This window comes from Athene noctua, chromosome 6, assembly GCF_965140245.1.
Source record: "Athene noctua chromosome 6, bAthNoc1.hap1.1, whole genome shotgun sequence".
In the NCBI taxonomy this organism is placed as follows: Eukaryota; Metazoa; Chordata; class Aves; order Strigiformes; family Strigidae; genus Athene; species Athene noctua.
The window spans coordinates 24857481-25145838 of record NC_134042.1 but is presented as its reverse complement, the minus strand read 5'-3'; the positions used below and the strand labels follow the sequence as shown (position 1 = coordinate 25145838).

The following is a 288358-nucleotide window of genomic DNA, read 5'->3' as shown; positions in this document are numbered from 1 at the left end:
TCAAAAATAGAAGGAAAACAAATATGTTAAATAACTTGTATTGAATTCTGTAGCAAATTCAAATTTGGTTTGGCATGATAGATGTTTGAAGTGCTAGTTTGAATTTTCTTTTTTATACCATTAAACTTTATGCAGCTGGAGCCAATACTGGTCCAGTGTTTGAGGGCATTTTGGTATGGTGTTTCAAGTGACTTTCATCTTTCACATGAGCACTTTAAGTGATCAGTCTTATTTATTCCTTATCATTATTGCAAACAAACAAGAAAAAAGACCAAATGAAAACAGAAATTCTAAATAAAAATGGGCAGATGGTACTTCAGGCCTGGTGTTTGGCATGTGCTATTTTTAGCCAAAAGGAGAATACATGATAGTTTGCTATTAGATAAAAATGTTTTTAGCTCCTAGACAAAAAGGACTCACCCTTTATAGAAAGACAGGTAATCCCCTGAAAGTTAGCATATTCCAGCAGTTTTGTTTTTTTTTTCCTGTACATACTTCACATCTCAAATCTCCTGTGCTTAAATGAAAGCGGGACAAGTCCTGCACTAGAAGCAGCAGCTTTAACAGTCAGTGTCCACATCATTGTTCAAAACTGACCTTTTAAAGAGCAACATCATTTCATAAAATAGTGTCCAAGGAGCAGGGTCTCAAAACTTCATTTTCCACAGGGTGGCTTTTAAACCTTCCCAAACGCCACTTCGGTAATGCCATTTCTCTGAACACAAACAAATGTATGTTTTTATTTATTTTTCAGATATTTAAAGCTCCTCACAACTCTGAAAAATCTCTCTTCTCATTAAGACTCACTTGTGCAGATCAGCCTTGGCCCCAGAAAGGAACAAAATCCCAGGCAAATGCTTGAGCCTCTCCACACCAGGGACATTGCAGAAAGGTGAGCAACGAGTTTTGTTCTCTGCTGTTCTGCAGACATAAATCTTTTCTCCTGTGATAAAATTCTGCTGATAGATGTCAAGGTCCATCATCTAACACAATAAAACATAAATATTTTCCTGACAGCAGAAGGTAAAAAGTGGCCTTTCAGTAACAGCTTACAGTAATATTCCTGTTTTGCACAGCATAACTATTTTGTGGGGCATTCAGGGCATAGTTGTTTGTGGTAGTGTTAGCCTGTTTTAATAAAAATACACCTCTCAGTTGCTAGTTAGTGTGCAAGATCTTAGCTGGGATGCTCTGAAAGATCTATGCATCAGTCCTTGCAAAGGCAAAGGAAAAAGATGGGCTTAAACCCTTGCTGAAGGTGGTTTAAGCTGATCCATTTTACTGTGCATCACAACACCTATATATTCAGTTACCATTCCCCAACAAATGAGGCAATAACCAGCAACATAATTGAACATGCTAACATAATTGTCTGAATATGTCCTGCGAATGCCAATGTACTGGTTCAATCAGCTGATGGCAGCATCCTGATAAGAATTAAATTTATTCATTCATTATATCTTGAGCTGCAAGTAAAGCAATTAAAATTCCATTACAGAGTCCACAGAACAAGTATATTTAAAAAAATCTTCATTGTGATGATTAGAAATTTAACAGAGAATAAGTATTGTTGATTCCAGAAGTCTTTTTTTACCCTCAGAGAACAAGCTTTAAGGTATTGGAGGTCACATTTTAGATCTAAAATATGGAGATAATGAGACTCGTCTCTTTTGTACAGCGCTTTAAAATCTCCTGATGAAAAGTGCTATATAAGACCTCGATATTATTATGATTAATGCTCATAATCACCATCTCGTCAGTACTTTTTCCCCTTCTGACCTTGTAGTTTCCATGTAGTAAAAGGCACTTACCTCACTGCTTGATCAAGCTCTTAAGACAGCTCAGGCAGCAGGTTTATGACTCCTTTCCAGGAGGTGGATTCAAGAATCTACCTAGGTGGTTTGATAAAAGGAATGGGATGCTCTGAGGAAAAAAAAATAAAAAAATCATTGATTCTTATTTATCCCAGAAAGTTTTTCATTTCCCCAACTCTCGGGCTTTTTTCCTCCTTGGGTCACTATCCCTTTAGGTAGGACATCCATGGAAATCATCCGGAGTGATTTACTTGAGAGGGGATGCATTAGAGGTAGTGTTTTAACAATGGAGAGACCTCTCATTCAGCAGCACTCATTCCACTGCAGCAGTTTCAGGATTGTGGGCAAAAGATGTGGATACCTCTCAGTCGGATTTTGGCTGGTTGGCACAACCAGGTGAGATGCAGCCCCATCAGATACAGGATTTGGAAAGCACTGTAGAAGAGAAGTCAGAATTTAAGGAATTGTATAAATTACACTTTGATGCTTTGCTGTTCATATCGGCAGTGTCGTTTCTCACAGCCTGCAAAATGGCAGCCTGGAAGGCAGCAAGTTTTAGAGTTTTAGAGGAGCTGCATCCTTGTATGAGGCTTCAACTCTACTCCCCCAGCCTAAAGCAAAGTGCAAACTCATTGAATAAAAGTCTAGTCTCGGTGAAGTTAATGAGAAAACTTCCTCTAGCAGTAGATAGATGTCATCTATCCTCTAGCTATGCAAACAAGTATTCTGGAAAGCTTAATTAACAGAGCATTGTCCAGATTTTTAAAAAATGCATACATTTCAAAAGATGCACTGAAAAAATTAAGATTCCAAAGCAATGTAGGTGATTTTAATAGATGTATTTGAAAGCTTAACCACTGCACACACTTTCCCCAAGAGACAAAGTTGCTTTTACCAGTTTAGGGCTCGTGAGCTTCACCCATACACTCTTCTGTAAAACTGAAAATGGTTTGGTTTTTTTTTAAACTGAAGATGTTTCAATGTGATATGAATGTGTTTGAATGTGGATATAAAGCTTCTCCTTATTTACTCACATACCTATAATTGAGCTGTTTCTAAATGACAACATTAAAATATTCGAGTGAAGTGTGACAAATTTCCTTCCTACTCAATACTATTTCAGAGCAGATACTATTGTAGAATATTAAACTCACTGATTTTTAACAACTTTTAAAGACTTTGTTTTACATTAAACTTCACCAAATATGGTGATGATGGACAAGCTGTTTCAATTTACAGCTTATATAAATAGATATGCCTTTATATCATATTCTACTGACATGTAAGAATATTAACGTAACACTACACCAGCGTAGGATCCAGTCTTACAGGTAAAAAGAAAAGAAATGGATGTCCTGAAACAAAGAGACAAAGTAGGGATTGCTCTATAATTGCAGTTTAATCAAATATGATTTTATAAACTTGCCTTGCTTCTGTTGCAATGTTTGTTTCTGTTTCTAGGTACTGTTTCTCCTTACAAAACAGAACAGACCAGAATTTATTAAGAAAACACTTAACGACATTGTAAATAAGGTAGTTGAGCAAGGCCAATTTGATAACAACAAGTAAGGCTAATTTATTTTAACTTTCTGTTCATACCGTCCTACTACAAGTAACATGTATTTGCATTCTAGGTAACGTGACTGACTCGTGAATGCCAGTTCCCTGATTTCAGTCAGGAAGAAATTTATTACATATTTAAAGTGAGCAGAGGCCAGTATTTCCAGGCTAGAATGTGTCACTGTTCTAGCAAGCTCCCCACCCATAGTACCGATGCACAGATTGTGATGTTGTATCCAAAACTTCAAGGCAAAACAGTAATAATAAACATTAAGAAACATGGAAGTAAAGAAAGGAAAACCAGCTAACTGGCAGAGAATTAAAAATATTTTATTTGTGTTGTAGTCAAAATTTCCTTCTGAAAACCTAAAATTGATTTTCTAAATTAATGAAAATACATGGTGGTTTTGGCATTACAAACACATGACCTACATTTTTCACAAAACTAGCCAACTACAAGGATTTAAAATAAATACAAATACCTCTGGAAAAACTTGCTGAAATAAAATAGATCTAACTGTATTTTAAAGAGGAAAACCCCCTAGATATAACCAAGACCTAAATCAGGACAAATATTGTTGGAGTATCTGTATAAGTATTTATGTTTCTTGTCACTAAAATTCAAGAGAAATTGCCAAAGTACATACATTAGAATCTTTCATGAAGTCTAAAATAATTCTGGTTACTTATAGCTGTTACTTTATGACTGTTTTTACCAACAGGTAATATCATTAAAAGTATCTAACACAGTACCCAAGGAATAGGTTATTTGTGCCTCAAAGTTTCTCTTTCCATGACAATTTTCCAAAGTCAAGGTTCCTACAATAACCAGAAACTCTAAATATTATGAAGGATTAGCAGAAAATCCACTCTTCTTTTTCCTCTAAAATTGCCTGCATACAAGCTAGATTCAAATAGGTTATATACTAAACTGCAGAAGAAATCCTGTTGGTTTTGTCTTCCTTTCCAGATAAGGGAAGCTCATGGTTAGGGTCTCAGTGGGGATGGTGCTACCTAATATCTGTGCAGCCATTCTTAATGCTGTTAGCAGTTTAAGCAGGGTTAACATGGCTATTGCTGGAAGAGAGGTGGGGAAACAGAAGAAATTATTTTGGTGGTACAAGTTTGTTTTTTTTCTGAAAGAGAAATATCCAAACTAAAAGAGGAATAAAAAGCCCTGTAACTGGCAGTAATTATTTAACTATTGCTCATGAAAGAGGAAAGGAATTTATGGAAAAAGATAAATGAATAAATGTATTCTCATTCTTCAAAACACCTCCCTCAGTAAATATTTAAACATACATATAAGACATTGTAGACTAACTGCCAGTAGTGCTATCAGAGCTTGGTCTTTGGAAAATTTCAGTATCAAACACATTTCATAAGCCCAAAATTCACATTAAAATATTTCCCTTTTCTTGGCAGTCACAGGCAGGTGATCAACCCTTTTCCATGAGATCAGCCTTTCTCCACACAAAGTCAGATGTCTCTCCCAAATAACCTTGGCTTATATTATTTTTACATTTCTTTGTACATTTTTCTCATTGCTTTGCTGAATTAGTTGTGTTTATTTTTACCTCGCTCTGCCAGCTGCACAGATACCACTAACTGTGAGACAAAAACCTTCACAGCTGGAAACAACCTAAAATAGGCACTGGGATGATGCCACAGATAACACAGCATCAATTAGCAGCGGGAGCAGCTGTTGCAGCAAGCAAAAACCTTCCTGTGTTTGGTTTGCTCCCTTGTCATTTTAGCATCAGATGACACCACTCCTCATCAGGAGGCAGTCATTCCACGCATGCTCCATGACAGTCATTCCAGCACAGAGGGTCAGAATAAGTCTTTGGAGCCACTTACATGCTGCATAAGCTCTATTTTGAGGCTGGTAAGTAGTGCACAGGGACTTTTTGCTGGCCCTAATGCACGTAAGCATCTTCCCTTATGGGGAGCAAAGCACAGAGAGAGCTTAGTCACGAATTAGCTGCCCTATTTTTAGGTGGCCCAGATTTATGGGAGTTCTCTGTCATCTCAGTGACAGCGTCCCAAGGACAATGCATGACACAGAGGCCTCCAAATCCACCAGTGATGCTACACAGCTCTAAGGGAGTGTTAGCTGCACATGCTCATCTTTCAAACTGTAGCAGTAATGGTAGCTCAGGCTTCTGGTACTTGTCCATGCTTTCAGGGGGAGACAGAGAGGGCAGGGGTGAGGGAATGAGAAAGAGAGAGAAAGAGGGAGAAAGAGAACATGAGGGAGCAAGGTAGAGGGAGAGAAAGGAGAGAGAGAAAAGAGAAATAAAAGAGAAGAGGACTCATTAAACTCAGGTTATAAATTATAGGCCAGATAATAAGCCTGTTTTAATAAATTAGTGTTGTTAAACCAAATACAATTAGCCTCCCAGTACTGTGTGCATATGCAGGTTCATATCCTAAGGATGTTGTTCTATCAGGAATCCAAGATACCGTCACGCATCAATCTATAATAATCCTGCTGCGGATCATGAACAAAATTACTTGAAATATCTTAACTTCCCCCGCAGGTCTTTCTAAATGAGAAAACGTATAGCACTATTGTGTACAAGGCATTTTGAGGGAACCATGAAATGAAATGCAATGAAATAATCTCGTCTAAGACAAGCTGCAACTTGGAAACAGAGATTTCAGTGCCATCTAGGAAGACAGCTTTATAGGTGGGATTCTGGTGGACAGGTGAATGAGGCACATCACATTAAAACTGTCAAACTCTTCTGTTTCCCATTTCTCAATGTATGCAAAATTAAGCATAAAAATTAATACAAGATGCCAATAGGTCCTTAAGAAGTACAAATAGAGCATAGAAAAAATAAAGAAATATTCATCCATATTTTTGTGTATACTTTGAAATATCATCGTCAGAAATTACGACACTGTTGTGAGATTAGTTCACCTTTGAATTCTTGCATTTAATTTTAAACACAGAATTGTTTCATTTAATTCTAACCACAGTCACTTCTGCTGAATTCAGCCTCAAATTAATTGAGGTTTAATAGTTTTAAATGATTCTTTAAGGGAAATTAGCAATGAAGACAAAAGTCTCTTAGAGTAATTCACTAGGGAAATACAAAGCGAAGCATTTAATCTCAGATCACTATGAGACAGTTCCCCAAGAGAACCAGTCATATTGATATTACTCTCTCCAATAACAAGATTTTTTTCTGTATTATTTTTTTTCTTCCTTAGAAAGTATTCCTGCAAGCTCCAGTAAATGCCAGTGCCAGACTGGGAGAAGTGCATTTTCCATTCCTCAGTGTTTTGTTACTCCTGTGGTTTAAAGCCCCAGTCAAAACATTAATTACCTCACCATACCTGTTTCACAGACCATAATTTGGGTAATTTCAAAAATGCTCAGAGAAGACAGAACAAAACCTAAAATGGCAGAATTTATCTTCTTAACTTCCTAAGAGCAGTCCATAATCTGCTTAATATTCTCAGTGCTTAAACCTTCAAGATATCTGTAAAAAAGTGCCCTAGATACTCAGAGCTGTGCTACTTCTTATACCTAAAGGTACCATGTCTTTGCTGAACCACCTTTGTACTGATTTTCCTGCCTAAGACTGCCTGAGGTGCTTGAACCACTTTGCCTGCAGAGCCCAGGGTGTTGGGTTTGCTTGGTCCCCCACTGCCTTGCTCACCGATGGTGGTGGCAATGCCTTTACTCCATTCCTGGACATTGCTGTCGGTGCTGGGCTGCTCAATGAACAGCAGACATCCTCCTCTCATTTTAGAGGAAAAGAGTGATATGACCTCCGTCAGATCAGCATGGGGCTTCAGTGGGCCAGCCTGTCCAGCTAATGCAAGGGGGTATGTATGTCAAATGCAAAGCTTCGGTCCAACTACTCATGACAGGGCTCCTTGTCTCTAGCATCTTTTCTGGCTTGAGTTATAGTCCTTGAATACACCATATGCAGCTTTGGAGTTGCATACTAGTTTTAATAAATTCTAATACAAATTTACCTCTACACTCTGTGTTAGGACTAATGTTGATCACGCCTACAGAAGCATTTCTGTTTTCATTTTAGTATGTAAGGACATCTTGTCCACTGTTTTAATTGTCACATTTCAACAGAGCTAAAGAGCTGGATTATTAAATGAAAGATGTTTCACTCACTGCAAATCATTGGTACAAATCCAAGCTGGTTTCAGTACTACAATGAAAAAAAAAATCTACCCAGTAAAAGCTATTGTATACCTTGAAGAGGAAGGTAATGTGCACAAAACCTCTCCATGGCTGGAATCAGACTGCAGCCTTGTGACAGGCTCAGTTCAAAATCAAATGACTGAAGAACATCAGAGACCAAATCAATCTTTTATCCACACAGGTGATCATGGTTGGGCTGTGAAGAACACATGTGAGTACTGCAGGGCAGGAGCACCGGTACCACCCCTGTCTGCACTGCACATGGTTTGTGAATGAACTTAGGGCCTCTGTTCCCTGGGCTGTCGGTGCAGGACCTTTCACAAACGCTAAATTCACATTAAAGAGCTGTAAAGTTTTATTAGGGAAAAACCACCCTTTAAACTGTTGGCTCAGTTCTCCACTGAAGGGAACCTTTCTGCATGAACAGTCAAAAGTACTCAGGCCAAGCCAAAAGTACGTTGGGAGAGTTTAACAGAAACTGGCACCAAGTTAAACAGTAATTTCCACATACCAAGTATCACTAGCTTCTCGTTTTGATTATAAATCAGGTGTGCCCATGTATTTTCAAAACTAAACCCAACAGTCACTGAGTTATGCCTGAGTTCATGCTTCACTCACACACAGTCCAAACTAAGCCAAGACATTATATAGCAGCATATATTAAGTGAAACTTGTGAAACTACTCTCAGGAGCTTAGCAAATTAAACTAAACCATGTTACATTGCTCCAAATGTTCTTAGCATGGTTCTTTTTTTTTTTTTTCTTCCAGAGAAATAACATGGGATTTTAACTATTGTAGCTGGAGACAAAATGAAAAAGCCAAAAAAGCCAGCACTTACTGTTTTATTTTCCACATCTTCTATTACCACAGAACAGATAATGCAGCAGTAAAATGCCATAAAAAACATTTCCAAAGACACGTAGGTGCCTTTGGAGCCTTGGCTCATCAGGCTTTTATGGCTAATTTCACAAATATATTCAATGTCTAAACATATACTAAGGCAGATGGATAGATGATAGATAGATAGATAGATAGATAGATAGATAGATAGATAGATAGATAGACAGATAGATAGAGGTATTGAAAAGCCTGAGTCTAATTCTAACTTACTTCTACTGGAAGTCTCTGTGTCCCAGACAAATAGTACCAAAATAAAGTGAATTATCCATGCATCTTTGACAAATGAAAATGAAACACTTATGTGTACTTCCATGCGCTATGTATCTTTAAAAATTTGCCTCCATGAATTAGATTCAAGAGGAGAATGAAGGCATTTTAATACCACTTTAGGCACCCAAATAAAAAATTCAGATCTTCAAAACTTCCTCAAGTTGCCATGAGAGAAATCTCCTAGGAGACTAAGTTTCTGCATGAGGAATGAGCAGAAGTGCTTGAACCCTGAAAGCACTTGGCAGTTTGGTGTCTGTCCCAAACCTAAACCCACTGACATTCCCAGACAAGGCTTTCTACCACCCGCCTTATCTTTAAGATAAGATTTCCTGAAGATATCTTTCAAGAGCTGATGTGTCAGATGTACACTGAGGATGTCTAACCTCAGACAAATCACATCCAGGAGAAGAAGCCATCCGGTCCCTCATTCCAGCCCTTCTCATCCCAGTCATTAGTAGTATTAGCAGTGTTTTCTTGGGACACAGGATCAAATCCCCTTTGAACTTCTGTTCTCCATGTGAGCATCTTAACCATCAAACTGCATTAAGCTGTCCTGTTCTGTAGAAACACATCAGAGGCACAATTCACCCTTCATAGGAAATTATGGATTTACAGGGCTACAGAGAACATGCTTATGCTCCTTCTATCCAAGCTGACTTTGGAGAGGTGAAAGAGAGGCAATTTAGTAAGTGGCAAGCCATGATACTCACCTGACAGTATGAGATATGTAGTCATCTCCCTAATACTCCTTGGTATTTCTTCCCATGGGCAATTTGGTTAGCTCTCCACTGTGCTCCCTACTTTCTCTGTCCACTTAGAGAAAATGGGATTGGAGATGTGAATTCACTGTGTGGCAAGACACCTGGAAGTTGGATGCTGCCTTGCAAAGCCTCATTTGTTAACTTAAGCCTAACTAACACTAGTTTTTGAGCACCTATTAGCCATTTATTTAATTTTCAGATAAGTCAATCTGGTTTATCACTTTCAATAAATAGGACTCACATGTCCACAGGTCTTTAGAAACTGAGACCTTGGGTGATTTTGAAGCTGTGGTTTAGGGTCCTCTATCATTAAGAAACTTTAGGAAATTTTATCAAATATGACATTCCAATATTTGCAAAACACTAAAGTAGCTAGAGATAAAAAAACTAGTCCTTGTTAAAATACTGTAAGATCTCACTCTGCTCCTACAGCAAACACTGTAAAATAGATTATGTAATGTAAGAACAAACTATAATTGGATGAAGTGAGACTAAAAAATTGCAGGTTTATGTTCCCCCTAATATTAATTCTCTGCCAAAGCACTTCATTAAATCTCAGTTACAGGTCAGAGTTGCACCATGAAATAGTAGGATATGTTAAACAATTATGTACTAAGTGTGGGTCTATATTGCCTCACTTCACTTTGTGAAAAAGGCAAATGTCATTTTGTGAGGCAAAAATTCCATATCCACCAGACATTTATAGATCAGGAGAAGGAAATACATTTGGTTGCAGGATCCCCCGGTGTTCTTCCTCCATAAAGTATTTTCTCAGGTTACCTATGAAACCAGTGAAGCAATGGCACAGCTGTTACTAAAACATGCAGCTAAAAATTTTAAAATGAAGAAAACATACGCCTTGTTTCTTCACAGCCTAGACGAAAAAACCTTTGGTAATTCTTTTAAGTTTTCAGTAAATTGACTGGGAAAAGTTCAGCTGAGCAGTGTAAGATAATAAGGAAGCAGGGAATATCTGAGTCTGTAAGGCCAAGTGAGATCCTTAATTCTTCTTCCCTAATACATGGGAAGAGTTAGGACCAAGAAAGGAAAGTCATACTATGCAATAGACTCCTTCAGTTTGTACGTCTAAGATATTGGGCCTGAATCTGTGCTCTTGATAATACAAAACATCCCAGATCAGTGGCATTTTTGGTTTTCCCTGTGGCCAGTTTGAGTTGGCTTTGAGTTCCTCCTGCTTTTGCTAAGACAGGGCATGTTCTTTCACAGCAGCTAGAGCAAGAATTGATTTTTTTTAAGTGAAAGGTGTTTTTTTCATTAAACAGTTTTAAAGTTTGAACTACACTATCATCTAGAATTTATAAAAATGTTTTCCCTGATTCAATTTAATAAAATAAAACTGGTTGCATTATTTAAAGATGGTTTTATTCAGCCTTTCTGCTATTGAACATTCAGAATGGATAATTGGCTACCTTATACATGCATAGTCGTAAATGAAGCTTAAAACGTGGTTCTTTACACCAAGCATAATTTGGAGGAAAAAGCATCCTAGACAGATGTCTACTCCACGGTTTATAAGAGTATGTGATACCATCCGCACTTTTCACAGCTAAACCCTTGAAAACTGGGAGATTGACAAAGGGACCTAAACGTGAAGAGCATTCATTAAAAGATGTAAATAGCCGAGATCCATGCTGTTTTGTTTCAATCTTCTTTATCCTGTTGAAAACAGGAAAGCCTCCTGTCATGCAGGCTCAGGGATTTTCAGGACCCAATAAAGGTTAGTGACATTTTCAATTCATGTTTGTTTTCATTCTTCTAATCATGAACCCTGTGTCAGCCTGAGAAACCAGCTGAGCTTAATCCATAACCTTTTACAAGTGAAACATTAACTCACAGCATGTTCTGTTGTCTTTTTAAAGCAATACAAAAGCAAAGGGAGAAAAAAAAAGAGCCACAATATACATGATAAAACATAGCAGCAGCCAAATGTGAAGGTTACTTGAAAGCAGTTACAGTTATGGACAACAGCATATTTTTTAGGTCATTAAATTCATCGTGTTCAGATGTCATATATGCTGTTTATTTCACAAGAGTATTCAGGATAGAAGGCTAAAGGCAAAAATGTAGAAAGAGCCAAGTAAAGGTTATCTAGAATTTTATCCTACATTTTCATAAATATTCTGACACATTTCCATACCATAATTTTTGATTGGTAATAACCATGGAGAAAATATCCAACCAGTTTCTCCTCTTTCCTTCTACAGATTAACTAGTCCCACTGGCTTTCCTCTGCAAGTTGCATGCAGTTATGTGGACAATGCTTTAGGTTTTTATGGCAATACAGTGCAACAGGCTGGATTTTATACCAGGCAGACTACTAGCCACATACGGCAACCATCCTGCCCCACTGAGCAAACCTGGAGGGGAAGAACAGCTCTGACTACAAAGCATGCAGAGCCGAGGAAGGATAATTATTTCTCCAACCTGTAAAAACCATTATGGAGAAATCCTGACCTCCCATCTCTCTGTTGGATAACAAATACAATCACATGTGCATTAAGGAGGTTCTCAAGTTACAAACTTTTATTACCCAGAACAAGAAACCATGTTAATTCTTAGAGAAAAATAAAAAAACAGCAATCAGAAGCTCTCTGAAAGCAAAACAGTAAGACATAACTTAAAGGGTATCTGATTTCATAAAACTAAACGTAAAGATGGCAAGGGAGCCCTCAAAAAAGGTGAATATGAAGTTTGAGTTAATGTATGTACCACAGATAGTTCCTGTGGTTAAGAAAATTTGTTGGAAGTGAAATCTAAACACTGGCTTTGTGAAGTATTGTTGATATATCTAAGATTATAAAGAAATGTAAAAGAAGTGGAGAGGAAAGCAGTTGTTAAGCACACAGTCAAACTAAACTAATGAAGCTGATGGATTTTTGTCATGGCTGACTGCTCTTTTGATTGAGTTAACATTAACATACAGCGTGAGCTTACTCAGCATTAGAGAAGGCACATGTACAATCCCTTACCGGTGGCCCAGCTATGGGAAACGCTTCAACCGAAAGCTTTCCTTGATTAGATACCAGACAACCCATAGGAAAGTAAAACTTTACCGAGTAGTGGATTCTCTCATGTCTAATAGAGGCTGGGCAAAGGCTGCAGTATTTTCCTCAGAGATGGCATTAACAGGATTTCTTTTCCTTACCAGACCACCTGTGTCCCTAACATCTTTGTGTTCTCTATTCCTGTGTGATTGGATCTGGAAAATAGGCTGAAAAATTACAGAGGAAGGAGAAGAAGAGAAAGAGATAAAGGAAGTAACTAAAAGGTAGACACACATGGAGTAAAATCCCAGAAGGATCATTTCCTTAGCAAAGCAATCTAAAATATCCAGACTTTAGAGGAAGTGGACAAGGAGAGCCAAAAAGTCAAAGGGTCAACTGTCTTAGTTGTTACTCCACTGATGAGGCACCAGGATGTGATGCTGTTTCCCTACCCAGGCTGCCTGACTGTGACATTTTGACAGTACATGTGTGTCCGCTGGCCAGCACAGCACTGACACCTCCTTGTCTAGCTTAAGGCTATGAAAAATTAAAACACTGAATCCGAGACTAGCAGAAACAGCAAAGTATTACATTACCTACTGTGCGTTGATCTCCTGTGCAGCAAAAGGTCTGGCATGGAGAGCAGGACCCATCACCTGCACACAGATCAGCAGGGGAAGAACTCACTGTAGCTGCAAAACACTTTTCCCTCTGGTTTGCCAGCCAGAGTTACTGGTTAGGCTGGAAGTTGCACTGCCACAACCCAGCCCTGTCTTCAGAGCAGGGAGAGACCAGAGCTCCAAGTCCTTCTTAATTCTTTGGCCTGCTCCTGAAGCAATGTAGCTACTTACCCAGGGTACAGCGTAGCATTACAATCAAGCCCAGAATGAATAAAAAGGGGCTTGGGAGGATTAAAAAGGCTTTTATGGCTAGGGAAGTAAATACGAAAGGAAAGAAAGTCCATTAACAGATGAGGAGGATGAAATTAATGGCAACTCAAAAATGGATTAGATAAAAGTCTTGCTAAATGAAAAGTAGAAGGAACAATGAGGAACTGGAAGGTCCACTAAAAATAATGATTGGTAGTCACATGTAAGACTCTACATTAAATATTTCATTTATACTTATGTATTATGAAGAGATTTAGCTAACAAATGTATTTACTCACTATTATAACATCAGTAAGTACATCTGCATATTCATGCATGATCTGTGATGATGTCATAGCAGAGTTTCTGGGTGCTTCTCTAGTCAGACTGGTATCTTTATGGCCTCACCAGCCCATCCATCATCTATCTGATCTTCATGTTGACTAATCTTCCCTAGGTTATTCCACCCTTAGTGCTTCTGTAATTGCTTTCCTGATTTTTTCTTCCATCCATATAAAATTTAAGGAAGATTGTCAGCTAGTTTTTGTCAGAGTCTCTTTTTCTCTAACCCTATTTCTACCACTAGAAAGCATTTTCTCTTTATGGTGTCAATGTACGTGCTTGTTCTTTTCAACATATTCAGGATAGTTCATTTTCCTGGTCAGTAGCCTGTTCTCACCTCCAGAATTGACTGTATTGCATCGGTCACTGTGGTACAGGGCATCATGCTGTTAGTGTATCAGAGATCAGCTAGGACAGTCCCACCAACAGAAACTTCTGTTCCTTCCATGTGTCAAAATCCTTTCACAGCAGTTTCAAAATAAATTCAATATTCCTGTTGAAATGGCATTTTTAAAATGCTCAGCCCAATGGAAACCATTCATTCTCACCTGTTGTTCTTCACACCGTGATTTGATACTGACAGTAGAGGTCTGTGGTGAGTTCAGTGATATACTATTGAACCTTGACATCTGTCAGCATACCTCCTAAGCCTTTGAGGTATAAGGGAATCAAATGCTTTCTAAATAATAAATAAAATATGCAGTTAGTGGTTGATCATGTTTTTTCAGTGGTGTGGTTTCAGCAATGTGAGTGGAATAGGTGCCTCACCCTTCTCTGACACAATCTTGGAGATAGTCAGAGCACGGTGATGTTTCCAGCATTTGATTCCTGTGGTTCTGTAATACAAGGAGATGAATATTACTCGAAAGGATATCAGTCAGATGGTTCAACTATAACATTCTTATGTCCACTTTTTTTTTATATGGATAGAAAAATTCCCTTCATCCAGTTGTATGGCCAATCTTTAAACATTCATACACAGCTGAAGATTTTCGACGAGATCAATATGACAGTCAACAGTCAGAATCTGCAGTTTTGCTGGGGCATTCTCTTTCTATAGTGCTTTCTCAAGATGCACTTCCCAATTAGCATGAATCACATCCCTGGTGGAACTGATAACCTGTGTAGCCCTGACTTTTTTCTGTGTTTCTGCCACCCTAGACTGTGAGTATATAGGGAGGAATTTGGGTTGAATATTCCATCAGTGTCAGCTATCACCTTTTGTTATATTCAAACAGAAATAGACTGTGGTAAATATGGCCACACAGAACTTTTTATTATTATTTCTTTGCTTAGCAAGTTTAATGTATTTTTGTCTCTCTTATTTTGCCAGCCTTTGAGTTTATTAGCCCGCTTGCTTCTATGGTCCCTGTCCTATATCTGCTCTCTATGCGTGAGTTTTTTTTTACCATATCTCACCAGCTCAAATACTTGCATGACATCATGGTCTGAGAGCCTTACAGCTTTACAGATAATTTTTCACTGCATCACAAACTTTATTTGGGTTTTTCACCATCTAACACATCACAGTACTCACACTCAGTCTAGACATCAGGATGTTTCACATGTTTCTGAGAAAGTCCAGAAGCTTCTTCTCTGCTTAACAATTCGAAACTAATTTTATGCGAGTCAAAAAGTTATAATCTTAAACTCCAAAATGTCACTGTCCATTGAACATTCAATTTCTGACCTTGATTGTTTTTTATTTTATCAGGTTATGTTTCTAGAGTGTTAACTGAGGAGGGATTTGCAGTGATCAGGTGATTAGGACTTAAAACCAATTAAATTCTTTTTTGCTTCATTTCATAAACCCAGATCAATGTTCTCTATCCCTTTTCAGAATTCCTGTTGTTAATAATCCCATTAAAGGAGTGACCTGATAGGTTTACTTGGTCTTGATGGACATCGCTTTGTCATAGCAATCACAGAATTAGAAAGACTGACAGTGAGGAGATGAAACAGAGCAATACACAGAGCAAGCAGAAATTTCAGAGCCTAGAACCTCAGAAGTGGGTGAAATTAGGCCTCTAGATCCATTTGAACTCTTAAATACCAATGCTGAAAGACTGGTGATCCCAATGCTTCCCTCAGCCTCAGTGGAAGCTGCTGTATGCTCAGCATCTCGGAAAACCTGACCCTCAACATTCGGTCCCCCTGTGGGTTAAGGGTGTGGGACCTGTTTGTGAACAGCTTTGGAACAGCTTTGGAAGCCTTTCCCAACAGCAACTGGAAGGAAAGGGACTAAGCAAGGAGACATAAAACAATGTTGAGGACCATGAGATCATTACTGATCATGCAGTACAGATGTTCAGCTGTAGCAGTTCCTAAAGGAAAAAACAAAAGCCTCAATACCTGGTGTGCCCAAGCTATCATTTCTCACCCATCACATCTCCTGGTTTCACCAACAGCTGTGCCAAAGCTAGCCATAGTCTTTCTCTAACGGCATGTCTGTACTATTTGTTGCTCACTGCCGCACCCTCCCAGAGGCCTTCCCCTGTTTGCCAAATGTAAATTACAAGAATTTAAAAAAAGCCCTCTGTACCTGGGCCCTGAGTGCTGAACCACATGTTTCAGGCTGTGTTAGGCAGAACTTGGAGCAAACTGAGCCCAAAGTCATGAGGCTCTCTCACTAGTTAGCAGGAGGTGGGGGTCGAAGCCGATGGGTATCCTTGATCTTTAGCATACCATTTATTTCATTACATCTAATTTGGTTGATATCATCAACATTATTACACTGATAGTTGTTTCAACTCAGACTAATTTAATTGATAGAATTCTGTGTCCTTGCTATTATATGAGACAATTAGCTCTCATTAGTTCACATTTCACTCATTTTCCACTGACTGATTGCACTACATACTGATACTTGCTAATATCAATATGTAATGCAATCAGTCAGAGGAAATGTTGGTACAGTATCTCTGAAAACTATCACACTTATCATTCTGATTGTCTTCAAAGTACCAATATTTTCCTATCATTTAATGGTTTCATAATGTAATGTTTTGTATTAATAACAATCTTTTTAAGGTCACACAGTTAATCACATACGGATTAAACAGCAGTTAACTAATGAGGATGGCAACTTATTAATGAATTGCAGATGATACATTTCCGTTATTCAGTGTAACCTTTAAAGAGCAGAGCTAAGACTGAGGGTTGACTTAAAGACTTTTTGCCTCCCTTTTCCTATTTCTTCCTGAGTTTTTTTCCTGAATTCTAAGCTTTTTTTGTATGCTATTTTCACAGTCCTGCTGTAACCATATGGAGAGCTTTAGCAAAGCAAGAACATGCAGCTGATGCTTTGATAGAAAAGGTGAAGAGGTTACTCGAATTGTGCTACTGTTAATTTGTCCTTTAAGCACCTACAGCAGGGAGTCTATAATGGTAAGGACTGAAGCTCGGAGATTTGTCTATCAGATTATTACGTCAGAAATGCTAAAGATTCAAAGGAAAGAAAAGGGCAAAAGGCTTTTTGTAACCAATTTAATATAATCCACTGAGCTTTCACTGAGGCCCATCTGTAAATGCACTAGCAGTTTACTCAGAAAATTGCATACCTAAATTTCTCTTCTTAAATGTTTGTATATCGCTACTCACTGGTGTGAAATTATAGCTGTGTTTATAAACAATAAACTTGCAGTCCTTACATTTTTATGAAGTATGAAATCCCTCAACATGCCAATATAGTACAGATCATTCTGTGAAAAATAATAGTCCAACACTCTCCAATATACCATTCATTAAATCTTAGCTATTCAAATAGCAAACACATTTAATAACCTCCACAGTTAGTCTGAAACAGGCTCATAATCCTTAAAAGAAAACAACTGATGTGGGAAATATAAAAAAGCATAAAATAAATGGTTTGCAGTTTGGGACTTTAAAAATTCCCAACAATCATATTTTAAAGAGTAAATCCAAATTAGTCTTGCTATGCTAAATTTGATGCTGAATAATGACAGAGGACATTTAAATACCATAGTTACTATAATAATCCCTGTTTGAATCATGGCTTCCATGAACTGGGCTAAGCCTTTAGACAGAAACTAATTGCTACAAACACTAATTTTCAAGTCCCTTTTGTTTCCTATTGCAGGCACCTCTGGATGCAGAAGGTACCCAATTAGCAGAATTCATGTTTCTGATTGTGCATTGTGGGGCTAGTATAAACACTGCTGATTACTATTCCACTGTAATGGTTGATTTTTATTTATTTTTTTTTCTGATTGCTTAATAAGGCCATCTATTCTGCATCAGTCACTGGCAAGGCTGCTGGTGAAATCAGTTAGGTCACTTTTTCTGGTCATAGTAGCAGGAGGAGCCTTGTGATGGTAACAGATGACTAAAGGCATAATTATAGGCTATTTAACCACATCTGTTTCCCCACTTAACATTGTTTGCTCAAGTTAGATGTAGTTAAATAAATCAAAAGGAAAATAATGGTGAAGACACTAAAAAATTACTATTACATGGGTAAAACTCTAGGGTTTGTTATAATTACAGAAAACAGAGTTTACAGTGATTTTTAAAAGGCACTAATTTATATTAGAGAGTTTCTATACACATACACTCTGGCTGGTTGCTGCATCTTTTATAGCCTATGTTATTCAAATACCTATTTGTACAGAAGAATTAGTTGAAACTAGAAAAAAAATATTATTGTTATTTGTTGAATTTAGCTGTGTGTTCTTATCCAGTATAATAATTATTTGACAAAACTAGTAACTCTTTTTACGGTTTTATGGTTAAGAACAAATCCCCAGAATACCACCACCTCCTGTCAATGACAATGGGGAGAGCAGAGAGCTCCGAGTATCTCTGTATGTTTCTCCAGTCATCCAGGGATACTGTTTTTATCCTTTAATTTATACAGGTAAATCCCTTGTTGTCATTTCTTAATATACTACTGTTTCATGATAAAACACATAAATACATAATACATGTTCAAAAAGTTCCCTATGCTATTTTTTTTTAATGTAGGAAAAACGATATAATGTAGTCAAAATATGCACTAAAACCATGACAGATCAAGGGAGATACCACTTTTTTAGTTGGTTGGTTTTAAACTAAGGAATTGAAGAACCGGAGCAAATATTGAACTTTTCACCAGCTGCTACCAACAGGCAGATTTTTAGAGCTACCACAAGTGCAAAACCACCTGTAAACAGTGAAGTTTTTCTAATTAAGGCAGGTGTCCTTACATGCTCAGTCTGTGAGTCCTAGCAAAAGATCATCATAATATGCTTGTCTTAAGGCAGTAGAATTACACAGTATTATGTCAGATAGGTCTATAACCCTATTTCTTTTATTTGACATTTGTCTGTTTGGGTTTTTTAGACAGACCATTGGAAATAGCTTGGGGTATGGTAGAGAAAGCAGTTTGGTTTTTCAGGTTTCCAAATGCTCGGCTGCATTGGGAACTAGTTTTGCTGGATACAGCGGAGCGTAGGGATGGAGCTCTGCATCTTTGGTTAGATACTAACACCACACTTGTAACCATTAGCCAAAAAGATTTAGGAAAAAAAATATTCTGAAAAATGGACTTGTAGGAAAGATGGAGTATTTAAGTGGTACAATGCTAATTTCTCAAGTGTGGCAGTAAACAGTTTCCTTTCAAAACTGAACATTCCAGGGTTAAATAGAAAAGAGGGTGTGAGAAGCAGTGACACTGGGGTGCTCTGCTGGCAGGGGCTGTCACCATGCCTCAGGGGCAGTACTGGCAGAACCTGCTGACTCAGTTAAATTCGTAGGAGCTACTGTTGACACAGGAAATTCCTATCGTGTGAAATGATAGCGTGACAATTTTTGCTTGGTAACAAGTAGTTATGACAGTGCACATCCCTACTGTGCATGCACATTTGTACACATTCGCTGGCCTATGCATATGCATCACTTAAGGTCAGAAGTATGATGATGCTGGATTGAGAGATTCACCATTCTGCACACTGTAAGAGCATCTGTACTTCAATTACACTGCCTGTTCCTGGGATTAGACTCCTCATTTTCATCAGATTCTCACTCAAGGCAATACATTCAATACTGACCTTATTTATACTTCATCTATTTCCACACTCTGTGTAAAGAAAACTAGACCACTGTTCCTGTTATCATTACAGTCCCACTTTCATGATTTTGTTTTTCTCTTAATACAGCAATTTCCCTTCTAGCATGTCTTACTCTCAGCTCTCCCCTCTATATGCTGCCCACCTGCAAGCCGCTAAGACAACATTCCTCCTGTGATGTTCACTCCCTCCTCCTGATCCTTCATTAAAATCCAAACTCATGCTCTTGACTTGAAGGCCATGTAACAGCTCATCTCCAACTTCTGTGCTGGTCAATCACGTCTTATAATACAGCTCTTGCAAAAGAGCTGATTTATTCTTTGACCATTTCTAGTGAGCTGTAACTAAACAGATTTCCACAGCACCATTTACCCCCAATAACTATGAACATTGAAGTTAAGTTTCCAGTGTCACAACTTATTTTCTGAATCAGAAAAAGCATTTAGAGAAAAAGATATGAATATTATACAAATAACTATAAGCCACTTACACTGTCAACTGAATTTCTTAACAACTTTCAGGATAGTCTTTGAAGCGCCTTGTGTGGTGCCTTGTGTGGACACCCAATGCTCAAACCCTCCCCAACATATATCAGTACTATTACAAGATGGTCAGTCCATTTGCTCTGGTTCCTGTGTTTCAGGTAGCTATCATTATCATTCACCTGAGACCTTCTCTGGTGAAAAAGCAGATCCTTGCTATCCTTCATCTCATTAGTCAGTTCTGGGGACAGCACAGCTTCTCCATCTGGAGTACAACAACTCAACAACATCCTCCTAGGTACAGGCACCACAGAGACATGCAGCATTACACTCACATGAGGATGGTGGCTCAAGGAGCGAGCATGCATTTACTGGGAACAGGGAAAAGAGGGTTACAGCCATAAACATGAGTTCATACAATGTATATATGCTCAAATTTGGTGGCAAAGTCACCATCAAATGGTTCTGCAACTCATGTCTCCCATTACCACCAGGTTCAGGATGAATCCACTGCTGATGTAGTGGTAACGTGCTGTAATTTAATCAGACATAAACACAGTGGGCAATCTGTGCCTGTCACTATTTTAAATAAAATTCTGTACAAAATTTTCACTGGGTAGCTCAGCTGAGAACGGTCAGGAGCTGAGACCGCACAGCTCTGCCAACCGCTTGACTTCCTGCACAGAACAGTGTGACTTGCTGGCAGGCAATAGACTTATAGATGACAAGGGACAATAGATTTGAGGGACCTAATCATTTCCCTAGCTGGAGTATTTTCTAATAAAGCTATTTCAGGAAAACAGATCTAGTACATATCTTTTTTCAAACTTATGAAAGCAAATGTATAATTACTTTGCTCCAGATTCCAATTTCTGTTGCAATGATCAGGAACTCTTCCGTGAGTTGACCTGTGTTTTTGGCAGACACAACAGCTCAACAGATTTGCATATGTTAATGTTCATTTGTCCATATAAAATATTCTAAACCCATTCTCACAGACTTGCTAATCCTTCACAGTCAGTCACACAACTTTTATTTAACTTATTTTTTAAATTATTGTTACATATTATCATCTTAATGATTTTCAATAAATGCTCACCTATTTGCTAAAGTGGTAGAGAGGCCAGGAAAATGTGACATCAGCTATTTTGCACTAATAAACATGAAGATAATATCCTGCAAAATGCATTCAGAAGATTTCTGGCTAACACCTGGTGAGTTTTATCTGAGAAAAGACAGTGTCAGTTGGTTGGGTTTTGGGGAGGGAGAAAAGGCGTTCTCAGTTTTTTTAACTACACTGATAAGCACTGAATTTATCTGTCGCTTTACTGCCTTCAGATTTTACAAAGCTCACTCAGCTTTCAAATAATGTGTTTATAGCTGTGTCAAAAATCTCTTCATTCTTTGGAGGTATGCTTGTAGTAACAACTACTAGGTTTTGGAAGTGGATTTATCACTTTAAGGATTGGAGCATTTGATTTTGAATCACGTGTTTGATGCTGAGACACAAAAATGGCTGAATCTCATTCACAAGGTCTTTCTTTAGTATATGCATCTCTAATATAAACTAAAACAATATATTCTAGTTTAATCTCTACTCAGCAACATCCAAGAATACTGCAATTACCAGTTTCATCTCCCATTAAAAAGATAAGATTTTTTTTCTGTACTACAACCAGCCCCACAGCATCTGTCTGTTGTAGCTGTTGACATTTATCTCTCTGACCCTGGACTATTTTTCCTTTGCAGTGCCCTCTGGTTTATGGCACCCTGTAACTGCAAGCAATGGATACAGAGTGGCCCAAAGGTTATCCGCATGTTTTCTTGGACTCCGGATTAATTTCAACTTGGTGCATGTCCAGTAAGGAGGCCTTCACGATATATTCAGAGTTTCCTCATACCAGAGTACCACACTATCTTTCAACTCAGTGAGTCCCTGTTTCTAGATCCAGACTCAACCCTCAGACCTGAGTACACCAAACACAAACCAAAAGTGTTGATCTAAAATATAACAGAGACCCTGGCTTTCATTCAAAAGGAGGACTTTCCAAGGCAAAGAAGGATCACGTGTGTATAATCACAAATTTACTATAAACATATGTGCAACCTCCAGTAGGAAGTTACTGATCACACAGTGGAGGTGTTGGAGAGCACGGGATGTGTTTGTGTGTCAGCCACAGCAGATGGGATTTGGATCATGGTTGTCCTCAGCTGCATGGTTGGGAAGCTCTGACAAAGCAGAAGGACAGACAACATGACAAACTAGTGCCAGAGTCATTTGTTACAAAGGAAATTCTTTTTACTTGCATAATGAATGAGAACGTGCCCATCAGCCCAATGCCAGTGTTTATGTGCAGAGCTGGACTTTGGCAAGACACTGTTAACGAAACATGCTGGCAATATCACATGGCCAGTTAAGCAGTCTTTTTCAATTTACATAATTGTTCCATTCTTTTTCACTGGCTTTTTCCCATTAATTTTTGCTAGTAAAACTATCAGGTAGTTTTACTTTGTGGAAGTGCTCAGTGTTTTTCTGGGTGTAATGTGCCCAGAAGATGTTTCTGTCCCTTAAGTATTTACATCTTGGCAATTTTACATTAATTGTTGGGAGGACAGTCACAATACCTAATCATTTCTGAATATGATTTGGGCTTGTGTTTAATTGTTTGTTATACAAAGTCATTTGGTTAAAATCATAAATTCTTTCAAGTTCTGATACTTATCTGATCATTTCAGGCTGAAAATTTTACCTGGCATTGTAAATATAATTTACATTTCTCCTGGTGATATTTTATCAGTCCATTGCACAACTGCAATTGGGTTGGTTTTGACTGCCTTTCTTCCAAAGAGCTGATGACATCATTGTAGCCTTAAATGTTTATAGATACAGGGCTTATCTGTGGGCCTTCATTTTCCTGTTCTGAGCTGCACAGTGCAGTTAGTTTTGAAGCCTTACATAGTACTAATACATGCAAAATTGTTTATCTACTATATACTCAATATAGTGGGTTTTGTCACCCCTTGCCTTTTGACAAAGATTTAAGTCTTCATAAAAGTACAATCTTTTTTTTTAATCATATCCAAAAACATCTTCCTTTTTGGGTGGTGGAGGCAGAGAGGGTCCTCCAAAGCTATTGCATCTTTTTCCATCCATCAGTAAGTTTCCCTTGTACTAATGGTGATTTGTTTTCTGTTTCTATGCTATGGTTGTACTAACAAGGCACATATCTACAATACTGAGTAGAGGTTTTTTTGATCTTGGGGCCTTCCCATTAGGTTTTTACATCTTTCTTGCTCATTACAAAAGTACAATGAATTGGTCCACCCTTTAAAATGTGCTAGTCATAAATCAACCCTTTGTGCAAACTGACAATATACCCATCTATTTTTTCTCTAGATTCTTGATTACACATAAATCCTGTCACTAAATCCAACATCCTGCTGGTATAGCAGATGTTATCTGCTGTGATACAGCCTTAACTCTTAAAATGGTAGTTTTTACAGAAAAACACTAAAATGGCCAAAGTATCAGTCCAAAGGTTTATCTAATGCAGCATTCTGTGGCCAAAAGCAGAACCCCATGAGAGAACACAAGAACAGGGGAAGAATAGAATAGAATAGAATAGAATAGAATAGAATAGAATAGAATAGAATAGAATAGAATAGAATAGAATAGAAAGAATATTTCAGTTGGAAGGCATCTGCAATGATCATCTAGTCCAAGCGATACCTTTTTTTAATACTTTCCTAGGCTTACAGTCTTCTTTCTTCCAGTCCTGTTGGAAGTTTGCCATTTTCCTATGAAGATTTAAGGATTTTACAGCTGTTAAACAAAGTCTCTTTCACACTCGTGATGAGGAGCGGGAATATAGGATACTACTTTTGCTGCTGTTTAACATTGTTTTGTTTTATTTGTTTCATGCTGAGTTCACTTTTTTAGGATGTGACTCACTTTTGCCATCATATTCAGTCATCAGGCTGAAGTTCTAGGTAGGCTGGTCTCCCTCATAAGCATTTTCTGAAAGTATTACTACTATAAATACAGAATAATATAGCACCTTTACTTGGAGATGCTCAAACACCAAATAACTAGGACTCAACCATAATGTACAAGTGTTAAAGATGATTATATGGAATTAATAAAGGCACAGAAATATCTCCTGTGCTTCCCACTGATCCTTATTTTATTAAGCATTTTAGGTCTGCATACTCAGAAACTGTTCACAAGATATATAAACACAAAATATTTTAAAATAGGTAAATTATTTGGCTTCATACATTGGCTACGTAAATTTTAGGAAACAGATACGTAAAAAGATATTAGACAGCAGACAAAGAGTGAATATTATTTTAAAACCAAAGGATGCAGTATTATTAATCTAGGTCACAATTTCAAACTTTAGAATCTAAGATAGAAGAGTCTGGATGCTGTATTTTGTGTAATAAGTTATTTAAATCTATTGAAATAGATACCTCACTATGCCAAATAGTGTTACCAAGCAATCAAAAGCTGGAAGCATACAAGTGTCATTGAGGACAAAACATATAGATCACGTATTCCAAAAAGTGTGTTACCCTTTTGTGTCTAAAATACTATCCAGCAACTTTGTTCCAACTGGATGTCTACCAAAAAACCAAGACAAGTTGAAAATCAGTGGAGTTAAACCCCTTGGAGGGATGTAAAACTGTGAGTATAATTGAAATGTTAATAATTACGCTCATGCTGATAATTACCAAGAATAGTTTGGTATAGTAGATATAGAGCTCACCTTTCACCTCTGGGTCTTGGATTTGATTTCTACCTGGGACTGTATGAAAAGAGTTCAATTATCTCCATCTCCCTTTTAGTGGATGAATTTTCCACCCCATTCACACTTCAGAAATAAACAAGAATAAAAATAGAGAGGGACAGAAAGAACATTTTATGGCCTCTAATTAGCTAATTAGTGTGAAGTTGTTTGGGGTTTTTTTTATTAAATTTGACAGAAAATGTAATGCAGTTTAGTCCATTTGGAAAAGACATAAAATGGCTGAAAAAATGCGAGCTGAGAACAAAGCTCTACCGTAGACCTTCTGCTGCAGTTTATTTTCATATTTTTTGTATAACGTACAAAAATTACAGTTGTCTCATAATGTAAAGATAATACACTTTGTTGCTGTGCAACAGCCTCATAGCTATGTATCCAACCTTATCTACATGACACAAACACTTTAGCACAACACTTCTATTCAATCTAATGCGTAATGAGAAAAGGAAATAAATTACAGTTTATGCACAATATTAACAACAGAAGTTCAAATAAATACATTAAACCTACTCAATGTTTCGATGCTGGGTTTTATCTAACCCAGTTGCATCCATCTACATATAGCAGGACAAAAGTAACAATTGCTAGAATATGTATTTATTGAAACACATGGGTCTCTAACTTGAAGGTTTCAAAGGTTTTATGAAGTTCCACTCACTTTGCAGTACCTCTCTTGTACACCATGATAATGAGTTGGGCAATAAGTGAAGCTCTAATGCAGAGCTATGAGGCAGTATGCAGTCAGGAATTTAGGAAGCAGTGAAACTTGTCTTATCATAAAAAGTGAAATCTTAGAGTTCTACAGTGCTACACAAAAATTAAGCAATAAAGATGAACATTTAACAACAATTGTTGTTTATAAGACACTGCAATTAGTCTCCTTCAATTAATTACCATTTACTATGGTAAATGCTGGTTTAATCTGTGAATTGTGCAAGTCTGAAAAAAAAACCCCAAACACCAAAACCCACCATGTTTCCATCATAGACACAAACTGCGTTCCTTAACTGTATTAAGAAGATTGATCCAAATGGGATTTTACTACATCCCTATCTGGAAGCAATACCACCATTATATGTACTCTTCTTTCTTAAGTGTTCTAGATACCTAGATAAAATAGGAAATGAAATAAGATCTAGGAATTATGAATAAGATAATATTTTAGAAAATTTATACTCCAGTACTTAAACACCACAACACAGAAAATAAATACAGTCAACACCTGGAAATGAACAAGAACTTTCACATGGATTTCAGCAGCATTCAAGAGGAGTTTGAAATGAAGGAGGGTAGCAGCAAGAATTGTAAGGATTCAGTTTAGCTTAGAATTAAAATATGCAGAAAGTGCTCCAGCTACTGATGGTAACACCACCCATTGCTCCATTCCTCACCTCCTTCTCCTGGTCTTTAGTTGCAAGTGCTTTGATTTTAAGTCAAATGGTAAGCAGTGTGTCTATATATGTTTTGTCCCTTTTCTTTCAGCAGGGTAGGGAGGTATAAGGGAAACAGGTGTAGCAGTTCAAGCACAAGGACAAATATTTGTGAAATCAAGCTTCACTATCTCTGTTATTAATGTCAAAGGGGAGGCAGATAGATGGGGACAAAACCCTTGCCTGCTGTTGTATATGTCCATGTAGTTCCTGGGGTTTTTATTCTTTGCCTAGGTTATGCATAGTTTTATTTTTCTCATAGCTCCCCTGGTACAAATCAAATATATATCTTACAGTTACAATGACATCTGCTTCATTTCATTCAAGCACCTTATATGCTTGATTCCATACATGGCAGAGCCAATTTAAATTTACTTTCTCTAATAAAGTGTTTTGTGATTCCTTATTTCTCTCTATGCTGAGACAACATCACCCTAAAATGGCAAATTAACCACAAGAGGATATTTAGAATGATTTATGTTGGAAAAAACCCTTAAGATCATTGAGCCCAACTGTAAACTCAACACTGCCAAGTCCACCACTAAACAATGTCCCTAAGTGCCACATCTACACATCTTATAAATACCTCCAGGGATGGTGACTCAACCAGTTTGCTGGGCAGTCTGTTCCAATGCTTGACAACCCCTTCAGTGAAGAAATTTTTCCTAACATCCAATCTAAACCTCTCTTGGCACAACTTGAGCCTGTTTCGTCTCATCCTACCTCTTGTTACACCTCACTACAACCTCCTTTCAGGTAGTTGTAGAGAGCAATAAGGTCTCCCCAGGCCTCCTTTTCTCCAGCCAAAACAAACCCAGTTCCTTCAGCTGCTCCTCATAAGACTGTTCTCTAGACCCTTTACCAGCTTCGCTGTTCTTCTTTGGATGTGCTCAGGCACCTCAACGTCTTTCTTGTAGCGAGAGGCCCAAAACTGAACAAAGTATTTGAGGTGTGCCCTCACCAGCGCCGAGTACAGGGGGTAATAACTTCTCTGGTCCTGCTGGCTATTTCTGATAAAAGCCAGGATGATACTGGCCTTCTTGGCCACCTGGGCCCACTGCCAGCTCATATTCAGGCAGCTGTCACCCAACATCTCTAGGTACTTTTCTGCCAGGCAGCTTTCCAGCCACTCTTCCCCAAGCCTGTAGTGTTGCATGGGACTGTTGTGACCCCAAGTCCAGGACCTGATACTTGGCCTTGTTGAATCTCATACAGTTGGCCTTGGCCCATCAATCCAGCCTGTCAGATCCCTCTGAAGAGCCTTTCTGCTCCCAAGCAGGTCAACTCTCCCACCGAACTTGGTTTCATCTGCAAACTTATTGAGGGTGCACTCGAACCCCTTGTCCAGACATTAAACATAAATAATAGTATATAACATAACATATTAAATAGAACTGGTCCCAATACCAAGCCATGAGGAACACCACCTGTGACTGGCTGCCAACTGGATCTAACTATATTCATCACAACTCTTTGGGCCCAGCCATCCAGCCAGTTTTTCACCCAGCAAAGAGTGTGTTTGTCCAAGTCAAGAGCAGCCAGTTTCTCTAGGAGAATGCTCTGGGAAACAGTGTCAAAGGCTTTACTAAAGTCCAGATAAACAACATCCACAGCCTTTTGCTCATCCACTAAGCAGGTCATCTTGTCATAGAACATTAATTTATTATGCAGAGAACAGTCGTTTATTAAGCAACACTAAAGTTTGCTTTCACACTGTTAGCAGGATGTCTTATGGATGAGCCATGCTTCCATTTGGTAAATATATGAATTGCTTGTCATTTGCCATGTCTACAGCTTTAAATGCCACAATTACAACACATGAAAACACCAAGTGCTTCACTGAAGGTGGGAAATGTTGAATTATCCTAGATTTCCTTTGTAAAGCAGCAGGATTGTTCATTCATCTAGTGATGCATGAAGGGCTTTCCTAAGGAGAAAGCTGTCAAATGAGACTTGTGTTTCCTGATGTGAAGTAAACACAGTAGCCCCTGCATATAAAATACAATAATATTGGCAGTAAAAGTGTTGATCACATGGACATAATAATGTGTCTGGTAGTAAAAGTATCTAATAAAAAGAAGAAGGAAAAGATAATGTTGTGGCCGTGGGGGCTGCAAGATGGGAGGAATGAAGGGATCTGAGAGGAATCCTGCATCATCTCACCAAAAAAGGACCAGAGTCAGAGGAGAGTGTTTGAAAGGCCTTGTTGTGCATGTTCCCATTATCAGTGAGAGGTATCATACCCACCGGTGCAGCGCTGCAGCATCACGCAGTGCGTGACAATTTGCCCATGCCCTGGTTAATTCTCTGGCTGCATATCACCTGTGGTGTTGCCAGTCACATTAAAAAAACCCAACAAACCTGCATCAACCAGAGTCTTACAGACTTTAAAGTTACCTAGCAATTAAAATCTATTTTCAAATTCTCAATGTGGTAAAATGGATAAATCTCCAGAGAATGTGGGAGACACTGGAAGCTATAGGGCAAGGAAGAACCCCCTTAGCTAAACATAATCAAAGGCTTTGATATTAAATGGACAGGTGCTATATTGCACCCGCAGAGTTCCAAAACAGTGAATATAAGGTTTTGCCTCCCTGGGTTTTAAAACAGGAAAAATACTAAACTGCAAGCGAAGCCGTGAAAATAGAGAATCCATTAAAGATATTCTCACAGTAGGGCACAATAGACCTTCTATTTAGCAGCTCACAGCTAAGGTGTTTACAAACTGTATAGTTATCAAGTAAATGATAGATGAAGGAACTTAAAATAGTAATTTCAAATCTGTATTTCTTTGGCCTTGCTCTATTTTATTTCACAAAAGAAGTTTACCTACAAAATGTCTGGATACCAAAGGATCCTGGCCTTGAAACTCCTCTTACACATGCCTCACACTGGTGTCTCTTATATCCATGATTTCTATCGAAATATAAATACTTCCACTTCTTCAGGTATAGCTTGACTTATTTGTGTCCTCAAATCCTCCGATTTCTAAAGAAGAGAGATATAGTACTATTGGTCATTCCACATGTACTCTGTATTATGTTTTCGCCTGTATTAAATGTCCTTCTTTTTGTCTTCATAAGCATTTCAGCACATGTGAGGACATAAGGAAACACAGTATTTCAAGTGCAGATGCATTAACTCCGTGTGCCTAGCAAACACTGTTGCTTTTCGTTGGTGTACTGACTCACAATACATTCCACCAAAACCAGCCCACGCTTCCATCTGCAACTTCACATTTATTTTTGTTATCATTAAAATTCCACCCATTCTTAAACTTGCTGACTTCTAAAAAGCTAACCCCCAATTTGTATCCACCCTATTGATTTGTTTTCTTGTGCCATATATATAACCTTACACTTGCTGATATTTAATATTATGTCAGATGCAATTTTTCAGTCGTACACCTTCTAAGCTTTCATTTTTTTGCTGGTTTTGTACAGTAATTGTGTTAATCTCTTGCTCATACTTCCACAGTGGAGCACAGCCAGCTCCCCTGTGAAATCTGTTGCATGGTACACAGGCCTGCCAAAGGTCTCAGACTGGCCACTTGCTGTGGGACCTGGCATTACAGGAGATAGGGGCTTGGGTCATAGCTATCCTCAGCTCCTTTCTTCCCACTTTGCCCAGTCTATTTTGACCATTTCCAGGCTCTGCCAGATGATTTTCCAATTGGAAAATGTTAAACATTGTGAAGAGGCAGTGGGTGGGCAAATACTTTGATGGAAGAAAAGCATCTCTTTAGTCCTTCATATATGGCTATCCTTTGGGATATCACAGAGCACAGGTCTTGCACACATGCATACATGCTATCAGTATGCAAGTTACTTCTCTGCCTTCTCCCTCCTTTCCCCTTTAAACCGCAAATTTTACACAGTATTTTCTGTAGGCATGATCCAGCAATTAAATACCAAGACAGTGCTTCTTGTTGCTGCAGCTGTCAGTGCTCCCCTCTGCCAGCATCCTGGCACCACAGCCCAGGAGGCCTCTCGGCCAGGACAGGGATGGCCTGGAGGATGCCCACCTCTGGAATGCAGATCCCCAGCACTGCACAGCTCTTGCTTGGGTACAGCACTGACCCACTTCAGCTTAAACCAGGAGGATTCCACTTAGGACCAAACTAATTACATAAGAGACTAGTAAATCGGCTGTGACAGTCTTATCTGAAGTAGAAATACCCTTCATTTTTATATTTTCTTTTTCCTTCTTCTTAACACTGTTGTTTTTTATGCTGACTGTGAAGTGATGCGAACTTCTCAGAAATTTCTTCTTTAAATAAATGCAAATTTCTTCCCCACTAATCAGCATTTTCCTTGTGTATAGACTACGGTTCACGTCAAAATTAAATCAAAATACCTTACAACATTCAAAGCACTGGATGGCAAAAAGAAAATAAATTTACCTTAACTTATCCTTCATCACTCTTGGCAGACTCTGCGCCAGTTCATCTGACATTTTTGATTCTCTGACTGATTTCTTTTCGAAAATCACTGATCGTGATTTTTAGACATCTTTTTTTTTCTCACTGTTTCTTTGTAAATAAGTAAGCCTGCTCTACACTAAAACATGTTAGCTTGGTTAAAGAGCTTTTCCTCCGTTTTTCCACAAATACCGTTCTGTCGAAAATGGAGTCCTAGGGCACCGGTTCTCTGCGTGCCTTTGTAAATTGACTCTGCTTTTTGTTGTTGATGTTGTGTGCTTTCCCTCTTCCCTCTGTCTTCTTCATATTTCTATGGCTAGAAGACAAAACTGAGCTGGTTATTGAGACAGTATCATTTATTTGTGTTCTTTAAGCAGGCTGCAGCAGAGCCAGAAGATAATGGGCACCTCATTTATTCAGGCTTTGAATGATCATATTTAATTCCCAGTGACAGCTGTCTTCACCACATTAGCATTGCAAATCAACTCTGTTTTGTAATGGCCTTCTATTGAACATGATTCAATTATGTGTGGTCCGTAGCGAGGCAGGATACGGTCTTAGTATCTATAGCAATATTTCTGCAAGCTGCTGCTCTTTACACTGCTCACATTTAAGCTGTCTGTTTACCACAATGCTTTCCTTGAACTACACCGAACTCTCTTCATTTTGCAGCTAAATAAAGAAGAATGAATATAATTTGTAAAAGCAGTTATCTGGTCAGACATATTACATACCCCATCTTCTTTACACATGCCTGGAATCAGGAAACACTTGTTAAAATAATTGTTATTATACTTAAAACATTTATATTACAAAAGTCATTAAAGTGGATTTAAATGATTATACAGTGTTAAATGGTACTAAGTACTAAAGCTCAAAGCTGGCTTGAAGAAAAATTGTAATAACATACCAAAGAAGTAGATTTTCTTTCAGTGTCATAGTTTTCCAGGAAAAGGGCAGCAAAGCTTAACATTTATAAAGCAAGCTAATAATCACAGAATTTCAAAAATACAGTTTCAAAAGGTTTCAGAAGTCCTATTTAATTTACTGTGAAACAGCTAAATCCTGTGAACCATATATTCTACTCTTTCTGTATCCTGGGCTGGCATGTGTAGGTGACATTTCAGACCAAGCTGCTGAAGGCCTGGATTACAACACCGTAGCTTAATAGGTTGGTGTGTTTGTTATAATACAAAAACCTTTCTAAACTCTGATTCCACATGTAAGGCAAGTTCTTCTATTGTGTCAGGCAGCCTCAGAAAGAAAAGCTTCCTCTGCACAGATCCAGCAAATACATGCTTCAGTCTATGCAAGGCAAAGCACAAACCTTACTCTTTTCTTCAAGATTCCACCCTTGTGATCTCTACAACATTTAGCTCTTGCAGAAATCTCATTACACACAGTACAACTGTCCCCAGTCTCAGGGGTCTCTTCTTCTTGGTGGTCTCTCTCTCTCTCTCTTCATCTTGGTGATGAAGTGCACACATTGCAGAAATACGTTATTTATTCCACAAACTAGAGTGCTGGGCCATCATTCTAAAGTATTTGAATAACGAGAAAATTTTTTTAGTCATACACTAACCTTGAATTGTTTAAAGATGCTCTCTAGATAACGATGACAGAGGAGTTGTCCAGGAGTAAGGATGACAGTGTTGCTTCTGTGGGATCCCCACTTTGAGGTTGGTCCTGGTCTGAAGCCAAAGACCACTGCTAGCTGCCCCACGTGGGCTGGAAGGTCACAGACACCTGTGCTAACCACATCATTCCCTCCAATACTGCTGCACTGGATACTTCTGTGCATTTATCATATTCATCCTTTTTTTTTTAAGGATTACTTTACCTTTTCTTCTTTTTCTTAAGCCTTCATTCACACCTTTCCTCCCCACTGTACCTTCTGACAGATTGTCATCATTCTTCAAAGATTTGAGACATACCTATTTCTTGATTATGTTCTTCACTTAGTTTATGAGGTTTTACTACATTTTTGAAACCATAGAGCTGATGTGAAAGTAATGACTATTTCATCACTCAAGTAGGTGATTCATTGCATTTTTTAAGGTAAGATCCATTTGTTGTTAATGGCCAAGTTTTTTACCTGTCGATTTGTACATTCGCCTACCTGGGAGACAAATTGTGGTTTATACAACCAGTTTGATTTCTTCTTATCATGCCTACTGCATGAAAAATATACATACATTCAAGCAAATACCGGTGCATACCATTTTTTGTGCATGGCCCTTCATGAAGCTGCTCCATGGAACTGGATGTCAACATGACAGTCTACCAAGGGTTACTTTAGCAGTGTCTCAGGCTGCAGTCCTCAGAGGTGTTTAGGGATCTAGTGCTCATCAGTTCAAGTGCTAAATGAAAAATCCAGCTACGCATTTTAAAGAAAAACTGTTCCAATATTTTAAAAGTTAGTGTATAAATTGAATCCAAAGTCAAAGTCTGCTCTGCTCAGAAATCCTGAAAAGGAAGATGTCTCCATTTTTACTAAGCTACATGAACCTTTCTACTGCTTAAAAACAGTCTACAAAGCAAATGGAATAGTATGGATAATGGACTAAACTTGTCTCTAGAATATATTATTAGAGTCACATTCTCTAAACCCTTCACAGACAATCAGAGATTTTTTAAAAATTTATTAAAAAGGAGCTGTTGGGTACTTTTTCTTTTTTTTTTTTTTCTTTTTTTTTTGCAATAATACCTTGAAAGATATAAACTAAAATTATTTTCTTAACAGAAGCCAACATCAGGGATAAAATTTAAGGATGAATAACAGAACAAGCCAAAGAGCAAAAGGAAAGCATGCACCACATACACCACAAGCTCTACAGGGAAGAACAAAGTGAAAGGCTTTAGTAAAAAAAGTGAAGGAGAAACAAGATCTTATCTGTGCCTTTCAGCTTCTTTCTTGCATTGAAAAAACTGAAGAAAAAAATATTTTTTATAAAATATGAATTTCCAGTGTGCTTAGTAAACAATTCAACTGGGCAGGCATTAAGAAGACTTGTACGTATCAGAGTACGTCCCTTTTCATCACAGTCTTTCACCTCAGAAACTTTGCACTGTGACTAAAAAGGAAAAGCAAGCATCTGTCTACACTGTGGCAGGGGCTGGTGGGGCTCCCAGTGGAGCATAATGTCATGCTACAGCAGTCTGTCACATGGGTTTTACTGTCTGACCCTGCTTAGATCACTTTCAGGTTCACATTTTCAGATGCTGATGTTCATACAAAATATTTTTTCCTGTTTCTTTGCCTAGGGAAACAAGGTTTATGTCACCACAGTATCTCTCTCTCATCTAATTTTCCATGCACACAATCATTATTAACCCAAATTTGAAAGGTACTGGAAGTCCTATAGACAATTGCACTCCTACAGGTTTTCTGAAGACTGGCAGTTAGCAATAGAGCAGGAAAGACAGGAATTTCTGCCTGCCCCAGGGGAGTTTAGACAGCATCTGCAGCTGCCCACACAGCTGACACAAACTTGCTGGCAGGCACCCGCATTACTGCTTGCTTTGACCAGTCAAGGATGCTACAGGAGACATGGAGGGAGGTGGAACTGGTGCGGCAATGGTGGGCACAGGGGACTTTAATCCACAGGAATCCAGGCTTCATTGATTTTATCACTCAGGAACAACCTTTTTATTCTGAAATAAGTAAGCTTTCTTTCACAATGAAAATGGCACAAACAAAACCAACATCACCTCCTGAGTATGCATTGCTGTTATGTAAGACTGGTCATGTTTACAGTCAATTACCACAGAAAACCAGGGAATTTCTTTCTGTATTGCTGTATGTAATGGATACTAATGACAATTTCCTCCACCTATCATGTAATTTGGTGTAATTAATGTAATTTGTTCTAGTAATTGTAAGAAGGTCAGGACCAGAGTTCATGAAATATGAATCACTTCCACATCCCATTTCAATATTTATCATCCCATGCTATTCACAGATATACATTATATACAAATATTAATATACAAATAACTTAATTGAAAAACAATAAAGGTTTCCCTAAAATAAATAAAATAAATCTTTCACAAAAATAAGGAAGTGGAAAGTAAATCCCATAACACCTTCTCATTCTTCAAGCAGAGGCACATGTTCTGTAGCATTCACACATCATAGGCCATCACTTCAAAGTCTCCTAGAGGTGCCAGACATTCAAAATCATTACTTATCAGCTGTATTGCTGTAGCACTTTAAGGTTGTTTATGCTACTTGTCTCTGCCCCAGATGACTGTTGCAAGTATAGAGGAAATTAATGCAGACAGATCAATAGGAGTTATAAATCACCCAGAACTGCTCAGATCAATCTCAGGAGCCTACGCCCATGCTCTCATGTATTAGTCATAGTTAAGATGAATATGAAGCAGGGATTTGGAGGATGATGAAATAGTTTGGGACTGTTTATAGGGACATTCCCCTTTCCCAGACTAGGGGGAGGTATAGGAATACTACAGGGAAAAAGCCAAATGTGCCTGCCTGGAACTTCAACATGTAGATGGAGAAGGCTGGGCTTGCAGACTAATTGGAGGTTGGTGTTCACACTCAGTCTTGAAGATAAGTTGGTAAGTACAGTGCAAGAAGTTGTGAAAGGACTTGAGAATGAATCAACAGCTTAGGTTTAGGAAGGCAAGTGGAGTGGACTTTGCAAAGCAAGGGAATTAAAACTAAGAGAAACAGGAAGGAAGATCTTTGCAGCAATATGAAGAATTGTCAGAGGAATAAAATTACAGCAAAAGACAAAAAGTACGTCATAGTAACTGAGTCATAAAATAATACCAACTTCTGCTACCTGGAAAGAAAGACAGGAAAGATTTTAAATATTGCAGTGAATATCATCCAGTCAGCCTATATGGGAGAAATAACCTACAGAGCAAACGCATGCTACATCCCTCACTGGCAAGCCTAGCAGTGTTCATACTCAGAAAAATTAAATTGTAGTCTGGATTTAGAGTCAAAGTTTAGTAGCTAACACGGAACTTAACTTCAGTTTTTGAGGACATACAAGAAAGTTGGTCTAAAATTTTAATTTGGGCAAAATAACCCAAGGCTGGAGTAGAGAAAGAGGTTTGTGAAGCAATAGCCTAGTAAAGGGTGTCAAATTCATGTTTTCACAGGCAGATACGCAGATATACAGTCAAGGACAACAGACACGGTCCATTCAGAACCACTAAAAAAATTGTAAGAAAGGTGAATCAGACAATGTCTCCAAGGGAATCCTTCCCAGAGTAGTCAGAAGTAGGTCAGAAGAGGACAGAATCTGAGCAAAAGAGTCTGGGAGGTAATAACCATGTCAGAGTCACACTTGGCCAGCACGTCCAAGGGATAAGAATGGAATGTTTGTTCCCTAAATTTAGCTAAAAAGGAGCTGTAATGACAGAAAGAAATATCAGTGAAATGTAGATCTTAAAAACAGATGAAGGGGATCGAATGTAGAACTGGAAGACAGAAATGGAAGTACAGTTTGATAACAAAGCATCTATGACAGGGAACTATGAGATTAAAAGCAGAGAAAAAGTAGGTGGGGGAAAAGGTCTCATCATTTTAGAACAGGAATCTGAAAGATGCTCTATTGTGAGGAAATAGTGTGAAGTTATAGACAATTTTGGGGGAGAGTACAAATGTGGTCACCAGGTAGAACACGAAGTAGGATGGAAGACTCACTATTCTAGGAGAACAGTGGGAGAGGAGGAGGAAGAAAGTCACATCACATTTTGTCAGCTTTTTGCAGCAAGAAATAAGTGAAGTCCTGTGGGAAATGAATGTGGAAACCAAATGTGGAAAGAATTGGGGGTGAGTCCACTGGGCTGACATAACTAGAGTTGTCAGTGTGGAATTCAGGCAGCAGTCAAGGTGGGGACTGCAGAGCTGCATGGCCACAGCTGTACTGCATGCTGAGGCAATATATGTCCTCAGCTCCTACTGGTATACATCAGGGACTTGCTTTGTCTTGCACACTTATTTTCCTTTAATGTGAGTATGACCTCGTATGTTCTTCTATTCTTATGTTCTCTATGCTGAAAGTTTTAAAAGGATATTATCTAGTAATTATCTTGCTGAGAATATTGCCTACATTGCAGAGACCCCCTGAAGTGAGTTGCTGCTTAGTTCTCATGAACAGTTTGGATTTTTCAGAGCCACTTTTGAAAGGCGGAAAGGTTATGGGCACTAAGATGCTTACCTGAAAAGCCTCTGATTTCATAGGGATGCTTTGTAATTGGTTTAGTCTTAATAATACCAGTCTCCAGAAAAGGTTGAGTAAAGTCAGCACAGAATAAAGTCAAATCTGAGAATAACTTGGGAAAGCACAACGTATCCATTTGAAAAGATTCTGCAGTTACTCTGTTTACAATCCTTTGTGCAAGTCAATTCCTCCATCAACTATTGTCCCCAAATGAGCTGATGTCTACATCACTGATTCTGAAGCTTTTGGGAAATCCAAAAGCAATCACTTTCTCAGCATTTGGTTAATATGCTCTAATAGAGGATATTGCAATGAAGCATCAGCATTTCAAAAGGCATAATTTATCAACGCTAGTTACTGAGAGCAATGGAGTTAATATGGGTAAGCTGGAAATAAATGGCTACTTTTTTAATGGAAAAAGTGTGTTTGATTTCTTAGATATACGACACATAGAAGTTTTCTTTGCCAAGAGATACCACCGTTAAGTCCTAAACCATAAAAAATATTTTATAAAATGAGTTTCTAATAGCAGAATGCCAGTAAACAGTAACAGCCCATGTGTGTTAGAAAAACAAGCAGTAAGTTCACAGTTGCTGATGTAAGAACAGGCGAGCTGAATGTTTATCGTTTACCGAGTTCCCCTCTTGTTAAATAATTTAAATACTAACATGGGGAAGTGGTGGCCAGTAAGCCTGAAGCAGTAATCCATAAATAAACATGTTATATTAAATTGTAACAGGTATTAATAAGCCCTCTAAAATAGATATATCCTGTAAATAAATATATATTTAGTTTGAATTTAATTGCTCTTCATCCAAACTTTAAATATTCATTCCCCAGAGAGAAATCAGGAGCAAAGCTATGTAAAAGATTCTAAAATTCTGTCTTAGAAGATGAAAAGGAAACCAGTTTTTCCTGGTTTCCCATTCTGTTCTATAGTACAATTTTTCTGGTATGCAGTTTTATTTTGTCTTAAATTCCTTTCTGCCATATAGGATCTCTGTACTTGATATATGGTAATTCATAATCATCATTTTTAAAAGGCCTTTAAGAGTACTATAGATAGAACAAAGAGAAGTTATTCTGAGAGCCAAATCCCCAACTTCCCTGTGGATAGAGAAGTCAGACTAGCAAACTGTCATTACAAAAGAAGCTCTCCAGCGTTTTCTCAGTTTGGTTCAAATTAACAGTTGCTAACTAAAGTAAGAAGTTTGAGGATGAGAAGTTAAATGAGAAAAAACATGTTAGATTGCTCATGAAAAGCAAAAGCCAATCAAATAACCAGTTTATCAAATTTCAATACAGTTAAATAAACAAAGTACAGTATTGTTAATGTACTGAAACAGTTCTCTCACTTTCTAAGACTTTCTGGTTGTCAGTCTCATGAACACCATGGCCACTTGGGGCTTAGTAGCAACGCTGCAGATAAAACTCGGAGGTGAGTGCTCTGAAAGCAAAGCCTGTAGCTCCACAGCTGAGGAAAACTATTAACTCACAACCCAACAGAACATATGACACAAATAGGGTCAATTATTTTATGCATGCAAAGATTTACAGAGAGAACCTGTTTTGATTTTAAAATGCCAAGCAATATAGATTCCACCACCTAACCTTTGCTGTTAGAAATGGTCACTTCAAAGTCGCTGGCATTGATTCAATGGCTTTTTCTACAAGCACTCTTCTACCTATATCTCTTTCTATCACTCTCTCCTATCAGATACCCAACTCCAAGTGAACACTCTGGAACAATGTTTCTTAATCTGATCTCAAAAACTGGCAACAGACAACCTCATCTGCAATTGACAACTGCAGGCACAATTGTGCACACTTATACATGCAAACAAGAAAACCCCCTAAATGATTAGACTTCATTCTAATATTTTTCTTAATAAGAACTATTTTGATAATGCCATACACTAAACCACTCTGGAATAAATAAATTCTCTTCGGGTTTTTAAAGACTGAAAAACAGCAGGATGGATTGCAACTAAGTCATTTTAAATTTAATGACAGTCTATAGGTGTCCAGCTTGGTGCATTTCTGCATGTCCTAACACGGTGCACTACCACGTGAAACCAACAGTTGATTGAGGAATGTTCCTGACATTATCTTCAGGGAAAATTCCTCCTTATACAACAGTGCCTTAATACTGGGGATGGATGGAGAGGGTTGCTAAATATGCAAGACATATTGGCATTGTGGTATCCAGGATATTCATACCTTTAATACATTGTGACATACAATATTCAATTTATAAACATATACTTCATCTGTGTTCAACCAATGTGTCGTGGTACTTTAGAATTCCTAAAGTCATATATATACATCCTCAAAATCTCTATCTATATACCTATCCTTTTGCTTCTCTTCATTAGGAACAAACCAGTGTTATCCTGAACTTAATGAGTTAAAAATCAGTGATGTCTTCATCATGAATATTTGTCCTTATCAGAATGGAGACTCCTGGAACAATTACTGTGTATCTAGGCAGCAGCACTACAAGTGAATGTGAATTAGCATGACTACAGATTATTCCAATAGTTCCTATTCATCACAAACAACAGCAGCTTCAGGAAAACATAACACTACCACATGTGACCAGACAGGGGATATATCAGAAAGCACGTTTTCAAACCAAGAAACATCTCTGAAGACTATAAAAAATGCTAATGCAGAAGGAAAGCCACAAGACCTGTGTTCAAATTTAGAATATTTAATTGAACTATTTAATAATTTCTGAGGACGGCATCAGAAAATCTCTTATTTGTACAACACAAAAGGTTATAAGCAGACAATCCATTCAGACAGTGACCTTGCCTGGCAGCCAGTACTGGGAGATATAAAAAAAGCACCATTCCCTGTCACATTCTCCAACACCCTTATTGCTCTACCTCCCCATAGAAATCTCATGCAATTAAAGAGGATAGTCCATGTTAAAATGTGGTCTGTACATGAAAAAGTTTGGGAAAACATAATTTGGATTAACATGAAGAAATTTTACACCTTATCTCCACCATTTTAATTCTAGCAAAGGAAAGAAAATATGCCTGCTCTCATCCTCCCTCCAGTTAATAGTTATCACCAGTATAACTGCATGCAAGCAATACAACAGACCAGATCCTGTATTTATACTAAATTCCTGAACTAAGTTTTACAACTAAACACAAGGACAAAAATATGTTGTTTAAAGCATTAATTTTGGATGGATACTTTCAAAGAAAAGTATCAACTCTGCTTATTTGTCAATCTTAATTCTGACAACAGAAACTTTATTGCTAAAAGAAATTGAGCAAATATTTTCAGGGATTACAATCTGCATATTGTTGAAAGAATTGACAACGATTTTATCAGTATTATGTATCTCATGAGGAGAGGAACCATTATTCATATCTTACTTATATCAGACTCATATCAGTGGGCCAGCATTTGTGTGACTGTATAACCCAAACACCAGCTTCATTTCTGGAGTACAAAGCAAACTTGTGGAGATAATGGTCACCAAGATGATAGGGATTTTTTATAAAATTCTCACATTTTTGAGGAAACTTTTTCTCTGCAATGTCATACTCATTCATTTTCCCTGTTAAAATAATTTCCAAAATGTATTATCAAATTTAAATACAAAATAATATATAAATATGGCCAAGGTTTTCCACCTGGCTTTTAACAGCATGAAGAAACAAAGCCTGTGGGTCTCAGAAGTCTTATTCAAAACTGCAGAATAACAGCAGGAACTGAATTCTGCCATTTATACCCAACTAGCCCATAGAAATCAAACCTATGCTGATATTGGGTCATCCAGACCACACACTAGGAATTTTCCACTGAGTATTCCTACTTCAACATAAATGCAGATCCCACTTCTATTCTGGTTTCATTGAACTATCATTCCAGGAGTTCAAGAAGTGAGTTCAGAACATTTCTGCAATTAACTAATTGGTTCCACCAGCTGCAAACATACATCAAATTTAGTCAGAAAGCAATTTGGCAGTGACCACAATGCATCAAGCATGCCAGAATGGATGAGAACATCAATGCGAAAGTTCAAGAAAGTGGTTTGGAAATTTACTCCTCACTGATACCTGCATTCAATTTGCATCTCAATTTCTCACACAAATTCTTCAAAGCACCTAAATGTGGACACTGAAGCACATGCAACAACACCTGAGCCCTCCTCAGGGTGAAAGAAAAAGGGTCCTTAAAGTCTATCCAAGTCCCAAAGGTTGGGATTTCGATAGGATGCTCAAAACAGTGTTTCCCTTACACCACAGGCTTGCAACCCAACAGGACCATTCAGCCCATTGCCATTGTGCAATATATCCAACACTGGATATATATATCCACCTTCATGCAGCATTTCCAGCCAGCCCAACTTGACACACCAGACATGCTACCCTTACAGCAGGAGCCTGCCTGGACACCTCACAGAGCCAAGCACAGCATATGAATCACCATATGAAGCAAGTGCCGAGTTTAGCTAACCACCAGACCTCTTGTGCTGGGAACAAATGGCAGCACAAGTCCTAGCTCTACTAGGAAGCCACCTGAGTAGCGGGGTGCCTGTTCAAACAGGTTCTTTCATTCTTCAGCTTTCAGAAGTGAATATTCCAGATAATACAAAGGCACCTGTCTATAAATTTTAAATAAATAGAACACTTGAATCTTGACAGTTCATCTCAACATTTCAGTTGCTGATGGCAACATTAACAGCCAGCCTTTCCATTTTCTGTCATTACTCCCATCTCACAAGCTCTAAGGGTTTGATTCTGCCTCAAATATTTAGGGGTTTTTTTGCTCAATACTCTCAACTAGAAGAGCAAATTTAAACTATAACCTCTTCAGCTTTGCAGTCAGGAGAATCTAATTTTATCTCCTCAGAAAAGGGGGGAGGAAAACCCCGCTGACATTTTGCAGACCTTCCATGCACCAGCCCCAGAGCTGCAGTTTTGTTCATGTTGGGCCTTGACAGAAAAAGGATCATGGTCACATCATCTGTGCAGATCCATGAGACACCCTCGTTCTCCAACCAGGCTGTTTTCTGTACCCACAGAAACCACATATTTAGTGGGGGCAGCCCTTGAAATGAATGGAAGTCTCCGCATTCATACAGTAATAAAGGACAACAAGCACCTGGATTACTGTTCTTCTGGTACTATTTTATAAACACAAAGATATTGAAAATACTAAACCATTCCTTCCTTCCCTATTTTTCCCTCACTAAAGCAAGACTGTAGAGAAGCTGAATTCACATCCCTTGCTAGATTGTGTCTCATTTGTCCTTAACCCACATTATACTTATTGTTTTGAGTCTCAAGCTGTATGTTCTACTTTATCCCTTGTTAGCAACATTGAAAATATTTGTATATTATTAGATATATAATAAATGTCTAAAAAGATTCATTTGATTGAAGGTTTTGATTGATTATTGAAAGATTAGCCATTATGAAGTGCTCAGTTATATGACATTTAATCATGCAACCTCAATGAAACCGGGTTAGCTTTTATACTGAGAATAGGACAGGAGAAAGGATAGCAGAATCAGAGCTTACATATTTTGTATTGAATAAACCATATTTTCTGTGCTGTTTTCCATAAAAACAGACATACTAGATCAAACTAAAAGATTTTTCTCAGCCAGCGGCAGCAACTGATGCTTAGAAAAAAGAACATATGAAAGAGGGAAAATAGAATGGTAGTTGCCAACTACTCCTGTTTAAAATCATCCATCTCATGTTTGACAGCTCTTCATGGTCTTTCCTTTATAAAATTGTTTAATCACTTTTTGAACTTTGTTGTAATTTTGGCATCTCTTGAAAATGAATCTCAAAATGTAATATTGTTATGCAGGAAAGGGCTTTCTTTTGTTTGTTTTAAACCTGCTGCTTAATAGTTTCCTTGGGTACCCTGCAGTGAGTAATCATTCCCTATTCAGTTCTTCATGTCATTCATAATTTCTTATTCCTCTATCACACCTGCCTTTTGTTGTCTCTTTGCCAAGCTGAAGAGTACTGGTACAGTTTTATCTCTCACACAGCAGCTCTCCCATATCACTAACCTTCCCCTCTTCTTGTCTCTCTGCCCTTTCTATGTCTATAAACTTCCACGAACCATTCACTATGTTCCCATCTCATCAATATAGGCATAATCAAGCCTTCTGTTTCTCTTTTTTATATTTTTCCCAATACTTCCCAACATACTGTTTTTCTTTTGATAGCTGCTGAGAATTGGGCTGATGTCTTTAAGGAATTAATCACAAGAGCTTCAAGATCTTCTTTGCTAATTTAGAGTCCACCACTGTCAGCTGCATGATTAAAACTGTTTTTTCCTCAGGAGGATTACTTTACATTAATTTGGTCTTTTCTCACCCAATCACTCAACACAGTAAAATCCTTCCACAACTCTTTACAGTAAGTTTGTCTATCATGAGTAATTTCATATCAGCCAGTCTCTTTATTCACTTCCTTTTCTAGAGCAGTTAAGAATATATTGAATAGCCGAGAGCTCCATTCATTCCCCTACTGAATCTTTTGGAAAAAGGTTATCTATCCTATTATTTTTATTCCCCCCCCCCCCTTTTTTTTTAACCAGTTGCTATTTCAGGAAGAAAATTATTCCATATCCCATATCAGTTAGTTTTGTTAGCCTTTGGTGAGATTAAATATCCAAGTTGAGCCTATTCTCCATTACAACACATTAAAACACTGTGGCACACTAATTTTGGTCTTTATTACAATTTCAGCCAGTCTGCTCACTATGGAGTCCAGACACACCAATGAACTCCAGTCTCATGCCCCACAGGTTCCTTAAAACCTTGGCTTCATGACTATCACTTTCCACTCCTCAGTATCAGGGCTGATGTAAGTCATAGTTATCCATCACATGGAGTAGTTCAGCACTTAAGTTTTGATTTCTGACAAACTTCTTAGATGAACATAATTTATTTCTGTTGGTTTGTTACTATACATATATCAATTCATTCTAAACCTTTTTCATCACAGCTAAGTCAAAGGCCCTTATTTTGTTCTCCACACAGAAGGGCTCCAGTACCGAAAAAAAAAAAAAAAAAAAAGTTTTTGCTCTTTCTTAATAAACAATAGAAATAATTCATTTAGGGTTCTTTTTGCTGAAATCTTATCTTTCTTGAAAACAGAGTCAGGCTTTCTACTTTTTCATTTTAAATGCTGTTATTATGTGTGCTAATGCTTTTAGCAAGTCAAGGCTCAACAATATTTTTGTCCTGTTTCATAACAGTTTTACGTTATCTTGCTAGGGTTTTCTATTTTCTCATTTGGATAGAAGTTCCACAATGGAAGATGGCTCTGGTAGCTGTAAACAGTCTCCTGCAAGGATTTTACCCTTTTGGCTGCCTCTCTGAATTTGTTTTGAGAAAAGTTCTTCATTTGTATGTGCTTTCTTACTGTAAATTATATTATGGTGGGTAGATGGGCAAGAAGTCATGTGTTCTGCCTTTAGAGATATTGAATTTGAGAAGGCTATGGCCAGTATTGCAGCGCAGATCATTGTTATGATTTTAGAAAAGAATTGCAAGGATAAAGTGAATTTTATTTTCATTATAAATTTCTAATAATCTGTTGCTGGATTAAAATAACAGCCTTAAGAATTGTAACCACTGATGGAAACGTGCACTGTATGGCACACAATTAACATTAAAATCTAATTTAAATCACTGCCATTAAATAAGAAAGTAGAATAAAACATATACTGCCTTGGATTATTTGTGAAATATTACATTATGATTATCTTAATATATTATGCTGGGCTTTTTGTTGCTGTTGTTTTAAAAAATTATTTAGTTTGTGAATATGATTAAGCCTGCCTTTTTCATGAAAATGCAGAACCTTTCACCTGGGCTAAAGATTAGACATTGCATTTTACCAGTCACCATAAATATACAAAATCTTGCAAGGACAAGAGATCCTTGTTATCATTTCAGCAATCTCTGTTTTTCAGATTACTGAAATGAAAAAAAGAGCAAACCATTAATTGTTATGTGCACCATTAAAGGTGAAAAAACAAAAAAAAGATAATTGCCGTTTTCTAATTAAGAACTTAAATTCTTACTAAAACAACAAAAAATTCTGCATGTTGCTATAGATGTGAGCAACCTCACAGGAATTATTTCAATCTGTCAGCAATTTGTTCTTATTTTTTGCATTTAGTGTGAAAATTCAGTACCTTTTGGTCAGCAATACCTTTTTATTCTCATATCAAAAGGCAAAACAACCAAAAATTAATTACTGAACTAATGTTTCTTCTGTGTGATACTAATTGCCACATTGTATTGGCCATAATGACATTCAATGAAAATGTATTTTCAGTGATCATACCAAATTTTTATTTATATAAAGTGCTAAACAATATCAATCTTCTCTGTCCATGTATTTCAATGACTGTGGCAACCTGAAGTTATCTGAAAATGGTCTCCCATGCATGAACACAATAAAAGTCACTTTTGGTGGATTTAGAGCAAAACAAAGGCTACAGACAAAAACTAATTCAAAATCGGTGAAACACGGTGTGTTTCAATTCAGGCTTTTTTTAAAAAAAAAAAATAAAACAACAGTGGAACAGGTCAAAAGTTTAAAAATCTCAATTTTATATAAATATTGACTTGCAATTTTTACATTTTAAATTACTGAGAGTTGCTGCAACAAGAGTCAATGTCAGCAGATGATTTGGCTCAGCATAAACAATCTTCTGATCACCCAGATCACAACTAAATTGGTTCAGGGTGTGCATTATTGGTTCATGTAGTGCTTTAGAATTTTGTCTCTATGTCTTTCGTTATCCACAACCTTTTTTCTCCCTAGCTGAGTAAGCTCCTCCAAAATAAGAGCAGAATGAAGACAAGCCTCGTTCATTTTACCCAGAGACAAATTCACTAAGGCCACCCCGGCACAGTGAGGAATAGTGGGTGGGAAAAGAGGTTCATATAAGCAAATGTGTATTGAGTGGTCTAAAAAAAACTGTGCTGTGAAGCAAATTTTGAACAGAATTCAAGGATGAATAAAGGTGACTAAAGACTATGTTCAGGGCTCTTACTTTTTAAAGTGAGTATGAAACTAGCAACAATTTCCAGGACCACCTGAAATTTAAATGATAGGAACTGAAGAATAGCAGCACAACTGCCAAGAGGAATTTTCCATCCTGTAATTACATGGACTGCAACCAAAGCCCCCTTCTATACACTTCACACTGGAAAAGCAATATTTTTCTTTCAAATACACTTAAAATATAATAAAATATTGCACATAACCACCTCATGCAAGAACTCTAGAGAAATCAAATTTAGACAGTCTAGGGTATAGGCAAGCATCTACAAATCTATGCACAGATAATCTTGAAAATAATTTCAGCTATATGTAAATATATTTTTGCAACAAACTTTTAATACAAGAAAACACAAATATTCTTTTTTCCTCTACCCTTTTTCAAACTTAATACATTTTTCTCCATCCCTCTGCACATTGCCCTGTTGATCTTTTTCCTGCCATTTTAAGATTATTTTTCCTCTTCCTCCATTTCCTTGTGTATTATTTTATTCATCTACCTGACCCCTCCTCTTTCCATCCCCTCTTGATTTATTTCTTTGCATTCAAATAGCGGTGCTGCCTGGGACATAGCATCTGTCCAACCTCAGCTAGCTTATTCCCATTGCTTTCATAAGAGGATACTCAGGGCATAAATGCATTTTTTCCCTGGTAGCCCAGTGTCCATTATATCCAAGCAGAGTCTTGTTATGGCATGGTCTAAAACTAATAAAAATAGAAAAGTCACTGGCTTAGGGATCTTTATGCGTGTTTGCAGTTCAGAGAAAACAGTAGATATCTGACTATGCCAGCTTTTTTCTTCTCTGGTTTTGCATTTGTTTCATTCAGTAAGATGTTATTACAAAATTAAATAAAACTGGGTGTCCTTTTCTCCACGTCATGCTTATCTCCTCCTCCCATCTCTGCCATGTTGGACCACTCATCCATACCAGAAGTATTGTCATGCACAGCAACAAGGGAAATGTGAGGCCATAAAGGAAGAGTGGAAACCCTATCTATCTTGCAAACCCTATTTTACAGTTTAACCACTGAACTTCGTTCATGGTTTCATGAAATTCATGGAGAGTTTTATAAAAACACGTACTCTGATAAATATTAAACCATGTTAAGGTCAGTGAAATGCTTGAAAACACATTCCTGACTACTTGGTACAAATACAGACCGAGGTTCCAGTTGAGACAGAAGCCAGATAAGTTCTCCATGTATCAGACAATTGCCTGCACATCTTTTCTTGCCAACATCATGAGGTTTTTCAAGGAAAGCACTCTGCCCTAGTACTCTTTCATGTAATTAACTCACAGTGTAATCAACAGGATGTGTAGCTGAGGAGGTCTGAAGAGATTTTGTCTGGCTGTAAAACAGAATGAAAATTTTTGTTGCTGAATGTACATCTATTCACAGAAGTTAACAGGTGTTTTCTGCATTTTCTGTAGTTTAAATATGTTTAATCTTCAATTGTATTAAAAACTATTGATGAGGAGAGGAGGTTCTTTTAACAGAGTGTTAACAAGGCATTCATAAAGCCTTCTCAATCATACTCTGCCAATTTTACCGAAAGCCTCTTGCAAAAAAATCTGCCTTAGCTTGTGACGAATGCTGCATCCCAGAAGTACATGAACTTGAGAAACTCTGGACTTGCCTACATTTAAGCAAAAATTTTTCCCTTAGCCAAAAAGGATAAAAAAATCCCTGGATCAAGAAACACATTAAAATGTACTCTTTTTTGGCTGAAATTGATAGAATAGTACAGATGCCAGTTTACATAATTTTTAATAAATTTTTTAAAAAAGAATGAATGACATTTCTGAAAGTGAAAGATTGAATTAAATTCTTGTAATCAAGAGATTACAGGAATCTTCTTCAGAAATGTTTTAATGAATAATAAATATAACAATGAATTCTGCTGGGAATCACGTTGTCATTTACTATTGTATTAAGCCATCCAATGCACCCATAAAAATAGAATAATTGGCCCATTAATTTGTTAATAGAATTTTAACCTTCATAAACATAACTGAATCTTAAAAAGCAAATGTCATAACAAGATTGGTTGTTATACACTCGGGGGATAAGTGTGGGTATCATCCATGAACAGATTTCTTCCTTTTTTATGCCTATTTCTTGGTTAAAGTGTTAGATTGGCACTGATTCCATTTTCAATAGCTTTTTGTGGCCAGGCAGGTTCTCTCTTCATTCTCTGCACATTTAATCAGCCTGTTTAGACAGTAATCTCCTGGCCGTTAGAACTTAAAGCAACTTTACACACTGCACGGACTTTATTACCTATTAATTATAGAACAATAAATAAAGTGCTTATTGATTAAATAATAACAATGTTTCTTTTTAGAACTCTTGTTATGTTGTTAAAACAGTTTAATTTTTCTGTATGTTGATATAATGCTTTTGTGCAGTTACTTTGGAATGCTTTTGGTAAAGAACTGTCCTGACACAGCAGAAAACAACCCCACCACATTTACTTTTGCAATATGCATCCATACATATTCACTACATTTCATGTCTTATCGTTCCACCTAGCCTTGATGTCAAATGTGGTCCACTTGCAAATCTGAGTTGCAGTATTTTTGGCTACTCTGCTACTTGCTATGGCATGTTTTCTGTGTAGGGACTCTTCAAGTGGAGCATGTGCCATACAAAGAAGCAGTAAACATCCTCTGTTCACAGAATCATCTCGGTTGGAAAAGACCTTGAAGATCATCCAATCCAACCATGAGCCTCACACTGACAGCTCCCAGCTCCACCAGATCCCTCAGGGCTATGTCAACCTGACTCTTAAACACCTCCAGGGACGGGGACTCCACTACCTCCCTGGGCAGCCCATTCCAACGCCTAACAACCCGTTCTTCCTAATATCCAGTCTAAACATTCCCTGGCACAACTTGAGGCCATTACCTCTTGTCCTGTCACTGTTCCTTTGTTCAAGAGACCCATCCCCAGCTCTCTGCAACCTAAGGTAGCTGTAGAGGGCTATGAGGTCTCCCCTCAGCCTCCTCTTCTCCAGACTAAACACCCCCAGTTCCCTCAGCCGTTCCTCGTACGACCTGTGCTCCAGACCCTGCACCAGCTCCGTTGCCCTTCTCTGGACACGCTCGAGTCATTCAATGTCCTTTTTGTAGTGAGGGGCCCAAAACTGAACACAGGAATCGAGGGGCGGCCTCACCAGTGCCGAGTACAGGGGTAAGATCCCTTCCCTGTCCCTGCTGGCCACGCTATTGCTGACACAAGCCAGGATGCCATTGGCCTTCTTGGCCACCTGGGCACACTGCTGACTCCTGTCCAGCGGCTGTCAATCAACACCCCCAGGCCCCTCTCTGACTGGCAGCTCTCCAGCCACTTCTCCCCAAGCCTGTAGCGCTGCTGGGGGTTGTTGTGGCCCAAGGGCAGCCCCCGGCATTTGGCCTTATTGAAACTCCTCCAGTTGGCCTCAGCCCATGGCTCCAGCCTGTCCAGGTCTCTCTGCAGAGCCTCCCTACCCTCAAGAGATCAACACTCCCACGCAAGGACTGTTGATCAACCCACCCATGCTGCACAAAAATAAAAAAAAAAAAAAAAAAGAAAGCAGCACATCATGCTTCCTACAGAGACTTTAATTCTGGATTTATTTTGTGTTTCATGTTTAAAAGAAAATTATTAGGCCTTGAAAGCAGAAGTTACCCATGGAATGTGACAACACAATTTTCAATACACTAATGTTTATGAAAAAATCTTTGATTTCTTTAGAGTATTATTACCTGTATGCAAGCAGATTTAGATGGCTATGTGCTTATTGTATCCAACCAAACAAGAAAGTGATGGTGTCCCTAGAAGTCCAGCTGGAGGTAGGAAGAAAGTTGCTCTGGTCATGAGTGCCAGGGCACACACAGCCCTGCTACCCAGGGGAGGATGCAGCTGCTCCACACTCTGTGTGAAGAGGAGGCTTAGAACTAAATGAGTGAGCATGAGGAATAAGACAAAGGTAAACCATATAGCATCCTGTAAAGGCCTTCCACAGCAGGCTACTAAAAAGCAGCAGAGGGATCCACAAGCTAAGAAGCACTATTGGAACATACAAAACTAGCTCACTCAGTAGCAATGAGGAATGGATTGATGAATGTTAACAATTTTTCCCACAGAGGGTTTCAAATGCAATTCGTGCAGCAATTGCTAATATCAGAAAGGATCAGTGGAGAACTGCCTCAATACTTACAGGTGATTTGTTTTGTCTTTTCCTAGTGTTCAGGTACACAGACGTGGGATGAGAGCAGAGACCTTGTATTGATAAACAGGCCACTAAAAAAGGAGACAGCAAGTGAAAAAGATATAACTCTTCTATAACAAGTCAATAAAAACAGACATGGGCAACTTCAGTTGCAGTTATCATAGAACAACAGAAGATCAACACAAAAACATTTTCATTACCGATCTCATCTACCTGGACTTCTGCAAAGCATTTGATACTGTCCCACGTGACATCCCTGTCTCTGAATTGGAGAGACATGGGTTTGATGGATGGACTGTTCCCTGGATAAGGAATTGGCTGGAGGTCAACATCTCAATGTCCAAGTGGAGACCAGTGACGAATGGTGCTCCTCAGGGGTCAGTGTTGAAACCAGTGCTGTTTAACACCTTTGTTGGAGACACAGACAGTGGGACTGAGTGCACTCTGAGCAAGTTTGCCAACGACACCAAGCTTGTGGTGCGGTCGACATGCTGGAGGGAAGGGACCTGGACAGGCTGGAGACGGGCTGGAGAGGTGGGCCCATGTGAACCTCATAAAGTTCAACAGGCCAAGTGCAAGATCCTGCACATGGGTCGGGGCAATCCCAAGCACAAATACAGGCTGGGTGATGAGTCAATTGAGAACAGCCCAGCAGAGAAGGACGTGGGGACATTAGTGGATGTAAAACTGACTATGAGCCAGCAATGTGCACTCGCAGCCCAGAAAGCTGTGTCCTGGGCTGCATCAAGAGAAGTGTGGCCAGCAGGTCGAGGGAGATGATGCTCCCCCCTTTACTTTGCTCTGTGAGACCCCACCTGGAGTACTGTGTCCAGCTCTGGGGCCCCAATATAAGAAGGACAGGGACCTGCTCAACCGGGTCCAGAGGAGGCCACAAAGACAATCAGAGGACTGGAGCACCTCTCCTACAAGGACAAGCTAAGAGAGTTGGGGTTGTTCAGCCTGGAGAAAAGAAGGCTCTGGGGAAACCTTATAGCAGCCTTCCAGTACTTAAAGGGGGCCTACAGGAAAGATGGGGAGGGACTCTTTATCAGGGAGTATAGTGATAGGATGAGGGATAACGGTTTTAAATGAAAGAGGGTAGATTTAGATTAGATCTAAGAAATAAATTCTTTATGGTGAGGGTGGTGAGACACAGGCACAGGTTGCCCAGAGAAGCTGTGGCTGCCCCCTCCCTGGCAGAGTTCAAGGCCAGGTTGGACGGGGCTGTGAGCAACCTGGTCTAGTGGAAGGTGTCCCTGCCCATGGCAGGGGGGTTGGAACTAGATGATCTTTAAGGTCACTTCCAACCAAAACTGTTCTATGATGATTCCTGGAGAAAAAACAAATTAAGATATTATTTTTAATGTGCATTAAACAGACATCTGCCTTAAAAAAAACCACAACTAAATCTTGACAGTATAGTCAAAACTGGTGAATTTTGACAGTTATAGTAAGGAAGTGTCTTTGAGGGGAACTTAAAGTTCTTGTCCAAAAACCAAAGAGCTCTAAAATGGCACAGTGGGATTAAATAATTAAAAATTTGCTCAAAGTAGCAAAGAGAATGTGAAATGGTTGCTCTTTGTCTGAGCATGCCCATCGCCTGAAGGATGGGAAAAAGGAATCATTATAAAATTGCATTATGAAGGGTATTAAAATACCCTTAACAACTGGCATGGGATCATGCTGGTATTTGTAGCTGTGGTAGTGTACAATTTTGCTGATCAGAATAAGCAATGGTATTTTTTAAAACAATCTTTTAGTTAACAAGACTGTAGCCAGGAAAAGGTCTTGTAGTCCTCCCTGGATTTAATCTCAATTCAAATGCAGTAACAAATAACATGCAGTTTTAAAAAGAACCTTTCAAACCATACTGTTGTTCTGCCTTACAGTTAATTCATTGACAGTTCCATGAAAAATACTAAGGGTCAGAACGTGGAGTAGAGCACAGAGGAAAATGAGTTTGAGCTTTACTTTCATTATAATCTCTATGCAGCTAAAGGGAAATACAAATTTGTTGAGGCTGAGAATTTTTCCTCTTCTGAAGGGCAATTTCCATCTCAATTTTTTTTAAAAAAATCAAGTATAGACCAGAAAATAGGTGGTGTTTTTCCAACATTGTATTTTCATTATGTTAATTCAGATAGCAAGCATCCACTGTTTTTTCAGGTCAGATAGATATTTAAGATGATTATTTCTTTTCACATTTTAAGAAATTGCATGCTGTTGGCTTCTGCTATTGATTTCTACTCCCCTTCTCTAAGCTGTTAAATGCAAAAAGTGTATATCTGCTTGGTGACATTCCCAATATATAAATACATACTTTCAGCAAAGGCATGCCCTTTCCCAACATTTTGGTTTTTTGGTTTGCATTTAACAAAATAACTGCAAATGTCAGGTATTAGAAGGGTTGAAACAACCTTTTCTATTTTCTTGTCTTTAGAACCCCATCTTTTATTCATGACTTCTCTCTTGGTGCTGGAAGGGAGGCTGTGTTGCTATAGCAATGCCCTGCATATCCTTGTGGATAGCTTACAGTTTCACTTTTTTAAAACAACAAAGAGCCATTGATACTACATGTTGCCAAAGGTTACAAAAGTTGAATTCTAAAATGGAAATATTTCTTCTATAAGACTGCATAGGATATATGCCATGCAAATTCAAAGCTTCAAGTAAACATACAGCCCTTTTGTGAATACAGATGAACCTAGTATAATACTGTTTGGCTTCAATATATTATTCAGAAGAAAAGTATTTAAAATATACTTGTTATCTACTGTTTTCAAGATACAAATGTTCAAATATGTACAACCTATTCTTATACCTTTCTGACCTGTTGCAGAAATAAAACCTTTCTACATTTTAACAGTTCTGGATAATAAAATGCAATTTCATATTCCAATTATGATTTAATGGTAAATACGCTCCCAATGTCAGGGAACAGTCACCTTATAGAAGCTTCTCTGCTCACAATGGATATTAAATATAGTTGAGTGTCCTTCAAGACTTCTCAAGTATGGTTTTTGTTCCTAGCCTAATTGATTTCTCTTCCATCAGATTTGAGTCCCACAGATAGATGTTTACATAGTACAAATTCAATAATGGTTCAACAAGCTAAATCAAATAAAGAGTTAGATGGAAAATTTAGGGTTATAGTCATAAAAAAGAGATTTATACTGCTGATTCAACAGGCAGCACTAAACGACTGATCAAAGAGGGTAACATAGGCAAAACATCTCCCATCATTACCACGGAGCAGTAAATCAGAGAGGAAATCCAGACGTTTCCACCCTCAAAGTGCAATGTAGGTGAAACAAATACCTCCCATGCTGGGTTTACAGCAGATATTCACTGCCTTGCTCCCACTATGCTGACAGGAGGACCAAAGCCATTTCAGGAGGTGTTTCAATGGACTGATTTAGTTTCCTGTGTAATCCTTCTGGCACCGCTGCATGGCAGCCACAAGGGCCATGTTCAATCCCTAAGGCACTTCAAACAGCCTCACTATTCTTTCCGCAGAAACCTGGCACACAAAGGCCACTGCTTGACAGATAGCAGCGGTGCAACATGGAGCCCCTTCCTGCACCTTGCAGGCTCACTCCAGCCTGCTCTTCCCTCGTGGTTGCACTGATGCAAGTCTGCTGGGGCCAGGCAGGAGGAGACCTCAAGAAAATAGCTGTCCTTCCACTCAAAAGCTCTTCTTTAGTTTCCAGCTCTCATTAGATTTACAAACCCACAAACAGTTGTTAAAATGACTACAGGGGCAGAGTGCAGCTGAGGAAACAAGGGAATATTCATCAACTGTCATCCTGACCTGGACCATTTGGTTTCTGGACAATCCATCTCCACAGTCAAGCAGAGTGTGGGACACGTGGGCTTACATAGACTTTGTTCAACTGGAAAAGAAGGAAAAGAAAAACCATATACTGACTATTCACAGTAGGCAACACCACCATCCCAGCAGAGTACCTAGCAACTGTCCTGACTTTGTCTTCCTTCAGGTACTCCTAATCCCACGCTCCTCCTGAGGACCTGGTCTACTGGACCTGGTCCTCCTGCTGAGGGTCTGGGTCTGCTGGTGCTGGTGCTACTCTGCCACTCCACCTTTCATGGCTGTCCTGCGCAGCACAGCAAGGCAGTGACATGCCAAATCCACCCAGGGACTTTGTCCCAAAGGAGCTTTAGCACCTCACTTTTTTTTTCCTCCCCAAACCCTGAACTGCAGAATTTGATTATAGTGGCTCCCTCATCCCAGGAATCAGCTAAGCTGCTTGAACTTTTCTCAACATAATTATAACAGTTCTGTTCTCCCTGGTTTTACAGCTTTATTTTGCATCTTGGCAACGCCCCTTGGAAACTTAAGAAACTGCCAAGAGGGACAGGTTGTATTGCCCTAGCCTACCAGCCCATTTCAGCCATCATTTTCCAAAAGAGGCTCTCAGAAGGATAGGAGAGCTCTGCACTTGTGGTTCCCAGAGAAGCACTAATCTTTGTCCTTCTTTACACCTACAGTCAGGCATATGAGGAAATATTACCACAAACAACAGATCAGAGTGAGATGAAGCATGTCACAACATCAACTCACATTCTCTAAACTACCACAGAGTGTTTTGTGAAAAAATACCTTAAATTTCTTTTCTTACCTGACACTGCCACAGAGCTTGCTAGAAATTCCACGTTCAAGGGTGCTGTGTGTGAGCCTGTTCCCCCACCAGAAATGGTCTGTAGAAAGAGTCTTTAGGCTGTGACTTCATTACCTATAAGAAACCAGGAGAGGCAGGAGGGCAAATGCTTTTGCTCTCCCCCAGCCAGCTCCATGCTGTTGCCTTCACACCCTTGCAGCACCAGTGAGTGCTGCAGGGACTGCCAGTATGGGCATGGCAGAAGCCAGAAGCCAAGCTGTCTGTAAATCCCATCCACCTTTATAGCATTTGATATTATGGCCTGTTTCTGAAGGATTTTGTCTTGCTGCAAGGGGAAATGACGTGTGCTGCTGGGCGAGGACTGCTGTACTCAGCCATGCTGCACATAGGTGTGCTGTTGAGTTAGGACCAAGGACACCCAAAGTGAAATTCTCCTTAAGCCTCCTCTTGGAAGTTCATCTCAAGTCCATGATGGAGCCCAGATTTTGGTTGTATGTTGGTTGTGACTGGTAATTTTGAATTCAGGCACGGCCTTACATCTGACACAAAGACACTCTTACCTCTCCACTGAAACATGAAGGACCAGTTCCTTCTAGACTCCACTAATTGGTTTAGCACACCTTTCCCAGAGCTCAAAGCTCTGGGCACTCCAGTCTTAGATTTTGCTGATGGTTTCCTCTATCGGATGATCCTTGCAGGAGTCCTGTCAGGTATCAGGGCCTTCAGCAAGATCAGTTGCTTTGGCTTCTCAGCAGATGTGTCAGCAAGGCAGGGAAGGCAACCAACCCTTGCTTAAAATAAAGCTCTCCATCTGATACAAGGCATGCAATACTAAATATGACTAATAGACTGTACATAGATAGCTACCCCAAACTATCCTATGCAGCTTTTAACAACTTGCACCTCCCAAACCTGGGCAAAGGTGTGACTGTGAGCCAGATCCAAGCCGGATTCCAAACTAGTCAGCTAAGACTCAGGTTGGAAAAACCTTGCAACTGCCACACTTGCGTGTCTGAATATTTTATGCTCTTTTTCTGGGGCTCTTCCTACTGGCAGGCTGTTTATTAAAACCAGGATTTGTGGGTTACACAAACAGCAGTTTGAGGTGATCATGTAATTTTGTTTTGTTGGTTTGCTTTGCAAAAATAATTGCCTTTAACAGCTGCTTAGCATTCAGAAGGATTTTTGTTTCCTGTATAGTTGTATTTAATGTTTGAAAAGCTGCTAATTCAGTAACAAATTAATTTGTTACCATCCTCCTTTAACCAAAATTGCTACTTTTGCTTTACCCTACTGTCCTGATTCAGCTAGGATGGGGCTAAGCTTCCCCAGCAGTGGGGAGGGAGCTCCAGCCAGACCATGCTGAGGTCAGGTCTGGGTGCCCAAGTGTGGGAACAGTTCTCTGGGATTGCTTTTGTCCATGACAGTACCCTCGACGGGACTGCTGTATCCTTGTGGTATATCTCTGTACATCTCTTGTCCTCTTCATTGTTATTACTGCTTATCATTATTGCTATCGCTATTGTTGTATTAAATTTGTCCTTATCTCAACCCTGGGGTTTGTATCTCACTCCCTGCCCCGACTGGCCCAAGGGTGGGGGAGGGACAACGGCAGCGTGGTCTCAGGTCCCGACAGGGCCTAAACCACCACACCTACTTGCTCTGATTTCCACTGAGATTGAACCTGGCATCATAAACTTTTTCCCAGGAGAGATACCTTCCTAGCCCCCACAAATTATCTGCAGTACTGATTGCCACCTCTCACTCCCAGGTTTTCAGCTGCCTGTCCCTCTTCCTAAACCCTTTCTAGACTTATTTTCATGTTTCCCTTACACTGCTAGTCTAGCTTTTCACACCTTATACATCCTTCTTCTCTGACATGTTCTACAAACATTTTCTTTACTGTATGTCTGGTCTTGCAATGCTAAGTTCCCTCTCAACATGCTCTTAAAGACGAAGTCTTGGTTTATAACCATAGACCATATGTATAGAAATTACTCCTGGATAAAAAAAGTTCTATACTCAAGATTGGTTCTGAGCAGCAAAGAGATGTCATCATCTACATTTGTAAAAAACCTTATTTCTGTCATTGTTACATTGAAACATGGGATTTCATGTTGCAGATTCTAAGTAAATTTACATGCATTGGACCTCCCTCTGAAACAGAGATCAGTGCTCATTGTCAGACAAAAACTACAGGAAGTTGGAGCTGAAGTTAAGATGCCTGCAGCGATGAGTTGGGGTAAAACCATTACAGAGCTGAATTGTAACCATTCTAAAAATCAGGCTTTATAAACCCTTAAAAAATCAGGGTAAGTCACACTTGAAATAAATTCAAATATGTGAAGACATCTAGGGTATCGTTACATGGTTGTTTGGGGTTTTTTTCTTATTTCATATTCAACGGCCTTACATACTGCCCTAGAATAAAACGAGCTATTAATCATGAGATTCTGATTAGGCAAATATAGTTGTCAAGGCCAAGTTAAGAGACCTGCAGCTGTTCCATGAAGCTATACTGAAGCTTATGGTTTTAACACAGCCTTTAGAGAATTTGTTCTTAAAAGTATAATAAAAATAGATTTTATAGCAGATCATGAGAAACTGAAAATTGCCACAACTGAAAAAGGGCTTTTAGATGATGGGGGATTTTAGCTCTTGCACTCCCAGATAAAATCCACTTTTAAAAGCAGACTTCATTGGTATTGGGCAATTTCCAGCATCCAAGCAATAAATCTTGGAAAGAATTTTACAACTGATATGAAAGACGGCTTAGAAGAATTTATTTTGCCCATTTATTATGGGCTAGAGAGACCCAATGATGTGTCCAGAAAGTCAGAGTGGAGGATGTTGCAGATGTTTAAAGACAAATATTTCTCTATTGAAAATAACAGATTTGAAGATTAAATATGGGGATTTGGGCACTCCTGAGACATGCAGACCTGACTAGCAGAAGGGCTAAGTATTATGCAGAAGCTATCTTAGCTAGTGACACTATTAGTCTCTCTGTCTTAACTTAGTTAACATGATGTATTGTCTGTTTTCCCAGATTATGCATTGTAAATTAATTCCTTTAAGGTTTTCTGAGTTTGCAGATGGACGTGAAAATTAAAGCCTTACTGAATCATGTCACACTGTTCACCTAAATTAGATTCTGTTATCTTGACCTCCAAAGGTTTAATAAAACGTTATATTAAGAATTATTGTTTTCCATTTGTTTACAATGACAGTGTCTTACATCTCTCATCTTTCTCACTTTCTGACATCAGCAATTAATAAGCTGTGTGCCCTTCACAAACTTACAAAAGCAATCAAGGCTTTCCAACATCCCAAGAAAGTTCACAGCATCCCTCTGGGTCTAGAAATGACAAGCAAAGTTTCAGCATTTTCTCTTCCATTTTCTTTGGATTTTTTTTTAACATAGTTTAGACCACATCACAGTTACTAGCAAGACTAAGCAAACAGTCCAGTCAGTATTCGTTTGAAAAATTGAGCCTCTATTTTTATACCTATCACTTGGTACTCACACACATTTTTAAATTTGTATGCATGCTTTGGATTAAAGACATTTCAGGATGTTCCAGAAACCTGAAAACAAGAGCGTGGTAGTGCTCCAGCACTGATGAGGACAGTCACACTCAGGATTCACCCTCTCTCTATGCAATTCAGAGCACAACTTTAGATTTACCTGTTTCACAAAAACAGTCCCTTAAAGAAGTTCTCAGAGAACCTATCTGATGCTTTGGTCATTCCAGCTAGAGACACCTTGCTTCATATTAAAAAATAAAAAATTAAAATTCAATATCCAAGAACAAGGACTGAAACACAAGTCTCCCAGAACTGTGACTGAACTGCTAATATCTCTCTTCCATGCCCAATAGGTATTGAAAATAACTTTGTAACACACACGAAAAATCAAGATAAATCAGGGCACAGATTTCCACTCTAAAACACACATTTTTGGCCTGCTTGTTAAAGTATTCTACTGGGACATAGGAGACCTGGGTTGCAACCTCTTTTCTGAATCAAACAACAAGAAGATTTGGATGTAGGTTTATACATTCTTGGTGGGAGTCTTGGTTACCAATTACAAATAGATTCAGGAGTTTTCTCCTTGCTCTTCCTGTGAATGCTCCCTAACACCTTAAAATCTGTATCCAACCAAAACCAATTTATCAAGTTCTACTGGAATTTGCAAAGTTTTTCCTTTCTGTTGAAACTTTCTCCTGAAAAAACTATCATTTTGGTCATATGAATTATCAGATTAAACAGGGCACTCGTGTTCATTTTCAGCCTTGAGAACCACAATTAGAAGAACTGAAGAAACATCTGCTAGCTACAAAGAGAATGTCATTTATTACTTTATAGCATTATGTTTTGCTGTAGAACACATTGAAGGATGAAGGAAAATTATCTTCTTTACTCTCCTGTCATTTTCAATTATAGCATATATGTTTGAAGGCAGTTAATACCAAACAAACAAAAAAAATTAATTAAATTAGACCCTGGATTCTTCCTTATTTATTGCATAGTTTTAGATTACTAATAACTTCATAGGAACAAATATATGCTGGGAATCCCATAGACCCATTTGATTCTAACTAGGTTTATGGAGTGTCAAGCAGATAAACTGCCCCTCTGGGATTCCAGTAATGTGTGCACAAGAGATCCCAAAATGCCCAGTACAGAAACCACTTGGCAAGAAGCAAAAAAGAGCATCCTTTCTAGAGGACTGCTTTTCCACATGTCAGGACCTTTTACAGTGTTGAAAATAATCTAGCAGAAAGTGAAGGAAAAATGACCGGAACCATTTTTTATCAATGTAATTTTATCAAATTTTATACCAGAGGGCAACCGCAGGAAACAAGAGCGTAAAAGAAGAATTAAACTGGTATCGCTGAGCACGCATAAAACTGGTAGCGTTTGCAAAGTCACAAGATCTTAAGTAACACAGTCCTATAATCAGTGTATAAAAATAAGTGCAAGGTAGTTATTGTAGGAAGTCTGGTGAAATCAAACCCAAGTTTTCTGAAGACTTAGCAGTAGAAGCAATTATTCTTCTAAAGTGATGTGTGAAGTGGCACAGGAGGTGGTAGTGTGCTGCCCCCCAGAGACCGCACTGATTGCTTCTCTTAACACTCAATACTAGCAGCAAAATCTTGTGTCCTTGCTTTGCCCTAGGCCTAAATAGCGCTGATCTAGTTAGTTCTGAGCTGTCTTAGGCTTCAGTTACCATGTGATGGAAAAAAAAAGAAAATCTTTACTGCTGCAGCTGAAATCTGATTGTAAAGGCAATGAGTAGGTGCAGTGTCTTATACTCTTTGGTATTGCGCATCTGAAATTTCCAATTTGTCTGCAGTCATAAAAATAAATTTGAGTATTTACTGGTTGCTCATACAGAATAGCATGTCCCCACATACTGCCGTTTTGTGCTTGTGTTTTAAGAAAGTAACATGAGAGATTTGACTGCATTCTATTGGCTTAGTGGCCAAGGTGAGGAAGGCTTCCCACCTGTTCTTCCAAAGCCTCTTTAGCTGCCTGTGTTCTTATTTGGTCTTGAAAAAGCAGTAAAATATCACAACTGAAATGGCAAGAAAAGGTATACAAAGTCATGGATGATTGTGTAATGTAGGAAATAGTTTTATCATTAAAAAACAGGCCTAGGAAGTAAGACCTCTGGGCTCAAACACTCACAGCTGACTCACTGACTCAGTCATGCCTACCACTCTACATATAACTGGGTTTTCACTAGATCTCTCTAATCTTCTCTGAGCAAAATCAGTCTCATGTATGTCCTTCCTGGTCCTCTGTTTTACCTGACTCCCTCTCTTTCTTTATTTTGGTCCCATTTTTCTCTCATCTTTTTAACAAACCTGAGCATTCCCAAAGGAGTTCTTTCTGCTTCATGTCTTTTCTTGTAGAATTCTCTACCCATGTTGTCTATTTCAACGATATGTTTCACAGTCCTATACAAAATTAATAAAGTGTGAAATTGAGATGCCCACTGTATTTTTCAACTAGTTATTGCTTCTTTAGTTATTACTTCTTTAGCACCCTCTCGCCACCTCTACATCCACGTACATCCTGTTTTCTCTCTGAGGCTAGGTCCACCCTGTCTTAATCTTGGTAAAAATGCAAAACTAAACAAAAACCTTGAAAGATAATATTTGCTGTAAGGTATTATAATGTCAAGGAAAGAAAACTATTCATTTCTCTTCTGTCTTTTGTCCTCAATTAAAATGGAAATTTGTTATCTACAAGAGGCTGAGAGCTTGTCATATTGTCTTCTGCAGAAAACTCACATTCATCTTGAAGACAGAAGAGGTGATATAGAAAAAGCAAGGTTAGATCTGTGGGAGATTGATTACAAAGTAAGTACACATCTTCTGGGTACAAGATAGCTCAGTCCCAAGGTTTTTTTCTGAAGCAAGTGGGGAATGAGGTGAAGGAAATATTAAGTCACACATACATGGTTTCCCCTAGCTGTGGGGACATTTATCACCCATACAAATTTTTCAGGGATATTTTCACAAGGTTGGAAGCAAAGATCCACACAGGTAGATAGCAGAGGTGTATTCCCATCAATTAATCACATGAGCAAATTTGACAACTGAGCTCACAACACCTACTTGGAGTTCAGGATGTTTCTCACAGCTCTTCTGTTAATCTTCATAGGAAACCATAATCTCTTGTCCAAAGGACGTCAGGGTGAGCACATAAAGATGCAAGGACAGGGCAAATATCCCTATTCCAAGCCAACCAGTAACTTTCAAGACATCTATCCAAATCAAACCATCTTAGCTGTAGCCTAGTAAAGAGCTCAGAGCCAACAACTCCTCCTGGCCTTTATTCCTTAACTGTGAGAAGAAAAGCTCTCACTACCTGGTGTCTGACCAACTTAATGGAGTAGTGTTAGTGACTGCAAACAGCAGCTGTTAGTTCCAGCAGGAATAAGTTAGAAGCAAAACAAAAGAATTGAAACAAATATTTTGCAATCACTGGCAAAACGCAATGAAAATACCCTTTCAACAAAAGCAGATTTTAATATTGAACCTATTTGCTATTTAGGCACCTGCCACTTTCCATCTTGAATTCATCAGTCTTTGGTCAATGAAACAGATTGTTACCTTTATCAAAACAATAGGCACAAATAGTCAGATGAGAGAAGTTTAGTTCTGCACTTCATTCACTTAGTTGCTGCTGACATTTCATGTACATACAAATGTGTATGCACTACTATAGGTGAACAATATACAAGAGGGTTATATGCATATTTATAAGCAATCTGCAGCAATAATTATGATGATTGCAAGCTTAAAGAGAATGCAGATCCCACCATGAGTAGAGCAAGAGTCCTCAGAGCTGCAGTGCTCTGGATGCCCAGGTGATGGGTGCAGGGCGCAGCACTGCCCTTGTGGCCGGCATCCCCTGCTCAGTGGAGTGATCAACCAGGTTTGATTGGTCACTGTCTGCCTTTGTCCGGCTCTGACCTACACGTTGCACAGAGGGACATCTTTGTCTCACTTTTCTTTGGTCACCGAGTTCATGGAGCTCAATGGGCCGCGGCTGGCAGTCCATTAACGGGGCTTCTCAGCTCAGCCCCGGGCCACCCAGGAGCCCTGCTGCATGTTCTCACTGAATGGCTTCACTGGTGGCCCATTCAAATGCACTAATGTCAGAAAAAAGAGTTGAATGGAGGAGCCAATGTACACCATAGCTCAGGCGAAGTGACTGCAGCCTCCAACAAAGCCCCCCCTGTGGCGATGTTAAGCAGAGTTATCAATAGTGCTAAGGCAGAGCAAGAACTAATGCTCCAATCATGTCATCAACAGGTGGCACAGATGCAGCCACTTCAATACAGAAATCACAGGGCAACATTTCCTGGTAATTCTATCCTCTTTCCAGTGCTAACGTACAGAAAAATGTGCAGATGTCATGTGGCTCTCTTGTAGTATGTCAGACCCCCTTGAACTGAGCTCCAAAGGACTTTTTTGTTTCCCGTTTCTTTTACTATTCACACCAACTGTAGGCAATGTTAAAGTCTCATTCTGCATGAAGCAGAAAACTTAGTTTTTAAGGTACACATAAATAATTTCCTTTACTTTTTCTGGGCTGCATGAATGGACCTTGCAAGCAAGAAAAGAAACTGTTTCAGTATTCACAACAGTACAGGATACGTCATTATACCATTTCATTAATTCTTAGAGGGCACATTAAGTTATTTTGATTTATCTCAAAAAATGAAATGAAATCAAAATATGGTTGAACTCACAATCACTATGAACATGAATGTCTTTTCTTCTCACTTGAATACAATATTCACCTCAACTGTTTTAGAGAAAAAACAGGGCACAATAAAAACAGGGGTCCTAACAATTCTGAATGCAACATCTATACAAAGTGAATTTGCAAAGCACATCCAAGGCAAAGAACTGCCACAGTTTCTGCTCTAATTAGCAACTAATAACTTTGGCAATGGATTTCCATCGCTGTGCTCATAGTAGGTGGTAAATGCATGGCAGAAGGGAAGTAACCATCTCCACAAAACACCTTACTTCTGAACAAGACAGACACCTTCCTCTGTTAGGCCTGAAGACTTGCGTTCATTTTCAAATCATTCATATGAGACAGAAGGGGAGAAAACAAAAAACACTACAGAAAACTTCCCTGCCGGGGGAAATTCCAGCACTTAAGAAGGCTGAGATAGGACTCCTCCCAGAAGTGATTCCCACAATTACAGACAATCACTCAGGACAGGCCACAGGTCATGGACGGAGAACACTCACCAGAAAGCTGTCCTCAACTCTGTATCTAACCTGAAACCAAATTCCAAGACACACGAAGAAACAGAAGAAATCACACCAATGTTCTAGGTCTTTATGTTACAGGGAATTGGTTAAAAATGATTCCCAGATGACTAGGAAGACAATTGAGCACCATGCTACAAAAGCAAGAGGAAAAATTCCCTAGCAGCCCAACGTGGTGGAAAAAAGCCCTCTTATTTGGACCTCGGCTCTTGTTTGAATCCCTTGCTTCCCAGCAGGGAACACCTTCCACTTTATATAGACAGAAGAGAAATTACAGGGCAGAAACATGAACTAGGCAATAGTCAGTCCTGCACAAGCAATGGATTTAACATTCCTCCACTTCAATGCAAAGAAAATCCACTATAATGACTGAATTGATAGAGAGCTAAGATTAATGAGATACAGGTGGGTTTTTCACCATTGGCATCGTGTGTACTGACACACAGATTTACTGTCAGAAGGTGGGCTTTTTTCCAAGCTGCTCTAACTTTTAAAAAAATCCATTACTGTGAATACAGACTTCATGATGTCTATACAAACACTGAACTAATATTTTAGTCTGCTTGTTTGTTTAATGGCCTGGATATGATTTCCATTATTTATGGATGGGTTCTTCACTCATGCATAATTAACCTATTCCAAATTCAGACTGATAACATAAAGAATTGTGATAGAGTGATATGTTTTCAAATAAACATTTTATCAACCTAGCTGTGAGATATATGATTACTTATTAAAAACAATAGAACAGTTCCACTGAAAAAAACAGGCTTTGATTTAAATTCTATAAAAATATAGAGAAATTACCATAAGACACAAATGAGCCCATTAAGGCATCTATCCATTTACATCAGGTTTTCCATTACTCTTTCCATGAAACTTTATGCATGTTTGCTTTCTTGCTCTGAGCTTTTGAAGAAAGAAAAAACAAAGGATATACTGATAAAATAAATGTTTTCCCTACTACTTAATTGTTTACTAATTGTTACTACTTGTCTAACCTGCAGACTTTAGGAACCCTTCAAGCTGTGTTCATCTTCATTACACGTTTTGTAATCATTTTTGTTACAGTTGGAACTTGTCAGAGATTTGTTGTTCAGAAAAACCAATATAACTCTTTTTTCATGTTTTCACCTTAAATGCTGCTATACAACTTCAAAAGGATAGCCTAAAAGATTCTACTAGAATATCAGGAGAAACTTTTTCAAACTAATTTGCCCCAAGGAAAACTGCTTTTAGTTAGTGCAGAATCAGCTGCTTTTCATTATTTCCTCCTCCTTTTACCCTGTATGCCTATGACCGCAAAGGCTCAGCAGATCTCTGTGGAACTTTAAATTGTGAAGCGGGAAAGAAACTCCTGCTGCTTTGTATGACTTACTCTTCAATGCCTTTATAAGTGTGCACAAAACCACAGACTGTAGTAATTTCACAGCTGGCCTTCTCCTTCCACGTTTCCTATTCTCCACTTCTAGAAGTTGCTCCTTTGCGTTGCTGCCCCATACGGCCAGCAGACGGAGGAACCTGCTGCCTCTCCCAGAGGAAGAACCAGGAGACTTCAGTACACCTCTGGCACAATGGTTCTTTTTACACAACTTTTGGTCATAAAGTACATGCCAAAGTGTTTTATAGGGTAACATGTATATTCAGATTTTTTTTTTTTTAATCCTTCTAAAAATCACATCTAATAGCTCTTACTTGCTTTTCAAAATGTTAGTATTTACAATGCCGATTACTTCTGTTTCACTGAGGTCTTTTCACTATGTTGTCTGGTAACAGAACATATAGTGAGGACTGGAAGATCGTACATGTAATCCTCACCCCTACAAATGTGCTTAACATACCTGCCTGTTTAAACTCAGAAGAAAAATTAATTTAATTAAAACAGGCTTTGGCTAAAAGAATTTTTTCTTACACTTTTTAACATATTTTTAATATATCCAAATATAGAACAGGACCATTTTCTGAGATATCAGTTGGCACTGTGAAGACATGGGAAAAAAGATCAAGATCTATTTCTCTCTATTCTAATAAAAAGCAAAGAATATCTGTGTTTCAAATATTACATCTGGCTTAAAAAATGGCTCTGTTTCAAATGGGAGTAGCAGCTTCAGTCCTCCATAGTGTGATATTTATCACTGTGTAATAAAAAGTTCTGTGCCTTACAAATTCTACAATAGGTAGGTCAACCACTTAATATCATGTCATTCCTATAATCATACACAACACTTGAGCTTTACATAGATCTCAGAAGTTGTCACTTCAAAGGAGATCAGAACAAAAGCAGTAAGAGAAAAGGTTCTCTTTCTGTAATGCAAATGGGCTTCTTTTTAAAAAGGTGTTTTTAAAAGCCTTCATATCACATTAAGAAAGTTGCATTACAGCTACCTGAATTAAACATCTTTACAATTGTCCAATAATTTAAATACTCAAAGAGATTGCTCATATGTTGAAAATGACAACTACTATCCCCATTAAAACAGCCTACATTTGCAGTGACAGAGACCATTTCCATTTGGCTGTCTTTGCAGGCAGTTGGCATGCCGTAAGGATTCACAGTTAGCCCACCTATTATGGGTGCTGAATGCGACAATAACCCCTGTCCCAGCATTAGACAATGCAATAATCCTGTTCTACTATTTCTTCATTCAATGGGGAAAAAAACCACCACCACCAACAAAAACCCCAAGTGTAAAACAATTGTCACCAGTTTTACAGTGTCTGAAGCACAGAGGCTTTTAGTATTGCAGAATACGGTCATGCTACAGACTGGGAGGGAGATCCAGTCCTCCCAGCAGCACAGACCAGGGTGGCTTTCCAGTTGAATCAGGGCTGAGGACGTTTCTGAACATTCTGTAATGCAAAGACATCAACAACAACAACAAAAATACTGTTGCAAAAGAATGCCTACAGATAACTTGTAGAGAAAATGCATCTGGATTTTTATCATTCACAAAAAATACTTAAGAAAATGCACACAATTTTAAAAGGTCACAAAACTCCATGGGAAAGATGTGACAACCAGAAGTGTTTTCCATGTATTTAGGGAACTTAGAACTGTTAATATTTTCAGGATATAGTTCCAGTGCAAACTGTTACAGACAAAACTATTTGACTCCAGCTACTCTGTCCTGCAGGAATTAAATCTGGGAATGACTCTCAGTTCTTCCACCATACTAGAAGAAAGCAAGCACTGCCAGTTTGCCTTAGCTTGGTAAACCATTGGCCCAGTTCCCAGCCAGACAAGGGGCAAGCCTTTCACTGCTGCTGTAATCCACCAACTGTTCACATAAAACCAGAGAATGGGAGAACCCCACAGGCATCAAAATTCAGACTATCATGTAGTAGCAGAGGTACTTGACTAAAGCTGTAGAGAAGGCCTCCCCATCTAATTTTTCCCACTCCCATGCAAAAGTATCCTTTATCAGGCAGGCAGAGAGACAACCAGTAAGGGGCAAGAAACACTGTGGCCATGGCATGCTCTTTGCAGTATGATGCTCTTTTTATTCCCCTTCATCTTAAGGCATTCTGCAATGTCTATGCTATATTCCCCTCCAGAATGTAAGATTTTCTCCATCTTTCCTCCTGTAGTGCTCAGGAGGGGAGGGCAGGGGTGGGGGAGGTGGTTGTGTTCAAAAAATCTTTTACCAAACAAAATACTTTGAATTTAACAAGGCCTAAGTATTAAAGTGTACAGAGAATATGTCCTAACTTTGAGAATAGATACGACCTGGCAGAATCACTCAAACAAGACAGAGAAGAAAGAACAGCTTGGCTGGACAACAGAGTTGGGAAACACCCAAGGAGAAGAAATTGTCCTCAAAAAACTTGTGACCGTAAAAAGGAAAAAGGAGTAGGGGGGTAACTCTCCAGATGATCACCAACTACGACCTGAGACCCCTATGTATGTGTAATGTAGTTTTGCAATGCCAGCATTATACAGATATAGTAGATAGGTGGAAAAGCATAAACTTCTTGGAAATTGTATAAATAGTCATGTCTTTAAGGTATATAAGGATGAACTTCTGTTTTAGTGCATGCACATTAGGTGGAGTGATCCCCTGTGCATCCGGTGCTGCAATAAAGAATGCTTGCCTCCTAAAACTTCAAACTAAGTCTTAGAGGATTCTTCTGAGACCAGATTTACAGTAACAGTTGGGTGTGCTGGTGTTACCTTTTTCCCCTCGCTCAGCGAGGATCTCCTTTTCTGCCACCTCACTCTCCATCTGCACTGGATGAGAAAACACAGAGGTGCTCCCATCTTCTTTCTTGCGGAGTACAGCAGTAGCGTCTGCTTTTAAGAACAAGGAACTTGAATCAAATGGTTTTTTTGCCCTAGCCACTTAACAATGTAGGGCAGAAAAAGGAGAGAGAACAGGAATTAGAGTACTAGCCAAAATACTGAGATATTATCATGAAATCATTAAAATGCTGGGTTGAAATAGATCAAGAGATCATCTAACTCAGCAGGGTGCATTAAGGAAGAAATGTCTCTGCTGACAATACTAATGGTAGGCTGTTAATACTACTATTCCAGCTCTGCAACTTCTCATTACAGTATTTGGCTGTCATACACCGTTTTTTTTTTCTCCCCTTTAGATCACACATGGTTCGTGTCTGTCACTCAGCAAAGAATCAGACTAACTCACACCTTGGGACATGGCGCTGGCTTCAGATACACTTTCCCCCTGATAATGTGTTCTGATGGATTTTGGAGACACCATTGCTCAAGGAATTTCTTCTTTCCATGAGTCCCTTGCAGAAGAGAAAGGTTAAGTTAAAGAGCAGTCATTATTGTTAAGCCCATTGAAATTGCATTTGTAACATCCAAATGGATTTTTTTCAAGCAGTGCACTGGATTGACGGGAAAGCAGCTGCTCTGCAGCAAATGAGAGTGAAAATTAATAGGACACCAAGGCAAAAGAAAGACTGTTGGTTTTGCTCATGCCCATCAAATTGTTGGGATTTAGAAGAGCACCCTTTGATGTCTCCCAGACTAATTACATGCTCTGGGTTTGACTGTTTAGTACATTAGTTGCCCTTCGTAGAAAAATGCAACTATTGTAATACAAATCTGTAGTGAAAATGTAAATGAAAATACAGCATCCAATAAACAAAACATAGCAAAAGTCATCTGGCAGAATATCTGTGTTACACAACTTTTTCGAGTGTTTTGTAGCTGACCAACAGCACATGCACTGGCTGTTAAAATGAAACAGGTATAAAAAGGAAAAGCATGTATCTAAGAGGAAGAGATATCAATACATACCGAGCTCTACGATGCATATATTTCTTCAAAATATTACCAGAGTTCTAGAATTAGTTGATTTAAGTATGCTTCTTATATCTTACCATATTATAGTAAGCACAATATATTGCAAGAGCTCTATCATAAAAGAATGGTACTGGGTTTAATTTCCTAAGTTCGTAGCAGCTTGCAATGAGACACATGTTAACTATAAACAAGTATATCAGTTCATGTAACAATCAAAGATGATTTTTCTGTAAGTAAATAATTCTTCAGAGCATACAGCTATAATTACCCAATGAGGTATCTTTCTGTAAAGAGAAAGCAAATAGAAAACTTTCCCATTACCCCAATGGCAGAAAAAAATAACGAAGAAGTAACATTCCCAGCCCTGGCAGCTTTTACAGTTTCCTGTGTTGGCTGCAAGAGGCATCTGGGCATTTGGGCTCCACATCATCCTGCTCCTCAGCATTCAGTCCCTGGGCAAGGACGAAGTCCAGAGTTAATTTCTTGCCTGATGAAAATAAGCAGACTTTCCAGACACTGTCACCTTCAGGGATCACCTTCCTGAAAAGACACCACGTCTTCAAAATCTGATGTTAAAAAGGAGGATCAGACAGACATGACATTTTATTGCTCAGTCTAACAGTCCAAGTTAACTTTTAAAAAAAAAGATATACATAGGCGTATTTACAACATTTTACTCCTTTTTTTCAGTAAGAATAATTCTTATCTAACGAAAAGGAAACACAGCTGCTACTCAGTAGCTCATTAAATTTATCATAATTCCATCTGTTTACAGATGTTATTTGGAGAAAGAATGCTCTTTTCTAAACATACGTTTGTTAATATACTAAGAAGTATCTGTTAATATTATCACAGTGCTTAAAAGCTAATTTTTTTTAAAAAAAAAAAAAAACAACATGTGTTGCATCTATTATAGCATGAGTGACATGGTATTTTCTTTCTTCATATTCTCCAATACAAAATTGCCACAGACTGCAGTTCTAAGCTATAAATTAACATGGATTTGTGATATGATACATTGGTCTACTGCACCCAGGAGTGGGATATGCAATTCGTAGAACACAAGGCCTTTGCTGCAAACAGATGATAAGCAAACTCAGATATGGCTAGATATAGGGTATATATTGAGCATGCATAGATAAGGCAAAGGAGGGAGTATGGTCTGTGTTAAAACTGCCTTAATGTAAGAAAGGAAAAAAAAAGTGAGATCGACACGACATACCTTAACATCCCTCACCACGCTGTATTGCAACATATTGTTTAGCACATGTTGGAAAAAGCCCTTCTCCTAGTCTGAGCCTTTGCCTGCAAGTCTAGAGCCTGGCAAGGACTGTTATGACTGTGTCGGGCTCAGGGTTACCTCCTTCACCCAAATCTGCGATTTGAGCAGTATGTTCACTGTGTCACAAGTAGCCTGGTACAATGATGGCACATGTAGCTGGGATTCAGCTGAGAGTGGCATGCCACCAGCAGGCTCCTGTACTGCTGCCACAGGCATTAGCCAAGGCTGAGCTCTGCTGCCCCACTGGAGCTGGGCACCATGCCATTCCACATCTGTCATGGCATCCACTAGCTCATCTGTGCCAAATTCAGTCAGCAGCGTTCCCATAGCCTGTATTTTAAGGCAGGGTCATGTCTCAGAGCAAAGGCCCGTCTGACTGACCAGGAGACACCACACACATGAGATGGTGATGCATCAGGGAACAAAAATACCTGATGCACGATGACACATGCTCAGGATACAGGCAGATACATGTCCATGGCACCAAGCAGCCAAACCAACATGAGATACCTGTGGGAAGACATCTCAGCTTTTGCTATGGGGTCACCAAGAAGCATCTGAACTTGTGTTCCTACAGACAAACACATTCTGCACCAAGTAGGTTAGATAATAATGTAGTAAACCACCATGGAGTCACAGACAAAATACTTCATTTATTGAAATAAGATTATTTCTGAGCTGTGACAAGCAGTTTAGGGGATCAGTTATGTGCATTGGGTGTAGCACAGTAGGTTTGCAGTCTCCCTTTAGAGAGGCTGCTGTATATTTGTATATAACATGTATGTTTACATGTCTGTATAAATACACATATGTGTGTGCATGTTGTAATCCTAGTGTCAGTTATTCTGCAATGTTCAACTTGTGCTTCCATCATACAGTTTTGTCATAATATTATTTTTGGCCTCTCTTCTGCAAGATGTGAACTTGAGTTTATAAAGTATTTTGAAGCAGAAAATGCCTACTTGGCTAACAACACTTAAGGCTTTTATTTTTGTAGCAGTTGGATATGGCAGATTATACACATTCTACATTAGGCCCACAGTTTTCTTAATTAATATAAAGTGTTCCCTCTGTCATGTAAAGAGCAATACTGCAAGATTTTTTATTTTTATCAGCACAGAGCAAAACTCAAATTTTCCACACTGCAGCTAGGGGAGAGAAAAAAAGAAAAAAAAAAAAAGGAATCTCTGGAAAAAGAAAATATATTTTCATTTAATGACTGAAACTGTTTCCCATAAGACTGCCTGAATAACCATATAAAATATTTTAATATACTTTTCTGTGGTATACAATCAGTTACACAGACTAGAAAATTTTGGTTAATCCTTATGCTTTTGCTTTTTAATCTTTATTATATCAATGAGACTTGTTTTATATTTAAAATCTAATCAGAAGGAAGCCACTCATAAATAACAGTGCAGGATATAAATCAGAACGGGATATCGAGAATGCTCAATATTTGTGCATCTTTTTTTCTATAATGCTTCTTCATCCCTTTCTTCTCAGAATAATAAAATCCTTGGATTTAATAGTTAACTTACATAATTGGCATATATTCATTTTCTGTGCAAATTTTATGAGAAAACTAGAGGCAAACCCAACCCTGAAAACACAGAAATATGTTTGGTAAGGATGTCTTACTAAGGGACTTACGCAAGAGAAGATTTTTCATCTTATTTTACCTTTTACAGCTTTCCATTAATTCCAGTATTTTAAAGACTTAAAAACCAATCAACCAACCAATGAAAAAACACTTTCTAGCCAGATACTTTGCTCCATTCTCTGAAGAGACAGACAGAAAGAAAAGGAGAAACTGCTGTAGGGTGAAGTTTTAGGTCTTTCAGGAAACGTCACAAAGTTGAACACAACTTGTAATACTGCATATTTATCCTCTGAAGAGTTGGTTTTGAGAAGAATTTAAACTGATATAACATCACAAGCCCGTCACATGACTGTTAAAGGCACAAATAAAAAGATCACTGGTTGAGATAGTTTCAACTAGACTGCAGTTTTAGTTCAAAAGAGTTGGAACAGATAATTTAGGATAAGTAGTCACCGTTTCAAGTATTATCTACAGATATTCTGACACACAGGACCATGAATGATTGTTTCTCCAGATTTAACATACATAATGTTTGGTTTTCTGAACAGCAGAAGCATAACTGAAAAGACAATAATGCCTTTGTGTGTGTGTGCACAAGCATCTGTGTTTTCTCTATATTAATATTTCATTTTTAGAACTTTAAACAATTGCTTTTAAAGTTAATTATTACCAAGCTACATGTGAATACCTTCTTTTTTCATCACTGTGTACTTTTTATTAATAATTTAAAAGTCTGAACCAGTTGACTGAGAGAAAAGTAAAGGAGAGATCAACAATAGCATAATGTAAATTGGCATATGACTACAAACATCTTTCGTTCTCTAACAGCTTGGTTCCCATGAATATCCTGTGATTTCAGGGCAGAAAATTATCAATATTACCTCAGGGCCTAGAACTCATTTTTCCAAACCTAAGACACTTAAGGCTAAAACTTAAGAAAAACCTGCTTATTGAAATTTCATCTAAAGCAAGGTGCCAGGGTCTCATGCAATGAGAACCCAAGTGGAAAACAAAAAAAAACCAAACAAAACAAACCAACAAACAAAACCAAACTCACATGGAGAAAAGAAAGTGCCACTTAAACTGCCATTAACTGGCAACATCAACATCTCATGTTTGGACATACATAATTCAAGGAAGAGGAGGCAAAGAATGCTACAATTATTTATTTCTCTGCTTTATCTTCATGCACTGCATTGATACACACATCCTTTAATTGTACTTGAGGTGACACCTACAGCCACGCTGGGTATCAGATCCCAGGTAGCCAGGCTGAAATTGGCAATTGGCAACTGTGGAGAGCCAAGACCAAAAGATGAAAAAGCCTGAATGCCATTCCAAAAAGGTGTTGGGTTTTTTGTTTAATTTAGTACTCAGAAGTGTTTGTTGAGAATAGACAAGTATACTTCTCTGATGTTAGGAAAAGAAAAGCCTGCTATAACATATACCAATTTGCATAGACAAGAATCATTACATGTCAAAAGTCGTCTCTTCAACTCGTACTAAAACCCAAAGGTAACTTCACTTTGGTGGGTTTCTTCAGCTTTGGTTCTTGAAATATATTGTGCTTTTGATACCTGAGACAAAAATAGAGAGGATTAATTCACAGTTTGTTTTTATAAAAATCCAGGAAAACCTGATGACACTGTAGTGGAGCAAATCTTACACAATGATGCCTTTATTAGCATTCCCTGCCGTTCACAGCGTACTACACTTCAAGCTGCCTTTAAAACAAGACTGTTACACTGTGCTAAGCATCTGAGAATTTATTAACAAATGCTAGTAAACATTTATCACTTATGTATAGCAAAGTGATTGCACACACTTTCTCTGGTCAAGTATTTTTTGGTATGGCCTGTAGCTGCAAGGATATTGCACTATGAGAGTATGAGATTTTCTTACATTAACCAAATAACAAAGTATCCATTTACGCTCAAAATACCAGAAGACCACATGCACGTTTCTTCCAAACATCACAAAATTCGTGTTTCTGGATTACAGGACATGAATGTTAATAAATGAATGGCAGATAAAGGCTGATAAAAGTGAGTGTTCACTGCACACAAATTAAGATTGAAAAATAAATCAATTTAAAAGGAAAATGCACAAATGCTAATGTATCAATTGCATTCGTAATTTCACTTTTAATTCAATAATTTTGTTTATTCAAAAGAAGCTGCTGTGAAACTTCCATCATTCTACAAAATCAAGAACCTTGCAGAGGAATTCAACCCAACTTACTGTGCAGCTCTTAAAAGCACACACTCAAGGCTTCCTCCAAAATCCTTAGCCAAGGCCCACAAAGCTTGGATGACTCAGGCTATCCTTTGAGGCACATTTAAGCAGGCACTAAGCACTAAAGAGTTCCCTTACCATTTCTCTCACTGTACCAATCCCAGCATTCACAAGACCCAGTGGCAAACTGTGAAGATGATTTCATTTAACAAAGTAATAAATCAGAGAAGGAAATGCGGTCCTTCAGCCACCGTGCTGCCGGAATGACTCTGCGCTCCTATAGGTGGTAATACCCAACCCTGAATTCACAGAGAAGTTAACCTTACACACACTTTACAACTAGTCACATCACTCCACATTTTCTGTTTATATGTGGAAAACTGGTAAACTGCAGACCACTAAGAAGAAAATTCCCATAGCTTTCTTAAACAGATCTTATACCAAACTTTAAAAGACAAATGATATATTATGCAAAGTCAACAGCAATTTCAATTGATGCTATAGCTCACACCTATACCTACCAGCGTGGAGGGAATATTATCAATAACACAGAGTTAAAGTAGCTCAATCACTACTGGAGTACAGAAGTTGTAATTACAAGATTGGACAGATGGCAGGTAATTTTCCTTCTTCTCTGAACACCAAAACCCAGATTCTCCAGCATTTGCACACCCACACAAGCAGATTTTATACCTCTGCAGCACTACTTCCATGTCAGTAAGACCTTCCAGGAATGCAAAAGTTCATCTACAGGTTTCCCAGGTACAGGACCAGGCCTCCTATTCTGAGCATACCTGATGTGTACAGAGCTAAAGCAACATCAATAAGCTTATCTATGGCATAAAAAATAGAAGCTAAACATCTGGAATTTAATAGCAGGCATTCAGAGCAACACGAGTAGCACTCCTGTTTTCTCTGTACATTCACCTTCTGCAAGTCAGACCAGTATCATTTGGTTTTACATTTCTCCGTGAAAATTAGCATGCCATTGCTCTGCACCAAGAGGTCCCAGTTTGTTATGATCCCAACAAGAAAGGCACTCAGACTCTGAAATATCACTTAAAATGTCATTTAGTGGAGCTAACACTATAAAAAAGCAGAGGATAGTATATGTGATTTTATATCTCTTCAGACGCTAGGAATCCTGAGCTGTATGTCATCATATGGGTCTCAAATCAGTGCAGAGCATGCTCTGTGGATCCCTACCCTATTTGGGGATTTCAAGATTTCATGGCATTTTCTTAAGACAATTCCGTTCATTTCTGCTGAAAAACAAAGCAGACTTTCACAGGAAGACTTGTTACCACATTTTCAGATAAAGACACGTGGGTGGTGTAATCACTGGTACTGAACAGGAGCTGCCTGCAGGCTTCAGCATTACAGTTCATTGGCAACATTTATCCTGTGGCCAAGGCATACGCGCAGCTCAGCACAGGCCTGAAAGCAAAGCTATAAATTCAATATATAAGTTGCTAAATAAGTGCAGCACAGGCCTGCAGCTTCTCAGGTTAACTGTGACGTGGCTCTCCAATTCCTCGGAGCACAGCTGTCTGCTGGCTGGGATCATCAGAGCCACAGAGCATGCCTGATAGCGTTCCCAATATCCCTTGGCCAAGCTGCAAATCCCTAAATCTTGTTTATTTTTCTGCTTTACTGAAGAATTCCTCACGGCACTGAGAAAAACTCCCAAAGAAACTCAGTATCTATTATACATATTTAAACATATTGCACCAACCATAAAAATTGAATTCCTAGACATGCTGACATCCATAGAAAACTCTAGAATATGTCCTCAATACTCTTTATGTGATTATATTAGATTACTTCCTATCAGTTTAGAAAAGAAATTACATATTCTGTGGTAATTTTCAGGCCACAGGATACCAAGGAAACAAATATGGACAGGAGGCAGCAGTATAAGTATTTGGGATTAAGTTTACAATTCACACATAAAGCATTTTAAAAATTATAAACAAAGATGCAAAAGAAAAAAAAAAAATCCTATCCCTGGCTTTGGTTTGCTTGCTCACTCCTTTTGATATTAAATACCCTTACCTAGCCTAGTTTTCTAAGGAAATGAGACTTACTCAACTTTACCACCTGTTTGTCCATCAGTCCTTTCACCCCAACTACTTCTGAACTTCATCAGCTTTAATTACATCTGACAAGGCAGTGAGAGGTTTCAGAGAAAGCATCTTGCTACACTTGTGGGTGGGACAGAGCAGCTTACATTGCTGTTCCCTATGGAGGGAGACAGAGGAGACCTGAAGGCTGAGGTTTAAGGTCATTCTTTCTCCTCTTCCACCAGCTACAATATCTTCTGCCTCTTATATTTAAAACATCAGGAGTGCTTCTGCTGTCCAGTTTTGACCGGGGGGTTGTAACCTGAGGGCCAGGAAAGTGGCTGCCTACTCATGCTGGAATTGCTTCTCCCAAGGGGGAGATGCTAAATCCCAAAAGCTGGTGATGCTGAAAATTTTTCCAAATTATCATCACCAAATGTGATTGCTAACAACAGTTTGGTTAGGTATGTTCCCAAATTTAAAACTGGAGATAATGAGATTAGCTGTATATGGGGTATCAGGAGAAAACCCTTGCTTCCTTCATAAAATAAAATACAAGTGGGATATTGTTAGTCTTCTGTAACAAAAATCTTTCTTTTATTATAAAGTACAATAATAAAGCAACCCACATCCTGAATCCTACATGGCCAGGAAAATATTTTTATTCTATATTATTGCAAACAATACTGGGCTATTTTTACCCCTGGAAGGGAAAAAACCAACAACAAAACAAACAAACAAAAACCCACAGAGAAAAAGCATTATTTAAAATGAGAAACAGCTTTCTCTGAGTTGCACGTGAATTTTTTATGATAGAGCCCAATTCAGATGAAGCCTGATTAAAAATGGTTCATTTGTAGGCAAGTTGGAATTGGCTGACTACTGCCTAATCATTAGGAATATTTATATGCATCTCAAACTATTTAAAAGGGAAACACTGGAAAAAAAGATTTTAAAAAAATAAAATAACAAAAATACATTTCAGCCCAAAAAGCTTTACTTTGCTTTCTATTTAGAGATTTAATGAATACTCCAGTCATACAAGCAGCAAGACCACACAATCAGAGAATGAAAGAACCTGGACAAATACAAGAATTTCATAACCGTGTTTTGCAACTAGTAGCACATTTTATCACAGCATCTCACAACTTTTTCCACAGGTGCCCAGCTTTAGGCTGTTCAGCACAAGTGAGTTCTTGAAACAGAAATGATACACTCACAAAATTGATTTGTGATTTGGTTCCTGACATTAATGTTAAGAAATCTTAGTTGTTTAGCTTAAATAAGTAAGTTTTAAATAGAATTAATTGCTTAGACTTGAAAGGGTGTGTGATTTAGTATGCCGTTCACTTACTTAGCATGAGAAGCTAGATTTGCTGAAGCCTTAGGCTGCAAGCTGTAAACTTTCACAGATTTACTGAACTTGTACTGAACCTGTATCTATTCAATCAAGATAAGACCTTCAGAGCCGGTGCAAACCAGAAGATAAGGGGAGTACAACCATCAACACCAGCTGCAACCTGACAAGGTAACGGCTTGCCCAGAGGCAGCAAAGGAATCCAATAAGGAGTTAGAAGCTGTTGGAAGCTCTCAAACCAGAATCACCACTGGATGAAAGGGCACATGAAAGGGGCATGGAGATCCCATGAAGGGGGGATGCATAGTCTATAAGGGTATAATTGTCCAGGAATATCTTTGCCCAGGGTCCCTCTCCAAAAGAACCCAGCTCTAGCTGATCCTGCTGCTGTACCACTCTATTAAATTATTTATAAGATTCGACGCCTGAGACTCTGCTTTGGGAAACCTAGGGTTCAAACTGCAGAGCAATGAACACCAGACTCCCAGAATGGACCGCACTTCTTTAACAGTTAAAATGGTAAAAAAATTTAAATGGTCAGCTATCGATTACATACCATGCACAGACTTTGCCTCACTCAAGCTACTCATGTACTTCAGTCCAATAATCATTCCAACAAACCAGTCCCTATACGATAAAAAACTGGCTCCTACTTCATAGTCTTAAATGCAAAATAACTTGTTTATTGTGCTGTGCTCAAAATACATTCTGTGTAATATAACTGGCTATTTTTGTTAGTTCTAGGCTTCCCACAACCACATCATCTAACAAACCAGTGTCAAACATTAAAACCTCATGGCTTCCCACCACTATTCTACAAGTGGGGACAGACACATGCAGAGATCAAGAGCCAAACTCACAGTGGTATTTAGGAGCCTTACAGAATTTTGAGGTGACAGACAGCACATAGATGGAGTCATTGTCTGCAGGTGGCTACATCTCTGATCCAGACATAAATCCATGACTGGACACGTACTGAACAGGTGAAGCTGTATATCCCAGACCAAATCTTAGGGACTGGCACTTTCACATCTTGTTGAAGTTGCTGCACATGTTATCATTAAAGTTTATTGGACACACATACATATGCAGTTGCCACTACCATGTAGGCTTTTTGCATACCAAACAATGGCTTTTGCCATTAGTCTCCTTATGCTTTCTGAGGGCTGAGTACAGCTTCCGGAAAGGCTGGCAACAGAGGTAAGAAACAAGCAGTGTGGGGTTAGGGAGAAAACAAACCAACCCAAACAAACCCCACACACTTTCAGGGGTGAGGTTTGCATTAAATTTCTCATTCTAGGACCATCAGTGTTCAGGCAACTTAGCAAGACAGTGAGTGCCTGAGAAAAGATTCAGCTGTGTAACTGCTGCTCTGGATCCTGCCCATGAGACCTGAAATAACCTGTGACAGCACAGGACCTTCAGCTCTGCCCCCCCAAGGTTTTGGGCATGTGTCCCAAGCACTTTGATATCTCTCACATCTAGACACAATTTCACTTTAATACTTAGCACCATATTTCCTGGGACAAACCCCTCCTTGCCTCATGATGAAGTCAGCGTGAGCATCACAGCTTATTTCAGTTAAAGAAATGCTGTAACATCCTATGGTCTTCATTGAGAAGAATACATATAAGTCCTATATATCTCCTTTTAAAATATTAAACTTTCATACTCTCTGACACATCTTTTACTCTTTCAATTAAATCTGAAAACATATACCTTTCCAGAATGACTCTTTTTGAAGATTGCCCTTTATTTTTTTTCCAAATAGTGGTTATGACAAGATTTTCTTCTTTTGAATGTATTTGAAGGTTGTGTACTGAGCATTTAGGATTAAAATATTTATCAGCCATTTGATCCTGTCTTGAGGCTCAATAAGACTAGAAATAAAGGCATATTGACACTTCATCTTAATATTTACTCTAACAAAGCTTGGGAAAACAAACACAAATCAAAATTATGGCTACCTGCCATGCTTTCACCTCACAGCAAGATAGGTTAAAACAATAAAGCACAAACGGTTTACTGTAACATTATTTCTCATTGTCAAGAATCTGATAAAAGAGGAATGGTTCTGTTGACACATCTCTCATTTGAACAATCTGTATTTTAACAGTGACAATTAAGGTTCAGTTATTTTGGAGACAGCCCACCAGATAATTCTTCCACACTAGAAGGAAACCCACAATTCTTTATCAGCAAGAGGTAAACTATTCTTATCTTTTGTGTGTTTAATATTTTCTCCATGATACATTCATCTTTGTCACAAAGATGCTACGATTTGCATTTCTGCTATATGGGAGTTGCAAAGGCTGAAAACACCAGCCCTGAAGATTGCCTTAATTTATTTGCTAATTACATCACACCCAAGGCATCCCCGAAGTTGACATAGATCCCTCCAAACCCAACATTCTTCTTATTATGGCACACCTCCCTTGTCTACAACACACACACACACACAACACAGATCAAACAGTGGAAGAGGAGACATTCTACAGCAGCTGCCCAGCAGTACTGCTGCTCAGGATGGAGCAAGACTAGGTGGAGAACACAGTTGGCTCCTCAGTTGACATAGCTACACCCCACAGCCTTTCCCAGTTTCTTTTTTCTCCTCTCAGCCACCATGGCACAGCTCTCCTGGTCATCACAGTTTTGTGCCTGTCATAGGAGCTATACCAACTGCTTTAGAGTGACACATTGGCCACCAAATAAATACCCTGACTGCAATACTTTAGTTGTGACCTTGCACCAAAAAAGTCAAGAGCTTAGTTGCAAACTGAAAGAGAAGAATTTTTTACAAGCATTTTACCAAGATAAGAAAGGTTGAACATGATTTGGTTGGTTAAAAGAAAGTCAAGGATCAAGACAACAGTGAATTGTCTCAGCCTTTAAGAAGTCATAGGTGTTTTAAAGGTTGAGTAATCTGTAATAACATTAGTAAGTATAAGAACAATGTGGCAGTGCTAGCCATAAAAAATTAGGAATTTGGTATTTTACAGATCCTGAACACACACCATTGGAACACAGTATAGTAGCATGTTGTTAATCATTTAAAAGGAGAAGTAAATTGTAACAATTTTGCGTTATTGTGAGATAACACAAAATTTCTAGTGATAACACTTCAATACACTGCTTGTGGTGAAGTATTTCTCCTTGCCTGTGAGCAGAGTGTTGTATTAGCCCAGGGTGCTATAGTCTTACAGCGAAGAGAGGAAGCAGTGGTCACCGGACTATACATTGTAGGCATTTGAAGTAACTCAGATGGAAGAGATGGGATTCTGAAAGCAAGAATCAAGGAATTTGCAGCAATGTCTTATGAAGCCTTAGGACAAGTATGCCAAAGCAGCCAAACAAGAAGGCAGGACAAGCAATCCCTTACTAGAGAGTCCACAGCAAATCCAAGGATTCAGACACCCAGTAAGATCTCTTTCCTGAGTGTTTTAATGAGCTTTATAACTCTAGTTGTCTTCTGTCTCTGTTCTCACTGGACCTAATATCTTTAGCTGGAGTATATTCCCCACAATGCTGTCATCTTGCCTCTTGATGGATGACAAGGATCCCTTAACATACATGCACCATCGGAGATGCAACATTCTCAGCTCAATCTAAGTGAAGACTTCATGGTACCTTAGTGACAGTCTCATTTTAGTATCCTTTGTCACAGGGAAATGTCACCACCTCTCTTAGAAGACAAGTATGGACATCACATAAAAGAGGCAAGTTGAAAATCCCATTTAGGTTCAGGAAAAAAAAAGTTTTAAATGTTTTATTAGACATAGAGGTAAATTTTATAGACAATATTAATGAAACATATATTTTCACTTCAGAGTCTTCAAGTGCCTATAAAGAAGCTTCCATAATATTGCAAAACAGAAGCTTGTTTCTTAATAATTTACCAAAGTTTTTACAAAACCACATGTAAAGTATACATGTCCAAGTGGTTTTCTGGGTCATCTCCACCCCATTTTGGGGTGTATCTCCCCTCACTTTTAAACATTTTTGCAGAATTCATGGGGTTTTGTTACATTTTAGATTGCAGTGATATTTTTTCCAGTTCAGTGAAATTTTGGGTCTTGATTGTAAATGTACGTTTATTTAATGTATTCATTATTATCCTAAAAAAAATCTCCGAAAACATTAAAAAAAAAAAAAAACACCACAAAAAAAACCACCACGGTTTAGCAGGTACAGTAGGCTTGTAGCTATGAAAAACTCCAGGCAACTTTGCCTGATGAAAAAAAAAAGCAAAATTTTGCTTTCAGAAGTCTTAGCAGTGGCAGGTATCCTAAAATATGGGGGTCTTTAATGTATTTAAACCTCTCCACCTCCTCCCTCCCCCAAAAAAGGGGAAAATCAATACACTTCTCTAGCTTTTTTGTGTGTGCTTAACACCACCTATACTGATAGCGTTCGTACCTGAATTAATGCTTAAGATGCTTTAGAAATCAGTGTAAATATAGACAAACACAAAAGGACACACACATCTGAAGATGAAGCAATTGGTTGCTGGAGGAATAAAAGGCAAGCAGGCAGATCTGAAATTAATTCCTACCCCAGAAAATTCCAAGATGTCAGTATTTTTCTCCCTACTTTTTTCCTCTATTTCCCTTTTTGTCTTGAGTGAGCAGATATACTGAACTCACTTCGCAGCAGAGGTGGCTCTCTGTGTCCCCTTTCAACGTTTCCTACTGTTTGTTTCCATCCAGAGGTGCAAAGCCCTGGGAACAGGTGTGCTAAACCAAGGCAGGCAATGAGCTCATCGGGACTGTAAGAAAGGATAAAGCAGATTCACTCCACATAGAAGCCTGGCAAGGAAGTTCAGATGTACCACATAAAGTACTTCCAAGGTACTTTGCATAGGCTAGATCGATACTTTAGTCATGTTTTGTCATAATCACCTGACCTTGAAATCATACACTGGAACTGAGATTTCTTTTCATCTTCCTTCCTTTCCTCCCCTCTGATCAATAAAGATAAGAATCACATACCATAATTCTCTCTCTCTATATATATATATACTTTTTTTTTTTTTTTCGGGTGGGGGTGTAAAATACAAAGCCACCCAATTTCCATCCACCTCCCATGGCCACACATCGAGACATGCGCTAAATAAGAGATCTTTCCATGGAAACGCACCTCCTCAATTCACAAATAGCAGAATGCAGTCACCTTCAGAGTTAAGCTAACAAAGAGCAGTAACAATCACAGCTACATTTCTGAACTTTAAACAGCAAAAGTTTATCATACAAGAAAAAAGGAAATTCTGAGAACTCGAGTTAAACTTTTAAAAGTAAATAGCATTTCATGAGAAACCTCAGTGCCCTCTTCTGGCAGGTGACACTAAGTGCCAGCTCATTTGAAATGCATCCTAAAGCCGCAGCACTTCCTCCCCGATTAAAGGAAAGTTCTTCTGACACTGTTTTTTTGTTACGAATTTGTCTTTATTAGCTACAGAGCAAGGGTATGAAACTGTTAATATACTCTGATAGAACAAGAAACATTGAAGTGATCTGTTAAAACTTATTTTAAAGCAAGTGTAATTAAACAGTTCATACTCATGTTTTTTCAAAAAAAAAAAAGCATGTACTTAAGATTTGTGTTCATTACGTCGGATTATTAGTATCACGTAATATTAATGTGATTAATTTGCAACAGTATTGATGCAAATTCTCACTGCATTACTTATTGCTTATTATTACTGAAGTTTCTTTTTATAGATTAACCATAGGAAACAAAACATTTTTGGTTTCAGTTAACCAAGCACAAAAAACGCAGTAGGTGAAAACTGCATTAGAAAAATAAACCTGAACCCTCTGTTTATTTCTCATTTTGGAGTTGCAATATAAAGCACTCATTCATTGTCCAACCTTTCCTAAGTACGTTCATCAGTGTAAGAGTTCTAATATATTTCATTTTGCTTAATTACATATTTTGTTTCTATAGCAACTAGAAAGCATCTAATCCATTTCTATTTCTTCCTAAGCCTTTACATAGCAATTTTCTTTTACGATACAGTAGCAAAAGATAATCCTTCTTTAGAACTCCGGGTACTATCTGTTCTTTCCAAATATCCCTTAATTAGTATGCATTAGGATTAAAACCAGTTGTAGCATTGCTACAACTAAAAGAAACCGAGTAAAAAAGCCTAACACGATCTAGACAGAGAATTCTGTTAACTACTGTTAAGTAACTTTAGCATAAATTTACTGCCACCTGCAGGCTTTCAGCAACATGGGTCTCCAGAACACAGGAGAAAGGGTACCCCCACCACACACCACATGTTTATGGAGAGAAGGCTTATTTTATATTCCCATTCATGCCAACCGATTCAGATTTATTTTGCTTATAGGAAAAGAAGGATCCACTAATGTTGCCCTGTTCAAAGAAATAATGCAGCTTATTTTCATTTGTGTTGCCCTATTCCAGCTTGCTTCTGTTCATGGAGACAGCAGTGATGTCTGAAGATTTTCCTATTAAACTGACATGCTAAAAAAGGAAACCAAAAAAAGCCAAAAAACCCCAAGGTCCACTGCTGCTAACCACCTCTTAAACACTGCATGCTTTCTGTATCTTCTCACAATTCAAATAAATCATTTAAAAATATAACCCAGATCTTTAAAAAAATCTAGCAAGTCAGCTCTTGCAATAAGTCATGTCTGCAGTGAAAACATCTGAAAGCACTGGTTTAGAAGAATTTGGAGATTACTGTCTTACTAAGTCACCTGAGTCCTATAGATTTATATCCTTTCATACACACAACCATACTGAAAGAGTAATACTGACACTTTTAAAGCTTGGAAATGTCAAATACAAAGTTTGCCTACAAAGCCTTTTTTTAACCCCTTGACATGTAAAACAATCCTTGCAAAATTATGCAGTGTTTTTTCCTATCAGAAGTTGCCTCTGTCAATGCCCAGGGTTAACTAGAGCTAAGTTGCTCTTTTTTTTTTTTTTTTTTTTTAAATGCTGGTGTTTGACATACACTTCATCACTTCATTTATTCCACTTACCCCTCCAATCTTTATTCTGAAGCTGGAATTTCTTCAACATTGCATTCAGCACTGCACCTAACTTTGGGTCCTCTGTCCACTAGCAAATCTCTCAGCTCAGTTTCAGCATTCAAACTCCCCACACAACGTCTAGGAAAGTTCTGTTTCTAGACACATCTACAGGAGCCAGCACAGTGAAACAGGAGTCAGTTCAGCACATCACTTTTGGGCTTTCTAGTCTGGCAGTTCCAGAAAAAACAGAAGTGAGGCTTAAATGTCAGAAGTCACATCTGTTCCATCAAGACCAGATTTTCCATACAGAGAAATAAAAGCACACACAATGCCATGCAAGTACAGTTAGGCTGGCATTTCCAGGAAATATTAGGCTTACTGAATACATGCTGTGCTTTTGATTAAATCATAGACTGCAAATCCCATGCCGATTTACTGCAGATGTACTGTGCAGCTGACCTACACATATGCTGCAGAAACACTAAAGTATTTCCAGACACCAGGCATTTACTGTGCTACCTGGAAGTACACATCACCCAGAGCATCCTGCCTGTCAGATCTCTGAGGTATCTTAGGTACCCGAGATAAAACAGTGGCTACTTGCTTTGAATTCAAATGGTAACCATGCCCCTGAGAAAGTCCTTGTAAAAAACTTCCTTAGGAACAATGAAGTGCCCTTCAAACAGGGCTGACTTGCCCACTTGTAAAAGGGTGTTTGGACAGGGCTTTCATACACAGAAACAGAAGAAAGCATGTCCCATTTAGCTACCATGAAGAACACTGAAAGGCTCCAACAAACCTCATGGATAAAAGCACAGAAGACTTCAGCTATTTAAATTCAAGGTCTATTGAACATGTTTTCTCCCTACCTCTTCCCACTGTCATCAAAAAAAGACAAAAAAGAGCAGCTCTTCCCACAGTTATTACTGCGTGTAATGGGAGAAATTGACAAATTTGTCCAGGAGACTGGGAGGAATATTAGCACATCTCTCTTTTGGCAAACTCCAAAACCTACTTTTTTTCTTTAAAATTCAAAGAAAAACCAAAAACATGCAAAATCCCCACCCAGAACAAATGGAATCTGTCGGTGAAAGCCAGTGTAGGTTTTTGAAATGAGTGAAGATTTTAGTACTTAATCTTCACTTGCCACTTGATGGGAGTGGTGAGCTAGTTACACAGGCCTTGGCTTGTAAATATAAAACAAGATGTTTCAGGGACTATAAATAGCCAATTTTTATAGTTTTAAAACAAACACAGCATGACAAAGTGCCAAAATCCAAGTGTATTTGGAACATTTAAGAGCTGCTTGTTACCAGATACCCAAGCTACATTCCACATGAGACGGATGTATTATGTGTTGTTAGGTTAAATCAACTGCATTTCAACTAAATATAGGAGATACCTCATTATGGGGAAGATGAGCAGATCAGCTTGCTCTGTGTGATTGGCATAAACCAAACTGCATCTGTAACTATTCACACAGAAGTCTTTTCTATGCACATACAGAAAGTTATTTTTGTCACTCAATGTCTGCTACTCTTTACTTTTCACATATTGCATCTCAAGGAATAAGTGGTATGCCCAACATCTTTTTCCTTTCAGCACTTTACAGATCTTAATCCTATTTGTAGGTTAAAACAATGCTACCAAGGTTTGAAAAGCTTTACTGTATCTGTGTAAAAGATAAAACAGATGGACAACAGGCTAACATCTGTACTTCAAAGGACTAAAATCTGTTTAAGACACCTCTTACATTTTATGATGGAGCAAGCAAACCATTAACTGTTCAAATATTAAAAATATATATAGCATGTACCAAACATGACTGTCTAGACATGAAACAATTAACCAATTATTAAAAAGACGTCATACCTTTCCAATCACATACACAGAAGTGATTACATGTAAAAAGGAAAGCCATAGCTCAGTTTCTTGGACTTCTAGTAATGGAACAGGTAGATCCCAGTTCTTTACTCACTAACCCATACTGCTAGGCTTATTACCTGTCATGTTGGTATGAATGATGTTTATTCTGAATGAAGAAGCCACACTCACCAAGTGACAGTCCAAACTGCAGGGCTGTACAAAGTAAAGTTCTGCACCCAAGAAGATCAGATTAGAAACAGCTTTAGAAATCAAAAGGTACAGAATACAGAGAAAGAGTAAAGGTGTGAACCATGGAAGCAGTTGGAGGTGCCCAGCACGCCCTAAATACAAATGATTTCAAGCACATCAATAGCCGAGAGGTTCTTAACAGTGCTTACATTTGATTTCCAAAACAGTGCTTCCTTAAAATATTGAAGAAAAAAATGGTAAAACCAAACAAAATCTATACATACAAACTCTCCAAATTCAAAAGAAAGTGAAAGTCAAAGGTCTTTAAAAAGATTTAGGCCTTTTGAAAATGTAAACAGATTTCCCTTCAACATTTGGTATAACAGCAATTCCAGCAAGACAAGAAAACCAAAGAGCAAAACATAAAAGATGTCCACTACCACAGATCATTTATTTATACCCTGTTAAAAAATACGAATATTTTATTACAAAAAGTTTATCAAACAACTGTATACATACAGTTCATATTGTTAAAAGCCAACATGTCAATTGATACTTTATGTACATTTGATTAATAATGTCATACAATTGTAGAAAATCATCACTCAGCAGAAACTGACTTGGCATTTGGAAAGTAGTTACCACTCTGCACTAGAAGAGACAATTAATAAAGGAATAAAACATTTATATGTTACAATAAAAATACTTATTTGCTGTGATCATTTAAAGCAAATGGATGCTTTCTTTCTCCAAGAAGAATCATAAGTGGAGATTAAAGTGCACATAACCAACGCATTGATAATTCTTCAGCAATCCCATCTATCATTCTAGATGCTCCAAGAACATCACAGTAACATCAAGGAATTAGGACTTTTCTCCGTGGCTTAAACAGTAAGACTTAAGAGAAATTCAGCTTTCTAAGCTGCATGGAATAAATCTGGTTTACAATAAGATGAAGAACATCATCTGTACAGAAATCTGGAAAATAGTGTTTGGTGAAAAAGTCAGTGTAAATTTTCCCAGATATATGATTTTTTTTTTCAAAAGGAAAATATTTCCCCAGAAAAGATGCGTGTTATTTCATACAATTGTGGACCAAACAAGCAGAGCATGCAACAGTATTTACATAACCATCCTTGCAGTCATTCTTTGTGGGCTACATGTAACACAGGTTGGAGCAACACTGTCTACTTTATGCATAAATTTTGCTGGCAACCAGGGGAAGGAAAAAAAAATAAAATCACCAACAATTTGTTTACTATAGAATAGGGTCCTAAACTAGAAAAGTGCTCCTCAAAAAATGTAGCTCAAAATACTGGTTTTATCTCATTACAAGCAATATAGTAAACCTTACAAAATATAACACAGTCAGTAATAGCAGAGTTGTCAAGGACAATAATTTTAATAAAACGGTCCACTTTGAACAAAATAATACTTATGCATGTTACAATCTATTCAAAAGCAACAGCTGAACAGGCTAAATTTACATCCACAAGAGAAGCATGACATGTTCACTGAAAATGAAGTGAGTTGCTGGTAATTATGGTTATCATTTTTATCATACCAACTGGTCACCAATGGAATTTTTTTTCCCTCATATTTACAAATATGAGAATTTCTGAGCAATTATTCTTGAAGACCATACTTCATATCTTAGGCACTGAACCCAATTTAGATGTAAAATGTTTGTCAAAATGATTCTGAATCCTCAGGTTTCTGAAGGTGATCCATATGAAGTTTACATACAGCACTACAAATACACATCAGATACTGCTGTAAATTTATAAGGAATACAAAACACTATTAAATACAACTTTCACCCCATGGCACGTCAAGCATGGCAATACCACTTGTTTCATATCTGGCTAGCTGCAGTCAGTTGTGGTTATGCTTTATTGAATATTTTCCTTTCTGTAGCTGAGAAATATATAGCTTGGACTTGCTTCCATCTGGTCTTTTAAACCAAACTTCATCGTGGTTAATTGTCGTAATTATGGCACTACAGGAAATGAGGGAAGAAGGGTCAGGGGAAGAAAAACAAGAAGAATTTAGAAACCTTATGAGCTAATAAATAACCTCAAAACATTTCCATACAGTAAATGAAAATATACATTCGTTGTAAACGCTTTCCCCAAAATATACTGGCTTCACTGTATAGTTTTAACAGAATTCTTTGGTACCTGCATTTGTCTTTAGTGAAGGGGGTTAATTTTTCAGCCATCTATTTTCTTCTCCTATGAGAAAACCCTCAACATGTACAAATATTTTGATTGCTTTATAGAACAATAGTCACCCATAGGAAACAACAACAACAATAGACTACCCATGGTAAAACACAGATCTGTTGGAATACAGACCCAGAAAGTACTTTGTATACGAAGTATTTCGAAAAAAGTTAAACTGATCGAAGCCCAAGATTTAAAGCAGAAAAAATATTAATCTGTTAGTCATTATACCAAGACCATAAGAAATAAAGTCAAAGTCTGATTTACTGACTCATTCTTACATGAACCCTGCTTTTATGCTCCTTGTTCACTATTTGTACTAAGGTTTACCACACAATCCCCTCCACATAACCCCTAGGAAAAAAAACTTTTTTTTTTTTTTCAAGTAGAATTGATGACAGAAATAAGCTCAAAACCACAGAATAAAACAGTTAATGGAAGAAAGATCTATCACATAACTGAGTGTGACAAAATTCCCTCCAGGAAACTCTTCAGCCTTAAAAGTTGCTGAAATCTTGAAAGGCTGGGAAAGTTCCACTGTATGCTTACCCTGTTAAGCATCATCTTTTGGCTTTTTTGTCAGACACTGGATATTAAGATTTTTTTTTTTTTTTTGCCCAGTGTAACTTCTATGTTCTGCTGAACTAAGTCAGACTTTTTAAAATTTATGAAAGAATATATAGTTTACTAAAATACCTTCCTGTTTTAGCCCTGAACAAACACTAAAATCACCAAAATCTGTTCCCCTTGACCACACACAGGGAAGAAAAGAAACAGCCAGTTTTACAGTAAACTGCTGCTATATGAAGTTAAAGTTAATTTTCCTGAGTAGGCATGCGTATTTAATGAACAGTGCATGTAGACTGATTTGCCCTATTCAGTAAAAGATATACATTTAAATGAAATCTTGTTTTAAATATACCCACCTTTTAGAATTTACAAATATTAATTACATACATAGAAAATACATTTAGATATTTTAAACATTCAGCTGAATTTGCACTCTAATGTTCACACTGTTCCCAGGTAGTACCTTTGTTAAGAGAAGGAAATACCGTAAAAAAAGTTCCACCTCTTTCAGAGCATTAATCAACTGAAAACAAAGCTTATCTTTAATGGTATATTCTTCCATAATTAAGTATTTTTGGGTGGGCCAACAGATCATATTCTCAAAGCAAAAAAACCCCCAAGATACTCAAAAAAGCTTACTCAAAAGGCTGTTCAAAAACTAGTAAGAGCTTAAATGGTTAGTGAGATCCTGACGTGACAAACATCTCATTACCTTCAGTGAAGTCCTGCCTTTACTGGCCTCTCTCAGAAGTCCAGTGCTCAATCTTCTTTGATAATACCTATCTTCCAAGGTGAACTAATAAATGTTACTGAGGTGGCAAGTATTTTGAAACAAGCCTTATTCTTCAATGCCATCTTATCTATTCCTTAACAAGAATGTACAGAGCTGAGTACACATTACCTTGTAGGACATTCATCCTTCTTATCAATGCATATCGTCTGTCCACGTCCATACCACTCTCCATCATAATAGAGTCTTCCTTCTTCAGATCTAGCACTATGTAGATGCTTTTCTAATTTGACAGGTGCTAAAATGATCAATAAAAGGCATTTAATACTGACTTGGCAGAAGTCAGATGTTTAAATACCCTTTCATCAAGTTATTTACGTAGAATACACATTTTCTCCATTATCAAAAGTAGTTTCTTTCTTAATAATTGCAAGAATGCAAGAAAATTGTAATTAAGATACCTTTTTATATCCAGTCAGAAAAATTAAAAGTTATGTTTCCGTTTTCAGACAGAAGCTATCTTCCCCATCACCTTTCACAAATCAAGTAATGCAATATAGGGAAGACTTCAAATGGAAGAACCTGAAACCTCTTCATCAGCACATTACCACAACATGCAAGTCATAACACATCAATAAAGAAATACACCACCTGCTTGCCTCCCCTCCCTTTTCCTCCTTACTCACCACTTCCAAGTATTTGATTTTACCTAGCATTAATGTGCTTCTTACCTCAGTGCCAAGTATCAGTTACCACTCCTTTCCCATAGACTACTTTTTTAGTGCTGTAGCTTGCAGTGAATGTGAGCATCCTTTAGAATGCACTCCTGAGGCCCAGATGCTCTCAGTTTCCTGCCTCATCTTGTATCAACACTGGCATAGCTTGCAAATATTGTCTAACCCATAGAAGTCTAAATTTTTATTGATAATTTTCTAGAATTCAGGTGTCAACACAATCATCAGCAATCGAGCTACAAGTATCAGCACCTGAGAAAGGGGAAAGACAAAAGCCACATCTTCCAGCTATCCCATCCCATCCTCCATCACTATACCAGGGCTAAAATAAATATGATCTGCCTAGATGCGTTTGCATTGTTGCACACAGCAAGTTCTGTCTTGTGAAACCAGACAATGTTTACTTACGTTCCGGCTTTACTCTGTGTGGCCCCAATGTAGCCATTGCCTTGAAACACAAAAGAAAATTAAGTTAGTCAGCAAGCCTGGTCCTTTTTTTCTTCACTGCCAGCTTTAATTGTGAAGTTATGTGCGGTGTAGCTCAGGATACTTGCTTTTACATACAAAAACCACAATCAGAACAAATCTAAAATAAAAGTGTGTTCAGTGGTGACTCAGCAACTAAATAAAACAGCATGTTGAGGGTGAAAAAAAATCACCTTCTTTACTAAGTTTTGATTTCAAATAACTCAAGAGATTTTTCTAAATTAAATCCTAAAAATTGCTGTTATGTAACTCTGTGAAGAAAATGCAAAATTACATTAAGTCATTCTGAAAAACAAAATGCTATATGAAACACCTACTCTTTTGATTTATACTTCATAATCATAAATACATAAATTTTCTCTCATGTGAACTCTAGATCGCATGTAGTATAAAAGCAGGTTTTAAAAAAACCTCTAAGAGTTTTTTGGGGTTGGTTGGTTGGTTCTTTGGTCTTTTTTAGAAGTTATTTCCAGAAAAGGCAAAATCCCCAGTAGATTCTGGGTTTGTTGCTACTGTTTAAAATCATGTCACACTACAGGAAGGAAACTGAAGGAAAGCTCTTTTGTGCCTATTCCTCTGATACTGTAGGAAAAGTCAGAGAAGTTTTCACACAGGCATCACATTTTACTTCTTGTTTAGAAAAGTATAAACAAGAATATATTACAAGTATAAAGCAGGATGGAAACTAACTCAAAGCCATTTCCCATCAAGTTTTTGAATTCACATAAGTAGTTTCCTATATAAGCTGGGAAGCACTAGGGTATTAGGGGAAATTTTCTGAGTGCAGATGCAAGGCAAGGATAGCAGTTCATTACAGCAAGTTAACAATATGACAAAGATCTGAAAAAAAGCAGTCTGGGCTTAAAAGCTGGATTTATTTTTTCAAATACATCAATTTGTCAAACTAATTTATCTTCCTGTAAACACTGATACTCTTATAATCTGGGAAAAACATAGCGTTTCACTTTATATTAAAAAAAAAGCTATAAGGAAAGGTCGAAGCATAGAAATCATCACAAAATAAACTATTTACCATGTGAAAACATACTGATTATACATATTTGTAAAATCTTAATTTAAAACAAAATCCTATTGAACTATCCTAGTTTCTACCCAATTATGCTAGACTATGAGAAAGTAGATCCTCCTGACACAGGCTTTAGGCTCACTTTATAATGGAAAATTACAGACTACCCATTTTAGAGATAACCTCTTCCACCACTTCATTGGATTCCTCTGCATAATTTGGGTAGAATCAGAAAAAGTAGCAATAACACAGCTTGAACTAGAATGATTAGCTGACTACTGAAGAAATAAAATTTTATTTAGAGTTTTGATCATGTAAGAAACACATTTACATATTTTTAAGAGGCAAAAGGACTAGACAAGAATCCAAAGAAAGCCCACAGCCACTAGCATTCATCCTTTCATCTTACCTTCCTTATTGTTGTCCAGTCTTCAAGTATATCAAGGTCTTGTAACATATAAACTATATAGGGACGTGGAAAAGTTAGGGAAAACTCAAACTCTTTTAAAATGCAATAATAAAAATATTCTAATGTAGAAATTCAGACTACTGGAGTTCAACATGATGACAAGATAAACAATTGTGAAATAGTCATTCCATCCCTAACAGTTCCAAAAATCGTTCTATTTGCAATACAACAAATTACAGTTAAAAGTCACTGCAAATTCAATATATCACTGCAAATCAGCATGTATACTAGTATCTGCTTTAATAAAATCATTATTTTCACAGTATTATGCATCATATTTCTTTGAGAGAAAAGTGTAGACAGTACATCTCTGAATATCAAATATCCAGAAAACATCAAGGAGAAAGGCAAAGCCCCTTCCTGGAACTATCAACTGTAAAGTAAAAATACTGTATTAGGACAATACGTGAACTTCAAAACAAAACTCCATATAGCGCTACTATTCCAACAGTCTTGAGTTTTTAGTTTGTTTCCCCCCATTTTGTCTCTGAAAAACAAGGTTAGAAAAAGGTGCTATGAACACTTAAAAGTTAAATCTCCTAAAATGGGATATGAGAGCCTTAACTTACATTCCATTTGAAATTTTAAGAATCTTTAGCCATTTTCAAATTTGTTTTCCTCTACATAGCAAAGAATTACAAATCAAAAGCCGTGTAAAATTTCTAGGTATTTGCTTTATACAGATCTGTACAAACTGACAAGCTCACAACTATTTTAAAACCATAAGCAAAAGGAGCAAATTAATTTACTTCACAGCTGAAAGGATTTTCAGCCTCATGAATTACCTGAAATTGCTGGGGTTTTAGACCTAATACTCTATTAGTATGTTCTACTTGGAATGTATTCTAAAATGGCAAGGTAGCTCCTAACTGATAGAAGCTGATGCTACTTATAGGCACATCCTGAAGAAAAAATATGACCGAAACAACCTAGCACTGACATTGCTAGAAGGAGGTAAGAAACTAATGAAGCCACTTGTACCTGCATTGATTAATACCACTTGGCTTTTAAGTACTAGTTAAAAAACCACCTCTACTAAACTGAATTTATCACACATCCTAATGGAAGGACAGTCATTATTAGGACAAATCATCCATCTGGGACATGTTCCAGTAAATCAATCATCCTGAAGAAAGGTGTCTCAGTGATGACAGTTTTTTCAGAAACTTCTTCATTCCCACCTTCTCCTAATGTTACAAAACCTTGTGAAAGTAGCAGGATTTTCTGCAGCAGCTTAGCAATAAAAAATGGCCTTTATACTAAATAATGTCAACACTTGGAATTTGGTCTCTTTTAGGTAGTCTCCATGATTCTGGCAATTTCTAAGCCATCATATCTCTGCCTGATGAAAACATTAGGCTGGGGGTAGGAACAGAGAGAATGCTCAGTTTGCAAAGGCATGTCCTTTCTCTGGAGAAAGAAGATACCATCTCTTAGCTGTTACACTTTAAAAGTTTCAGCTGCACTGCATGCTTGTCAACAGCTATGAAGAAGTAATCAATACAAAATTCTTAAATACTATACTCACCTTACAGGAACTCCAAACTTACAAATGCCCCCCCCCCCCCATCTCAATTCTTGGAATTCTAAACTTTTAATCAGAAAGGGTTCTAAAGTCTATGGAATTGTTAAGAAGTAATAAATTGAGGTAAGGATGTCGCAGTATGAGAAGCAAAACTATGCAGGAGAAGTTACAGAACTCAAGTTATACTTGCAAACATAATGCCTAACTTTTTTCTGCTTTGGCTTGTAGCTCAATTTTTTGAACAGTTAGGAAAATCAACTTTTAGAAATAGTCTCTCTATGAAACTAGTAGTTAAATATGAGAATCTTAATTTCAATTTTCATAATGGAATGTGTCAACATGGTTTCTCTAATCTGAATTAGAGTAATATCTGCCATGCAAAAATCAATTTTGAGAATGCATTATCACTTCAACTTGCTATTAATGACATAGGTAATAAGACTAGCTATAAAACACTAATAGAAAGAACAATGATTTCAGTACAAGGATATCTGATACAACAACAGGTTTCTTCTTATCTGGACTAAATGGGTCCTTCCTTTTCTTCCTGGACTGTAGCTCATCATTCCATAATTCTGAAAATATGCAATAAGAACGTGCTATGAATCAGCAATATTTACATGTTTAGCCCTTTTTCAGCAGAAAACATTGTCCAAAAATTAAAAATTTTTTGGTGAGATGCTCTTTCTGAACAGAATGAAGGTGTTACATGATTATATAGATATAGATTAATACTCTCAAAATACACAAGCGATGCTAACATTACTAGACCAAAGTTTACTTTAAGCTTAAACTCAACCCCCCACCCAAAGTTTACAACCGAATAGCATTCTACTAGATAACCTGAAACTCACCAGACATATTATTTGTGCAGTCAACTAATCAGTAGGTACCAGAAGATTTAAAAAAACAAAACAAAGCAACACCAAACAGAAAACCCCAACAACTTTGAATTTCCATCCACCTGAGGTGATGTCAATGCTGTGGCGGTCTTCTTCAAGTCTTCTAATCTTCTCTTCTAGTTCACTTTGTACAGTATCATATAACAGAAGCTTTTCACTCTGAAAACGCATGGAATTACACATTTTTATATGACTAAGTTCTACCATCTAAATATATATATAACAACGATTTAAAGCCTCAGTGGAATGAAGGTAAGAGTAGCGTTAAGTGAAAATGCTTCAGAAGCCATAAAGCATGTGACATTTCCCTCTATCCACTTTCTTAGCATGAGATCCTGACTCCTTAAAGACAGCATGCTCACTTGGCATAAGTGTAAATATAGTTATCAAATATCAGCGCCAAGAATAACAAGTATATAAAAGCATACAGCTAGATCTCTAGCATAACTGTTTGTATTTTGACGTAAATACAGTATTTTCCTTTTTGATCGCAAAGACAGAAAAACACTGAACTCTCTAAACCAGTAACATGGAATTGAACTGAGATCCAAGCCTCAAGGAAATAAATTTACTGTTCTTTCATAAGCTTGCACGCTTCCTAAAACACAAGTAGAAAATACAACTGATTGCTATATTTCGAAGTTCATTTTCACTGAGCAACATCTTTAACTCTGGAAATCAAAGAGCTTGGACTTACTGAAAAAACAGCTCAAGCAGAACAAGTCACTGCATCTAGCTATGTGCTGCCATGTCTCTGCCAGAAGTTGCAGCCGTAGAGCCAAGTCAGCAGATGTCTGTACCTCAACTGCTCCTGCCCATAGCACAGCATACTCTACCAGAAACTTACCTTCACCAATGTTCAAGCTAGTATGCTGGAGTGAAGCAAAACAGTTGAGGAATAGATGAAAACAAAGAACCCTGTTCTACTAAATGGCAGTCATGTTCACCATTTCCTTCAAGTTACAAAGTGCTTAAATTCCAAAGACTTCCTTTCATATATTTTTCAACCCCCAATTATAAATAAAAAAATCCTAGTGGAATTGAAAAGGCAGAAGTCTCTTACATATACCTGAAACACCAAATGAGTGTTATCTGTTCTGAGACCATTTTAAAATTCCATTTAAAAATAAAACAGGCTTTGTGTTTAGACAACTGTTTTGCTTTAAGCACTTGGTGACAAATAAGATGTGAAAAGCTGTTACAGGCATCAGAGGCATTCTTGCTGAACTCTTATATTCCAGTGGAACAGTGACTCTACAAGCAGCACTGCTGACTTTAAAGAGCTTTTACCCCCAGAGACCCTTATTCAATGGTGGATATTTGAATTCTGAAGATTTCACAATAGAAACGTAATAGCAAAACAAGGGACAAGGACCACCTTATATAGGAGTAATATGTAGTCAAAGCAAATCATTCAATCACAGACGAGAAACCCTGTAAGTCTTAGAAGATTCTGTCCAATCTTAGTATTCACAGCAGCAAAGACAGTCAGTAATGAGTAGTCCCTTCATTACACCTTGTTCTTCCCCAAGGCACCAAGAAAATAGAATTTTTTTTAAAAAGTACACATGCACATTCTTGCTTGATTGGTATAGGAGGAGCCACAGGCTTCAGGAGTATGGTGAACCACTCAGAAGAAAACACCTTTTAAGCAACAGGGGGCTAAAGAGTACTATGATGCAAACCTCAGGATCTAAGCAGCTATGTTACAGCTTTGGACATGTAATTGAGTACTTATACTACAGTATCCAGTATTTAGATGCTTAAACAGGAATGTTCATGTTCAAGGAAATATATTTTTCCTGTAACTGCTTTTGAAATGACAACTCTATCACTAGCTGTCCAAGGCATCTTAAAAGACATTATTATTATTATTGTTGTTGTTAAAAGGTAAGGTGCTTTTTGCTGAAATTATGTCAGATATTTTAGTTACTGCTCTTGGTAATCTTTTTATAACAAAGGTAAAAAAAATCATGTGGGAATCTATTATAAGAACCTGTTAATGAAAAATAAGAAACCTTAGCTATACTTATAGGCAAAGCCAAACTAATATAAAGCTCATTTTTATATGCTTTGAATAACCTCTTATGTGGGCTTAAATATCACAAAGCAATTGCCTTCAGATAGGAAATAACAGCAGTGATAAAAACATGCACTGAACTTGGAAAGCATTACACACACAAAAAAGTTAGAATGAGATAAAGTTAGATGAGATTAGCTATCAATTTAAAATAGCTGGCACAACCTCACAGTGCTGTCGAGAGGCTTGAATTTCACATTCATACTTGTTCTTCACAGATTCCAGACAAAGCTCTCTATAGATACCTGTAATCAGACATATTACAGCAATATTACTTTTTTTAGCTTATATTTTATTTCAGAATTCTCTTTTAAGCCTGCATGTTCCAAAACATGTACATACGGAAAAATACATATATATTATGTATCAGGTACTTAAAGTGGCTGGCTGCTTTACCAAGTAAGAATAAGAAAAAGTAACCCCTTAATTTAAAAGACCTGAGTAAAACACAAATGCTATTTTAACATTTTGTCTTCCGCAAATTACACCAGCAGTCATGCTAACTTTACAAAATATGTCTATTTCATGTTTCTGATCAAATTATACTAGATATCCTCAGTTTTCAAGTCCATGAAGTACTAAATGGCCTCTTCTATTTTCTAATTAGAGTTTTAAATAACGTTTTGGGGTTTTTAAATAGTTAGAAAACTGAAAGAACAAGCTTTTACAAATTAATATTTGGAATAAGGCTTACTTTATAATGCATGACCTTAATAAATCACATCAACTAACAAGGCTCTGTTCCATTCTTAGAAATAGCCACCTTACAATACAAAGGATACTGCTTCTGAGAATTAGAAGCATTTCTTACACATTCCTGAAAAATGTGTATACTAAACACACAGCTGAAAAAAATCTGAAAGGTATCTGAAATGTAGTATCTGGCAAGTATAGATAGACCCTGATTTAATATATTCAATACATTCAACAAAAAATACTTAAAATGTTCCAGATTACCATCTTGAGGAGCTAAATTTGCACACATGCTCGTGCTGTCTAGCAACTTAAGAACTCCCCAAAACAACTTCCCTTCGAATTCAGTTGACTATAATACAGTAGAAGAGAAACAATGCTGTTACCTGCAACTTCTCTGAAAAACAAACCACAAAGTATTATGCCAATCATCCTTCCACTGTGAAGTCACTTTTGATCTAGAGTTCCAAATGTTTTATTCTTACATCAGTATGTTATGCTGACTTTTTTTTTTTTTAATATTCATGGCTGACTGACATATCTAGGTCTACCAATTTATAATCACTGCTTATCTGCCTGAAACTGAGCAGTATGGGTATGAATATTTCTAGAAGAAACACTCATAATCCTGACTTGCTGAAGTAGTCAATATCCACATTTTGTGTGAACAGAGCTCAGTGCATTAGAGAGCAGAGGAACACAAGTTTATTTTTTAATCACAGATGCAATTATATCTGTAGTTTAGCTAAACATAGTTTAGCTTTTTTTTTACCCTTTTCTCCCCTCTCTCAGGTAGAAGTAGGTCCTTAGGGATTACCTGATGGAGTTCAAGTCCTGCTGCTACCCACTTCTGTCAGGGCTCTCAAACAGTAAGAGCAAATAAACCTGTTCTGCAGTTTTTTGCTTGCTCTGGAATAATTTTATCATTCAGTTGAAGACAAAAGGAAAAAAAAAATAATCCTGATTTCTAGTCTTGACTTCAAGGAAACTTTGCAGCTTTTGCCCCGGGCTCTTTTTACTTTGGAACACAGATCTTCAGTGCTGCTCAAGACAAATCAGAAGAATCTGTAATATTCTGCCAATCCATACCCACCTAGATGAAAGCACCGACAGACAGCCACATTAAAACTGAAAATCAAAAGCCTAAATTAAGGCTTCTTTTATATTAGAATTCTGCAAGTTCACCTGAGAATCTTCTGTGAGGCCCAAGTGGGCTACTTAAGACTAGTCAAGTCAATTTGGGTGAAGATCTTAAAACCCAGAAATTCTGTGTCACCACCTGAGGAAAAGCATTATGGAAAAGACCAGGAGGGATAGAAATACAAAAGCATTGACGAAAAGTTTTCATATTCTCTTCATAGCCTGCAGTTAAAAGTATCAATGAAGGCATACTGAGTAGCACTGAAGTAGCATTACTATAATGAGAAGTGGGCTTTCCATTTTCCAGTTTGCCTGCACCATGCTTCTGATGAATTTCTTAGGAAAGACACTGGCATAGCATCTCTGGCTAGAGAGTTCACAACTGTCTGGTTTTTGGCTCTCTGACAGCCTGTGTTAGGTGACACTTAAAACAGCTGAATTATTCCTAAGGGAGTTGAGCTATAACATGAAAAGAATTTACAGTAGAGAAATACAGAACTTCGTCCTCCTGTAATACCACTGTTCCATATGACTATATAGTTGTATCCTGGAAGAAGATGAGTTCTTTCCTGCTTCTTCTATGAGCATAAAAGCCTATCTAAATATTAGTTAATAAAAATGCAGCTTAGATAAAAGCTACTAAGGACAAGAATTTTCCTCCTTCTCGAGATGGAGCAGAAGTATGGGAGCAGAAGAAACACAGACTAGAAGAGCAGGAAAAACATGATCATCTAAAATGATCTGGGCAAGCACTTCATGAGATAGCATCTACATATCTCATCATTTCAAAAGTGACCAGGGTGCACTTGATCCCAAACCTTCTGACTAATAAAAATTAGCGTTTTTAATTCAGTAATTTTGTGCTTACTACACAAAGACAGACAGCCATTAAATGAAACATAAAAAAAGCTGTAATTTTAGTGTGATGTTATCAGGCAACTTGTGCAAAGATGTAAGCAACCTATTCATTTTGACTTGAAAACCATTCTACATTTAAAACTATGCCACAGTATTTCTAACTTTAAAACACACTCCTTTAACAGTTCTAAAGGAAAAAGATTGACCTTAAAATGCCTAGCAAGTTTATACTGTTGAAACAACAATACTCATTTTAAATGCCTACCTGCCACCTTGGTTCGGATTTGCATATTTTCTTGTAAAGCTGCCAACGGTTCTAAATATTCAGGTGCTTTTCCGGCTATGACTTCTTGTAGTTTTGCATCCACCTGGCTTAATCTTTCTTTGTAAAGTCTTAGAATAATAGAAATTTAAAAATATGTATTTTATTTAAAAACAAACACAACTCAGAAGAAATATTTTAAAAAGAACTATTCTGCATCTCTTTGTTAATGTTATGGAACATCTACTGAAGCAAAGTTAAGATTTGTTACCATCTGAATTTTCCAATATACATTTTCTTTTTGAACAATATTCCTCAAGTCTATTAAGCCTTTCAGGAAAACACATGCAGACAATCAGAAGTATAAAAAGTGAAGATAAAATGAAATGTATCTCTATCTCTAAGGAAAAAGAAAAAAAAACTGCACAGCTGTTAATGGGATTAAAATGGAGTAAGAGGTGAATCAACATGGAAAAGGGCAGGAAAGGGTGCTACAATACATAAGAACAATATGACTTATATCATGGGAGAGAAAGACAGACATTTTGTGGATAGAAACTCCCATTCTCTTTCACATATCTGCTCCCACCCTACCATAAACCAAAGAAAAAGAGAGGCGGGCTCTTACTGAAGCAACCCTCATTTCATCTCCTGTGGAAATCCACATATTGCATACTATCACAAATATCACAGGATAATTTGTAACTGACATCTTCCATTCCTGCCAAAACGAAGTGTATTTAAAATATTTTTACTTTAACTAAAATTCATTCCTTCTATAAAAGCTGATATTTACTGTCAGATAATGAACAAGTCTGTTTGCATTTTGAATGTATTTTGCATTTTCATTTGTACCAACTATAAAAACTGCTGTGATACCCTGAAAAAAAACCCTAATTATTTACTTAGCAAATACAGTGCTTGGGTCTGTCCCACATATATATAAAAGGATGAGAAAGATCTTGAGTAAATAAATAAATAAAATGACGAGTTTCCCTAAAATCACAATTCTTTGGTTCTGCTAAGGATTTTGATATAATAGACCACACCAGCCCTTCACAGAAATAACACTTCAAAACCATCCTTATAGCAAAACAGAAAATAAATACATAAAAGTATTTTGGAGCAACTACCTGCAAATAATTTCAGAACTCCCAAACCTTATTCTTCTCCAAAAGTAGCATACACATATATGAATGACAAGAAACACCAGCCCCACACAATGTTCTCATGGAATGGATCCTTAAATGAGGCACTTAAAATATTAAAATACTTACTGATCTTTAAGGTCTGTAAATTGTTTTTCAAGATTGGACATTTCATCTAAACACTCCATTCTTCTTCTTTCACAGTCCTCATCATCCATTTCTAAAAATAAAAAAGGTAATTTATTTTGAACAATGTAATGTATAACAAAATAAAATGGATATTTTGTTTCTAGTGAATCTGAAGCAACCCTGAATTTTAGCCATGAATAGATTATCCATTATATTATTATTATTATCTTATAGCAGAATATGAGAAATCACTTGCTATATAAACTACAAAGTAAGAAACTTTGATTGAACTCCAGAAGAAACCCCATAAACAGCAATTTCTCTTCTTCAAAACAGGAAACATCACATTCAAGAGGTTAAACTCCATGACTGATAATACAAAGTGTACCTAAGAATGTATGAAACAAAAAAACTGAACATTGTATATCACATCAGATGAAAGGCACCCCTAAGCATGAAGGGTTATTAGCCACCACTGAAAATTCAAGTGTATCCTGAGTTAGTATGAGCAAAAGCAACACCTGGAAAGCAAGCATAATTCAATATTACATTTGTCCTATAAAATTCAAGGTTCTGTTTTATTAATATCAAATTTTCTTAAAACGTAACAGAGTTTTGAAAACAGGTTTCATCCTGTTCAATTGGGAGAGATCTTTGAAGTTGAAATATTAATGTAAAAATATCTGTAGTTCATCTTAATGATCACTTAAAATTATTTCATTTCTAATGAAACACTTCCTAACCTGCAAAGTCTAGAATTCTACAGAAACTTGATTTTATATGCTTTTATGCAGTAAGAGTAATTAACATTAAACTCTTTCCACAGTTTTTGGTTTAATTTATATTCCTGATTTTTTTCTTTATTTACCTAGTGAACTTAACTGTAAAGTATAATAAATACCCACTTTTTGGCCAAAAAAATTGCCACTTGCCATAGAGACATCTGATGTTACTAATTCAGTTGTTAACCTCCACTGCCTTTTCTTAGATTAGGAAACAGAGATACTAAGCTACAAAATTCTTGACTCTTTCCCATCTTTACCAGAAGAAAAAAAAAAGGGTTTGTTAAGTAATATTCCAAAGTTAGAGATGCCCTGAAACTGCTTTATAGCAGCAGTATCTCCAGGAATTTGCTCTTTACAGTTATGGTACAACTGACCAATTTATCAAGCAGTAGAAGACATGCAGCTGGGATGGCCATGCAGTCAAGGAACTTGGTCTGAACTCCTGCAAACAGGACAGGTCTATGAGAGAAGGGGCTTGTTCTGTGGAGGCCACATCCATCTAAGCAGTTACTCTGACAAAAATCCTAACTCCTGACAGAAAGGCAAAGCACGATCCTGAACCAAGCAGACACAGCCAAGACTCCTTCTTCCAGACTATAAACAACTCTGAGCCTTTTGCTTCTTCCTCACATTTTTCCAACAGACAGGTTTAAGTCCTTTATGGTGTCTCCTATACCAACTACAGAAAGCATCATGCAAGTGTTCATCCTTACTGTTTTGTAAAAGACTATGGCAATTTGCAAAGCCGATGAGGTGAAAGGAGCAGTTTCAGCGCCAGCATAGCTACTTCGGAGGATCTGATTAACTCAGATCTTCCACTCAGACCTTTCAGTGTATGAAATTTTCTGCACATACTTCCTTCCTGAAATCATCACAAGCTTTTAAGACTAAAAACTACACTAGCTCTCTCTGCCTTTATATGAAAACTAGCAGGTAGGTGAAGCAATATTAATCTGTATTATAACAGTACCTGCAAGTCCAAATCAAAGACTTATTGCAGTTTATCACATTACAATTAGTACAAGCAAAAAAGACAGCATGTAAAAAGTTTTAAAACATGATATAACCTGAAGTATTTGAAAGCAGAGCAAAAAAATTTAAAGAGAGAACTTAAAAAAAATACATTGAATGCTTAGCACACAGCGGGGGGGAGAGTATCAGGCTCTTAAGAGCCACTATTTTATTTTAAAAGTGTTCTCAAAAGTAAGGCAGATCTTGAATCCCCAAATAAGGCTGAAAATCAGCTTAAAGAGCAAAGTTTTATTTGGCTGTCCAATTTAATACTCAAGCCAAAATTGACTGGGCAGCTTTCAACTTGGCCAGATTTAAGGAACGGGGCAATCATACTACTTGAAAAGTTGTCTAAAGTATTTATGTACTATAAAAATAAAGCTTATGTTAAATTAGAAGGCAACTCCCCATGAAGCCAGACAGGAACAAGCACTAGGATACTGACAGTTCTCTCACTTTATTCTCACACTCAAATACATATTTCAGATGTGTTCAGCTATGCTTTTGGTAAGTATGTTTTAGTAATGAATTCACTCAGTAGCTTTTCACAGAATTACAGAATCATCAAGGTTGGAAAAGACCTTGAAGATCATCTAGTCCAACCATTAACCTAACACTGACAGTTCTCTAAATTCTTTAAGAGATTCTCTAAATTCTTTAAATTAACATGGATTTTATTGTTTATGTATGTTTAGGGACTACAAATCAAAGAAAACAGAAGATCAGAACTGTAACCCTGGCTGGGGATCAGTGCAATACCCACTGTTGGAGGGCAAGGGGACTGCATCTTACATTTAAACTTGTGTTGCAAGGAAATTATAATGCATTAGTATCTGAGGGTACAGCTGACTCTCCTAGATATTGAAATACACAGCACTCTCCAATCTCCCCTCAGCTATGTATATACTGAAAAGTCTTTGACTTTCTGCCCAGAAGTCTACATTCTACCTATCATTCATACTGAATAGCAATTCACATGCTAAGTCACTCTTCAATTGTTTCACCTTTATTCTGCCTCCAGTAAGATTCATAAAGTGAAGATTTTCAGAGTCCTGAAATATCTTTAATTCCTCAGTTATGGAACTTCTTCCCCATGGCCTTAAACAACATATGGATGGGGGAATATGCAGTACTGAAAAAGAGGTTTTAGGATCTATTCTCATGGATTTCCAGTTGAAAATTTACATCACTGGAGGCAGAAGATTCTTCATTTCATATTAAAACACTTGGTAATAGGCCCATCCTGCCACAACACTTCAGATTTCCCATAAAGTTTCATACCGCACAAAGTATTTACTATATTTTTAAACACTTTCAAAATCACAGTCATTCTTTTCCTACTACATTCAAGCAGTCCAACTCAGTAACTAGGGCAGCCCGGTTTAAAGACAAAAAACCCATAATACTTAAAATGTAATACGCCTAAAATAGCTTTTTTTAATAAGCTGTGGCCTATATAAAGTGCTCTACAAAATGGCCAAATTATCTTCTGGGATGATGAGCATAACTTGTGGGGTTTTTATTCATCCTTAATATGCTGTTCTACATCCTGGTCAATAAAATACCCTATACTAAATACATAGTATCAAAAGGAATGGGATAGAAACAGCATCAGCTCTCAAGGGCAAGTTATACTTCTTCTAACCACACCTTCTGTATTCTCAGGCATCTACTGGGAAAAAAAAAAAAAAAAAAGGCTCGATGCAAGTAAAGCAAATGACAAACTTAAGAAAAAAAATCCTTTCCTTCAAAATATTTTTTTCTTATTATTACTAATTTTAATTAAGACATTTCTTGCAGTGCTAATCATCTCATGTCTGTAGGAGCAATATGCTTCCACAGAGAACGTTCCTATTTGTCAAGACACTGAGACAAGCATGTAATTTCCTGTAATCATCGCTTTTTAAGTGCTCCCTTAAAAGCATTTCTCTGTGGAATGCAACAGAAATTATCCAGAGAGCTTCTTGTATTGTTTTAAAGAAACATTCACACACTACAGTCACTTAAAAGACAATTCCTCCTTCCTGCCCCCTAATCCCAGAAGAAACAAAACCAACAGAATTTTTTTACTTCAGTAAAAATCAACCAAAGTGTCTTTGAGGACATGTAAACTTCAAAGTTTTCTTTAAAACTATCGATTAGCACAACTACAAATGGGAGCAAAGACAAGTTTTGAAAAAGAGCAAGCTTCAAAGCTGAATACTAATAGGGACAATTCTTTCTTCACCAAAGCCAGAGAGTTGAAGGAGAGAAAGAGTTAAATTTACATCCATTATACCAAGCTCCCTTTCTCACACAGAAAATGACATTTTTTCAGACAGATTAACTAGAATAGGAGATGAAGAAAGGTCATTCCCCCACAGCATCTAGCTACAATACAAACTGGAAGGATATGATGGGCTAAGTAAGTAGTAATTATTGTTGCTCCAGGACCGCATCAAGGAGTCTTCACTGTTTCACCCACCAGCTGCCCAGTAAGATTGTATATTCCTCCTTTACACTCTCTCTGTTTCCCCTGAAAGATGTAGCAAACTTCATGCATCAGAACTTCTTGAAAAACCTTCTCCATTAATTTCTTATTCAAAATACAGTGTTCCCTTTTTAGCCCATGTAGAATTCTGATGCTAAAAGAATTGAAGCATGCTTTGGTAAGTCACATCTGAAAGGAACAGAGCAGGCTGCTGTGCAAATAAGGACATCATCAGATACACTTTTTCAGTTTAAAGCATGATTACCTTCAGCTGTTTACCCTAGTACCCCCACTCAAGTTCACCTTTTTTCCAGCACAACCACCAGCACACACGGATGCTGCCTAATTTAGGTTTCATCAAATCAACCCAAGACAGTTTAGGCACATTCTTCTGGCCTTGTTTTTCAGCGTAATCACTTTGAGAGAACAGGAGTAAGGAAAGACTAATCAGCCTTCCTTAGTAGCAGATCTGTAATTCTATCAATAAACCCTCCACCTACAACAGCTCAGCTGTTTATAAAAGCGGTGCACACCTTCAAGTTTCAGTACAGCACAGCTTTGAAGCCAGTCCTATGCCTGGTCCAGCTTATTGGGTGCTGGGTCACTTTGCAGCAGTTTTGGCAAACACAAACTAAGTTATTTCCCTGTCAAGTTAAACCCAGAGTTTCATTCCAGGTACTTGTAAAATGTGTTCCAATATCTACAGAGAACACAAGAGTTAGAAACAATGGCTTGTCCTTCAGGCAGCTTCCAACCAAACATACTCAGTTCAAGCTACAGACTCTGAAATAAACCCTAACTACTTTGAAGATGTACGGGCCTCAGCACTATCTACTCAGACTATTTATTCTCTATTCCTATTTTACCAAATCAGTTGCTAATACAGACACAACTAAAATTACTATGCTTATAATAATTTTACTGACTCTTTCAAGCCCATACCTGGATGTAGACCACAGCTCACTGATTGATCTCATGCATAGCACTGCATTAGACAAGAGAAGCAAGATCTTCCCTCAGATGAAGGAACAGCCCAGAACTAAAGAACTCCCTGCTCCAGGAGACCTCTTGTCTAAACCCATGCAAATCATTAGTCCCAAATTCACAAAAACGTGTAGGTATCCAGTTAACTGATTTAAACTGGAGGTGTTCGTATATTCTCACAAAATTGCAGTTTATGACTTCTGCTGCTATTAAGCTGCAGTCTATCTAACCACTGGTTTACATAGACCCCAGTGTCTCTCATTTACATATCAGACTCTTCACTGAGATGTTTTCACTAGCTACATTTTTAATGGGTTCTTTTTCTGACACCTTAGCATACAAAGACCCAGCAAGCATTGAAGGCAGTGCAAGAAAGGGGACAGGAGAGCACAGCATACCAGGAAGGGTGGGTAAGGATAAGACAGGACAGTGGCAGCCAGCAATTCGATCCAGGTGGACAGCCATGGACCAGCAGCCTAACTTGTAAAATGGGGTTCAATCAGCAATACTTGCCAGCTCAAATGCATGGGTGTATAGGGGAGAAAAAGGGGAAAAAGGAAAAAAAACCCAAACCACAAGATAGGAAACTCTATATAAACCATGGACAGATTACCTAGATTTGTGGATTAACCAAGGCCTTTACTGCGGGATCAACTCTGGTGCAGCATGAGTATTAACCGAGATCAAGGTTTAAGGGACTGACTATACTTTCTCCCACTATGGCAGTCACACTTTCCCGGCACTAGTAGAGTCTTCACTCTACTTCTGCAGAATCAGCTTGGCTGTCTCTGTACCACAACTGTGGGGCTCCACCACCTTGCTAGCCCATGCACAGACCAGACAAGGGCATGATCCACCAGTCTACATGGAACCACCACAGCAGGACTTTCCCCCAACTGCATCAATCAGTGGGAAGACAAAAGCCATAGGATTTAACATTCAAGATCTCCCAGATCTTTTAACAACAAAAATGAATACTTAACTGTACATTGGGGACTTTAACACACCGAGATAAATCTATCACAAGCCGACATATGTAAAAATATAATTTCACAGCTTCCTAATTTGTCTAGCTCATTTGTCTAGTCCCATTCCTACTGTGCCAAGCCTGGCACACATGATACAAGCCAATGTGCTACTGCAGACATGGGACAGGATCCCAACAGACCACTATAAATTTTAAACTGCCAGAAAGATATCAGAACCACAGCTAGCACTGAACACGGCCAGTGTTTTTCACTTAGCTCTTCTAGTTCAAAGATCCTGCTTATGGAGTTACTTATGGAGCCCCCGTGACTCCAGAGCAGCAGTGTATGCATCTGATGATCAGTATGTTACCCAGTAAGCAACCATTTTATAATTTACCCCTTGTAATTACAAGGGAAGGTCGAACAGATAATAATCTCCTTCTAACACAGGAAATTAAGCACAAAAAAGGTAATCCTTTTAAAGATGGATTTTTACCTGCTAAATCTACAGTCCAGAGGAAGCTATGGAAAATGGAAGGGACCTTCAACAGAGCACAGGTTGAAACGCTCTGCAAAAGGCCAGAGGTACCGACAGGGCTTCCAATGCCCCCTCAAACACAGGCCTCAAAACATTTAACTGAAACTCACGATATTGCATTCAAGAAAATACACACATATATACACACACGTATGCCTGTATTTTGTGTCCCTGTACGCACACGTACATACATACGTACGCATGTATGCCAAGCCTGTAAGTGCAGATCTTCGCGAGCACCCCCCCGCCCCGGGCCATGCCCTCAAGCGCAGCAGGGCACAACCCACAGCACCTACACGGAGCGGCCCGGCCCGCCAAGCCCGGGTGCCAGCCGGCTCCGGAGCCGGCGGCTCGGGGCGAAACAGGGCTTCCGTGCTCAGGCGCCCCGCCACGTCCCTCCCTCGCGGCCGGCGGCCCGAAGAGGAGCCAGAGCACGGGCTGGGCGGGGTCACGGCGGGGGTGGGCACCAGCAGCCACCAGAGCCGGGGATGGGCGGGATCGGTCTCTTCCCCCGGGGCAGCGCGCCGGGCGTTGAGGGAACCGCCGCGGCGCCCCCCTCAGAGGCGCAGCCGGGCGGGCGGCCGCGGTACCTGAGCTGTCCCCCTCCTCGGACACGGACGAGCTCTCGGTCTCCTCCTCCTCCGAGCTGCTGCCCTCGTTCTCCCCGTAGTCCACCTCCATCTCATCGTGGTTGTTCTCCTTCTTCTCCCGGGAATGGACCGGCATCCTCCCCGCCGCCGCCGAGCGCGGGGACAGCCCTTCCCGCCGCCGCTCCGCCGCTGCCGCCGCCGGCCCCGCCGCTCCGCTCCGCTCCGCCCCGCCCCTCCCCGCCTGCGCAGCCTGACCCGCCCGGCGCGCCCTCCCATTGGCCGAGCCCCGCCGCACGCCACGTTCGCCCGCGCGCGGGGCATTCTGGGAATTGTCGTCCGCCGGGAGCGGCGCGGAGTGGAGGGAGGCGGCGCTCCGCGGCCGTGAGGGGCCGGGCGGGGACCGGGGATTCCCCGCCCCGGGGCGCTCGGGGGACTGCTCGCCGCTGAGAGGCTCCATCGCGGTGAGGCAGAGTTAGGAGCGCTTCGCATCTGTCCTCCTCCCGCGGGTGGCCCGGGCGGGGGAACGGGCCTGTGAGGCCCGGGGTTCGGCCGTTGCCGTTCCCAGCCGGTGCAGGACACGGGACCTGATGTCTGCCCGCGCCGCCCGCCTGGCAACGCCGCGCCTGCAGTGCTGCCCAGGCGCTTTGCATCGTGGCATGGCGTCTCTTGCAGCTCGCCGCCTCCCTCTCACCTTCCCTCTTGGGCTCCGGAGGACAGAGGCCCCAGTGAATAGCCACCTCCCCGCCAGAACCCGTTTCTTCCCCAGTGTCTCATTCTGTGATATGCTTTAAATTCAGTCAGACCTTAACTTGGTCCCCAAAAGCTGACAGCAACCACTGAGAGCGGACATGAGAAGGGACTGAACAGATATGCTGGGATTTGTGCAGGGCTGGGATAGGTTTTTCGGCTTCAAGTATCAGTACTTTTCTGTTCGTTTGCCAACTGCTATCAGTTGTGCTGTGTAAGAGGTACTGCATAGAAATGACGCTTGCTGGAGCGAGCTGTCTCAACTGCCCCCTTGCTATGCAGAACTGATTAGCTTCACTCCATACAGATGCACAGGAAAGGCTGGCGGTGATCCCCGGGAGCCAGGACATACACAGTTGGTTGTGTCCCACAGGTAAGCGTGGGCAGTGTCTTCGGGGTGAAGGTGAGCTCACTTGTACAGCACAGGCTCACTTCAGAAGTCTGGGCCAGGTGAAGGAGCTGTAGAGACATGCCATGTGCCACTCCAAGTGAAGGTAAGTTGTATTTGCCTGGCAGTAGCAGTTCTTCCTATGGAGACATCCAGATTTTGTTACTTCACAGTCTGGAAGGATGTTATGAAGATTATATTGTGAGGCAGTTAGTAACGTCTGAGCTTCCCCATGGACTTCTACCTCCATGGCAATAGCTGCCCATCTCGCCCACAATAACCACTGCTGTACGTCAGTCACTTCTTTTCTCCCACATCTCTGTCTATCCAAAGCAACTGATTTCCCTGTATCTCCAACAAGGGGAGCATATGTAGGTGTGCCACCTCTTCTCCAAGAACAGAGAAATATTAGACAAAATTAACCACCTCCCATGCTCCAGTATCCAAACTCCATCCCTTCTGTTTCTGTTGTCTATGGCTTTGCTGCCAACTGGGGACCCAGCAGAACCTGGCATGCTTTCCCCACACCCATCACAATTTTTATAATTTTAAACACAGGACAGGAACCGCCTATGATTTCTAAAAGAACGGCAGCGCACAGAGGCGTGTCTTTTTCCAGACCCGCGGTGGTAGGCAGCTGCCCCGCCGCAGACGTTTCCTTCTCCCGCCTCCGCTTCCCCCAGGCGCTGTGCCGGGCCTCCCCTCGGGGCCTGGCCGCCCCGCGGGGTCCCGCTTGCCGCCCCCCGCACCTCAGGGCAACCCCGGGGACCGGGGAAGGTGGGCCGCGCATGCTCCGCGCCCGGCGCATGCTCCGCGCGGACGGGTAGGCGCCGCCGCCGCCAGGGGGCAGCGGCCACCCGGCGACGGGAGCTGCGGGGACCCCCCCGCCCGAGGGCTCTGGGCTGCGTTTTTTTTAACGTTTCTGGTTATTTAATAGAGCAGCAGCAACTGAGTTTACTCTCAGGTTTTTCCCTGTTTAGAAAAAACTTGTGGGACCCCAGAATTTGGCTGAGTGCTGGTTCTTACGGTTTAGAAGCTTAGAGAAGCATTTACCAAGGAACTGCTTTTTAAGCTGGTTTTCCTTTGAGCTAACGTGCCAAAAGTTAGTGGTGATGTCTGACACTCAAAGGGCTGAAAGGAGTTAGGAGAAGGACTGAAACAAAAGCTGGAGACATCCCCAAAGAAAAACAGTCCGTTTCACAAACTGGATCTGAAATGTCTCTTAAGAGATCTGTAGGGATTTGACAAAAAGAAAACAGAAATGAAAAATGTCTAACAATCCTGAATTCAAGTGTTGCATTTTGGACTAACAAGATAAAAAGACTAGACATCAAATGGTCTGGACTAGAAATAACTACTGAAAACAGTTGCAAGGAAAGCAATGGCAGGAAACACAAAAACCTTTGGCCTGATTGTAATTTCCTATCCAAACAGTTGGAACTAGGTCTAAGGGAGCTAAAAATAAGCCCCAGAAGGAAAACAAGTTCCCGTGCCATGGTGGAAATCAGCAACCGGGATCGGGAATAGAGCCAGAAATTTTTTTAGTAATACACAATTTTACGTGCTGCTTTTATTCTGTTTGCAGCCAGGAGAGGACTACCCTGCTAAAGCAATACAAACATATACTGTCTTGAGGAGAAAAAAAAAAAAATTAACCTGACTGTCCAAATGGAGTGCTAGAAAAGCTAAGAGAAAAGGGTATTTCCAGGAGTTATATATGGTAGCACAGTACTAGCGGCAGTAGTGGCAACACATATCTTAATCAGCTATCTAGGGCCAGATGTGTGCTAGAACGGGAGAGGAAAGAAGAAATTCTGGCTGGTTTACTAGAGGACTTGCAAAATTTTGTGTCTTACCGTGTGTACACACCAGCTAGTAATCCAGTCACCTACCAGAGGACCAGTCTGTAGGTTGACCAATTTATCAAGATATGTAAAAGTAAGCATTAGGTGCCTACAAAGCTTTTTTTTTTTTTCTTTTTTTTTTTTTCTGGATAATGACTTATACGCTTCATCAGAGTAAAACAGGCATTAAAAAGGTGATTGTCATCATCCTCATCAGCTCAGCTCTGCATTTAATGGAGAAATGGGGATTAACAGCTGGTATGTGGTATTTTTGAACAATTAGAAAGCACATAGTCCATTAACAGGGACAGTTGGCAACAATGTAAATTCAAAGCTGGCAATTCTGTTGAAAGCTGATACTGAAAAAAATTTGGACACGTTAACAGTCATTATAAATAAAATGCTGGCCAGCACAGACCTTGACAGATGGTGAAATCTCCTTTCCCGCTTTGGGAGAGGGATAATTGAAGATTGGAACTCACACACATGAAGAGGAAAACCTTGGAAAAGCAGGCATCAGCTTCCTAGGACTTGATCTGGGCACTTAAACCAATAATCTGAATCTGGCTATTGAATCACATCTGTGACACACACCAAAAAGTAGCCCAGGCATGGTGGCTATTAGACCAGACATCTTCAGAAAAACCTAGGAAGCAGAGATGTAATTTTACACCTAATTTGTGAATGGAAACAGTGAGTGGAAACATGTATCACTCAGAATCTGAAAAGCAGTCACTAGCTTTCTGATTATCAACCCGATTGCCAGCTTTTCTTGTAGTGAGTAACTGCATAGCAACTGAATATTTCTGACAAGAAGACTGAAAGAGAGAAACCAAAGATATAAAATATGAGTCAGTAGGATACAGGTATAGATGAAAACTTTGAGGAGAAGCAGAGACAAAAGAGCTTTTACTATATTTGATCCAAAATGGTGCACTACCTCTTAATGAGTTTGAATATCTTCTCTTTAGGAGTTTCTCCCAGTTCAAAGATGTAGTTTGTCTTGGAATGGTCATAACAAGTTTGATTGTGAGGGGTGAGGCCCTCCGAAGGGGACAGGACATCAACATATTGGCCAGGTCTATCAGTATTCTTAGTACTATCAGTGTTATTAATGATGGAAGAAGACTCATGAGAGAAATTTATCTGGAAGAGACAGGAGAGGTTTTAGTTCTTGGGTCTCACATGTAGAATGGGTTAAGAAAGAAGTGGTAGTACTGTGGTAGCACTGAAGTGTTTGTGAACTGGCAAACCAAATTATGTCACTTGAAATAATTTTTATCTAGTATTGCAAAGAAATTATATAGTGGATTCTCTATCAAATTAAATCAAATCGAATTTTTAAAGTGCAATATTAGGAGGTGGGTCACAAGAACACTGAAAAACTATTTTCCCTGCAGGACAAGGTCAGCAGCAAGTTAAAGTGTCAGTCGTGGTGTGCAAGCTACTAGCTATGTTTGAAGACTATTGGATCATGTTCCTCCCTCAGCTTGTATATTATCTAGGTAAGATATTCTGGTATATGATATAAATGGTGTAAAGTAAACTTAAAACTACTAATGCAAATAAACTCAAAGAGATATGACATTTCTAAAGGGCTCTGCTTACTCTTACAGGTGAGATAAGGGGAGAGAGATTGGGGGCAAAATTGTCTCTCCTCTAGAAGCTGACAGACATGCAGAGTTTCTGCAGGGTTTTTCTATTCTGGAAGTTCTTTTGTGGGTTTTTCAATATTGCAAAACTATTTCATAAGTTGGGGAAGTAAAAGAAAACATATCAGTGGTTGAGAGAATGTTTGAGCACTTTCAGTTAAAAAAAGTTGTAACTGCCACTGTATCAGTGCATTCACATTTCAAAACCTCTTTCATATCAGGTATGAGTGCTAGTGATTACATTCGAACTCAAACATTGTGAGCTGGAGGTGACTTTGCACAGTAAAAGTCTAAATTGTCTTGGGACAGAAATTACTAATGGTTACATCAGTTGAAAATAACTTTCACATGTATGGAAGCTTGTTGATGTGGTAGGCCATATATCCCTCCTGTTCTTTGAGCATGGCTGACATAGTCCTAGTGTGTTAAGAAAACAAATCTTAGGTAATGATTGTTGGGTTGGATTGGTTTTTTTCTCACTTGCACTCTCCCTGCTACTTTTGAAGCCATTGTCTAATGCAGATCTAATTTTACATGAGAGCACAAGTGTTAAAGATACCAAATTTCAGTGTGTTTTGTGAAACAGTATCTGAAACAAAAAAACCCTCTTAATGTCCCACAGAGGGAAATATGTGACTTAGCTTTTACCTTTCCAAGGGACAGCAGTCAGCTCGCCAACCTGTATACATGTAGTTAAGACTAACTGCAATCGGGCCTCTTGCCCATCTCAAATAGGTAGGGAAGGACTAAGCACAGGAAGGTTTATGGTTGTAGAAGGAGATGACTCATGGCATTCAGTGGCTAGAGTACAAATTCAGACGAAATCTGGCTTCATTAATTCTGTAGCTCATGGAAAAATTTATTCAATCTTGGGATCTTTGGTGCTTGGAAAGACTGCAGTGTTCTGACTTTGTATTAATGCCGATACACTGCTTAACAAAAAAAAATCAATAAAGCTTTGGTTGCTCAGGAGAGAATTGCTTGCTCATGAAGAGTTCTCCCTTAATTACAGAAGTGTACAGATTCCAGATTTCGTCTGTAAGATACAGGGTTGTGCAAATTAAATTCTTTACAACTTTACAGAATGGGTTGTTAGGTGTTGGAATGGGCTGCCCAGGGACATGATGGAGTCCCCTGGAGATGTTTAAGAGTCGGGTTGACATAGCGCTTAAGGATATGGTGTAGTTGAAAACTGTCAATGGTTAATGGTTTGACTAGGTGATCTTCAAGGTCTTTTCCAACCTAGATGATTCTGTGATTCTGCGAAATGGGAATTTGTGCTTTCTTGCACAAGAACAGGATTTTGTTGAATGAACAGCTAGCTGTTCTGTCATTCTTGTACTAGAAATTTGACTGTTTAGGTCAAAGTGGCCAACATTTCCAGTATCAATGTGTTACACTAGAGTACTAAACTGTACAGAACCCTGCTTTTGACTATTCAAACCTTAAATATCTAGGTTTGGGGGTGTCTTTTCTCAAATAGCTGCCAATTAAGTGAACTAAAAAATTGTTACTCAGGATGGTTCACAAACTGGAATACTGTGGAACAGGGAGGATTACAACCCACCATGTTAATTCCCAGGGTGCAATTTAAAGAGGCTTTTTTCTCAAAAGCAAGACAAACCCCATAGGAAGGGAACTGTGGAGGCTAGTATAGAAAAGTAGAAATAGGAGTACTTAGAGGAAAGCCTCAAATGGATCAGCTGTTGAGCTACATACGAAGAGGTGAGAAGCAGTGGAACACTTTTTAAAAAAAAATCTTTAGAATTTGTTTTCTCTGAAGGACTATGCAGGCAAATAGCTCTTCAGTGGAATACAAGCATGCACCTCTGAGGGATAAGGTTTAAGACTCATGCTAACTACCTGAAAGAAGGGAAATAGTGAAATTCTGAGTAATTTTAATTCCCTTTTAATCATGTACCTTAATTTGGTATAAATATTAGTAAAGCAGGAGTTCCAGAAACCTGAGTTTCTGAGGATGGATGAAAGAATCTAAAACAACATAATCTATCCCTTTGAAATTTGAACTGTTGAACCAGGCTAGAATTGAAGGGCTTGTGCTCTCTTTGATATATCAAAAAAATACTCGTTATGTTTTTGAAGCACTTGGCAACAGCTGAATTCTTTGGAAATCATAAATCCTAGATGAATTGTGAGAAGTTAATTGATGGTATGAATGTGACCCAGTTGCCCCCAGTACTTTGAGTGCCCTATGGGGCCCTGTAGAGAGAATTAAGGGGAAAAAAAGTTCTGCAGCACTTAATTGTCTACACTACTCCTTTAAAAGTTCAGTTAAATTTACTTATGGGGGTCCCCTCACAGTTGGATAAAAATATTTTTTAAATTCTTTCTTTAAAGTAGAAAGGCAATGAATTGGCTACAGTAATAGCTGCCTGGAATGCAGCAGAACCTAACCCCTCCCTAACTAATCCTGCTATTTTCTAACCTTGTATGCCATGCATAATCAAAGGCATCGAAGTCACATGCTTCAAAGTCAAGCCTTTGCAAGATCAGAGTGTTTGCTGTGCACAGAACATACCCTTCCTGACTGGTGTGCTCTGCATTAGGAGGTTCTCCGTAGCAGCCATTATTACCTTGCTTAACACCACTTCCTCCCGTCATTTAATATTTTGGTGATGTCTTATTCTGTTTATTATTTTTAAGCTCTGTCCTGAGTTAAAGACCTAAAAATTCTCAGAAAAGCAAGCAAGTTCTCCAAATAAAAAGTATTTTTAAAAGATTATCAAAACACAAAAATGTGCTTAGAATTAATGAAATTTAGAAAACAAAGCTCATCTATCAATGTATCATTGTCAGATCTTAGACAACTAAAATGTACTGCATTATGGTAAAATAGATTACCGTAATATTAGCTATTACCTAACATTGCTAATCTCCAGATCTCATTTGCAGAGATGATAGAATATGAGATGTTTTGGGGCAGACCACATAGGTAAGCAGGTGACACTGACTCCCTCACTCATGCCCTGCTGACTAAATCCACTGCCCTTCTGCTTGAAACATTGTTATTGGTCATGCATTTAAGTTCTCAGGTTATGTTACCGATGTAACAGGTATGTCAATGTTGACAGCTCTTCCAATTCTATAACAAATCTCAAATAGTTAAATATTACCAATATTAAAAACTCCAGTTGTTGTAATCAGACTCTTAGCTTAGGGAACTGGATTTTGTCAGTGTAAAACCAAGCACCAGGGACTACTTAAAAATGTCCAAGCAAAGTGACACTTCGATCATCAGGAGTCTTAAATGATACCACGGCAGATGCCTGGCTGTTGTTGCCAGCCTCACTGGTGAGGTTGTGTATGGGACTGGAACAAATGCGGTCTCTTGAGCCCAATTCTGGCTTTGCTGTGGGAGCAGCGTGGGCATGAGAGTCCTAGGGAGTGCAGAAGAAATCAGAACACCCCGGACCGTCGCGCTGGGCCCCACTGCGCCTCATAGGTCAGTCTTGATGCCAACGCTGCAGCCTGAGGTGAAGGCCATGAAACCGGGAAGGAGCAACTCACGGCAGGAGCTCAGGGTGAGGAGTTGCAGCACCCTGAGGACCAGTGTGGAAAGAGGAACTACGAGACACAGCGTTGCCGGTTGCACAACCAAGGCTTGAGTAAAGGTTTGGAGTCACTCACTGCCTCGGTGAATCCCGCCTGGATTTTATTGCCTTATTTCCCACGGGACTCCCCCCCTTACCTCACTACACCCCAGTGTCCCTATAGCCAGAAGTAGCTGTATGGTGGGATAACTTTGTATTTGACTTATGAACAGCAGAAGTACAGTTGCCTGCACCGGTTGCTGCTGCCGAGTGGCGCAGCGGGATCCTGCAGCGAGCCCCTCGTTGTCCTGCTCCGGCGCCCGCTCTCCATCTCTGGCAAGGAGGCCCGTGACAGCCGGGGGCAGCGGCAGCACCCAGCTCCCCGCCGCCGCGCCGCCCCTCCCGCGCTTCAGGACGGGCGGCTGCGGGGCGGGAGGGAGCGGCCCCGCCCGCCGCGCCTCGGAGGTGCGCCGGCCGTGACGTCACGCCGCGGTTGCCATAGGGACGCCTGGGGTCGCACCTGACGGCTGTCGTGAAGCAGCGGGAGGAGAACGAGGGCAGAAGGAAGGGGGAGGGTAGGCCCGGCCCGGCCCCCCGCCCCGGGCCCGCGGGGAGTTGGTTCCGCGCTGCGCCCCTCCGTCCCCGCCGCATCAGAGTCGGAGGCAGGAGGAGGAGGAGGTGGAGGCGCCGGCGGTGGTGCCGCTGGCTATGTAGGGGCCCCGGAGCGGGCGGATCCGGAGGCCGCTGCCCGCCTCTGGAGCGCGGCGCCGGGGCCGGGCCCGGGCCCGGGCCCGGCGGGATGTTCTCCAAGAAGCCGCACGGGGACGTGCGGAAATCCACGCAGAAGGTGCTGGACACCCGCAAGGACCCGCTCACCCGCCTGAAGCACCTGCGCGTCCTCATCGGTGAGGCGGCCGGGAGGGAGGGGGTCAGCGGCGGGCCGCGGGGCCGCCGGCCCCGTGTCCCGGCATAGGAAGGACCGGGAACTTGGAGGGACCGGCGAGGCGGGAGACGGGCTCGGGGCTCTGCTCCGGCGAGAGACCCGGCTCAGCCTCGTCTCGCCTCGGCACGGCACGGCGGCTGGAGGGAGGGCCTCGCGGGGTCGTCGTCGTCGGGTCTTCAGCTGGGGGCCGGGGGCCGCTGGACCCGGCGGGCGCAGCGCGGGAGGCTTCGCTCCCTGCTGCTGTACTGAGACACATACGCTTCCACCGCGTTTGAAGGTGGAGTTCTTTTGGCAACTGTGGATGGAGACGAAAAGGTGGTGTGCCTCCCCCGTGGATTATTTTCTAGAGCTACATAAATGCTGTTAAATCGGTACGCTTGAATAGAAGTGGCTGGTGAGCGCTAATGATGCCTGTGGCTCCCTAATCCATTTCCCCCTAAATGCTTACAGTAACGACTTATGTTTGTGTATATTTTCAAGGTAAGAGCTACCTACAACAGTTAAGTGCTCACTAGAGTAGATGTAGAGGAGCATTCATACAGCTAGTCTGAAAACACTTTTGGTTTGCCAGTTGGTCGAGGAGGGAACATAGTATCCACTTAAGCAGTACTGCTGCGGTTCCATGTGAACCAGTCGTATACCTTGCCCAGTGAATTAGAAATTGTGATCATATGGAATAACTGCCTAATGAAAAAACAATGGAAAAAACCTTGAGTTAACCGTTCCAAAATACCTGTTAGTTGCATGTGTTTGTAAAAATCGAAGTCATTGTCATCAAGTTGTTCCTGAAAAAAGAATTTTGTTCTGGAGCATTGTTCGGGCATGTAAATTCTGTAAATACATGTGTTGCTTCTGACAGTTTATCAACACATGAGCTGGGCTGGATCAAGGGCACCTGCATTCCGTATTTAGCACAGAGTACTTGAATGGATTCTTTCGGGTTCTGCCCACAGTCGGGGGGTGTTAATGTACCTTGGCCTGCAAAGCTGGATTCTTTCCTTTCAAAGGAAAATGGATATTGGTATTTGAAGGATCAGATGTTCCCATATGGTAGTGTCTGCTGCTGCATGACTTCTTTTCTGCAACATAATAATTATTCAACATTTTGAAATGAAGAATAGTTGGGTTGCTATCTATCCAAGACACTTCAGTGGTCAGATGTATCCTGTTGCCTCACTGAGAATGTTACCACTCTTCTTAACTAGCTGTACTGAGCCAGTTGTGGCTTGCTGTGTGTTGATTAATATTTATTTTTAGCTACTTCATCAGTTGAGATTTAAGAGGAAAGAGCATTATAAAGAAATTAAGTACTTCTCTGAATGTAGGTTTCCTGGCTAAAGTATGTTGAATATTTCTAGTTTTGCTTTAGTCTGCAAAATGGTCTGTGAGATATTTTTTTTTTTTTTTTTGTATCTGATCTGTTCTGGATTTGAGATTTCTGTTGCTTGTCTTCTATTTACAAGATTTTCCTTCAGCTTTGTTAATACTTGGATGCATTCTGTAAGATGCAAGCCATGAGCTGTGTGTCAAGCAGATGTTCTTATCTGAGGTTTCTGCTTACTAGCTGTAGGACAGACTAAATCTGCTGGAGCATGTTTTCATATGATGGCCATTCCCCTTTTCCACTTTTCTCCCTGCACATGCATATATCTCAGCACAGCTTCTACATACCCTTTCTCCAAGTTGGGGAGAATACAGTGTGTGGCAGGGTAAGTAGGGAAAGGTGTAACAGTACTGTTCAGCTTGTCTGTCTTTGATGCATATACAAAATTCTGTCATGATGCAGATAATCTTAGATGCATGAGGTACAAAACCAAAGTTCTCTTTTGGGGCAGGGAGAGTAGGATATTCCTCTAAGTATTCCTACTGTAGTGCAATAGAACTACTATATAGCAGATTACTTGAAACCTGTCTTCTGCTATCATCACCAGCTTGCCTTACTCCTTAAACTTATCTGCTCCCTAAACTGATTTTCAGAGCTTAAGCTATATGCCCTTTCTTCTTCAGTTGTTTGACTAGTCCGCAGGACCAGGTTAAAAAAATAAGGTGCCCGCATAAGATAGACTGTGGTGCCTACGCATGCAAACCTCATCCTGCAGCTTGAGCAGCATAGTGCTGCATTTTCCTGTTTATGTTTTTTTTCTTCAGTGACAGCTCCCCTAGTATAACAATGGGCATGTTTCCACGTGCTCAGGGGAGCCAAGCTAGCTATTGCCAACAGACTAAGGGGAGAAGGGAGGAAATCTCAGTTCAGCTCTGTTCAGCATCTTTATGAATGAAAAATTGTCTGGTTTATTGCTCTTAGTCCCTGCATGTTGAAGACTGGAGGACTCTCCAGAAGCGAGTTTTCTGCTGTTTCACATGCAGGAGAAGGAGAGAATTTTCTTTTGTTGTTAAACTTAAAATCTTTTCAGTAGGTCTGCAAGGTGTATTGGACCAGAGTTAATTTTTTTGCTGTACATTTTAGTCTTTGGTTCAGCAACAATGAACTGAAACATGGCCCTGGATTCATGGTTAAGACTTGAGGGGACAAAGGGGAGTACTAGTTTGTTTTCCGGCTATTTTATCAAGCCATCCAAAGCAGCAGTTCTCCAGTAGACTAAAATAATAGAGTAGTCATGAAAAGAGGTAGAGTGCTTGTGAATTACAGGCCTCTGGTTGTATCTTAACCAAAGAAGAGAACTCTAAAAAATCTTATTATGGTAAAAGATTGACAATTGGATCATGCAAGGCCATAGTGCAAGTCGGACATTTAAAAATATTTAAGGTAGTATAACATGGTTGTTAGTAAAGACCAGAAGAGACTGAACAATTTCAAAGAACCTAATATGAAGCTAAGTGAGTAGATAGCTCAAAGGCTATGTATTTTAAACAAATTAAAAGTAGTATACTTTAGATGGAATAATTTAAATGCCTTTTACAAGATAACTTAGAATGCAGTAAGTTGTATCATTTCAGGAAAAAGTATCTTGTCATTGGTGACAACTCAGTTTAAATTTAGTAAAAAATGCAAATTAGTCTGACTGAATAAGGAATATAGAAAATTTTGTGTCTTCGTAAAACAGTGTTGTAACATTACACCAAATATCATTGCAGCTTTAGTAGTCTGATTGCTATAGACAGTGTATAGAAGATAGAGAGATGGGCATGAGTCAGATGAGAGTAAGATTTCAATGTGAAAAGACATTGAAAGCTTTGGAATCCCTTTCTGTAGGGACAGATAGGGAAGAATACATAAACATATATGAAAAAGATGAGGAAATAAAATCTATTAAGACCTACCAAATTTGAAGTTACAGTAAAAGATTTTTGGCTTGGGAAGCTCCTGAGTGTTAGACTAAATATCAGGTATAAGCATACCAGGGAAATGCATTTGTTTGTGTGTGTGTTTTTATCTGCTGAAGCACTTTTGTAGATAACTGCTCTTTGCCACTTCACTCCAATGTCCTGTCCCTGGCTGGTTCTCTGCTCTGTTTCAGTATGTCTCTATTCAGGCTTTTTTGTAATTCAGGAACCAAGCAAAATTCAGTGAAACTCAGGTGACTAATTCAGAATTGGTTAAATTATTTGCTAAAGTAAATATAATATGTGACCAGTTTATGCTTATCACGGGCAACGGGTTTTTTTTAATAGAGGTTAAAACCTTTAGTAGACTGCCAAGTAGTAACAAATATTATTGGTAAAAAATGCTAAGAAAAATTGGAAAGAGATTGAGGCCTCATATTGTGGGACATAGCAGTCTGTGAATGAAGGTAATTTTAATTGTTTTACTGCTGCAGAATTTTTCTTGAAACAGCTGGAACTATCTGCTTTAAGAGATTTGATACTTTTGAGGTGTATTCATTTCTTTCTATAGGGAATTGTTCACACCCCCCTCCCCCCCTTTTATTTTCTTCTTCTTAGTTCTTGGAAGTATCTTTAAGTTCATACAGTTTCCTAATGCTGTCTTGATCGCTATGTGACTTTTTATCAAACTATTCTTATGTCTAGTTTCTAGAAGCTGGAAAGGCTATTAACAGTTCTCTTTACTGTGATCTACTTGTGGTCTGTATGGCAGTGGCTCAGTCTTGTCAGAAGCGAGGACCTGCTGTAAGGAAGGCTGCCAGCTGCAGTTAGTGCAGGTGTGATCACTAAGACTTTTCTAGCAGATGAAAGTGGAGGCACATAGTGAATCTTACGGAATTAGGTATTGCCTGCAGAACGAAGCCTGTGATTTTCCAGAAAAAATACATAATTTTATCAGTCCCCAGTGAATTAGCAGCTAATTACAATTTTTAGGGTCATTAAGAGGAAATAATGTGGAAATAAAATTGTGGTGTTCTTATAATCAGTGTTGCACTCTTTAATCAGATTTCAACATTAAACTAAAATTCTGTGGGTTTAAAGTGGTAGTTCATAAGAGTTTATTCAAATAATCCTTCAAGCATCAAATCATGCTTGTTGCTGCTACCTGTTGAATTTGTAGATTCAGTCAGAATTTGTAAATATATGTATTTTTTAAAAAAGCTAAAACCCCTAAGTATTTAATGATTTCTGTGTAATCTTACTATGTGTGGGCAAGTCAATTAAATATACTTGGTTTAAGATTTACTTTTAGGGATGAATTCTTAAAGATAATTTTTTTCTCTTTTTTTATCTTCTTGATTTTCTTGTAGAGTAGGAGTTACAGGCCTGTAATCTGTTAATCCAGAGGAAAGAAAAAATAAGTATTTCTCATTAATGATTTTATTTGTGTCTGATATCTTAAAAATACACTGCTTTTATTTCTGGAACCATGGGGAGAATGCTTATAAAAATGTAATGCTAAGAGAATATAGCATTTGAAGTGTGGTGTGGGTTTTTTATTATTTTGGTTTGCTGTTTGTGGTGGTCGGTTAGTGCTCAACATCTCATGTAAGTGGTCTCTGAAAGGGCAAAGTCAAGCTATACTGGACAGCAAAATAAGGTTCATTGGACATCCATTCTCATATATTGTTTAATATTAAACAATATACTTAAATGGCGATTGCGTTTGTCTAAAGGGATTTTAATTTAAGAAATCTATTTGACTGGCAGTCAGCCCTAATGCTTCAGTTGGATGGCATTTATTGGTGTTGCACATCATCAACATCGCTCATTATAATATCACTTACATACTATAATGAAAAATGTTTTATGGTCCTTAAAGTGAGAGGCGAATGAGAAGCTACAGCAAAACCAGCTGCCTGGAATTTTCTTTGGAGCTAACTGTTCCAGAAGTTTCTGTGGATGTGCAAAGCAGTATTATTTTTGGCAAGAGTTGTAGATTTTTTTTTCTTTAATTTTTTTTTTTCTTTCCTGGTAATTCTAACTGCAGAGGACATGTCACTGTTGTAATTCATGGATTTGGCTGTACGTTGAGTGCAGTTTAAGAAATTACACTTGATGTTCTGTCAGTCTGGACTTAACCTTGAACCCATTCTGTTCTGTTTTGGCCACGAGAAAAGAGGGAAGAGTTGCTTTGTTTTCGGATTTTGGCTCGTGTTACACTCGATTTGCCGAGAGCAGCAGTGGCCGATGCTGCTGGCTTGCAAGGGTGAGGGCTGGAGACTGATCAAAGCCCCAGGCCAGACAAAGGGACAGCTCAGAGCGCTTGGATGCGAAGGAAAGGTCTCTGTGGGTTTAGCTTGTGGCAGTTCGGAATGAAAATAAGTACATTACTACGGAAGAGTTTGAAGTTGTTTAAATAAAAGCTTAAGTTGTGGAACATGCGTGAGTTGTTATGGAAATATTTCTTAAAAGTTTACTAGCGTAACTCTTCCGGAGTCTGCAGGCAACTTGAAAGATTTAGCTTGGAGAGCTGTCAAGCTGCCTCTGCTCATTCCTATAGAACACTGGTGTTGACATTTGTAACAGTTTATGTGTAAATTATGTTCATCGGTGCTGTTAACCTGCTTATTCATTCATAATTTTTTCTTCTTGTATGTTTGTATCTAAAAGATGATGGTGATGTCATCAGACTGGTCTGATGCAAAATAGAAGTCCGTTAAAAGATTTATTGAAGTGTGTTCCTTTTTCAGTACCAGAAACATCAAGAATATTTTCAAAAGAAATTGTTTTTGTTAAGTAGCTGTTAGTGATGTGAAACAGTAAGGACTAATGTGAAGCCCTTGTTCAGTAGCTTTGCATTTGTGGCTCACTATTTGAAACGTGGTTTGTTATCAGGTCTCTTTCACTTTGACAGTCTGATAACTATACCAGAGCCACCAGATAGTTCTGGAGGTTTTCCACTTCGCCTTTCTAGACGTCATGCTCTTCTGTTCGAGAGGCTGTCTGTATGTAACAGAATCTCTGTACTGTTTTGCGGTAAAGCAGCTGTTAAATTTTTCAGCTTGGAGAATTAAGAAAGAGTAAGTTCTGTTGGCCATTTTGATTGTATGTTAACTGAAATTGAGGATGCTTAGAAACATCTTGCTTTCTAATGGCACCAGTTTGTTACGAGAATTGATACTGAACACTTCAGGCTATAGCAGGCCTTCGCTTCACAGAAATAGAACTAGAAGTCTGGCTGTCTTCCAGGTCATTGTTTGCTGCAGTTGTCACTGGTATTTTATGTTTGGATAAGGATGAGGGAAAGTGACTTAAAAAAAGCCAGTAAGTCTCAGAATGAGACAGGATAGTGCTTTCATTATACTGTGTGCTGTAACAATGTTATGCATAAACATACTATTAAATTCAGAATTGCTTAAAATCAAATGTAAAATTAACCACAGATTGATCTGTAATGATGTAGACTATTCTGATGAATGCATGGTAAATTTCTGTGATGCTTTTTGTGGACTGGTGAATGTTCTCTTCAGGAATGTTAATATGTATCTAAGATCTGGGGTGGTGGGGGTGTTGTTTTAGTTTTAAGTATTTTGATCGTTTACATTGAAAGTTCTGCCTTGTGCAGAAAGTACAAGTTTATCTGTTTTATAATATTTTGATTTCACACAACAGGCAGTCATCTAAATAATATAGATACATTTCCCTTGCTAACTCAACTCCATTTAAAAATATGTAATGGATGTTGTGGATTAATTTAGAATAATTTCTAGGGTAATATGTAGAAAACAAACTAAACAGGGAAGGTTAATTGTGTATAGGTTAAAGACCCCTGAGGTCCTCTTCCTACTGAGGACTAGGTGATTGTATGTATAAACATGTAAGCTTTGCAGAATCTGGCTCAGGTGATCCCCTACAAGTTGAAATATACACTAAAAATCTGTGTTACTTTTCCTGGTTGATGTTTTACTTCTGACAGTCATTTTATTTAAGTCCAGATCTGGAGTGCCACTCTGTGTTGTAATTCTAAATATGATATGCTATTCAAATAATATCATTCTTCTAATTTGTAATATTAAAGGGTTACATTTTTATTGAAATACTTTTGTGGATGTAAATTATTCGCGATTAAAAAAGGATGTGCTTATAATTGAACCATAACAAACGCATTGGAGCAAATGGATTTACTCTCAGGCAGAGTTCTGTGGCAGAACAAATTTTCTGCAAGAAAATCTTAACCTGGAATATTCCCTTCCTAAAATGATCACTGTAGACACTTAAGTTTTGGGTATCTTACTGAGATACTTGAAAAGAATGTAACCTTTCAGAAAGTTCTGAACAATTAACCTTCAAAAGAGTTGGCTATTTGAAAATAAGTTCCTAAGAAAAGAGTTGGTCACTTGATAATACAGAAGAGTTAATTCTTAAAAGTACAGTCACATGTAAGCACAGAAGTTGGTAGGAGAGATGGAGAGTTTTTGGTTTGCTTGTTTGTTGTTTTTTTTTTTTCTTTAGTCATTCTTTGCTACAGCTCCAGTATATAAGGTGGGGAATAGTAGAACTTCCAAATTTCAGTGGGTTTAGTGGAACTATGAATTCCAGTTGATCTGGTACGTAAATGCTGTTGTAATGAGGGTTATATAAATAGCTTAGATAACTAGTCTTCCATTTTTAGTTCGGTTCTCTGTTTCATGCATCAAAATAGAATAGAAATCCACAGGCTGAAGACAACTTCTGAAACTTAAACCAAAAAAGGTAACTTACCTTCTTAAGTTACCTAGAAAAACCTAAGTTCTTAAGAACCTAGAAAACTAAAGCTAATTCTAGAAGTTTTATGGGAGGAAGAACAGGACAGCAAAGCTGTATGATGTGTCTGTGCTTTAATGTAACTTTTGCCTTAAAAAAAACCCAAAAAAACCCAACAATAAACCCCTCCTCCCAAACAAACAAAAATACCTGGAGAGCACCACTGAACACAGAGTTAATACAGAGATCAGATTTGTACCAATTTTTAAGTTACAAGAAAATTAAGGAAAAATCAGCAACCAAAGATACATGTTTCTTGAGGCATGAGGAGAACTCCCTTTTTCTTGACAAACAGATTTCATAAATGTTGCTGGAAATCTGAGTTTTAGTATACTGGAACTATGCTTTGTACAATAGAAGCCTTAGTTTTTAAAATGTTGGGATAATGTCCCATTTTTACCTCTCCCATTCTGAGAAACTTCTCTAACTATTTTATATGGTGCCAGATCTATTTCTGAGTCCTTCCCTCCTCCCAATCTGGGCATAGGTACCAAGAACACAAGGAATACATTAGTTGTGTTAGTTACATGAATCTCTGTTAGGAAAATACTAAGTTCTTTTGTTTAAAAATAAATAAATGCACTATAAGTTAGGGAGCAAAGCCTGTTTCTGTATAAAAACTAGGCTATGTCTCTTAAGAAAGCAAAAAAGATTAAGTAGCCAAAGCAGGCAGGCAACTTCCAGCAAATTCCCAGTTCAAGGCTGTGTGAGAAGGACATGCATATGCTCCTTGTAGAGGAAGTGATTTTTACCTCTATATGTAGCATTCGTGATACTTGGGGAGAACACAGAGGAGAGACAATGACCTGATGTTGGAGAAGATGGTTCAGGAGGAGAGATCTGAAGAGCTGTATCTTCAGTTGATCATAAGATAAAGGTGAACTGAATGTTTTAGACAAATCTTCATTAAGGAAAAAAATACCAGATATTTAATTAATGAAGAAAGCTTTCAGTGAATAGCTGAAAGTTTTAATGTTAAAGTAATTAAGGAGAGCAGTAGTTTCTCCATGCAGGTATTAGTGATATGAATTATGTTGAATATAGAGGTAGCTGTGAAATGGAATGTAGACAGGTGGACAGACTAGATAATTTCCAAATCAAACTCTTCTAGATCTACATTATTATCTCTGTGCTGTATTTGCTTTTTTCCCCCCTCCTCCTTCTTGACATAATTCTTGGTCAGGGTATGCACGATGAGTTCCAAACTTCTTGGACCAGTGCAAGGTTTCAAATTTCTGGATGAGCAGCTTCCTGAATCACTATACCTATCGTTCAGTGATGCTCTCTTTTGCCCTAGCTGGCAAACCTATCAGATGCGCAAGTGTCTTTTCCCTCCCTTAGAAGGAAAGCCGTTTTTCAGCATTAAGAGAAATAGCTTGTTGGGTTTTAAGAGTATTATTTTCAGGTAATGCCAGGACAAAATTCCCATTAAATAAAATGTTATATTTTTATTTTCTTCCATCTGAAGTGATAAAATTTATTGTGAGAATTCAGTTGTTAACTATTTGGTTCAAATTCTAAAAACTTGCTTTTGATTATGCTACCAAGCGTGACCTTAGGAAGAAGTGAGGGTGGAATGCATTTGCCTAGAGAAGTGGCAGACTCAAGGCGTTTTTTACCTTCCTCCTACTTTTTGAAGCTATAGCTTTATTATGAAGGTGTGCTTTTAGTGTTAATTGTGTGTAAATGGTAATAATAGAGGTCTACCAGAGCTCTTCTGAGTATTTTCTGAGGTGATTGACACCACATAGTTCTTAAATACAAAAAAAAACCCCAAACACCCCCCACCCCAAAAAAAATCACTGTCCTCTGAAATTGTATTGGAGGCCTCAGAGCTGGATGCCGTACTCCAGGTGGGGTCTCATGACAGAGTTTCAGCTGGTTAAGTAGGCAAGACTTTATTTTGTTGCCTGAAAAATCTAGGATTAGCGTCTCCAAAATTACAAACTGTTGTATTGAGTCTTTAAAGAATACATTTGGTTTGGTTTTTTAATTTGCCTGCTTCAGAGTTGACCCATGTCTGGGGAAAGAATGAGGGCCTATTTCAGGAAACAACATCTAATGTGCCTGCAAAAATGCAGCATTCCTGTGTGTTGTTTGGCAGAGAACCTGTTTAACTGCTTCCAATCCCTTTAGTATTTGGAACTAGTATTTTCTGCTCATTCACGTGCAAGTGAACCATTCCACTGTTTTCCATCTGCAATTCCCATACAGCAGTTACACATGCAGACTAAAAGATTATCTTCTGCCACCCTTCTTTCTCCTGAAATTCTCAATCACTGCTTTCTTTTACACTTTCATCCTCCTATCTCAAACCCTTTTGATTTTCTTCCTGCTCTACTTTCTTGTCTGTAGCCTAGACCTTACTTTACATAGGGTTCTGCCCCCTGAGTGGAAGTGGTTCTAACAGTTGTTCCTGTGCTCTAGCCGTATCTCCATTTCTTGTGTACTTGCCTTGACTGCCTGAAAATCATGGTCTAGTTTGTTTAAAGTGGAATTGGGTTTTGGAGTCCTTACTTTAATATTTCAGACTCAGATCAACAGCTGAGCTGCTAGAGTTTAAAGGTGTAGCAGTTTCTGCAAAACTGGAGTTTTGGTAATCCTGTAGGTAGTCAGGCACATGCTTGCCAGTCTGGACCACTAAGTTTATTGCTAGCTAAGCTGCCTTGCTTTAAGAGTTGATTTTAGCTGTCAATATAGCACTGTCTTCTCCAAGAGCACTCTGGCTCCACTACACTGATTATGCAAGATGTTGGCAGAACGCTGCGATACTGGAAAAACTGAACATGTATTGGAAACTTTTATAGCAAGACTTGTGATAAAATTGAATTATTGGTCCTCCAGAGCTACATAATAAAATAGAATTGTACCATGCTTGTGGCTGCAATCCCAGGGCTGACAGGCTGATGTTGACTTGCCTCTTTCCCATATCCATCCTTTCAAATGATTGATTGGGTGTTAATGGTAATAATAGTCTTTATAGCTTTACCAGATGTAGATCCAGTCATGTGAGATGATAGAGATTGATGTAATTCTAAAAAAGATTAAAAAGCTATGATCCAACAAAGAATTAGAAGGGGACTTATAGAAGAGATATCCACAGTGAAAGATGGTGCCTCAGTGTATAGAGCTGCTGAAGGGTATAAAGGTTTTATTTGCCTTGCCTTTCTTCATATTTTATTTTTTTTAATTTATTTCTATTTTTTTAAATTTATTTATTTATTTATTTCACATCAGTGTTCTGAAAGGGGAGAGTTTTGCCTTTTAAAATACTGAGTCCCTGTTCTTCTGTGCTTCCATGCTATTGTTCTGCCTACCTAGTGTCTCTAGTCTTATGCAGTTAAAAAACAGGACAGGGAGTATCTTTTGGTTCAGCTTGTACTAAGTCTTGAATGAACTGATTGTTTAAAATGATCAATCTAAAATTAATCTAGATAAATCATCATGCATTTCTTTAACTGAGGATTTGCACAAAGCCATGTAGGGGGTTGTGGGAAGAGAGTCTGGAAACCTTCCTGGGGTACACAGGAGAGCACATCCCTCTAATCTCATAGTGATGTTTCCACCTCAGGGTATCCCTGAGGTCCCAGCTTCTGATTTCCTGAGACCACGCAATCAAAGGCCTAAGGGGGACTAGGCCAGACTGGAAAGGGAAGTTCACGTTGGAGCTTGGAGGAAGTAAGGAGGCAGCAGTGGGAATCCATTGCTGCTGTTTGCTTCCTCCCAACCTGTTTGCAGAGCAGAGGTAGTCTTCACCATCCTTCTCCCACTTTCTTTAGTAGGCATAGCTATGGCTAAGGGACACTGGGAACAGCGATGGTCTTACTGTGGTAGAGTTTGGGTAGCATCATTAGCTTTATTTCTGTTAAATTAACAATTAAAACAACATTCATCTGTACAGTGCTGGTCTTGATGGAATTCTGGTTCATGATGGGTTTGCAGGCGTTACCGTCGTGCAAACAATGAGCATGCAAGAAGACACTGCTGTTTGTTTTAAAATTCACTAGGCTCTTACAGCATGCCATATTGAATTTCTTTAGCTTCAGTTTAAAAGAATGAAAATTTCAAAATAACTTCTTTACCAATAATTATTTCTCTTTTAAATATCCTCAGTTCTGACTACCTGATAATGGTATGCAGTGGTTGACTTTGAATATTTGAAAGAAGTAAAAACAATGCTCTGTTCTGTTTTTCAGAGAATGCGGAATCGATTGATCTCAAACAGTTTTTCGACCTACATTTCTCACATATATATTATGTGTTCTTTGAAAACTTTGTGACTATTGAAGTAGGTCTTAAACAAAAAGGTAAGTATTTCAAAAGGAACACTTTTTGTCTTGGTGCTTGTGTTTTTGTTATAAAATAAAGCAGGGTGTAATAAATTAAAGCCATCTGTCTGTGGTCACAAATGGCAACATTAACTGCTCAGAGATACCTGTTAGGCTAACTTTGCAAATAGAGGCAGAGCAATTAGAGGTGCATGCAGTGGAGGTGAGCAAGGAGCATTTATTCTGATGACTGTTTTTGCCCTTTTGCAAAGCAAGGATTCTTAAGGTGTTAAACTTTTTGTGTCTGCAGAACTAGCTTTTTAACAAGATATTGGTAACAATCTGTACCAGCTGTTGATGCCACAATAGAAACTTATACAAACTAACCATGTAAAACTGTAAACCATAACTATGAAATATACTTTTTTACTTGCAGAAGGAATGAAGATTATGGTTGTAAATGAATGGTATTTTGTTTTACACATCTAAGGATCTTTCTCAGTCATCTTTACATTTTGTTTTCATAATGAAAGTGTATCTTCTATTTATTTTTAATTGCATCTAGGTCACAAGTCTCAGAGAGAAGAATTAGATTCTATTCTTTTTATTTTTGAGGTAAGGTAACTTGAATATTCCTGTATGAGTTTTTTTGCTTTGAATTAAGTCCTGTTAAATAATAACAGTACAGCTATTCTGTAACTGCTTGGAAATACGCCTTACATTTAACTGCATTCCTTTTTCCTTTTGCTTAGAGTGGAATATATGTGCTTTGTGTGAGAAGAAAAAGAATGTGACTTGCAGGTTTGCAGAAAGATGTCTTAACTGGAAAAAGATGTTTTCTGTGTCTGCAGATAGTTCATTACATTTTGGTTGTGGTGTTTCCCCCCCACCTTCAAACGTATTGTACACTTTGAAATTCTTATAAAGGTGATCTCTGATTAGTCATGATCTTTTTGACTTTTTGATTGTTATCTCTGATTTTTTCTTATAATAGATCACTACTGCAGAATTAGTTTTTATAGATCCCTTTTATTTTCAGAAAGATTTATCATTTGAAAATAGCATAATACCCTTACCAAAGCATATCTCGACTCAATTAAGATGAATTAGAAACTAATTTAATGAATTTGGAAGATTTCTGAGCAGAGACTATAGTTTAGAAATAGCTTAGAATGTCAAGTTTTTGTCTTTCCTTTTTGATGGAGGCTTCCATCAAAACAAGAACAAGGATTGTGGGTTTTTTTAAATATGTAAAATTGTTAGCTGATGAATGCTTATCACATGGTTGAATACAAATACAAGAATTTTTTAAATTTTTTTTTAGTAAGGTTTGGTGCTTAAAACTGTGGGATTAGCTGTTACAAGGAGAGTGAACCTGAAGAGAGCTAATTCATTTGTTCACTAATTCCTGTATAAAGGGACATAAGGGTGACTTGTGCTTTGGAGGCAGTTGCACAGCCTGCTAGAGGGCCAGGGCCAGGAATTAATTTGGGAAATCAGGTTATTTACAAGTTGTTAATGCCTCTAGCATGAACGCTGAAGTACTACATAATAGATTTTTAACTGCCTCTGTCACTAACTGTGCTCTGTTTCTTACCATTTGAAGATGATCATTCTCCAATACAGCTGGAGAAGTGTTAGACCATTATTGCCCTAGGTCTTTTCTTCACTGTTTTGCTGTAGCTCATTATCCATCTGAGAACACTGAAGCAAATGTTTGCTTGTGCCACAGAGGCAAGCTGACAGCTGAGCATCCTAGTTTACGCCACTGTAAAGGTGGAATAACCCAGTACAACCTGTTGTGAACCAGAGCAGCTGGAACATACTCATCCCATTCCAATGCTGTAAGCAGCAATATCCAGCAGAGAGGCAGTGGAGCCAAATAAACTGCAGTGAAGTCTCCAATGCAGGATTTGCCAGACAGTCTTTGGGCTTCTTAGCTTTAGGAATGGGATTATCTTGAAAGGACAGTAATACTTCCAAGGAAAGCAGTGTGGAAATTTTCTAAGTTAATCCTTCAGCTTCTGATCTGTGGCTTTTGTCAAAGCGCTCTTTGGTCTTCTGAGAGCAATATCTGCAACATAGATCCTTGGGTTCTGTTTTTCTGTAGAAAATTTTGCAACTCCTTCCAGAAAGGATTCATCAGAGATGGCAATTCCATAGTATTGGTAAGTTGATTGTCCGTCTGTCCGTCTGTCATTTCCTTACTCTTTAAGTGATGCAACAGGGATTATGGTCTTGAAACCCTGGCAAGCTAGGGGAAGAAAAAAACCAAAAAACCTCACCAGTGTAGTGAATGCTCTTCTAGATAGAATTAAATCTGGGAATCTGGAAATAGAACAGTGGCTGAGAAGAATAAGGGCAGGGAGAAAGTTGCTTTGTAATTATTTTTTTCCTAATTTTCTATCTTAATAAAATTCAAAATTGGGGTGAGGTCTGTATTTGTAAATGGGGAATGCACACTAGTGACTTGCAGATCTTTTACATTTAATGTACACATCCCAGAAAGTCCTTGGGGAAGGATGTTATGGGTTATGAGGAAGCAATGAAAGGTGATCTTTTTTTCTCTTCTGGCATTGAGAGAGTTGCCTGAGGATATCAAGTTCACCAAGATTAAATTGGAGATTGCCAAGGACTTGTTTAAAAGTTACTATCAAGTCTGACCGAGAACTCTGACACCTTACTTAAATATTGTTTGTTTGTTCTCTATTATTTTCCCTTTCTTCTTTTTAGGGTTGATTTTAAAGAAGCTTCTTCACACTGGAAATTCATTAAAGGTATTGGAAAAAGTTGCATACTACTTTTGTCTAAAATACTTAACTACAAATAAGAACATAAGGGTGAATTTTTATGGTAAAAGCACAAGAATGAGAACTATATCATGACTTGTGTGTCATGAAAGAATGACTTCAAATCATCAGCTTTACTTCAGTAGGACTGCTCACGGTAGTTATGTGTTCATATAGAGTAGGCAAGTTAAGAATGTGTTCAGATTACTTGAAGGATTTTGCTTTGAAGCAGAAATAAGCCTTAACCATTCATTGTTAAGGTCAAGGAAACAGCTTTAGGGGCTCAGGCTATAGTTTTGTGGCTCAAACTGTCTTGGAAGATTATCTATGCCAGAGACCCGTTGGTGGGTAGTGTAATAATGGTTGACCATGGGACAAAAGCCACCCAAATGTAACATGTAGTTTTGGTACTGCAGCAACCAACCATGCCCACATCTCTGTAAATCACCTGCAGGCTTTGGCTGGTGCTGAAATTCTCCACTGTGAGAGCCAGCAGGGACTGCTCTAGGATTCCATTCCATTGCCTTTCTTGAAGGAGGCATGGAAGAGGGTAGAATAGGGCTTTCTGCTGCAAAAAGCTCACTCTGTTGTCATAAATCATGAACACATTTAGAAATTTTATGACTGTATCTTCTGAAAAATGGACATGGTGCATTGCTGTGCTTGCAGTGCTGTAGTCAAGCAAGTGACTAGACATGTGTTGGTTTTCTTCCTCTTCTTTCAGATAAAATCCTGTGAAAGAGATTCTGTGAGGCAAACAGCAGTGAAGGTGTCAGAGTTGTTCTTACATTTCAGCAGAGGCAGCAGATGCACTAGCTTGGCTCTGCTGATTGCTGGTGGTCATGCTGTCTGTCTGTTCTCATCTTTTCTGCACCTCCCCTTCTCCCTCCAGGACAAATGGAAATGCTTTTGTGTGTTTTGGGACAAGTTAACTTGTTCAGGTTTTTTTCCTTTAAGATACGTCGAGAGGGTGTGCGCCTCTTTCTTTTGTGGCTGCAAGCACTTCAAAATAACTGTAGTAGAGAACAATTATGGATGTTTTCTTGCTTGATTCCTGGATTTTCATCACCACAGTCAGAATATGGCCCCCGAACACTAGATAATCTCATTAACCCTCCACTTAATGTTCAAGAAAGTAAGTAATTACTCAGTTCTCTGCATGATTCAATTCTCAGCACAGAAAAGGCAAGTTAAAGTACAGAAGAACTAGCATATATATGTACGCAGGGAGATTATGGAGCTGTTAATGAGTTTTTTGGTAGTTTATCTTCTTCCAATAGTAACTTTGTCTTGTGGTTGTTGTTTTTTAGGGTGGGTTGTTTTAGTTTTGTGTTTTGGGTTTTGTTTGTTTGTTTTTTAAAGTATGCCTATTGTAGCTTAACAGATAGTGGTGAAAATAAACTCACCGGTTTTATGTAATTCTTCTTAAGAATTACAAGCAGATGCTGCATCAACTGCCAACTTGCACAGGCAGATTCTGCTTGTGTTGAGTATTTGTACTGGCTTTGGCCATACCCTAGGGAGCAAGTTACACAAAACAGTTTCTGGTATGGCCTTCAAGAGATTGTTTGTTAGGGGAATGCATAAAGCCAAATGGTTGATCTTCCTGCTGTGTATGTGTATGACTAGGCAATTAAAGCTGTGGTATTCTTGTGGCTCGGAATCTTCCAAAAGAATTGGAGCTTGTAAATTGCAAAACCTGAGGTCAAAGTTCTGCATCATTGGAAAGGATTGAGCATTCTGAGATAAGCTTTTTATACTTTCTGAATTATTTTTTTTTTTTAAACATGAAGATCATTATTTTGATTCTAATCAACAGAGTGAGGATTTTTCTCTTAAGGTGATAGTTATGACAGTTTTTCCTCTGACTGTTCACTCTAGCGCTAAGTATCAGTTACCGGTTACTTTGGGGAGCCACTTGCCTCCTAAATCAATTTATTCCTGCTAGTAGTATTTTAAGTTCATTTATTAACAAATTGCAATTGAATTGGGTCATAAGTGCAAACTGTGCATTCATGTAAATGTGAATCAGAAGCTAAATCACTTTTTCCTCCAAGCATTAAGTGCTGTTGCCTTTTTTCCACCTCCACCCAAAGTTTTAGAGCTGATGCAAGCATTGCTTGTAGAAGCAAGCAGTGTCTCCTTGACTGGTAATTAACTTTACTGAAATTTAGCAGACAAGTTTAGTGGCAGGATAGATCTGCAGGTAAAAGTTTGTTATATAATTTAAGCCCTGTTTTGGAGTTATCTTGTGTTATATTTCTATAGTGGGAAAGAAGAAGCCAACCTAGAGGAGATGTAGGCAGCATAGAAATGCAGAGCACGGAGTAAAATGCAAACACCAAACTACAGGAACAAGAGAAGAATAAACTCTGAAGTCGCTTCATTGTAGAGGCAAAGGAAGAATAGAGCTAGTAAAACAACACAAATGTAACTGAACTGCTAAATCAAGAAAATCCTGAGAAGTAAATAAAGATTTGGCATTTGTGCAACACAAATGTTACACTATTGTTGGCATAAATTCTAAAAGAAATGTATTAATGATATTTGGAAAAATTTGGTCTTGGCAGGTAGATTCCCGAGATGAACAGGGAGAAATTAGTTATTATCCGATGTATTTTTATATATGTAAGAAACTATTTCTGTGGTGGTTTATTAGCTAAAAATTCCTAATTTTCATTAATCTATGGGTGAAATGTTTTGCCTGTAATTGTCTTTGCTTACCCCAGTACATTTCTACTTTCATAACTTGGTAGATATTTATGCATGAGAAGAAATGGTCTCAATGTTAGATGTCCTTTTTTCTTTTTTTAAAAATAGCTCAAGTGACTATAGAGGAAATCACTCCACTTGTTCCTCCACAATCAGGAGATAAAGGACAAGAAGATTTAACAAGCTATTTCTTGGAAGCACTTTTGAAATACATAGTAATTCAGGTATGCTCTCTAGTTTTAAAGTAAACAAATATGGAACCACTAACACCTGTTTGTCCATTGCATAAAGACATTTACTAGCAGTACTGTAAATGTATACAAAAATGTTTTAAACATTCCTCACCCCTCCCTGAAGTGTCATTTGAAAAAAGCAAATTCCTGTAAAAAATCTTCATTTGTCCTCTGTGTGAAGATTCATAGGTCCATTACTGCAGGGTCTTGTATCAGATTGCAGCATGGAGAAAAAACAGGACTTGTCAGTTATTTCCAGCAATGGTGATTCTAGCTCCCTTTTTCATTTCATCCCCCCATCCCCGCCCTGTTGCCTTCAGCCAGTGGAACAATCAGCTGGGCTTACTTTTATTATGTGGGGTCGATGGTGGTCAGGGACTGGTTTTCAAACTAAGGGGAAACTTCTAACTGAATGAGTTGGATTTTTGTGATACAGGCTTGTAATGAGTCCCAAACTTTTGCTGGCCTTTTTCTAGGTTTATGTTCAGGCTAGCTGACAAAACCAAACAGAAATAGGATGTCATACTCAATGGTTGTAAGTCTGGGACTGCTAGTGTCTGTGCTTAGGATCATATTTTTCCTCCAGCTATCTTTCTGGAATGTAAGTAGATAACATACAGATTACAGTAGATAACCATACAGCCTCTCCATTCTTTAATGGAAACACTGAGCTACTGGAAAGCCCTGGTTAGTAGAAATGCACCAACATGTTTAAATAGTTACACAGATGTTATGGTTTTCTAGCAAGAGCTTGGGGGGGGGGGTGTGGGGGTAGTGTTTTTTTCTGATCAAGATATTTACTATCCAGATCTTGCAAGGATGGCGCCTTGACTCCTGTTGGTATCTTAATTGTGCTTCTGGGACTTTAGTTTTAGGAGATTGTAAGATCAGGCGTAATACAGTACACTAAATAGAAGAAATTTGGGATTACTGCTACAGCTGGACAAGTGAACCTCTTCAAAAGAGAAGCAATGGGAAACAGTACATATTTGGAATACTTCAGGTCTGACAAAATTTATGCGTTAAGTTCAGCTTTAAAAAAGCTGCGCTGCTGAGATTACACTCGCTTAGTGTCATTGCTGTGTGAACACCAGGTAATAAGATCTTGCAGATCTCGAGCTACCTAAAGGGCAGATTATGGAGCCGAACTGTGCACAGAAAACTAAGACTTGAATGAGTATTTAGTCCACGGTGCACAACTCAGGAGTACAGTATGTCCTTCCCTTCATACTTTGACACTTTCATGATCTCAGCCAGGACTTGAAATGCCTAGGATAGGGCGTGGCAAAAGCTTGTGTCTAAAAGTGTGGCCTAGCTGTTGTATTTTATGTAATTGATTTGCTGGCCACTTAGCCCATACTTCTTCTAAACCTGCTCTGCTGTCATATGCCCAGCAAACTGCTTGACTGCATGACATTCTGTAGGTGTTCTGGGATACTACCTTCTGGGTCAGACTTATCCATCAGAATCCACTTAGGTATCTATCTGTAAGTTTTTCTTCACACTTTTGCAAGTTGTGGTAGAGAAGATGGACAGTGCACAAATTTGGCCTATGTTAAACTGAAACATTTCATGGCTTCCCTTTATCTGTCTCACTCTGTGAGCTTGCAGTGCTGGAATAATTTGGAACCTCATTTTGTTGCTTCCAGCATCTGCCAGTTTGAATAGAGTTCATACTTGTGACTTGTAGGGTGAGTGTAATGATGACTGTTCACTTTGAATAAACATACCCTTAACATTTTTTAACAACTGCCTTCTCTGTAATAAATTGGTAGTAGTTTATTTAAATTTAGATAAGTCATTGAGAAGAACTTATTCACTATACGAATGCTAGAATCTTTTGCTGAAGTCTCTTTAGACCTATTTCAAGCTGAATGGTTACTTCTTAGATACTAAGTTCTGCTAAAGAACTTAGTGTCATTAATTTCTACATATTAGTCACCCATTCTAATGAATTACATTGGGGAGGTATATATATGTATGTATATTGCATTCTAAAGGCCTACTGAACTGAAATTAGATCATAGTAGAACTGTGGACTTTGAGTAAGGAATAGAGGAGGGGAGAAAAAAGAGGAAAAAGAAGAGGGGGGCTGGGTTTTTATTTTATTTGTGGTAGACTTTGGCAGATTACCCAGTTCTGCAGGCAGATGGATTCTTGAGGACAAAGATGGAAACTGCAAGCCGGGTTTATTATTAAGGAAAACTTACGCTTTTCAGTAGGAAGACATTTCATAATAGGAAAGGCTTAGCACTCATGATCTGTGAAAGCAGATTTGTGTAATTCAACTTTAAAGTTGTATCTTCTGCTGCTTGTGGTTGACTGATTTGTTTCATATTGCCAACTGCACAAATGAATCCAAGTACCTATTATAATGAATATATGGACACTTTTTAGTTTAAATGTGTTAAAAGAAATTGTCAAACAAATGTTCATAGTAGCACGAGTAATTGTCCTTTCCTTATAAAACATTTTGAAATATAAAAGCAGTTTTATTAAAAACAATCAACTTGGCTTTACTCCCTGACTTGCCAAGATGACCATAAAAGCAGATGTATTTCTATTGGTTTCAGTATTTGATGTGCTCACGTTCACTGAAGCAATGTTCTGGAAGAGAACAGTTTTTGTTTCATTATTTCCTAGCTAGTTTCTGTTCCATCTTTGTAAAAGTGTTTATCAAAATACATATGATTTTGTTTCAGAGAAATAACTTAGGAAGAAGACATTTTATCAGCCATCTTTCTTGTCTAGATGTTTACTTTATTCAACTTCTTTTTTTTTTTTTTTAAGGTTAAAAGTTTAGAGTGGAAGAACAAGGAAAACCAGGAAAAGGGATTTTCATTTTTATTCGCAAATTTTAAGAAATACTACTTACCTTCCATTTTCCCAAACATCTGTAAGGAGACCAGCTTGTATAACCCTATACTTGGTAAGTGTTAACACAGGTGATAAAATCATTACATTTTCCCTAATAGAGAGTACAGCAAAGCAGTTTTTTGCTTGAGTCGTGTTGTCCATAAAGAACATTCTCCAAAAGTATTTTGAAAGGACTTGTTATGGTTCCTGTTCATCGTTTTCAATTCTCTGTTTGTGGAGGCACCTTTCATTATAGTCAATCTTGCTATATTAACCTGATTCTTGTTCTTCAATGGAAGAAATGTTCTTGTAAAACAGTTCTTCAATGTCATCTCTGTTGATTTAAGTTGTGCTCTGAAAAGAAACTACTGCTGCTGGCATAAAAGGTGTTAGTGTGCTGTTCTCTGGGAGACGTTGATTTTATCTGTACAGAATCATAGTGTTTGGATCTTATGATGCTTGCTCGTAGTTCAGAGAGGTTATGTTTTTCTGTCAACTATTTTTTCAAGAGCTTGCAGTAGGAAGAGGAAGCTGGGGTTTAACAGTCATTGAAGCTGATGGTGCTAGAGTGTATCTTTCCATACAGAGAGCAGAATTTCAGTTGTTTGCTAAGCACACCTAACTAGAGTTTTGCTCAGAGGTTTTTTAGCCTATTCTAAACTAGAATGTTGTTTGCAAATCTTGATTTTGCTAGCTGAGGTTTGCGTGCACCCATGCATAGGTTGGTTGTAAGCCAACAGAGTTCAAGACTCTTGTTTGCAAAGCAGTACTACACAAGTTTTAAGTAATTAAATGGCAGCTTGAATAATAAGGACATGTCACTGCTCCTCTTACCTGCTGATGCAGCTTCTCACAAGGCTTATCAGTGATCTCCAGACACAATTTCATATTCTAAGAACCAAGCTGTCAGCGAAGTTTGTTGAAAAGGTCTTAGTTTCTGCTAGTCCATGTACATGTATTTTGATTGTGGCTTTCTTCAGAGATGGATGTTTCAAAACCATATTCTCCTGGGAAAGAAACAGTGGGCTGTTTCATCTAGGGGAGAAGAAATGTATAAATCCAGCCATAAGCAACAGTACAACAGGAGTTGTCTGAAGATATTGAAGAGGCTCAGTGATAAAATAGCTACAAGAGGGATGGTAAGCAGTGCTGAGAAAGCAAACCTGCTGCTTGACATCCCTGAACAAGAAATGTGGAAACTACATTTTCTATGAAGATCTTGATTGAGTCTTCTATAGAAGTGTTACTTTAGTCCTCTCCTTTTCTGTGAACCCTAAACAAGAAGCTTCCAAGACCTTAGTAAAGAAGAGGACAGTGGGGAACAAGAAGAAATAATGGGCACAGGTCTCCGCAACAATGACAGAGATTTTGGGAAGAATACAGTAATGAAAGCAACAGAAACATTGGTAAGTAGAATAGTCTTTTCTCCTCTGAGAAGTTCTTCTCTGGCATGCATCTTCCCACCCTATTTGTAAACAATCCTGTGCCTGTTCTGAATAAAATTGGCAGCATTTAGGCAGAAAACAAGGCAAGTATGGGCACTGAGCCTGCTACTAAAAACAGTTCTTATGCTACTGGTGTAATGCTTAATTTAGGAGAGGTCATGAAGTAAGCAAGTATTGATACAGGGATTTACTGGAGATACTATATTGGATTAAGATGTTTTTTCTTTTTTCTTTCTTTCTATTAAGGCTGATTTTCAGATAAGTATATTAAATACAGTAACAAGCACTGAGCGTTCCAATTACAAGAAGCTAGTATTATGCCTCCTTCAGATTCTGGCTTAAGTATTACAGGTTTAGAAGAGCAATACAGGCTTAGAAGAGCCCATGAGATTATTGGGTTTTCTTTGTTTTGTTTTGAATGTCTTTTAACATCTGAAACTATGAGAAAGAAACTACTAGAAAGAACTATGGGTATGGCAGTAGGAATCCAGGGGCATTGTTTCTTTCATCATAGTAATGTGCTTTTCTGTGCTGTTTCCAAGCCATATAGCTGGGCTCCTTCATTTACAGAGAAACAAAGTGAGTGTCTTACAGCGCTCTGCAGCTCTTCATTATTTCTGAACCCTTTATTGCCTTAAAAAGTTAAGCTACAAGTGTCCACCATTACGACTGTGGCTTTGCTAGCCTTTTCATTTTCTACCCTGTTCATGTCTTCCACCACCTACAGCTTCCTGCCCTTTTTGGCACCAGCTCACATCAAGTTCCCAGGGGGGGAAGGACAGGGGGTGGGGAAAGCCCAAAACAAAACAGAAGGGAAAAATGGGAAGTTGTGGGAATGAAATATTTCCTATTGTGCTGTTTGAGTCAATCTAAGCTTCTGTTTTGCTTTGGTTTCACATCAGTGTCCTCATCTGGAGCCTTGACAACCTACTTCCAAGATGGACAGAAATGTGAAAGAAGAAATGACTGGAGGACACATTTGAGAAGCAGCTGCAGCATCTAATACAGTTGAGAGTGAATAGCAAGGATGTTCTGAGGGGATATCATTAAACTGAAGAAGGAGACAGTGTGCTGCAAAGACATGTTTAATGCATGTCTACTGGGTGTCTTGTCCTTTTGAAAATACTGCTAGTATTGTAGCCTTCACGCCCTGCTGAATGCTAATAGATACCAGAGAGAACTGATTTTTTTTCATCTTTAAATACTCTGCCTACCAGGCATTGGTTTCCTTTTTTTTCACTTATTGTGCTGTTAAACATGCTTCTGTTTAAGATATATTAATTTTTAATATCTTTTTTTACTAACCTGCTGCTTTCCACAGAATGAAAACAATGTACTGGTTTTTTATTTGTAGTAAATAAAATATTTTTAAGCTTTTTAATAAGCATTCTGTGCATTTGTTATTTAGGTGGATTGTATGCAAGAGTCATGTATTTTTTTTCCTCTAAAAATAATGCTTCCATTAAAAATAGTGGATATAACTTCAAAGTCTGTTCTGGAAACATTCCTCAGCTTAGCAGCATCATGATAAGTTTATCACTACTTTTGTATGTGGTAGTTGAAATGACACTGAAATATACCAGCTTGGATATCCTTAGTGCTGGTGCCGGATGTTGTGTTGTGTATTTGTAACATAAACAAGGAAACATTTACAACAATCTGACAGGTAGGCTGTATTCACTTCAAGTGTCTGAAAGTATATATGACGTAGAGAGTAGCTGATTATTTTTTTGCTGCTATCAGGATGTGTTCCTCCTGGATTATGATATAACCTGGCAGAAGTTATGGTGTATCCCTTGAAACAGCTCTTGACTTTGCATTAGGAAGATATAGTCAGGGAACAACTTCATATTCTTCAACACGATTACTCTGTGTCTTCTTTGACTCTCACCATTAGTATCTTTGAACTGCCTTCTGGCCTGTAAAACCATGGAACGTATCACTTGCTCATGTACCTCAAGCTATAGAGGAGGTGAAGCAGTGCTGAAATACCATCTCTGTCCAATCTATCACTCTCGATATCTGGATAGAACCATCATTTTCTGTGCCTCCTCCTCTTTTTTTTTTTTTTTGTTGTTGTTGTTGTTTCTTTGTGTGCTCTCACCAGCTGAAAACCATGATACTGAAACACCAGCAGCAGGCTGTGTTCTGACAGCACATTTCATAATCAGTCCTCAAATTTTCATCTGCTTTTTGTATTGGAGCAGATCTTATACTTGCCCTTCTAGAACTATGAATAGAGTTAACACAGCACTCCCAGAGAAATGTCATTTGCACCTGCAAGATTTGTAGCTGCTTCAGATTGGTGGTTGATATCTGCACCCTGTTCTAGGTTATGAAACCCAGAAATGACATTTGGCATTGTTGAGTTGGCTGACACATGGCTGGAGTTGAACTGGGCTGTTGATATTTGTCCCTACAGAAATATATATTACGCACAACTGAACAAACTGTCTGTGTGTTCCTGCACACCTCAGCCCCCCAATCTTTGTAATGTCTTTACTGCACATATCAATTTCATCCCCGTGGAGTTATTAAGGACTGTCACTTTTTTTCTGAAGCAGGTTCAGGAATACCGATGACACTGTCAGCATCTTTGTCACTAGCATGGTAGCAAACCAGAAGAGCTAAACAGTTCTAAACCATGATTTAGAACATGGGCTGGAGAAAATGGAATTGTAGGTTATAGACCGCAAATAACCCCAGTTCCTGCCAGTTGGTGTGCCTCTGGACATCATTCATTACATTCCCTGCAAGCTAGTACAGAAACCATTGCTACAGAATGATCTTTCAGTTAACTCATAGGAGGGTGTATGTTCCCTCACTCTGGCAGTAAAGTCCAGCAAAATTAGCTACTGCAGGTGTGGCATTAGATGAAGCTGCAAAACTGATGTGGCTTTGGAACAGGACTTCTCTCTGTTCTATTCATCTCTCTCATTGCAGGGCCAGAAGAGGCTGTGTTTATTGCAGCTACTGTTAGAATACAGTTTGGAACTCAAGCTCTCCCATTGTAGCCATGATTAGATGTTGGGATCTGTAACAGTAAAGAACTGATAACCCTTATCACTAATTATATTGCTTTATTGTGGATTGCAGACCAACATAGAGATCTTTCTAGGCATGCATTAGGAAGTGTGATGATCCCCTGCATCTGAACTGCATCTGCTTTTCCCAGTGGGTTTGGTAGTATGAGATAAGTGACATACAGGACACTTAAAAGGCTGTAAAAGTGGTATGAATTACATAAATTGTTGCTTAGTAACTTAACTGTATAGTTCTAAACAATTCTTTAGTATTAAGAAATTTGACAATATCTTAATTCTGTATGAAAATAGTTTTCTTGTATAGACCATATTCTAGTTAACAGTTTCTTCACTACTTCAACTCCTTTGTAGTTTTCAACAAAAATGTGTAGTAGTTTATTGAAGTTTAAATATTGAGTATAGCATGTAGCTTAAAAAAAGCTGAAAGCCATGAAAAGAAATGTGTTTACTTGTTCAGAAAAAAATGAAAGCAAGGATGTAAGGTTATATTAATCACTTTCAGATAAGAAAGGTTTTGCATAGCAGAAACAAGTTGCTGTCTGGACCAACAATATTGTCTTGATCCAGAAGAAAATTACAGCCTTTTGATGTCTTGTAGTGTGGTCTTGAAATTTTCTCTGTTGCACCCATTTAGGCACATCTTGGGATGAGTTGTGCGATAGCAAATATAAAAATGCAATACCAATGTATATTGGTTACGGTTTTAGGATTTCTTTCTTATATAGAGCTTTCTCTCTTCACGTATTTTTAAGGTGTTGTGTTTCCATACAGATATACCACAAATGAGACCAAAGCCACACTATGTAATGGTTAAGAAAGATGCTGAAACCAATGAGGCAATATATTGCACAAAGGAACCTTTTATTAAGGCTCGTGTTATTGTCATTCGATGGTTGGTGTCTTTCTGGCTTGAGCCAAAACCACATACAGGACCTCATATTCCTGGGATGGAAGGTGAAAATGTGCCAAAGAATATTCAGGTAAAACCAAATGTACAAAAAAGTATTTGTTTTCATATTTTTGTCTTAACTGTTATGTCAGCAGTGTGCACTCCTTCCATAATTATAACTAATGAAGAATTAAAGGAATTTCTAAACAAATTTTCTGCTTATGAATTCACTTTAGAATGACCTGCTATGCTTTTTTTTCAAATTCTGCTGTTTTGTTTTTAATCAAACATAAGAAGCCTTGAAATCCCGTGAAACCTATCCTTGATTTTTTTTTTTTTCCTGAATTCTTTGTACTGTTTTAAATTATACTGTTGTATAACTTAAATTGTACTATTCAGTTGTATTAAAAGTGAGCTATGGAATATTCTTGACTTTTCATTTCAGAGAGCAGCTGCTAGCATGGCTTCAAGGGAGGACAGCAAAAATGACAGTACTGATAAACAGGATAGAAATGCAGAGCCAGAACAATCTCATTCTAATACAAGTACTCTAACAGAGAGAGAACCAAGTTCCTCAAGCCTCTGCAGTATTGATGAAGAGCATTTAACTGATATTGAAATTGTCCGGAAAGTCTTTTCTTCTAAAAGAAGCAATGTTAATTTTCTAACTGAGATTTTTCGACAGGTAAAGAACCCTCTTTACAATGCAAGAATCTTGAGTATTTTATTGTAAATGATCCTTATGTCATGTTTTTCTTTCAAGAGTGCTTGCTAAGCAGAAAATTATATAAATGTGATTCTTTTCAGTCATCTTGCCTTTAAAGTTTAAGAATTGAAAAGTTAGAATCCTGTAATATTTTCTGTGTAGAGTATCCCTGGTTTCTGATTTTTCTAATTTTATTTCTTTAATAATAGGTACAACAACATTTAACTTGGATTTTACAGTTCCCCATAGACAGGAACGTTTGATCTTTTTGTACATCAACCCCATATCTATTAGAGCTCACACCCAAGTATATTAAAATAAGCCTTCTGTGGGAGTGTACAGCTGTTAAAGACCTGTTTTAGGCGCTATTGAGTGTCCTTACCTTAATGTTTATCAGAGGATTGGGACTGATGTCTATAGAAAGTAACAGCTTCTGCTTCTGACTTTACTGCAACCAGAAATGTTAGCTGAGGATACTCAAAATAGTGTTTCTCAACTGGAAACAATTAAATTTAAACTGAGAACATATGCCAGAATATGGAGTCTTTATTTATAATGTGAAAATACATAACTGAGTTCAATGTGGGAGAATAAAACAAGATAGACTTTCTTTATACCCTGTGCTATATAGATCAAAAGATGAAGAGATTTTTCTGAATAATTGTAAAGAAAAATATACTGTTTCAATTGAAATGCATTGCAATAATTGCTTTAAACAGCAGAAAACAAAACATTTTAAAACTCTGGTATACCTGGATGAAATGGATATTTTTGAGTGAGTCGAATGTCAGAAGCTTATCTACATCCAACGTGTTGAAGAGCTTGGACACATTACTGAAGGAGATAATGGAATTACCTGAATCCAGCTGTCACTCAAGGGTTTAGAGTCCAAGACATTGAATGTAGAGTCTAAATTATTGATGGTCTGTTTAGAAACCTCCCCCTCCAGTGAAAGGGACAGCAAAAGCAGTTTTCTTTGTTCTTTTCACAAGGCATTCTGTGAGTGATGTAGATTGTTTGGATTTCATATGTAGTTACGAGATCTCATTTAAGTCATTGTTTAGCCAGACATTTTCAGTGTAAGTTCATTTCTAATATGCCAGATGTTTGTAATGTTTCTAAAACAGTGGGGCTAAGTTATTCCAGCCAGGAGGAGTTTCAGTTGTACTGTATTGTGGAAAGATTGTCTGTAGAAAAAAAGCTCTATGCATTTTAGGCTCCAGGGTACAAAACGTGTATATCAGCTTGCAGAAGACTGTTAGACTTAATGAGTGATAGTTTGTCACTGTTGAACTTCTCAGTTGAATTCTGACATACACAGCAAAATTCTTTTTAGTGTGATACTGGTATGAAATGTTTATTTCCAGAGAGGACATACCACTTGTGTCAAGTGGGTAGTCCTTAAAAACATGGGCAATGACTTTTCAACACTCACACCATGGACTCCATAAAACTATGTGTTAGTGTAGTTTATCTGGGTTTTTTAAAAAATACAATTAGGGCATTATGGTCTTTGGTAAATGTATTTATAGTTAGTTAAAACCTGACTAAAGTTAAACGTTTCTGATCTATGACTAGTTGTTACCAGCACACAGATACAGAAAACCTCCTGAAGAGGGCACTGATCAGCCATCACGCTGGCTCAAATGCACGTTTTTTTTAAACGGTAATTCTGAAGTCTTTGTTTTAAGAATACTGTTCTGTAAAATCTTACTTAGCTAAAAATAAAATACATGGCTACTAGTAATGTGTGTTACTTGAATTTTTCTTGGTCATTTAGAACTGGTTTAACTCCACTTTTCCAAATCCTCTGAATGGAAGATGTTTTAATAGAAACTTATGTTTGCTTGTTTTGCATACTGTTGATGAGCGTTTGGGTCTTAATTTCAGCAGGCTAGGTGTTGAGCACATATGCCTGTACGGATTCCTTGGCAATGAAATTTTCAAAGTACTTTCTTGACAGGTTTTCTTCTTAGAACATTTTTTTCATGTTTTCAGTTTACAGTTGAAGAAAGTGAGCAAACATTTCAGTTTAGGAATAATTTAATTGTTAAGATCCTACAGTGGTTGTGGTTTTTTCGCCCGTTATCTCTTAGAACCTGTACAATATAGAGCCCAGTTTGATTTCAAGTACTCTAACTGGTTTTTTGTTCGTTTCTTTTTCTATTCACAGGCATTTCTGTTGCCGATATGTGAAGCAGCTGCCATGAGGAAAGTGGTAAAGGTGTATCAGGAATGGATTCAGCAAGAAGACAAGCCATTATTTATGAAAGAACCTGAGGAAATAATGCAGTGCACAACTGTAGACTGTGATGAAAATGTTGTTGACCACAATTCATCAGAGAAAGCAAAAGAAAGAGAAGAGGTAAAATATCATTGGTTAATATTTCCACATTGTTTTGACATGCTAGTAGGCAGAGAAGTGGCCTCCTCAACATATTATATGTGATTTAATTTGATGTCAGAGCATCTGTTGGGGAAAATCGGTGGTAATTAAACAGTGCATGAATGGTTTACCAATTTGATCCATTAGCTGTAGGTTTTTAATGTGGTTAGTTCCATCTAAAAATTCATATATTTTTATGAACTATTCTCAAGATGTGGATTGTACAGTATGCCAACTGTCAGTTATGTAAAAATTATACAGAAATAAAAGGATGAGGAAAATGGTAGTTGTTTCATCCAGATACTTTAAAATAATTGGTACAAACATCTTAAAATATAGTTATGTCTTTAAGATGCATCTTAAACATCTGTTTATCTTTGTTTCTTATTTAATATCTATTAAATCCTTTTTCCTTTAATATAAAACCAAAATACCTGTCTACAATTCTATGGGATTTTAAGAAAAAGTATTTTTCAGGAAAAAGGGATGAACTCTAGTCATGTTAGAAATTCAAACTGGGCAAGAAATGGCTGTTTTGAAGAGACTTTGCATAAAATGTCCGAAATTGATACTGAAGAGCAAAATGTACGAGCTGGAGTGCAGTCAGTATTGCAGGTATGAAATAAATTTGATATCTAATTCTCATCCTAGTAATAAAGCTCTTGTTATCAGTACATAAAGAATGGTATATAATGCAAATCTCCTGCAAGGGAATCTCATACTCCTTCAAAGCATATCTGAATTCTAAAAGTTATTTTAGATCTAAAAAGTATGATGATAAATAGAAAAATGACAGTGGTTCACTATATCTTTATTGACTTTAAGTAGGACAATGTATACACAAGTGTTGGATGACACAGTAAAAAAATCTTTTAATTTTGCATTTGGACATGCCTTCTGTTCTACACTGTATCACAAAAAAAAAAAAAATCTCATTTGAGTGCCACATCTTCAAATTATTCTTATTAAGTGTTTAATGAGACTACTTAGAAGCTTTTTTCTTTTAAATTGTTAGTCACCACACACAAAATGTCTGAATCGGCAGTTTTGCTAATCTGAATAATAAGGTGTACAGGGATATTTTCTCATCTTTATCTGAATTACAGATTGGATAAGTATGTGAAAAATTTGATCAGACACCACAACTCTCTACTTCAGTGATGTCCTTAAGGAATGGGAATGTTGCAGAAGTTCCCTAACAGAAGATTTCTAACTGCTGCTAGGAAATTTGACAGGGTAGAAATTGTGTTAATTTCAAATGTTCATCAAAATGTTTCACTGAAGTTGAGGATATAGAAAATCAAACACATAACTTGAGGGTCCTTAAAATGCTCTTAAGGTCATATAAAATGTGTACATTTTCTGTATAATATTTGTGTGCACATACAGACTTATTGGTGTGTGTATATGACTCTAGCCTCCATAATATTCTTTTATCCAGAAGAAAATTGATTCTGAAGAAAATAAAATAGACATGCATTTGCCACTCTACAGTGTGCACCTTTACCATGAGTGACCATGCTAATTAGAACTCCTTATTTTTACCACAGCTTGAATAATTTCCTGAATAGGGTTATCAGTTGTTCTGTACACTGTTATATATAGAAATAGACTTTTTAGCTGAGATCACTTTTAAGTTCAAATATGTTAAAATAATTTAAGCTTCATAATCTTTTCATACAATGACTATTTTGAATATGAAGTGTTTCTGAGAGAAGAAAACAGTGAAGTATCTTTATCTGTTTATGATGTATTACCAAGGTTTACACATCTGAGAAGATATGGGAGATTCTTCATACTGAAGTTTTTTAGACAAAGGTTCCTTTGACCAGCAAATAGCTTTTTTTAGCCTGAAATGAGTCAAGACATTGTTCTATCCCAGTACCATGTCTGAATTTGAGAGGTGTCCCAGCCTGGAACCACATTTGACTTTTCCTGTGAAACAAGAATCCAAGACCTCTGTCTTGAGTTTTCTTCACATTTAATTTTTGCATAGACTTATTTCTAGGCACTTAGAGTAGAGTAGGCTCATTAGTTGAGGCAAGTGAATATAAAGCTACATATTAATAGTATTTGATTATTAAAATCCAAAGCTTTCAGCGGAGGGAAATGACAACTGCAGAACCAATGATTTCCTGTGCATATGGATTAAGAAAAACAAATGAAAAGTAATTGGAAATCTAGAGCTCACTGTGATTCAAATACTTCCTAAACTTACATTAAAAATGTAATAATACTTCAGTAATAGCTCCTGTAACTCCTGCAGTTTCCTTGCCAACTTTGTTGTCATCATTTTCATTCTGAAAGCCCTAATTCACTGTCCACTGAAGTCAACCACTTTCCTACTTTTGGTAAGCCTTACTGATCACAGTGGGATGAATGCTTTAGTTTCCCGGAACATAATACAGGCTGTGTCATGCTGAAGCACTCGGTGTATACCAGATTTGTTTCAATTAGTTTAGCTTATGTTATACTAGTCAGCCGCTGGTTTATAGGTGGAACTTCTGTGCAGTGGGCTTCTTTACTGGGACATTTTTGTCCATCATGTTAAAATAATTGTATTGAGTAGTTTGTTGTACCATGTGTCTACGAGAGCAAAAATATACAAATGTATTTTTTAGAAAAAACTGGGGGAAAAAAATCAGTCTTAGTGTTACTGTTGCCTTATCATGATATCAAGATAACATTTAAATATATACTTCTGAGTGCATATGCAGCCTTTTCTGTTAATCATAGATTTTCTGGTTGCTGTCAGCTGAATTGCTTGAAAACATCAATGTGCTTCAAGCTCATAATATAAACTCTTTTCTGCTTACAGGTTTTTATAATAAATTCTTCAAATATATTCTTTCTTGAACCTGCAAATGAAATTAAAGCTCTGCTGGACGAACACACTGATATGTGTAAACGTATTCTTAATATCTACCGTCACATGGTAGTCCAAGTGACTATGGACAAGAAAACATGGTAAAATGCTAATGCTTTTATCTTAGATTATTAGTTCACAAGATAAATGAGAAAATTTACTTGGTAGTAAACACAGTAGAGTGGTGTTGACTGTGTGAACCAATTTCTCTAAATCAGTAAATATATGGACTTTAACATCACAGACAACTTACCACAGGGGAAGAAGTTATCTGCTCTGTTAAAGCCAGTAGTAAGCACCTGGTTAGTTTGATGCAGCTTATCCCTCAGTGAAAAAAGAAGCTAGGATATACAGAATATTGTTAAGAAGCTACTAATGACTTTTTTCCAGGGCATTATGCTCATGTGTCAAAGTGCTAAAATATGAAAACATATATGAAGCTTCACAGCCTTATTCAAAAATAAACAAAAAATCCTCAGATAAGTGTGGATAACTATTATAATCAGATGTGGGTTGCTCTTGATCTGTAATTGTGTAAGGAGTCTGTGTACTGTTTAACTATTTTGTTCCTTTTCAGTGCTTAATGTGCTTAGCCGGTACAAGGGACCCCACTTTCAAATTAATTTCTATTATTTCCCCCTCTCCTTTAAATAACTGTCTCTAATGACATACTATATCACCACCATTCTCCACTGCAAAGAAGCACTAGTAAGGGGAGTTCAAATGACTGATTGTCATGACTTGACTTGCATTCAAGCTGTCACTAGTATTTCCTGAACTCTGGGTAAGAAGAGCTGGCATTACATGTCATGTGAAGGTTGTCTCCTCTTGTGAGGAAATAGTTCAAGGCTAGCCACCAGGAAACTTCAGAGTAGTAATAGAAAACAGATTCCACTAGATTAGTATTTTCTTCCACAGTTTCACACCACTGTAAAGAAGTGACTCTAGTCTGTGATGGCAAAGATTATGCCATGCAAAATAATTGATGAAATATGTTCATGATAATGTAACATTGCCAAAACTTGTCATTCATACAAAAAAAAGATAAAAGCTTGGATTGGATATCTAATTAAAACTTTGCCTGTAATTTCAGGCCATTGAAGGTGATAGCACTTGAATGATGTGACAGAAAATGTTATAGAGTGACAGGGATTCATTCCTCACTCTCAAGTGTGAAAAGAAGGTTGGAGTAATTTCTTTTCAAGAACCAAGTTAGGCTGTTTGTAATCACAGTGTCCTATCTGGAATGTGTTTGAGCAAATAAAGCTTGGTTATTCTCTTTAAAAGTATCCTGCTATATACAGAAGTATAACAAAATGGTAACTCTAAGTTTAACAATTGTTTTGCAGGGAACAGATGCTACTTGTGCTGCTCAGGGTTACGGAATCTGTGCTGAAAATACCACCCCAAACTTTCTTGCAATATCAAGGAAGAAAAAACTCCACTTTAGCTGGAAGACTTGCAGGACCTCTTTTCCAGGCAATTAAACATAAATTCACTTTAATTCTGCTAATTTTGAGCAATAGATTAGATGCAATAACCACTGTTGGCTGATTTGTCATCTTAAATCATTGATCATGTTACCCAGATAACCTGAATGGTTTGGGTTAAAGGACTGGCTACATTTGTTACTTTCTGCCCTATATTTAATGACACAATGACAGTGGTTTTTGTGGTACTGTGAAATTAAAAAGCTGCTGTCCTTTAGTTGAGATAACTGGCAATGGGTGCAGTTTTAGCCTGCTTCCATTGCAAAATCAGCTCAAGTTGGCACAAAATCTTCTGTGTCATCCATGCCTAAGCAACTGATTTTTTTATTCCTTACCATAAGGGATAGCAGATCCTTTCAAAGTTTATAGTTGCAGAAAGCTGTTGTGGTGGCTTTTTTGTCAATAAGATCTATAAAGTCTCTAGATCCTGTAGTAGGTAAAAAAGGAATACACAAGATGCAAATGTGATGTGAACTAATTGAGAACAGTATTACAAAACTCTGGCAAAACTTGTAAGAAAGATCTTTCATGAGTCAAATAAGTTGTTCCTGTATCTAAGTCAGAAGTCCATGTTTACATAACACTTGATAATTCATGAAAAGTCTGTGTGTTCTGGTGAGGAAAAGAATGTCAGCGACTATACAGAAATTTCTGTGTCAGTTAGAAGCTTCCTTTTAAGCAGTAACATTTGAATGTTGTCATCTTATGTTCAGAGCACAACTTTTCTCACTTTATTCTTTTAGACTCTTATAGTAGCTTGGATCAAAGCAAATTTAAATGTGTACATCTCTCGAGAACTTTGGGATGACTTGCTGTCTGTAATGTCATCACTGACATATTGGGAAGAGCTGGCCACTGAGTGGTCACTGACAATGGAGACACTAACTAAAGTATTAGCTAGAAACTTGTATAGCCTGGACCTCAGCGACCTGCCACTGGATAAATTAAGTGAGCAGAAGCAGAAAAAACACAAAGGAAAAGGTAAGACAACACTGTATACACATCATCTGAATTTGAGCTGGGGTAATAAGATGGTAGGCACAGCATAATTTTGGTGTAACCTTTTTAGTATACCTAAGTAGGCATTTCTATCACCTGAAATAACCCAGTTTCTTTAAGATAAGGCTGCTTTTCAGAACCACCACAAAATCCTCATGTTAAGATTCAGTCCCACAAATAGGCGCATATGGAATGTAGTTCTTAAAGGTGTGTTGAATTTAACCTAAAATGTTACACTGTAGTGGGTTGCACTTTTCTTCTTTTATCAAAGCAATTAAGTTACTTGAGTCCCGGTCTTAACTTCTTGAAAGTAACAAAGATTATATATCTGCTAAAAATTAGCTAGCTAGCAAGGGGCTGTTGCAAGAACAATTGGAGTATTGATCCTGAAATCCAGTGAATGTTGTTTAAAGATGAAATGTAAGATGAACATAGTTTTGTTTGGGTACTAATTCATTACTAAGCCATGGTGAAGACGGGTTTTGTTGAAGTGACCTTGTTGGACATTTTAAGAGAAAGGATACTTTTAATAATCCATATGAATGGTACCAGTTTTTACACTGATTTGAAAACAATGTAGGAGATACTTTGTAGAACATAATATGGGGAGAGGAGGTGGCTACTTGCTTATAATGGTACAATTCTGGAATCTGTAAGGGACAGGAAGTCTCTGTCCTCCTGGATAGAGGGGGCTGGATTGAGAGTTGCAAAACCTCAATTCTCTTCCCAGATCGGAGATGTGATTTTCTGCATGTGGCTATGAGCAATCACTTCTGTCTTTGTTTCCACTTCTGTAAAACACAGGTAACGGTACTGTTCTCCTTTAAAAAGTGCTTTGAGATCTAATAGTGAGAGGCAGGGTTATATTTAGGGTGAGTAATAAGTAGAAAGGTATATTTTTAATCTACCTTTTAATCTCTCCGTGTCTGATTGATGTAGTTCTCCAGTCAAACCTGTGGGTTTGATACCAATATCCAAGTGTTTGTCAGTGAGAAATAATTTATGTGGATTCCCTCTCATAAGGAAGATTTTCCTGTAGGCTGTTTTTGATAAAAGCATTTCACGTGCTTCCGTATTTTTCATCTTGGGCAGAGGCATTATTCACACTTTTGTTTTGTTCTTCTGGTGTGTGACAACTGAACGGAAATACATTTCTCTGTGGTTGATCCTGAGAGGTTGTTGCAGACCATGCCTTCTGGTTTTCCTATACTATGCTATATAGCTTTTGTCTTTTTCTTATGTGGAATAAGAATGTGTATAGTTATTTGACCATAGGCTTAAAAAACATTTTAGATCATCTGTATCACCCTTACAGAGCCACAATAGAAGAGTTTATGTTAGCCTTCAGTAATAGAGTTCCACCAGAGAAAGCTTCCATTGTTAAATGTGAGTTAGAATTAAATCCAATTTTGGAAGTAATAAATATTATACAATTTATGCCAAATTTCTTTGGCCCTGTTCATCTGCTAATAATAATGAACATGTAATACTAGGGCTTACTTTCCAAGAAGATGATCTTTTATTTATTGTAATTTATCAAGTATTATTTTGGATTACGAGTTCAATGTGGATAAGGAAATACATTGCAAATATTCTTTAGTTCACCTTTTTTTACATACAGTTGGTTCTGGTAGCTCCTCATATGAGTTTTATTTACTTCAATATAAATGTCAAATCTGAATTTGTTCCATCTTTTCTCAGTCTTAGTATAGTATTTTTATACTACAGAATTTCCAAAGAGCCTTGTTCTTTGAGCCCATCATCCCATTTTTTTTTTCATTTTGTGTTATAATATTTTATCACCTTTATTTCATGCTCATCAAATGTCACAAAATTATTTGGAAAAAACCTACAATATTAATGGTCTGTAACTTATGATTTTGTTTGTAATGTATAATAGGAACAGCAAAGGAAAATCTTTGATCATTACACATTTTATCAGGCTACAACCTTTATAAAACCTGTTTTCTTGTGGTTTTGCACTTAATTGGTCAGAAAAGAAAACCACAATAGTTTAATAGTGCCAATGCTTCTGATAAAGTTTCAGTATTCCTCAGTGTCAGTGCTAGCTGAGTGGGTTTATATGTTTAAAAACCAGTAATGAGCTGTTTAGATTTTGCAGTCATGCTTGCTTTGATAACATAATTTATTCTATCCAGCTTTAAAACTCTTTGAAGGAACACAACTACAAATATCTGGTGATACCAGAGTAGAAGTGATTAGATCTGCAATTCTGTTTTTACAGGAGTTGGGCATGAATTCCCAAAATCTTCCGTTGATAAGTCCTTTTCTAGAGGCTGGAGTCGTGATCAGCCTGGACAAGCCCCAATGAGACAACGCAGTGCTACAACCACTGGCTCTCCAGGAACAGAAAAGGCAAGAAGCATAGTACGGCAGAAAACAGTTGGTATGTATCTGTAAAAGCTGATACAAGTGACATTTGAGAAAGGACAAGGAATTAATAACTGATTTTTATAGCAACGTGGATAACTTCTGTCCACAAAGTATATGATCTATAATAGTTAAATGTGTGAATTATGCAGCCTTATGTGCTTTGAGTGTAGCTGAATAGCTTGTAGTTACTAGAATTACAGTTACTGCAAATTAAAGTAATGCAGTTGATGTATTAATTCTTAATGAGTTTGATCACATGTTTAACCTGGATTGGAAAAACAATACTGTTATATGTATATGAAAGAGAAAAAAGCTGGAATGGCTTGGGCAATGGTGTGGATAGGTGGATAATAGAAGGCTTTTTAAGTGTGTGTTTTCATGAACTGTGCACAAAACAAGTTGAGTATTTTCCAACTGTGCAAAGTGAGAGAAATATGTATGTCTGCATAGTTTATAAAATGCGTTGTCTTTTACTAAACCCTGAATCTTGCATTTTTGAAAGATACGCACAGATGTGTGCAATTCTCCATTTCTGAAGTCATCTGTTTCTCAACTTCATTACTTGCAGATGCTCTTTCCTGTGTTATAAATGAGTGATGCTAAACTGCTTTAGGTGGATTTCTCAAAAGAAGACTCATGCGTTCATATGATTTTCTTAGAATATCTTGATGTGAACTGGACTACAAATTTCTTTTAGTCCGTTGTCTCATCTTGGTGATCTTAGTGCTATCCATTATGTGAAGGAAAATTAAGCTGATTTTACTTTTTTATTTAAATGAAGAACCTTTTGAGAAGTATCTCTTGCTATTTTACTATCTCTGTAGTAGTAGTAACTTCGGTTATTGTGTGTTGTTGCTTCACTGATACTTCTTGGACACAGGTACATTCTGACACAGTTTAGAAATTGGGATGCATACTGGCAGTCGAATATATAATTATGTTAGCTTATCAGAAATTAGTATTTTCTTTCTTTTTCCAAAAATATTTACTTTTTTTTTTTAAGTCACAGAGGTATTTAGCCAAAGTTTTTATTTGAATGTCCTTCAAAATTCTTCATTTAAATTTTTTTTTCTCGTAAGGCTTTTGTTGGTGTGGGAGAGTGAATTGTTCTGTAAGCAGTGTAGACATGAGAGAAAAGTCACTGTGTTAAAATTTCCTGTCTTTTTCATGCATTCAATTGCTACACAGCTTTTCCTGCATCTCATGCTGACAGCACCTATTTTGACTAAAGTTTTTCTTATGGATCACAGATACTTTAAATGTAATTTCTGCTTCTCTGTAGATAGTCTGTGATGAACTGTTGTGGTGTTTTTGTTTTAAATCTTAATTGTCTTAACAAGGTAAAGCTCATGTTAAAATTTCTCCCTCCCAAATTGTTAATATTTCAGATATTCTGTCAGAAGATTATATTGTTTGGTCAATTTATTAATGATTTTGTTTTGCTCCTATTTGAAAGATGGCTATTTATATGATGTTAGCCCTAAAATGACTGAAATTTATTCTAATCAAGCTATATATTGACCTGGTTAGCTGCAAACTAATCTGATTTTAGTTTCATTGTACTTTAGCTTCCATGGTTTTGTTCCTTTCCTTCAATTATCTTACATATTTGATATTAATAAGCTGAGTTTGTATTACTATAACCAGTTAAAATTTCAGCTCTATCCATATTGTAGAATACCATTTGTGGACAAGCATCACAGGATTAGGATGATTTTAAAAGATGAAAAGCCCCAAAAGAGTTGCCAGAGCCAGAATCCCAAACTCTTCAGGTTTTTTAAATGTTAATGAAGAATATATTACAAAAGCATGTGTCCTGTCTGCAAACAGTTCCTTGTTATTGTCTCTTGGGTCTGCTAAGAGAGCTGTTTGGATGCTTCTTAATCTGTGCCAGTAAACACAGGGTCACATAATAAAAAGAACTGGTTTACAGTCACAATAAGTAAAATTTTCTAAAGAACATTTTGCTGGTCAGATCTTCTCCTTCAATTTAACATTAGCTCTACAAGATAATTCTGGAATTGAGTCAGACCTCAGATATGTTGCATGATATCTGATATGTAGTATATTTCCTCTGATTGTGAGCAATATACTCTATATCTGGGTAGGGGGGATATGCATGTTGAATATTTTATGGTAAGAAAAAGCTGGGGTTTCTTTTTCACCTGTTTTATGTTGTACACATTTTGTGTACATCTGTGCACCTCTATTTTTTGAGCCATCCTCATGCCAGCACACATTTATTGCTGCACCAAATTTATGTGTGTGTGTAACTCAAATAAAAATCATAGCTTTTCTGATATGCGGTGTGTACATTTTTAGCCTGAACTTATGTAAAGTAATTTTTGGAAAAGGGCCTTTAAACATGATATGCATATGGGTTGAAAAATCTTCTGTAGGGCTAGACACAGAATTTGTGGTTTAGACGGCAGATTCTAGTCTTATAAAAATATTGGATCAGAGAGAATTTACTTTACCTATTGTTCTGCTTTTGTCTATAGACAACAGTGGAAGGTTATAAACTGTCAAATATCTAGTCCACGTTCTGGTATTAAGTCTGCCTCAACTACTTAATTGAATGGGACACATCTTATTTAAAATAATAATTCACTGAGATCACATTTTCCTTTTACAGCATCTCAAAGTTAATTTTGCTTTCAATAATAATAAACTGTAATTTTTCCTTCAGAAGATTCTGTTACCTTCCAAATTTTAATTGGGTTGTTCTGACCCCCCTTGCTAGTATCAATGTAATATGGTGGAAAAGATCCAGTCAATTTACAAAGGATACTTTATGTTAAGATTTGTAAATAAGACAGTATCTAAACTTAGAAGCTTGGTTTATTTAGAATCATAGAATCATTTAGGCTGGAAAATACCCTTAAGCTTTACTACGTAGCTTGTTACTTTTTCTCTTGCCTACATTTGATTTAAGATGCACAGTGATGAATGTAACACATCTAACTATCACTGTATCCTGAATTTTTTAATTGTATCTCTTAAAAAGAGATGTTAAAGCCTTACACATAACTGCCTTTTTAAAAAAAAAAAACTAAACAGTTTCTGTCTTTGAAGTGCTGAGGCTTGGACAACAGGCCCAAACCGGAGTTGACCTGTAGATTATTGTACTAAGTTATAACAAGCCACTTACGCTGATGTAGAAGGTGCTAAAGCGTTAAAATACTGAAGCCTTAACAACGGGCCCTGAGCCGAAGCTGCTAACTTAGCATGTAGTCATTAACAAAAATGTAAACTCACTAGTGAAAGATGCAGCTTAGACAGAATATGATCAGTAGTGAGGATGAAGTGCTGAGAGAATGTGTCCAACTTTCCTTTCCCAGCTTTGTTCAAGGTTGAGTACCCAAGTATTTGGCCGTGTTGGAAACTCCCTTGGTTTCCCCCCTGCCTTGAGCCCTGGCCAGGCTTTGGGTAGAATCCAACAAGAGAATGAAACCAGATATTTTCCGCTCAAAACAAAGGTGCCAGCTATTCTGGCTTGCTGATTTTTGGTATATAAGGCTGGACCCTCGTGCTGCCGACTTTGGCAGCCTCACCTACGGGTGGACACATCATGTAGGACTTCCCACTTGCCGGGACAGGCTCTCCAGTGACTGCAGGTCTGGGTGTTGGTAACGTGTGCGAGTGGTGAGGGATCTTTCTTAATCACACTTCTCTCTCTCATGTAGTAATGATTTGATGCATTACCCTGTATTTTCTGATTTGTTGCTTTAGGTGCATTATTCTGCATTTTCTTACTGCATGTTTTCTGTATTACTCTGTTACATTATTTAGTTGCCACCAGTAAAATGCACCTACTCTTCACTCTGGTGTCTGAGTTTAATTGGTATCCTTAATCAGCAAAACAGTCTTACAAACTGTTTAAGAGAGAATGGCTTCAGTCTTAAAACATCTCTTTCTGAACTGTTTTTTCAAACTGATGTTAAGACTTCACTTAAGTCATGCTGCATTTGTCAAATGTGTTTTCTGCTCTATGTACATTGACCTACCCAAGTTATCTGCATGTTGCTATTGTGGACAATTCTTTAACCTGATTTAGAAGTGTGATGTGCTCAACTTTCACTGCACTTCTGATTCCCATACAGATCAGGAGCACTAAGATTCTGAGTCTATATTCCATGTTGTTTTGAAAGCATATGTAGAAAAGTTCAAAGACTGATTAAATATTGTATTGACAGTACTTATGTAAGATGTACTGAAGTTTCCTTAAAAGACGTTTATCAGCAACCATTTTAAAACAAGTTACCAAGTTTGCAAAAGTTTGAAAGGGAAGCTGCTTGAAACAATGAATATTGCTTTTTGAAGAACTTCAAGTGTATTTTGAGACTGAATGCAGTGTTGCTTCTTGCTATGTCTTACCCTGGCAAAGGAAAACATGTCACAAAGAATCATTTTAATTCTGTTAGAAAAGCTGCAGATACAACTTTGATCCTGATGCCACAATTCTTACGTAAGTTTTCCATTCTGTAGGACTGTGGGCAGGATGTGAAACATGAAAAGGTGAATTAGGATCAATTTACCAAGATTTATCCAGTATCAATTAAAAGCCAGATCCTATGCATAAGAAACAATATAATGCTTTTTGTTGTCAAAACATTTCACTTCAGTCACTTCATTTTTAATGTGGAACTATAACAAGTTGTATTACAAATTTCTCCACACAGAACTGGTCATTTTCTGCTTATGCTTTTGAATCTCTTTTGGAGAATCATGAATTCAAGAGTATGGGTATGTGTAAAACTCAGAGATGCTTTTTCAGGAGTAAACCAAAGGAAACTAGAAAAATGCAAATGTAGTGTAAGTTACTTTTTCTGTTAAAAAATTTCAAGTTCTGAGTGCTTGTCGAGTAACTTTAACTTTGATTTTTCAACCCCTGATGCAATGGGAAAAAAGTGTTAATTAGTTTCTTGATTTTGAATGCAAAATCTCTGTAATCGTCATAATAAAGGCATTGTTGCTGCTTTACATAAAAGTTAAAAACTCAAAATGTCTTATGTGTCCACTGATTTTTTTCTTTCTTACAGCTCTGCCAATATCTGCTGTGCTGAAATGTTTTAATTTTTGAATTTTCTTCCTTTTTATCTTTGTTTTCTCTGTTGCTGCTTTTTCTGTGACACAAGCCTTTCATTATAGTCACTCTTCTTTTTTCCTTCCCCACTTCTTTCTTTTCCTTTTTAAAGCCATGAGAAGCCGATCCATTGGTGAATGTGCTCTGCCATCGGCCTATATACGCAGTGCTAAAAGTGCTCCTGTTCTGATCCATACTTCCAAACCCTTCTTGCCTGATATTGTTCTCACTCCCCTTTCTGATGAGCTTTCAGGTAGTGCCACCTCTGCTAATTTCTGCACCCCCTTTATCACTTTTTTAAACCTTCTGCTTTCAAATTCTGCTAAATCATTAAATTTTTCAAAGTAAAAATACTTGGGGGATGGGGGGAGAGGGGAAGAGATTAAGAATGAATATTTTGAGTTATCTAAAATACCATGCTATTTTGCAATTCATTCTGGAACTGTTAGAAGTTAGTGCTGTGCCAATGTTTACTATCATAAACATGAAAATTAGAGAAATCTCTTGCTTTTTCAATTTATTGGTAAGTGGTAATATAGCATCTGTCTACCAGAGAGTACAACTACTCTAAAATTTTTATTTGTGATGAGTGAGGGAAGGAAAGGAAGAACAAAATTTTACTTCGTTTTACCATTTACATCTTTCTACGTAAATTTCTGAATTCAGTGTCATTAAATGCTGTTTGGACAACCATGATAATGATATACTTTAGCTCCCATGAAAAAAGACTCTCTGAAGTATATGGTATCGTATAATACACTTTACAGTAAGCCTGTTTTTCATTAATATATAAAAACATTTTAAAAATCTATAAAGTTTGGAATTTTGAAGTGCTGTATTTTGGTGGTGTCTTCCAAATGATCCATTTTTTACAGAGTTGTAGTTTTCCTCAGCATTTGGTCCAACAGGGTGGTTGGCTAGAAGCTTGACAGTAGCTTTCTTTGGATAATTGTCTTTGAACAAATAGATTCAATAATTAGAATTAGCACAGATTTTTTAAAATGCATCCATGAAAGTTTACAGATTTTTTTTTTCATGTGCTCTGCTATTACACAGGTGTAAATTAGTGTGTTAAGGCTGACAATTGTATTATGCCTTTGTCTCAATGACTGAAAAAAAGAGAAAGCATAGTGAGAAGACAATATATATAGTCAAAACTGTGTACAAATATAAGGACTTAATGGCACTGATTTTTTAATGGAAGATACGTTCTTTTTTTATCTTTTCTGACCCTCTGCCTGTCTTTGCTACCCAAGAAGTACCAAGAACTGTATTTTTATAATTGTATTTTCTTATGTGTCCAAAATTAAGTCTTCTTGTTATGAAACAGAAACTTGGTGTTTTAGTATTCAATCTGAAAACATACAGAATCAGGAAAGTTCAACAAACTCACCCTAGAGATGCCAGACTTTCACAATGAAAAATTATAAAGTATTTGAATGCAAATCTTGACAACACAATGAATAATAAAATACAAATTCTATGTAATAAAATAATATATGAATGCAAAAGATACATCTCTTCTGAGATATAAATTATTAGAACTTAGAAGGTAGGGCTTTTTATAGGAAAAATACATGAACAACGCATTAGAAATAGATCTTACCTGGCCATAACATAGTTGGAAATAGTCAGTTCTTCATGAAGATCTTAAGAGCACCTGCAGAAGGGAATGAGCTTTCACAGTGAACTATTATTTTGTCATGTAGTCATTTATACTTAATTATCCTGCTTAAAGAAGGCAAAAATGCTTTTGCAGTCAATTTTACCATCCATATTTCTGAAAAGTCCTGGCTTGCATCTTTCCTCTAATGTGTCCCAAACCTGATGGCTGTCTTGCTATTATGCTTTCTGTTGATATCCCATACCAAAAACTGCATGACTAACATAATTCTTAAAAGTGAAATAATTTTACAGACCTTTGCACTTCGAGCGTAGAAAATGTCCTAAGCGCTTCTTGGTTTTGGTGTCTTCTCAAACAGATAGGTGTTGAAGGTGATAGCTTATGATGGGCCCAAGAATCTTGAACATTGCCTTGAAAAAGCTCTAGTGAAGAAAGCAAGCTGTTAGAGTGTTGATAGGGAAATAGCAGAGTAAAGGAGAAACTATCCACTGGATCAGGGTGCACTTCGCGTTTTTAATTTTCTGCACTTTTTATTGCTCTGTCTCTTTTTTTTTTTTAAACATGGAGTGTTATAATTTCCCTTGCCTTTTCCTCTTACAGTAAATACATTCTTTTCTAGAAGCCGCTTGAGTCCAGGTGTACAACATGTAATTTGGGAAGTAATCAAATTTTTTCTGTCATAAGCGTGCTTTAGGTAATGAATGATATTTAGCTAGCTGTGACAGCCCTTCCTCTTATTTCACAATTATATGAACATCCCTGTTACTCAGACTGACTTTTGGATTCAACACAGCTCGAAGGAGAGGCTATTTCAAATGATGCCAAAAGAATAGGATGTCCTAATCTTAGGTTTTCTGAAGTAGTATTCAGCTTCTTTTTAGCTGTGAAACTCCTCATTGAAAGTGACTCACTGAACACTGGTGAATTTTGATGGGTAGTCCAAAAGAAAGCAGTTATGCCAAAACCTTTGTCTATACAGTACAGTATATTAATTTTCAAGAGTAAGGCAGAACACCTCACTATAATTTGTTATTTAGTGAGACATAATTCTTCTGCTTGAAGATCAGTCAGTAGGTTAACAAAATTTATTGTAAGAGCTCAATATTGACATCTAGTCATCTACCGTCATAGAGAATGCTGTTCCTAAGATTGTAATTCCTTCATGTAGTTTCTTAGTTGTGCTGTATTTCCATGTGCAGAATATTTGAAACTTTTCAGATAGGATCCAGAAATTGGAAGAGGAGATTTATACTTCAAGATGTTTAACTAAACAGTAAAGTTATTTGGTATAGTGCAATTGTTGCAAATCTGCAATATTTCTAAAAAGAACTTTTCTTTTAACCTGTTAGAATCATTCACAGAATAACTAGCAAAATAACCATTAATTCCCGGAACTGTTGAGGTACAAGACCACTTGTGAAAAAAAATGTCAGTGAGATGTAGGCAAGATTCCCGGAAGCAGTGGACCACAATGGCAGACTAATGAATTGCAGGTGACAGATTTTTCCATATCCACTGGGACTAAAAGAATCAAAGAAAGCATTAACATAAAAGGGAGACATATATTATGCCTTTACAGCCTTTCTCCCTAATCAGTAAGTAATCATTAAGATGAAATATAAAGAAATCATATTTGTAATTTCAATACAATTGTAATTAATCTTTATTCCCAGAAACTCACAGAAGGAGAATCTAAATGAAAGCTGAGAAGCAAAACATGGTATTTTTCTCCACTTTATGAACTAACTTTCCATGATAAAATATAATCATGTCCCATCATTATATGGGAGTCTTCTACTTGCACTCGTGTGGTCTTGCCAGAATGTGTCTCTCCATGAGTTTGTATTTTAGCCTATCTGTCTCACACTTGATGCTGAAAAGCTACGTTTCTGCCTTCTAGCAGAAAAAGCAGAGGTAAGGTTGATTTAAGGGAAGTTGTGATTGGGTGAGATTTCTAGAACTACCAATTTCAATCTCTTCCTCGCTGTAACTTGTTAGGAACCAGGACAGCGTTTTTCCTAGGTACATGCACTGTGTCAGATACACAGCCTTATGGTGTACAATTGCAATGTAGTTAGTGTAAACTCCTTAGGGATTGATGGTATCCCAGTTTCACTGTATACCTGTGTGCAAGGGTGAGCCCTGGTTGTGAAGGAGCTGTTCATTTGGTTTTTTTAAACATTGTCTGTATTTTCAGTGCTGATATTGCAACAGTATATTTTTTATTTCCTTAATCTATTCCTCTGTTCTACAAAAAAGAAATCTCTATTGGCACAAGCACTACATACTTGTTTGAAAATGTTTGTGTACTTGTATGTGCTAATCATGTGTACATAGGCACCTAAAATTAATACTGGCTCAACACTGAAATAAATCTAACTGAATTTATTTCAATTTGTGGAGCTGCTTGGCATGCATTCGGAGTTCTCCATCCAGTAATTTTAACATCCTAGAAAATCATAAACGCTGCATGCATGCACAGTATGCAATCCTCAGGCTGCTGCTTTAGATAAGACTGAGTTTATGAAAGACATGAAAGATGCATATTGAGGGCTCAAGATGAGATCAGTATATCATAGTTACATATATTAATTATATATTAATCTCATATATATCACTATTGTACATATTTTTGACCGAATCCTGTGGTCCTTTCTTTGCAGCTGTAAGAAATAGCTTTGAGTATATAAACATAATTTGTGTTAATCTCTGCCTAAGTCAACAGAGAGTTTGAAATAATGGTTACAAATAGAGAGAGACACCATTCATTTCAGAGGATGTTCATTCATATAGTTAGTAATAAGTGAACAAGACCAGTGATGAGAAATTTGTTGCTTATCAAAGCTGGAAAGAGAGGAAGGGGATAATAAATTGTGCTGTATACGATGAATTTCCATTCATGTTTATTTTCTGAAATAGCTTGGATGTCTACTCTTTTTCCAATATAAACCTCTCTATTTCTTGTCTAATCGCTTCTTTACAGTTCAGTAAACTTCGTATCAGGTCAGATTTTAATTTTCAAATTTTAATTTCTCTGAAAAATTGAGCATGGAAATCCACTTTTCATATTCTTCCAACACATACATTTAGTTAAATAGAGATGTATCTCATTCCTCCAGATTATATGCTTTGCTTAGAAGGAAAATATGAGAAAATCCAGCTCCAACAATCTCAGAAACGTATGAGCACTTTAAAACAAGTTTTTAAGGTGACTTCAGATTATCATTATTAAATATTACTGAAATAGATATAGAGATCCATGAAGTAATAATTTGAAATATTTTTAAATTAATTCAACATTGTTCAACATAGTTTATTTTGGCATCAGCTTTAGGGGAGGAAAAGGGGCTTAAATTATGTGCTGATTTTAAGTAAAATCACCACTGCAGTCCTGAAGATAAATCCTCTAGATAGAACCACAAGGTAAGTCAGTTTATTGTGGCAAGTAACTCGTGTTGGTGTTGGTGTTGTTTTTCCTGGATTTAAAAGCATAACTACAATTGTTTAACTGGTAGATAGTAAAAAGTAAATCTGAGGAATAAAGAATTCTATAAAAAAACAAAACCAACAAAAAATGAGAACGTTGAGAAAGCTGTTTCTACCTTACTGTTCAAGTTCCTATCCCATAAAAAGACTGCAAGGGCAGTGTCAGTTCTTACGATTAGTTGAATTGTCTGTAAGAGATACTTAGTCTTCCTACACTGGTGGTTTGATAGTATGTAATGTTCCTATAACATTATCAGGAAATCTGAGGAGGAGCATGAAAGTTCTTTATTTTGATGTATGATGTGAAGTGGACTGAAGATACTTCTGTACAATTCCTAGGTGATCCATGTTGGAACTGCAGCTTTCATTAGAGTTAACTATGATTTGTACTGATGCTGACATATTAGCAGTCTAAACAGAGACAAGGAATCACTAATTTAAATGGTCACAACAAACGTTCTGGTCTTTCCATATACAAAAGTGGTTTTGCTCTAATGTTAACTGTTGTGAAGCTACAGGATGTTTTTCAGTACTGGAGTTCTTAATTTGGACAGTATCATGAATGTTGCATTTGCATGTGTAAAGCTGGAAGAGGGGGAGGTAAGCCTTCATCAAATATGTAGTTTGTCATTTTGAAGATGAGAGACAAAACATCCTTCTAGGGGAAAAGGGTATAATTTTTAAGTTATCTGTTATGTACAGTCATCTATTCTGTATAGGGCCAGCACTTTCCTGTCATTTAAAAGCCTTAGTCTTTAGATATATAGTATATTACACATGCCATTATTTTCATAATCATATGATAGTATTCTTTATTCAGTAATTTATATATATTCATACAAGTTATGAAAAAGTAATAGTTTTCCACTTCAATAGACATTTCTAATTTTCCAGAAAGCTTACTTGTTCTCTTTGGAGTTGTGCATTTTTCTGAAGATGTAAATTCCATGAAGGGTACTACTGTTAAGCTAATCTGTATTCCAGGTAACCATTTCCTGAACAAGCTAGCTGGAATAATACTGGTTGAATTATTGAACTTATTGGCACAGCCCTAGCTTTAACTGTATTTCCAAACGTTCCATGGTCTCACTGTTTGTTCTCATGCATGTTAACATATAAAACTGTGTTCTGATGGTCTAACTCATTTATACTGCATTCTGTACTGGATACTATGTGCGTGTGTTTTTAACACTAGTACTGGAAAAAGTATTTTTGTTGTACTTAAGAAAACAAGGCTCTGGACTTTCCCGGCTTTTAAAATCACATAATTAGGATGTAGTGGTAAATAAATATTGTCTCTGTATGTAAATTTTAGTGCATGTTACATATACTTTTTTTCTACAGACATTGATGATGCTCAAATTCTTCCACGACCATCTCGAGTCAGACATTTTTCACAGAGTGAGGATGCTCCAAGTGAAGTTTTTGGTGCATTAAATGAGGAACAGCCACTACCACGAAGCAGCAGCACCTCTGACATCCTGGAACCATTTGCAGTTGAACGAGCCAAAGGTGCAGTTCCTGTCATTGACAGTTCATCCCATCATGCTCCAAGCTTACAAAGTTCCACTGAGACCTCTTCAATGCATAGATCCACTGAAAGCCATATCACTGATACAAATAGCAGAGAGTCCTCCTTGGAAGTTGGGGATAGTATTTATGACCATCTTTGTCATTTAATAGGGCCAGTAGAATTTGCAAACACAGCCTTTGAACAAAGCCAATATGTTGACCTTGAAGGTGAAGATGATCTCCTTTCCTCTCTGAGAGAATATCTTAAAGAAAAAGAAGAACTTTGCAGTAACTTTGAGATAGATAAATGTGAGGCTTCTGCTCACGAAGTTGATACGTCAGTAAATAGGAATGATAGATTACCACTGGATGGATTAGAAAATAGAGATCAGACTGGTCAATGCACGAATAGCATCACTGTTACAGAAAGAGCTGATAACACAGAGCTGCACCTAGAACAAAACCAAAGTGGCTTTATAAGTAATATTGCACCTACTCAAGTAGACATTTTTACAAGAAATCAAGCGCTTGATGAAGCCAGACAGTTAAATATTGATAAACAATATGAAAGTGTGTTTGATCATGGGTCAAGTAGTCCTAGCAGCAAAGAAGGGAAGAGATACCTGTACAGGCAAGCAGCCACTGAAGCTGATGTAGGTTTAGTTGCGGAAGCAGCAGTAGCTGAAAAGCATAAAAGTGCCCAGTTTAATGAAAAAGTAACCAACTCACGTGTTATGCATGCAAAGAAAATTCTTCCTAAAGCACCAGTTAACCCTCAGATGCCTCACACCACAGGCACAAGCAAACCGTCACCAACTAAAAGGAGTATATCTGAAACTGTAAGTCATAGGGCCAAAATCATGAAAATAACGACTAAAAAGAGAAATAGTGTTCATGTTACTTTTAGGCCATCTACTGAATCGATTCAATTTTACAATCCTCTTGAGAGCAAAGAGGCTGCTTGGAAAGCAAGACTTCGTAAACTCAGTGGCTTCAGTAGTAGCAGTAGTGGTAGCAGCAACAGCAGTACCAGTGCAAGCACCAGCTCATCAGCTGTCACAGAGCTGGTTAGACCTGGAATATATAGACCTCTAGATGCAATCAATGCTGCATCAGCTGGCAGCAAGCAAATTAAGGAATCTGCAGAAACTCAAGCAGCCATGTTGCAAAAAGAAGCTATTGCAGTTAATCAGTTCCATAATCGTAGTGCCTTTAGAGCATCAGGTCAGGAGTCAGCACAACAGCAGGGCTCCCTGGGTGGTGTTTATAAAACTGTTGTACATGCTCTTTCGAAGCCGAAGGCAAATGTTTCCCCACAGAGGCAGAACAGAATGCCAGCAGAGGCTCCACTGAGGGATCTGTACAGTCATGTAATGGGCTATTTTGGAAGGAAAGCTGCAGGTGAGCACTAACAGTGTGCAGAGCGCAAAAGAAGAAAGGCAGCACCAGTTTGGCTTAATGCAATTGAAGCAAGCTCTGATAAGCAATCAAAAGGCTTTGGGATGATCACTGCTTTCCCTGTTTGGTTATGCATGCGCCTACAGCCAGCTGATTTTTCTCCCAGCATAAGTTACTTTTACATACTTTAAATTACTAATTTCCCTTTTCAAGATATTTAGTTGAACCTCTTTGCTGCTGAAGACCATCAGGTTAGGGAAGAGGAAGAGACAGTAAATGACCTAATAAAGGATTATGCCCTGAAAGTTTTGAATTTTCATCTACCATGCAGAGCCTTAAAATTTAGCCTACTGAATGATTGGCATATGCTATTTTATCAGAATTTGCTATTCCACTCTGAGTGTAGTTTATTTGTCCAGAAGGACCTGGCTCTGGACCGGCTAGGTTGGACTTAATTGTATTTCTGGTTCATTTAGTGTGTTTTCTTCTTCCTCCTCCTCCTCTTCCTCCTTTTCCTCCTCCAAAACAAAGAAGCCCCTCAAATTTAAATTTGGAGATCAGCTTAGATAATTTTTTTAAAATAGTCTGAAACAGAAATCTATTACCAGAATGATTTCATTACAACAGTTCTCTGTAAGTCTAATCATAAAGTTTGGTTCTGGTCTTTCAAAACATGCTGTACGCCTTTCTATATTCATCCATCAAATTGGATACAGTTATATCTTAAATTGCTTTCTTTTTTCTTGGAATCATGGATGTTCATGAAGGTCTCATGATAAGTCTTTCTCCTACTAACTGTGAGACCTCTGTGGACTGATCAAAAAAGGCCATCACTAATATCCATTGTCTTAGTTCACATAACCTTAAAAGAACAATGAATTAACTTTCAGCAGTAATGTAGGTTTTCTTTTTTCCCATTGTTATGCTGGCATGATTAACAGAGGATTCTGTAATGCATCCTGCATCGAGATGTTAATGCCACCTGAGGGCAGTCTTAGTAAGCGTAGCACCATGAGATTGTGACTGTCATGGGTCTCAAAAAACCCGATTTGCTCCACTGTAGAATGTAGACTTCTGAAAAACAGATATTTAAAAAGCACTAATTTTAGAAGTACCTTTTATTTCAAATCTGTAACATTTAACAGAGCCTCATTATTAGTATAAACTACACTGTGGTTTTATGAGAGATGACACTGAGGGAAAAATTCTTATAGACAAAACATGAACTGGAATAACTTGAAGACTTTAAAGGTGAAGATCATGAAGTCAGGTGTAACAGCCACAGTTAAATATGAACAGTATAGTTATATCAAAAATATAACACTGATAAATGAGTGAACTTAATTGTTCATAACCATTGACCATCCAGAGTTTGACTTTTCATTCCATGTGTGAGCCTGTAATTTTATTACATAACATTTCCTTTGCACTATTTATACTAACTGTATACAGTGCTATGTTGACACTTGTCATTAGTACATATTACAACCTTGTTTACTTTTTCTAATACATTGCTCTTCATTAGGAATGCGATGAAGGAGGAGCCTGTAGGAATCATAAAATTTTTAGAATTTATTACTTATTTGTCATGATATGGAGAAAAAATATATGCTGTATCCTTAAAGCAAGCATTAACAACTTTGAGTAGTGCTTACCTATAAGCTTCTTGCTCTTGAAGGTGGTACTGGAAATCGACTAACCCCTGCTTAGTGGGAAGAAGAAGCCGTACTAATTCTTGAAGTAGAATCTGCTTTAAAAGAGGAAAATTCTTAAAATGCATGTGTGGCAATTTTGATTTTATATCTGTTAATTAGCAGGTTTTTTCATATGTTACCTTTTGTTTTGAAAATGCCTTGATGTGTTCTTTACTATATACAGTTGTCCATTTGTTTTTAGCTAATAGAGAGGACATGAGTCAAAAGCTGCACCCTATTGATAGTGATATTGGCAGTAGCAATGCAAATGTTCCTGACCTAATGGATGAATTTATAGCTGAGAGGCTCCGCAGTGGTAGTGCACTGGTAAGCCTTTACACTTCCTACATTTCAATATATAAGTCTGCATATATGCGTGAACTCGTCAATGACATTATACATAAGTTCACTAAAATGTTTTTCTCTGGATTTTATGAATCAGAAAGAATTAAGAACATCACTTAAATGATTCCTTGCTTTCGATATAGCTTCATGCCATTTTGTGCCATTTTATGCTATATGTGTTTTCATATCTATTGAATCTTCATTGTGGAAACAATGCAGAAGTTATTATCAGATGAATAGTCTCATTGAATTAAAAGGCCTTAATTGCACCTGTAAAGATCTTTGTTTCTGTACACAAACACTTTCAGAATAATAATTTATATGTAAATTTGCAGTCTTCGGTGTGGTATGCAGTTAAGTCTCATGCTGTAGTATGTTACTATACAGGTATAGTCAGTGCAACTGACTATGGAACTACATGGGTACATGTTTTTTCTTCATTTTTTTATTTCACTTACAAGTGTTGAATAATTTGCTGTAAATACTTCTCTGCTAATTGAACCAACTTTTCATAGGCTTTCTTCCTACACTTTTCCAGAGGTATCTTGTTTTTTGGAATGTCATTCATAATGAAAATCTTAAGTGAAGAATTTCTTGTTACTGTTGAATACTTACAGAACGAGACAAGTGATTTGAAGAGATAAGTGGTTTATTAACTAGCAACAAAGGGGGAAATATTTTTAAAAGTTGCAAATGAAGACAGAATGGGTAACAATTTTAATGTAGTGTTTCAAAGTTGTTCAGTTCTTTTTTCTGCTTAGAATTTTTTAAGATTTTTTTTTAAAGGTCATTTTAAGACATACCCCTGTAGAAAGTTGCCAACAAGTAGTTCAGTTGTTGCTAATAAGGGGCAGAAGAAGATTCTTTGAAGTGATTAGAAAAACTTATTTATCATCTTCTATAAATGGCAAGAGAGGACCTATAGAGTTTGTCTAAATGTATACTTTTTTGTCTTTTGTATTGAACTCACATTTATGAAACTTGATTGTTGTTGCAAAGTGTTCTTGTTAGCATATCTTGAGTTACAATACAAAAATGATAACTTGAAGTCTACTGAAAAAAGTTAATCTGCAAATTAATAAAACAGAAATAATCACTGCTGGCCACAGAAGAGAGAAACAGGGGGAATACTGTTTGTTTTCACATAGGTGGGCAAGAATATTGATTATTAATAGTTCAGACAAGAGAATTGATACTTTCCTTAAGTAGCAAAAAACAGCCAAGATGTTTGAATAAGTATTTTGAAGCTGTTACTGATTTTGTAATCTAGCACACAAGAAACAGATGTGCCTTCTTAAAACAGAATACCGACTTACTAAGATGAGTTTTCGGTTGTTATATCTATTGAATGCTAAAACCTTGTATCATTAAAAGCTTGTCAGTCTGTGTAAATCTCTAATTAGAAGCATAGTAAAAGCATAGAGAGATAACTGGACCTAGTGTAAAAGGAAGTAATTTTCAGTCTCATAATGCATAAAGATTTCAAGCCATTTCATAAAATGGCTTTTCTACTTTATCTCTCTTCCCTTCTCAAGCAAGCAGTCCTATCTGTGAAAAAAATGTCTTGAAGAAAGACTCCAAATAGAACACCACCTTGCTTCTACATGAGCAAATCTATGTGCCTTATTTCTGCCTATGCTGCCTTTGGTGTCCAAGTCAATGCCAAGGTTTTGGCTTAATCATGAAAAAAATAATACATGAATTAGTAAATTCATTTGCTTGTGGTGTCCATTAAATTTTTGCTTATAGCATGGTGGTCTATAGGCCAGAAAACACAAAATTCCTTTTTTTTCTTTTTCCTGCTTGTGTTTAGAACCAAGATTAACAAGTTTTCTTTAGTAATGTAGACATAATATGGAGATAATATACTTTTTACTATTGTTCTTTCTCAAGACTTACCTTATATGTGTGCGGTACATGCTAGTCTGAATCCTAGCCTTTTAAGGTAAGTGCCCAAAAATTCATTGTTTAAAGAAGATTTTTATTTATTGAATTCTGTGACTGCATGTGTTGTTCACTTACTGCTGCCTGCCTGGGGTTTTGGAAAGTCTTGACTATGTATGTCGTATGTTGACAGTTTCTGGTTTAGGTACTTACGAACTATTTGATACATTCCCAAATGTGAAATTGCTTTTCCATTTTATGTAAATAAACCATTCAAGATTGTAAGATAATTTGTCTCTTCAATGTTTAGAATGTGACCAGAAGAGGAAGCAGTCCTGGCAGCCTGGAAGTTCCTAAAGACCTTCCTGATATATTGAACAAACAGAACCAAATGCGTCCTATAGATGACCCAGGTGTGCCTTCTGAATGGACATCACCTGCCAGCGCGGGCAGCAGTGACCTCATCAGTTCAGATAGCCACTCTGACTCTTTCAGCGCCTTTCAGTACGATGGCCGCAAATTTGAAAGCAAGTACATTTTTCCAAATGTGATAGCATTTTTGATTGATTGATTGATTGTGAATTTCCTTTTTTTAAAAAAAAAAAAGTTAGTTTGCCAGCAGTTTTCTGTAAAGAGAGCTTCTTTTGGTTTCCTACTGAAATCATTAAGAAGTTAATGGAGCAAGCAGAGTTCTTGAGAGACCCTATTGTGTTTATAGTATAACAAAACATCACTGGAATGCTACTGCACAAAAAGCAGAAGTTAGAAAGCAATATTTTCTTCTCCCTGGAGAAATATAAAAATAAAAGGTGACTTATTTTGGAGGTTGTTTAATTATTTTCAAAACATTTAGGTAAAACTTAGTTTAAAGAAGGACTTCTGATATTTTTACAGAGGTGTTTGTGTAACTATAGATGAATCAAGATACTAAGTGTAATATAATGGTAAAATTAGTATGCTTTGTGTAATAACACAGTGCTTTTCATTCATTTCATATATCCATTCCTACTCTTGTTCAACAGAAGGGGTCATTATCGTTGCTACGAATTACAACCTCGGGTATTATGTAGGAGAGAAATAATGTTTATATGGTAGAATTTATTGAAGAAATTACAGGTTTTAGATACATAGATGTTATGCAACTAAGTGATAGTATTTAAATCTACATTTCAGCATGACATTTTTTCTTTAGTGTTGAAAAAGCCATTTGGTAGAATATCATTTGCCATAATATTTTTTGTTTGAACTTAGTGCTTTAACAACCAACTAGATATTTCTTCCAGCTTGTAAATTTTGCACATAAATTCCTTAATGTATGTTTCCATTATTTTTACCTCATTTACATGTAGTTGCACGCGCAGCAACTAAACAGAACACAGGGCATACAATAGGAATGCCTTCTCCAGAAGTACAGTCACAGTTTTGTGACAGAAATGAGAATATTCATAATAGTTAATTAATTTCTGCTGTTACCTTTTATGTAAATTTTGTAACAGTGTGTTAGGAGACGCACATACAAGTTTTCCATGGAGGACTTGGAGGTTCTGGGCTTTTGTTTTTTATATTAGTGGTATTTTTAGATTGTAAGTTAATACAGCACTTCCCTCGTACAGATTTCAGCTTTGGCACTGAGGCAGGGACTCCAGCTTCCACTGACGTTGATGCAATTTCAGGACAGCAACAGAGTGCCGAGGAGCAAGAAGTGGCCAGTCTAACTACACTCCACATAGATTCGGAAACAAGTAGTCTCAATCAGCAACCATTGTCTGCTGAAGCTGCAACTATTACTGGTAAAGTAGTTAAAAAAAAAAAAAAAAACCACAACACCCACACCTAAAAAAGGGCATTTATTTCAGAAATTTTTCACCCATCCTGAAGAATGCAAGTTCCAGCTTCTGCAATGAATCTATATTCTGTATAAGATGATTCTTGGATTTCAGTTATTTTTTGATTGCTATTGAAAAGTGATGTGTGAAATAACGTAAGTGGAAAACCTTTGTCTGACTTAAGTTACCCATGTGATCCTTTCCTTGGTGCTGAATGTATTTTAAACCCTTCATGAGAAAATCTATACAATTACCAGGGAGAAAACTCTTACCACATAATTTATGCTAGATCTCTTACAAGCATCCTTCTGTTGCTGGTAGTCGAATAGCTAATTTTCAGGAAGAGCTCCTGCCTTAGAAGGCTTTGACAGTACTCTTTCAGACCAGTGTATCACACTGACATATCATGGAATTCTTTTATATACGTTCATCTTAACCTCTCTCTATATTGTCTGTTGTGTAACTGGGAGCTTTTAATTTGCAAAATGTTACTGGGGCATGTAAAATCAGTTTCCATTTGTGTAATTTAAGAATTATTCTTCTTTTAGTATTTTCGCTGTTGTTTTCTTGGAAAAGTAAGCCTGTTAGGAAAGCAGTGTTTCACAGCCTCAGTTGATGAGCTTGGGGCTCCACCAGTTTACTTTGCAACTGTTTCTTGAGAAAGAGAGAGAATAACAGTTAGGTTAACAATCACCAAGTGGTGCATTTAACCCAAATTGAATGGGCTCCTTTCTGAAAGAGAAAATATTCCTGTCTGAGGAGTATTTGGAAGATTGGTCTCTTGCCAGATTATGTAAATGAGAAGTAAAGATGTCCGTAGTCATTTTCATATTCCTTGTTCCGTAACTGTTACTCACTACCATTCCTGTTACAACCCTGGGAACAAGTACCTGTTTATTTGTGAATGCTCATATCTACGTACAGTGTCTTGTTCTCTATGAGAAATCAAACTTGGCATTTTCAGAGATATTGAAAGACATCTTTACTTCCCCAGCCACAATTTTCCCTTTTTAAAATTGCCTTTCTACTGACAGAAGCATGGTATTAGCTTTCTTGGACATTGTTGTTCAGTTTGTTCAACAATGTTCAGCTTGACTTTTGTTCTCTTCATTTTTCTCTTTGCAGTGTGCTTGTTGAAAGTCCTCACAGAAAATCTGTTCATTTTTTTGTTTGTTTTTATATGTTAATAATTTCATTACTGTTCGGTATTTTTGTCCAAGTTTGCACTGTAATTGAATTGATAAGATTGCAGTTAATGACTGAGTTGTCCCATTGAGAGATTCTGTGGCTGTCTCTTCTTGTTGTTTGGACCACTGTTTTAGAGAGGCAACTTTTGTGTGTCTTATGCATTTAGCTGGGTTTCCCGAGGAAGCAAAACTTGTGCAATTACACTGTCTGTCTGTCTCTGACTGTTCTACACCCCCAACAGTGTTTGAGCCCATTGTCTAATTTCTGCTAAATTGACATGTAAGAAAACAGAAGGACATTATTTTCATGAAAGTTTTATGAAAGGCAGCTATCTAGTGAAAATTGCATGTATGCTGAATCCCATGACAGGGAGGCTGTAATGTGAATTCACTATATTACTGCTCAGAAAACTACTTGTTTCTAAGTAGCTTTGCTTTGGAGGTTTTTGGAAGGAAAATTTCTTATTGGTGTATAGGCATTATTTCATATACTTAGAAAATAATTGAGTTTACTATTGATTGCTGTTTACTAGTCCTAGAACAAATTGAACCCATAGTAGTCTCAGTCAAATTTGGATCTACATATGCTGGAGTATCTGTTAGTGCTTCTTAGAAGACTCCAGTAGTTCAGCAAATTGCCATAATTATTTCTGTCCATTCTCTTCCATCATATGAAGGTCTTTCTCCCTCCCTCCCTCCCTCCCTCCCCTGCCCATTGTTTCTCTCTGTCTCATTCCCTTTCCTTTCCTCTATCCAACTCACCCTCACTTTCTCTCTTCCTCATCACTCTTTCTCGCTCTTTCTCTTCATCTTCTTTCATCCATCCCCACATAATGAGCAGAATGGAAGAGCAGTAGGAAAAGATTTTTTTTTAAACGTCTTAAGTGTGTATTTTACTTTATCTTTGTGAGCGTGTGGAAAACAAGTGATGGTAGCGAGATTATCATTACCTGTTGTGTGAAAGAGTAGTCTGTGTGTGAAGCAGTAGTGCCCATCTCCCTGCATTAGAGGTGTTGATTTAAATGATGGTAAAAGCTTCATTGCCTTTGCCATTTAAATAAGATAGAGACCTCTGCAGTTTAACAATGTAATTAAGTTTGTTTACTGCAATTTCTGTTCTGATAACACTGACATTTTCTGTCAGGTTCTTTAAACAATTTGTTCTCTTTACAAGAAAGAACACTTTGCAGCCAATAATTTGAAAAAATTAGTATTTTAAAAGACTCACTCTTTCACTGATGTCCCTAAAGTTTAGTTTATCTCTAATACTGAACTTCACATATCATTATAATATTTTTGGGCCCCAGTTACATTATCTAAGGGTTAAAATTAATAGGTTTGAATTCTTCCATTTTAACATGTGCTGATATGTAGGGAAGTATGTGATTGTCTGTTCTCTTTTTTTCTGCCATCTGACTGTTCTGACCAAACTCAGCTTTTTATAATCATCTGTAGGCAAATCAGGAAGTGAAACTAAGGTAGCGCAGAAGAAAAGTACAAGTACCTTCTCCCTATCTACAGATCTCTTAGTAGTGGAGACAAATAGTTGCCTGGAGAGGATGTTGCTCAGTGGCAATTGTGGAAAAATACCTTTGCAGCACTGCCATTCAAACACTTGTATTTTCCTGTCTTAGAGGAAACAACATCTCTTTAACTTTATAAAACTTTCCCTCCATATGGATTTTCTCATCCCAACTGGCAGATAAACACCAAAAATTGTCAGTTACTGGTTTGAGCTTTTATTTCTAAATTAGCTTGTATGCATCCATAAACCTGGAAAAGCAGCTGTTCCACGAAAATTTATGTCTAAATGTTTTTCTGGAGAGAAATTTAGGTGAAAAAATGTGGAGAGAAATTTGACTGGTACAGAACACTGAAAGTGCTGCAGAACAAACACATTTAAAATTATTTGAACCTAAAATAGAGCTCTGTTAATCCATTTGCCTACCTGATTTTGATGTTCATCTCTCAGCTTTCATGCATGTAATTTGTTTTCTTTTAGAGCACCATTCACAGGGAGATCTGCTTACAGTTTTTATATCTTTTCTTGCCCAGATTTGATATATAGAAGTAGTTCAGTTTTCTTGTAATGTTATGTTTAGACATTTCAGTAGCTCAAGAAAATAGAAAAGGCCTTTAAGGTAACTGTTAAAAATTGCATTTGCAGGCTCTGAAAGTGCTTCTCCAATCCAATCTGCTCTTGGATCCCGATCACAGACACCCTCTCCTGCCACTCTTCATGCAGATCATATTGAGCAGAAGGATCTGCAGCTGGATGAGAAGCTCCACCACTCTGTTTTACAGACGCCAGATGACCTAGGCAATATCTGGAATAGAAAATATAAACCTGTTCTTTCTTTCTTTCCAATGCCATATAGTAAAGTAGCTAGTATTACATCAGTTGAAGACAATCCTGTACATGGTTATTTCATCTGCACTTTTAAAATATTTAATTACCTTGATTTAAAAGCAAACAAAACCCTTTTGCATTTTATCTTGAATTTCATTGGAACTGTTTGTGTGGACTATTAATCCACTGCTTTTATAATTGTTCTTTTTGATGCTTAGAGTCGTGGCAGCTTAATCTAGTGTGTGGCCCTGCCATGGACTGTTTTATCATTGATGTACAAATAATAAGACATAATTTTAAAGTAATGTTATAATTTCAACTTTGAAGTTCTGTTCTTTTGCCTTTCATATTTAAAGAAATTTATAATTACTTCAACTATTTTAGCTATTGAATTCTAGGATATATTCACTTTGTAAATGCAAAGTTCCCATTTCTCCCATATTTGGTCTCATGGCAACAGAAGAGTGTCTGATATATATTTGAGACCCCTTTCCTTTAAATATCTTACGGATGGACAGAAGTTTGATCATTTTCCTTTGTGCTTTGAAATCTACAGCCTAGAAACCATTAGTGTCTCTACCACAGTGGTCCAGATCTTCAAAATAAGAGGCTATGTGCTTAGGCTGAATTTGGATTTAATTTTGATTTTGTATGCCTGTGGGAGCTGCATGATTTTCAGAAGATCTTGGCAAATTCTGGTGCTGAGGTGTTTTGAAAATCCACCTGAGAGGGGCAAAAAGGAGATTCTGGATGCGTGCTGCTTTAAAACTGTGGCTTGTTAGCTAGTTTAGTGTGACTATTTAGCTAGGTAAGTGTGAGCTGAGTAGACCAGTCATCATAATCTGTCAAAGTTTTCTTTGTATGGACAAAATCATCTTCCACCTGAAAAAGAACGTTCATTTGTGTAACACTGATGTGTAAAGAGAGTTAGGTGAGAGACTATGGTTCTAGGTTACTGAATGTTGCCTGTCCACTCATACAAATTTACTGCTTAAAGAACAGTGGCCAGAGACGTGTTTATTCAATTTGCAGTAAAATACATTCCTAGTAGATTTTAAGAAAAATCATCTTTCTGTTTTTTTGAGAAAAATATAAAGTTGAAATGTAATTTTACTTGGAAGCCGGCAAGTTGAGTTCTGGAGATTCATTGACTCCAAAGAATATAAACAGCATTTATAAAAGGAGTGGCCTTATTAGGTCCATCAGATCCTTATTAGAGCTCCAGTAGTGAGTGACCTTAAATGTTATTTATGGAAAGAATATAAGAAACAGGACAATTCTTCCTCTACAGAGTTTGATAATAGACATATAGTTAAACATATCCAGCATTGAGATGGCTGAATGTGTAAGAAAAAACTTACTCTGAAAGCCTGAGCTTTTTTTCCTTTTTGATTTTAAGAAAAGTATACTTACAGCAGAACTTTTTCTGGAGAGGTAGGCCTCACTATACTTTTTTTCTTCTGTTACAGAAACTAGTGAATTCCCCTCAGAATGTTGCAGCGTGATGGCTGGGGGAACGCTTACAGGATGGCATGCAGATGTTGCTACTGTGATGTGGAGGCGAATGCTAGGAATTTTGGGAGATGTCAACAGCATCATGGATCCAGAGATTCATGCCCAGGTTTTTGATTACCTGTGTGAACTGTGGCAGAATCTGGCCAAGGTAAAATAACTGAAACTCTTCTCCAACCTGACCCAATAGGGCAGGTTTTTCACAAAAAAAGCACTTTATATATTTCCCTTAAATATTTATATTTTTGTTTTGTTTTTAATAATTGCAGATAAGAGACAATCTTGGTATTTCAACAGATAACCTAACTTCACCATCTCCACCAGTTTTAATTCCACCGCTGAGAATTCTAACACCATGGCTGTTCAAGGTAAATTTGAACACTAAGAAGTGAAACAGAAACAAAAGTTTGTGTTAGTGTAGAAGCGTGTTTAATGTAGTTGTTTGATTTATGAATAATAAATATCATTCTAAAACTAGGCAACAATGCTGACTGATAAATACAAACAAGGAAAGCTACATGCTTATAAACTCATTTGTAAGACAATGAAGCGAAGACAAGATGTTTCTCCAAACAGAGATTTTTTAACTCATTTCTACAATATAATGCACTGTGGACTTCTTCATGTTGATCAAGTAAGTTTAATTACACAATTCAGGTTAATATAAATAGTATAACTACAATTGTTTTATCAAAAATACTGAATGGATATTCAGCTGAGTAATTTAACTTTGTCTTTGAAAATATTTAAGTGACTGATACTTTTTCTAAACTTTGATAAATGGCCCTCGTGTTCTTGGTTGTAATCAGAAATGCTTTTTTTGTGGTCCATGTCAAGCAAATACAAGGAGAGAAAAGGTACTCTTTCATTTTTTTACTGATTGCGTGTAAAGGTTGAAGCATGCAAGAAAGAGAAGGAAACAGATCTGTCTAAGGTCTACTATTCTTCTTGCTCCTTGATGCAACAGTTTAACTAGTGGGAAAGTAAATTGGGCCCACTGCATTTAAGTAGTTTATGTCTACAGCAAGTACAGAAACCAGCAAACTGAAACATACTGAGTGTATCTAATCAATGGGAGTAGATCTTTTTCATAGGTTTTAATATGAACAAGTCTGAAAATATTGTATGTCTTAAACACTCTTTTTAAAGGCTTGCATCAGAAGTGTGAAAAAGTTGGTTTTGAGAACTTTTTTGAGGAGCAGTTAGAGGCATAGGGAGATCAAAGGTTTCAACAGCTGTTTTCATTAACTGGGCAAAATAGAACTAGTCCAGAATTATTCCACAGATACCTATGGATAAGGCAGATCTCCAGTTTCTGTCCTCTAACTATCAGTTTACACTGCTTTTCGTGCTGGATTGCAAATCTTCCTGTAACATATTGCCATTAAGTTGGATATCACTATTCTTGGAGAATTATTCAGAGGAGGAAAAGGGTTATTTTTTTGCCTGTCTGAACTTGAGATGTTTTTTAATAACTGAAACATTTTACACTTTTTGAAGAAATTATATCATGTACATTTAATTTTAAAAACTGCCTCACTAAGTCTACAAGAACATAATATGCTGTGTTGAATAAGTATATACCAGAAATGTAATAAAGCACTTTATTATAGTTCTTTCTTTATAATTTTGTTCCATATGGATATATGTAAGAGGCTAATACCTTTTTTTACAGTCAGATGATACTTGTTGGAGAGGATTAAACATGTTGTTAAGAAGGTACAATAGTTGGTTATCTCACTATGTCTCTTCTGTACATATTTAAATGAATGGTTAATCATTTATAGAAATCTTACAAGCTAAATGTAAATGAATATAAGATGTGACCTGGTACTGACCCCATACAGTAGTGTCCAAGGTTAAATTGGTCTGTAAGGTATACCACAGTTTACGTACATTAATGTGAGTACAGTTAAGGAATTTATCTTTTTATGGTACTCTTCGCTCTGTTGCGAGTGTCTTAATTGCCACAATGAATTTGCTTTCTTGCATGTTTACTTTCTACCTTTGATAAATACCTCCCTTTTTTCATTCATTGTTCATCTTGTTGGTACTCTTGTTTTCCTTTTTTTCCCTTTTCCTTCTGCAAGGATATTGTCAACACAATCATCAAGCACTGCTCTCCTCAGTTCTTTTCACTTGGTTTGCCTGGTGCTACCATGCTTATTATGGATTTCATTGTAGCAGCAGGAAGGGTGGCTGCTTCTTCTTTCCTCAATGTAAGTACTCATCAGTTCATTCTCATTTAGATGCTAGTGGAAAGGGTTTGAGAGAAAGCTGACCAGTATTTTTACTTGACTAGGGTGTTAACTTGACCCCAAAATTCAGTGTAATGGTTAGCAAATACAGATATTGTCAGTGGTTTATTCTAGAACACTACACATGAAGTCCTCTCCAGAAAATATGTGAAGAATGCAAAAATTACTCTTGAAGTAGAGAATCTCCTTTTACTTTAGAGTTCTCGCAATTGTGACTGCCATTTATCTTTGCTTTTAAATGTTTTAAAATAAATGTCCATTTTCACTGTACCTTCATTTTAAAAACATATTAATTCATCCATATCTCTGCTATATAATGTCTTTGATGATCAAGCTTGAGAACTCAAATCTGCAAGTGTTTGCACTATTTGGATGTATTTCTGATACTGTTACCCAGGCAACTTCAGCCTTATGTAATAATACTGATATGATTACCTAAATGCTGTTCGCCTTCGATGTCTGTAGTCTTTCAAAGCTCCCCAATACTCCCATCCAATTGTCTGTGAGTTTTGATTGTTTCTCACATCATTCTCCCTTTAAACAACTATGAATTCCACCTCCCTCAAAGTACAATCTGAAGCCTCTCTCAGCTTCTTACACTGTTACCTGTCCTGTCCAGCAATGCCTCATGTCATGTCCAGTAGTTTTCCACATCCTGAACCCAAGACCCAAGTCTAGTTAGCAGCTCAGTCATTTTTCTGTCGTCCTAACAATTCCTCTGCTTCCTTTGGACCATCTTGGAAAATGGGAGCATGGGGTGTGCATGAGTAGCATTCCATGGGGCTGTGGTCTTGGTTTGTTCAGCTCTACAGAATTTGCAGAAGGAGAAAGGAAATAGCTGTGTAGTGTTTCAGCCATTGTTCTCTTTTAAGGCAGCTAGAAATGTCAGCTCCCTGATTGCAGTAAGAATATACATTTCTCCCCACCTTTTTTTCTTTTAGGCACCAAGAGTTGAAGCACAGGTTCTTCTAGGATCTCTAGTCTGTTTTCCCAATTTATATCATGAGCTACCAGCTCTTCACCCAAACATTCCTGACATTGCTGTGTCTCAGTTTACGGATGTTAAGGTAGGAATTTTAAGAACATTTGGATGGTATTCTGCTACCAAGGATAAGTTTAATATGATGTTTTCTCAGGAAATACTAACTAATTTAAAGATTCTAAAATTTTTCAGAAATCATTTCAATAGATTATAAGGCTCAAGACCCCGTAAAATCTTGCCAAACTTTTTACTACTAAACATACTTTATAATTGCTATTAACTTAATAATAAAGTGGTTTCCTATGTTTGTAAAAGGAAATTATGTGTTATCACACTGAATGTGTTATCTCACCTTTTCAAGCCTACTCTCATTAGGGCTGTTTGCAGGTCTCAGATTTAATCAGCTAAGACAAGAAGATTGATAGGTTCAAGATACTTGACTTACTTTATTGAGAATTCACAACCGGAGAAATTTGCCTATGTTCTTAGAGGCTTTAGAAAACCTCTGTACGTCAGTATGTTCTTTTAGACAAAAAGCAAAGATTAATGGAGATCTTAACCCTCTCTGTCATAACAGAGTTGGGTATTGTGCCATTATACTGAAACTGGGCAGATCTCAGTTTGTGTGTTTAATTTTGCTGTATATGTGTCAGGAATGATTATGATGTCTAAGAAAGGCTTTCCATAAGTTTCCAAACTCTTCCAGTTGAGAGAGGGTTGATGGCTTGGAAGTTGCTTTATACCTTGCTGCCTTTTGGGGACTGATTCTGAATTCCTTCTTTCTCATTTCTATTGTGTAACGCCTGTTTACTTAAGCTGTGTTAGGAGCAAACTACAACTTTAGGGACATTTCACTGCAGTTGAGTCAAAATTCTTCTTGGTGTCATTCTTAAGACACTGTAGTCACTTGTTCTACAACTGCTTTGAAAGACTTTTAAAATCAATGTACTTTTGAAAAAATTATTGTTTAAACATCAAAGTAATAAATTCTTTCTGTAATACCCTTCAGCGTTATTCACAGAAGCTAGCTTTACGGAATCCTTTGTTGTGTTTTGGGGTTTTTTTTACCCTTGGTATTTTATAGAAGTGTATTGGCAAGAATTGGGTAAGTGGTTAATCGGCAGAAATTAGGACAGTAACCTGTGGAATATTCTTGGGGTGGCACAATAATGAGCATCTGGGGCAGACTAGAAGCTTGGAGTAGTGGTAAGCAAACAGTTAATCTGACCACAAACCTGAAGACTCAGATAAGCAACATGCCTGTGTGGGCTGTAATAAAATTCTGATTTTCTGGTGCTTCATGTGATGGAGTTACTGGTAAAATCAGTGAATATTTTCCTCTTTGTTTTAGGAACTCATAATTAAAACTGTGTTAAGTTCAGCAAGAGAGGAGCCATCTGGTCCTGCACGGTAGGTCATTCAAAAAAGAGCTTCTAAATTAATCAATTCTTTTCTTTATTACAGTCTTTTGAGATGGATATATTAGAGAACTTAAAATAAAAGTTTATACGTATTTTATTCATGGTTTTCTTCACCACTGTCAAAACTGTGGTCCACCATGTGAATTAAATTTGTTTGTAAATGGAGATATTAAAACAACAGACATCTTCTGTCAGACCAAATGCTGGTGTAGCCCAGAATCCTTTCTCTGATAGTGGCTGATAGGAAAGGACGTAAATATAGGTAAGAGTATAAGCTGTATCCTTTCCCAGCCTACCCTGGTGTTCAGTTCAGGAATTTTCTGTACTAGAGAGAGATTTTTTATTTTAATTAAGGACAAGATTATTTATGAGGAAGGTATGGTTATTTTTTATTCAACCACATGATTTAATTTGAAAAAACCAGAAATAATCCAAGTTACATAAGCCTTTCTTTATGGTATGGAAAAGGACTAGAAAATACTGAGCATTAAACAGGAAATGACAATGACTGCTCTGATGCTTAAACCTAAGCATTTTCATCAAATGCAGAACTTCAGAGAGGATAGTTACCAGTTTTCTGTTTCTTAATTTGTTTAGAATTTTGTCCCTCCTTACCCATACCCAGAGACTTTCAGTTATAGAATCCTACGTATGGGGTTGGTACAGGAATCTGTCATGCCTACCAAGGAAGAGCACACTTGGGTGCCTTATGTGTTTGGGTGGAGTTTTTATATACGCTTGACTGATATATTGTCACTTAACAAACGCCAAATACTAGAACTACATGTTGTTACTGGGAAGATCAACTCATTGAACCTTAAAATGTTCTGCTGGAAAACCAAGGGCAGTTTTCATCAACCCACTTACCTGTTCTTCACCTGAGCTGGTAATATCTCTCAACACAGGAAAAGAAGGAATGTTCTGAGATAATTTTCATTTTATTTTTCATATTATTTTACAAAACAGAATTCTAAAAAGCATAACACTCTCCATTTTGCTTTTGAAAAAGGTGTTTTAAGTCCAGTTGATTCAGAACATTACTGATCCTGTGGCACTGAAGCACACAATATTAGCATCTTCAGTTCTGGCAGTGTGGCTGGGAAGAGGAAGGGAACATTTTGCATGTCCCCATATCCTGCCTGGCTGTGAGGGTGTGTATGTAGAAGCAGAGGCACATGTGCATGCCCAGACTTTCCAAAAGTTATACTGCCCCCAAAATGCAAAGTTGGACTGCTGTATGTAATAACATTTAAATTAAGATTAAAAAGCAATAGATTCCCAGTGTCTCTCTGGGTTACCTGTGCCCCTCTCCTTCTTCTAGGAGACAGAAGGCTATGTATTCATTGTGAGGATAATGGTGTTCTCACGGCTCCTGAAGCTTGACTGCCTTACTCCTCAGGGGCAGCTTGTTCACTATCTTCCCTGGTAGTAACTTCTCTGATGCCATCTGCTTCACAGCTGTACAGAGTTCACCTAGATTACTGTCAGAGGTCATATTTAGGATTTGTATTACGATTTTGCCATCAGCTCAGCCTCTATTAGAGGCTTAATTGTCTTTATAATTTCCTGGGAGAGAGCTTAGATTTCTTGGATCTTAGGTACATAGCTTCGTACATCTCTAGCAAGTCTGAGTGCTGTTACTGTTACCCAAGCTATAAATCTCTATTCCTTATCTCTTCCACAGAGGCTCAGTGTTTTGTGTTTCATTGCATACTTGACACAATTGAGCTTCAGGGAAGTCAGTTACCTGAAATGTTTTACTCTCAGAGCTCAGTTTTAGTGCCTGTATTTGCTCTCAGATCTCAGATTAATACTTACATTAATCAAATAATCAGTCTGAAAAAGAAGTGATGGATTGAACTCATGTTCATCTCTTCTTCTTCTGCTGTTAAGTCTGTGATTGTTTAATTACAACATTGTAGCCACATAAGTACACAGTTTTTCAGAGACTACGCTGAATAATGATAACAAAACTAGTGTGCTTAGTAGAAACTTCACAGGGTCCTGGATGTTTTGCACATCAGTATGTCATCAGATATGGAATGGTTCTCAGTAGCATGAAGAAAACTTTAAATAGTAGCACAGACTTAGAGCTGTGTACTCTTCTATACACCAAAGGTTTATTTTTGAGTTAGCTTACCCAAACTCTACATTTATTGTTAAATCCATGCTATGTTCTTATTTTCTTTTGTTCAGAAAGTATTGAAACACATACTATGGAAATAGCAGAACACACTCCAAGGCTGGAGTGTGTTCAAAACATTTCTGGGAGTAGCTTGCCTAAATGGTCCTGAAAATTTTCTCAAAGAAGAAAGTTACAAAAATTGTAGACTGTTGCAATACTTAACTAATTTTTAGTCAGGTTGGTTTTATGACCAGTATATAGGAGAATTCTTTTCTACTGGAAATTAAACTATTCAGTGACTTACTGCACATCAGATGTCTTATCATTTCCTTCCTTAATTGTGATTGAGACTCAGTACTTATTTCAACTTTTGTTCCTGTTGCTCCCTCAAGCTTGTCTTTATTCTTAAATTGTATTAATCAAACTGTAGTGGAGACAGTCTTGCAATTGAGATTTCAGTGCTAATGTACAAGACAGGGTGGTTTGACATCTTATTTACACTATCACGTAGAATTAATTCCAAGATGTATTTTTGCTACCTGTTAGCACTTTCATGAGTCTGTATAGCCTTAAAATCCTTTTCCTACAGCACAGGCATCATAGCCACTTCTGTTTCTCTTTCTATTCTAGCATATAATTTTTCCTTCTCACAAAATCATCTAGACTGGAAAAGACCTTGTAGGTAATCCAGTCCAACCATTAACCTAACATTGACAGTTCCCAACTACATCGTATCCCTAAGTGCTACGTCAGCCTGACTCTTAAAACACCTCCAGGGATGGGGACTCCACCACCTCCCTGGGCAGCCCATTCCAACACCCAACAACCTGTTCTGTAAAGAAATACTTCCTAATATCCAGTCTAAACCTTCCCTGGCGCAACTTGAGGCCATTACCTCTTGTCCTATCACTTGTTACTTCATTAAAGATACGCATCCCCAGCTCTCTGCAACCTCCTTTCAGGGAGCTGTAGAGGGCGATGAGGTCTCCCCTCAGCCTCCTCTTCTCCAGACTAAACACCCCCAGTTCCCTCAGCCGCTCCTCGTACGACCTGTGCTCCAGACCCTGCACCAGTTCTGTTGCCCTTCTCTGGACACGCTCGAGTCATTCAATGTCCTTTTTGTAGTGAGGGGCCCAAGACTGAACACAGGAGTCGAGGTGCGGCCTCACCAGTGCAGAGTACAGGGGTAAGATCCCTTCCCTGTCCCTGCTGGCCACGCTATTGCTGACACAAGCCAGGATGCCATTGGCCTTCTTGGCCACCTGGGCACACTGCTGGTTCCTGTTCAGCCGGCTGTCAATCAGCACCCCCGGGTCCCTCTCTGACTGGCAGCTCTCCAGCCACTCCTCCCCAAGCCTGTAGCGCTGCTGGGGGTTGTTGTGGCCCAAGGGCAGCCCCCGGCATTTGGCTTTAGTGAAACTCCTCCAGTTGGCCTCAGCCGATGATTCCAGCCTGTCCAGGTCTCTCTGCAGAGCCTCCCTACCCTCGAGCAGATCAACACTCCCACCCAGCTGGGTGTCATCTGCAAACTGACTGAGGGTGCACTCGATCCCCTCGTCTAGATCATCAATAAAGATGTTAAACAGGAGTGGCCCCAAAATGTAATACTTTCCAATTCCCATGAGCAGTTTTCATCTTGTCGATGTTGGATTGCTCTCCAATTTTATCCAGAGGATTTTGAATTCTGAAGCTGTTTCCAAAATATTTTGCAGCCTGTGTTGTTCAAGATAATTACTAATGACTCAAAGATTGCTTGAGCTAGCTCCTTAATATTTCTGAACAAATTTAATCCATCTATGCTGATTTGAACACATCTATCTAAATACTCTTTACCTTTACACTTCTTTTCCATTTCCTGATTTTAAAAGAAGCAACAACAAAAGTTGAGATATTTAATCACAATATGTATACTGTCTCTAGCATTCATTAACATGAATCTCAATTCTAATGAATACAGATTCATCCTTGTTTATTTTCAATCTAAAAGTAAGTAAATATCTATGAATGAATGATGATCATGTCTCTTGTCTCTGTTCCTGAAGCTCTAAATAAACATGAGCAAACTCACATGTTAGGGAAGAGGAATTTCCCACCACAATTTTTACTTTGTCTTAAGAAAATATGTATGAATTTCCCATACATTTATTTCAGGTAGTATTTTTAATCCAAAAAGCACATGCAGGTGCAAGAGTTCTTGATGTCTTTAGGATTTTTCAGTTGCTCATAAGCGTGCTTCCTTTGTCCTTTCCTGTGCCTTCACCAGGGTACTTGGGATTTCTCGCTCATTTTCAGATAAGTTATAGCATTATAAACATTTTGTGTAGTTGTTTTTGAAATATTAAAAACATATTTGTTAGACTTTAGCAAGACATATAATGAATCATAAAATTTGCATATTCTTGTAGCATGTTTCTTAACAACTTGTACTCCAACATTGTTTTACAGATGTGTTGCTCTTTGCAGCCTTGGTATTTGGATCTGTGAAGAGCTAGTTCATGAGTCACATCATCCTCAGATCAAGGAAGCACTGAATGTGATTTGTGTTTCTTTAAAGGTGAGAGACTAACACTTTTACAATGTATATTGCCTTTACATGTAAAGATACTTTCCCTTTTCAAAGTCATGATCACATTTTAACATCCTTACTTCACAGTCTCATTTTCAATCCTTACAGAAGACTTAATTCAGTTTAATTGGTGGATCTCTGAACTCTGTCAAAAGAGATCTTTACCCTTCTTTAAGGTTGGAGGAAATGGTGTGCTGGAAGATAAGATAGTGGATCTGTATCTTAATATATGTCATTAGGCATTTCACTCTAGCCTCTACCCTTTGGACCATAATAGTTTGTCCATCACCCCATCTTTCATTAATAATCCTTGCAATTCAGATTTTAGCAAAACCACTGCTGGTTTTGCCTGGCTTTGTCCAGCTATACCCCTTCTCACATGCTGGACCCAAGCTTCCAGCAGGGTTTTCTGCATCTATTTGTAACTAGATCTAGGAGCCTGTGGTGGATTAACCTTAATGGCCAAATTCCCACCCAGACATTCACTCACCCCCCCTTCTGAACAGGACAGGGGGAGAAAACAGGATGAAAAATCATGTGGGTCAAGATGAAGACAGAGAGATTGCTTACCAGCTACCATCATGGGCAAAACAGATTATACTTGGGGAAATTAATTTTAATTAAAATAATTTGGGCAGAGAGAAAGAAAGACAGAATTTATAACACCACTTTCCCTTACCTCCCCTTTTCTCAGGCTCAACTTCACACCTTCATTCCCCACTCTCCCTTCCCACTCCCAAGTAGTGCAGAGGGGATGGGGAATGAGGAGTTAACGATCAGTCCGTAACAGTTCTTGTCTGTCACTCCTTCCTCCCTGTTCCAGTGCAGGTCCTTCCACTGGCTGCAGTCCTTCAGGATAAGCCTGCTCCGGTGTGGTCCGTCTGTGGACGGCAGTTCCCTCAGGAAATATCCAGTGCTGCAGTGTGGCGTACTCCACAGCTGCAGAGTGGGTATCTCCTCCGGCACGATCTATTTCGGAGGCTTCAGAGAATCTGTGCTCCAGCACATGGAGCACCTCCTCCCCCTTGTCTTCTGACTTTCCAGTTTGCCTGCTGTTTCTTATTCCTTTTTTAATTCCTTCTCTGCCAGTGTGGTGTTTTTGACCTTTCTTAAATATGTTTTCACAAAGGCACCACAGACTTGGCAGATGGGCTCAGCTGTGTCCTTTGGTGGGTCTGTTGCAGAGGTGGCTGGAACCTCCTGTGCCTGTCATGGGGCAGCCCCTAACCTCTTCTCACAGAGGCCCCCCTGTAGCCTCTCCATTACCAAAACCTTGCCATGTACACCCAATACAGATCCATACAAAAACACTGGAGTACTGAAGTGTCAGAGTCTTTCCTTCTCCAGCATTTGTGTCTCCTGGTGAGACTAGACATGGATATCAAGGGAAGTAACATTCCTAATTGGCATCCTGGGTTCCCCAGCCCTGATTAACAGTACTCTTAAAGCCTCCATGCTACCTTCTCCTAACACATTGCAAAAGGGAGAGGCCAGGGTAGAGAGGAAACTGGAAGAGATCCCAGTTTTATGAGCCATCTGCCATCATATGCAAAGTCTGTCCCAAGCCAAGTTGCTGCCTTGTACTCTTTGGCAGCCAGACTGAGCAGAGCATCCAGTGTAAGAGGGGGACTGGAAATAAAGTGCGAAGGTGACATGCAAAGGACAAGCAGAAGTTTCACAAAACTTCTTGTGCTTCTTGCTCACCTGCCCTCCAACCAGATCCCATTGTCACCATATCCCTCACTACATTCTCTGCCTGTTCTCTTCTGAGTTCGAGAGCCATTGCATTATGCGGTATTGCTTCTCAGCCCTGGCCATATATTTAGAGAGCGATGTAGAGTACTTATGCGCGTGCATGGAAGCACTAAAGGATGTTTGATTTCCTCTGGCAAAGTGCTTTTCTGTGCTCATTCCAGGACATATCATTCAGGCCAGTATCTGTTAACAAAAAATCTGGATGCTAAGGTCAAGAGTTGTCTTCAAAGTTTATGTGAATACACTAGCTGTTGAAAGGGAATAATGAGAACCTAGTTTTGGTGAGAAGTAAAGAGTATCTTTTTTTGTGACTATCATTAAAATTGATTTCCCATTTTTTATGAAGCATGCTGCCACACTGGATAATTTCACAGATTTTCAGAAGGATTTAACTTTTCCTTTTTAACGGGTGTTATGGGTTGGCCCCTGCTAGCAGCCAAGCTCACCACTCAGTCACCTCCCACCCCCAGCAGGAGTGGGGAGAACATAAGAAGAACAGCAGTGTGTCCCTGGCCCCTTCCCATAGAAGGCACCCCTGCAGCCCCTCATTACCAGAACCTTCCCACCTACAACCAATACAGCAGTTCTGAAGCTAATTTATAAGATAAAACTTTACAGTCTCTGGTAATCACCATGCAGTTGTGTATAAACACCTTCACACTAAGTTCTTGAAATCTAGGATGATTTACTGTGTTGGTGTTTGCTGTTTTGATTAAATCTGTTAAACATAGCTAGTATGCACTGTGATTCTTACATCATTTTCTAGCATTTTGTGAACTTGCATGTTCATGAACAATATCTTCAACTCTTTAAATACTTCCCAATTTATTTTCAGAACGTTTATACATGCTATTTGTTTACGTTAAAATTCACTGAATTGTCTAGTCTTTCTGTATATACATGTTGATAAAAATCGGGGTGTACACCGATTATACATGGCTTGTGTCAGATGTTGGGGACTAACTATTCTTTTCAGCAATGGGAATCTGAAAAGTGTCTTAGCAAATCAGCTGATCACATCCTGTGAAGCAGGATTTGAGTCTATGTCTAAAATGGGTAGCTGCAGGGCTTTTAGTATTAGACTCTAAAATGCAATTTCCTGTTTTGCAAAATCACATTCATCCTTTGCAGCCTCACTAATACTCTCTTCCAGGGTTTTCCCCTTGTTTTTTAATATCCCCTAACTAGTGCATTTTATCAGGTTCCTGTGCAAGTTTGGTATTAGGCTAATGATGTTTTTATCTTCTGCGATTTATCAAAGTTTGAACTATTTTTAATCCTCACATTCACTGTGATTTCTCTTATTTTTCTTAGATGTATTTATTAAAGCAATTATTTGTATCGCGTTTATATTAAATATAAATTCCTTCTTGAATAAGAAGACAAATATTTTTATATTTCTACTTTGCTTTGCTCTGTGTTGGCAAAAGTATCCAGTGTATGTTGGCTTTTCTTCTGTTCTGAGCAGTGGTATACATTCACAATCAAGTTCAGTCATGAAAAGAAAAGTTCATAAATATATAATGAAAGAAAGAAAATTAGCTCTAATTTGTTACCTAAGCAATCTCCTGGCTTCCAAGTAGTCAGAGATTTGAACTCCCAGAATGGATTCTTTTCTTGTTTTCAGGAGAAATGAATGGATAGGGAGCTATAGTGCTAGTCCAACTTCCTGAGAAGTAAAACTGAGCAAATAACATGGAATAGAAATGTTAGCAACAGTTATATGCCTGTTTCTGAAATAGAGAAGCATATTCAGAACTGCAGTCCAGCAGCTGGCTCTGAACATAGCTAGCACTTCTCCCAGCAGTGTGGCGATACTGCTGTATCTGTGCTAACCTCTGCTGAAGTCTGACCATAAAGGTTCCTAACCAGCCATCCAGATCACTGCATCTCATTATGCTCCTCGCAAAAATACTGCAGGTATATCACAAAATTGTATTGTACGGGCTTGGTTGGATGAGTGCTAAACATAGGTTATTTGCAAGTATAGACAAGGTTAAACTGCTGATATCCAGAAAGCAATAGACCCCTGCAAAGACAAAAAATATGGTAAGACTAGCCTGAGAAAAACCCTGAGAGTTATGTACCAGGCAAAGTGCCAGTTCATTGAAAGGTTTGGTTTTTTTCCATTGAGTAACTTTTAAAAAAATTATGTCCACAGTTACACTCCTAAATATAAAATCATATAAAAGTAGTGAATTCTTATGCTTTATAAACATACTAGCATTTTCCAGAGATTGAGAACAGTGGGTGAAATGTTTGTAGCATCACACAGCTGCCTTCATGCCACCTCTGAAGACTCTTGGAAAAGAAGTCAGAACAAAGCAGCTGATTTGAAACGGGTGAATTGTTTTGCTATCCAGCATAAACTCAGTGTAGCTGCTTGCGTTTGGGAAACTGTTCTAAAGTGTCCTTGCATTCTTTTGAAATGTGATATATTGACCATGCTGGGACAGGTTTCTGAAGTAGATAAAGGGTTTGATCTGTTGGGGCCAGTCCCCATATTATTGATCAAAACTTCCTACCCAGTGCTCTTCCCATGAATAAGACATGAAAATTTGAGTGCACAAGATTTGAACTTTATTTGTATTCATTACTTTGTACCCTTAAGCCATTCTGTTAAATTTATGTCTCCACTGACTTTTATACCCTTTCTTAAATTAAAAAAAAAAATTAAAGATTCTCTTCAACCAGAGAACAGATGGAGGTTAAATAATTTGCATAAAACATTTTAGAGCCCTATGATCATCCTTAAAAAAAAAAAAAAAAAAAAAAAAAAAAAATTTTAAAAAATTTGATAATGCTCCCTGGTTTTAAATAGCGAAGGGCTGATTATTCAGAGATTCTGAAAAGTCTTCAGGCCTCTTTCACAAGTAATTTTTTCTTAAATTCAGTAATCTGTATATTGCTTATTAAGCTGCTCGGGTTCCTCCACGCCTGTCGTCCTCTCCAGTGACTTTGGGGTTTTTTCCTGCAAGCTTGTAAGGATGTTTCCAGCAATCTGGATTTGATCTCAACTTCTATAATAAAATTGTTGTGCTTTCAATTTTATTTAATTTTTGTGGTTGTCAGTTGTGCTTGAACATTAGAATCTGTACCGTGCTTACTGTGCTCTTACAGTGTACTTTCATAGCACGGAGAGAGGCTGTTTCACAAAGGATAAAAAATTGTGGTGTTCTTGTCATAAGCTCTGACAAGACTTGCAGACGTAAGATGTCTGCCATGTTTTACTTAAAAGCCAACGATAACATTAAACTGCATCCATTGAGAAACAGGGAAGTCAGAGCAAGAATTAACTACCCTGTGTGCTCTGGTTTCTGTCCCTGTGGCTGACTTATAAGAGCCATTTGTAGTCTTTCTTTATGCTTATATAGATACCACAAATAAAAAATGTTAATTAAAGGTTCATATTCAATACTTTTGCTTATGCTTGTACCTTTTCAAGACCTTAAATGTAAAAATTAATAGCTTTGCTTTTATAAGAAGCTAGCCCAGGACAGAATTTTCTTCTGGTGTATTTTCCACCTTTAAATTTTTGCCATTCAAAAATTTTATTCTGAAATCTTTAATATTCTGTTCATGCTTCGTTGCCCAGGTATTTCAGCTTTCTTAAAGCTTTCTTTTTTTAAGGTTTGTGAGATATACCCTTCCCTGAAAGGTTAATAGAACTGGATTGATTAAGAAAACAGTCTAAGAAGCCAAGAGATTAGATGTACAGATTTTTGCAACATAATTATTCTTTTCTGAGTTCAGAGATAGACTTAGCCACCTTGCAGTACACACCTGTGACAGCTTCACCGCTAAATAAAGTGAGGTTGATACATGCAAACTACTTTTTTATTCTTTTAATAATACAGGAATTCTGATGTCACTCATCTTCATTGGAGAAACAGAATAGGATTTTTCATTATTAAAGCATGAATTACCTAATAGTTTTCTGAGTGATTTGAGATTCATCTGTATTATGATTTGGCATACTTGTTTTCAGTAAAGACAGAATCTTTTCCTTGGGGCTGTTGAATGTTTTTTTTCTTCCATGTGATTTGTGCTGTCTTGTGAAGTCTGTGTTTTGCTCAGATTTTTCTTTAGCTCAGCTTTGTAGGATTTTCATATCCTAGATTAATAAAATTCACATAAAATTTACTTTGAGCTTATTTGTGCACAGCTTAATGTTTTAAGGCAAGTACAATGAAGGAAGAAGCTTCAGCTACATGTTCTATGCATTCATAATTTAAGAAAACATATTGCTGTCTCTTCGTTTCTTTGTTTTCCCACTTAGGAGTGTAGGGCAGTGTGTGCATCCACTACCATGGCTGGGGACTAATTGTACAAATACATTCACTTTTGTCTTGACCAACACAGTAACTTAAATAAAGTGTTGAAGGCAGGCTCCGGTGCAGCAATATTCTCCTGCCTTTAAAAGAAAACAGAGAAAAGAGGAATTAAGCACAGAAATTGAGGTGCATTCATCTCCATTCAGACAAGCGCTGTACAGAAGCAGTCACCAACAAATACAAAACAGTTAGTCTCACTATTAGTTCTGTGTTTTGCATTCTGGATACAGGGCTGTTCATCTGCCTTGGTTCTCAACAAAGACGTCTGATTTCAAAATGAGATCCTTATTTTTTTGCAGTGATGCATTAACATTAATAAACATTAAGGTAATAAGAAATGAGTTCATTCTTTCTGGCTTTATGATACTGTACTAACTGGTCTGAAATTAGTTAGGAGACTCCTCTCCCCTTTCCCTTATTCCATGCAACTCCCTGATTGTCTGTCCCAAAACTTTGATGTTAGCGACTAACATTTGGTTATGACCATAAAATAAATCCATTTAAATTTTGTAAAATTTAGTTCTGTTTCTCCAACAAATGGGTACATAAGGAACTACATTTATAAAACCATCACCTTACCACCTAACCTACCATGTGAAATGTAGTCATCGTTACTGCTCTGTGTTCTCTTTTCTAGTTTCCAAATAAAACAGTAGCCCAAGTTGCCTGCAGTATGCTAAACATGCTGATACATTATGTACATAGACTTCAAGTGTATCAAGCTGATTCACCTTTAAGAATTATTCAAGTAAGTAATTTTTTAAAATTTAAAAATCTTCTTTTAAATGTAACAGTAAAATGTATTTAATTGAAATTAAAATACCAGAATATTGACAAGTATATTTCACAAAATGTTAAATGAGTAGAAACATAATCTTACTGATCATCAATTGTGTGGGTTTATGTTGCACTTACTTGCTGACTCCAATATTAGCATGTAAAATGGCTGTGTCATGCTTATTTTTTCTCCAGTACAACTATGTCATCATTTACATGAGAATATTGTCAATAAAGTACAATTTTTTGAACATTAAATATATTCAAATATGTTTTAGTGAGAAAGTGATTACTTAAAATACAGATCTACAATTGTATTTTGCATATCCGTATGCAAAACACTTTGCATTAAATCGTTTCAGTATAAAGCAAAAATAACTATTTTGAATACACTTTAAATAACAGTGAAGTAGACTATGGCCTCTGTGAGTCTGAACCACAGAGAAAAGATAGAGGTCTCCCAGGTAACCAGAAAGGGAATTATGTGGAAGCTTCTTAAGAGGTATAGCAAGTATTTTTCTGCCCCTCTGCAGTCATATTGTTGATTAAGTAGAGGTAGGGTGTTTAAAAATTCTTGTAGTTCTGAGAAATAATGAAGCTCACATAGCACTGTGCCCAAACACACGTCAGGCTCCTTCCTACACCCTACAAGTGTGTGGAATCAAGCTCTCTTCCTGCCTGAATATTTCGAGTAGCTGTGTAATTTCATTGTCCCTAATGCACCTACGTCAGTCAAACAGAATGTGTTCCTTCATTGTCTTCTGCAAAATTCAATTAAAAGGATTTTTTTTTTTTTTAAAAAGTGGCAAGGAATACTGTAATTTGTCTCAAAATAAATTTAATAGAATTTAACCATGAATTGGAATTGTTCAGCCTGGAGAAGGGAAGGCTTTGGGGAGACCTTCGAGTGGCTTTCCAGTACTTAAGGGGGGGCCTACAGGGAAGATGGTAGGGACTCTTTATCAGGGAGTGTAGTGACAGGACAAGGGGTAACAGTTTAAAACGAAAGAGGGTAGATTTAGATTAGCATAAGGAAGAAATTCTTCACTGTGAGGGTGGTGAGGCACTGACACAGGTTTCCCAGAGAAGCTGTGGCTGCCCCCTCCCTGGCAGTGTTCAAGGCCAGGTTGGACGGGTCTGTGAGCAGCCTGGGCTAGGGGAAGGTGTCCCTGTCCATGGCAGGAGGTTGGACTAGATGATCTTTAAAACCCAAACCATTCTATGATTCTATAATCTAGTATTGTGTTAGATTTACCTGCTTAAAATTTTATTTTAAACTTAAATATTTAAATTGTATCTTTAGAGAAACTATGCTGTATTTTCCCTAGATTCTGATAGCAACTATTACCCATCTGCTACCCAGTACAGAAGCTTCCTCTTACGAACAGGACAAGAGGGTAAACATTTTTCATTTCTTTTTAATGTGTCAATTTAATTACAAAGGTGTGTGACCTAGCATTGTTACAAAATTTAAGCTGTGCCTTGAAGTAGGGATTCAGCTCTTTTAAGTATAATACAGTATAGTCTTCTCAAATATATAAAAAATTAGTTTACCTAGTTTGACAAACATAGTACTAATGGGTTTCTTAAAAATTGATTTAATATAAAAATACTAAGGACCCTTCATCATTAGGTTTATTATATAGTCCCTCTGAGAGACAAACTTGTATTATGTGAAATGAGTATGATGCTTATATGTCATTTATTAGTAAATTAGTTAAGTGGATTTTCTTTGAAAGACTTCTACTTGGGAAATATTTTAGAGAATCTCACAGCCATTTATCCAAATTGTTTCCTCATTCACAGCTAAGTTTCAAAATTTAAAAATAATTATTTGAAGCCGGTAAGGTATTAATAATTTGGTGTGTACGTATGTCTTAATCTAATCCTATTCTCCAGTCTTTAAAAACGTCCCCTAGAGGGAGTTGGTTCTTTTGCTGAGTAGCCTACAGTACAGAAAGCAGTTGGATTTCTTTCAGGTGATACCTGGTGCTGCATAGCATTATTGACATGTTGTGAAGGAAATTCTATGTTATTTGTAAAACATTAAATGCAGCTGAAATAATTCAGTTTTGTGTAATCCTTGATCCACTTTACAGTGAGATTTCTGTGCGGAACTGTGCAGCAGCCTTAATTTATACCTGTGTAATCTGTCATTTTAAAAACAGCACCCTACAAATCAATTTTTAAAATAATGGGTATCCTTTTAAGCACTGTGTCTGCTCTCATGCTTACCATGATGAGAAACTATTGTATGGATGGTCTTTGTTAAATATCTCAGTAGCAAAGTTTTTACTGATGCTGTAAGTTCTGAAGATACAGTGGCTATTAAACAAGTGTGTCCTGCCATTACAGCAGAAGGTTGACTCTACTGAATTGGAAAAAGAAAATAAAACAGAGACGTAAAATACAGTGATAAATGTGAAGTAGCAGGTGCTGGTTTAATTGATTTGTAATTGAAAGTGTTTGTTCCAGTTGGTGGTTTCTTTACTTCTGTGTTTATTGGATTGGATAATGGCCTTGCCATTAAAGACCTTGCTGCAGCCTCTTCATACTACAGGAGCAGAAAATGATAAGACCGAAAGATCCGTTCTTAATTGTATATATAAGGTACATGTTTCTTTACTCTGTAAATGAGAATTTCCATGTATGGAGGTAGTATCTGTTTTCATGGAAATGAAGACAGAAGTTTTCTGTGAGCTGACCTCCATTCTACGGCTGTGGAGTGCTGTCTTAGTTCTTGTATGGTTTACTGTAACTGCTTGATCTTTGGTATATTTGTAATTGTTGATTTTTGTTTTATATTTTATGATGTTTAACCAAGTTCTTTTTTATATGTCATTTCAATAGCAGACACTTGTGTTGTAGAAGACCAGCCATACATTTAAGACAGGAGGATGTAGCTTTTATATTCCAAGCAATTTTATTTAGCAATAAACAAAGTAAAAAGCACTGAGTTATAATTACTGTCTTTAGGGACACAGAACAAAGATAGCAAGGGAAGGGGATTAAAACATTCAGCAGCTTAGACCTAGCATATGTAATTAAAGAAGATAGGAGATCTAAAAAAAAAGGTATCTTGGTGATTTGTTGTAAGTTTTGTTTCTGTTTCTTTATTGTTAAATTCCACTTCAGTGTCAGTAGACACGGTTTTAACAATTTTCTTTGCAGACCAGGGTTTGTTTCTGTAAACATTAAGCATCTAAAATTTCCAACATTTTGTCCTGCCTACCTAGTTCTAAAAAATAAATTTTAAAATGTAAATAAAAATAAACTTCATTTCTTATCAAACTCTCAAATAGAAATTTCAGTAATGTCATGAAATTCTGTTTTTGTTCTAGGTTCTGCATGGGTGTGTCTATGGGTCTCAGTGTTTTAGCAACCCTAAATATTTTCCTCTAAGCCTTTCTGATTTAGCATGTGTGGATTACGATCCTTTTATGCATTTAGAAAGCTTGAAGGAACCAGAACCACTGCATTCTCCAGACTCGGAGAGGTCTTCTAAACTTCAGCCAGTCACTGAAGGTTTGTCAAATTGCCTAAATACATTTTCTTTCAAAAAAGTTTTATCTTGGTTTCCAGTATGGAAATGTTGGCCTAAAGCATAAGTTTTAAATTATACCTAGACACTAGTTAAGAACCATTAGTATGGCATAAGCTAACATAATTTTGAGCAATTACTGTTTGATTAACTGAAATAAGTATCTTCTGAACAATGAAGATCGATTTGATATGGATTCTTCTGTGCTCTGTGTATCAGCAAAAAGTGTTAAATACTGTAACATGGATAAGTGTTGCTTTTCATTTTACTTTCAGTAAATGATTTTTTTTTTAATTTTACTCCTTTTTCTAAGAATATTTTGGATTTTTTTCCTGTCTGAGCTTGCAATATTGAAAGCTTTCTGTGAATTTTTTTAGCCTATCATAATTTGTTGTCGATGTGTTTACGCTGTTTAAAACCACAGCGTTACCTAAAAAGAGAGAAATTTTCTCTCATCTGCTTAGAAACTTAACAGACCCAGGAATTAGCATTTTCTTCAGAACTCAAAAATAAAGGATCAAGAAACTAAGCTACAGAGGAGTAGCATGTATTATGCAGCATATCTAGTAAATATCAAATGGCTATACTGGGAAGAAAATTGATAAAGATGAGATTAATACTGATAGCAGATCTAACTCTGTGTAGTGCTATTCTCCCTCCATATTAAGTTGTTCCATTTAGGCTTCCTTAAAGGTATTAAGAACCAGATAAATGCAGCAGCTCTTTGTAGCAGCTGTGTGCTAACAGCAGGTGATTTTGTGGTCTGTAGTGACTACGTGCTGTTTTTTATGTAGAGAAAATGGCTAATCATTGTGCCCTTGTCTAAGGCATGCTTCATCATCCTCAAGTACTTTTTTGGCCAAAGAATTCTAAACATAGAGCTGTCCCCTAATAAGCTCAGTATTGGATTGAACAAGTCTGATTTGAGAACTGTTGGCAGGAGGAGCTGTAATTATTAAATTTACTGAAGAATGAAGCAAGGTACTATAGTTGGCTTTTTGTCAAATGGCTGTGGTCTTATTAGTAAAAAGTAATCATCTGCTGGGTCAGAATGAAAGAGGCTTCGAAGGATTCATTCTGTCCTAATTACAGTCTCACCTATACATATTATGTAAAGCTAATATTTAAAGCATTTGCCAAAATTAACTTCCACTGCATGTTCTATTACAGTGTAGTGAATTGTAGTAGCTTTTTATTCCTGGCATCTTTTGTATTCTGTAATAATCTGTAATTATGGGTTAGCAGCAAATGCTGTGTGGCTTTTTTAATCTGACAATCTGAAAAGACAACCCTGAATAGATTTCTCTTTAAATGAATGTAGTTGCACAAAGCCTTAGCATCGATATCTTCATTTTGCATTTCCGTACGTGATCTGTTCTTTTATGATTTCTTGATAAATTTCTAAATAAAAGTAATTTCAGATGTTCCTTTTATCTCTCCAGATAAATTAAGGAAGCCCCATATGTTTTTAAAGTTTCAAGGCTCTGGAATTGTAAGTCAGATCGTGAAATTTAATTGGCAAACTACAGCATTATAATGCAACCCTGGTCTTGCAACCTTGGCACTTCTAGTCCACATTGCCAGGCAGTGAATAAAATTGGCACTGCTTAACTGATCGCACAGCATCTGTTTTCCCTGGCATTGTTAGAGCAAGAGGAGTGAAGTTAGTGGATAACAACCAGCCTGGGACTTGATCAAGACAGTGGGTCAATTAGTACAAGCTAGCAGCAGAGCAGTATGCCAGTGGGTCAACCTCTTTTTTTAGTAAAGTGTTATCATGATATCTTTTTTGAAGGAATGGAAATGGACAGGACAGCAGTTGTAGGTTAATCAGGGAAGTTCTACAAAGACAGAATGTGGATTGCTAGATTCTTTCCTTAGGTCACAAGCAAAGCTCAAAGTACTGAAATGACAGAATTCTTAGGACAGGATGCTTTTGATCAGTTTAATAATGTGACTGACATACCCTGTAATACCTCCCATTGTTCAAGGTCAGATCCATCACAGTTTTTATGGTCACTTAGCTGCAGTATAATGTGGTATGAGACCATGAAGATATGGGACTTGGAGTGATACAGGTGTGTAGCAGGGACAGGATCTATTGAGGGGCTGGAATAAGTCCTGCAGTAAATGGCAGGGCAAAGATCTGTTAAATCCTCTGGAAACAAGTGATGCAGGGAGAGAAAAGGACTGTTCCCCTCTCTGTTTCAGTAACTTTCCAAGTGTCATCTTTCCCAAGGAATCTGTTATACCTAGGATTATCTATTAAATTGTCTTTGTCCTCCATTCTGGAGGTTTCCAGTGAAGTGGTAGATTGCAGTTATTAAGATACACAAAGGATAATTTTGAAATTAAGTGTTAAGTACATTAAAGTCTTATATTTATACCTGAATAAACTTGTAGCAGCTGACAATAAAGACATTACTAGGAAGCTTTTCTTGCATCATCAGAACTTGCAGGCAGCAAGTCTGTGATGCTTTCATATACCTAAGGCATCGCAGGGCTTCTCTACATGAAAGGCTGATGAACTGTTCCTCTAGCTAGTATCAACAGCTTCCTCCACCTACAGTACAGGCATACAGGTGTTGCCTGTACTAATTAACAGCACCTATCTAGCATGGATTCAGCATACAGTGACAGAGGTATACTTTCCCCAAGGATGGTATAGCCTTATAGTCATTTGCTGTACAGTTTAAATGTGCAAAAGCTAACTTGGACTGCATTGGGCTGTGATCTGCTTACCTGCTTCTGATCTTTTGCTTGTCATTACAGGACCATAAACATATGAGGGAGAATTAAAACAGAACCTCTCCTTCAGAACTTTTTTGTTGTTTGTGTTAAATGATGCAAACACTTAGTAAAAAGTAAAATTGAGCGTTTGTGACCCTTGTATGGACAAGGGAAGATGGTTACATGAAAATATGTAGCATTAAAGAAAAAGTGCTATACATCTTCTAATGTTAATAAATAGCAAAATCAGACAATTTAATAGAGTCTAGTCATAAGGAAATAATATTTTATGGGATATTTTATCAGCAATTAAAGGCAAAAACATTTTGAAACCTGTTCTTCATAGATCACAGATCTGTTAGGGGTAGTTGTGATTGGAAGGTAGTAGTTACGTTTCATAGATACAGGGGTCTGTCAATTATTGATTTAATGGATTTTTCCCCATTTGTCATATTTCTCCAAATGTATTTTAAACTCTTCTGCATAGATCAATCATTTTTCCTAATATATTTCAATTTCTGAAGAAAAAGTTTCTCCCATCTGATGTTTAGTCTTTTTTTTTAAAATAGAAATGTAAAGTACTTTTCTTTTAAGGCTTTGCTGTTTGCCTTTTTACTGAAAGGAGACAAAAAATACACTTTTTAATAAACACTTTATACATGGTACATCCAGATTAGCACAGTTTGTGTTTTGTGAGAGATATTCTAGAGATGAATTCTCTGTAACTGCATCTCTCTATGCCTGAAGCTTAAAACTAGAAAGGAGTGAGACTTGCTTAAGCTAATGTAAAATGCAGGGAGCTAAGCTAAACTGAACTCTCTTAGGCTCCCTCGAAATATAATGGAGAAAGAGAAGAGTTTACAGAGACTGATACATCCCCTTTCTCCAGTGTGGGCTTCTAACTGAGATGAATCAGTCTGTACAGGTGCATCATTCTTTAGATAGCTGAAAGGGTGAGGAGAGTTAAATTCTACCCTCAGTCATTACTTTTTTCCTTCTACTACATAACTGTAGTTGTTTAGATGCTGTTCAGCCAATGTTGAATTATAAAGAGTTAACAACACATCTTAAGGAAATTCAGGAATTCTCCATTCATGCCACTAATACAGATTAGTCGTGATGGACCTTCAGCCTTTCCACAAAAGAGATAATTTCATGGACTGAGAAAAATAAGCAATATATAACATATTTCCAGTATATTACCAAGTGATCATGTGCACATATGAATTACATCACTCAAGCAAAAGTCTGTGCCATTGTAAAGAGAGCAGAGATGTGTTCATGGAAGAAGACAGGTTGGCAAAGTAGCCAGCTAGACTGCTTTAATGTGTAATGATGTGACTCGGTTTGTAGAATTTGTGGTAAAGCTGTGATGGCTTGTGTTACTGCATATTTTGATCTGCCTTCCAGAAACAGAGTATGGTTTAGATACTCATTTTAAGAGTTCCAATGTATTAAATGTCCAGTTGTTCCTGATTGAGGAGGTGTGTTTCTAGGAACAAATTATAAGCTGCAAATGTAATTTAAAATTCTTGTATTTCAAAAAGTATTACTGGGTTTGGATATTTTTTTTTTTTTTTTTTTTTTCCTAAGGGAAACCATCCCCAGAAACTGAGTTGCTGTGTGACAAAAATGTTTCAAGGTTGCTATATTTCATTCCAGTATAACAGGTTACATCTTACAGCTTACTTTTCACTATGCTTCTCTTAATACTTCTGAGTTTTCTGTCTCATTTTTAGATCAACAGTACAGTATTCTAAGAGAAAACTCCATTCTCATGTTATAAAAGAGGTGATGGCAGATCTACATGCCAATTCTTTTATTTTTTATTTTAATTCAAGAGCAAAATTTTCAGAGAAAGACTGTGGTGGGATTTGAAATGGACTTTCCAAATTTAAATTCGATGTTCCACTCTTTGTCTCACTGTATCACCTTCCTTTTCCATATGTCCCTTAGGCTTCTAAGGAAGTAAATTAATGCACACAGGCACAATACAACCATGGTCAGTTTTGAGATTGTCAGATCACAAAACAGTAATAGTGTCTTACATGCTTACAGGTCCCTCTCATTTCTTCATGTTTTTCAGCAGAATTTAACTGAAGGCATTTAACCCATGCAGTGTGAGGCTTCAGATAGCTGGGAAGCTCACATGTTTTTACTCCTAGGAACCTGAGAATATTACCTTATTTACCTGTGCAGTGTCAAGTACTGAACACTTGGCATAAATATTCTGACAGAAATGAGCCAGCCTTTGCATTGTCCAGGTGCTGGTTACTACTGCACTGATCAGCATCCAACTTATTTTCTCCTAGTCTTGTATAAACTTGCTTACAGTTCCATCTTACATTTCAGCAGATGGCACTATAACTTAATTTCCTTGTATGCTGTCAATGTCTGGGCATTTAATTCAGCTTCACTGAATGCTTTTGTGTTTGTAAATTTTACCTCAAGAAGGCTATAGATAATAAAAATGTAATATCTAATGTGTTTATATTAGTTTTCAAGGCCTTAATTCATTAAAATGTTTGAGTTTATCTGAGTTTCAGAACACTGTAAAAATTGTTTTGCCAACTAGTTGATTTAGTCAACAATTAACTGGATGAAATGTTTCACTTTTTGCAGTTCAGGTCTAGTGCTCCATAAATGTAGAGAAGACCCAGAATCCCAAATGTTTCTTAGATGCTTTACCAAAACCTTGTGGAGAAAAAAAAAGGCACATATATACTAACTGTTTATTTTTGCAGATGCAGAATGCATCCAGTGGTTCAGAAACTAAAGATCTATCATGACAGTCAGTATACATTAGAGATTTGCCTTTATTTTTCCAGTTAAACCATTTAAGACACCTTAAACTGCAAAAAGAAATTTATTAAACATTAGTTTTTATTCTGTATAAATACACAATATAAAGGGAAATGAGTTAATTATAGCACACTTACATGTCCAAAAAGTTACATTTTCTCAGTAAATACTGAATGAGAAAGTAATGTGGTTCAGAACATTCTAATTTGATAGATTTTTGGTGAGAATGAAGGTGAGAAAGTGTTGGCGGCAGTTTTCAGTGTTTAATATAGTTTAAAATATATGGTGTAATCTTGATGAGTACAGCCTTGGTTTATCTTCACCTTGTAAATTCCAAATTCAGGGCATCCAAGTCCTATTACAGAGAGGCTGCAGAAATATGTGCTTTGCCATATTGATCCTGTTTTCTACGTGTGATCTTCTACAGTTTAATACTTCTGAGTATGGATTCTTCAGCGAATACCCTAAGCCAGTTGAGGGTTGTCTGCCTGACAGAATTGTTTTGATTAGCGCTCTACTTCATGGGTAATGTAGAATGGATTTGATAGAAGAATCCAGTAATAATAAAGTACTGGGTTAGCAGGATGTGGTATAAACATTAAGAAATTCCTTTTGTGAATTTAGATAACATTGTTGCACACCTTCCACTTTTATGCAAAGAAGGAGGTGGCGAAACCATCTTGAAATACCAGTGCACCTCACAAGATGAATTTCACGTAAGATAGGCACAATTAACTTCTCTTTCTCCCTCCAAGTTTTTCCAGCTTGAAACTTCTTAAAATGCAGTTGGGGCGTGAGATTTGTTCTTTGTAAATTTTGCTACTGTTAGATTTTGTTCAGTGTAGATAGCCCAGTCTTTGATTTGGTGCTTTAAAATCATCCAGTATTATTCTCAACCTAACCTACAGCTATATGCTCCCTAGGGAAATTAAGATGGATTAGAGGTTTTGTGCATCTATGTTCCTTTGTTTTTCACAATGTAATGATGTGTATAAATACGAAAATCCATTGCAGTTGGAAATGGACTTCTTACAACTCAATTATGATCTCTACTTCATCAGCAATTTTAAGATTTATTTTCAATAGATTAAAAAATTGTGTATTTTAGAAGGACCGTGCTCATTACAAAGCTGTGGTAGAGGAGGTATGGTGGGCTATAAAACAATGAAGATAATTCTTTAACTAGCTTATGATTTTTCATGCTACTTGTATGAACAGTGTTCATCAAAATACATATTTTCCATTACTGAGTTGGGTGTATCCTGACCTTGTAGTGCTTATACTCTGTTTAAAACTCCTGAAGTGGAGACCAAAAGAAATGCATAAATCTCAGTGTTGTTTGCTGAACTTTTCTTTTAAAACCTGTGTTCTTTCTCTCATAGTGAAAACTCACATGCAACAAGGATTAATTTCTGTTGCTGCTCGTACTGTGATAACACATCTAGTCAACCACTTAGGGCACTATCCTATGAGTGGAGGTCCTGCTATGCTAACCAGTCAAGTGTGTGAAAACAATGACAATCCATATAGTGAAAGTCCTGAACTTTCTCCTGAACTTTTTGAGAATCCAAACCTTCAATTCTTTGTGCTAAACAATACTTCCCTGGTGTCTTGCATACAAATCCAAGCAGAAGACGACATGCCTGGGGGAGGACTGTCTGCTGGACTTGCATCTGCTAATTCAAATGTTAGAATTATAGTGCGTGATCTATCTGGCAAATACTCATGGGATTCAGCCATTTTGTATGGACCATCATCTTTATGTGGATCTTCACAGCAAACCTCTTTTGCACTTTCATTATCTCAACAAGATAAACCAGAAGATGCTCTTTCATCTTTTGAGCATGTGGAGGATGTATCTGGAAGGGATGGAATTACACTCCAAGTAAAAAGGAAATTTAGAGACACTGTACCAACATGGGATACAATTAGGGATGAAGAAGATGCCCTTGATGAGCTCCTGCAGTATTTAGGTGTTACAAGCCCTGAATGCTTACAGAGAACTGGTGTCTCACTCAACATTCCTGCTCCTCAACCAGTCTGCATCTCAGAGAAGCAGGAGAACGATGTCATCAATGCAATTCTGAAACAGCACACAGAAGAGAGGGAGTTTGTTGAAAAGCATTTCAATGATTTAAATATGAGGGCTATGGAGCAGGATGAGCCAACCTCACAAAAGCCTCAGTCAGCGTTTTACTACTGCAGATTACTTCTCAGTATACTGGGAATGAATTCCTGGGATAAAAGGTAAAAGGCTCATAGTTAAGAACTTTCTTTTAAGGAATTGTGCTATTCTTAGTGTGTAATAATAGCCGATCATAGAGTGGGTTAAGCCAAAAATACTCCAGGCCAGCTAACAGAAGAGGAGAGGGGATGTACAACTACGGGGAGAACGGCAGTTTTCTTCTGCATTTCAACCTGCCATTTAGAGAGACAGACAGGAGGAACCTGTTGCTTTTATTGCTATTTATATTCTTTCCTTAGAACAGTGTTGGAAGGTGAATTAAAGGAGTGATATCTTTTCTATCCTTTCACCAACTGTGCGAAGGGGTACTACCATGGGTAAAGAAGGCATCTTTTTTGCTTTCTTTGCTTGCCATATATGTTCCTGCAAAAATCATTACCTTTCTATGCCAGAATGAGTCTCTGAAAGTGTCATATTTTCAGCTATTGTATTGCTGGACAGTGTCCTGCTGCTTTACCTGCAAAGAGCATGCTTGCATTGCATGTGTTAGCTAACAAGAAAGATGTGTCCCCTACTATTTATTTCAACATTGGCAGTGTTTGGGTATTGTTTAGAACAACAGGAGATAAGCCATGTTTGGTTACAAAAGTAATGTCTCTGTTTACATTATTGTTTTTGTGTGGGTGTAGTTAGGTGTATGCATATACATGTAGGTACGTACAAATATTAGCATCCTAGAATTTAAGGGTCTTTCTGAAATCTTTTGCCATAAGCTGTCAAATTCCATATTAAAGGCATTAAAAGATTTTCTTACTATGAAGGGAAATGGATATTCTGTAAAACAAAAATAATCTATGTCACTGAATCAGACAAAATTTTGGTGTTGTAACCCTTCTTATTTGGGTCTTTAATTCCTCAAGGCAGTCTGGTTTTGAAAAGTACTGCTCTTAAACTCATTCCACTGTGTTTTGTGGGAAATATCTTAAGAACAGTTTAAAGGAAAAGTGCCTTTCTTGCTCTGACATTTGTTTTGTTTTTTCTTTAAATTGTTACAGCTGGCTGGGTGGCTAGTGAGCTGTGTTTGCTTCTCTTCTGCAATTCAGAATAGCAAAAGCTCTGTGTTTAATGCACTAACTCCTTAGGACAGTAGATTATGGGAGTGTCTTTTGTCACTAAGCATGTATATTATGGCCCAGTAAAGTGTGAAGCTTATATATGTGTCAAAGGGAGTTCTGTCTGTTCTTCTGTAGAGAAGAGATTGATCGCAGCTAGATCCAATAGGTTAACAGAAGAAAGTGGAAAGAAGCAAAGGCTGTACTCAGGGCTATAATGGATATAGAAGATTTCCTGGAGTAAAAAAATTGCTTGTATTTTTTTTTTAAAATATCTTAATATTTTAGATAAGAAAGAACTATTGAAAAGGCAGAAGCATTTGTTGACTGTTCTTGAATGGACCAGGAGATGTTCTTGTATCCTTCTTGTACTGTTCTGTATCCATCAGTGAACAGGTGATAAAAGAGTTACAAATTTCTCTATTTAGAAGGAGCTTTCACCTCCTGAAGAAAAATGAGAAGCTACTTCGAGAACTCAGAAATTTGGACTCAAGACAATGGTAAATTCTTTTCATAGCCACCTACTTATTTAAGTGTACTTGTACTTAAATGGCTCTGATTGCTTAGATGTGAGAGTTGAACTAATTTTTAAAATAGCTTGTAAATTCATATATTTTGCACTATGTTGTAGTTATTGGTGTTATATTGAAGATACATTGGTGTTTTTTGTAGAGTGAAACTACAAGTAGAACATGAGATAGAACAAACTTCAAAATAACTTAAAATTATGAACATTTGTATGCATTACATGGAATAGTTTTAAAACTTTGATATATCAAAGTCTTTGCATTTTAAGCTTTGGCTAATTGTCCAGTGATGCTAGTATTTGAAGACATGGAATTCTAGTTGGAGTTGTAGCACAGAAATAAAAACTTTGATTTGTTTTGTAGAAGTTGAAATAAAACCCAGTGGAGGTTTTAGAAGTGTAAGAAACCACCTTCAGTTGCTCCAGTGTCTAACAACAAGGTGTGAATGGAAGATATTACTATTGTACTTAAAGATTCTTCATTCAGTTGCATAAGCTGCATTTGCCACAGCATTCACAAGGCACTGTTGTTAATGGGCAGTGCAGTGTCGATAAATGTGTTACTGGTTTTGCTCATTTCAGAAGCCCAGCAATTGGTACTGCCAGCACTATCCTACATCTTAGAAGTGATGGAATGGGTAAATGCTGTTCACGTATAGCAAAACTTTAGGCTCTAGAGAAGACCAGACTAGAAAAGACAGAACATGAATATGGAAATATAGAAGGTATTCAAAAAGAAGCCATATAGTTGTACTTCCACTATCCTTTTTGGTGTTTTAAAAGCCATGCTCTGTGTGTACTGTTTGCATATTTTGGTTTCATATGAGTAAAGACATTTGTCATGCAATGACCATTTTCTGTTTTACAGCCGAGAGACACACAAGATTGCAGTGTTTTATGTTGCTGAGGGACAAGAAGATAAACACTCCATTCTTACAAATACTGGGGGAAGTCAAGCCTATGAGGATTTTGTAGCTGGTCTTGGCTGGGAGGTATTTATTAAAATGTTTTTTTCCTAAGTTTGTTTACAGAGAAAATTACAGATTATTTTAGATATGGCTCTGTAGCATTACAAGTACTGAAATACACTGGTTTGCAAGTAGGATGTAGAGAAGAATTCTGGTTTTAATTTCATTAGCAATACTAGCTATTTAATTTTAAGCTCTTTCAATTTAAGAAGGTTTGTGCAGGCAGAGATGGTTCTTTAATGTGCAGTCCTGTGCTTTGCTTTCATGGACTGATTAGGAAGCATCTTGATTTCCATGTAGGTCTGTAAAGTGTTAAGTCCATTGAAATTAGATGTGTTCAAAGTTGGGAATCCAAAAATAAAAATGTGCAGCTTCTCTCATGCTCTCTTCTTCCTGCCTTCCACTGCAGGCATGTATGTCTTCACACACTCCTCCCCATGTCTCTTCCAGCAGTCAGAAACACTGATGAGCTCTATCATCTATATGTACCTGCAGCTCTTTAGTCACTAATTAGATACTTTTCTGAGGATTTCCTTGTTTGCATCCTTTCTTTCTGACCACACAGGATTAACTTCCATTGTAAAGTTCAACTCGTCACTGTCCCACAGAAGTACAGGAATCACTCCTGCTCCTGGCTGGCTGCAGAAGAAACTGCACGTTTTCTGCTCTTGTGATTTGTGTTCATCAGGAGTGTCCATCTTATTTGTTCTTTTTCTTACTCCTTAGGTATATGAGAGCATTACTAGATTAGCAGTGTGAATAATGACTCTGAGTTTTCCACAGGAACAGAGGAAAACTGCTAGAAGTCTACTGACTGTCACAAACATAGATGTTTATTTCCCACATTCCTGATTCTTCAGGAGAAAAAAAAAATCATCACATTAGTGTCTTCAAATATCCTTCTTTAGTGGGTTAATTCTCTTAGCCTTGATCCTTTATTAACATAAAAGCAAATATATCCCATGGGGGCAGATGTTAAATGTATTCACATCTGAGATACAGCTTTCTTTAGGCATTGTTCTAAAAGTGAAATAGCACACTACGCATGCTTATTTATTTCAGTGCCAAACTATTTCCTATGGAGCTAAGACTTAGAAATTTATTTACGAATTATCAGTTAGTTTCCTGTGATTTTTTTTTTTTCATATTCACAGAATGAAAATTTCTCATGAAAATATATGGAATGTATCAAGACAGTTTAAAATTGTCTGGCACTCACGCAGGGTTTCTTCAGAGCTCAGGTCAAGGCCGATTTAGTATCGCAGAGGTTTTTAAAAATTCAAAAAGCACATGTGTCTTCAGTCAACTCATCAGGGAATAATGCAGTAAATATTCATTTACACAACCTTTCCTTTTCTCTGACCTTGTATTCCCAGCAGCATCTGTGGTGACTGTGGAATATAGAATGCCACTGCACTGCAGTTGATTTCCATTCTAGCCAGCAAGTCTGAGCTCTTAGAAGAGCATAACTGTACTATTGTGAAAGGGCCTTCTACTTTTAAAAATTCAGTTGAAAGTGTATTTCAAAGTGTAAAGAATGTATTTATCACTTGTTTTTTTGTTTTGTTTTGTTTTTTTCCTCCTAATGCTTCCTGGGCATTACTTCTAGGTAAATCTCACAAACCATTGTGGCTTTATGGGAGGACTGCAAAAAAACAAAAGCACTGGACTGACCACTCCATATTTTGCTACCTCAACAGTAGAAGTAATGTTCCATGTGTCAACAAGAATGCCTTCTGATTCAGATGACTCTTTAACAAAAAAGGTAAGTGTTTCTGAATAACAGATTTTCTTTTGGTAATAACCCCGAAAAAAAAAGTCAAAGAAAATTTAGTAACTTTTTCTAAAAAAACATAAAATATCATAACCTCTTTACCTGATGATAGTTGGTATTTTACTGGGGTAGGTTAAGCCATATAAATTATTCTCTACTAATTTCTAATTTTACCATGCTGGTGATTTTTGCCATCACTGCAACTGCTGGCAGGATCACATGTATAGTGGTGAAAAATGCAGGGAGGTACTGGCTTGTGTAGAAGAAAAAGCATTACAACTGAATGATGTTTTAGGACTTTGAGATTTCAAAAACCAATTAATAAATATACAGTGAGTACTTTCTATGATGAGTTTTTATTCACCTAAGAGTCACATGCTGGCTATTAACATAATTTATCCTTTAATAAAAGTTAAAAATAAAGAATTCAACAATGTTTATTGTATATAAGGTGTTTTGCCTTGGAGCAGACACAGATGCTCAACAGTGTTACAATCTCTCATAGCCACATTAAGGAAAAAATGGTTTGCTGTATTGGTATTTTTTCTTTAGAATTTAATAAATTCCACATTAGTGATAGTAAGTTACAGTCTTGAACATGTGTCCTATTATAAATGAACAATTGGTTACCATTAGACTGTCCCCTGTCCTGTGCACATACATCTTCAGATGTGCTAATCCATTCAGTAGACACGTTAATGAGCGCTGGTTGAAGTGTAATATTGGAGGAACTGAAGCTGGTTGACCTCGGCATAGAGTTTAATACTTGTAATTAAATTAGACAGTAGACAGTTAGTAAAGAGAGAAATAGCCATGCCTCTGGCAAGTTTCAATTATTAATGACTTTTTTGTTCTTTGTGTTCAACTTGAAGAAAAAAATATTGTTATTAGTATAGACTGACTATGAGTTCTAACTTCTCACTGTCGCATCCTAGGTTGATTTGTTTGGTGGGGGGTTTTTTAAATTAAAAAATGTTTTTCCTTGTATGCCTACAGTTCTGGTTCCTTTCTCTTCTTTATTTCCTGAAGTAGAGCCACAGTAATACTTATTACTGTTAAATGATTTATAATATTAACACTTGTTAAATGATTTATAGAAGTGGTTTAATAGCAAAAATAACTAATTTTAAAGTAAGATTGTTGCTATTCTAGTGTAGAGCAGTGTATATATAGATCTTTCTCTGAGTTGACTGGCTTCTGTGTTTCTTAAACAGAAACTTGGGTTTATAAAAGATCATAATTATCCTTACAATGTTTGTTTATAATCTTTTTGAATTAGAGCATTAAAAAGTGTTGACAAGGGGGAAGATGGGTCATAGTGAAAATTAGTTAATAATAAATAATTTGGAAATGCTGTGGACTTCAGCAGAACACACATGTCTGTTTCCAGGAGCACCTTGAATCTATATATAGCTGTTCCTGACAGGCGAGGTTCAGTGTGGTCCAGGCCTCCTGTGATTTAGCTTGGGAAAATGGTGTCAGCTGCACTTTTTAGCAACTCCAGCTTGCCCCAGGCCTATTTCTCTCCTCCTTTGCCCACAGTTTCACTCATCAGTAATTCAGAATATTTAAGGTCTGCATGGATATGTAGAGTGTATCAAAACATTTGGGTTAGATTTGTAGCACAGCTACTGATGGACTATTTAATCAACTTACTTTGTATCTGTGTGACTTTCTTTCCTGTTCTTCCTTGGTGTGTGGTTTTTGTTCTTTTAAAGCAAGTTTCCCCATGAATGGAGGCTTGTGAGCCTGCCTCCTCCCTTCCCTAACACCTTTTGGCCCATTTCAATTGATTTTAGTAGAAGCATGTTTCAAAGGTGTTAATTTCACATATGTTTAATGAAGATAGCCTAAGTAAAGGAGATAGAGTGAGATCGTTCTCCTACTCAGCCGGTAAAGACCACATTAAACACCAAGGAACCAGCACCAGAGAGAGATGCTCTGAAAGTCATCCCAAACTTGAGAAAAACGTCAACTGAAGTTTGTGTCTTGGGAGAAGCGAGGAAGTGATATGAAGAGACATGAGTAGGCAAACAGGCTTAATTCTTTTACTAGTTCTGCAATGACTCATCTGCTTAGACTGAACACATGACCAAAACGAATGTGTTTTATGAGGTGCTGTCCAGCTCACACACTATAGGGGACCTCGGAATCATTTGAGAGCTCTGTGTGTGCTAACAGTTGTAGTTGTTCTGAGTGCATGCACTGTTCATGACCTCCAGAGAAACTTGAGTTTTGAGCTTCTCAATAGGTCTTTCATGTGCTTTCTTTTTCAATTTTGCTCAGTGAGAGAAAAACAAGCAAACTTGAAGCAGTTGTCTTAGAACTGCTGCTGGTTTTTATATTGTAAATGTGCCTAGAGGTGCATGATAGGTTCATCTTATAAATGGAAATTAAATTAAATTAAAACAAAACTTCTTCCTGCCAGTTGAGTCACTGCAAAATCAAGATTCTGCTGTTTCAGAGGCTAAGCCAATTTTAAACTTATTTTCCATCAGTCTTACAGAGTAGTAAATAAAACTTTTTAACTGTCTTGGATACCTCTGAAGCATTTGTTTCTGAAGACATGAACAAGAACTAGAAAAGACATGAATTCAGGGAGAACAGATGAAAATCTGCTGAATGTGTAAGGGAACTTAACATTGAAATGCATATATAGAACAGGTATTTAATTTGCAAATATTAAAATAAAGATTTAAGGCTGATAATGCAATCCATTTTGGTTTTCTTAAAGGTTAGAGTAACAAGTATTTATACTACCCTTACAAGAACAAACTTGCAAAGAAATTATCACAATTAAATGAAACTGTGAAGATTCTCAGTTCACAGAGTGAGAAAGCTCCTGTATGTACCTCTACAGTTTATCTCCTGTCTAGCTCCTCCTTCCTTAGCCTTATAAAGGAGTGAAGTCATTGTAGGTGAGAGTATTATACACAGGATATGTAAATAAAAGTAGTAATGTTGTTAATGATTAGAATACTAGTTCATCTTGGGTTTTGGTGTATGACATGATTCTAGGTTATGTGTGACATTTATAGCTCCCAGTATTTATAGCTAGCTTTTTTATTATGGTGTTAACATGTATTGGGAACTTGAAGGTTTATAGATGTAAATTACTAGTACAATATTTTTTTGGAGTTACAAATAAATACACATGTCGCTTTAAAAAAACGACACTGCACACACCATAGTTGTGGAAACAAAGTTTTGTGAAAAATTCAACTAGAGGGTACGTATGCTGTAGAGAGCATTGCTGCTTACATTTAATGGGCAAAAGTAGCTGCATTAAGCCATTGCTTCAGATGTTTCTGTTCCTTCTGTCCTTTTTATAATGAACACTTCCCTTTTTGAAGAAGAAAAAAGTTGGGGCTAACTGTTATATCATAAAAAATATAATAGCTTTTTTTCTCCCTCCTTTAGGTAAGTGGGTATTAGAAATTACAGTAATTTTGGCAAGAGTTCAAGGGTTAATGCAACAGATAAATAAAAGGAATTTTCTGTAAATTGAGCCCTGCATTATTTCACTTGTCTTGCCTTTCCAAAGCTAACTCATTTAATTTTAAAAAGTAAATACTTAAATTCTTCCTGACAGTGTGCTTTGCTTTTACTATCGTTTATTACTTCAATTATACTTGGTATCACTTAGAACAATCTGCCATTTGGAAATTTCAGTATAGCCTGAAGCTTAGTATTAAGTCTGGCTGCTATTGTAACATGTACAGCATATGACACTAATGTATCAAAATTAGATTTGATCATCCCTCCTGGTTATATTTATTTCACGTTTCTTTTGTATTCAGTTAACATAAATGTATTAGGAGAGCTGACACATGATGATGGCTATAGAGTAAGAATATTTTAAAGTATTTTGAGTTAAATTTGAAATTTCAGGTAACCTAACAGTCGGTCATTTTTATATATTTGTTTTAATGGAGTAAGAGTTTCAAAGCAAGCCTAAAAAAATCTGTTTGTGTCTGACATCTCCTCAGGGCCGTCTTCACGACAGCTCAAGTTTAAAATGGCTAAAACAGAGTTCTTAATCTCTTTCTCATTGCCACCTTTCAGGATCACCACGGATAACATGACCATTGTGCCTGTCACTTGTGCCCATAGCCTGAAATCATCTTTAACTTGGTCCACTTTCTGCATTCTTGCATTCAGTCTATGCTTAAGACTGTTCTTTTTTTCTATGTAACGTTGCTTCTAACATAGCCTTTCCATACACACAGTTAAAATTTGTTGACTATATCCTAAACTGGTTTGATTGCTGAACCTTCCTTTATCTGGTCTTGACACTTTCATTCTTGAAGAATGCTGCTAAAAAAGACATTATCCTAATCTTTAGCACCTTTTTACAGTTTCTTTGCATTTTTCCATCTCCATTTTGTGTCTTGCCTTATGCTTAGATAATAAACATTTCTAGAGCAGTTTGATCTGCATTTATGCAGTATAGAACCTATAGTTCCAGGTGTTTCAGCTATACTGTATTACTGAGTACTTGAAGTATGACATTATTTTAGAGATTTTTATTATTTATGTTATTGCTGTGCCTTACGTCTTTAATAAGAATTTGCACTTTGTTTTGCTTACTGTGATTTATGCACGTACAAAGTTGTTAAGTTTAGGAAGACAAGGTCAGGAAATGACTGTGAAGAAGTAGTGACTTATACAACTGGTGGTGAGTTTTGAGTTACACTTACACTGATTTCAGTCTTGGCACCTGTATGTTCTGTGTGCACCAAATTTGATTCTGTTAGATAACATTGGGACCACACCTTTTTCTTGGGAAACCACGTTGCTGTCCATCTTTTAGGTTTCAAGGAGCAGAGGTGCTTGTAGCTCAGTATCTTTGTCCCACTTTTGTCCAGGACACTGAATTCTGGGATGCTTCCAATTCAATACAGAGATATAAAGATCGAGATTAAAGTTGAAAGAGGTCAGACTCTGGCTCTTCTGTGGTGTAATAATTACAGTGAATGATACATTCTCCAGATGTTTGCTGTGCTTGCAGGAGAGCTTTGTCGTGGAGCACTGCTCAATTTCAAAGTCCTTCAATAGGGTACTGAAAAATGAAGATGGAAAACTGAAATTCTTTCTAAAAAGTTTATGCAAACCCTAGCAGACCTTGGAAAGCTTTTCAAGACAATTTTAGGTATTGGATCTCTTCCATGAATCAGGTGGTTTTGATGAGTCAAATTACCACCATTCAAGCTTTCTTATAAGCTTTGCTTTCTGACCAGGGTGAGGACATCTGAAAGAAGCAATAAGGAACACTATGTTAGTGCCAGAGCTGCCTCTGATCTATTCTTGAAAAAGGAACAGAATGACTGTTCTGTTCATCAGAACAGAACATAAAGATGAAATCAGGAACACCCAATCTTGTTTACTTGTCTTTTATTTTTGTCAGTCTACCTCCTATAATGAAAACAAGGCATTGATCTTAGTTTACATCTTGTTAAAAATCCCCATTCGCAGTTTATAGCATCGTCCCCCTACTTGGACCATCTGAGTTTGACTCTCAATCCATTGTTTCACAGAATCATCTAGGTTGGGAAAGACATTGAAGATCATCTAGTCCAACCATTAACCTAACACTGATGGTTCTTAACTACACCAGATCCCTAAGTGCTATGTCAACCTGACTCTTAAACGCCTCCAGGGATGGGGACGCCACCACTGCCCTGTGCAGACCATTCCAATGCTTAACAACCCGTTCTGTAAAGAAATGCTTCCTAATATCGTCTCAACCTTCCCTGGTTCAATTTGAGGCCATTCCTTCTTGTCCTATCACTTGTTATTTCATTAAAGAGACTCATCCCCAGCTTCCTTTCAGGTAGTTGTATGTCACAGAGATGCCATTCTACACTTTACTCAAACTGGATCTTTGCCAAACTGTTCTTGGTAGTAACTGTGAGGTAAAATACACCTGACAGGACTTGGAACTCCTTAGAATAATCTGATTCATTTTCCTTTTCCTCTGAAGAGGTTAGTGCTTTTAGCCTGCAATGTATCTTCACACCTCTGTGGGTGTATAAAGCAAACTTAGAAGTTGGAGAGAAAAGTCACTGATGGCTTCAGTACACTTGGCATCCAAAAATGTGTCCCTTTTCAGTAGTCAACCTCCTGAAATAACCACACAATACATTTTTATCACACCAAAATCTGTGTCAGTTTGATGTGAAAGCATGCATCAGTAGTGATGATCTGTCTGGGTAGCTTTCACAGAAGTGCAGGAACTGATGTCCTGTCTGATTAACTGCAGGTATCAGTAACAGGTACACAGGGCCAACCTTTGATAAATGAAATTCAGAGGCAATGATGCCGTCCAGAAGCTGCACTATCTAAACTCCCTGTTTTGTATTTTAAAGCCATTTATTTGTCATGTGCACTGCCACCATCCCTTGTTTCTAACAGTGTATGAGTTTGTCATCTCTGAGTCCAAAGATGATAAGTAAAGGAGTGCTAATTCTTGTAGTAAATAGTTCAGTATTGCTGAATTAGGAATGGTGCAGTGCAGTGATGGGTTCATCAGTTCTATTTCTGCTTTTTGGCTCTCAGTTCAATGACTTCAGTCAGTGCATCAGATGGCCATCCCTCAGTCTAGGATCATGTAGTTTTTTCATGTTCCCCAAGAATTCATCTCTAAACTGATTTGCCTCTTGCTTTCTTTTTGATTAGAGCCTTATCCTCCCTGAGCTTTTCTCTTGTTTCTAAGTGTGGGCCCGTCAGTCCCTCACACCCTTCTGTCATTGTCATATTTCGACATGTAGTTTGACTGTCACTTGGTCAAGGAAGGTAGGAGAGGCCCTGAGAACAATTCCATGGTTAGTTGTCTTTTACAACATTAGTCATTGTTAAGTGTCATCTGGGGTTTCTGCAGCTGGTGTTTGCAAGTTGCACGTCAGTCATTCAGGTTACTGCCTGGTTTTGTTCTTATCTAGTCAAATAAAACTCAGCATAGTGAATGTTATTATAACCAGTTCTTTTGTTGGGCTGGGTTTATGGTTGGCACAAGAGCATCCCTAAGTAAGTGTTGTTCAAAATAATTCAGCCATCCACAAAAGAGTCAAGAACAGCTCACTTCAAAGGAACTGCAGTCATTGTAGTTTAGGTGTATGTATGATCTGGTCCAGGCAAAACAAATGACTTGATTGTCAAGATGTGTAGGGTATTGATGCCATCTGTCCTTTACCCAGTCCAACACTGAAAAAAATCCTTTTCTTATAGCAATACAACCCTGTTTTTCAGTCTTATACAATTTAATGCTAGCAGAGAAGCACAGAAGCAGCTTCTTTATTTCCTTTTTCTTTTTTTTTTTTGAAAAAAAAAAAAAAAAAGTCTGCTGCTGACAGCCAGTATAAGACTACAGATAAGATGAAGGTAGCATTCCAGGAGATTCTGTAATATAAACAAGTGAATACTTGCAGTGAAATTTCTCTGATGACTGTGTTTATGTTTTGCTTTTATTTAAAGTGCAGTTATGTTCTGAAAATGAGTACAGAAAATTGCTGCCTTTTTATATAAGATAACTTGTGTAAGTGCTCAGGTTAGTATCTGCATGTTATCTGTTAACAGCAGTTCAAAGTGTTGTCCTTTGAATAACATCAAGGCAATTGACAAATTCTACCTACCTAAAGCTGTGCAAACTGAAAACTCTGGCTAAAGACAATTGTCAGCTCTAATTGGTGATGCACAAGGAGGAAAATATGAGATTCCAGCTTGAATTTTCAGAAATGGCCCTTACTGGAAAGAAACTCACATTTAATAATCTGAATGTATTTGATCAGCATACTTAAAGTCTCTCTCTGTGATGTTAACACTTCTTTATCAGATGGTAATGTTTAGCGGAAGGAGCATTTTGGAGGTTCAGTGCAGATAATTCCAAAGTGTTCAAGATATTCCTTAATCTGGTTATATGATTACAACTGAGGATACAGCATGGATTTTGAGGGACCCATTTGGGCATTCTGAGCCAAATCAGGACCGTTTTTGGGGGGGTGGGGTGCCATTTCTTAAAGGTATACAGGTTTCATGGAAAATAAGCATTTATTTTAGTTAATCTAGGGGCTATGAAAAATGCAGTAGCTATTCTCCTTTAAAAGCTTTTTGTTTGTAGTAGCCAGTTTGGAATTTGGCTAGAATGGTGAGGGTAAATACTGCTCAGATACATAGCTTTTAAACAGATGTTTATTCATATACTTTTAAAAGTCATATAGAATTTAGTAATTCACTGCCTATCAGTGACGACAGTCTTGAAAGCATTTTAGTAAATCAGGTTGAATAATCCTGCATTCTTAAGATAACATCAACAAAATTTTAACTTTCAGCAGAAAACAGACATTGACATATCTGTTAATTTAAATAGACATTGGCACCATCTGTAAAAATCTACAGCACAAACTAATACTGTCATTGAAATTGTAAGAGAAACTACAGTGTAATTTGGTTATTTTATTAATTTTTCTATATTTCTTTTTAATGGGTTTCTCCTTTTGAAATACGAGCATTTAGCATAGTTGTATGAATATAGAATATATTTAAACTGATAGGGTTTTATCCCTGCTTTTCCAGCTAAGACACTTAGGAAATGATGAAGTACACATTGTCTGGTCAGAGCATACTCGAGATTATAGAAGAGGAATAATTCCAACAGAATTTGGTGATGTTCTTATAGTTATCTATCCCATGAAAAACCATATGTTCAGTATCCAGATCATGAAAAAGCCTGAGGTAAGGGGTTGGTTTTTTTTATGCTTCCTTCATATGTTTTATATGAACTGCATTTTGTTTAGAATCTGAGGTTTTGATATAATAGATTGATCCAACAAGGCAGTGTGTCTTTAACATTGACAACTGCAGTAGTGGGAGGAGGAGGAGGAAGAGCTCAGTGAGTACAATGCATAGTAAAATTAGTAACTTGAAATTTCAAATGCCTTATCCTGTCAAATATATCTGCTAACATCATAAACTAAAAACAAAGCTAGAATATTCTGCATAATCATTTAAATATTATGATAAACTTGGCAAACTTTTTTCTCAAATTTGATACCTGACTATGGTAGTTGAATAATAGCCTGCTTCAGCATTCTCCATCCATGTCATATTCCCCCTTCTTTTTCCCAAAGCTAGTTTTTACTTTCTCCTTGACTCCACACAAGAATTTGGAGATTAATTCAGCAAAGCTAGACCATTCAGCTGTTAGGCATATAAACACACATTCTAATGACTGTTCCTCAAATGTCTGTGCTGGCCCTCTTCTTAAAACAGTGGTTTAGGGTAGCAAACACTGACTGAGTAAAAGTAGTCATGAGTGTTTGTATGGCATAATTTCTGTGTGTGATGTCACTTGCCATGAATTTCTGTACTTTAAATATTAAAATTCTTTCTAGAAGCACTAATATTAATAAATTAAGTATGGCAGAAATAGGATTCCCTCTCTATGATGACTGCCTCTATCTGATGATAGGCATGAAATAATACCCAGTACATGGTCTTGTCGTTACTGGGTGCCTTTTTTTTTTAAGTAATAAGTATATTCTTTCTTTTACTACTCTAAGTACAAACAGTTGTATTATTGGAAGTTTGCAGATTAAGAAAGAAAAAGAAAACTGCTGGGAGAAGGGATTGCTATTAGTCCAACAAGAAGTCCTTGTGTGTGAAAAAAGAAGTGCCTTCCATCAGATTTTAGTATTCTCAAAACTACATTAAGTGACTGAAAATAACACAGGGATCTAAAATTCTTTTGCAGCGTTGGTTTCGTCTTAGCAGGAAGAATATTTAGTGTACACTCTGCTCCATTTGCTGACCTCATGCATAAGCTTTGCTCTTCTTCACATGCTTTATGCTTGCAGCTTCAGAACTTTATTCACATGTACAGGAAATGAAGATACTTAATAGAGTTTTAATTTTTTTTTAAATTGAAAAATGATGGTTGATTAGAGAATAATATAATGTCAAAATATAAGATCCATTTGTTCTGTAAACCTTTTGGGTGCTATCTATACTAAACATCAGGGTTTTCTACTAATCTCACAAATAAGGCTTTACACTTAGGGTCCAAAGATGCCAAACTTTGACAATAGATTTCTCCTGTAAAGGGATTACAGTCCATTAGTATAGACACCATAGAAAGGAAGAACAAATAGGAGAAAAGAAAATGGAAGGTGAGGGTTGGTTCACCAGTAATTGTATGACAGATGCACATTGTGTTGGTCCTTATGGACATGTTATATCTAAAGCCATGATAAATTTTATTTTAAAATTTGTGTAATTATTCCTTTTGCTTACTACCACCTACAATATTGTCATCTAGCCTTTCAACCTCATAAACATTATATGCATGACCGTTCCTAGGATTTTAGCAGCAAATGTTGTAAATAAGCTTTGATGAGACATAGTATTCAAATGGTTGCTTAATTTCTTCAAATGCTGTGTTATCTGTTACCAAGGATATCAAGCAGTTACATGGCTATATATTTCAGCAAGAGAAAAGGTCTGTCATGGAGCACAATAACTGGTCTGATTATCTAGCAATGAGGAGGGGAAAAAAAGATATATTTGAGTGCTCTATTGTTAATGTTGATTGCTAATTGTTACAGCTAAGATCTTGCTTTATGTTGAATTTCTTAATTTTTTATTCAGGTTCCATTTTTTGGTCCACTCTTTGATGGTGCTATTGTGAATGGAAAAATTCTTCCTATTATGGTTCGTGCAACAGCTATAAATGCAAGCCGTGCATTGAAATCATTAATCCCATTATACCAAAACTTGTATCCTTTCACTCAAATGTTTACCAAGGCATATACATTCCCTTGCAGTTCTACAGATATGATCTTCATGTTTTCTGTCATCTTATATTTTTGTCGGATTAATATAGGAAAAATAAGGTTTTTTATGATGATGGTGCCTTTAGGAAACTTAAGCACATAGAGTATTGAATGAAGACAAGGTTTTTTTATTTAAGTGAAGAATAGATTCAGTGCTGAAAAATTGCCTGTTTCTAATGTTAATAAAAATTTTGTTAACAAAATTATTTTAATTATTATTTTGTGAGTAGACTTTCTAAAATAGCAATGTCATGGTGTTATAATCTTTCTTTCCTTAAACATATTAAGTATTAATGTGACCTAGTTTTGTTTTGTAGTTCCAAGAAGGATATGAATGCTTCTTGCCTTCAAGATGAGAGATTTGTTACATTTATGTCATACAGATTTTGTTATTCAGCTCAGAATACAAGTTTGTTGTCAAAATGATGTTAGTGTCTTTGTAAAGATATCAGAAAAGACTATATCTTTTTGTTGTTGTTGGAACTGAAATTGTAGTTTTTTGAAAGAACTGCTCTTAGAAGAATAGATTTACCAACCAGAAATGTAGAAACGTAAGGTAAGTCAGTCACTTATACCTCTCCCCTTCTTAAGATTGAGTTCTGTTATATACCTGTTAGTTAAATATAAAAGAACATACTTTTAATGTCATAAATTGACAGATAAGTTTAAATTTAGATCTAAAAGAAATTCTGTGCGTAATTTCTATCCAAGCTGTAGATACTTGTATTTGTCATGTGACAGACTGTTGCTAAAATACTCTGTTTTTTCTAAGGCTAACTGTTAATACTTGTAGAGTTTTGGATTAGATATGATGAAGTGGATTTACAGATGAATGATGGATGGTGTTTGATGTGATCACATTAAATGATGTTTGGGCCATTTCTGTAGAAGACAGATCTTGATTCATTGTATTTTTGTGTTTGGAAAGGTCCAATCTTGTCATTTCTCAAGTGGCATAATCAAAGAATTTAAAATGTATTATCAACATTATTCCATGAAAAGCAAGGGCTTATAGCATTATATTGATGTATAGTGATGAGCAATTTGAAAACAGACTACTTTTAAATAGCAGACTTTCAGTACCATAATACACTACAAACTTGTATGTTTAAACCTGTTTACAGAATATGGAAGTTGTAATAAATTCCTTGGACATAGCTTGCCAGCTTAATGTCTAGGAATTGTCCAGTTCCTAAGAGTTGTGTATTGCACATTCACTTTAGAATCACAGAATCATCTATGGTGGAAAAGACATTGAAGATCATCCAGTCCAACCATTAACCTAACACTGACAGTTCCCAACTACACCATATCCCTCAGCACTATGTCAACCTGACTCTTAAACACCTCCAGGGATGGGGATTCCACCACCTCCCTGGGCAGCCCATTCCAACGCCCAGCAACCCATTCTGTAAAGAAATGCTTCCTAATATCCAGTCTAAACCTTCCTTGATACAACTTGAGACCATTACCTGTTGTCCTGTCACTTATTACTAAATTCAGTTCTCCAAATAGTACTTTTTATATGCATCAAAGCACTGCATGTCATTTATGACATAATGTGGCCTCCATTAAAATGTTGATATTTGTCTCCTAATATGATTGGCATGATAACTGGAAAGCATTACATATATTTAATATTAGTATTGTTTGGTGGGTTTTGTATCATCACTTGGTAAGCTTATGAAACACCAGTTGACTGGGCACTGATATTAAAAGGTGGCTTTGTTAAGTATTTGGTGGAATTCTTTTTCTATCTGGCTTGGAGTATCTTATATTCAGTGCTTTGTATAATACTTTAAAAATTAAAATGGGGGTGTGGACAGTTCTTTAAAAGCTGTTCACGTGGTGTGCAATTAGAAAAAACTCTACAAACTTCCCTGGCTTGAATTAGGCTATGGTGGAGTCAGTTGTGTCAGTGAAGAACAGCAAAAAAATGTTAAACTTCAAAGTTTGGCCTGGCTCTCAGTGGTTTAAAGAACTCTTGATTAAAAACATCATGGTCATGCTCTTGGTGTTTAACCCATGGCCAGATTTGAGATCAAGAAGGAATTTCCCTCAAGAATGGCAAAGACTGGTGGGTGTTTCCTGTAACACGGACATGATTACATGAATATTTGAAAATTGAATCTAATTATGTTTCTGCAATAGCAGGGAATTGAAAGCGTCAGGGATTGACTTCAGTGTCTCCCACTTTTTTCCTCTTGCATATTCTAGCTATGGCTTTAGCACTTCAGTATACAATGAACTTAAAATCCAGTAGTGAAGGGGTTGTAGGGGCAGGAGTATTTTATGGTCTGTGGTTAAACAGCTTTTCTGACACCCTGCCAGACTTAATGTCTTTGGTGGAAAACAAAACTCATTGATCAAGGTGGTCTTTCCTTGTGTTGGAGCGTTGCTGGAGCAAAGAAAATGAGGGCTCAGTGTGGTGAAAACAATGCATTCAAAGAGGAGGAAAAAAGGAACAGAAGAGCTATTGTTTAGAAGGTACACTAAAAGGAGAGACCCAGCTGGGAAAGTGAAGCTGATAAGGCTTCCCACATGTTCAGGACCATAATGGTCTCAGTGAAAGAGAATTCTGAAGTGATGAGCTCGAAATTAATTTTTGTTACTTATGAGTATCTAATATACTGGAGCAGTGTTAGCTTATTAGGAACTTTGATGATGGTTAGTAGAAATACAGTTGAATGTGGATCTTGAGGGAATAAGAATATTGAGACTTCTGTCAAACAGAAGTATAGGGCTTGAAATGTGTTCTGTATGAGCTCTCCTTCTACTGTAGTAGACCAGCAGAAATAGTTAATTCCAAAGCCAGCATCAGTGTATGGATGTGTCTGTGTTGTTGGTGTGTTGGTTCATTTCACTGTGCTGTGTAATACTTGGTGGGCACCTTTTGACTCAGCATGGAGTTGGTGATACATAGGTAGGTCTGTGCTTACCTATTATATTTTTGAGGAATATTTGCAATGTTATGTTGTAGATCTTTGCAATGATGGACCATGGTAAGCTCTTCATTAAGCTAGGACTGTGTTGATTTGCTTGTCTATGGGATGTGAAGAAAGTGGCACTGAGTTTGGCCCTCCTACTTCCAAGGAGGGCTTATCCATCCTCTGAGTTAGTGCATTTTCTAAGTGCGGACCTGACAAAAAATCAGCTGTCATTTGTAATCAACAGGGATATTCAGTCCTCTTCATGTAACCTGATTGCAACTTTTTCCTTATTGCGCTAGTCTGTTAATCACCATGTGGCAATGGGTAGTACGTGTGAATAGTATAATAACGGTTGCATGGATACAGGAAATTCTGCTCATCTCCCTTTTATAGTCTGCCCCAACTTTGAGCATGTATTGTAGAATCTGAAGTAGCTTTCTGAGATTGACATATTCTGTCAGTCACCTTCATCTTTCTGGTATTATTTTGACCGTTCTGATAGCAAACTTGGACAGGAAAACACTTTGAGGATTTGATTTTGTTAATGAGTTTTAAAAGTTTCACCTGCTTTGTGTTTTTATTCTTTGCTCCAAATACTATAACAATATCTTTCCTTGTTGTAGTATTTTAAGATTAAAAATTTACTAACAGCAAACATGAGTCGCACATAGCAAGTCTCCTGCTTTACCTTGATGCTTGACATACTCATTGCTGCAGCTGCATGGAGAGAATACTGCCATTTTGGGTGGAGTTTCTGTAGTGATTTGTGGAATTTGCTTTAGTTTTCCCTTCACGGATTCTGCAGTCCCTCGCAATCTTTTGGTAGCCTGGCTTTCTTGTAACAGTACCCCCTCACCAACAGGTGGCATACATGCACACAGTAGCAGGTGACACACAAAATACTTGTATTGTCTTAATAATGAAGCAGCAGTACCCCCTTTTCTGTTGCATAGCTGATGTGTTTCTTCTTCGCATTGCATTTGTCATTGTCTTAAGAAGGACCTACTTAACTCCTGAATGCATTCCAGCTGCACATATGCTAGGAAAACTTGTAAGATTTGTAACTGCAGGTGTAATAATGGGACTGAATGTTGAGAACATTTTCACTATAATGTTGAATAAGGAGGCCAATATTTAGGGTATTGTTAATACTCTTTATTTACTAAATTGCATTGAAATTCCTGACAGGAATACTTTTATTCGTGGCTTGCATCTCAGAGCAAGCACTTTGTCACATTCTGAATTCAGAATATCCAATATGTAGTAAATGGATCAATACTAAGTATTTTGAACAATAGAAAGAGTGGCTTCATATAAAATTTTACTTAAACTTCATGAATAAAACAACAGGTGTTAGCAAGATGCCAAGAGATACACAAAGATAATGTTCTTTACTTAGTGTAGTGTAGGCATCTCCAGTGATCCAACTTGTTATAATTATTGCAACAAAACAGGAAAAAGACTAAAAGCCTTGTGGGACTGAAATTCCAGTTGTGAAACAACTAGTGTTACTTCTTGCACTTTGTACGCAAATTTTGGAGTGTTTCCTCTGTATTAAAAACTCAGAGCTGAGAAGAAGGTTTCTTGCTTGATGCAATACTCAACTTCTCCAAGAAAGGGTTTTATTGGAACTTGGTAGTATTGCTGTTTGTTGTGCCTGCTTGACCATCATCTGCCTCAAGATAGAATTGCAGACATTGGAAAGTTTATCTTCAGAAAGAAAGCATTCATTATTAATGACATATAGTGAGCAAAGAGTGTTATTCAGACTCTCTGGCCATATTTGTCTCATTTAATTAAGAATATTTGTTTGATTTACATTTTCAAACTGGAATTTGTGAAGATTTTGGAGGTGTTCATTAATACAGAAATTCAGAAGTTAAAGCTGTAAAGCACTGATTTTGGAAATGCCAGTTTCCATTCCTCTTAAGTCCAGTAACTTTTCTATCTTAGAGATGCATGAGCATCTGTAAGAAAAAAATTAATACAGCATTAGTGCATCAATGATAATTATGTGTCAAATGGAAAAGGCATAAGGGGTGCTCTCTCTCCTTAAAGCTCTATCATTAATTCATTTTTCACACTGCCACTAATTCATTTTGGTATAGTGAAAGAAATAATGCATGCCATTATAACTGCTCTTTTAATAAGTTCTGGTTTAGAATTTTTTTGAACTGCCAGATGTGAAAATTCTCGGCAAACTTTGCTATATTTCTGGCAATACAATTTTGACACACAGGACATTTAATAAGGTTTTAACATACCTGTTACTTATTTTTCTCTCATTATAGGTGAGAAGAAACAGATATTAAAAATAATTCTTGATACACTTTTTAGATACTCCTCTGTATGCTTTACAAAAAATAATTGAAAATTTCAGAATTTCAGTGAATATTTATCCCACCCCTGGATCATGCCATTGTTGCCTAATCTAATATGAGTTCAAGTAAAAGCCATGGATGAGTTCATCACATGACCTCCCCTGTTTTTTCCAGAATAGAGTTATTTCTAAAATCTGTTTTACTGTTTAGCAACAGAAATTGTTTTCCAAGTTCAAGCAGGAGTCATAAGGTAGAGAATATGATGTTCAGTCTTTCCTGTGCTTTGATTTGCTTAGTTTTGCTGTTCTTCCAAATCCTAGTTCTGCTGACAACTCACTTGATCTTTTAAGAATTCAAAATATGATTCATTAAATGCCTGCATACAATGGTATAACACAAAACCCAAAAGATTTCCAAGGCATTTATAAGTATCTGATTGTTTTAATGGACTGTTCAGGTATTTCAGTTTCAAGGAACCATGTGTAACAGTTTCTCTGTGCATTATAAGAAAACCTAAATACAAGAGGAAAGCTTTATATCTTTACATAGTCATGCATGTGTGTACATTTGTGCATGTGTTGTTAGGTATGCAACAGCAGTAATAGCTACTTTTATTACCTTTATATAATTTTTCCTCTGAAATAATACATCCAATTATTGTGTGTTCCTTTGATACAGCAAGTGTATTTGAACAATGAGAGACTGTTGTAAGGAAAATTCCAAGGGAAATACCAGGAAGATTTGTTTTCTTGTAAACCATGGATGGCTAAAGTACTCAGAATGGCAAACCACTAGTGTGAAAAAGCCAAAATGAGCAGTATTTAAATAACTGCTGCATTTAAGAATGTTCACATTCAAGATTAGTGTTTTGATATGTTATACAGAAATTTGGTACAGTTTGAAATATCTCATGTAAAGGAATTGTATACATGATGGCAATGCAACGTAATAGAATAATCTAAAACATCTTTTGTATTGATACCATCACCCTGAAGCTTGCCCAATTAAAAAAAAAAAGGCCAAATGAAAAAATAGCTAAGATTCCAAAGCATAAATTGTGCTATTTATGTTCGTTAAGTATGGTTTGAAATCCTGTCTTAGGGACATCTTACCTAACTATAATGCTGCTCAGTAAATGAGAAGAGTATTGATTGGCATATGCTGCTTAAATCGATCACCTTGACAGCCAGAATTACAGTAATCTGTCAGTATTAATGACTGTCTTTCAGGCCTTGATACCTCTCCTTCGCTTGTCTCGTCTTGCCTCACTTCTGTTTGAAGTGCATTTTCTTGCAACCTCTGGTTTTGTCAGGGTAGGTACTTTTGTAGTGTTTTTTTGTCCCCTGAGTCCAATTTATTGGCTTGATCATGCAATTAGAGTTAAAATGCAACACCAGGGAGCAAAAGTAGGCAGTGTTCCGAGTAACAATTGGACCTCAGAGGTAGTGCAAGCCTGTTCTCAGCCATCATTTATTAGTTACCTGTTGAAAGAACAGGATTGTTTTGCAATGAATAATTCCAAAGCATCACTTTAAATGCCTTTGATTTTAGCCACTAGAGACAACTGATTGAACCAACATTTGTGATAGGTTTTTAAACTCTTGCCTTAGTGTTTGTCATATAGACACTTCAGATAACTGCTGGAGAAATACTTGCAGATGTGTATACGAAGCTGCTGGTTTTACTGCATTTCCATGTAAACATACACATTATTTCCATCAGTTTTCATGCATTTTTAATATGAGTAAATGGAAGTGTGGAACTTGAAAGCTGTGTTGTAATGTAGTATATTTTAATGAATATAGTCTGTGAGGGTTTTTTAGCAAAACACACATACATACTTTTCTTAAGCAGCGGTTCTGGATTTGTACGTGTTCATGTAAACATATTTTCTTCAGTAACTCCCCTGCTTCTAATCCCACAGAACCTGCCTTCTCTACCCCAGGTAGCTCTTCTGTCTCTATCTCTTCTTAAGGGCTGCCTGCAGATATGAACTAGGGTGCTGGGAGTACTTGTTAAAGAGGTATAGTGTAAGCACATGGGTTTAAAAGTAATAATGTTGTTGTCATCACAGGATATCTGTAATTTGTTTTTTAATTAGTAGTACAGCTTTATTTATTAGTTACTCTTCCCTAATGAAATGCATGAGACATTCTTGAAAGTGATAAAAACCCAAAATATCAAATGAGACAAAACTGATTGACTCTAGTAATACAATTTTCTAGTAATAATTGCACTTACAAAGTGCTGAGTGCTCCGTTGCTGTTGTAGACAGTTATGGGGGAGACTCAAATCTTTTTGTACTGTTAAGAAAAATATATTCTAGGTTATTTTACATTTTTTTCATTATTTGAATTTACCCATCTGAAGGGGGGGTTATTGGTTCAACTGATTATAAAATATGGGTAGGCTTATGCCAGTGGCATTCTGTTTTAGAATAAAAGGATGTCAGTGGGCTACCCTGAAAAGCAGCGAAGTACTTTATCAGCCTCCTAGAACTTCTGAATTTGGATCTGCCAGTACAGCTCGCTTGAAGGAGGGTAGTTCTCTGTTACTGCATCCTTTAAGGTAGGAAATTTTGGTATGTTGTAAGCTGTAAATTAGTAGAGCAATCACTCTTTCATTATAAAATCTGTCTTAAATGTGTATAGATCCCTCTTTTAAACAAAAATTTGCAGGGAGAAGGCTAGGAGTCCTTAATCTGGACTGAAAAACATAAATTAGTTCACTCTTAGGCAGAGCTGATTGCCTTGTACGTAACACAAAATGACAGGTTTTTTGTTAATACCTACTTAACCTTATTAATTAATTAAACATTTTGAGTAACAAAAGCCCTTTGTTAAAATGTTAAGACTCTTGCTCCCTTAAGGTGGTAAAATTCATATAGATTTCTTTGATAGTGCTCAGAAGTCTGTGAATAAAAGCAGGGAAGATTAAAGAGGTTTTCCTGTGACATTTCTAAGATTTAAATAAAGGAAACTTTTTAAACTATTTAAGCCCCATTTTTATGTTACAAAACACAGCATTGTTTATTGATGTAATCCTTTTTGTGTCATAAATTCACCCCTAATAACAGATAAGTGACTTGCACACAACTTGAAAGATTTGTATCTTAAAACACTAAAAACTCTGTGTATATAAAGAATAAATATGTGTATGGTTGATTCTGGTATACAAATTGGTGGGAAATCTGGGAGATCATTTGTGACAAGGAAAACTGATTCAACAGTAATGTCTGTGAGACAGAGTGATGTTTTTGGGTGAGTTGAATAAGATATTGGCAAACTGCTCCTGCATCATTCTGCATATGGTAATCAAGACAGTTGGGGCATGCTTTCCAGTGCCAACAGAGGGATTAGAAGATGATAGGTACCAAAAAAAAAGAGAGGAGATTAATAGAAACTAGCACTCTAATTGTCTTTGTTCTCTGACAGGTCTGTATTTCAGTTCGTGGAAAAAGGGATTTAATAACTGTCAGTATATGGAAATATCTAGCTGGAGATGGAATGTATTTCATGTAACAATATTCACTAATTGAACAGGTCAAAATTATAACTAAAAAGGGTGCATGTATATAGTTTATTCTGTAGTATATAGTTTATTCTGTATGTGCAACATAATAGAAAAATGGAATAAACTAACATAAAGCAAGGATTAAAAGTTAGTATTACAGTAATTGGAATTACCATATGGTAGTCAGAAGGACATGAGTCCTTAATCATAGCCTGGCCTATCAAATTAATCTCAATATACTTTCTAGACATTGAGAAAATAGTTTAATTGCTGATTAACTGCTCCTGAATTTGTGGGTCACAAATATATCTATCTCCTTCTGAATGCTTCTCCTCCCAAACACAGAAGAATGCAGGCTATTAGAAAATCTTTTAATTTCTGCTTGCCAAACCATAGTTACCGTCCATCTGTTCTTGCCAATTGTGGAAAAAGGTCAGTTTTCAGCAAAGCCATGCATTTCACAGAAGGTATGTGAAGTGAAATTTCACAGGGGACATGATGGTTCCTGATTCTTAGTGATAAACCTTTGGGGCCAGCAGGGTTGGCATATGGTTCAGTATGATATGAAGGCTTGGGTTCCCTGGCTTCACTTCTTTGGCGTGGAACTGATAAAACCTGGCTCTTAAGTATTGTTTCGCTGGACACCAATCATGGGCAGCAGGAACTGCCCATTTAACTCTCTGTGGGAAGGAAGCCCAGGCTGTGTTCACAATAGTACCATTGTAGTGCTGCAAACTGCTCTCAACAGCTTGACAGCACTAGGGAGGAGGGTGAAGAGGCTGCTTTACTAATTGCCCTTCAAAATAAAGAAAGAGGGGAAGTAAATGAAAATTAATATTTGTTTTCTTTATTTAAATAGAAGCCGCCTGTCTTAGAGTTTTAAAAATTGTTTTAAAAATCAAATTTACTGCCCTCTGAAGAGACTTGTAAGTGGATTATCTCGTACCAATACTGCAGCAATCCGGGGTAGTGAGGAAACATCCTCTTCAACTAAGAAATAAAAAAGGAAAGGTAGTTGTAAAGTTTATTAAAGTATGGGTTGGAATTAATGACAAAATTTACCATGTGAGAAGGTTTCTTTGTTACTTTGTAGTGTGGAATTGCAAATTAATGTGTCTTTATGTGCACGTCTTTTTGCCGGACAATATTTAATGTTAATATGATTCCATATTTGTGTAATTTTACAGTTTGTAGTGATGTCTTCATGAAAGGCATTTTCCCTTCTGTTTCTCTCATCAATGAACATGTCTATATATGCAAATAAAGTATTTAAGATAGAAATTTAAACATTTGAATGTATGAACAGTGGGCTTAAGCATTCATGCTAATGTCAGAGAGCAAAAAGCCAACTTGCTTCTGTGCTTTTACACTTTTGCTTCTCTATTTTTACACTGATCATTGTTAATAACTTGAGTTAAAATTGATGTAAAGCTGAGTGTCAGAGTGGGGCTAAATTCCCACTCCCAAAATCTGGAGTTAGTATGCAGGGCTACAGTTCCACTGGCCTGTACTATTCGACATTATTTGTGGGCTGAAGTGATGACTGCAACACCTTAACATCTCTCATTGGCACATTTGGTGCAACATCCTTTAATAAACTTCAGTCCCTTGGCCTGTGGCCCTGTGCCTCCCCTGCTGCCTCTTGCAAACTCGCTGCTGCCAGGTGAGCGGCTGCCTGCGAGCTGTTCTGTCCGCCGGCAGAAGCATTGCTCCAAAGAGGACCTGAAGCAGCAGCATCCATAATGGGCTTCAAAACAATTAGCACAACATACCTTGTAGGTTCATTGATTCCGGTGTTGGATACATTAGTAAGACAAATCCTCCCTGGAAGTTGTTGTAGGAATTCTGCCTGCATAACAGCTTCAGCACTGTTTCCTTCACTGTTTTGTTTTCACCTCAGTAGCCTGTTACTAAAACATGGATGAGTGGGGTATTTGTAAATACTGTATTAGTCTTCTAACCACACAGCCAGTAAAGTTAGTGAGTAATCTGTTACAGTGTTGAAGTATTTGTCTTTTCAATACTGCTAGCCATTTGGTCTTACTATCTTTTTAATTTCATGCTAAAATGCAGTTCAGGTTTTGTTAAACCAACAATACACAATAAATGGTACCAAAACTGAGACTTTCTACTATATGTTTGTGTTAATATGCTCCTGCTATATTTCAAATAGATAATTCATTGAATGCCCATTCTTCCTCTTACTGCAGAGTAGATTATATTTAAGTCAAGATTAATGGATAGATTCTGATGTTAAAACCCAGTCTCTGAGCCTGTTGTTCCCTAGAGGCATATAGTGCATTAGTTTAAGCCAATATGCTGCTTATCGTAGATACTATGACACTGTCTTAAATGACAGTTTACTGTACTTTGTTACTGCTTACTCTGGTAATAAAATCACTATATTGTGTTCTTGATAATTACAATATTAAATAGAAACTTAATTGGATTACTGCACATTTAGATACAGATAGTTCTTAAGTAATTGTCCACTGTAAAATTTCTGATACTCATATTTTCCTCTCATGAGGTATATTCTGTCAGTGTCTAAGCTTAATATTTAGTCACCTTAGCTGAAAAAGTGCTGAAAAGAGATTTGCAGTAGGATTTTTTGGTGCAAAGGAATATCTTTTATCATACAGTTTTTCACTTGAACTTGTTTTTTAAAAAAAATTATTCTGTAAGATGCTTTCATTTGCTGAAGTCCCTAAAGTCCTCTAGGTTCTACAGAGTTGAAGAATTCCATACGTATTGTTAATTCAGATTTTTTTTTTCCCTTAACTTTGAAATTGTTAGAAATCTGAGCATCAATTTTGTCATTTTTGCTGCCTAAGCAGATGATCAGAATTAGAATTAATTCAATTCAGTAAGTATATATTTTTATATGGTTGTCTTAAAAACCTCAACTTTTATATAGTTTTAATTCTGGAGAATATTTATACTAAAATTAAAATTCATGTTAAGTCCATTCCACTCACACTTTAATTCTACATATCTTTATAAGTGCCTTTTGTAAAGGAGCTTGGTGCAGAGTGGTTACATTTTTCATTTCATAATTGAGTGTTTTTAAGTGGTTAAGCATAGTCCAAATTTTATCCAATTCTAGCTTGTGTTAATGGTGCTACACTCACACTGCCTTAGCACCTGTTATGGATTTTGAGTCATCTGGCAGCCCGTGGGACTTAGATAAAGAAGTACCAGGTGTCCTGCCTGTCTCTTAATTGAGACGCAATGTAAACAATATAGACTTGGCAATATGGTTATAGGAATGGATTAAAGCCCAGCTTTGTCTGCGCTGATGAATCACAGCTTTTTCTTCCTAGATGATGTTATAAACCACTGAAGAATTCAGTTAGCTGTAAGATCTGGTAGAACAACATAAAAATAAACAGTATATCAAGGATTTACCTAGAATGACAGTGTTGCAGAATGTTAACTATATTGTGTTTTCCATTGAAAATGTAAACATCAATTACAATTTCTTGCAGTAAGTTAGCAATTTTGAAAGTGCTCACACTGTAAAAATTGAAGATTCTTATATAATTCAGATTAAGTCAATGCCTTTCAATATATAATGTTAGTAAATTAGGCAGAAAGCAATAGCATTAACTTGGAAACACTCAGTGGCTGCAACTTTAGCCTATGCTTACCTTGCAGGACTTTTAACCATTTAACCAGAGGGTAGATATATTGGAAGTAATCTCCTTTAGCTGTAAGATTAGTACTCTTAAAGAAAAAAGCTTCTAAATGGCAAATGTATGTGTTGCCTTTTAATATATCTCAGATTTATTGAACTTTTTAGTAGTGTAAAAAACCAAAAAGTAATTTTCATTATATTCATTTAAAGAATGATGCAGCTACATGCGTTGGAAACAAATTGCAAGATCTGGAATGTCTGGAATGATGGGATTAACTTGTATGGATTTATCTTTTACATATTCCCATATTTCTTCATGAAGAAATATGCCTCAAACTGACTCAGAAAGCAGTCAGTTGCAACTTGTGTTGAAAAAGATTTTTATTAAATGTGTTAGATATTACATTTTATGTTTGCTTAAATTTTAGTTGCAGTCTGGTACTTGTTTTTCATATCTATTTTCATTTTTTAATGATACATTAATTAGTAGATTGTCATATAAATTGCTACTTAAAATTAGTGATTTTGGATAATTAACACAATCTCTTCTGCAATTTTAAAACATTTTCACAAAATGCAACATAAAAGTTTACTTTTAAAATATAGCTTTGAATCCTTTGAGTTTTATGTTCCCTTTTAATGAGTAAGAAAATATATTGTTACATTTTATTGCAAAAATGCTGTCACTAGTATTGAAAATATGGTTTCAGTAGAAGAAAAAAATCACTGTGGATGACTACAAAATTTTTAATTCTTTCACCTGTTTAGTAGTGTCAGGCATAGTAATTTTCTTCTCTTTCACCAAAAAAACTTGTATCAGTTATGAGGAGAATGAACTGAAATCTGCTTTATGAATCATCAGAGTAGTGGCTAAGTTCCAATTGCATATGCAGAAGCTGCTTTCATTTACAGCATAGCTGTGTGAACAGATGCACAGAGCAAAATATTTATATGCCATTTTCAATATTGGCAGTATTTAAGAAACCGAAAAGAACTCAGGCTGACTTTGAGATATCAACTTGGCTTGAGTAAACAGAAGTTGCAGCTGGAAAAAAAAATCTCTTTATTTGTATACTGTGCAAACTAGATGTGGAAATCACTGAAATGCAGTAAGGAACACCATGATGCCATTTCTACAGAGTCACTTTTCAGAATATAAGAGAACTTTAACTATTCCTCTCGATGTGGCCGGTTGATACTGATCACCCACCTACATACAAAACACAGCTAGTTGCAGGGCTTCCAACGCTGGATCAATAGCAGCCTGACTTACATCCTTAATTCAAAGAGCCAACAAAGAGTACAAATTGCTGTGACTCAGTATGAGTTCAGCTGGTTTGACAACCACTGCACAATCTCTTCTTTCAGAGTGAGATTTCCCAGAAAAAAACTACTATTTCTGTGATGTGTGTGTTTTGTCCTGTCTTCCTTTAGAAACCAAATTCTGCTATGACTAACTTTTCCTTTCAGCTCCTGTAAAACCTTGGTCCTAGCCTATACTTGTTGTCTTTTACAGGAGGCAACCCTCCTTTCACATTTTGATATCAGGAATTGTAATTTAAGAGGAAAAATCTGCCCAATAGAATTGATGCTTTCATCATTTTAAGTACCTCAAACTGTAGCAATTAATTCTCCAGGGTTTGCACACATTTTCAGGCCAGGGAGCAAGACTTAAAATCTCCTACCATCACATGCTATTCACCGTGTCTCACTATTTTTTTTGCTTCCTTTAGTCTTTAGTATCCTGGGAGTGTTTTTGTATGTTGACAATAATACAAATTTGGCTTTTCTCTAGGAAAGAGGAGGTGTGCTTCTAAATTTGCTGAGCAGGCAAATGTAATAAATGAGAGTACCATCTTATATAGCTTTTCTTAAAATACTGTTAATCTCTTTTATATAAATAGGGTATACGTGCAATTAAAAAACCTCTTGCAGGCGTCCATTGATCCTACAAGCAAGTATCTCTGGGTGGAGGATTTTCATTTTCCAGTTAAGGATGAGTAGTGCTTTGGTTTCTGCTTGTCTAAATTATTTTCCTAATGCCTGACTGACAAAGTAATACTCTCCACAATCATATCAATATATATTGGGTTCTTAGATGACTTTGCTAACAGCTGGAACTGCCAGGGATGCAGCTGTACATGTATTTCTGACAGTAGTTTGTAATTTAACCTGAAAGAGTCCATTTTGCTATTTAGAAGTGCATTCTCTGGCTTTTTAGTAAGAAGTATGTCTAGGCAATCATCAAAACCACCTCTTTTTCCTGCCACCAGAATCAAAGAATCTTAGGTACTACATACCATCAGTATTGTAATCACATATTCCAATATGCAGTTATACCATGATATACTACACAGATGTGCACATATATGTAAATACATAAACATCAGGAGGGAAGATTTATGAATAAAAGTTTCATGGAAGTGTCTCATTAACTTTTGTTCAGTTTTTCTGAATGAGAGACAGTGATGGAAAACTTCAGTGAAGAGCCCACATTTTTACTCCTTTCACAAAGGGGAGTCCTTTTGTTATAATTCTGGTTGCGGGGTTGTTTGTTTTTTTTTTTCTTTTCCTAAAAAAAGAAAAAAACCTTGTGTTATCAGTCTACTGGACTTGACCAGCGCATTGGTAGGGGTGTAGGAATGCCTGCAGATCGCTGAGCTTACAATTTGGAACTTCATAGTTCTAGGGTATTTCCTGAACTATAGTGATCTTGATGCATTTTAAATCATCCAGACATCATCTTGAAGTCATCTACTAAAATGGAAGTTGAGCCATAACATTTTATTGTGGTATCTGAAGTGATAAATACTTTCTTTTGACTTTTGGGAAAATACAGTTTCTGCCATTGATGACTTCAAGTACTTCACAAATGCATTCCTTTCAAATTTTGTTGAACAAATGAAATACTGATCTGACATTACAAATATTTCCATCACTGTTTTAGTGCATTAATGAACTGTGCATCTCTTCAGCCCTTTTTTAAGTTTCTGTCATTGAGTAGGTTCCCCAGCATAATCCTTCCCTCCAGAAGCTGCTGAGGAAATCTGTCATGATAAAACATTTTCTGGGTTGTTTTTTTTTTCAAAAGTCTTGAGAGCATATAACTACTTTGTTGATCTGACTCAGGTTCCTCCTGACTGGCCTTATAGGTGCCTGAGTCTAAAATATAGGTGATAAGAATCTCCACACAGCCAATGCTGAGTCCTGGATGCCCCTGAAGTTCGCAGGTATCTAAAGCTTTCACTGCCAGCCTTCCCTGGAGATCTGCCCACTTCAGCACACACTAGAGCTGCCTGAGTACTTGCTTTATCCTGAATAGCCAAATTCCCAGTTCATGCCTCTCTTTATCCAATGAGTAGGTAGGTATTTATTTGCTCATCTGACCTGCAAGGCAGCAGTGCTAAGCGTTTTGAAGGTATACTCTCTGGATTAGAGCCCACACAAGCACAACAGGAGGTAACTCCCTAGTTATGTCAATCAGCCAGGAAATGGTTTCCAATTTTGAGGCCACATCTCCTGCATCTTACAAAACTGTTCTAACCATTGGGACTGAGGACATTTTGTAATCAGGCACACACCGTTCACTGATGAAATTGCTCTTCATTATATAAAATAGGATCCTCTCTAAATCACAGGGAGAGTACATGCTCATCTATATAGCCTAATGGTTGTGGTATTTTCCTGGGAGAGGAGAGTCCCTGGATTCCAGCCCCTGCTCAGGAAGTGTTTGTTATCAAATGATCTTTGGAGCAGGTTCTAGGATTTCTTCTCCAGCCCTTTTGTGAATCTAGCACTTAGATGGTCTGGTGATAAATAGATTACAGAATTGTGAAGTGCCATATCCTTAATTAAGGTCTTGGAAATTTTACTCTGTGTTGAAACTGCTTTTTCTTTATTTTTTCAGCCTCAGGTTAATGATGGTTTAGGATTGGTATTCCCTATATGATTGTGACATCATAGTCATGCATCCACTCTTCTTCAACTGCAAAATACTAGGTGGATTTATTGTAATGTGTGTTATTCAGGTTAACACTGAGAGGTGTGAATAAGAAGAGTGGAAAGAAAACGTCATCAGAATAACACAATAAATCTGTGGAAATGACTGTGAGGAGATAAATTCTTTCAAGAAGGATTTGAAAGATGGAGATGGTAGAATAGGCTGAACAATGGGAAGTATGGGATTTTGTAAAGATTGCATGGTTAAAATTACAGGAAAGGAAAAATAAAGGCTAAGCAACTAGAGATGTGAGAAAATGTAGCAAACAGTCTTCCTCACCAAATTGAAGGTTGACAAAGCCATGGATTAAAAAAAATGGCAGTGTGAGGGAATTGTTTTGGATATAAAGGAAAAAGATCAAGATGGTGGATGAAGATGCAAGGAGGAGAGCTGGTTTGCTTCTGTTATTGTGGCACATGTATATCCTTAGCATAGACCCCAGTCTTATTTTACTGAGGTGGAATACAGCACAAGACAGATGATGTTTTTCCCCCAGAAGTAAAAAAACGAAGTATAAAATCAAAGATAACAAATGAAGGCAGATACAAAATTCAGGGAAATGTGAAACAATAGTAGACATCATGAATTGTGTGACCTACACAACAACAGATATAAATCTTCCAAGATATTTTCCTTGTTTTTCTGTAAACATCATAGCAAAGGGGAGAGTTTGAGGGGGAATTGTTTTGTGGACACTTACAGAGACTTGATGCTAGACCTAAGAAGCCACATGGAAAAAAATAACAAAAGTACCTGTCCAAAAATGTCAGGGTGAGTGAGAATGACCATACACATTAACTGACTGGAGTCAAGAGTAGTTTTGATAAAATGAATCAAAGAGGCATGGACTATAAAGTTAAAATAAGTACCCTGCATTTGTGCTAAGGAGTGACAGACTGATGGTGATACCTGAAGAGACTGAGAAAGTATGATGAAGTCATTAGATTTTTTTGTTACACTTTTTGCAGATCATATTTATGTAGGTTTTTAGCTGACACATTTGGGTGAGTGCCCATAATTAACATATATCTTACCTTTTTTTCCGTTCTCTGTTGTTGCAGTTAAGCACCTTCTTCAGAAGCAGAACGTTCACAACACTGTTGTTTAAGTGTTTATTCACTCTCTGTGCCAGAGTCTTTCTGCATTGGTTTGTCTGCGCATCATTCCCATTCCATCTTAATTGCTGATGCCAGTGGCAACATCCATTCACAGTAAGAATACAACTTGCATTGCCCTATTACTACTAGTCATTGAGTTTGTATGTGCTACTCAATTTGTAGGTGCTAATAACTCTTCCCTAGAGAGCAGCGTTTTAAAGAAATAAATGTCTAGCCTATTAGAGTTAATGTAGAAATAAACTACCATGGGTTTATGGTCACTCTTGCAGATAGTTGCATTCAAATACAGCATAGAACTAGATTACGTCATACAAAACATACAAATTTGGAGTTTTAAAATACTAGAATGTTCTTGGAGTATAAGTGAATAGAAGATAAAAGAATCCCAATCTCAGCTACTCGATCTCTAATACAGAAAAGGAGTTCTTCTGAGGAGATTTTAATTTCTTAGTGCAGAATAGAGCAAGCTTTGGACCTGGCGTTCGCATAAGATTTTTGTTTTGTTTTCAAGCAGATTCTGGTTTTGACAAGCTACAGATGGGTTTGTGGATTGTTAGGACGAGCAGCAACATGCCTAGCTGAATTACTTTTCTCTGAGTGTACTCAGTGTACATTTGAATTAGACTTCTAGAACTGATAGAAGCACGTCCTTTCCACTGTGTAATGAAAACATCATTATCCTCCTCAGTCAGCATCTGTGTCAAGACTACTTTATTTGGTTAGGAGATAGGTACCTAGATAGGAGAATGGGAATGTGCTTGTCACATTCAAAGCAGTAACTTTCCTTCATTTTTGCCTTATTTGTGTATAAGCTTTGGATATAATAGGATAAACTAAAAGGTTTCCTTTAGAGACCTCTGAAAGTAGAGCATTTTAAAAGCAGGTAGGTGTCTCCACCCTACTTTTTCATGAAACATTTTACCCATTCAAGCAGACTTTTAAAAACAGCTTGTTTTGATAGCAGCCTGTTCTCCTGTGGGCCTTCAGCCTTTGCTTCCTGGCAGCACCTTTGGTGCGAAAAGAGAGTGATCAATTGGGAGACTATCAGTGCCAGCATGCATAGAGCGATAAGTTAACACACCACTGGGAATTTCTAGGGCCCACCAAGATACTTCACTTCTAATGTGCTAACAAGCTCATTTTTCTACCTCTTGCCTCTTCAGTTATTTTTTTTTCTCAGAAGAGCTTAGAAGTTGAGTGCATCAGGCATAATGAAAAGCTCTGTAGGAGGGAGAAGCAATAACCCCATTTTTCCCTTTTCAGCCAAATAGAAAATTAGTTTCTGGTAATACACAAAGGCCAGTATTTTTTGTGCAAGGGGCACTGCTGTGAATCAAAGGACTCTATTAACTGCAGAAAATTCAGCAGCTGTGAATCTCCCCCAATGAAAAAAGTGCTTTTCAACAAGTTGTGAGATATGTAGTATTATTTAGACTTCAACCATCAGATTCATCCTCTACCACTTATACATAGGCTCTTAAAAACTCTGCTATATTACTCTCCTCTGTTAAGACTCAATACTGTGTTTATCCCCCAACCTAAGAACCATTACAATGAGAGATTTATATCTTTTCTTTTGTCCCAGTGCTTCTATTGTAGCTTCTCCAGACTGAGACTTCCGCTGAGGTTCAGCTGTCTTGGGATCCAGAAAGAATTTGGAACAGGGTTTTGGAGGGAAAATTGTTTCCCAGTTTCACTACGTAACTAAGTTGTGGTCTAAGGAAATATGATGAAGATCATTTTATTCACTAGAAGTTGTTTTCAGATAATATATTCTCTATACATTTTTTCATAGTTAGATATACTGCAAAATCTACTGTAAATATTATAGAGAAAACAACTGCAAAAAGGTTTCATAGGAAAAGTTCTGTAATCATTGTAGTTTTATAAGCTATGAAGGGTATTGTTTCCAGCTTTAATTTGGGGCTGAGAATTTTATTGCTTATCATAACTGACAATAATATTATTTACTTTAAATGTTAGCTACTTGTTATTAAAAACGCTTGTCACTTGTAATGCAGTTTTTATGTTTCCATTGCTAAAAAATGTGTGTAAGATGGTGAAACTGAGTCAAAAGGTAGTTTCCTTACTGTCCCTATTCCCCCAAAAAAGAGCAGCAAATCTGAAATCAGAACCCAGGACCTTCAGGAAAATGATTCTGAGTGCATTCCTCCACAGCATGGTGCTTTGTTTGGAATTTTTTTTAGGAAAACAGAACCATGTGAGGAGAAAATGATCTCACTGTCTACAAATAAAATACGAAAAAAAAGTGTGCACAAGCATAAATGCCAGGGAATATTTCTGATCATTTTATGGTTCTGTAAGATAATTGAAGGTCTTCCTCATTCCACATATTGAGTCCAGCTGGAGGACTTTGAAAGTTGTGAGAGAAAAGGTTAACTGATTTCTCAGTTCAAGAACTGTACGACATGAAGTCAGCATGGTAGTTTTTCTTGATAATTGTATGTTGCTGCCTGCTGCTCTACATTTTGACAGCCATTTCCATAGTTGCTTTCATGAACAGCAGAAATATTCTCTCTTTTTCTCGCTCTGTCTGTGCTAACAGCACAATCAGGCCTGCTGGAACAAGAAGCCTGGAGAGGGTTCTTCAAAAGCAACAACACTTCAAGATACCGGTCTCTTGTCAATAATATCAGAGAGGGAGAACACATGGAAAAGGAAGAAGTACAGTATTTTGCTGTCAGTGCCCTGCCAACACCCTGTTAGCCAGTTTTTAAGGGTCCTGTGGATTCTTTACAAATATTCTTGCTTGTTTTAACAGCATAATTGACAAGGTGTTTTTCCCAATACTCAAATTTTGCTTTGTTTTTATCTTAACTGTGTGTGTGTTTAGGGATTATGGAAGCAGTTTGTTACGAAAAAGTGCCAGATCATGTATTTTGTTAAATTCTAAGGTGGTTTTTCATGCCATACCCTTAAAAATTGTAAAGTTTTTGTATTTCATTGTGACCAGAGTACAGGCAAATCAATTACTTAAAAGAAAGTATTGAACTTGCTGTTGTTTGAAAAATGTTTCAAAAAGTTCTGCATCAGACATGAAAAAAAATATAGTTGAACTGTAAGGTTTACATTAATCATGTTTATCTTATATTTCATATTGCTTAAGTCCATCAGATGATATCATTGTTATGTAAAGAATTAAAAATAAGTGTGTATGGTCACTGAAATACATGATATGTATTCAACAAAACCAAGAATTCTGAATTACTAGTCACTGTTATTTAGCGGTTACAGAACATGATATAAATTCATCCTTAATTCTTGGCTAAACCAGTTATGAGGAGAGAGCACGATACCTGCAAACAATTGTTCAACATCATCTAGAGCCTACAACATTTGAGGATTTTGCTGCTCAGGTTTTCTGTCCAGCACCTTACCATCATTTGCCCTCAGAGACAGGTAAGAAGTACAGTAAAGAACTGTTTTTATACAGTCTTACTTGAAATGCAGTATCTTTACTTATAAAGACTACAAATTCAGACCTTCGCACATCATTAAGAGTTACCATTAATTTGAGACTATACAGACATATTTGAGAACCTGAGCAAGGTTGCCTTTAAATCTTTCTTCTGTTCCCTGGCATCATGAGCCAATGCCTGGCATTAAGAATTGGCAAGCTGCTTTAATATAGCAAACAGACCCTGTAGTTTTACAGTGAATTTAATAACATTCCCCTGTATAAAGTCTCCGTGGAATTGTTGGGACTCCTTCATCTAGGCTAGTTCAGGTAGATACGTTCTTTAATCTAAGTACACCTTCCTCATAAAGTTTTAAAGCTCACTGCATTTTTAGAATGCAAAGTTTTAAATTGGAAATTAGAGAGCCTTGCAATCATCAATTTTGTTTCCAGGTTATTAGCTGCAAAGTTGCTTTTAAGGTCATTTTTACTTTCCAGTGAAATACCTGTTTTATAAGAGGATACTGCATTTTCAGTTACTAATAAGAAAATCTGTAAAATAAATGAGTAACTCAAGGCCTTCCTGTTCTGAAATTTCTTGAACTCCTTATGATTATTTCATTATTTTATTTCCCCTCTTTTTAGATCATTAAATATCAGTTCTGTTTATCTGAAGGTAAGACAAAGTGTCCAAAAACCCCCTTTGTTCCTCTTAACTTTTACTAGAGCACTAAGCTTGTAACCAATTGTATGCAAACTTTCCTTGTTGCCCTTGTTCACACTAAAAAGAATTTCACACTGATTGAGAAATTACCACTACATCTTCTTAAAGTTTTAGTCTTTTACTAACCTCAGGTCTGCATGAAGCACTAACACTGGTTCTGGGATTAAGGTAACTAATGATAGAGAGAGTTGTTGAATGAGTAACACTTTATTGTGTTGACCTTTGTTTCTCAGCATGAACAAGTAGTACTGGATGGCAGTGATGTGTTTTGTACCCTGTACTGTCTTTCATTGATGTTGTAAGACATTCTGCAGTGATAACATAGGAGAGAAGGAGAAGAAGAATGTGTAACACTTGAAATTCCTTGTTCAGAAACCTTTATTTAATGATGAATAAATCAAAATGCTTCTGCAGAAAAGCTGTAAATCTAAATAAAATAAACTTTCTAAGAATAATTTGGCAAGTTGTTATCTCAAAATTTGTTTCTCAATTGCAAAAATAAGCAGAAATAAATTCTAAAATTACAGAAGAGTTGTGATAGGACTACAGAAAGAATGACTGAGAGATGTTAAAACATTGAGACTCCTTTGCTTGAAAGTATAAACCATAAGTAGAAATGAGGTGCAGTTTCAAAGTATAGTTAGTAGTATAGTTATGCTAGTGCAAATAGTCAAGACCAAAGGGTAACAAAATGAAAAGTAATTTAAAACTAATTAAATCAATATAAAAAAATAGTAACATAATTTCATGTATGAAAACGTTCAAATAGGAAAAATCTGTAATTAGAAACATTAAAACCAGTAACCAGGCATACCAGTCCTTGCCACATTTCCTACCTAATGCACTCAGTAAGAACACAACACCAGCCACTTTTGTATGGCTAGTATATATTCTGTATTCTAGTGTACTTGTATCAGTTCCGCCTGTTCACTTTCAGAAATCTCATTCCAGGCTAAATCGTTCTGCCCTCTTCCTCTAGTTCATTCTTTCAGGGTGAAGCAAAGCTGCTTTTCTGTATTAGTTTGGAGAATACTGCTCTATAGCAGCAATTCCTGTATTCCTTTAAAAATTGTCCTAGTCATACTTGGTAGTCTCTAACGTGATCTAGAAAAAGATTACTATTTTTAGAAACTTTGTTTTAGACTTAACCTTTCTGTCAGCTATAATAATTTTCTGCAGGAATCTCATTAATAGGAGCTTCTGATATATTTCACATCTGCACGTATGCTTGTTTGTGTTTACATACCATGAAACATGATGTCCTGTCCTGAGGGCCCCATTCTTCTGGACCTTGTGCTGTGCAGTGGAACTGACCGACACATCAGTCAGGAGCAGCCAGGAGCTTCCTAGGATGGATTGCAGCACAGTGTGACCTGGCATCAGAGTCAAACAACCTGTCCTCAGACCTGCCTGACTCTGAGCTTTTGTTTCAGCCCAGGGAAGCTGGGGATGCTCTGGCAATCCTGCTTGCAGCCTGGGGGCTGACCCATGTTTGATCAGGGACTCCCGAGGCTCTGATACTCACTTCCAGGACAGGGTGCCTGGAGTAGCACCACACTATCTGCCTCCAGGCTGACTCCAGAGGGCACAAATTCTAAAGCCTGAGGCAGGTATAAATTAACACTGTAGTCATGTGCCAAAAAGGTTAGCCTGGAAACCACTGGTTTCCAGTTCTAGCAAAGGCAGACAGCAAGGTGGCTACAGATGACCCAGAACATTGATGGACTGTGAGCCCAAGAAAAGAGTCCACCAGATGTGCTATTAAAAAAATAGATACCCCGAAGTTTCCAGGGTCCCTATAACAGGCAGATTTCTTGAAAGATAGGTATGGAGCTCTGAATTGTGCCAGGATTGTACATAGGAGTGCCACTGGAGTCCTGCCTGGGAATCCACACACATTCATCACCCCCAAGATGACTCAGACAAAACCTTGCAGGCTGCCTGCCAGATGTGTCCATGTCATCTGAAAATTCCTGGCCAGCTTCTAAAAATACATCAAAGTTATTGATTTAAATACAAAACATTTAATCCAGAAGAGACTAGAAAAAATTTCCACATTTTAGATATTATAGACTTGATTCTTTAATTGGATTGTGATCTTCAAGATTACAGTGCTGAATGTGTTTAATTTTTATAAAATATATACAATTTCTTCTTCTAAGAAAGGTCTGTAGAAACTGTGAAGCTGCTACAGCCCATCACCAGGTGTTGTAATTTTGTTGTTGTGATCCTGTTGGCTGGTTTCAGCATGCCATTTTTTTCATTTGAGCTATGATAATCAGAGCAAATAGAGAACATGCCATTTGGTAGCAAACTCTATTTCCTCAGATCGACATATCAAAGGTTCAGCCCTCAACAAAAGCCGTTTCCTTCCTTAGAGTGGTTGCTCTTCAATACAGTGTGATTGTGGCTGCAGCTGTTTTATCTAGATACTTAGTTTGCCATGTCAAAATATCTGACAAGTCCACCTTCCCATGTTTAGAAACCTCACTAGTAGTGGATGTGTACATTTAAAAAAAAATGAGATTTACCTGCACTTAATCACAGAATATAATTCTGTTTCCTCTGTATTTTTTACTTTGTGCTGACTCTGTTAAATAGAGTAACTGCAAATGCTCTGTTAAATAGAGTAACTCCTCCTATAGTATTGAGTAAACCAGATTTCTGCAACATCACAACAGGTTGAGGCAACTGTCAATGGTAAGCTCAATGATATTGAAGGGCTTATTGACCCCATGATGCTAAGATTCTGAGCTTTAAAATGTACTGGTGTCTTGATTTGGTTCTTCTCTATCTTCTTTTTCCCTCTCTTCCTATTAAAAGTATTACCTCAGTACAGTAAACCTTATAAAGAAGGGGCCTCTCTACGTTAGTCATAGTGTTTTCCTTGTGATAGAAGCATCAGACTTTGGGGAATGATCGCAACAATCATTCCTATATTTTCAAGCCTGTGTTCAGAATGGTTCTGTTGCCCCACTCCCAAAGTAAGTGGGGATGCCATCATACAGACAGGGAAGCAGGGGAATGTAGAAGTAATTGATGGTTCAGCCTTGCACAAGAAAAGCTCAGATTCAGCAGCCTGCATCTTAATCTCTTCTGCTTGCTTGCTGTGTAACTTTGAACTGAGAATCTCTTTGGCCTTGTATCACCCTTCATGGATGAGAATGATGGTGCTTTTCTCGCTGTAGAAGGGTCTAAGCAACACTTGGTGGTGGTGGTGGTTGAAATTTGTGATTGGAAGTGAAGCTGAAATACAGAAATGAGGGCTGTATGAGGACAGCAGGGCTGGGAAGAGTTTCTCATTATCTCTTCTCCAGACCAAGTTTAGGAAGAAATTTTTTCATTCCAAATCAGAGCAAAACCTCAAAACTTACTGAGACCTTTATACACTTCTGAACTATTGTCCTTAAGTCAACCACTTGGGTGAAGCCGAGGATCCTCAGCACTTTGAGGCAGTAAATTCCGTGCGGACTGCTAGGAACCCAAACAGGTCAACTTTCTACATTTAAGGAAATGAGTCCACTGAAAAAAAATAGAGTATGATTGTCCAATTAAAAAGCATCCCGTGCATTTCCTAGTTTTTGAATGTTTGACTTTATGAATTTGTCTTGTGTAATTCCTTCCATTTTTTTGTTTTAAGGTATAGGGCAAAAGAGAACTGATTAACAGCCACAATTCATAAGCAAAACTGCAAACTCTAGATCCACCACCACCTCCTGCAGACTGAGACAGGGCAATAACTGGTAGTAATGGTAAGCTGTCTTACCTCTGCCTGAATCTCCACTAGTGGAAAAATTGGGAATTTTTGCCAGTGGGTTTCACAGATACTAGTTGTCAGAGGGGAATACGCTTACCCAACACTCATGTTTCCAGACAGGTTCTGAAGAGCATTCTTCACTGGACATGGGCTCTGCCGCTCTTTTGCCATAAACTTGATCTTTTTTCTTGTGTTCTTTCTCACGTCTGGCTCTTAGTTCTTTCTCTCCTACCCAGTTCCAGTTTCCCAGGTCTTCAGACCATCTCTTCCTCACCTCCTCATCTTGCTTTGCAACTGCTTTTGTAGTCTTTCTCTCTGCATCTGCTTCTCACTCTTTCCTCATTTCCCAAAATTAGTGAGAGGCTTAATTGACTTGACTTGACTCTAGCAAGCCTCTAGATTTGGCCAGACTTGGACAGAAATTTGTAAGAGTGGCAAAGGGCACAAGCTGTACAAAAATGATTGCCCTCTTCCCTGGAGGTCAGGTGAGGGGTGCTGAAGTGTCTTAAAAGACCATCAAAGGTTACCAACATGCACATATAATATTTTCCTCTGTGGTCATTGTCAGAGGTGGCACTCAGGAAAATGTTGATCCAGACAACAAGGTGCGATAAAGCCAGAAGCACTGAGAGTAGTCGTACCTTGCAGCATGCTGTCCTAACATCAGCCCCCTGTCAGGCTTCTGCCCAATGAATGTTTCACCTCTCTGAAAGTCAGAACCGGCGAGAGATATGAGTCATGGCAGTGAGTGTGTTATGATACCTCCGCACTCCTCCACCTCACTTCACTTCTAAGTCAGTCTGTGTGTAGTTAGGATTCCATTTTACATTTAAATAGTTGATTTCTGAGTCAAATAACCAACATACTATTATTAGAAGATCCTAAAATTTTCAAATGGAGTGTGAAGACATCGCATTTCAACTTTGTTGATCCACCTCCTTGTTCAGAAGCAATTGAAACATCTTTACATTATGGCCCCAAAATACCATAGCTCATCAGGCTATGATATTTGTCACTTGTCAAACCTAAGAGATGAAAAATATGGATCGCTTCTTGACATTTTTCAACCCCTTGAAAATCCTAACACATCTATTTTGTTTATTTTATAGAACTTTCTGGTTCTAGGTCAATTGTCAGTGAAGCCTTCTTATTTAACCCTATTTTTATATTTTGGATAACTAGATAATTCATTGCGTAGAGAGACAAAAATAATAACATTCTACACTGAAAATTTTAAAACTCTGAGGGGGAAACAAAACCTTCAAAATATCTATTTATATACATTTAATAAATACACATTTAATATCCACATTTGTGTTATGTGCGTATGTGTGTATATATGCTTATCTAAAATCCAAAGAAATTTAGTTACTGATCAGTCTGTTGACTGCTGTCAGACTATATTTTAAGTGCCATTATTCTTCACTCTTCTGGTGTGATATGTTCAGATGTGAAAATCACTTTACATGACTTCTGTTCTTCAATAGCTCTAAGTCAGTTTCTTAAAAAAAATGGCATTACATGTGAATCTGTGCTTCTGTCTGCAGAAATTAGAAACAAAATTTTAAAATACAACTGGAATAATACCTTAATTGTCATAATGGGGGGTTGTAAGGTTTTCTTTATCCAACCGGTGATAAAATTTCACACTAGGATTTGACTCTTTGATGCAGACTTACTAGCTTAAATACTCTTGGTTTTACTTCTTTGCATGATTTCAGGAGTCTCATGTTGAGACTGGCTATAACTTTAGCATACTTAATACTGTGAAACAGCTGGGGAGCAGAAGCCATATATTGAGTTGCCATTTGTTTTTCCTTCTCAATTGTGTGTATGTGTGTGAGTATTTAACTGTTTTCACAGAGTTTAAGCAAGCATTTCAGACAATGTTTAGGATGTATCTCAGTTGCTATGAATAAGGTTGCTGGATCTGGATAATGTTATAGAATTATTTTCTTTCTCTTTCTCTTCCTTTTTTTTTCTTGTAATGCTTAGTTGGTAAGTATGACGCCGGATTTCAGAGCTGTTGCTTCATTGCACATAACTAACTCATCACTCTCTTTAACCTGTAGCATGAGCAGCAATTGCATAATGAAATTCGAAATTCTGTTTTCTGTGCTCATCTGTTAATACCCTTCAATCTCTGCGGTTCGTGTCTCATGTCTCACACCTGTTATCTTTTATCTTTTCTCCTCCCCCTTCCTCACTTCTTTCCACTCCTCCTTCCTCATCACTTCTTCATTCTCAACAAAGAAAGAAATGCTGTGATATTTCTTCTCCTTCCAAAACCTCCACTAGAAAGCATTGGCCACATCAAGGTAAAGGGCAAAGGCTTGAAACGGAAGGTCTTTCACGCTAGCTGTGAATGGTATGCTGTGCAAAACAACAACGGTTATTTTCTGTTCTCTAACTTCCACCATTTGAAATGCTTTAATTCCTTGTAAAATTAGAACAAGATAGAATTTCAGAAAATGAGAGTGCATGTTTCCCTGCCTGCTTTTTTCTATAAGGCACAGTGAGTCAGGCATTATCATGCTTTTCCAGATTGTTTGGCAATGTGAAGTACCTAGTTCATGAACAGAATTACTGTCACCAGCTGGGGAACAAATAACAGCCCTTTCTCCTCCCTGTCACTTCGATGGGTTGTGTCAGTTTGAAAAAGATAGAAAGTGCCGTGCCATCCCTCTGGAGCAGGCAGGTGATGGACCAGGCGAGGAGGACGGCCAAGTCACTAAATCACAGAGGTTTATGACAATATGTTTTAAATGTACTCTTAGACTTCTTAAGTGATGACCTCATTTGATTTTAGAGGAGTCTTTCAAAATAAATCATGATCAGTTTTGAATGGTTTTTGCGCCCCTTATATATGAAATATATGCTGAGGGAGAGAGGTCTTCAGTTCTGATTATTGCATTATTATTTTAAAGAATTACCAGTAATACCATGATGTGGTAGAAACAGCAAATGATTACTGGCTTACTGAAGTCAGCAGGGGTTTCCCCGTTGACTTCTGCAGGGCTAAGCTTCTGTCCATACTTTTATACGGGTCAGAAGCGATCAGTGGTGACTGACGTAGTTGAGTTCAATCAGGCTGTCAGTCTCTGTAAATGGCTAATTAAAACGCAGTTTAGTTTTGTGGATGTGAGATCATGGTGTTAATTTTCTGTGCACGGAAAGGAGAACATAATTTTCTCCTTTTCCTTTTGTATCTCTGTGGAAGATTTGGAGAAGGGCTGTTTGTAGGGAAGAGCCTTGTCGTCTTGCAGTGAAGACTCAGGGCTCACTGGAGCATAGCTCTGGGCACTGGGCTAGTGAACTACATACCGTTATCTCAAATTCATCTTGTTCCTTTTACAAAGAAACATGAACGTATAGTGCATCCAGTTAGTATGATCTGTTCAAGCTTCTGCCTTGTGGGCCCTATAAGAATTTGCCTTTTGAAGTTGGGATGGGAGATGTTTTGCTCTCCCAGTTGGCCCCTGCTTCACTCCACCTCTTCGGCTGCATTCCTAGAGCTCCCTTCATGCGCAATGAGCTGTTAACCTTCATGTTCTCATTAAAGACTGAATTCTTTTGGGTTGTGGTTTGAGTAATGCCTCCCCATCCCTGCGAGGGAACTGGAGGTGTTCGTTCTCCCGGTTAGTGGGAGAACATTGCCCGCTTCAGTGCTGCCTCAGTTGCCGAGGGCGAGGGGGTTCTGCAGTCCCATAGCTCAGTGGTTTCTGGCATCCTCTTTTCTCTAGAGGTGGATTTGTGGCAGTTTCTAGCTCCACGTGCAGTACCATCACCCACAGCTGGTAAAGGGCTAGGAGATGCAGTGGGAGTGACAGCAGCACTGAAATTCCTCTCTGCCCCTTGTGAATAGATCCCGCACTGCGAGTGCGGAAGGCGGCACTGACCCGTCTGGTTCTTGCTGTCCTCTGCAGGCTTCTGCCCAGAGACTCAGCCGGGAGAAACCCCAGCAGCAGCAACAGCACAGGTGGATGGAACAGACTTAGCCTCTCCAATGTCTCCTCGGACTAGCAAGAGCCGCATGTCCATGAAACTGCGCCGCTCCTCTGGCTCGGCCAACAAGTCCTAAGTGGCGAGATGGCTGCAGCTTTCTAGTGAACAGCGATCGGCCACCCTTCCCGCAGCCACTCACCACTTTCTGTTAGAGGATAATGTCTCTAGTGTGTGTGTGCCCATCCCCTGCATACCCCTTTTGTGTATGTTTATTTTAAACAGTAACACTGGAATTTTACTTTAATATTTTATCTTTTGTTTTTTTATTAAACTCCGGGCTGCCTTTGTTTTTTCCTTTTCCTTTTTTTTTTTCCCGTTTCCTTTTTTTTTTGCAGTGCAGTTTGTCCTCTGCACCTTTTACCTTCCTGGATGATTACAATATCGAACAGTAGTCATTTTTAACTCTGGTTGATCTTGAGTCATGTATGGAATTGGAGACTGCGGTTTGATTACACTATATTTATTGTGCCCCATTGCAATTTTCTCTGTAACAAAGAAAGAAGTATGTACAATTTGAAAATTAATGTACAATTTTAAATTGAAGTTACATTTGTAAAGTCTTTGTCAGATGTCACAATGTTAATGCACAGGATGTGTACAGATTATTTATGTTAAGAATAAAACGGTTCAACAGCCTTTCAAGCATTACAGAGTCCAAACAAAGTAACTTGCTCGTAGCACCGACTCTTTCTTCACAAAGCAACGTATCCTTTCATAATGTGCAGGTGATGCCATAATCTATGCCAGAAAAAAAATCACTGTGCTGAAATTCTACTTACGCTTGGCTTCCAAATATTTTTATAATGTTTGCTTTTCCAAGTGGTATCAATAGTAAATGCCATCAAGTTTCATGAGTTTTAGCCTCTATCACCAGGCTGCTGGGGTTAGATGTATATTCTTGTTTCTTATATTTAAAAAAAAAAAAAAAAACAAAAAAAAAAACCAAACAAAACTAAAACACTTTCCTGATAGAAATTAATTGCTCTGATGATGTGTACTAGAAAAGAAAAGGGAACATCCTCTGGGAGCCTAACCTGAAATGCTGACAATTCCAACCCTGTGAGTGCAGATAGTACACGCATTCCACCCACCCAGAGATATTTTCCTACAGAAGATGAAATGCTCACATTTTGAGTCTGGCAAACAACAAAATGCTGTTAACAAAATGTAGCATGACATCGGTACTAACTGCATGTGTAAATACATCATATGGGCAACAATAAAAAGATAAATTATGTATTGTCATTCATGTAGTATCTACAAATTTGTAATGGTTAAAGAGAAGACATGCTATTTAATAATACAATAAAATTATTCTTACCACCTTTTGTATATTAGTCATTCACCTCAGTGATTAGATTCTTACTCCAGTTTATAGAAGAACACCGTATTACATGTGGAGCAGTTAAGTGCGATATACGGCTTAGTTTCCATTTGTATTAAAAAGTACGCACAAGTTCTTAGGAGCTCTTTCCCAACCCATCACAAGAACACCATACTGAAAACTTCCCCCTGACCCCCCGCCCCTTCCCGGACCTAGCAGATACAATACAGGTAGCTCCACAGGTAACACAAAGCACAGGACATTCCCTCCTGCAGGCTGCTTGTTCAAGTGCTAATTGTAGAAGCAGCTAATAATCATCAGTTTTGTGTGGTCCAGAGCATTTTGTCTTTGCACAAGTGGAGAAAGGAGAATGACAATTTAAAAACACATAGTGACCTTCTCCAGGGGAGAACTCACTTCCTTGCATAAATGGGCATTTTTACCTAAGTCTCTGTTACCAACAAATGATGAAAAAACGCACAAATTTATGTGCTTTATTTCTGTCATGAGAGAAGAGCAAGCTGTGAGTTTAGCCTCCTTCATCAGACAGCATCTTAGCTGCTTTAGGTTATATTGTAGTCTGCGAAGCACGTTTAAAATAAAGCACTTATTGCTTGCATTCAGCCTTTGGGTGTGATAGATGTGAATCTTTTGTTGTAACAAAATATAAAACTATAGTAATAATTGCTTTACAGGGTGCTAATCAAAAGCCTGAAATATTTTGCATGCTCATTTCAGAGAGGGTGCCAGAACAAAGACTAAGGCTAGGATCACGTCGGTTCTTCAGAAATCACCAGCTGACCCACTTTGCCCTGCTGAGTTCAAGAAAGGCGTGAGCTTTGTTTTAAATCCTTTATTGAATTTGCTTGCCCTTATTTTTGGCCTCATCTGCTATCACATTTAGAAACAAGCACTCATGTGTGGAAAAAATAAATAAATAAATAAATAAATAAATACCAGCTGAAGTGTCAGCAGCTGGCAAATTCGACAGGATTTCGAAGCATTTGGCCAGACCACCGTTAAAGCCAGGGAACACACACAACAGGTTGCTTTGCTAAAGGTAGGTCTCGTTAGGGAGGAGGAAGGTAGCCTGTCGTCTGCGCTTTAGCAACATACCAAAAGACTGTTTCATGATCTAATTTCAGCTGTTCACAAGACTCGGAGGAGCTCACATCAACAGCGCGGCTCACAGGGGAGAGGGGTCGGAGGCCGCCCGGGAGGGCCGCCTGCATCGGGCACCCGCTACCTGCCCGCGACACCGGGGCTGGCAGGGCCCCACGCTGCCCGGCCTGGCGAGACCCAACCCCGCTTCTTCCGATTGTCCGTGCCGCGCTGACAAGCCACTAACGAAGCGGGTTTCTACATGGGCAGCTGCCGAAGACGCGCGTTTGCCCTACCGCAGGGTCACGAGAGTACAGGAACACGGAGAAAGCGGGAGATGCGTCCTTAGCTACAGAAGATCAACACCTCGTATTTTAATTAAGCAGACAGCACGATTCATTTTCCATACGTTTTGCTAGCTATTATATGACTTGACATTGACTTAATAGGAACATTCACCTTCTCGACTATCTTAGTACAGCAAACGAAACACCTCACAATAACTTAAATGTGGAAGCTCGGGGGCTAAGGCTATACAAACAGGGTCACTAGATCAGGCTCCTTTTCTCACGAAAAATAACTCCTCTCTTTAAATATCGTATATACAGCTGTACTTCTATCCGAGAGCAGCTATGGCAGATGCACTTTCGGTGGGCCGACACCCGCCGCCCCGGCACCATCCGCCTCCCGGCAGGTGCCGCCGCCAGCCCGGGGCCGAACCCCGCCGAGCGGGCCTCGGGGCCAGCACCGCTGCGCGCCCGCAGGCCGGGGAGGGAAGGGGAGGGGAGGGGGGCTGCGGGGCTCCGCGGGCGGCTCCTCCGCCTCCGTAGCCGTGAGTACCGCGACTTTCCATAGGAATTACAGCGTGGACGGGACTCTCTCGGCTCGCCCGGGCTCCCGGAGCAATCCCATCGCGGGCGGCCGCGGGCCTAGCAGCCGGGCCGGACGGGCACCTGGAGCAGCAGGACCTGCCTGCCCTCCGCCGGGTGGCACTTGCTGGCGTGCCGCGCCAGCCCGGGCGCGCTGAAGAAGGTGGCGGGGCAGTGCTTGCAGGGGAAGCCCTGCCGCTCGCCGCCCGCCGCACCGCCCTCGGGGGGCCCGGCCGGCGGCGGCAGCAGCAGCTCCTCCCGCACGGCGTGCCACAGCCGGTGCTTGTCCCTGATGTCCGCCGAGGGGAAGCGGGCGCCGCAGAGGTGGCAGGCGAAGGCGAGCTGCCCGCGCTCCGGCGGGCCGTAGGCGGCGGGCCGGGCCGCCCCGTGGGTGCCCAGGTGCTTGCGGAGGTAGGCCTGCCGCCGGAACCGCTTCTGGCAGCAGGGGCAGGCGAACGCCTCCCCGCCGGGGCCGGGGCCGGGAGCGGGGCCGGGGGGGGCCGGGGCGCCGCCGGCGCTGTCCGCGCCGCCGCGGTGCTGACGGGGCGGAGGCGGCTGGGGCGGGGGCGCGGCGGGGCCGCGGGGCCGCCGCTCGGGGCTGTTCTCCTTGCCCGGCGGGGCGGCGGCGGCGCCGTCGGCGCTGGGGCCGGGCCGCGGCTTGTGCCAGCGGCGGTGCGAGGCCAGGTTGGCGGGGCAGCTGAAGATCTTGTGGCACTCGGGGCAGCGGTACTCGACGCGCACGATGCGGGAGCAGCGGTGCTGGGCCAGCGCCAGCGGGTCCGCGTACTGCTCCTTGCACAGCTGGCAGATGAACTCGCCCAGCGGCGTGCGCCCCGCCGGCGGCCCCGGCCCCGGCCGGCCCTCGGGCCCCTCCTCCTTGATGCGCAGCCCCAGCACGGGCGAGGTGGTCACCTCGTCGGCGAAGCTCAGCTTCCGCGTGGCCTTGGCCTTCTTGGCCGGCGCCTTGGTCCGCGACGGCCGCTTCAGCGCGGGCACGGGTGGCGGCGGCGGCGGGGCGGGCAGCGGCGTGCGGGGCTGCAGCAGCAGCTTCTCGGCGGGCGGGAAGGAGGCGGCCAGCGGGAAGGACTCGGCGGAGGCGGGGGAACTGAGGCACCGCTCGAAGAGAGCCGCCCGCGGCCCCGCGGCGCTGCAGGGCCCCGCCGACCCCCAGGCGGGCGGCCCCTCCGGCGGGGCGAGCCCGGGGCCGCCGTAGCCGCCGCCGGGGGGCCACGTCGCGGGGCAAGAGGCGGCGGCGACAGCGGCGGCGGCCTCCTCCTCCTCGCCCTCCTCCTCCTCCTCCGCCTCCTGCCTGGCGGCGGGTCTGTCCCCGGCGGCGGGCGGCGGGGGTGGCGGCGGCGGCGGGGCGGGCGGCGGGTCCCGGTCCGGGTCCCGCTCCCGCGGGCGCGCCCGGTAGGATCCTCCGGGGCGCCGGCTGCGCTTGACGAGGAAGCCGCGCGGCATGGTGGGGCGGGGCGGCGGGAGCGCGGCGGCACCGGCCCGCCCGGCCTTTATACCCCCGGCGCCCGCTCCCGCCCGGGCGTCATCCTCCCTCCGGCGGCGGCGGCCAATGAGGAGTTGGGGCCGGCGCCGGCGGCGGGGGGAGGCGGCGGCGGCGACCGGGCCGGGCCGGGGCTCCCCGCGGCTCCCCGCTGCCGGGGCGGGTGCGCTCGGGCTGCGGGGACGGGCGGCGTGTCCCCGGGAGCGCACCCCGCGGCGCCCTGTGGGGCTGAGTGGGGTGCGGGACCGGGAGCGTAGGTCCGAGACGGGAGAGACCCGGGCCGGGGCTTGGCCGCAGCCCCTCGGCCGAGGGGCCGCGCAGGGCTGCGGCGGCAGCATCCCTCGGGGGTGCTTGTGGCAGGAGCCTTCACCCGCCGCTGGGGCCGGGCCGGGCCGCGCAGCCCCGCCTGTCTTCCCTCTGAAGGGAGCGGGAGCTGGGAGTCTGCTCCGTCCTTCAGCACCGCCACACCGAGAGTTTTCCCACAAGCAGCCAGCAAGATCTTGTGTTAAGGTGAGTTCCCAGTGCAAGAGCAGAATGGCCACTGCCGCCCGAAATGCTAAGCACTGGGCCGTGGAACGGCTGTGGGCCCCTGGCAGCTTCGCCCGTGGCAGCCTCCCGAGCCCAGGGGAGGCAAAACCGAGCTGGGGTGCAACAAACTGCAAAAGCGCCCAAACCTCCCCGCGCCCCCCGCCCCGACGCCGTTCCTGGCCCGTCCGTGGATGCCGTGAGCCTAGTGGCAGGCTGCGCATCCCCGGAGCAGGGCAGTAGTTGCGTTTGCTAAACCACTCATCGCCTTTTCGGAAGGGCTGTTGTTTCAGTGGGGGATGATGCGCGCTTGCAGCGGGTTGTCAGCAGCCCCCGCCGCGCGTTACCAGCATCTACCTGTTGGATCTCGCCTTTATCCGGGCCCGGTTTTGGAGGCGGGAGGGTGCGATCCCGCCCGGAGACCCTCTGCTCGCTGTATACACAAGATGGCGTGCCATTGACAAGCAACGCGCTAAAGCCGCTCTATCCCTTGCCCGGGGACAGGCATCCCTTGCCACGGGAGTGCGGTCGGACTCACCGGGCCGGGGGCATCCCCTAGATGGAGAAATTAGAAAGCACCGGCAGAAAGGGAGAACCACTGGGAGAAAGGGAGAACCAGCACCTCTAGATCAAGGGGCTTTCCAGAAGTGGCAAGAAAGATTTGAAGCCTTCATGCAAGAATGGAACTTGCCCCACCTGTGCCAAACACTCAACCACTTGTCTGTGTAAGTGCTCTGATTATATTTGTTTAGCAAAGTCCTAATCATTTTTTATATTATTCTCCTATTTTCCTCCATTTTCATGGTTGCACTGAATTTCAGATTAGATTATAGACTGTGCGGGCTAGAGATCACCCTTTGTTAGTATAAACTGCTGTAACTGGGGCCGATGAGCCACGCTGCAGTGCAGTTAGGTCACTCCAACTGACTGGCTGCATGATTTTTGCCTAATATTTGGGTTGACCTGTGTAACTGTGTAGTGCTAGGGCCTGAGTAATAGGCTCTGAAACAAAGTTGACCTCTAGATGAACCTCACAACCAAATGTTATCCATTATTAGTACCTACTAATTAGTAAAATCTGTATTACCATTAGCGTTCATTAATTAGTATCTGATCATTAGCAAAATATGTTTGCTCAGTAGTGAAAGATGTAGTTTGGACAAAATATCAGTAGTAAGGATGAAATGCTGTGAGAATGTGTATCCACTTTCCCTTGTTTAGCCGTGTTGAAGGCTGAGAACCCAAGTGTTTGGCCTTGATAGAAACTCCCTTGGTTCTCCCCCCCGAGCCCTGGCCAGACTTTGGGTGGAATCCAACAGGAGGATGAAACCAGATGTTTTGGCTCAAAGAAAGGTGCAAGTCATTCTGACGTGCTGATTTTTGGTATATAAGGCTGGACCCTCTTGCTGCCGACTTTGGCAGCCTCACCTACGGGTGGACACTTCACGTAGGACTTCCCACTTGCCGGGACAGGCTCTCCAAATCCTCGCTGCAACCGGGGCTCCCCAGCGACTGCGGGTCTGGGTGTTGGTAACGTGTGCGAGTGGTGAGGGATCTTTCTTAACCACTGTTCTCCCCATCGTGTAGTAATGGTTAGGTGCATTACCTTGCTTGTTCTTATTTTCTATAATTAACTGTATGTAGTAATAATTAAGTGTGCCATTCTGTATTTTTCTTATTGCTTATTTTCTGTATCACTTGGTTACATCCTTTAATTATTAACAGTAAAATAAGCCTACTCTTTTCACTCTGGTGTATCAGTTTAATTAGCATCCTCGATCAGCAGAACAAACTGGGACTTCCCAGCTACATTTTTCACTGAATAAGTGGATCTCTGGTTACAGATCTACTGTTTTATAGTGTTCCTCCAAGCGATATGTAAATAGTCCCTTCAGTTTCCCCTTGTAAGCAATGTTCCCATTAACGTTTCATTTGCTTTTGTCACGTTGCAAAAGCAGTCAGTGGTAGGAATGTCCAGCTTAGCCTCTGTCCTGAGGGGTGAGGAACCCAATGATGCCTTTTCCTATGTAGGAGCAGCAGGAGGTGAAGTGCCAGTTGGAAAGCAGGTACACTGTGGGCATCTGCTGAGACTCCAAACAGTTTTCCGGTAGAAGCTGTAGGCTGGAGTTGCATCAGGAAGTTTCCTCAGGCCCTCAGTTTCCTGGGTCTCAGATGGCCCAGAGGTCACAGGAAGAGGTACCTTGGAGTCTCCCCTCCTGAAGTCGAAGAGGTGGAATCACTGCTCCACCTCCCCACCCACTACTCCTTCTGCTGCACTTCACAGCTCTTCTGCGTGATTTGGTGAGAGTTTGTCTGCCCCGTGCTCCACAGTGCGCTCGCTGTGCAGCCTTCTTGGAGCCTTCTCCACCTGCCTCCAGTTTATTATCAGTTTCTGAGGTGGGACCCAAACCTGCAGAACCCATCGTCCCATCATTGGTCTTCCTGCAGCATGTGCCAGTGCCCATGGATCTTTAACAAAAACACTGGCAAAATTATCTTGGGATTGAAATTGTTGCAGCCACCTTGTGATTCCTTTGTCTCAATAACTATATTGTTCTCTCTAGGCTGCCCCTGCCCCGATGCTGGGTCCCAGTGCCCTGGCTCCCACTCACAGAGTTGTTGTAGATTATTTCCCCTCCCTCCCTGCATTCACAAGTGAGTCTAACCCTGGTGAACGGCATTACACCCAGCCCTCACAGCTTCCGAGCTTCCCCAATGGTTACATGGGTTTGCCTTCTTGCTTTCAACTTTTACTCCTTCCCAAAATTTTATAATTAGAAAATTCAGATAATTTATAAGGATATTTAACAATTTTGTGTGCACAAACCCCCAAATCCTGTGGAAATTTGCTGGATTTTTCTCCCACTCGTTTATTAAATTCCATTAGTCCCATCACATAACTGACAGTGCAGCCCTTAGCCCATCTGCACATCATAGAACAGGGGAACTTTATTTAAGGTCGAGGCTTTCCTAAGCAAGAAACTGAACAATGTCACTGCTCCTGACCCATACTCTGCGTTCTCTACAGTCTGATAAAATCAGGTTAGACTTGATCAAACATATCTGCCACTTATGTATGAAAGTCAACCTTAGATTACCTTAGATTAAGCAAAGGGTTAATCCCACAGTAAATAGGACGTGAAACTTCTAGTGGGAAAGTGCAGTAGCTGGTGAGTGAAAAAGACACAGGCACTCCTGGAAAACTGGTAAGGGCGAGAAAAAGAGGCCACAGTGCCTCCTCTTACGTCCTCAGACCATTCCCTCCTTTCTGGTTGGAGTTGAATGTTGATGTGTGTAGGGAGTGGAAACAAGAGTGGTACAGTGCTGCTCGGCCTCCCTTTCGACTGAAGCTTCCCGTTTCATGTGAAGGGAATTCCACCTTTGTCCGTAACTCTCCTGCTAAAATAAGCCTGGGAGACCCATTCAAGCTCTACCAAGATTCAGCAATCAGATTTAATGATGGCTGGATCAATCCCTTCCAAAGCAAGGACAGGCTTCAGGTTCCTGTGGATACTGTCCCCTGTTGCAGCAGAGAGCTCCTGGTGCCTTCTGGAGGATGCTCCATCTGATCACCTCGGTACGGCACCGGCAGCTCCTGAGCCAGGTCCTCCTCCATCCCAGTGCCCACACACTGCCCAGGGACCGTGATCTCTGACTGCGAGGTAGGAATCCCACTGCTCCCAGCACCAGCCGTATCTCCAGCAGAGCCTGGAGGCCAGCGCTGGCTCCTTGCCAGACACCTGGGAGTCTGCACGGATGCTGGACAGGAGGTGTAGTGCAGTCCCCAAATAAAATGTTGTTAAGCAAGTGGGCTGCTGCATTTGATGTTTCTGAACAGACTTGGGGCATAAACAGCAAGAGGAATGTATGAGAGCAATCCCGGCTGGGAGGGAGAAGGTCTCGGGTGAGGTCTGGTTCTCAGAGAAAAGCCTAAAAACTCTTCTGGGGGCTGAGGGGGCAGAAAGAAAAAGAGAAATGCCTTTGGCCACTTAATAAAAGAAAAAATAACCACAACTTTAAAAAATAAGAGTTAAAAATAAAATAGAAGAGAACTATAAGCAAAGGATTAAAGAACATTTCTCTCCTTCATGTTTCCCCTCCCCACCACAAAAAAAATTGTTGTGGTCAAGTTTTTTATATTTCAGAATTTCAAATAAAGTTGACTTTTAAATCTTCCCCTGACATCTGGTTTGTAATTAAAGGAGCAGTAAATAGGAGGGAGACAGAAGCTGTCTCAGAAGCCTGTCCTTGATACATGAATCGCCAGCAATATAGCTAGATGAGCGTTACCGCCCCCAGGCTCCAGCACTTACACAAACAAAATCCAGGCTGTTTTTGGTGGCAGCACAAGCCATTTTGTCTTCCCCCTAGAAGGAGGCTGCCAATTATCTTGCTGTGGTTGGGGATTTGATGCTGGTGACAGACATTGAAGGAAATATCTGCATTATGAGGATATGGATTGTCTAATATAACTGACCTTGCTGGTACCTTAATTGTGTTTTGTTTTACCTGAGGGCAGTCTGCCTCAAGGGGAAAATGATGCTAACAGCTGCTGTGTTTTCTTCATTGCTCAAATATTAACAAAAATCCGTAAGAGAAGGTAGGAAACACTGTTCTGTGAAGGTACTCGGTCTAGAGGGATTTGAAGGGATTTTAAGACTCTACAAAAACATTCAGCCTTCCTCTTTTTTGTAAATTAAGTGATGCTGTTGGTGTTGCCATGCTGCCATCACAAAGCTGATATTGGGAGGACAGTGATGCCGTGGCTCTTGTCCCTGCTCTGTAAGTGAGCAGCAGTGTAATGGCCAAACGAGCATTCCCATGTATTGGCTCTTCCCCACCTCTGTCTGCATTAGCCCGTTGTGGGGACACCAGGTCCTCTCCAGGGAGCCGCCCGACATTCCCAAACTCATACAAGTCATCCAAGAGCCTCGATGGGACCATTATGACTTTCATTATTTCATTACGGATTTCAGCTGGATTTCAGCTCGTACCCCACAGGCTGAAGCCATTTGCCATGACAAATTTGCCTGTAATGGAGTTATTTATTGATCGCACCATGTCATAAATAGGAAGCTTTGGCTTCCTTCAGCATGAGATACTCAGCAGTTTGTTTCCTACAAACATCATTATATGTTGTAATTCACTGAAAAAGATACTCCTTGTACAGAAAGGTCATGGTTATTAATTATATGAATAGCAATAGTGGCTTTCAGCGAGGCCGAGTCCCAGCTGCACTGCGTGCAGATGTACGTGCAGAAAGGTGGACAGCTCTGCATGAGAAGAGAGCAACAACTGAAGAGACAAGAGGAGCCAGCAGGAAGACGGGAGAAATGAAGCTCCTGTGTGGTGCCTGTGCTGCATGCGGGGCTGGGAAGCTCCATATCTGCCTCCAGTAAAGTCCAGGCAGGACAGACAAACCTGTGGTTTGCTTCATTTCCTAAAAGGGCTCAATCCTGGAGGCTTCTGGAGAGCAGAGAGCAGGACCAGGTGAATCACAGCCACAAATATTTTGTTATGGCCACACTATGACTGGTGTTGGAGCATATCCAATTCTGAAGGGGTGCGGTGCAGGGAGCTTCAGGAAAATATTTACCTTTTTTTCTCCCCGCCCCCCCCCCCCCCCCCCCCCCCCCCCCCGAATGCTTTCATACCGCTGTGCCAAGGCCAGCTTCCTCCATAAGATACCTCTGGCTCAGAGGGGCAACAGGTGATTCCTCAGGGCTGTTGCCCAAGACGTTTCTCACATTCCCACTCCATGGTATGCTGTCTACTTCTCCCTCCATTTTCTTCAGGTCACACAGAATTCCCAGTTCCCTCTCCTGCCCGAGCTGCAAGTAGCTCCTGCCAGAAGGATGTATGTCACTGCAGCTTCACTTGCCTATGCAAAGGAATGACAGGAATTATTAAGGAATGAGGTGTAGGTACATCCTGGCCACTGCAAACCAGATGGCAGCATAGGAGCCATCATTGCCAGGAACAGCTGCAAAGGGGCAGATGGAGCACAGGGAACAGTGATAAGGAAAAACAGTGTCAGAGAATGGGAGAAAGAAAGCAATCCAACACAGAAAGGTGTCTACAAACAGCTGGGCAGAGCAGCGCCCTAAAGAAGCAAGCAGGAAAACTGCATTACAAGGAAACAAAACACATCTGAGCTGGGTGCCTGCAGCTCACAAAAGCACCAAGGAGGGCAACAGCTCCCGAAAGGAAATGGTGATTCATCTCTGTGCAGGGAATATGGAGGAGAAGGGCAAAGGGAAGGCAGCACTGAGCCAGAGGCCTGCTGCTCTTTTCCAAAAGTGCACCTCCAGCTTCTGAGGCCAGTCACCCTGCTCATCCCCAAGTGAGACCTGGCAAACACCCATCGTACACCAAGCTTTGGAGGGGCGAGGCTGCAGCACTGGCTCTCAGCAAGGGCATCAGGCTGGAGACTCTGCCCGTATTTGGTGGGTCAGCACCCATGGGCAGCCTGGAGGAGTAACAACAAACTACTCTGCTGGCTGATAAGGCTGGAAAAGGGAAAACGTGGCAGCCAAAGCTCCTCTTCAGCTGCGCTCTCCTCCCTGGGAACCAGCGCCCGCCGCAGCGGGTGAGGGCAGTGGCAGCTGGAGGGTCTTCAGCAGAGCCCAAGGGGAAGAGCAACACCAAACCGAAATCATTACCTTTTGCAGACAGAAAGATCAAGCATGAATCCAATCCCATTGTTTTGAAAATATTTTTTCCAGTTAGGACTTAGCTCTGTTTACTCCAAAGTCAGACAAAACACAGGGGACTCAAAGCTAGCATCAAGCTCTGAGTACTGCAAACACAAGTGATCCCTAGGAGTTGCTGTACATGATTCTCCAAATATATCTGTTTTGCTTCTTTCATGACATTTGATTAAAGTCTCGCTATCCTGACTATTAATTTAAGTGCTTGGAGGCGAGGCCCAAATTTCACTTCCCCTCCCAAGTTCACCAGCTCTATCCTCCTCCTCCTCCTCCTCCTCCTCCTCCTCCTCCTCCAAATATGTTTTGCTATAAATTACTGGCACTGTTTCTGTTGATAGTCAACATAATCAAACATTTGTAAGCATGCTGTCTCTTCAATCTGTTCAGTTGATGCACTTTACCTGATCTTTCATTAAAGTAATCAAAACACTTGCTGTGCCGCGTCTAATGAATGTTGCATGTATGATTAAGTACTTTCATTCATATTGCAAGTTTGATTTAATGTAATCTGCCTTTCAGACAGCCATTAGCCTAGCTCCTGCGTGAATTCGATTAATTGGCTGAATTCTTCCAGATGTCCATTAAGTATTACAGGAATTTCTATGTAAAAACAGCAGGGACTGTCTAGCGGAGAAGCAAACAATGATATGTTATATTGCTGCCATGACTTACAAAAAGCTGGATTCATTTTCATTAATAAAACATCTGTACTCCTGCACAGCTATGCATCAAGATGCATTTATTTTATATGTTTATTTCTCTTATGACTATAAATAGACAGTTAAACAGAAGCACGATATGTTCAGTTGGAAGATACACAAGCAGAACTGTATCAGAAATGAAAACAGCAATAAAGAATAGCAGAGTTAGGACTTAAAATAAGCATTGGGCATTGTAGCAAACAAGGCAGTGACTCCTATGGCTGTGTGGTATTTCTTAGCATAAAGGCATTTTTCTTTAGACTGTTATGAGTCTGTAAAATGGTTGGCTCCTGCGTTGAAACATCCTGTGCTTGGTTTATGTCTACAAGGATCATGGCACCTTTAAGTAGGAGCAAAAATGCAGTTCAACATCTTTAAATGGTACAAGTTAAAGAGAAAAATTACTATTACAGTAAACAAGTCTGATAAAGTTTCTCTTAATTCTCAAAATGCGGATTGTCTTCTTTCTTTTTTTTTTTATACAATTGCACTTCAGAAAGGAATCACTTTTTCAAAAAAAAAAAGCAAAAGCCAGTTTGGGTTTCAGTGCTGTGCCATGCAGGGGATGGTAGTGGTTCAGGGGACGGGGAGAAGGACTCCACATGCAGATGTAGCTCCGTTAACTTTCCCTGACCTTTCTAGATCCCAGAGCGCCTTTCAAAGGACCATGTGAGATCTCAGGGCCTCCTTGCCCCTTTCATCCCTTCTCCCCCCACCTCAAATACCCTTCTCATCCCTGGGCAATGAGCACAGGGCCAGGAACCCCAGTGGTCAGACTGGAGAAGCCTGGCAGCAGTTTGACGCTGCAGCCCTGAACTCAGCACAGCTTCGTTTTCCCAAACGTGCTGCACATCTCAACGCCAGCGAGCTGTATGGCTGTACCTGACAGTAGGTCTACAGCACTGGGCTCTGCTGAGTCAGAGGCTGAGGAAGGCAGCAGAGCTGCTGTAGTTCAGCAGCATTGCAGCTCTTCCCAGCGATGCTCCGGCAAGCAGCTCCAGCTCCCCGGGGCACCGCTCACCCAGGGGAACAGCCAAATCAAGATCTTCCCTCCCTTCCCCGGTTCAGTCTTACCCTATTGCTGCTCAGCCTTAAAAATGTGTTTGGTCCTTGAAGTACCACTCCCATGCTGGGGAAGTTATTGCTGCTTTCCACCACATCAGGATTTCAGTGACCCCTGACCAAATTAGCAGGAGCTGGTACAAGCCAGTTCATTTTCAAAGGCTGTTTTAATAGATGTTCGACTTAACAGGAGACATCTAAAAGAGTATTGTTCAGCAAAACTCGGGCTGTACAACAAAAGGAATTGGGATTTGCTAAACTGTAACTCCTGTTTTCTTCCAGCAGCTCACATGGTCACAACACTAGCTAACACTTTGCTTGTTTATTTACATGTTCTCTTTTGGTTTCACTTCTTTCTCTATTTCTTGCTTTCATTGCTGTGTTCTCTATTATCCCTCTATAGCAAACATACCCATAAAAATCTGGTATTATTATCTTATATTATATTATCAATATTATCTGTATTCTGCTATGAAAAACACTTTAAAACAAATTTTGTACCATAGTTGTACTGCAAGACCTTGCTCCAGCACCCGTGTAACCTCACCAGCACAGCCCTCCAGTACCATGTTTCCTCAGCACACCGCGGCTGCCTCAGCAGCGCCATCAGGAGAAACACTTCGCCCCTGTGAAATGTTATCAGAAATCTGACTCTCAACACAACAAAAACAGTTCCTAGATTTTTGCACAGAAGAAAATGGTGTAAATAACATATATAGGTGACCAATCTACGAATGAAATGCAGCAAAGCAAACCAAGCCTTTGTTAGTTACCAGTGCTGTGTGTTTTTCACTGGAAAAGTCACATCTTTTGAAGCCTGAGAGACTGAAAAATTAAATCAGGGGGCTTTGTTATTGATGTTTTTCTAATACAAATGTTTTGAAATCCCTGCCTTTCATGTGTCTCTTACAAATAAGCAGAAATGTGTGATGAATCATCTTCGCTTTTAATTCCTTTAATAGATTCTTATCTCACCCACTAACGTCTAAACAATTTTTGTTTCTGTAACAATCCCTTCCTCAGTGGTAAATATTGCTCTCAGACAACATCTTTTTTGGAGGTTCATTATATTCATTCTGTGGCTGAGACTCATTACACTCAGTTATTTATTTAAAAGAACAAAATGACAGCAAATGCCTGCATTTATCATGTCTCCCTTTACACATTTATAAAATATATTTCAGCGAGAAGGCCCAGCCGCTCTCACAGTTTTGAGAAAACCAGCTGGCCTTCCTTCCTAGCCATCACTCCCCGAGAAAGGAATACTTAAAGGCGATGGTAGAGTCTAACCTCACTCGCTAAATGAGACTCCACTGACACTAATGGGAGATTTGGCAAAGACAGGAAAATAATTTATTAACTATTTGAATTTTTTCAATTATAAAATAAAAAACTTTGGGAATGATTATGAAGAAAGAAGCAAATGAAAATGCCACTGTAAGTCATGGTGAAATGATATATGTGGAACCAGCCCCAGAAATACTTTGGATATCTAAGGACAGGTTTGAATCTTCCTGAAGTACCAAAGTGTCACCCTGAAGAGTTTGCCAAAAAAGGTTCATAATTTTTCCACAGGAAAAAATCCTCGGCCGTTTATACTAATATTTCACTAATCCAGCATTCATGGAGTGGCTTCTGTTCATGTTATTCCCAGCTCCTAAACCAAACCCTGAGTCCTACAGTAGCACCCAGTTCAGTTAACACCCAACTACATCAGGCCCTCAAAAGAGAGGTGCTCGCTGGCCCACACTCACAGCAAAAGGCTATCGAGATAGATACCTATATAGATTATAGTCAGCATAATTATAAAGACAGAGAGAGGCTCGGCCTCAGGGAGCTGTAAAATACATTTTTAACTAGACCATCGGTATAATAGAGATGATGAAAAACAAGAGAGGAGGGCAAAGGTTCGGCTGTGTGGCCATTCTGGGAACTGACAGAAAAACAAGAACAAAGCTATTCAGAGCAGGTCATTAAAGAAAAAACCAAGTCTAAAAGATAGGAAATAGAAATATGACATGGTAGCTTACAAAGCAGAGGTCAAAGAGACATCGGTAATTAATGATGAAAAGATAAAGAACCAAGCACTTAATTTCAAAGAAATAGTCAGGGAAGTCATAATGGTACTGTGAGTAGGAAAAAAGATTTTGCAGAAGTAAATGAAAATGAATAAGATCTCAATAGGGGAAAAATGGATAATTGAAAAAGTAGAAGAACTGTAAATTGCTGTAGAAATTCACCTGGAACATAAATCAGTTATTTAGGACTGAGGGTGAAATACAGTTTTGAATAGATCCATTTTTTCAAAGGGACCTCCAGGCGCACACCGCCAATTTTGCTGTGATATTGTTCCACATCCAGTTTTTGTGCATGGAAAATACAGGTGAAAATGTCTACTCTGTTTGGAAGTTTAAAGACTACTTTCTGAAATGCAGACCAATGGATTTTACTTCTGTTTCATCAAGAGCTGCCTACTGGAAGGAAAGGAGTAGGAAGCACAAGCCCATAAAAAAAGAGAATAGCAGACGCAACCCCATTAGTATCTTCCCACATTATCTTTTTTGTTTTCTGAGCTTCGGCTTCAGATAAACAAAACTAGATAATGCAGACTGTAAAACAGCAGTGGACAGAGACCCATATAGCCTCAGTTATTCTTCTGAGTTGTAACAAAAGGAGTATACCTCAAGGGGAAAAAAAAAGATTGGGTGAAGGTATGGTTTTCCCACAGTTGCTGGTGCAGGAGATTGTCTCACCACCTCCACTAGAAAAATATGAGGAAGAGTGAATAATTTATATTACAGACTCGTTTCAGTTTATTTCCTTTTACTTTTCTCCAAGAACTGTATGACAAAACTCCTTTACAAAAACCCACAGTTGTGTTAAGTGTCATCTTAAGCAGGTCATTTCTCAGAATAATCAAACCTAACCTGCCCCTCTCTTGGTTGAGTGTCCTGATGCTAGTAGGCAGATCACAGTATGCAGGATAGCAGAGCCCTGCACAGAGGCACACAAGGCAGTGGAAAATTTATCTGCTCTTCAGAAGCTGCCACACCGGAGGTTTGATGTATTATGTAGTAATGCACAAGCCCTTCCACCAGACAGTGACTGCTCCAGCCCTATCAGAAGGATTAATAACCACATCACCCTGGTACTGCAGAGCCAGCTCAGACACTGTAATTCCCAGGGGCTGGACCGCAACACTGAACTTTTACATGAAGAAGTAATTTGAGGTGCTGTGGACTGTAAAATATAGCAAGGCTTTTCTGGGAGAAGACTGGTGACAGACCCACCTGGTACAACTGTGGGTCTTGGACAGTGAAGGAGGACATGCATGGTAACTGATCTGTGTAAAGATGACCTGGTTTAGCAGAAAAGACATAGTGTCGTCTCTCAAATACTGGTTTTCAGTAGCACATCTGCGTGTGGATCCAAGAAAAGAAGGAGAGCCCATGATATTCTGTGTTTCAACCTGGCAAAACTAAGAGTATATGTCCTGCCATCTCCAGAAACCAAGCAAAAGAAATCCTAACAGCTGTAGGTGTTGAGTGAATGCATAAAGCCCTTAAACACCGTAAGTCACCCCAGGTGCATCCACCCTCTGGACACTGAGCCATAATCCCTGAGCAACCAGCACTTGCAGAGGCTTAGTCCTTTTCAAAAAATGGGATGAGCTGGGAGCTGTATCCTTTCAGGATTTACATAAAGCCCAGTGCACATGTCTTTCAGGAGGATGAGAGCTGCTTAGTATGTCCTGAGTTCACATTTTTACAGCCATTTGGTTTATATCCATGTCTCTCTCCCCAGTGGGAAAACCTGAGTTACCAACACTGCCCTCAGCCCACCAGCATGCTGGGTTATGGGCTTGACAGCTGGCTCAGTGCAGCAGAAAGCACTTCTGCACCCTGTGTCCTGAGTGCAATTCCTGACCTGACACACACCACATCTCCTCGTGGCCACCTCCCTGCAACCCCACCAAACACATGTGGATTTTCTGTCCTCTAAATGTACCGCAGCAGGAACAGGTAAGAGGACGCTTGAGTTGGAGGCAGTTGTGTGGGGAAGGGCAATGGCTAACTGGTATCTCTTGTGAAAAGCAAGCCAAAGGATACTGGTGTGAGCCAGGGACACAATCTTATTTAACCTTGCCTTGCCCTTTATTGGTCTTTTAGTGTGCAATTCTTCTGTCACACCCTTACCTTAAGGGTGATCTCCACTGCAGAGCTCCACAGCTGTGCTCCACTGCTCCAGAGCTACAGTAAGCCATATTTCAGTGGTGTCAGTATGGAAACTGCATCCACTGGAGTGAAGTTTGCTTTCAAACAAAACTTTTCTGGTGAAGTTCTTAGTTCCTTTGAAAGTGAGAAGCAAGCCTGACATCAGCTTTCCTCACTTTAATTACTGTAAGTGTTTTCTTCATGCCAGCAATCTCCCATGGATGCAACAGTCAATTCTCTGGACAAGGGCAGGCGAACAACTAACGCATCAGAACTGAAAAGAGAAAAGAGGTATGAAATAGAGAAAAAATCTTACAATGAAAATAAGCCCCACATTTGGTTGTCAGTTGATATCCTTGGATCTTCCTTCTCCCATCAACTGTGTTTCCTCGTTCTTTTCTTACAAGCCCAACAGCTGCTTCATCTGCAAACTGGCAGATTCACAGAGCTCCCTTGGCTCTTCTTCAGCTGCACAAGGCACTTGCCTCTAGTTGCAAAGACTTTCTTTTATTTTGTCAGGGACACATTCCAGCATTATTAATTGGGGTTTTCAACAAAAGTTTTAACCTTGCAACACTTTTTCAAATCTACACATCAACATGTACATTATAATCCTATTCCTTACATCACAGCACACAAAAACCTGTAAGAATTGCAGATATTAAAGAGCAGCTTGTTCTCTTTCCCTGCCTGCTTCAGTTACTGTTAAAGCAATTAGCTCTACTTCTGTGAAGGATGCTGAAAATACAAATTTGGCACTTGCATACTGTATACCTGATTATACAATGATCAAAGTTCCCTAGGTCTGTCACCAGAGGCATTGCATAAAACCTAGTCAATCAGCAGAGGAAGAGTGCAGGTACACCCTTAGCAGCTAGACCTTACTGATTTTATGCAAACTTGGTAAATGGGGTAGAGTCAAAATCAACATTATTGTAATCTTAGAGAAAAACACAAAATGTCCTCATCTCACTTAACTGCTGCCTCGGTTGAACCGCTGTCTGTGCTTGAGGATGTGCCTATGCTAGAAAAGTGGTTTTTATATTTCATCCCTTGTCTAATTACATGCTACACTATGGAGTCCTGCAAACACCTGGAAAACTGAAGCCATGCACAGGCCAAGTACCTGCTGCTGGGCAACACTTCAGAATAGGCAAGACCTGAGAAAGCCAAAAGGCCCAGCATCTCCAAGCCCTTCTCCTAATCAGAGGGGGTAGAGATTCAGCCGGTCAGAGAACAAATACCTTCCAACCCCATTCCACCACCTTCATCCTCACCACTGGGAGTCAATGGGCCCAAGGGGGTGTCCTCCAAGTGCTTTACCTCAGCAGCTCAAATACATGCCTAGTAATACATATATATCAGGGACTTTGGAGCACATAGAATTGAGGGAGAAGTCCTCCACAGATATGTTTGTAGAGGAAAACTGGGCAGAGCATTAGCTTGATCAAGGTAATCAGAGTGAGAGCCAGAGATAGAACAGAGGTTTTATTCAGCACCAGACCTGCAGAGCACCCTTGGTGTCACAGACTGTGCGTGGTGCCCAAGGGGCATTGCTGGCCTCCATCCAACTACCTGGCTCTTAAGGACAAGTCGCCCATGGAGCAGAGAAGGAGGGAAAAGGGAAAAAGTGAATGCTCATGTCTCAGCTTCAGGGGAGTTGGGGGTGTATTTAGACCCCCTCAGCAATACTGTGGCTAAAACATGCTTAGAGTAGACACAAGCCAGGGCACAGCCAGCAGGACACATACAGAAATATCCAGAGCTCAGGACAGAAACACAGCCAGTAAATGAAAACAAAAGATGAGTGTACAATGAGTCTGTTCATCATTTTAAAATACTGTCATAGAAAAAGAAATACAAAAGAAGACAGATACTGTTTGTTTCCATCATCCCCCCCCCCCCCCTTCCCCCCCCCCCCCCCTTAAAAAAAAAAAGGGAGGGGAGAATTCTGGCTGGTCAAATAGTATCTTTCAGGTTTAGATGTTTTTGGAGGGGGGGTTCAGCAAACAAAAACACAAACATACAAATTTTCATTTGGTTAGCAATACAGTTTTATGTCCCATAATACTTTCTGTCAACTTTAAAGTCAAAAAATTGCCAATAAAAGAAGAGCTGCTGGGATCGCTAGGAGGAATTTTGCCACAAGTGACTTCCTGCTAATAGTCCCTTACAGACAATGTTGTGGAAGAGAAAGAGGTGAAAAACCACTGCTATGAGCACTATGGCCATTTAATCCTTAACATGGGAATGTATTTCTGCTCTTTTTCCCTCCCTAGATTCATTTTATGTTCCCATCAGAAGGTTAATTGTGTTAACAGGAGTTACGGCCACAGGGGAAAGATGTGATTGAATGCTGAGTGCAGTTTCAGCTGATAACCTCCGAGTGAGTGAAAGGGCACAAAGAGGGGTTGATCTCCTCTAAAGGGGTTGTCAGTCATTCAGCAAAAAATGCAGCTGTGGGAGAAATACCCTTATCTCCCAGGACACGAAGAAGAGAAGCTATCAAAATAATCTCGAAGCTACACTCATCCCGGACTCCTTGTCTGTGCCTGTGGCTCTGACAGCGGAGTTAAATGCAAATGACTGGCTTGCTTTGTGCGCATGAACAAGCAGACCCTGACTTGATGCACATTCTTGAAGACCAATTAGGTTGCATGAAAATGTGTAATTAACAACAATAGACCCCAAATAATTATACCTCTAAAAAGCTGGCATGAAATCTTGACATCTTTTAGCTTGACAGCACAAATCCTGTTTGCTGAATTGGCGACATGGTTGCATGCCAAGGTTTTAGGCAAGACCGGCAGTGAAATCTTTCCCATATATTTCAACTTAATCAAAAATGCCTATAGAGGGTCTGCATGAAAAACAAGGACTTCCCTCTCCATTGATCATTTTGGCCCATGTCTGATCTCGTCCAGCAAAATTACATAGGATTTATGGTAAGTAGCTTGAAGAAGAAGGATTGGGCTTTTTTAAGATTAAGTATTTCCAGAAACTGCAGTTGATGAGAGTGGGTATTTGTGGAAATGTCTGCACCCACAGAGACAGGACAAAGGGCTAAGGTATATTTCAGTGCTAGAATATGAGCAGTGAAGTTTGTATCTGGTCCAAAGGTGTACTGCAAACTCCAGAAACAGAAAGCTTTCTTCTCCTTTGCAGTCCAGAACTACCTCAGAAATGTCTTGGGACCACTACAGAAATGGTTTAGGTGGTGTTACCCATTACATCACAGTTATCCTTCTTTACCTTGTCAGTGGAAGGGATGCTAAACCTCCAGAAACTGGCAGATCCTTCATGTTCAGACTCTGGTTCTGCTGCCTTTACAGTGAAGATCCTTTTCTTACATGCAGAGCTAAAAATACATATGCTTGTCCAGTTACAGTCATAATATAACAATGCAGGCTTGCAAGAGAAAAATAAGTAGATGGAAAAACAAATGTTCAGACTTCTGCTTTAAAACTCACAAATATAAACCTGGCTAGCTTTTCCCCCGAAGCTTCTAAGTGCAAAAAAGTTCTGTAATATTAACATCAACAGAACAACTTGAACAAAACAACTAAAATGCTTATTGACTTGGTAGCAGGGAAAGCCAGTTTGAAATATTTGATCCTAACACCAGCTAAGCAAGTATGTGTAAAGTGTAAAGCCTGCACTTGTTGATTTCTGAGATAAAAATCGATAAAACTGTCCATAACCTATAACTCTTTGGTTTACCTCTCCATAGAGATCAAAATAGAGTAATTAGATTTCTGCCTGACTAGCAGGGGTAGAAAACTGTTTCATTTTGGATCAAAACCTTCCCAGTGGATTACACCTTCTATCCACTGCCTATCAACACTTAACAATTGCTTCTGTATTTGACTTTGACAGAACTACCAGAATGTTACTATCTAATATTAGTGTAGTTGATAGAGGGGTTTGAAGCTTTATTCTAGTGTCAGATTTTAAAATTAATTCTTCCCACTTCGTATTTTACATTTTTACTCTGCCTGGTGTTTTGTAACAGCCATCCTTGCTAATACAATAAATAATTAAAAAACAAAACGACAATACCCATCCGACCTCTAATTTACAACAAGCAAAAAACCTTAATCTATTATTGATGATCCAGCCTTTGGATTCAGATATCACTCTAAACAAGCAGTTGTCTGCCTTGGATTGTCTTTGCATTTCATATTCAAATGAGGTTGATGCTGTTGCATATATTTTCATCTGATGACATTTTAATATCACCAGATGCTATTGCCTGCCTAGGAGATAACTGCTTCAAATACAGCCTCCTTCCCCCTCTAAACACAGTGATATTAAGGAACAAGCAGAAAGCAGGTCATGTTTTAAAATAACAGGTTTATAACACTCACTACTATCACTGTATTCTCACATTTTAACAGTCCCAGAGTCTTTCTGTAATAATGGCTTTTTAAAGAGAAATGTCACTCTGCATTTTGATCTTCCTTAACTCAGCAGCTTTTTGAACAGGCTGAGAGCATGAAATATCAAATAACAAATAGCTCTCGCAACAACTTCACATGCTAGATAAAGATTAATCTATTGGAAAACATGTGACAGCTTAAGTTCAAGTTCCATGTAATGAGCTGTGTTGATGGACAGATGCAATAAATTCACGTCCTGATGCAGAGGACTTTGTCAGATGAAGTCCAGATCACAGACAGCCACCCGCAGCCTCCCACCACCTCCTGGTCTACTCAGAGTGAGCATTTGGGGGCATTTTGCTTATTTACTTGCTTACAGGATTAAAAAACCTTCCCATACTCACAGCTCTGAGCATTTTAAAAATAAAAACTAACCTCGTTTTAAAAAAATAACTAGAACTTGCAGTACTTGAACGTGGCCATAATGTATATTTGTACAAAAGTATTACATAAGATTTGAGCTTACCCTAAGTGTATGCATTTAGACTGAAACTCCCTGTGACCTGGAACATTTTTCACTGCATCTTGGACAGGACAGAGGGCCCTAACCCCTAAATTTTAAGGTATGAATATTATTGTTTTGGCTACCTGTGGTTCCTCTGTCCTCACACAAAATGTCTGCATACAGAGAGATGCGTGCTGTCTTGGAGGGCTTTATCTCTGTGGCATTATGTCCTGACACCAAGAAAACCTTCAAATGGTGGCAGAAGGCTGGAGTTAGGAGTGTATGTTCTGCCCCTCTTCTCCCAGTGACCACTACAGGGACATCTATGAAAATGTCTACATAAACAGGCTGTTTATGTACAGGCCACACAGGCTACAGGACCCCTCTCTCCTCTACAAAGGGAACTGAGGAGGGTGGTGGAGGCAACCAGATAGTCCAGGATACCCTGCGATTTTCCAAGGCTTATGTACCCTGGTCCTGGGCATGCCCCAAGACTTTCCAGTTTTGGGTGATGAAATATTCCCTTGCTTGATCATAGGAGTCCAGAAGAGCAAGTGTCCAATTAGAGTTCATCATATGAGAGCACAAGGCGAGAGCCCCAAGGTTGAGATCAGGAATTTGCAGTGCGTGACAGCCTGGCATTATGCTGCAGGAGCTCATCTTCAGAAGCAAGATGGACATTTTCCTCTCTCTGAAAGACACAAACTAAAGCACAGAGACACGCCAACATGGATGTACTACTACAGTTCATTCACATGGCCCCGGCTCAGGCAGGGGTTTTGGCACTGCACTCACATGTGGGATTAATAGAGGCAGGAGAGCTCCAGCATCTCTACTTAGGGAGCTTTTTCCATGGGGACAGTTTTGCGTGTTTCCACGCAGACAGTTTGGATGCATCCGCTGCCACGCCTGAAATGGGGACAAATGTCAGTGCTCACCCCCAAAGGCAGAAAAAGAGCTATGCTTTGTGCTTGGTGACAACAGTGCTCAGCGTGTCCATAAGTAACATTACCGACCATCAGGGAAATGCTCTATGTTTTTAAATTCATATACAAGATGGTACCATTTGCCCCATTTCCCCACTTGCTTTGTCCCTGCCCAGACTCACATCTGCTCCAAATCCTAACATGTTTCCACTGCAGAGCCTGGTCACCGCAATGGCTGCTGTACATGCTGAAGCGCTGGTTCATACCCCTGAGCAGTGGATTCTGGTGGCTTTGAACAGGGATGTGATTGTTTGTGAAATGTGGCAATAAATACTGTAAACTTAAATACACGCTATGGTGAGCCGTTTTTTTTTAACCTCAGGACTGTCAACTCCTTTCCCTACTCTCTTATCTGTTTTAAATCAGATTCAATTCTGTCTGTGGTTTTATTCTTCCTCTAGTGAAACATCTCTTTATCCAAAGTTTATCCTTCATCAGTTTCCATTAAATCCTGCTCACATGCATTAGCATTAAAGCAGAGACAGTAGAGATTTTCTACGGTATATTCAGTGAGGAGTTACATAGAAACAACTTTATGCTCAGGTCCACAGCACAATTTCCAAGTGGCAAAACTGTTTTAAGATAGTCCCACCCTTTTTCAATGCAATTTACTGGTTCCACCCGTTGGATTGATAAAACTACTTACAGAAATGCACCCAAAATTGAACCAGTAAAAAACTTACATAGGTCCTCAAAAAATAAAATAAAATAAAATTAAATTAAATTAAATTAAATTTGGAGAGTTACCACATTGCCTTAAATAATTATATTGTCAGAACAGCTTAGGTGGTTAAGTGCAATGAGGAACTCTTCAGCTACATTCACCACTCAGGAAATCATTACACAAAACAAACCTGCATTTTGATGAGATGTAAATGTGCCAGAGGGATCCATTCCTTAACTGCACCCAAAAAACAAGCCTTGATTCTGACCTTTTGGAGGACATCAAATAGACATTTGGGGGATGGGGGGAAAAGGCAAAGCACTTGTCCTCATGCCTAGTTTTAAGCAGCAATGCTTTGCTGAACTGGGACTAGTGACTTAATTGTGAAATTATTTGTGTTTTGTCCTATGGGAGGGACAATCATTTTGTAGGTAAGCTTAGCACCTAAGGAGGACAGTTAAATTATGAGTGGCAACATCTTAACACGAAGCCATTGTTCACCTGATATCTCTGGAAAGGCGTTTAGGCACTTCATGTTCCCTCCATTGATTCCGATTTTCCCAGGGAGAGGACTGTTCTGGTCTCCACTACTGCTCCCCATCCCTCCCCTGCCTCGTTCTTCTTTCTGCTCTGGGAAGAAGGAAATTTTCTGTCTTCATTAAAGTCACACCAGTCAAGAAGTACTCCCTTGACATGTAACAGGCTGAAACTTAACAGACTTTGAGGAGTTAGCAATCGCACCTTGTTCAACGGCACGCCTTGCTCTCCAGTCTTGCTTTGGACAGTGGGTGATTGTGTGATAGATACATACCGTTCCTATTCCGTGGGCACCGGGGATTGTACGGCTGTCTGCCTCAGCCTCACAGGCATAGGAATTGCACACAAGCTATTTCCGGGCAGGCAGTGTTCTTAGACCTTTCTCTGTAGATGTGAATTAGAAGATTAGCGTCTTTTCTCGCCCCTTCTTTGCTATTAGTCACACAAAAACTGTGCTGACAAATTGCTCTCTCTATGGTGTGGGACAAAGACAGACAATAGATCAACATCATTTACTATACTCAAATCCTATTAATCACAGATTAATGAGAACATGTCTGGGGGGGGGGGGAGAAATTACCAGAATGTGGGCATATTGGCTTGTTACTCATGTAACATCTGCTGTTGCTTTACCTTTAGTGTCATGTCATCTTTTATCACATTGAAATAATGTTTGCTCCAGAAACATAATTAAGATAATGGGTCTTTCCTTTAACAATTACTGAGGTACAGTAGGATTATATTTCTTAGCCATTTGGTTTTTATAAAATCTCTCTTAACTGCTTTCTGAATGTTTCTATTAGTCATTTCGTGATTAACTAGGATGTATTTATAGGCATTAATAGAAAATTGTTATCTTTATTATTATTAATTATCATTTTGTTCATTACTTCTCTGAAAAATTACATGTTCAGAAGTAAAACTAGAGTTTAGCTTTAAGTTTAAAGAATTCTTTCTCTTTGGGGAGTAATTATTACTAATTTTTCATCAATTCACATTACAACAGTACTGGAGCATGATGTTTGTTTTGATAAACATGCAATTTTCTAACTATTTTCTTAAAATTATTCTATAGCTCAATTGTTTATCAATTTGTTTCCCCATATTCTTTTCTGACATTGCCATTGGTAAGGAATATTGTTCAGGTCAGCAGCCTAATGTGTATATTGTTGGTACATTTAACTGCCTACCCTGGCTCAAAGCTCTTTTTTAATGAATTCTTCTGTTTGCCTTTAAGACCTGAAATTTAAAGTTCTGGGTTTAAGTAATTAGTATTCTTCACGAGGCTTCCTAATGCCATTATCCTCAATATAGGGGAAGCTGCTCCACGGATAAATAGCAAAGCAATTACAGCTGTAACAGGCTGACAAATAAAGAGGGACTGCAGTCTACACGGGGGACGGTGTGTTTTTAAAAATTACCTGCCCCTTGCTCTTCACGTCCCGAGTACTCACTGGTCGCTGCTGAAGGCGGCGGTGATCAGGGCGGGGCCCGGGCCGCGATTACGCGTTTCAGCACCGCGGGGCGGGACAGCTCCGCCGGGCGCGGCCCGGGGTTAGCCTCGGCCCTGGCCCCGCGCCTGCCCCGCGCGGTGCTGTGGCCTCCCCGCGCAGCCCGGTGGCGGGCAGCACAGCCCTGCCTGAGCGCCCGGCGTCTCCTGGAGAGGCGAGGGCAGGCGGCAGCTCGGCACGCAGCTGCCAGGGCCGGGAGACACGGAAGGTGGCCAACGGGCAATGTTAAGGCCCCTAATTTCCAGCCTTCCTTAGGACCCGGGCACTCCGGCTCAGCATTGCCATAAATGCCTCTGCTCACTCGGGATCTGGAGACCTGCACCCTCTGCTTAAAGTAGGCGTGGTAGTGATGTGTTTGGAAAACCAGAGAAAGAATTATATGTTTCTGTAATGCGCTACACCATGTTTTACACCCTCGTACAACAATTAGGCACATTCACCCAAAACACAGGAAAACAGACTCAATGCGTTTATCTGTCTGAGGAGAGTCCACCCTTCCCCTTTCTAAGAGAGTGTACCTCACCATCCGATTACAAAGTTGTACTGGGGCACTCTCCACTCCTTCTGTAGAAATGGGGTCGCTGTTTTGAATTATTTAAATACTTACGGAGAAGAACGGAGAGGGAGATCAATTTTGTTGGTGGCTAAGACAACCAGAGGAAAATTTAGCCATCTGTTCCAGTTCCTGCTTCAAGAATGGCTCATACTTCTCCATCCAACAGTTGTCCTATATAGTACCTTAGAGCAGGGCTGCCTACAGGAATATTTTGCCTAGACCATGAGGAATCTAGCACAAAATCTTGTATTTCTCACCCATCTCTGCGGAAGCAAGTTCAGCACAGCGGCCTGGTTCCACCCAAGATGATGGTACACACAGACAGAGATGATGCATCACATCTTCTTCACCAGGCCTCAGTAAGATTCATGGATCTCAGTAAATTGGGAAGTCCTACTTTTTAGCCCTTGGCTTGGGTAGTTAACTGGAAGCATGTACAGACAGATTTGAATCCTCCCAAACAGAAGGTCTGCTGCCATCTATCTTACCTACATCCTGCATGACTGACCTACCAGATATAAAACCAATGATAAGGCTGCCAGTGCTCTTTGTATCTGGGAAAAGGAAAGGAAAAAAAAAAAAAAAAAAAAAGTGAGTCCACTTGTGTTAAATGTGAAATCTGGCTTGAGGATTTCAGCACACTCCAAGTACCCGGTGGCAGAGTCACCCTCCAGTGGGGAGAGTCCTGCTGAGGCCACAGGCTCTGATAGGGGAAAGCTTAGACATGCTGTTCTATCCTGACAAGACCAAGGTCCTTCAAGGTATGGCCAGAAAGAAATCTTCAGGTATGTGGGATTTCAATGTCCGTAACAGAGGCACCTTCAAAGCAGGGAGACTTTGGGTAGCAGCTGAGCAAAGTGGTCTAGAGGATTAGGTTTGGATTTAGGCACCTCATTTCTGCATAAATTCCGCATCCTTTTGTGGCTTTGGTCAGTAAAATGGGGATATATAGCCTTTCCAAGTGACTGTGAGGATAAAAGTATTCATGGTTTTGAGGTAATGTTGCTAAAATTCTGGTAATGGGGAGCCGGAGATAGCTGAGGGCTGCTTACTCACACTGTGCTTCCTTTCTCAATAACTAATAGCATGTCTAGGCTTTGATGTTGATGGGTAGGCAGAAGAGTGGTCTTGATTAAAAGCATTAATTTACCTCTCTCAGATAACAGATTCATATACACAGGTCTAAATCAGGACTAACTCCATCAAAATAAACATCCCTTGGGTGAAACAGGTGTAAAAGAGAAGAGAACCAGACTCTGCATCTAGCAGATAGATGACAAGGTAAATGGGTGAACACAAGGAAAGTGAATTATTGTTATTATATGTGCACGTTACATTCAGTACCATTAAAATCTAATGCTATAAAGAAAATACCTTTCAAGCTTGCAAAGTATAAGCAATAGGTGTTGTCAAGAACTCATTAGAGCCTGTGACTGTTTCCTTTGCATATGTTACCTTCATTGCAGTGTTGATGTAAGTCAGGAGTACCTTCACTGGCAGAAAACTGGCAGGATAAAAAAAAAAAAAAAAATCAGGTCTGTTCACTCTAAGGAAATTAACTGAGACCCATTGACTCCAGAAAACCTTTAGAAAATTTGAATTACATCTTAAATGAACATTTAATTTCATAATTTGTCACCTTAGATAATAATGTTAAGAGATCTATGCTGGTACAAACCGTTGCGCTAATTACAGTAAAAGCCATCAAATTAAATTCAGTTTCTGGAATCAATAGCATTTCTCCAAGTACCGTCCCTAATGATGGCCATACCTTTCATTTGGAGTTTTATTAATGCATATGTTATATCTGTCACCTTCTTCAGTTGTGAGCAAACTCACTATATGTTAATTCACACCTGATAACAATCGTTTTTCTTGTACTTACCTTCTAAACCTGATGATAGGATGTGTCAACACCTATAAGGTTTTTTGTTTTGTTTGGGAACTTTGTGCAAGTTTTGTTCTTTTTATTTCAAATTTGCTGCTAAATGACAGATTCCAGTGATTTTATTTATAGGAACAGACAATAAAATTTAAGTGTAAAAAACTTCACTCTCTTTCCTGCAGTCTCCACTGTCACCTCTACACATGTTGGGAAGTAACAGAATCTGAGCAGACAATCTTTTAGAAGTTTTTATTTTAGAAATTGCTCTTCTCACTTCAAGGGAAAGCTCTCTCATGCTTCCAACACAGATGAACAATGCCAATAGTTATTTACACACACTTCCCCCCTCCTAACAACCTGCTTACTTTTTTAGACCTAATACTATAGAAAATTCCCCATTGCACCAGCCTTCCTGTTTATCACGTTTTCATGCTGCATCCCACCATCAGAGCATCACCTCCTTCTACAGACACTCTCATGACAAACTGCCAGGACATGCAAAAGATTGCTGTGAGTGCATAACACCTCATGCTAATTTTCAGCATGTTTCATCTCTGCAGTTTTGCCTCCCTCTACCCACCACATCACCAATGAACTTTTCCAAAGCAACATAACCTTAATTACATTTTAACTTCATCACAGAGGGAAGCAATATCTTCATTAACTGTTGGGAGGCAATTTTCAGGTCGAGTTGCAGGTGTGATTTTTCATGGTGACTGTTTTTTTCAGGCAAGGCACAACTAAGGCAACATATTAGAAAAACACACTCTTTTCCTTAGCTCTCAGTTGTCCTTTAGCAGATAATGAAACTGGTTAGGTATTTGTTGCTTGGGGGTGGGGGGTGGGGGGGTGTTTTATAAAAAAAAAAAGCACCTTTCATGTGACAATAACCAACTCTAGGAAGTTTCTAGGGTCAAGATGTCCCTCCTCATATCACCAAATGTTAGCCACTTATAAAATAGGTGTGTAATCCAAATCGGTTGATCAAACGCCTTCCGTACTCAGTGGAGAGACAGACACCTTCAGGGGCAACTCACCATATCCTAAACCGGACCTTCTGGACAGTGTTTTTAGTCTCTCTGTGGCCCAGCAGGGACCACATGCAACTCAGTCTAGGCATGACAAGCCCACCTTTAATCTCCATATTTTGTTCAATTTCATGGGTGTCCCAAAGGAAACCCCACTTAGTTTTACTGCAGACCAAAAAGCCTGTAGAGGCATGAGTGACATTTGGTGTTCATAACCCACCCCTGAACCCTAACCTCACCCCAAAGACCAGCCGTGCCACCGGTGAAGAAAGCCCAAGAAGAGAGGGAGATGGGGAAAGCTGACAAACATGACCCTGAAAGATAACCCAAAAAATGTTACATCTGAGGTGGGAAGGCAGCTGTTAAGGTAAGAAGAAGTGTACCAGACTCAACCAAGGAACTGAAAATATTATGAGAAATGACAGGAACAAAGAACCTTTGTTGGCTCATGAAAATTTGGAGGTTAAGGGACCTGAATCCAATCTACTACTATCACTACCCATTGCTGCTTAACTCTGCAGCTTTAGCACCACAAATAGCGTTCATCTGCCAGAAGATAGACTGTCTTTGTATCAGTTGCATATCTGATCACAATGGAAGAATGATTATAGCAAAACATGCAATTTTGCAAGAATGTCCTTTACATGTACTTGCATGTAAAGCATTAGACAACATTCTGGCTACCAGTACTGTTGTCTTCAAAACACTTACTCTCATGTTATTTTTATATTGAAGTACCTAAATGACTGCATGGACACTGCTATAAACAAGATACATCCTTCAAAATATGTACCTATATATACTGTGAGATAATCCTGTTTCCTGTGAAAAAGAAATTTGGAACTGTGCCCTGAAGTAGAAATTTTGTTAGATAATAAGTGGACCTGTCAGCCATGCACAGCTTTATCTGACCTGAGGTGTGATGAGGACAAATACTTCTCCAACTAAGCACCAGGTGCCCTCAGTTAGCACCCAGAAACGAGGAGACGTCTATGCCCTTCTGTTGACAAATGTGGTTTCACCCAAGACATCCAGCATTGCGCTGGCAGGCTCTCAGGGACAGGGTCTCACGGCACTCAGCAGCCATCCACTGGTGTTCACCAGCTGCTCCTCTCTCTGCCCACGAGCTACTGCAGGCAGGAGGAAGAGGCAAGACTCTGCAGGCTGCCTTCTCCTTCACCCTCTGCTCCTCATTCAACTCTAGTCACCTTCCACTCTGTGAGCTGAACAAGGGAGGGACCCCATGTTAAAAATAGAGTATTACTGTGTAGAGCAAGTCTATCTCCCAGTACAGACAGGGAGGCAGCAGAATGCAAAATTTCAACAAGTTACAATCCTAAAATTACAAGGCTCCTTATTTTGACATTTTCTTCCCTCTAAGTACTTAACTTTGCAACCTCCTTAATGCTGTTATTCTCATTTTCATTACTTCATTATCTGGTTCATTTTTTGCTTTCTGATACAACTAGAATCATTGCCAAAGACTCATTCACAAAAAACTTGGGATTTTGTAACCCTTTACCAAGAAGGCAGCCCAGGCCCATCTAGCCTAGTATTTTGTCTCCTACGATGGCCAAAAGCAGGTGCTTGGGGAAAAGTATAGGAATGGGAAGGCATAAAGTGGTATTTCCTCTGAATATCCTCTCAACAGCCAGCAGTCTTTGGCTCAGGCAATACCTGAGTGGTGTCTTTGTCTTTAATATAGTTAATAGATTGGCTTTTCCATCCATTCATTTTTGACCTCTTGTAAACATTCAGCATCCTCAGGAGATCGTGAAAGATGGTGAAGGAACAGGAGTGCTCACCTGGGGAGCGGTGTGTCCAGGGCTTCTGGCCATGCTCCAGCAAGAGCTTATCTTTCCCATGAAATAGCCAGTGGATAGCCATGAGCAAGGACTGGAGCTGACACTACCTCTTCTGCGTGAATGTTTTCCCAGTTGCTCTTTCTTCCACAACAAAAGGCATTTTGAAGGGTCTACATGAAGCAGCACCATGCCAAAGGCAAGGCATGTGAAACCCACTGTCCTGGGTGGTCCCAAGACACAGCAGGAGGAAGGGATGCAACGCAGGTCCCCAGTGTGTTAACCATGGACCTGGTGAAAAAATGAGGGCAGAGGTTGTTTCCAAAGAAAGCACCAGCTGCTCCTGGTGTACCAAGCCCATCCCAGCAAGGCCCTGCAGGGTAATGGGTTGAGAATCCTGGAGAACCTTGGGGCTGCATGGGGGCTGAAGCATTGGACTCTTGGCAGCTGAAGTCCTTTGCCACATGAAAGTGTGGCATTCATAGACGTCAGGCTGGGGTCAGACAGCCACTGAGAGGCAGTTCTTATTGTCACAGCTTTGAACTGAAGCATCTGAGTTCTGCCCAAGTCCTGTGATTGCATCCCTCCTAGAGCTGGATGCATGTCCACCAGTCATTGCTCTGCTGTTCCTGATGCTGCTGCTTTGCCTAAGTAAAAGCTAATGAAGAACCTTTAAAGCTATTCCTATGAGACAATATAATATTTAAAAGATATAACATTAATGAACACAAATTAAGCAACATAATTTAACTATTAACAGTACTACTTCAACACACCAATAACTTTTTATAGTACCCACAATAGCTTTTTAATTTTAAGTACAATAATCAGAATCACCTGCTTCCCCTACCAGATGTGAAGGAATAATACAAAGTTTCCTTTTCTCCTCAGGAGACCCACATAATCTTTTCACATCTGCCCAGATCAACGAAGTATGCCACATACTGTCCCCAAGTCTGAGGTGTTTCTGAAGGGGAAGAAGAAAACCAGATATGAAAAAGGATGCTCTATGCTTAGGGAGCTTTACTAGGGAGAGCTTTTGGTAATCCTTGCAACATGGCATTTTCATGATATGCGTGAAAATCAAAAAGAGAGTTTGCACACACAGTGCAGCTTGTGGGTTTGAGAGCTGGAGCTGCACCAAGACACCGATGAGCAGAGTGCAGCCGCTAAGTGTTTTCTAGCAGCTGCTGCTGAAGGGACTGAGAGAGAGGGAGATGGCAGGAAAGTACATGAAGGAAGGGAGGACAAGGGCAGTACTGGAGAATCTATATGACACTGCCAGCATGAGGGTCCCAACATGGTCAAATGTGGATCAGCAACAGGTGGCATTCCCTCAGCCTCTGCCCTGACCACAGTCTTGCTTGTCTCAGAAGAGACTGTGTAGTCAGAGTGAGTAAGGGGAGGGAGGTTTACTCTGAAACACAGAGACACAATGGCACAAGGCAAATGATTTAATGCAAACAGACACACAGGCTAGGGTCTGCAGGTCCAGCAGTCTTTGAGCTCAGTCCTCCCAAGTCTTTGAGCTGATTAATGGTGTACAGTACAGGTTACAAACACCTGCATCGGGCTCTTTACCATTCACAGTTGACAGGCAGTGAGGAGCAGGCATGTAATGATGCTTGCCCAGAGTAACTTCAAGTTTCTCAGGAAGGTGGGGCATAGGGCACCCCATCCTTGGGCAGGGGACCCTGTAAGCAAGGCTCTCCCACCTCTGGGCTCAAGCCAGCGTGCTCCGTCCTGCATTGAGCTCTTGCCATTAAGGATCTCTGCAATCCACTCGTTAAAATGGCATTTACATCGGATCTAAGAGGAGCTGGAGGTTTTAGCTACTCACTTCCAAGGGCCTTGAGATGTGGGATATTTTTCAAAGGTGTGAAAATCCCATGACCCTGAACACCTCTGGAAAACTTGAAGGCCCTGCAAGTACCTGTGGAGGAGCTTACTAGAAGGTTTATGTAGTGGCTAGAGAACTTCTTTGGTTGTTATTTGTGAAGAGTTTCTTGCCCCAGACAAGGTATTTTACCTCAGTTCTGATACGTTTAATGCTTTTTTTCCATGGAGAATTAAAGTATGCTTATTTTCACCAACTCTCCTCAGTTTCTGCCTGTTAACACTGGATAACAGCAAATCAGCGAAAGAGTCACACAGCCTGACATGGACTTCCTCAAAGATGCATCAGGTGACTGGGAACAACCTTGATGCTTCAGCATCCTAACTCACCCAAATACAGATTCCTGGAAACCGGCTTTTCAGCTGTGCCAAATTCCAGCAGACTCGGGCAGCGCCAAGCAGTGCCCTTATCGAACCAGAACACAGTGACGAACGATGACTTCACGTGTCCGAGGAGAGATCCAGCGTGCTTCATACAGACGTACCGTGGGAGCCTAACGAAGGAAACACGGTTGTATTTTTGCGGTAAAGTCGCTGCCGTTGGCCCGGAGGCACGCTGCCGTCTCCGCGGAAGGGCCACGGACGGCAGGACGAGTTTTGCGAGCTCGGTCACGGAGCCATCAGGCCCGGGCGCCACTAGAGGGAAACCCAGCACCACCCTCGGCCGCTCGCCCCGGGCTGCCGGGAGCGGGAACTGCCGGCGGGCAGCGCGCTCCGAGCGCCGGGGCTGCGGCCGCGGGGCCACCCGCACCCTGCCCTTGCCCCGCACCCTGCCCCTGCCCCCGGCACGGCGCGGGCAGCGGGGCCGGGGGGTGCCGCACCGAACGTGCGATAGGAGCAAACGGGAAAGGGCGAGGGGGAAGTCATGATAAAGTAGGAGAAGAAAAATTAGTGTTATTTAAAATTAAAATTCGGACTAATAAACTGAGGAGCGACTGCTGGGGGTGGGATGCTAAAGCTGCTGAGGGTACACGGGAGCTCATCTCTCTCAGACCAGTGGGCACAGCTATTATTTTTAACTTAATTGTTAGCCAGAAACACCTTCCTCCTGGTTCTCTTCATCTTACCAGTACAGAAATCTCCTCTGCCGGCACGAAACTCTTCACCCATTTAGCTCCTAAAAAGACAGTCCTGTTCCAAACAGCTACTGAACTGTTTGCTACCAAGGTAGCTGTCAAAGGACAGAGCAATGACACAAAAGTTCACGAGAATTATCATCATCATCATTATAACATACTACACTTAGCTTGCAAAATAAACATATTTCCTCCCCTGGATTTTGTCTTTAAAGAAAATGCCTGGTTCTTTGTAATACCCATAAATGATCTAGTAAAGGGAGTGAAGAGCAAAACAGCTGATGCAGAACCATTCACAAAACATTGAACTACAGCTGAGAAGTGAAGAAATATTTCATAATGTGATGTAGCAGAGCAACAAGAAGTCAGATTTTTGCATTAAATGCCACATCAACAAATGCACTCCACAGCACCTGAGGGGAAAGATCTATTTATTCACGTTGCGGTCTTACTAGGCTTTTACTAGGAAACAAATTTCAGTGCCATGGTGGATACCTGAGATCAGGGCTCTCATGGTGGGCAAAACAGCAGTAATAATTATGAGACTTAATAGCAATAAATAGGGGGGAAAAAAGAGCAGAAAAGATCATTTTACCTTCCTATAAATCCTTCTTAAATACAGTTTGCACCCTGTATCAAAGAGCCCCCCAAAAAATAGGTTCTGTAAAATGTGACCAGGTATGGAAAGGCTCCTATATGAGAAAAAACTAATCAGGTTAGAATCAGGACTAGCTGAAGCTTGGAAACGAGAGGGTGGTAACAGCTCAGTACCATCACAGGTGACTGAAAAAGGTGAAGAACAAATCTCATTCCCTGTTTCACATAACAGAAGTATTCCTTGTACTCAATTAAAATACCACCTACTAGTTTTAAAACAAGCACCAGATAGTTTTGATAGAGTTTTCTTTTCAGTGCATGTATAATTAAATCTCATTGTTGCAGGATATTGTGGAGACCAAATTTTGTCTTCACATGACCACCAAGGGATTAGATAAATTCACTGCAGCTATATCCACAAGTAGCTGCTAAACACAAGTGCCTGGGAAGCTCCTAAAGCTCTGAAAGCTGGATGCACAGCTTTCAGATATTTATCTGCTTATATTTTTCATCCCTAGGTGTCTTCATTTGGCCAGTGTCAGAGAGAATGTGCTGGACTACATGACCTGGCACAGCATAGCCAAGTGGGAAAGCTGGATAACAGCAAGGCTGTGATTTTCTGAACTTCATATGAAACTTAAGTTGGAGCTTGGAACTGATTTCACACCTACAAAGCATCATATCAGGGATACAGCAATGAGTAACGGCAGGGGCAGTTTTCCTGCACGACTGTGTGCCAGAGTTTCACTTGCTGGTCTGGAAATGAATCAGGCGGTAAAAGCGATTAGCAGTGGAAAGACACTAGACAGCTGTAATTATCTAAATGCCTTCCTATTAACCATGTGAGAAACTAAATCCTCACAATCACATTCGTTAGTAAATGCTAACGACAAACTAACTACATGAAGTTTCATTTGATTAGGTAGAAGAATTCTACTCCAATATGATTATGTTACACAGAATGACCTAAAAAAAATAAACCCAGCCTGCCTCAGAGAGCAAATGAATGTTAATACTAGCAGACAGGCAGAAAAGCCCTGTCCTTGCGGTACAAGGCTCCTGCTCCTGAGGCCCCCATGTGCTACCAACAGCATGACCAGGCTCTCTCAGCTGATGGCAAATGTTCCCAGCTCTCTGGGGCAGCTCCTGCCCCCTCTGCCGGACCTGCGCTGATGCCGAGTGGAAGCAGGACTGATCTGGTCCCGCTGCAGTGCATCGTGGTGATTCACTGCATATTAGCCCCATTTAGAAAACCCTGCAATGTCATAGTGAGAACAGATAGCAGGCAGCAGGAGAAATTCACCGTGTCTGTGCTGGTTTTCACCTGAGGGGAACAATGTGGTTCAATGGACGGGGCATTGACATGAGAGGCATGAGCGCAGCCTGACTGCCGCTGACCTCACAGGCGCTGGGTTTTCGCCATCCCTGGCACCCCGTGTTGTGAAAGTGCGTCACCCGTCCCTCCGCCGGACGCACTCGCTCCTTCCTGCATTTGCAGAGCACGAGGGGAGCTAAACATAATGATTTCTACAGAGATGTGCAAATACCATGGCAGACATCAGTTTTCAGGACAGGCTGCCTTCTTGGTACCTTTCCT

General features: G+C 38.6%; 3 protein-coding genes across 21 annotated transcripts; 1 reads left to right on the top strand and 2 right to left on the bottom strand.

Moving 5' to 3' along the window:
• Positions 1-88091: 88091 nt before the first annotated feature.
• Positions 88092-109252, bottom strand: BRMS1L (BRMS1 like transcriptional repressor). The gene is made up of 10 exons (XM_074909901.1): positions 109034-109252; positions 101688-101778; positions 100414-100541; positions 97623-97702; positions 95440-95536; positions 94967-95050; positions 92891-92955; positions 91377-91416; positions 90406-90532; positions 88092-88708 (listed from the first exon to the last, which is right to left on the bottom strand). The coding sequence occupies exons 1-10, from the start codon at positions 109167-109169 to the stop codon at positions 88585-88587; spliced, it is 972 nt and encodes a 323-aa protein (XP_074766002.1). The 5' UTR covers positions 109170-109252; the 3' UTR covers positions 88092-88584.
• An 8510-nt stretch (positions 109253-117762) lies between these two features.
• RALGAPA1 (Ral GTPase activating protein catalytic subunit alpha 1) lies at positions 117763-252664 on the top strand. 19 transcript variants are annotated; one of them, XR_012633876.1, is made up of 43 exons: positions 117763-118120; positions 130446-130556; positions 131083-131132; positions 132628-132685; positions 133251-133294; positions 134264-134441; positions 136127-136242; positions 139042-139180; positions 144368-144576; positions 144931-145170; positions 147365-147556; positions 148055-148192; positions 150396-150544; positions 151793-151922; positions 152677-152914; positions 155178-155339; positions 160525-160665; positions 166867-168435; positions 170329-170453; positions 172666-172882; positions 173969-174145; positions 177536-177688; positions 179188-179381; positions 179500-179598; positions 179709-179864; positions 181321-181449; positions 182430-182555; positions 183822-183880; positions 188462-188570; positions 195309-195419; positions 196777-196845; positions 197924-198058; positions 198790-198973; positions 205904-206768; positions 208247-208318; positions 209213-209336; positions 210922-211077; positions 219658-219816; positions 221728-221855; positions 242727-242851; positions 243495-243525; positions 247214-249328; positions 251257-251320. XR_012633876.1 is itself a non-coding variant. In XM_074909895.1 (42 exons), the coding sequence occupies exons 1-42, from the start codon at positions 118015-118017 to the stop codon at positions 251351-251353; spliced, it is 6339 nt and encodes a 2112-aa protein (XP_074765996.1). In that variant the 5' UTR covers positions 117763-118014; the 3' UTR covers positions 251354-252664. The 19 variants fall into 19 exon arrangements, 16 of the variants coding, with proteins under 16 accessions (XP_074765996.1, XP_074765992.1, XP_074765995.1 ...); XR_012633877.1 differs by lacking the exon at positions 247214-249328 and adding an exon at positions 249584-249648 and having other exon boundaries at positions 251257-251305; XR_012633875.1 differs by lacking the exon at positions 243495-243525.
• A 1917-nt stretch (positions 252665-254581) lies between these two features.
• Positions 254582-256090, bottom strand: INSM2 (INSM transcriptional repressor 2). The gene has a single exon (XM_074909215.1). It carries the CDS (start codon positions 256088-256090, stop codon positions 254690-254692), a length of 1401 nt encoding a protein of 466 aa, XP_074765316.1. The 3' UTR covers positions 254582-254689.
• Between the last annotated feature and the right edge of the window lie 32268 nt (positions 256091-288358).

Coding starts and splice junctions, on each gene's coding strand:
- RALGAPA1 (XM_074909884.1), top strand. CDS start 118,015: ATGTTCTCCAAGAAGCCGCACGGGGACGTGCGGAAATCCACGCAGAAG. Junction 168,436..170,328: donor TTTTGGAAGGAAAGCTGCAG/GTGAGCACTAAC, acceptor ATTTGTTTTTAG/CTAATAGAGAGGACATGAGT. Junction 188,571..195,308: donor TGATTTGTGTTTCTTTAAAG/GTGAGAGACTAA, acceptor TCTCTTTTCTAG/TTTCCAAATAAAACAGTAGC.
- INSM2 (XM_074909215.1), bottom strand. CDS start 256,090: ATGCCGCGCGGCTTCCTCGTCAAGCGCAGCCGGCGCCCCGGAGGATCC.
- BRMS1L (XM_074909901.1), bottom strand. CDS start 109,169: ATGCCGGTCCATTCCCGGGAGAAGAAGGAGAACAACCACGATGAGATG. Junction 95,051..95,439: donor CAGCATTGACATCACCTCAG/GTGGATGGAAAT, acceptor GCATATTTTCAG/AATTATGGAATGATGAGCTA. Junction 90,533..91,376: donor ACACAGAGTAAAGCCGGAAC/GTAAGTAAACAT, acceptor TGATCATTTTAG/CACCTGTCAAATTAGAAAAG.